Genomic DNA, 288,358 nt, shown 5'->3' on the forward strand with positions numbered 1-288,358 from the left:
CTCCTCATCGCTTCTTCAAAACCCCCCTGCCCACTCTTCAAACCCCGACCAAGCAGCCATTAACCTCACCCAATGGCTATCCAACAGCACCGACACCCTAGCACCGCTGAAAAAACGTCAAATCAAACTAGTCAGCAAAAACGCCTCCTGGTTCAACGATGATCTTAAGAAATCAAAGAAACTCTGTCGCTCCCTCGAGAAGGCCTGGAAAAAAGACCCAAACACCAGCACTAGGGACGCCTTCAAAAACGCCACCCGCATACACCACCAACTTATCCGATCTGCCAAGAAAGCCGCATTCAAAGACCGACTAGACAACAACGCCCACAACAGCAAGGAATTATTCAACATCGTCAAGGAATTTACCAACCCCTCATCCAACTCCAACGACATCACCCCCTCTCAAGCCCTCTGCGACTCCCTAGCCTCATTCCTCCACAACAAAATCGCAGACATCCACAACAGCTTCGACAACCGACCCGGAGACCAACCCACCCAACCTTCTGCAGGACCTTCACCCCCCTTGAACATCCTTAATGACTGGAACCCAATCTCCACTGAGGACACCATTCGCCTGATGAACTCCATCCATTCAGGATCCCCCTCAGTCCCTTGCCCTCACCACATCTTCAACAAAGCAGACTCCATCATAGCACCACACCTCCGAGACGTCATCAACTGCTCCCTCAAATCCGGCACCTTCCCAGAAAGCTGGAAACACGCCGAACTCAGCGCCCTTCTGAAAAAACCCACAGCTGACCCCACCGAACTCAAAAACTATCGCCCCATCTCGCTCCTCCCATTCCCGGCCAAAGTCATCGAGAAAGCTGTCAACAACCAGCTCGCCGCCTTCCTCGAAACCAACAAATCCCTCGACTCCTCACAGTCCGGCTTCCGAGCCAAACACAGCACAGAGACCGCCCTCATCGCAGCAACTGACGACATTCGAACTCTACTGGACAATGGAGACACAGTCGCCCTCATCCTCCTCGACCTCTCCGCAGCCTTCGACAGCACCCTTCTACAGCGCCTCAGAAACATCGGAATCCAAGGAAAAGCACTGGAATGGATCACCTCGTTCCTCACCGGAAGAACCCAGAGAGTCCGCCTCCCACCATTCCACTCAGAGGCCACTGAAGTCATCTGCGGCGTACCACAAGGGTCCTCACTCAGTCCCACCCTCTTCAACGTATACATGAGCCCCCTCGCGACCATCGCACGCCAACACATCCTCAACATCATCTCCTACGCGGATGACACTCAACTGATCCTTTCACTCACCAAAGACCCTAACACCGCCAAAACCAACCTACATGAAGGAATGAAAGATGTAGCCGAGTGGATGAAGCACAGCCGTCTGAAACTTAACTCAGACAAAACAGAAGTCCTTATCTTAGGTACCTCCCCCTCCGCCTGGGATAACTCTTGGTGGCCAGAAGCCCTTGGAAAAGCACCCATCCCGACGGACCACGCACGAAACCTGGGCGTCATCCTGGACTCCTCACTCTCTATGAACAGACAAGTCAACGCAGTTTCATCATCTTGCTTCAACATTCTTCGCATGCTCAAAAAAACATTTCGCTGGATCCCCACCGAAACCAGAAAAACGGTACCCCATGCACTGGTCACCAGCCACCTGGACTACAGAAACACCCTATACGCCGGTATCACTGCAAAACTCCAGAAAAAACTCCAACGCATCTCGAACGCATCAGCCAGACTCATACTAGACATCCCACGCAAAGAACACATCTCTAGTCACCTGAAAAACCTCCACTGGCTCCCCGTCAATAAGAGGATTACTTTCCGCCTCCTAACCCACGCACACAAAGCACTTTACGAACTTGGACCCGAAAGCCTCAACACACGACTTTCCTTCTACACCCCCTCCCGCCAACTACGATCCTCCAACCAAGCGCTTTCTACCGTACCTCGCATCAATAAAACCACCATGGGAGGTAGATCCTTCTCCTACCTTGCAGCTAAAACCTGGAACTCACTCCCCACTCACCTTCGTCTCACTCAGAACCACCTGGCATTCAGAAAGCAACTTAAAACTTGGATATTCGACAAGTAATTCCCCACCCTTCTTCAAGCGCCTTGAGACCCTCCGGGTATGTAGCGCGCTATATAAATCTTCTGACTTGACTAGACTCCCTCCATCCCCCGCACCACACTCCCTCCATCCCCCGCACCACACTCCCTCCATCCCCCGAGCCCACACTCCCTCCATCCCCCGAGCCCACACTCCCTCCATCCCCCGAGCCCACACTCCCTCCATCCCCCGAGCCCACACTCCCTCCATCCCCCGAGCCCACACTCCATCCCCGAGCCCACACTCCATCCCCGAGCCCTGCTCTATCTCTCACCCTGCCTCTATCTCTCGCCCTCCCTCTATCCATCTATCTTTCGCCCTCCCTCTATATATCTATCGCCCTCACTATCCATCGCATCACCACAGCATCACTCAGGGGCACCAGAACATCACTATGCGCTACTACAGCATCACTTAATGCCACAGCATCACTCGTCGCCGCCACAACATCATTCAGAGCCACCACAGCATCAATCTGTGCAACCATTCAACAACAACTGATTCAAATATGTTCTCTCAATGTTTCAAACTTTATTACAAACGTTACAAACAAATTTTAATATTTCACCTCTGTTCTTGTATTTTCATCACAATAAGATACACTAAACATAATCTTCCAAAAAGTTATTTGCAAAAGTTTAAGCTATTGCCAATATAAATTACAATAACTTTTATTTAAGTATTAATTATTGAAAAAAATACACCCATTTTTATTTTTAATATTAATACATCTAAGTCATGTAAATACAACACATATTGCATTACAAATGCTATAGGTGTCACGTTTGCAAAAGTTAACACTATTGGCATTGTAAATGACAAAGTTATTAATTTCACTATTTTCAAAACAAAAACAAATAAAATATTTGTCATTTACAATACTAATACCTCTAACTTTACCAATGCGAGACCTATTGCATTGCAAATGCTGGTTTACTTTTTGAAAGGAGTCCTTTCCATGACCCAAAGGGCCTGATGGAGCAGATAGGCCCGAAGGCCTGCGTCGACGACCGGAACCGAAATATCGACGTTTGTAGAGATGGGCGTCGAATGGGAAACGCAATCGAACACAATACCGAAGACAGGGTAAAGGATTGCGTGGTGAACAATAAAACGTTAACAAAACCGAACTGAAGCGCGCCCAACACATCCAAGCTCAATGGCGGAAAAAAACAATCTGAAGATTGAGTCGATGCCTATGTGCACTATTGTCCAATGGAGAAGTCACCTATCTCGTGACTTCCAAAGACTTGTTCCAAGACGATAGGAAACTGCAAACATACGGGCCCAACACCAGATGGCGATCTATGCATGGTGTGTGACCTGCAGCTCATATGCCTCGAACAGTCCTTTTTGGTTTGCTAATAACGTAGGTGGTTATAATGTAGACAAATTTGCACAACATTTGGTCTTGCCTGGGCCACAAGGCTACATTTGAAACTTCAAGTTGCGTGCAGATCCATCCAGGGGGATGTAGCTAGGAACTTACAGAGGAGGTGTGGGAGGTAGGAGGGGGATTTCCATTTCATCCCGCATCGAAATATTGGCTTTCCACTGCAACACAAACCACTTAAATAGAATTATACCAAACTCAGCATGACACTACAACTTTACTCAGAACATACACGTATTTGTGGTGGAAACTAAGCCATTCAATGAAGTTTAAAACGCAGAGACTTACAGTGGACATGCAGTACCATGAAAGCAAGCTGTAATGGTGCAGGAGCTGAAGGGGCAGCAGGAGTGCAGAAAGTGTGTGTGAATATTTGTTTGCAGATGCATATATGAGCAAAGGGGATACATGAGCAATGTATGCACTTGTCTATCAGCGATTCATTTCAATAACCATACTTGGTAAGGCTACTTACTTAAAAAGATTTTCCATGAGGTATCGATAGTTAGGCTGCCCACTGTCGGGCATAAAACAAACCGCAAACACAATAATGGCATTCAATCCATCACCATAATATCCTAAAATCAAAATAAATACCATCAGTCAAAGCAAGCTAGAGATATTACAGTCGAAGGCAATTTACACAAAACTGCCACAAATAAAATTGTACAAACAATCTGTATTCAAAGTAAAACATTGCTTTTAGTCATAGTTCTACAACAAATTTAAAAATCTACATATGCCAAAGATATTTATTCACTTACTGAACCTTATGCAGACAGTGGCGACCTCAATAGTGTAATTAATAAGCAAATATAATAGAAAACAGAAACTAATCTAGTCTTAGTAAAATGATCACTGTAGGAGAGTAGGGTCTGCTATCCTATGGTCACCCCAATTTTTGCTTTTTGCTTCACTGGTTTTCGACTTACTGAGGCTGTGGGCCTGCTAATCAGACCCCCAGCCTGCTGTTCTCTCTCTAAATTTATAATACATGTGCTATAGGTACATACCACAATTGGAAATGGACTCCTTGTCAGCCCCTGTACCATGCACTATAGGTGCCCAGGGCATAGGTGCCACCAAGGCCTACCAGGGGCTGAAGCATAGCTTTTGCCACCCCTGGCTGGTTCTTAAATTGACACAACTGGCTGATCACTCAGCTGGGGCAAGTGGGTGTAATCACCCCTTGCTTAGATATAGTATACCTATATCTAAACCTATATCTGGACACATATATAGCCTGTAAGCCACTCCTATGGAAGGCCTCATCAATCCTGGAGGCAGAGTGCGTGGTTTTATGTGAGATGGTGCTCTGGCATGAGCTGAGCCTGTCTGCAGCTGTCGGGAACAACTCCCTAAGCTGATCCGGGATAATGCCATACCATATACTCTTAAGCGCATTATAATCCTCGCGGTTATATAGCAACTTTGGTTTGGCTTTATCAAAACATGTCGTGTAAGGTGTCATACGAATTGGAATACTACCCCCTCGCCAGTTCTGGCGACGGGGGTAGCATTCCACCCTTCTAGAGGGAGAAGACATGTTACTTTACTGAAACGCGGTTGATTTAAAATGAGCCTCAGATCCACAAAATGGATGCCCCTGCCACAGACACGGGTCTGACCTCCTGCTGCTGACCGAAACCCGGCAGAGGAGGCCTGGACAAAGAGTTTCCTGTCACAGGGCGGTGTCAAACCACCCCAGACAGGAGATAGTGGATTGGAGTAGGGAGGTTTCAATGAAACCAGACACTGCCTGGGGAGCACAAGGCTGCCCCTTGCAGGATCCGGCCAAACCGGTTCTGGGGCCTCCCAGCCCCTGTCCCAGCGCGGCCAGGATCAAAGGAGAGGGGTGTAACCACCCCCTTCCTGGGTCCCACCCATAGGAGGGGACCTAGCAGGATGTCCAACCCCCGAGATTCGAATAAGAGGGGGAGCAGTCCCAACGGACCTCAGATCATCCTGAAGAAACATAAGAAACGAAATCTGGACCCTTCGACTTTCTACACGACGTGAGAAGACTGAAGAATCTCCCTTGTGGTCAAGGAGTGACCACCCTGTGCAAACAGGCACCATCCAGCCCTCGACCCTTGCTTTGTTGCAGTTCCCGCCGGAACTCGAGCGACAGAGATCGACGAGATCAAGCTTGCCTGCCTTCTACCTGCCCGATCCACAGTCCCTGCAGAGCTGAGACCCGTGGAGGCGACCGGAAGCGTGGGGCACGCCATCTTGAAAAGGCCACGAGACGCTGACCGTGCGGCCCACGAGTGACCCTCGAAGCTGTACACCGGGGTTTGAGAAGCCCCAGCCCCGAGCTCCACTTGCACCAAAGCTCACCCCTCCACACTCGCTGAGTGCTGCGTGGGGCCCTTCTGCTTGTGTGCGCTCGACGCGTTGGCCCGGTCACTTGCCAGCTGGCTTGTGGCCCCTGTGCCGACGAACTTTGAAATCCGACTTGCTTTTCTGGTTGCTCCAGATCTGCACCAGCTCCTGTGAAAAGGAGCACCCACTCTGACCCTCCTGGTTCGAGTGATAAGCAATCTCCCGGTTCCGCGTGGATTGCTTTTGCCAAGTGCTGTTTGCTACAATCTTCAAGCCGACGGTGCTGACGGCGAGAGCCTACGTGGGACAGATCGTGACCCGCTCCTGGACGTCGCAGATGCCCCAGAGCCCACGTGACAGCGGAGAGAAGCCTATCGACAACTGCCTGATTGCGCCCGACATTGCCTGGTTCCGTCCTGGTTCCACCCTGGTCACTGCTGAGTGACCCAGACTCTGTCCCCTCTGCTTTCAGGTACTTTTCTACATCGATCCACCCTTGGATCGCACCGGACACTTCTGCTTCACAGCGCCTGCAGCTGCAACAGCTCCAAGCACCCAGAACCTGCGTGACAGAACCCGACGCCACTTCGACCCTGTGCACCCACGGCCTGTGGGTGAGGTAACTTTGCAACGCCGGTGTCTTTACACTGGTACACACCTCTAGGGTCTGTGTCTAAAGTTTTGTGTTCCTAGGTTCAGCGGAAGTATCTTTTTATTCACTTTAACTGACTTTTACGCACCATTGACAGTGCATTGGTGCGCGCCGCACTTTCCGTGCTGCACCCGTCTCCTGTGGGCTACTCCCGACTTCTTCATTGCTTGTCCTGACTGCTCCCAGCGAATCTCTAGGCCCTAGGCCTAACCATTGTTCGTAAAGTGTTACTTATACCACTTTTTTGATATATGGTCTGAGTGGCCACCCGCCCTCATCCATAAACGTGCAACTTTATATGTGTAACAGTGCTTTTGATTTAACGCTTGTGCCCCTTTCCTCATAAAGAGTACTGGGGAGTAATTTAGAAATAAATACATATATTTTTATAATATATACTTGTGTGGTGTCCTTTCATTTGATTACAGGATTGTATGTGGTAAAACAGCTCGCTTAACACGACCTCTTAAGTTAAGCCTTTAAGGCTGCTTAGTCCATGCTACCACTAGGATAGCTTGTCTACAAGGTTGACTTACAACCTGACATCTTTGGGGTTTGTTTGGACTGATACCCAGTGGTTCCAGAATTGGAAACACTACATATCAGGCCAACTTCTCACATTGGTGTGCAGCGGTGCGGATTTGAGCTTGCTGTTTGTTTTACCATTGCAATCTTTATCAAATTGAAAGATCACATCAAGTACCTCTAGGTACATATAAATCAAAAGCTTAGCATATTAAGTTCTACTGAACTTAGTAGTTGTAGATAAAAGGGATTAGCACACCCTGACTACAACTCACTAGCAAGGTACAGTAGGAAACCACTTAGTGTAGGTAAGTGCACCACTTACACCTCACTAGCAGTCATGTCTGATACAGGTAGAGCTTCAGGCTCTGCTCCTGTAGAAGTTGATCCTATAGGGACAACATCCAGATATGACAACCTTAGCCACAAAGACCTGAGTGCCTTGTGCACAGCCAGGGGGCTAAAAAAGGGCAGAGGCCCTACCATTCCTTCCCTAATAGCTCTCCTAGAAAAGGATGATCTAGATAAGGTGAGTCAGGCTCCCTTAGATTCAGGTGAAGGGATAAACTCCCCTGAGAATGAGAATCTTCCAGAAGAAGAGGAGGAGGAAGAGGAAGAGGAAGGCTCTGATGTAGACGAGCCTGAAGATCAGGATCAGCAGGGAAACCAGGTACAGGTTGCCAGGCTTAACCAGGCCAACTTGGACCTACATGGGAATGGAGAGGGCCAGCACCACTCCAGATCTCATAACCAAATTCTCCCAGGTAATAGAAGGGAGAGATCTCTGTCAAGGGACTCTCACCTTTCTAGTGCCTCAAGAGAATCTCAAAGAGGAATGACTTCCTCCCAGAGAAAAGAGCATAGGGCCAGGATGAGGGCTGTCCAACTCCAGATAGAGAGGGAGGAGGTAGCTCTGGCTCAAGCTAAACTGACCTTAGCTCAAGCTAAACTTACCTTGGCTAGGGAACAGAAAATAAGTGGCTTAGATGCCACTGGTGGCAGCAAAGTTCCTAAAGAAAAAGACAGGGCCTATGACAATAGAAACCTGACAAAAATTGTGCCCCCCTACAAGGAAGGGGATGATATCCACAAATGGATGACTGCTCTTGAGAGGGCCTGCATGGTACAGCAGGTCCCTGAGGATCAGTGGGCGGCAATTTTATGGTACTCCTTTTCTGAGAAAGGGAGGGACAGGCTCCTCACTGTTAGACCTGAGGATGCCAAAAACTACTCTGTTCTGAAGAGTGCTCTTATTGAAGGGTTTGGCCTAACCACTGAGCAATACAGGTTGTTGTTCAGAGACACCCAAAAAGCACAGACTCAGGACTGGACTGATTTTGTAGATTGTGCCACTAAGGCTCTGGAGGGTTGGCTGCAGGGAAGTAAAGTTTCAGACTATACAGGATTGTACAATCTTATGATGAGAGAACAGATCCTTAATAACTGTCAGAACCAGCTGTTGCATCAATACCTTGTTGACTCTGATTTGACCTCTCCCCAAGAATTGGGAAAGAAGGCAGACAAATGGGTCAGAACAAGGATTAAGCAGAAAAACCAGAACCAAGGTGACCAGAAGAAAACAGACCAGAAGGGTGGGAATCAGAAAGATAAAGAAAAGGACCAGAAGTCTTCAGGCCCCCAAACTAGCAATAAGGAGGGGGGTTCCCAAAATGGAAACAAGAAAAAGAAGAATGATGGCCCAAAGAAACCTTGGTGTAATACCTGCAAATCAGTTTCACACTGGGGCAGTGAATGCACTAAGAAAAATCCAGTCCCCACCACTGCAGCTCCTAAAGCAACTGCACCCCCTAGTACAGTCAGCAGTGGTGGTACACAGCCAAAGGGTTTAGTAGGGTTGACCCTGGGTACTGAGGTGGAATCTGGCCTAGTCAGAATCCCCACACAGGCAGTTCTCCTATATGATGTGGACATATCATTGCCCACTGCAGTAAGCCCCAGTAACCTGGGCAAATATAGGCAGACTCCCTTAATTAATGAGAAACTGGCTCAGGCCTACAGGGACACTTGTGCCAGTGTCACAATGGTGGCACCTGGCTTTGTGGACCCTGGACAAATTGTACTAGGTGAAAGTTACCTAGTGACCAATGCAAGCAACTCCACTACTTCCCATAGTGTGGCTGTTGTGAACTTCTCCTGGGGAGGGGTAGATGGCCTAAAGAAAGTTGTTGTGAGTGCAGACCTCCCAGTAGACTGTCTGTTAGGCAATGATCTTGAAAGCTCAGTTTGGTCAGAAGTGGAGTACAGGACTCATGCAGAAATGCTAGGGATTTCAGCTCATGTCCTTGCAGTGACAAGGTCTCAGGCTAAGAAGTGCCTTCCTGAACCAGTGGTGGATCTTGAAACAATAGACCAACCACAACCCAAGAGAAGGAGCAAGAGGGTTAAGGCTGTGCCTTCCCACTTGCCCCAGGTTGAGGATCAGGTTTCACAGGAAACTGATTCTGCAGTCCAAGAGGAGACTGTCTCAGAGGAGCTTGAACCTGATCAGGTTGAGTTTCTGGGGACAGGGGGACCCTCAAGGGCAGACCTGGGGCAGGCCCAATTAGATTGCCCTTCACTTGAACCCCTCAGACAGCAAGCTGCTGCTGAGGCTGCAGGGAATGCTCAAGGTACCCATAGAGTGTATTGGGATGAAGGACTCCTTTATTCAGAGGCTAGAGACCCCAAGCCTGGCACAACCAGGAGGTTGGTTATACCTTTGAAGTTTAGGGGCTTCCTTCTTACCTTGGCCCATGATATTCCCCTTGCAGGACACTTAGGCCAGAACAAGACTTGGGACAGGCTTGTTCCACACTTTCACTGGCCTCACATGTCAGAAAATGTCAAGGAGTTTTGTCGCTCCTGTGTCACTTGCCAAGCCAGTGGTAAGTCAGGTGGCACAACAAAGGCCCCCCTGATACCACTACCTGTGGTGGGGGTACCCTTTGAAAGAGTTGGAATAGACATTGTGGGTCCCATGGATCCTCAAACAGCATCTGGGCACAGATTTATACTGGTGGTAGTGGATCATGCCACCAGGTACCCAGAAGCAATTCCCCTGAGGACCACCACAGCTCCTGTGGTGGCAAAAGCCCTCATTGCAGTTTTCTCAAGAGTGGGCTTTCCAAAGGAGGTTCTTTCAGACAGAGGTACTAACTTCATGTCTGGATACTTAAAAGCAATGTGGAAAGAGTGTGGAGTAAACTATAAGTTTACCACACCCTACCATCCACAGTGCAATGGGCTTGTGGAAAGGTTCAACAAGACCCTAAAGGGAATGATAAAAGGTTTACCAGAGAAGCTTAGGCGGAAATGGGACATCCTTTTACCCTGCTTGCTCTTTGCTTACAGAGAGGTCCCACAGAAGGGGGTTGGCTACAGCCCTTTTGAACTTTTGTTTGGCCACCCTGTAAGAGGTCCATTGAGTTTGGTGAAGGAAGGATGGGAGTTACCTCTCAAAAAGCCTAAACTAGACATTGTGGACTATGTACTTGGTCTCCGCTCCAGGATGGCTGAATACATGGAGAGAGCATCCAAAAACCTTGAGGCAAGTCAGGAATTACAGAAAGCCTGGCATGACCAAAAGGCTGTTCTGGTTGAGTACCAGCCAGGGCAGAAGGTGTGGGTGTTGGACCCAGTGGGGCCAGCAGCTCTCCAGGACAAATGGACTGGACCCTACCCTATCATTGAGAAAAAGGGAGAAGTCACCTATGTGGTTGACTTTGGCACCCCTAGGAGCCCCCACAGGGTGCTCCATGTCAATCGTTTGAAAGCATTTGTTGAAAGGGAGGACATGAGTCTCCTCATGGCCAAAGATGGGGAACAGGAGGAAGAGAGTGACCCTCTCCCAGACCTGCTTTCCCAGAACCCTGATGATGGTTCAGTTGATGGAGTAGCCTTGGCAGGCAGCCTCACTGAGCAGCAACAGGTGGACTGCAGACAGGTGTTGCAGGCCCACAGACACTTGTTTTCACTCACACCCAGTCAGACTAACTGGTGCACCCATGAGGTGGATACTGGTGACAATCTGCCTGTGAAGAATAAGATCTACAGGCAACCTGACCATGTCAGGGATTGTATAAAGGCTGAGGTGCAAAAGATGTTGGAGCTTGGAGTGATTGAGCCATCAGAGAGCCCATGGGCTAGCCCAGTGGTCCTTGTGCCAAAACCTCATACCAAAGATGGGAAGAGAGAAATGAGGTTTTGTGTGGACTACAGAGGTCTCAATGCTGTCACTAGGACAGATGCTCATCCCATTCCAAGAGCAGATGAGCTCATTGATAAATTGGCTTCTGCCAAGTTTCTGAGCACATTTGATTTGACAGCTGGCTACTGGCAAATCAGACTAGCTGAAGAGTCAAAAGCCAAAACAGCATTCTCTACCCCTAGTGGGCATTATCAGTTTGTGGTAATGCCCTTTGGTTTGAAGAATGCACCTGCCACTTTCCAAAGGTTGGTGAACCAAGTCCTTGCTGGGTTGGATGACTTTTGTGCAGCATATCTAGATGATATTGCTGTCTTTAGCTCCACCTGGGAGGATCACCTGATCCACCTGAAGAAGGTTCTGGAGGCCCTGCAAAAGGCAGGCCTGACTATCAAGGCTACTAAGTGCCAGATAGGGCAGAGCAAGGTTGTGTACTTGGGCCACCTAGTAGGTGGGGGTCAAGTTCAACCACTGGAGAGCAAGATCCAGACCATACAGGACTGGACTCCTCCAACTACCCAGACACAAGTCAGAGCCTTCTTGGGCCTGACTGGGTATTACAGAAAATTTGTAAAGAACTATGGGTCCATTGTGACACCATTGAATGACTTGACATCCAAGAAGATGCCCAAAAAGGTTCAGTGGACAGTTAGCTGTCAAAAGGCATTTGATGACCTGAAGAAGGCCATGTGCTCTGCACCTATCCTGAAGAGTCCTGACTACTCCAAACAGTTCATTGTACAGACAGATGCTTCTGAGTTGGGGGTGGGAGCTGTGCTTTCACAACTTAATCAAGATGGTCAAGACCAGCCCATTGCTTTTATTAGCAGAAGGCTGACCCCCAGGGAGAAACGTTGGTCAGCCATTGAGAGGGAGGCCTTTGCTGTGGTTTGGGCCCTGAAGAAGTTGAGGCCATACTTGTTTGGTACTCACTTCCTAATTCAGACAGACCATAAGCCCCTCTTGTGGCTAAATCAGATGAAGGGTGAAAATCCCAAACTGCTCAGGTGGTCCATTTCCCTACAGGGGATGGACTTTACAGTGGAGCACCGCCCAGGGACTGACCATGGTAATGCAGATGGTCTCTCCAGGAACTTCCACTTAGAACATGAAGACTTATCTGGTCAAGGTTAAGTTTAATGTCCCTGCGTTTGGGGGGGGGGTTATGTAGGAGAGTAGGGTCTGCTATCCTATGGTCACCCCAATTTTTGCTTTTTGCTTCACTGGTTTTCGACTTACTGAGGCTGTGGGCCTGCTAATCAGACCCCCAGCCTGCTGTTCTCTCTCTAAATTTATAATACATGTGCTATAGGTACATACCACAATTGGAAATGGACTCCTTGTCAGCCCCTGTACCATGCACTATAGGTGCCCAGGGCATAGGTGCCACCAAGGCCTACCAGGGGCTGAAGCATAGCTTTTGCCACCCCTGGCTGGTTCTTAAATTGACACAACTGGCTGATCACTCAGCTGGGGCAAGTGGGTGTAATCACCCCTTGCTTAGATATAGTATACCTATATCTAAACCTATATCTGGACACATATATAGCCTGTAAGCCACTCCTATGGAAGGCCTCATCAATCCTGGAGGCAGAGTGCGTGGTTTTATGTGAGATGGTGCTCTGGCATGAGCTGAGCCTGTCTGCAGCTGTCGGGAACAACTCCCTAAGCTGATCCGGGATAATGCCATACCATATACTCTTAAGCGCATTATAATCCTCGCGGTTATATAGCAACTTTGGTTTGGCTTTATCAAAACATGTCGTGTAAGGTGTCATACGAATTGGAATACTACCCCCTCGCCAGTTCTGGCGACGGGGGTAGCATTCCACCCTTCTAGAGGGAGAAGACATGTTACTTTACTGAAACGCGGTTGATTTAAAATGAGCCTCAGATCCACAAAATGGATGCCCCTGCCACAGACACGGGTCTGACCTCCTGCTGCTGACCGAAACCCGGCAGAGGAGGCCTGGACAAAGAGTTTCCTGTCACAGGGCGGTGTCAAACCACCCCAGACAGGAGATAGTGGATTGGAGTAGGGAGGTTTCAATGAAACCAGACACTGCCTGGGGAGCACAAGGCTGCCCCTTGCAGGATCCGGCCAAACCGGTTCTGGGGCCTCCCAGCCCCTGTCCCAGCGCGGCCAGGATCAAAGGAGAGGGGTGTAACCACCCCCTTCCTGGGTCCCACCCATAGGAGGGGACCTAGCAGGATGTCCAACCCCCGAGATTCGAATAAGAGGGGGAGCAGTCCCAACGGACCTCAGATCATCCTGAAGAAACATAAGAAACGAAATCTGGACCCTTCGACTTTCTACACGACGTGAGAAGACTGAAGAATCTCCCTTGTGGTCAAGGAGTGACCACCCTGTGCAAACAGGCACCATCCAGCCCTCGACCCTTGCTTTGTTGCAGTTCCCGCCGGAACTCGAGCGACAGAGATCGACGAGATCAAGCTTGCCTGCCTTCTACCTGCCCGATCCACAGTCCCTGCAGAGCTGAGACCCGTGGAGGCGACCGGAAGCGTGGGGCACGCCATCTTGAAAAGGCCACGAGACGCTGACCGTGCGGCCCACGAGTGACCCTCGAAGCTGTACACCGGGGTTTGAGAAGCCCCAGCCCCGAGCTCCACTTGCACCAAAGCTCACCCCTCCACACTCGCTGAGTGCTGCGTGGGGCCCTTCTGCTTGTGTGCGCTCGACGCGTTGGCCCGGTCACTTGCCAGCTGGCTTGTGGCCCCTGTGCCGACGAACTTTGAAATCCGACTTGCTTTTCTGGTTGCTCCAGATCTGCACCAGCTCCTGTGAAAAGGAGCACCCACTCTGACCCTCCTGGTTCGAGTGATAAGCAATCTCCCGGTTCCGCGTGGATTGCTTTTGCCAAGTGCTGTTTGCTACAATCTTCAAGCCGACGGTGCTGACGGCGAGAGCCTACGTGGGACAGATCGTGACCCGCTCCTGGACGTCGCAGATGCCCCAGAGCCCACGTGACAGCGGAGAGAAGCCTATCGACAACTGCCTGATTGCGCCCGACATTGCCTGGTTCCGTCCTGGTTCCACCCTGGTCACTGCTGAGTGACCCAGACTCTGTCCCCTCTGCTTTCAGGTACTTTTCTACATCGATCCACCCTTGGATCGCACCGGACACTTCTGCTTCACAGCGCCTGCAGCTGCAACAGCTCCAAGCACCCAGAACCTGCGTGACAGAACCCGACGCCACTTCGACCCTGTGCACCCACGGCCTGTGGGTGAGGTAACTTTGCAACGCCGGTGTCTTTACACTGGTACACACCTCTAGGGTCTGTGTCTAAAGTTTTGTGTTCCTAGGTTCAGCGGAAGTATCTTTTTATTCACTTTAACTGACTTTTACGCACCATTGACAGTGCATTGGTGCGCGCCGCACTTTCCGTGCTGCACCCGTCTCCTGTGGGCTACTCCCGACTTCTTCATTGCTTGTCCTGACTGCTCCCAGCGAATCTCTAGGCCCTAGGCCTAACCATTGTTCGTAAAGTGTTACTTATACCACTTTTTTGATATATGGTCTGAGTGGCCACCCGCCCTCATCCATAAACGTGCAACTTTATATGTGTAACAGTGCTTTTGATTTAACGCTTGTGCCCCTTTCCTCATAAAGAGTACTGGGGAGTAATTTAGAAATAAATACATATATTTTTATAATATATACTTGTGTGGTGTCCTTTCATTTGATTACAGGATTGTATGTGGTAAAACAGCTCGCTTAACACGACCTCTTAAGTTAAGCCTTTAAGGCTGCTTAGTCCATGCTACCACTAGGATAGCTTGTCTACAAGGTTGACTTACAACCTGACATCTTTGGGGTTTGTTTGGACTGATACCCAGTGGTTCCAGAATTGGAAACACTACATATCAGGCCAACTTCTCACAATCACAGAAGGGCCGCAGCTGCCTTGGTGATCATGTCACCCCAGTCAAGGCAGTAACTACTGTAGTGATTGTGTCACAGGATTACAACTACCTAGGGGACTGTGTCAGTAACTGCTTTTGTGAAGATACAGGCCCAGTCAGGATTGCGACTGCTACCACTGCTGTGGGGATTGTGTCTGCCAAGGGGGGCTGCAACTGATTTGCTGATTGTGTTGGCAACTTCCTTTGTAAATGTCAAAGCCCAGTCAGTGCTGCGGCTACCCTAGTGGTCATATCGGTCTTGCAGGCTCTCATACCTGCTTTGACATAAGCCAACAGCTCAAGCCAGGCTTCATCTATCTCACTGACCAGTCGGGGCTACAGCAGCTGGATCCAGACCTGTGTGCAAGCCTGGGCCTCCATACCATGCAGGACTGAACCGAGGCAACAAAGTGAGAAGAGATGCAGACTGTGCCCCTCCTCCTCAGCAGCTTTCAAGACCACTCACCCAGCAGCAGAGTGGAAACGGGAGGTGGGGGTGAGTTGCTAGATCCAGGTTAACTTCCTAGCCACTACACCACCAGGGTTCAGAACATGTAAAAAGCATAAACTGACTGCACATTTAACCCCTTCACTGCGGCGGCTATTCCGCCGCAGTGCTAAGGGAGGGGGGGGGGCCACGCGGCGGTCCCGTGCTCGTGACGGAACCGCTCCGTCACGGCACGCGGGTGAGCTGTGCTTGTGACGGAACGGTTCCGTCGCGGCCCCGCCCGCGCTAGAGAACGTTAGCGCAGGTGCGGAATTCGCACCGCGCAGGCTCAGCGCTGGGGCCGTCACTGAACCGTTCCGTCACCAGCACTGCCCACCCGAGGCTTGTGACGGAACGGTTCCGTCACGAGCATGGGAGGGGTTAATTTATGAGGCACCAGAATCTGCACCCGAGCCTGATTCATGCTTCTTCTATCAACTGTTGGGAGTGGAAGCTCATCAAGAAGATAACAAAGGGGATAGGCGAGTGTAAAACATGGATCACTGCCCAATGCGCTGCATTGAATTGTGTAGTAATGAATGCTGCTGTGAGAGGAAGAAATGTGTTACTTACCTGTAACTGCAGTTATCCAGTATTGGTATCTTTCATAGATTCACTTGCCTGAATCATTCCCCGTCATCGGGATGGGAGTCCCCGGTACATAAATTAAGTAATGTCCCAAAGGCCTCACATTAGTAACATATCCATGTCCTTTTGTAAAAAGGACCAAACTCTAGAGAAGAGCCAATCAGCTTTCATCTCCCTCTAAAACCCTCCTGGAAGGAACTCCCGTCCCTCAAATTTTCGTAAGCACCGTGCTAAGTAGAAGTACTACTGAGAGAATTAGGAATTATTTGGAAATAAAGAACGTACACTACAGGGTCGTTGAGATGGAAGTCCGATGGGACTTTAGGCACAAATTTTGGATTTGTTCGTAATATCATCCTGTCTTATTTGAATTAAAGAAGGGATCTTGAATTGAAAAAGCCTGGAGCTCACTTACTCGTCTCATTGAGGTAAGGGCGAGAAGGAGCGCTGTTTTCCAAGAGAGATACTTAAGATCAGCTCTGTGTATCAGCTCAAAGGGATGTTTCATGAGCTGAGCAAGAGTTGTGTTGAGTTGCCCAGCAGGAGGTAAAGTCTTCACAGGAGGAAAAGTCCTGAACAGGCCTTTAAGAAACTGCTTGATCAATCTGTTAGAGCAGAGAGAAGGGCCAGCAGAAGATCCTCTGTAACGGGATATTGCCGCCAACTGAATCCTGATGGAAGCGTGAGCAAGACCTGAGTTCGCCAAATGGAGAAGGTAAGGAAATATTTGTACTGGAGAAGAAGAAAAAGGGTGTATTTTCTGTGACTTACACCAAATGCAGAACCTTTTCCACTTTAAAGAGTATGTCTTGTTAGTACTGTCCGCTCGAGCCCGAGCCAGAACAGCTCTACAATCCAGTGGAATGTCTAGATTCTGAATTTCCTTGAACTCAGGAGCCAAGCAGATAACCTGAGAGATGCCGGATCCGGATGCTGGACTTGCTGATGGTTCATGGTGAGGAGAGAAGGGAACGGTTTCAACCGGATTGGTGGTTCCAGGGAGAGAAGGTGAAGGTGAAGCTCTGTGAACCAATGCGGTCGTGGCCGAGTGTGCAAGGCTCAGATTTAATTTCCTGAGAACTCTGGGAATCATTGGAAACGGTGGAAAAGCGTATGCAAAGACGTTGCACAATGTGATCAAAAATGCATTCCCTAGAGATCGCTTCTGGGGATGCCAGCTTGCGAAGTGTTGGCATTTGGCGTTCTGCTTTTCAGCGAATAGATCTATGAGAGGAGTGCCCCACTGTGAGAATATTTGGTCGAGGATCCACTGGTCCAATTCCCACTTGTGACACTTTGTCTGTTGCCTGCTCAGAGAATCGGCCAGAACGTTGTCTGTTCCTGGGACATACTCTACCCAAAGGAAAATATTGTGCAGGATCAACCAGCTGCAGATTAGTCTTGTGAGAGAGTGTTAGCGAGCGAGTCCCTCCCTGTTTCTTGAGATAGTGCATTGTCGTGGTATCGTTCGTACGCACAAGCACTAGAGAATTCCTGATTCTCTGTAGGAAAGCTTGATGGGCGAGGAAGATCGCTCGCAGTTCGAGGCGATTTCTATGAAATTTATTCTCGAAGGGGGACCACTTCCCACTTATCTGCAGTTCTTGGAGAAAAGCTCCCCAACCTTCCAGTAATGCGTCTGTTGCGATGATATGTGGCGAAGCTGGAAGCAAGAAAGGCAAGCTTTGAGAAAGGTTCTGAGGACAAATCCACCACCGCAGAGCCTTGACCATTTGAGGGGTCATTCGTATGACGTTGTCGAATGAACCTGTGCATTGGACCCATTGAGCTGAGAGCGCCTCTTGAAGAGGGTGCATGCGAAGATGACAGTGTGGAACCAGTAAAATGCATGATGACATTCCGAGCAAGGTCTTGAAAAGGCGAACTGTTAAGGACCTCTTGGAACTCCTGAGACTAGCCAATGAAATAAGCCTGTCCTTTCTTTCTTGTGATGGAAACGCCTTCCTCTGGCTTATGTCGAGGGTAGCGCCTAGGAAATGTATACGCTAAGAAGGCAGGAGGACCGACTTGTCCCGATTGAGTGTGAGACCCAAACGGTCGAAAAGCTGTAGACAAGCGTTGGAAGACCTGGACGAGTCTTCTAGGGATGGTGCCTTGATTAGCCAGTCGTCCATATATGGAAAAACCTGATGGTGTTGTTGCCTGAAATATGCAGCCACTGGAGATAGGCATTTTGTAAAAATGGGTGGTGCAGATTTGAGCCCGTACGACTGGACACTGAACTGAAAGTGTCTGCCCGCTACTGCAAACCTCAAGAACTTCTTGTGATTCCGGTAAATAGGGATGTGAAAATAAGAATCCTGAAGATCCAGAGACACCATGTAGTCTTCCGCATCTAGAAGTTGTAGAACTTCCTGAATTGTCACCATACGAAACAACTGCTTTCTCAAGAATCTGTTGAGGGATCTTAGGTCTAAAATTGGTCTCCATTTTTTCTCCTTTTTCTGTATCAGCAAAAAAAAAAATAAAAAACGGGAGTAAAATCCTCTCCCCCTTTGAGAAAGAGGAACTCTTTCTATAGCTCCCTCCTGGAGCATAAGTGAAATCTCCCGGAGTAGAATACGTAGATTTTTGTTAATCATAGGTCGGGGAGGGATTCAGGGAGGAATTTGAATAAACTCCAGTGAATGACCGAATTGAACCAATTGCAGAACCAAACGGTCTGTTGTAATTTGTTTCCAATTTTTCTGAAAATGGGAAATTCTTCCTCCAACTTTTGAGGGCGGAGATTAAATGGAAACTGGCTGAAGAGAAGGGTCATTGTCGTCGGGCAGCGCCTTTCTGTTGACCCTTGCCACGAAAGGAGGATTTAGTAAAGGACGATTGCTGCTGCTGACGCGGTTGGTACTGTGGTCGATATTGTTGACCAGAAAAGTAGGACGGCCGATTCTGGAAATCATCTCTAGAAGAGGACTGCCCTCTCCCTATTGATCCACAAAAGGAAGTATTTTTGAATTAGAGGGTACCCAAAGTTCTGGCCGTGTCGGTATCCTTTTTTTATACCTTGGAGAGCTTCATCAAGTTGCTTTCAACCAACCTTGGCGTCTTAACACTGCTGCGCCAGCCAGCTGTCGAAACCCAGTAGATGCGATGTCCATCACGCAATCTATTCTCTCCGATGCCGAGCGTTCACCTTCAAGCAAGATCTTTTTTGCTTCTTCTTTTGATTCTTCTGGCAAGGCTGCCAGACACGGAGCTATGCCTGCCCATAACTGTCTATTATAACGTCCTTACAGCGCCAAGGCATTGGACGCTCGTACTGTCAACGCGGACATTGAAGAAAAACGCTTTCCGATGTTATCAAGCTTTCGGCATTCCTTATCCGGAGGAGCTGTTAGCGGGGCAGAAGGATTCTTTGATTTTCTTTGAGCGGCCTGCGTTTTGACAGAGTCTGGTTTGGGATGTCCTATCAAGCAAGCTGGAGCAGTGTCAGGCGCTCTGTATTTTTTATCCAGGCGAGGCAATACTGGGGGCACTGAGGAAGGGTTATGCATAATCTTCACACCCTGACCCCATAAGTATTCTAGCATGGGTATAGATCTGACAGACTTCTCAAAAGGCTCCTTAAAATCATACAAGAAGCAATCTTGTTGGTGTGAAGTCGTGGGTATTTGAAAAAAGCTGCTCTCTCAACTATGTTACGGAATCCCCCGATGTCCTCCGGTGGGGAGTCAGCCTGCGCAGGCACCGGAGAAGCAGGACAGGGAATGACAGTCGTCCCATTCATCATGGGTAGACTGGGAATTATGGAGTTCCCCCTCTTCATGCGGATCCTCCTCCTCATCATCAGTAGATGGAGGATGCGGCAAAATGACAGGCTCTGGCTGTAAGTTCAAAGGTGGAGGCCATGGTCTTGGTGGTGGAGACACCGTTGGGAGTTCAGGTTTAGGAGACGTAGGAAACCTCTGTTTATGGTCTGTAATGAGGTACTGTAAGTCTGAAACCAAGGATGCTGGTAGGAAAACCATAGGCGGAGGAGGCTGCTGATATTTTTCCCTATAAGCTGTCTGATCCTCCTGATCTTGGTCCTCCTCATAACCATCTTGGCACTTTACATTAAGTTCAGAGGGGCTTGTCCCTGTTTGAAACATACTGCCCTCATCAGAATCCTCCTCTTCCAGAAGACATGCTGGAGGCAGTGGTGGGACCCTACTTGGAGAAGTCAGGGCCGGAGTCAACATATGCTTTGTGATTTTTAGATTTACGTATGTACTTTTTAAATTTGAATCCGTCGTGGTCTACATCGTGCCGTCGACGATGGAGATTTCGTCAACGGTGTTGTCTTCGTCGACTGAGTCTTCGTCGACGGTGGAGTCGACGAAGACAGGACAGTCTTCGTCATCGAGCTCTATGACCCAGTCGTCGCGATTGTAGCATCGAAGGTTGCTTGGACGTCGACGATGTTTTCGTTATCTTTATTAATCGACAACACAGTCTTACCGGCCTTCGACGTGGATAATTAAGACGCCGCCACAATCGTGGAGACAGTCGTCGTCGCACAAGTTACTACTTGTGTAACGATATATCTGTAAGAGACATTAGTTAGTGATAGATTCCTTACCTTAGAATATCCCCAGGCGTCAGACTGGATCCGGAAATTTTTGCGTAGCAATACCCCTGCGCGCTGGTAGGCGTCGTCTGCGGCTCCGCGTCCGTCGTCGGCGTCGTGAGCGCCGGGATGACGTCATCGGAGTATATAGACGGCGCCCATGCGCGCTGACGTCAGTTCTGATAACACAGCTTTTCCGCGCCAGATACGCAGAGCCATGATAGAACTAACACTGGTGCCATTGAAACTAGGGCCCTGAAAGGGGATGACCTTAACCCTAAATATCGGTTCGCAGAACGGGGAGGATGGGAGGGCGGTAAGGAATCTATCACTAACTAATGTCTCTTACAGATATATCGTTACACAAGTAGTAACTTGTGCATCTGAACGAGACACGTTAGTGATAGATTCCTTACCTTAGAATAGATACCCCAGCAATACCAACCCCGGTGGTGGGTCTGCGAACCAATATCACACCAGAAAATCCTGGAGGACGGAACGGCCAAAGAAGCCATCCCTCCGGACTTGACTGTCCAGGCAGTAGTGTCTTGCGAACGTGTGCAGCGAGGCCCACGTGGCTGCCTGACAGATGTCCTGCAGGGGGACACCGCGGCCCAGGGCAGTAGTCGTTGCCGTGGCCCGAGTGGAGTGAGCCCGCAATCCAGCCGGGGGCTCCTTCCTCGCCATGGAGTAGCATGCTTGGATGCACAAGATGATCCACCTGGAGATGGTCCTCTTGTGTACAGCCTTTCCCTTCTTCGCGCCCACGTAACCAACGAAGAGTTGGTCATCCACCCGGAATTGGCGAGTGCGGTCCAGGTAGTAGGAGAGCGCACGTTTTGGATCCAGACGGTGGAGCCTCTCTTCCTCTTTCGAGGGATGCGGAGGCGGAAAGAAGGTGGGCAAGGTGATGGACTGCCCGATGTGGAAGGCCGTGACAACCTTGGGCAGAAAGGAAGGTCGTGTACGCAACACCACCTTATCAGGATGAACAGACAGGAAAGGCGGAGAAGAAGAAAGAGCCTGGAGCTCACTCACCCTCCTGGCAGAGGTGATGGCAACCAGGAAGGCCGTCTTCAGCGTAAGGAGACGAAGAGGACAGTTATGAAGTGGCTCAAAGGGAGCACACATCAGATAGGTGAGAACAAGGTTCAAGTCCCACTGGGGCATCACGAAGGGAACAGGAGGGAACATGTGTGTGATGCCCTTCAGAAATCTACTCACTATGGGGGACTTGAACAAAGAAGGCTGATCTGGTAGCCTCAAGAAGGCTGAAAGAGCAGAGAGGTACCCTTTAAGAGTGCCCAGAGCAGAGCCCTGCTGGGCAAGGGAAAGAAGAAAGAGCAGCACTTCCGAAAGGGGTGCAGAGAGGGGATCCACAGCCTTTGCTGCGCACCATGCCACAAACCTATTCCACCGGCAGGCGTATACCGACTTAGTGGAGGGACGCCTGGCTGCCAGAATGATGTCACAGACTTCGGGAGGCAAGTCAAATGGCCTCAACTGCCGCCGCTCAATCTCCAAGCTTGTAGGTGGAGACTGGACAGGTTCGGGTGCAGGACCGTCCCCTGCTGCTGCGACAGAAGGTCCTCCCGAAGAGGCAGACGAATCGGGGGATCGACTGACATGCTGAGTAGCTCGGGATACCAGTATCTTCGAGCCCAGTCCGGAGCCACAAGGATAACTTGGGCCCGGTCGCGCTTGATCTTCTTCAGCACTCTGGGCAGAAGTGGTATAGGCGGAAAGGCGTACAACAGGCCGCAGCTCCACTCGCGACGAAAAGCGTCTCCGAGCGAGTGCCGCCTTGGAAACTCCAACGCGCAGAACTGCTGACATTGCGCGTTCTCTTCTGTGGCGAATAGATCTAACCAAGGCTCTCCCCACTGTCGAAAGAGACCTTGCGCCACGTCCGAGTTCAGACGCCATTCGTGATCCATCATGCACCGGCGGCTGAGTTCGTCCGCCCTGGCATTCAGAGAACCTGCCAGGTGTTGAACCACCAGAGTCACGCCCTGATGTTCCAGCCACTGCCAGAGGCGCAGAGCCTCCTGGCAAAGGGTCCACGACCCCACACCGCCCTGTTTGTTGCAGTACCACATGGCGGTGGTGTTGCCGGTGAACACTTGCACCACGCTCCCCCTGACAGAGGGGAGGAATGCCTTCAGTGCAAGACGAATCGCCCGCAGCTCCAGAAGGTTGATGTGGAGCCGGGACTCCGCCGGAGACCAGAGGCCTCTGATCTCCGCCTCTCCCATGTGGCCTCCCCAGCCCTGGAGGGACGCGTCCGTCACAACTACGTGCTCCGGCTGGGGTAGAGAGAGGGGTCTGCCACTGACCCAGTCGCGGTCCGTGAGCCACCACTGCAGTTGTTTCGCTGTGCCCTCCGAGATCAGGACATGATCGGACAGGTTGCCCTGATGCTGGGCCCACTGAAACTTCAGGTCCCACTGCAGAGCCCGCATCCGCCACCTGGCGTGACGCACCAGAAGGATGCAGGAGGCCATCAGTCCCAGAAGCCGCAGCGTCAACCTGACCGAGACCCGGGATAACGGCCCGAAGATAGGAATCAGAGCCTGAATATCCCGAACCCGCTGCTCGGGTGGGTAAACCCGAAACTGCGCCGAGTCGAGAACCGCTCCGATGAAAAGGAGCTTCTGAGAGGGACACAGGTGTGACTTCGGCACATTGATGGAGAACCCCAGCAAGTGCAGGAGGTCGGCCGTAGTCTGGAGGTGGCTGACGACTGTCTGGGGCGAGCCCGCCTTCAACAACCAGTCGTCGAGGTAGGGGAAGACTGACACCCCTTGCCTGCGCAGATGGGCTGCGACCACCGCCATCACCTTCGTGAACACCCGTGGGGCGCTGGTAAGGCCGAAGGGGAGCACGGTAAACTGAAAGTGCTCGTGGCCTACCGTGAACCGCAGGTAACGCCGGTGGGCCGGCAGGACGGGGATGTGGAAATAGGCGTCCTGCAAGTCCAACGCTACCATCCAGTCTCCTGGGTCCAGGGCAGCCAGGACCTGAGCCAAAGTGAGCATCTTGAACTTCTCCGTACGGAGGAAGCCGTTGACGTTCCGCAGATCCAAGATAGGGCGTAGGCCCCCTTTGCCCTTCTTGGGTACCAGAAAGTAGTGGGAGTAACAGCCACGTCCTACTTCTGGCCCAGGAACGCGCTCGATGGCCCTCTTGGCCAAGAGGGCCGAAACTTCCTCTTGCAGAAGTCGCAAGTGATCCCCCGACACACGGTGGCATTGAGGTGGCATGGATGGAGGGGAAGACTCGAAGGGGAGGGAGAAACCCCTTCGGACAATTTGCAGCACCCACCTGTCCGAAGTGACTGTATGCCAGTGGGAGAGGTGATGGCGAACCCTGCCTCCCACAGGCGTCACATGGGCCTGAAAACTCGGAAGGTTTTGAGGCGGGGGCTGCTGAGGGAGGTGTGGACTGGCCTCGCCGCTGGCCCCGACCACCGCCACGGCGGTTCCCACGGCCGCCACCGCGTTGCTGAACATTCTGCGGCGCGTGGCTGACGGTCCGTGGTGGGGCGCCCCTTCCGTGGCCACGAAAGGAGCGAAAGGCACCCGATTGCTGGCGTGGGGCCGCAAGGCCCAAGGACTTGGCCGTGGCCCTGGAGTCCTTAAAACGTTCCAGCGCATGGTCTGCCTTGTCGCCGAAGAGGCGACGGCCATCAAACGGCATGTCCAGGAGAGTGGCCTGGACATCGGCCGAGAAATTGGCGGACCTCAACCAGGCGTGGCGTCGAACCGCCACCGTCGTTGCCATCGCCCTGCCCAGTGAGTCCGTGGTATCCAGCCCACACCGGATGGAAAAGCGTGCCGCATCTCGGCCGTCCGCAAGGGTTTGGCTGAGTTTAGCCCTGACCTCCTCAGAGCACTGTGGCAGCACCTCCGCAACCGTGTCCCACAGAGTGTGGGTGTAGCGGCCCAAGAGACAGTTGGTGTTCACTGACCGGAGCCCTAGGCTCACAGACGAGAAGACCTTCTTCCCGAACTGCTCAAATCTCTTGGATTCCCTGTCGGGCGGGGCCGACGGGAATGCGGACTGGGAGTTGGAGGCCTGGATGACCAGGCTCTCGGGGGTGGGGTGGGTGGACAAAAAGCAAGGGTCGCCCGGTGCCGGGCGGTAGCGTCTGGCCACGTTCCTATCCACAGGGGGACCCGTGGCGGGCTTGGACCAAGTGCCCAGCAGAACGTCACACAAGGCCTCATTGAACGGCAGAAGGGGCTCCGCGGAGCCGGACTGCTGTTTGAGTACCTCAGTGAGGAGATTAGTCCTCACGGCCGCGACGGGGAGCTCAAGGTTTAGGGCCTTAGCTGCCTTCGTCAACACTACACTGTAAGCAGAACCCGCCTCCGAAGCCACAGTCGGGGGCGACGTAAATCCAGTGTCTGGCGATGTGTCAATACCACTGGCCTCCCCAAGCTCATATGTCCAGTCCTGATGAGACTGGCAATCACGTGCCAGAGGGTCCTCGGACCCCTCCCACTGCTCCTCGTCACCCAGCTCCTGGAGACCAGGATGAACAGCCAGGGCCTCCTCGTGGAGATAGAATTCTCCGACGGCCGACGGAATCGGCGCCCAGCGGCGCCCCTCCGACGCCTGAGGCGGACCGTAGGAAGCATTGGGGTCGGCAACCACTACGGCTGCCGGGGACGACACCTGAAGGGACGTCGCCGGTGAGGTCGCAGGGTCGACCGGCGAGGTCCCGGATCCGGAGCCGGATCCAGCGAGGTCGCGCGGCGCCGGGACCGAAGTCGCCAGCGGCGCCGGGGCCGAAGCACCCGACGTCGTCGGGGCCGAAGCGCCCGACCCGGAAGGACCTCCAGACGGAGCCGATCGGCCCGAAGGCGCCACGGGAACCGACTGAGGAGGGAGGGCCCTCATGGCCATGAGGTACCTCTCGACCTCCTCCTGCGACGCGCCGTGCCCAGGGACCCGAAGGTGTGGGGCAGGCGGCGACGCTTGCGACTCCCGCGGAGCCGCGTGGGCGGTGTCGCCCGAATCCCCGGTCGCATCGTGCGAGCGACGGGGCGGGTCGGAGGACCGATGGTGTCGCTCCGACCTCTCATGCCTCTTACCTGAGGACTTGGAACCAGACGATCGGTGACCACTCCCGGAACGGCGATGACTCCGACCTCGCGACCTGTCCCTCGACCTCCCGTGGGACCGGGACCGGGACCTGGAGCGGCGCGGGGCCGACTGCCTCAGCTCGAGACGCTTGCGGGACCGCTCCCGCCTAGCCTTCGACGTCAGGGCCCGGCAGTCGTCACAGGTTCGATCGTCGTGGTCGAGGCCTAAGCACTTCAGGCACCGGCGATGGGGGTCCGTGACCGACATGAGTCGGCCGCACTTCGAGCAAGGCTTGAACCCGGGCATCTCTGGCACCGATAGTCGAGAATCGACTAAGTAGAGGATCAAAAAGATCAAAAAAGTTTTCAGTCAAAAAGTGACTTGGGGTAGAGCTTCTTCCGGATCTGCGCTAGCTGGCGCGGAAAAAAGAAGAACTGACGTCAGCGCGCATGGGCGCCGTCTATATACTCCGATGACGTCATCCCGGCGCTCACGACGCCGACGACGGACGCGGAGCCGCAGACGACGCCTACCAGCGCGCAGGGGTATTGCTACGCAAAAATTTCCGGATCCAGTCTGACGCCTGGGGATATTCTAAGGTAAGGAATCTATCACTAACGTGTCTCTTTCAGATGACTATGTCACACATAAGGTGTAGACACAGATCTTCACGTCGCTGAAGCCACCGTCGACGATGTCGTCGTCGACGAAGAGGAAAATGGCTCAGAAGACTCCAGTTGGTCTTTATCTTTAAGCCTCTGCAGCCAAATAAAGAGGCCTCCCTCCCGAACTTTGAGGGTTTTAATGGAAAAGGTACGATATGCCTTGCAGTCTTTAGAAGAGTGGTTTGTGTAAAGGCAGTAGAGACAATCTTTATGCTGGTCATCTACATAAAGTCTCTTTTTTCCACAGGAACCACAGGGCCTAAAAAGGCCTTTCTTAGGTGTCTCTGCCATGAAGAACCAAAGAACTTCAGTCAGAAGATGAAAATATGAAGCAAGAAAACACTGGAAATCCAGAAGAGAAGTAAACTGAGCAGAGCTCAGAGGAGACTCCCTTAGCACAACGTGCGGTAGAAAATCTGAGGGACAGGAGCTCCTTCCAGGAGGGTTCTAGAGGGAGGTGATAGCTGATTGTCTCTTCTCTAGAGTTTGGTCCTTTTTACAAAAGGATATGGATATGTTACTAATGTGAGGCCTTTGGCCTATTTCTAATGGCACATTACTTTATTTGGGTACCAGGGACTCCCATCCCGACGACGGGGAATGATTCAGGCATGTGAATCCATGAAAGATACCCTAATACTGGATAAAAATAATGTATTTTTCTAAAAGAGGATTAATACGCTTGATATTAAAGTTATCATGTCGGACTATTCCAAGTTCATTCCCGCACGCCACCTTCCTTAGAGCCAAAGGAAAAAAACCTCAGCATCCACTGCCAGTACCCAGTAGATCCGGTCTGCATTATGCCCTTCCCCCTAAATCAGGGTCTGAAAGAGCCCAATTTAGTACCAATGGTGGCTTGAATAACCTTATCCTTAAGAAGTATGTGCACGCTAGCAAAAACATATGGGCTTGTACTCGGGCTTGATGACCACTCTTGGGAACAGTCTGCCTCAGAAAAAGTTGTAATCAAAATCTGTACTGGGGCTCTACCCTCATATCCACAAGAACAGAATTAGAATTGTTAGTGTTAATTAGGGTGCTGGCTCTAATTAATTTGTGCTCCAGTAAATTGCTAAAAGCTCATATAACACAGGCCAACATATTATGTACTTCGTTATGGGTTTCACCATTGTGGGGCCTTCAGAATGTATACAATGGCTAGCTGAAAACGGTTTGCTCTTCTGCTCCTGGATGGACCCCATATAATACCTCCGTGGTTGCTTCACATAGAACCCATGGGTTGGATTGGGCCAATGCTGCTGCTTCCTGTGTTGCCATCACATACAATAGGGCTATGAAGCAATATTTCAATGTTACATTACAATCTACTGCAAGCCAGTCATGAATGCCAACTTCAAAGATTTCTGTGACCAATTAATTCATTTTCTACATTAGATCATTTGCTTTGGATTCTACAGGGTAATACGTGTGCAAATGATGGTCCTCTAGGATACAAAATGTTCAATTTCATTAGAACGTTACCGAATGTAGCTATGTATTGCAGATTATGTAGGGTAATCTTTAGTCAAAAACCATCTGCAAGAATTCTATCCCTTTCATCATGAATACCACCTTGAAAAAATGCATTTTCAGCCAGTTAAAATATTATTCAATTATCAATGTACATCATCACTCAGTAAATAAAATGAACCTATAATATATAGAGCTAACTTCTCACAGGGTGTGCCTGGACATTCCACTGAGGCAATCACCCTTAATTTACAAACTACAACTTTCTCCACACACAATACCTCACAACCAATTCATTGAATGCAACTTTGGCCACTGATATGATTATGTTAGTCTTTTATTGTGGCATTCCACCAATGATGAGCCTCCGACAATCCTAGCATAAAACTCCTATCCCGCACAAATCGCGCTTTACTCCTGTTGATTAACAACCCATCATATAACTTATCTTGATCACATGAATACCTTTAACTATCATTATTTCTCTTGGTCATGTCTCCAATTTCACACTGCCATCATATCCCCAACTTTTCCCTTGAACTGGCAACGATCTATTATTCAAGGATAGACGCAACCCACAAATGTCATTACGCTTTTCCTTAAAACATATGTATTCTTCCTCATCCTTACAACATGGTACTTTCAAGTGCAACAACTGTCTTATTCTGAAATAATAATTATACTATGGAGGGTGTGCGGGTGTGGAGGGACGGGGAATAGACCAAGATAGCTACTATCCTTGGGAGCTCGTCTGGGCATTCTAACCGGTCTGTTTGCTGAATGGGCGCTGCAGCAAGTGATCAGTTGGGGGGGGGGGCGGGGGATAATCAGAGAGCACTCTGGTGTATGAAGCATGGAGTCAGGCAGCAGCAATAGACAAGAGATGGAGGCTCATTGCAATCTGTATGGTTGAAAAGTTGGAGGTTCTAGGGTTCCGAGTTCCCTACTTGGAACCTGGAGTGGTTTCTTTCTGTTGGCTGCTGGGACGTTGTGCTGACAAGGGAATGAACTTACTTGCTCTTATCACTGCCTGTTGAGCCTCCTTTTATTGGTAACAGTTTGCTGTCAGCTGCAACATTCCCTGTGTGGTGCCCTTTACTCACTGCAGATATTGGTCCAGCAGACTCATCTATTTTTCAGAACTCGGATCCTGGAGCATTTGACGTGTTCACTGGAGGCGTGTCCAGGGGTGGTTTGTTGGCCAGACAGGTGGATGGATACCCGGCGAGTGAAACGCTACGATGAGATTCTGCATTTGCCAGCCAACTGCATTAACTCACTACTGTGCGCAGCAGCCTCTAACGACTAACGACATTGCATGCATCAGCAGCCGCCATAGCAGAATTGATTGGGCCCAAACACCCACTGAAACCAGCATTGTACACTACTTGGCACATGTGGATAATATCGGGCAAGCTCCATCACCACAAACTGTAACGCACATGCTTGGCGGACATGTTGGGTGTTTGCGAACTTCCTAAAGTGTGCACTACTGCCTACAGAAATACACACATCTAGTGTGCAACGAGGCAGCCATTTTGAGGTGGGAAGAAAATAATTTTTTTTCATGGGATTTACAATGTTCGTGGACAGGCACACCGGTATTTGTGATACTGTTAAAATATTTGCAATAATTTACGGTAACAGGCACACCTGTGTATTGTGGAAAGTTTAAATAGCTAGTATCACTGAGCACACTTAATACCAAACCTGCACACCTGAAGAGCGCAATACCAATCAGTGACAGGCACAGCTAAATTTAATTAATAATTATTATAATGTGGCAGCAACTCACCCACATATTGTCACCTCATGGAAAGAATATTAGCTCCATTTCTTTTAGTACCTGGTACTCCTCAATTAAACTGGCAACAGAGGAAGAAAACTTTTGTAGCATATTTAGAGGCAACTGAAGGTGTACACATGTACATCGAAAAAGAAAAAAAAGTGCTTCTATTATACACTTTGTGTTCAGAAGGCAGGAATATTCTGAAAATGTACCCTTGGCAATAGTTAGTGTCCTGACAAATGGAGGAGAAGAGGATGATTCTTTAACTGTGATTGATGAATATGCATCCATTATTAACACATTGGATAAAAGATTTAATCCTAGGAAAAACATAGTACTAGAACGTCACAAGTTCCTTCAACGCTCCCAAATTCCTGGGGAGTCAATTGATGATTTTGTTGCCTTACTCAGAACACTTGCTGCTGCATGCAACTATGGAGAATTCAGAGATTAAATTATCTCTGATCGATTGATTGAAAGAACCAGCAACGAGAATACATGAAAAACTTTTATCCACCGAGGACTCTGATTTAGTGACCGCTCTCAAGTTGGCTAGGAGCATTGAGCATTCTCAGATTTGCATGAAGGAAATTAATGAAGGAGTTAAATCCACTGAAGTGAAAACTGAATCTGAAACACAATTCTAAACAACCCATAAAATGAGGTGATGCTAGTATTCTACCTAATCCTGAAGTTTAACCATCCAAGATGAAGAGTGACAAGAATGAGTCTTCGAGTGAGAGACGCCTTGGTAACTGCAACATGCAGAAGTTGTGACATTGCATGTTCAACAACAGTGCCGAGCAGATCGAGCGAAGGTACTCCTCTTGCGTGGATCAGACCCTGTGCAACCTCCTAGTGTACCTGCTGGATGCCGAGGGCTGAGCTAATCTGCCCTGGCATTCAACGATCATTGTATGTGGTTTATCACTAGGAAATTCCTTGGTGAGCCGGCCACTTATAGAAGTGCATGGCCTCCTAGCATAGAAATCTGTGATCCAACCCTGTCCTGTTTGTTGCAGTACCACATGGCAGTGGTGTTATCCATGAGAAACCAGTTACAGCATCCCTTTAATGGATGCAAGGAAGGTTTTCAGCACCAAGAAGATGGCCCTCAGCTCCAGAAGGTTGACATTGAGCTGAGACTCTGCCGGAGACCAGAGGTTTCTGATCTCCACCTCTCCAGGTGGCCGCCTCAACCCAGAATGGACACATTGGTCACTCTGGGTGACGCAGGAAGAGGAGTCTGCCGCTTGCCCAATCATCGTCCAGCAATCACCACAACAAACCATTTGCATTCTCCTCAAACCTTGATATGGTTAGAGAGGTCCCCTTGACGCTGGCACCACTGAGACTTCAGGGCCCACTACAGAGTCTGCATATGCCACTTGGCATGCTCGACCAGCAGTGTGCCAGATGCCATCAATTACAACAGCCACAGTCTCAACCTCACTGAAATCCAGGACTGAGGCAGTGCAGATTGACATCATAGCCTGAATGTCCTGGATTCTCTTTCCTGGGTGAAAGGCACAAAACCCAACTGTGTCCAGAATGGCTCCATTGCAGGGAGTGTCTGAGAAAGAGTCAGATGTGGCATGTTGATGGTGAACCTGACAAATGCCTGGAGCTAGTCCTTCAAGAGCTTGTCATTAAGGTGGGGGAAGACTGGCACCCCTGATTTCCAAAGATGGGCACTGGTGAGACCAAAATCTAGCACAGTGAACTGAAAATGCTCCTATTCTACCATGAACTGCGCATAACTCTGGTGGGCCTGCAGAACAGGTATATGGGAATAGGTGTCCTGCTGATCCATTTCTACCATCCAGTCTCCAGGATCTAGGGAAGGATTCTCGCTCACCCGCTCAACAGCCTTTTTGGCCAAAAGGGCTTGCACTTCCAGTCACAAAACAAAAAACTGGACCTTTGTCAGTCGTTGGGGAGATGGTGAAGATGCGGCGGCATAGAAAGGAAGGAGAGGGCACAGTACTTCAGAACAATTTGCAGGACCCACCTGTACGATTTTATGGCCTCCCAACCTGACAAGAATCATCAGATACTGCCTCCCACCGAGGGCCCATGCTCCAATAAGGGCATGCTAAAGAGGTTTTGCATTTGGGGCTGTAGGGGTAGAGGACTGGGATGCCCTTTTACATTGAACACAGGTGTGGTGGGCAACACAGCGGCAACAGTGAAACTGTTGGGAGTCATGCTGGGATTGCATTGGCAGGCGGTGTGGGATACCTCTTCTGAAACTGCGGCTGGCGTTGTGGGGCAGATCAGCTCTAGGAGCATGCCGTGGCCCTGCTCGCCTTAAACTGCTCAGGCAATCCTATTAAAGCAGCATGTTCATGAGGGATGAATGGACGTTTTAAAAAAACAGGTGGACCGCAGCCAGGTTTAGCAGCGAAACGCAACACAAGCGTAGATGGTCAGTCTGATCGAATCTGTGGTTTCCAAGCCACAACGAATAGAGAACTTGGCAGCATCTCGGTCATCCTGAATGGCCTGGGCAAGGACAGATCAGAGATCTTCAGAGACAGCCAATGAGTCCCAAACTGTGTCGGAATAGTGCCCCAGCAGGTAGCTGGCATTCACTGACCTGAGCGCCAAGCTGTTGGAGGAAAATACTCATTTGTCAAAGGTGTCAACACGTTTTGTCTCTCTGTCTAGGGGAGTAGTTGGGAATGTACTCTGACTTGTATTGCTTGTGGACTCTTGCCCCACACAAACTTCCAAGGGAGGGTGCTGAGAAAAGCAGAATCGCCCAGGGCAGGGCAATGGCGTCACTCAACTTGGTGTTTGACTGGTGACCTTGAGCAAGGAGTGGCTTATGCCCCCAAATAAGGTGTCAGCTAAGGATTCATTAAATGGCAAGAGGGACTTAGAAGATGTTTGCCCTAGCTGTAGAACGTCAGTCAATAAGAAAGCCACAACCTCCAAAGATGGGGTTGGAGCTGGAGGTCAAGGACTTCAGCCACCAAATGCATTACCATGGCGGCATAGGAAGCTGACTCCCCCATGGCTGGTCTAGTGGGTGAGAGAAGGCCCACTTTAAAGAAGCTGTCGAGGCCACGAGCCTGAGCGAACTTCTCACCTGCGTCAATCACTGACTGAGTCTGTGCAAAAGAGTCAATGTAGGGTGTGTTATCTCCTCCGTGGAGATCAAAGGTAAGGTAGGTTCTGTCCAGAGTTAGATAATTACTTTAACAGCATTTATAAATAAAAAGATAAAGTAAAACACACCTAGAATGATGTAATCAATATCAATTGTATTCATAAATGAATTCATTTTTCTGGTATACAATTAGGGTTATAGCTTAGTCAGCCTGTCACAAAAAACAATTTTGTATTTAAAAAAGGCGGCGCAAACAAACTAATCAGTGATAAGGTGATCTAAAAGTGTCAAAGTGATTTGGGTAAATCGCATATATACAGGGCTGTACAAAATGTATATAAAATGTTCATTCATAGACATCAATCTCTATTTAATTCAATCTTCAATCCAAACATGGTTTTGCTATTACATGGAGTGTAGAGAATAGGGAAAGATTGTGTAGGCACGTCAACGTTTCAATCCAAGAAAGTGTGTGATTCAATTGAAGTCACGCCGGGTCTTTAGGACGGGGTAGGATAGCCAGTAGTAGTAACCATTAAAGATCTGATGTATGCTTCGCTTAGTCGATCCACCAGTCAAGAATGAAAAACTGTGTCATTTTAGAACCATCAGGGGTAGGTTGAGTCAGTTTCTGAATGCAGGAATGTAGATGAGTCACATCCACTGTTGTGCGAATCAAGGGGCTCTAGCCAGCTGGTGAAGGTGGCAGAGCAAGCGGAAGAAGTGGCGCTCCGCTGTTGTCAGGTGCAGCGTCCGGCAACGTCAGACTGGTGTTGTCTCGAAGTCGGTTAGTACTCTTAATAGCTTCTCATCTGGCATTGACTGATTCAATGCGGATGTCCAAGTCCAAGGGAAAGACCGCTACAGGGTTCGGACTGGAGTCCCAGTCATAAAAGACTCTTGTTTAGTTGGCATAGAGGGCGAACCCATAGGTGGAGGCCAGCTCTGCTCCGTGGGCCCAAACACCCACCAGAAGGAGTCATCAAGAAGCCAAAGGCACAAGTTACTTACCTTCGGTAACAATAAATCTGTAAGAAACATTAGTAGTGATATATTCCTTACCTTAGAATGACCCCCGGCGCTAGTCTGGATCCAGAAAATTTGTCAGCAGTACCCCTGCGCGTTGGCAGGTGGCGTTGTGCGGCTCTGTGTCAGTCGTTGGCGTGGTAGTCGCCAAGATGACGTTGTCAAGTCAAGTCAGAGAATTTATATAGCGCACTACATACCCAGAGGGTCTCAAGGCGCTTAAGGAGGGGTGGGGAATTACTTGTCAAATATCCACGTTTTAAGTTGCTTTCTGAATGCTAGGTGGTTCTGGGTAAGGCGAAGGTAAGTGGGAAGAGAGTTCCAGGTTTTGGCTGCCAGGTAGGAGAAGGATCTACCTCCCATGGTGGTCTTGTTGATGCGAGGTACAGTGGCAAGGGCTTGGTTGGAAGATCGAAGCTGGCGGGAGGGGGTGTAGAAGGACAGTCGTGTGTTGAGGCATTCTGGTCCGATTTCGTAAAGTGCTTTGTGTGCGTGGGTTAGGAGCCGGAAAGTGATCCTCTTATTGACGGGAAGCCAGTGGAGGTTTTTCAGGTGACCAGAGATATGTTCTTTACGCGGGATGTCTAATATGAGCCTGACTGAGGCGTTTTGGATTCGTTGGAGTTTTTTCTGGAGTTTAGCGGTAGTCCCGGCGTAGAGGGTGTTTCCATAGTCCAGTCGGCTCGTGACCAGAGCGTGGGTGACCGTTTTCCTAGTTTCGGTGGGGATCCAACGAAATGTTTTTTTGAGCATGCGAAGAATGTTGAAGCAGGATGAGGAGACGTCGTTGACTTGTCTGTTCATTGAAAGTGAGGAATCCAGGATGACGCCCAGGTTCCGTGCGTGGTCTGTCGGGATGGGTGCTTTTCCAAGGGCTTCTGGCCACCAAGAGTCGTCCCATGCGGAGGGGGAGGTACCTAAGATGAGGACTTCTGTTTTATCTGAGTTCAGTTTCAGACGGCTGTGTTTCATCCATTCGGCTACTTCTTTCATTCCTTCGTGTAGGTTAGTTTTGGCGGTGCTAGGGTCATTGGTGAGTGATAGGATCAGTTGAGTGTCATCCGCGTAGGAGATGATGTTGAGGTTGTGTTGGCGGGCGATGGCCGCGAGGGGGCTCATGTATACGTTGAAAAGGGTGGGGCTGAGTGAAGATCCTTGTGGTACGCCACAGATGACTTCAGTGGCCTCCGACTTGAATGGTGGGAGGCGGACTTTCTGGGTTCTTCCGGTGAGGAACGAGGTGATCCATTCCAGTGCTTTTCCTTGGATTCCGATGTTTCTGAGGCGCTGTAGAAGGGTGCTGTGACAGACTGTCGAAGGCTGCGGAGAGGTCGAGGAGGATGAGGGCGACTGTGTCTCCATTGTCCAGTAGAGTTCGAATGTCGTCTGTTGCTGCGATGAGGGCGGTCTCAGTGCTGTGTTTTGCTCGGAAGCCGGACTGTGAGGAGTCGAGGGATTTGTTGGCTTCGAGGAAGGCGGCGAGCTGGTTGTTGACAGCTTTCTCGATGACTTTGGCCGGGAATGGAAGGAGCGAGATGGGGCGGTAATTTTTGAGTTCGGTGGGGTCCGCTGTGGGTTTTTTCAGAAGGGCGCTGAGTTCGGCGTGTTTCCAGCTTTCCGGGAAGGTGGCGGATTTGAAGGAGCAGTTGATGACGTCTCGGAGGTGCGGTGCTATGATGGAGTCTGCTTTGTTGAAGATGTGGTGAGGGCATGGGTCTGTGGGGGATCCTGAGTGGATGGAGTTCATCAGGCGGATGGTGTCCTCAGTGGAGATTGTGTTCCAGTTATTAAGGATGTTTGAGGGGGGTGAAGGTCCAGCAGATGGTTGGGTGGGTTGATCTCCGGGTTGGTCGTCGAAGCTGTTGTGGATGTCTGCAATTTTGTTGTGGAAGAATGAGGCTAGGGAGTCGCAGAGGGCTTGAGAGGGGGTGATGTCGTTAGAGTTGGCCGAGGGATTGGTACATTCCTTGACGATGTTGAAAAGTTCCTTGCTGTTGTGGGCGTTGTTATCTAGTCGTTCCTTGAAGGCGGTTTTCTTGGCTTTTCGGATCAGTTGGTGGTGTATGCGGGTGGCGTTTTTGAAGGCGTCCTTGGTGCTGGTGGTTGGGTCTTTTTTCCAGGCCTTCTCAAGGGAGCGGCAGAGTTTCTTGGATTTCTTAAGATCATCGTTGAACCATGAGGCCTTCTTGCTGCCAAGTTTGCTTTGTCGTTTTTTCAGTGGTGCTAGGATGTCGGCGCTGTTGGATAGCCATTGGGTGAGGTTGGTGGCGGCTTGGTCGGGGTTTGAGGAGTGGGCTGGGGGGTTTAGAAGAAGCGATGAGGAGATCTGGTCGATGGTGATTTTGTTCCAGTTTCTTTGCAGAGTTGGTTGGGGGTGGTTGTTGTGTTTGGGCTTGTTGTAGGTAAAGTGAACGCAGCTGTGGCAGCTACTTAGAAGCCGGCCTCGAGCGCTGACATCAGTTCTGTACACGACTTTCCGCGCCAGGAACGCAGAGCCTTGTAATATTCTGACCACTGGTGCCATGAAACTAGGGATGACCTTAACCCTAGAAATCAGTTCGCCGAATGGGGAGGATGGGGTGGGCGGTAAGGAATCTATCACTACTTAGGTTTCTTACAGATATATCGTTACCGAAGAGAAGTAACTTGTTCATGTGAAAGAAACATGTAGTGATAGATTCCTTACCTTAGAATAGATACCTCAGCAATACCAACCCCGGTGGTGGGTCTGCGAACCAAGATCACACCATAAAGTCCTGGAGAACAGAACAGCCATAGGATAGAGGCTGAAAGATCAGAATGATAGCCTAAATAAACCAGACTCTCTGCTCAGGAGGATAAACCCGAAACTGCCCTAAGTCCAGAATCGCTCCGATGAAGAGGCGCTTCGGAGAGGGAATCCGGTGCAACTTCGCCACATTGATGGAGAACCCAGCAAATGCAGGTCAGCCGTAGTCTGGAGGTAGGAGACGACTCCCTGGGGCGAGCCCGCCTTCAACAACCAGTCGTCGAGACAGGGGGAAGACTGGAACTCCTGATCTGCGCAGATGAGCTGCGACCACCGCCATCACTTTCGTGAACTCCCGAGGGGTGCTGGTAAGGCCGAAGGAGAGTACAGTAAACTGAAAGTGCTTGTGGCCTACCGTGAACCGCAGGTAACACCTGTGGGCCGGCAGGTCGGGGATGTGGAAATATGCGTCCTGCAAGTCCAACGCTACTATCCAGTCTCCAGGATTGAGGGGAGACCAGACCTGAGCTAGCATTAACATCTTGAACTTCTCCTTCTGGAGGAAGCTGTTGACGTTCCTGAGGTCCAAAATAGGACGCAGGCCCTTGTCCTTCTTGGGGACCAGAAAGTAGTGGGAATAACAACCAAGACCTACTTCTGACCCTGGAATGCGCTTCGATGGCCCCTTTGACCAAGAGGGCCATGTCTTCCTGCTGAAGAAGTGAAAGATGGTCCCCCGACATGCGGTGGTATTGAGGTGGCATGGCTAGAAGGGTAGTGAAGGGGAGGGAGTAGCCCATTCAGATTATTTGCAGCACCCACCTGTCTGAGGTGATGTTGCGCCAGTGGGGGAGATGATGGCGAATCCTGCCACCCACTGGCATTTGATGGGCCTGAAAGTTCAGACTAGGAAGGCTTGGAGATGGATGCTGCGGGGGTGGAGGTGGACTGACCCACCCGTTGGCCCCCAGAACCGCCTCGACGCTCCCCACGTCTGCGATGAGGTTGTTGTTGCGCAGGCCCGTGGCTCTGGAATGAACGTGTTGGGGCACCCCTTCCGTGGTCACGAAAGGAATGAAAGGCAGAAAGCGGAGGAGGGCGAGTGGCCGACAGGCCCAAGGACTTAGCTATAGCCCTCGAGTCCTTAAAGAGCTCCAACGCACTATCTGCCTTATTGCCAAAAAGGCGAATGCCATCAAAGGGCATGTCCATCAGAGTGTTCTGGACATTCCCCGGGAAGCCAGCTGTCCTCAGCCAGGCGTGGCGCCAAAGCGCCACCATCGTGGAAATCGCCCTGCCCAGCAAGTCGGCGGTATTAAGCCCACAACGAATGGGGAACTTAGCTACATCTCTCCCAGCTGCAATAGCCTGGGAAAGTACTGTCCGGGACTCCTCCGGACAGTAGGCAGCACTTGTGCAACCGTGTCCCACACAGAGTGGGAATAACGGCCCAAGAGGTATGCAGTGTTCAACGACCGCATCCCTAATCTGGCAGATGAAAACAGCTTATTGTCAAGCTGCTCCAGCTTCTTGGATTCAATATGCGGAGGGGCGGCAGGGAACGCACTCTGGGAAACAGAGGCCTGGACAACCAGTCTCTCAGGAACGGGATGTTGGGAGAGAAAGATGGGGTCGTCCAGAGCCGGGTGATGGTGTTGGCCCACGCTCCTGTCCACAGGAGCCCCTGTGTTGGGCCTGGACCAAGTGCCCAAAAGAACGTCCGAAAGGCAGCAAGGGCTCCAAAGAGGTTGCCGCAGGCTGAAGCACTTCTGTCAGGTTAGTCCTGACAGCCACTGTAGGGAGTTCGAGGTAGAGGGCCTCGGCCACCATACGCAACGCCACTGTGTAACTAGCTCCCTCCTTCGTAGCCACGGTAGGAGGAGACAGCAGGCCAAGGTCAGGTGAGGTATCAAGACCTTTGGCATCCCCCAAGTCCTCTGCCCAATCCGGATCACAGTCACATTGTTGTGTAAGAGGGTCCTCAGAACCCTCCCAGTCCTCCCTTTCCTCTGAAGTCTGCAAAACAGGCTGAAAATAAGGAGGGCTGACATAGGGGTAAAAATGCCCCATCGGTGTCGAGCGACGCTGATCAGACGCCGTGTCCGGGCGGAAACTGGGGTCGACGTCGGCGGTAGCACCGGTCGACGTCGGCGGTGGTGCCGGAGGAGGGCAGGGGTGGGGGGGCTTTCGACACCAGTGGAGGTGTTATGAGATCAACCAGTGACGCCTGGGCCCAGAGCACGGAAGCAGAGGGGGGCCTGCAGCGTCGGGGCCGAATCCTATGGCAGGAGAGCCGCCAGCGATGAACCGGCAGTAACCCCAAGTTGGGCCCGCGGGCCTGTAGGCGCACCAACGGGGCCAGACGGCTCACAGAGTCGGTCAATGGCAGTAAGAGACTCTTGCACCTGAGCAGGCATCACCAACAAACTCAGAAAGGGCGGGCAGGCCGGCGGCGACATCGCAGGCTCCGCCGGAGCAGCGTGGGTGGCACCACCTGCACCCTCAGCCGCGACGGGTGAGGGGAAGTCGAAGAGCGACAACGCTTCTTCGACTTCTTTTTGGAATGCTTAGACTTACCTGACCCAGAGGGCGTAGATTTAGATCCAGAAGAACAATGGTGATTGCTCCGCGACCTGTCCCTGGACCTCCCACGGTGCCAGGATCTTGAACGCGCGGAGCCAACTGCCGGACTTCCAGCAACTTTCAGGACGGCTCCCGCCAAGTTTTCAGCAGCATGGCCTGGCAGTCGGGGCACGACTTGGAATTCGTATGAACACAGCAGCAGACCAAGGTCAAGCACCTACACTCAAAGTTTCAAAATTTTATGGACATGTGCAACCACAACCGACAAATGCTGCTGAGAAATGTCTGTATACAATTGGAGAGAAACAAGGGAAGTGCATTAAATTAAAGTCAATACAAAAAGTACATATTTTTAAAATGTTCTCCTTTTATTAAATTCTTGTTGAAAAGAGGACTGGCACACAGCCAACGAGTTTCATTTCCCAGTGCCACGGGAACTTTGTCAGGGCTTTTCGTAATATCAGCTGATTGTGTTTAACGGCTTGGAAAATTCCAAAAGTTATCATAGAGAGAGTGGCTCAGTCAGTACTTCAATGCTAAATCAATTGTGTGATTTGTGGGTTCCGAATAAGGAATCTCCGAAAGTCAATGTCAACCAAAAGGAAAGTACTGCCACTGAGTACGTCATAAAGTAGATCAAAAACGGGGCGGAAGGCCTATATTGTATCATAAGATGATTCCTTCAGGTGTGCCAAACAGAAACAGCGTTTCGCCATGGTCAACAAGAATTTAATAAAAAAGGAGAACATTTTAAAAATATACACTTTTTGTATTGACTTCGGGGCACGACTTGGAGTCGCGGTTGCGCCCCAGCCAATAGGGACACACACACGGTGTGGGTCAGTCACCGACATCATGCAGTGACCGTCCCCACAGTTCTTGAAGCCGGGCATCCCTAGGACGCCACAAGTCGATCGACTCAAAAGTATTGAGACAAAAGGCCTGAAAAAACTCAGTCAAAAATGTGACTGGGGATATGTGCTCTTCCCGGATCTGCGCTTGCACGCAAGGGTGGCGTCTAAGTAGCTGCTGCGACCAGGACGCCAAAGACGGACGCGGAGCCACACGACGCCACCTTCCGACGCGCAGGGGTATGGCTGACGAAAAACTTTCCGGATCCAGAATTCTAAAGTAAGGAATCTATCACTATGTGTTTCTTTCAGATAGCCAGAACATAACTGCGTGGCAGTCTTTGATTTGTTGCTGAGGTGACAGGCCTAGAAACTCTGGTTGTGCCGGAACCAGTTGTGGGATCAACTCCTAAAAGTTAACTAACTTCAGGAGCAAGTTCTAGATCCATGGAGCTGCCCCTGCACCTGCTCAGGTGAATGAGAGGCGAGAGGGAACAGAGTCCCGCTTTGATTTATGTTTCTTTTTAGAGACTCACCAGATGATTTGGATTATGACGAAGACTGGTCTCGGGAGAGGATAGGGAAAATCCTTGTGCGAATAGGACTGAACCTTGGGATTGGACCGTTATTAAGAGATGTCTCAGTAAGGATTCTTTTTATGTGCGGGATGTCCCGGGTGGCTTTCGGGTCCATTGACAGTCACTTAAGGTCTTGGAGTCACTCAGAGAAGACCGAAGTCCTCATCATGGGCTCCAGCCCCTCTTGCTGGGATGACTACTGGTGGTCCACAGCACTTTATACCCCCTACATCCTCAAACCACACATGAAACCTAGGCATCATCCTAGACTCCACCTAGAGCTGCCAAATCAATGCCATCTCATCCTGCTGCCACATGCTAGGCTTGCTCTGAAAGACCTTCAGGTGCATACCCACGGAGTCCAGAAAGACAGTCACCCACGCACTCATCAGCAGCAAAATTGACTACTGCAATGCACTCTACGATGGCATCAACCAACAACTCCTCAAAAAACTGCAAGACATTCAGTTTGCCTTTGCCACTCTCTTATTCAACATTTCCCACCGCAAATATATCACTGGCCACCTGAGAGATCGCCATTGGCTCCCAGTCAACAAAAGAACCCCTTATAAGCTCCTCACACACACACCTACAAAGCACTACACGACATGGGACCTGCGTACCTTAACCACCACCTCGCATTCCGCGCACCCACCAGAGATCTCTGCTCTGCCAAAATGGCCCTTGCTACAAACCCACGTATCCGCAAGAACACGGCCAGAGTAAGATCATTTTCCTACCTTGCAGCAAAGTCCAGAACACCCTGCCTCTCCACCACAGTGCCTCCGGCGGATCAGTTGTCTCCCCCCCCTCCCCCCCCCAATTCCCTCAGCGCCTTGAGAACCTTACGGGTGAGTAGTTGAGCTTCATAAGCAATCACATTGATTAATTGCTCACACAGAGACACCACAGGTACATCTGATGGGGATCTGTCACAGATATTTGCTTGTGACAGTCCATACAAGGCATAAAACTAGTCATTTTAGGGAGGGGGGTGGGGAGGACACTCATAGGATTTATTTCCTATGTAAAAGGACACTGCTGTGGAATAATATTATGTGGGCATAAATGCAGTAATGATTGCTTGCTCGCCTTTTTCTTGCCCAGCAGTTACATGTCCAGCCATTTGCACTCAAGAACTTTCAAGTGTAAACAGGTTTGTGAATCAAGCACTCTGTTTTTGCTCTGAAGCTATAATTACTCCTCAGAGATGAGTTTGTATTGTATATGGTCTGTAATGTCCGAGAGCTTCACAATGTGATAATGATGCTGAGCTCTTGACAACATACCATAGATATTTAGTCTTTAGCTCAGATTTTGCTCTTACAGTAAAATGGTCTTCTGCATTACCTACTCTCATTCACAAATTTTATCTGGCAGCTCTTTACGTAGATGCTCCTGGGTAATCATGTTTGACCTTAGACAATCCTTTCATCCTTCAGTTCTGACTTTGCTCTCACAGTATGATTACAGCCATACACTGCGGGATAATTAACTTTCCCAGGTTGCCCCAAGTGTGGGCACCACTGATCCATCAGGGCAACCAATATATTCTTCTAGATCTCCAGCTCTGCCTTTGCTCGCAAGCTAGAACTGCTCGTCTATGATGAGTTTACATAGTAAATGCACTGTGAGAACCTCAAGTCATCTCTGCATAAACCTGGCTAAGCTTTGACAATACAACTGAGTTATACAGTTGTTCTGGCTGTATTTTTAAAAAAAGGCAAAAAGTGATAACAGACATAGAGGTCTGCTGACCCCAGCAAACCATCAACCCTGTGATGACCACCTTGTGAAGACCACCAATAGTGATGGCCACCAACAGTAGTGAGTTGCAACTTGGGACCTACCTCATGAGTATTGCTACTGTAGGTCATTTTACAACCCACTCCAATTTGGAATTTTGTGGACCAACATATTTAAAAATGTTCTGAAAATACCACACTGGGCTCAACTTGTGTTAATCTACAAAAGAACTGAACCAAGTTTCAGACTGGTAGTTGGTTGCCCTCTCTCCCAAGGGTCCAGATAAAAAGGCCTATAAGAAAAATGGTAAATTACTACTGCCAACTATCAGTCTACCAACAGCCTAGTGAGTGGCCAGCTTTACGAGGCTATGTGTGGATGGTTGGCAACATGCTTCATCTTAACCAGGAAAACGATCTGTTCAGTACCATAACTGACAAAAGAAAATGTAAGCTGCAACCACCGCTTCATGTCAACAGCCCAGCACATGGACAGTCCCATGTCAGAATAACGGCAAGCTATGTGCTCCCCTCTACGATCATAGAAAGGGATTTGGACCTCTGAATCGTCACCGACGTCTCAGCACACACACCAGATTATTAGCCTGGCCATCAAAAAGCCATGAAAAGACATGCAGTCAGGTCGCTCAGGACAGGCGTACAAACTTATTAACCATGCACGGATATTCTTATCCAAACTGAAGTACTAGGCCTTCTGTGAAAATCTGTTCTGCTATCAGCTCTCATTAAGTAGTAGCACAAGACATGGGTTGCAAGACTCTTATCATTGTTTTTGGTTCTTTTTATCTTAACGGGGACATTGGAGTAAACAAACATCTGCCAAACATTTGTTGAAAGAAATAAAAGAATTACTGTCTGGAATTACACCGGCATGAACGTCAAACTATAAAACCAAGACGCTGTTTGGGCATAACTAAAATCGGTTTAGATCTCTAACTTACCTCCATGACTTATAACCTTTTTATATGGTTCTATTGCTGTCATATCCACTCTGTGATCCTGATCTCCAATACGAAAGAGGCGCCAACGTCGACCTTCTTCCTTCTCTTCAGCTGCAGTATATTCTGGGATAGAATCTTTCTGAAGTATTTCAGTAGTTTTGGGTTTGGGAAGATCATCTGTTGAAAGATAAACACTAAAAGTTGTGTTCTTTACAGGTTTTGGTCAAATGTAGTGTTTGTCAATGTTATCTCCTGCATTTGCATGTGTTTATTGCAGTGAAGAATAAGAAATCCTTTGCATTTTAAAATGACTGTCATTTGTAACACCTGAAGGTGGCCTGTTAGGATCTACGTGTGGCCTTTGAACTGGCCTCTCCTCTGTGTTAGATGAAGAAGTTTAACATTTAAACAGTATAACCAGGGCCAATGGAATTATGCGTGAGGGGATGGCCAAATTACGTGGCAGGGTTTAATCAATTATGCGTCAGGAAATGCCAAACTATACTGCATAATGCAGCACATTTTGTGATCATATTACCTCATTTTATATATATATATTTTTTTAAGCTCTGTCTGGGCATTGGTTGCACCTTTTGAGTACCACTCTAACACCCAAATATATTAATAAGCAGTAGCATAGGCTAGGAAGGGCCTTCCACTGCACAGCTACACATGAGCATGCTTGTTTAGTAACTTTTCAACCATTTCAGCTAGTGACAACATTAGGTTTTGTTAAAATATGCAAATTATGCAGCGGAAGATGGATTGTGTGGCAAATCAATAACTATGCGAAAAACGCTGCTGCCACACAATCGCATGATTCTAGTTGCCTGAGTACAACCTATTTCCCAAAAAATATATCAGTTTATGGAAAGGATGTGTGTGAAGATATAGTCAAACTGATTGCTGCCTCACCGAGCTTAAAAGAGTGTGGTCTGACACTGCCCACAGATATCTGCATACTGACCGCAAGCCCTTGGTGGATGTGTTTGGGTGCGTTGGGGTAAGGCAAGTTCATGGACAAACAAGTGTACGTTCTAGCGAAGAAAAACTTTACAGACAATGTTTTTATATTTTTTGGGTGTATAGCACAACTTACCTAAAAGAAGATGTGGATAGGACATATCTTGGGAGTCAAGTGCAAAACCTACTTAACAGTGAGTTACTTGAAGACGATTAGAGGTGGCGCTTGCAGGAAGCTACAGTTTTGTGTTTGGTTATGGACCATGTCGTTAAGAGTTCGCCCTTACTGAGAAATCACATAGTGACATTATGCCCTTTGGACAAGTATTAGGAGTTGTCATGCTATTGTGATTTTTGAAACCCATAGGTTTGTTAGTTGTGTAACTGTCCTTAAGAAGGAGGGTGTTAGGGCTTGCCCCTGAAGATCACATAGGTTTGAGGGCGCAAAAGTGAGAGAGAAGATATTTGGTGGCTTTACGTTGACACAGCAGTGCTATTAAAAACGTATTACTATTGTGCTTCTTGTCCTGCACAATCATATGGTATTGCCCTGAAGAGGACTTCGCTCAAATCTTGTCAAGCACTTGAGATCAAAACACATCTGCACATTATTGTTTTATGAGGAGCACAAATATTTTAGATGGACTTTGAAAACCTGTATCGAACTCAAGAAGCAGTTTTCTCTAGTCAAAAGGATAGTAACCTTCACATGGAATACAAGAAGTGCAATTTTTAGGTTCTAACAAATATTCACTGCATTCGTATTAAGATTCAGGACATCTGAAGCAAGGATGTGAATCATTAGTTATCACTGATATTGGATTCTAGGTCGTACATACTGTTTCTCGTTTTTGTGAAGTTTTGTAGGTATTGTTGACTATTTGTTAGCTATGAAGGTAAGTAAGTATTGCTTCAAAGTCATTTACAGGAACACACTGAATAAACTCTGTATTTTCGTACACAAATAATTCTTTTAATTTATGGCCAGAGTCCAAACTCGGTATGGTCTTGTTAATACAAGACCTAGTTCTTTAAGAAAATAAGAATACCTGAAACAGTATAGTCATTTGCAGAGGAAGAATGTGCTAATGAGGGACTGGGGTAGAGGCTCAGGTGGGCGCATTGTGCACCATTGTCTTCAAATAGCTAGTAAGTATACCTTCCAAAGTTTTATGTTCTTTCACAGGTCTGGAGTTACTTACGTCTCAAACTTATCTAGTTATTACAGAGTAAGTAAATCACGGTGACATCTGCTATTTTAAAGGCAGCTGTGCAATGGAGGAAGACGTACTTGGCGCATTTTGTTCTGATGGTGGGCCAGATATGCCTGTGGGAAAATTATTTTGTTTCCACCTCAAACTATTTTAATTGGATTTACCATTTTTGGATGAACAGTTTATTTCTATAACATTTGAGTCTGGTATCGCTTGCAATTGGTGTTCACATGTTTTATTCACAGGTGGAAGCATTAGGCAAGGAAGCATACTGACCGCAAGCCCTTGGTGGATGTGTTTGGGTGCGTTGGGGTAAGGCAAGTTCATGGACAAACAAGTGTACGTTCTAGCGAAGAAAAACTTTACAGACAATGTTTTTATATTTTTTGGGTGTATAGCACAACTTACCTAAAAGAAGATGTGGATAGGACATATCTTGGGAGTCAAGTGCAAAACCTACTTAACAGTGAGTTACTTGAAGACGATTAGAGGTGGCGCTTGCAGGAAGCTACAGTTTTGTGTTTGGTTATGGACCATGTCGTTAAGAGTTCGCCCTTACTGAGAAATCACATAGTGACATTATGCCCTTTGGACAAGTATTAGGAGTTGTCATGCTATTGTGATTTTTGAAACCCATAGGTTTGTTAGTTGTGTAACTGTCCTTAAGAAGGAGGGTGTTAGGGCTTGCCCCTGAAGATCACATAGGTTTGAGGGCGCAAAAGTGAGAGAGAAGATATTTGGTGGCTTTACGTTGACACAGCAGTGCTATTAAAAACGTATTACTATTGTGCTTCTTGTCCTGCACAATCATATGGTATTGCCCTGAAGAGGACTTCGCTCAAATCTTGTCAAGCACTTGAGATCAAAACACATCTGCACATTATTGTTTTATGAGGAGCACAAATATTTTAGATGGACTTTGAAAACCTGTATCGAACTCAAGAAGCAGTTTTCTCTAGTCAAAAGGATAGTAACCTTCACATGGAATACAAGAAGTGCAATTTTTAGGTTCTAACAAATATTCACTGCATTCGTATTAAGATTCAGGACATCTGAAGCAAGGATGTGAATCATTAGTTATCACTGATATTGGATTCTAGGTCGTACATACTGTTTCTCGTTTTTGTGAAGTTTTGTAGGTATTGTTGACTATTTGTTAGCTATGAAGATAAGTAAGTATTGCTTCAAAGTCATTTACAGGAACACACTGAATAAACTCTGTATTTTCGTACCCAAATAATTCTTTTAATTTATGGCCAGAGTCCAAACTCGGTATGGTCTTGTTAATACAAGACCTAGTTCTTTAAGAAAATAAGAATACCTGAAACAGTATAGTCATTTGCAGAGGAAGAATGTGCTAATGAGGGACTGGGGTAGAGGCTCAGGTGGGCGCATTGTGCACCATTGTCTTCAAATAGCTAGTAAGTATACCTTCCAAAGTTTTATGTTCTTTCACAGGTCTGGAGTTACTTACGTCTCAAACTTATCTAGTTATTACAGAGTAAGTAAATCACGGTGACATCTGCTATTTTAAAGGCAGCTGTGCAATGGAGGAAGACGTACTTGGCGCATTTTGTTCTGATGGTGGGCCAGATATGCCTGTGGGAAAATTATTTTGTTTCCACCTCAAACTATTTTAATTGGATTTACCATTTTTGGATGAACAGTTTATTTCTATAACATTTGAGTCTGGTATCGCTTGCAATTGGTGTTCACATGTTTTATTCACAGGTGGAAGCATTAGGCAAGGAAGCAAGTAATTACTCTAATGATCTTATTTATTTATTTATTTATTTATAACATTTGTAAAGCGCGAACGACGGCCCTAAGGCATCTCGGCGCTAGATAACTGCAATGTTTAACCCGTGGAGGCACATAAGTACAGAGGATGGTGGAAATCAAAGATTGAAAAGCCACGTTTTAAGGCTTTTCCGGAAAGACCAGAGGGAGGAGCTGGTCTTAATTGAGTGAGGGAGTGTGTTCCACAGTTTCGGTGCAGCTACCAGGAATCGTCTGTCACCCCAGTTGACAGTTTTAGTTCGGGGGACCACCAGATCAGAGGAACTAGAGGAACGCAGTGTTCTAGACGGGCAGTAGTAGGTTAGGTTCTGGGTGAAGAACACTGGTCCGGCATTGTGTAAGGCCTTGTATATTAGACATAATGCCTTAAACTTAATCCTCTTTTTCACCGGGAGCCAATGAAGTTGTCTTATGGTTGGTGAGACCGGTTGGTATTTAGAGATGCGCCCTAGAAGCCTTGCGGCTGCATTCTGGATAACCTGCATTTTAGCTAGAACTCTCTCCTGAGCACCTTGAAACAAGGCGTTGCAGTAATCTAGGGTGGAGAGAACCAGGGCGCTCACCAAGGTTTTGGCAAGATGTTCGGGTAAAAAGGGCAGAATTTTCTTAATGAGCCGGAGTTTGTAAAAGGCTGAGGAGGAGATCTGGTTAGCATGAGGTAGGAAGTTCAGACGATTGTCAAACATGACACCCAGGTTCCTGACCTTATCAACCGGGTCTGGAGGCTGGCCCATAGACGAAGGCCACCATGAAGAGGACCACTCCGGGGAAAGATTGCCGAAAACTACAACTTCTGATTTTTCAGAGTTTAGTTTCAGGCAATTGTCAGCCATCCAGCCGCCAATTGCCTGCATGCCCTGATTAAGCATATTGGCTTTTTGTGGCCCATCGTTCTTAACAGCTAGGACCAGTTGGGTGTCATCTGCATAGGACGTCAGGCTGATCCCATGTGCCCTGATGACTTTGGCAAGGTCCGACACATAAATGTTAAAGAGTGTCGGACTAAGGGATGAGCCCTGAGGAACTCCGCAAGGCAATGACAAGGGAGAGGACTCAAAAGGTCCCACAGTGACAACCTGGGTCCTGTTAGCCAGGAAGGAGGCAATAAGATTTTTGGCGTTGCCTCGGATACCCATGCTCTCTACACGGTCGACCAGGGTGGCATGGTCGACCGTGTCGAAAGCCGCCGATAGGTCCAGTAGGATCAGGATGGCTGAGCCTCCTGCATCCCGGATAGATCTAATATCATCCGCCGCTTTGACCAGGGCGGTCTCAGTTCCATGATATCGGCGGAAGCCAAACTGCGATTCATCCAGCTTTTTGTTCTCCTCGATAAAGAAGGAAAGTTGGGTGTTCATAATTTTTTCCACTATTTTCGCTAATAGAGGCAAACTGGCAATGGGCCGGTAAATTTTGAGTTCTTGTTTATCAAGGGTGGGTTTCTTGAGGAGTGGTTTTATAAGTGTTTTCTTTAAGGTATCCGGGTAGGTACCTGTGGAAAACATGGAATTGCAGATTTCTGTTATGGATGAGAGAACTACATCCAGCATAGGCCGTATAACCTTCAACGGACAAGGGTCCAAGGCCGACCCAGATTTAATGGAGGATATGGTGTTTAGTACCTGCAAGCAGGTGACCTCTCTAAACTGATGAAGAACTGGTCCTTCAAGCTGGGTAGAGGCCTCATGGGAGCTGGTAGCAGTATTAGAAAAGATTCGATATATGTCGTCAACTTTGCTAAAGAAAAACTTGGACAAAGCGTCACAGAGAGCTTGAGACGGGGGAGGAGTTAGGTCAGCAGACGAACCTGCTAACTGTTTGGTAGTCTCATATAGACATTTATTGGAGTTATGTGCAGTTTCTATTTTATGACAATAGTGCTTTTTCTTGGCGTCTATAATGAGATTTTTGTATGTGGCTACTGACTCTTTATACAGGACTTTTGATTCCTGAGAGTAGTCTTTCCGCCAGTGTCTCTCTCTGTTTCGGCACTGTTGCTTTTGTATGCGTAGTTCGTCCGTGTACCATGGGGCCGAGGGGGTGGATCTGTTGCGTGACCGTTGCTTGACTTGAACCAGATCATTGGCTGCTGAACTAACCCAGTTGTAAAATTAGGAAGTAGCAGTATTGGGGTCGGTGGATAACAATGGGGTGGTAGCTATGAGCAGATTTTTTAACCTGGATTCATCTATGTCCTCCCATGCCAAATATGGTTGGCGGGAGATGCAGTTGGATTTATTAAACAAGGGGTCATGTATTTGTAACAATGTCAGAATAAGATGGTGGTCAGACCATGTTAGCGGGAGTATTTGTGTGACTTTGAAGCCTGTGGCATTGGAAAAGATGCCATCTAACATGTGACCTCCATCATGCGTAGGAGCATGAACCAGGGGAACAAGGCCAAATGTAGATAAATCGGCTAATAATGTAGCTGAATCAGGATTGTCAAGGACATCAAAATGGAAGTTAAAGTCACCCAGAATGGTGAAAGGATTGTCTAATGCAGATACTTCCAGAATTGACCTGAAAGAGCCGATAAAGTCGTTTCTGGGCCCTGGGGGGCAGTAGAGGAGGATCCCTTTAAAAGTGTAAGATGGAGACAGTTTAATAGCGAATTCAATGGCTTCACAGGAGGTCTGTGGAATAGTAGTGAACCTTACTGTGTAGGTATCACGGGCAATAATGGCAATGCCACCTCCCTTTTTCTTGATTTGCCTATCTAGTCTGTGGGAGGTATATCCCGCCGGGACGGCTATGACCGGATCTTCCGGACACTAATATGCAAAATGGAGTTTTTTTGATGCAACAAACAAAATTCATGGACATTTATTATCAATTCAATCGCAATTCAAAGTTTGAGATCAATTCAAACTTCAGACAGTTTTCAATTATATATTGGTACTAGTCAAGTAAAGACACGGCAAGGACCGAAAAAAGGCATTTCACTTGTGCTCAGTGCTGTCAGCCAACTTTCATTTCACCCATTAATACGCCTTGCCTTCGTTCTATGGTCTGTTGCCTATGGACCATTATAGATTAGAGAAAAAGCTATGGGTGGGCTATTAGTAATGCCCAACATGCCTATAGTGGCACACTCGTAGCATACAGGGATTGGTTTGTTCCAGGTTTCCCAAAATATGCCCTTACTCCTTCTATAAATGAATGTATTGCAGCCATAAATACATTTGAGATTGACTTCTTGATCTTCGGGCTAGCACTCCAGTGATGATCAGATCCTGTAAATATGTTTGTGTCTTAGGGGTGAGGTATAACGTATTTCAACAGCTTGGCAAAATTCTCCAGCCCCACCTCCTCTTATGCAACCCAGGGCCAATGCCACAGGCCCTGTCAGGTAATCACAGCTGACAAATACCATGACTACACACTAGTAAGCCTGAGGAGCCCCGGGCAGAGAAGAGGAAAGTGGTGTGAGTAAGTATCCTGCAGGGCTGACAAACCTAGGTAAAGTAATTCACTAGAGACAGAAGCATAGTGAGGATAGTAAAGTGAATGGAATTGCAAATGGCCCCACTATCCACCTCTAGCACCAATGCTGGGAAGGGGGAGAGAGAGGGAAATCCCAATCAGGCTGCAGTACACACACAATAAGCAATGCGGTGATGAATCTCTGAAATGTAATAATAAACATCCCTTCTACTGCTGCTATAAGCAGTGCGTCTTGGTGTTCATATGAAGGCTACTAAAGTATTGGTACAGATTGCCAACTTGCGGAAGGCCTTTGAACACTTGGCTGGTCACTCCTGCACTTCTTAGTGTCTTTATTGCCTGCACACAGACAGGAACCATACAATAAGCCTGCTAAGGAGCACAACATACTAGCAGGAAAGCGAGTATTTAACAATAACAAGCGCTAGGGCCTGTGTATTCAAAATGGCAATGTGAGAAGTATTTTCTTTAGTAATTCACATGTGTGAAATGCAGTGGCCAGATACCAACACCGATTAACAATGCCCCAAATTCATCTGAATCTCAGATGCCAATGGCTAATAGGGGTTTATCTGAAAGCGTGTGTGCGCGTACGTTAACATGAGCACACACCAAAAGCTGGGCCTGCTGCCGCCAACATTGGGAAATGTTAAAGGCACAGACATACAGACATCAGCATTGTTAGTTTAATGCTTTAATTGGCTATGCTAAAAAGCAAATATTAAAAAACAGAAAATCTGTATTGGCCAGGCAGATCCGCAAAAAAAGTCTAGTGTCCAGAAATATCACTGAAGACACCATAAAGAAACAGCAGTCACTAAAAGCAAAACAGCAATGAGCCATGTGCTATGCAAAGCTCAATGTATTAATGGAGCTTACTGTAATGTGACAAACATTAGTGAAAATATATTCAATTTGCATGCGAACTGATCCAGGCGATTGTAAAGGATACTCAAGCATTTTAGTATTTTTAAACTGCTGTAATAGGTAAACAAATCCTAAAATCATTTAAAGGGGTGCATTGAACTGCCAAGCAAATTTCTGCTCAATGACTAGTCACTATAAAAGTATGTAATGGTACAGCACTGGACATAGACTGTATTTGATTGAAGACATGCAGATAAGCCAGGCAGACGATGGAAGCAAAATCAGCATGCATCAAATTATGATTATGCAATATATGTTGAAAGATGGAGGAGCGCTCTACTCCTGAAGCCCAATTATGTTGATTTTCCCCACATGAAGCCATGATTGCTGGTATTTTAGTAGCATGGTTCTTACCACATAATGGGAACGTGAGGGGAAACCTACAGCATGTTAGTTGTCTGTTTCCAAGACAAAGCTGTTAAAGGGGTGCTATTCTTCTGGGATAACGAAGACAGCAGCATTAACAAACCAAAAAAAGAGAAAAACAAACTTTTTATAGCAACTTCACAAAAATACTTCACTTCAGAAAAGTATCATCTGAATAGCTGGGTTTCTCTCGCCAGTTAAGCTAGAAGCTTTATCAGATGCTACTTGATTATCGATACCTTGCACAAATATTTCTATACCAATGTTCAATTATTTTCTCTCAAAAGTACGAATATGACCTTTCCGCTACATTCCTAGGATGTTATTACAAAGAAAACCTGTAACTAGGTATTTTATGGACTAGAACATCCACATATTAGGAATCCAAAATATTAAATTCCATATTTGTATTAAATCTGTCTCAATTTAACAATTATCGAAATGATAACATGCAGTTAGTTCAGTATTGCTCTGATATTTGAGTACTATGATGAAGTTTATTTTTAGAGTTAAAACAAAAGTGTTACTTACCAGTGACACAGTTAGTTAATCCTTGCACACAGGCTTCCTCAAACCGTTATGAAATCTATGTGCATAGTAATGGTTCTGGAAACTAACTTGGGCAGCTCTACCCACTTCAGGAATTGGGGTTTAGTCACCTGACAGTGAGTGCACAGTTTTTACTCAAAATGAAGTGACTCGGAGCACATTAAGGTCCAGCATGCATGCTCCAGATCAATTAGCCAAGATAAGAGGGGTATGCAGTTCGCATTAGGATGTGTAATTCTACTTAGGTCAGACATGTTCCAAAGAGTTAGCAGGGAGTGCAAATCTTTAGGAACAAATGCCCTCACACACTTAGATAGGTGTCCTGCTTCCTCATTGTGCTTTTGCTCCAAGAAGGGCCAGCACTGCAATGCCCAATGGGCACCCTCAATGGATGCGCTTTACTGGAGGTCTTTTAATAAGCCGTCTGTGAAGGATAGGTGTATGAGCGTCGAAGTGTAGATTGGTGTAGTAATTGTATAGGTGTGAGTATAATGTTAAAATTAGTTCTGGGGAACACTCCCTGTCCTATTTTTAACGACTGAATCATCCTGCCTATATTAAAAATAGTGGCTCTATCTACTAGAACTAAATATTTGAGAGATCTGTTGGGTCGACATGTTTCAAGCTTCAATTAGTCGTACAAATGATCTAGCAGCTATTCTTCAGGACCAGTGTAACCTAATCTACATAGTGATTGGAGTTTCAGTAAGTGAGTTCCTCTATACACTCTCAATCATACATACCTCTCTGGTTTTTTTTAAATTCTTGATAATAACCCTATTTATGTTTCAATAATGACTCCTCGAGTGAATCGTGGCGGCACGCCAAGTTGATTCAGTGTCCTGTGAGCACGGTCATCGGCTGATCTACCCTCGCCGGCTGACTCGGAAGGGAGTACACAGTACCTGCCATACAGGTGAGGACCAGGCACGCATCATTACCTACATCCCTGAGAGACAGCAATGTCCACTTTTAACCACTGCCCAAGAAGAAAAAATAAATACCATCTAGCAACTCTCAGCACTGCAAACTGATGCCAAGCACTGCCAGCGCGGACATCTTACTGGTCACAGGACAAAACAATGAGGTCAGGCACTACCAAAGCATATTTCCCATTGGTTTATCTTAGCACAGAGATACCTATTCAAAACACCATGCTAATGAGTTGGTAGGTACATTGTGTGTTGTTAGCTCGCAATACTAGGGGTGATGACCATAGTTCAAACCCCATATTAATCTGCACACACATCTATTCACCCATCAACACATACACCCTTCCTCCGCACCATCAACACATTCACATACCCAAATATAAACAGACATTTCCACCCATCCAGCCATATACATCCACAAACTCCAACGAGCTGACCAATAATTCATATGCATGTTAAACAATCTTTCACCCATCCATTCACATAAATACCCACCCATCCATCCATCCATATGCACTCTCATCCTTGAAGTTACTTCTTTATCCCACATCCTGATCAATCTTTAAATTCGCCCGCTGGTACATTCTCAAAGCAAAAAGTAGAAATATACAATTACGCTGATGACATGCAGCTAATGTTCAATCTCAATGATTCTCTAGAATCTACAGAGTTCTTCCATAACACTACGATCTTTATCCGTGACTGGATTAATTGCCATCAACTGTAACTGAACTTCGAAAAAACGAGGTGGTGATGGTCAAAAACAAATCGCATTTCTGAAGTCCTTTCTTTTGGCCTCTGAAGTTGGGTCTCCCTCACATTCCAAAAACAGAGCTCAAGTGCCTTGGCATACTTGTTAACGAGGATCTTTCAATGAAGCCACAGACTAGAGCAGTGGCCGCTTGCTGCTTTTTTCAGCTTCGCTAACATAAAATAATCAGGAAGTTCTTTTCTGTCAAGGCCCTCATCCAGATCATAATTGCACTGGTCATGTCACACAGACTACGCCAATGCTCTTTACCTAAGTCTTCCTAAAAGATTTGGTCAAAGACAGCCGCTTGTTCAAAACCAAGCAGCCAGATTGGTTTGTCGTCAAACTAGACACTGCCATACTAGACCCCTAATAAAGAAACTGCACTGGCTCCCAGTCACCAAGAGATCCCTGTTCAAAATGGGTTGTACAATTTTTTCAATCTGCAATGGTAAAATCCTCACCTTTTTCTCCTCCAGAATTCATCACTACCTCCCTAAGTGAAATCTCAGATCAGCACATCACAATCTTCAAAGGTTCCCAAATTTAACAGGAAAGGATTGGGGGGGGAACCAGGTTTGTTCTGATCGCTCCAGGGGTTTTGAACTCTCTCCGTGACAGAACTCTCTTCCTGACAACATAAGAGCATCAACCTTCTACAAACGTTTCTAAAAGCCTGGCTCTTTAGACAAGTCCACGAATAACTGCATATTCTCTCTGCTTCTTGATTTTCAACACCATGAAACCTTTTGGTGAACGTGAGCCTTTTAAGTTCAATTGTAAAATAACAGAATTATACCCCTCCACTCATACATACTCCCCTTCAATATTTTTTTTTACCTAGTTTATCATTTCACTTAATGTAATACCTCTACAAATAGTACATCTTTCTGGCGTCACATATTTGTTTCATACCCCATTTTAAATATAAGATATATTGTTATTAGTACACAAAAACATTTAACAATACAACGCCAAAACTTTGTGATTTGGCATTGCTTGTTCATCACAGCTGCAATCCCTCTGCCACAGTCTATTTCCAAAATTGATCTCCGGCACAGCACAGAGACTCTTCCACTTCCTATAACTACAGTGATTAAACGTTTTAACATTTCCTGCGACCTGTACCAAACCTCTACTCTCCCATACCACAAAAAGAGGATTATGTATCTTCCACTGGATGCTTGAACTGATAAATAAATGACAATCCTCAATAAAAACAGACAATTCATCAATCATACAAATCTGGAAAAGCCCTCTTAGACGTCTTCCCCAGAATATTATATATCAACTTCTCCCTACACATCTGTGAAGCCGAGTTCATGTGAGCTTGATACTATGAGTAATCGTTGATTGAAAATGAAACCGCTAAGAGGTAAAACTGAACTTGAAATGAAAGGCCAGTAGTTTATGTACAGATGATAACATGGTTATACTCTGAAATCTGGGGTGGGGAATCTGATTCACCACATGTGCCCTGGATGTCAAATTAAGGTATCAACTGACCACACTGATTAAGAACTCTTTATATCCTTTAACCTAAATGTCAAGATAGCAATAAGCGAAAGGTGTTAACAATTTAGAGGCTAGAGATATCAACAGTCTCTTCCTGAGATTTGGCATTTTAACTCTTTATATGGAGACTGGTCTTTATGACAAAGAAGTTTCTCATTTTCACGGGCAGCGCGCGACCCAGTTCATAAATTTTGGAATCAACTAAGATCCTCTTTCTTGGATCAATTGCCTAATTTGCCATATTGATCCTCAAAATGTTACACATTACCTTTTCTCCTCTCCCACACGCTTTTCCACCTTTATTTGAGGGCAGCATTATTGTATATGCTCTTATTGCCTTTTACACAGGTTCAAGGTTTGGGATCACTGTTTTTTTTTTAAAGACTGATCATTATATATCCATGAATACACATATCACGTTTCAACTTTTCAATAAATAACTGAAGAAAAAAGGGGAAGATGAATACTTCAATTTCTATGCAATTTAATATTAACGCACAACAGATGGAAAATACTACTTACCAGTAAGCATCTGTTCTTGGCATGTAGAGCTGCAGATTCACACACTATGCATAGATCGCCATCTGGTGTTGGGCCCAGATGTTTGCAGTTTGTTATGGTCTTGGAACAAGTCTTTGGAAGTCAGGAGATAGGTGACTACTCCTTTGGACAATAGTGCGCATGGGCATCGACTCCATCTTCAGATTGTTTTTTCCGCCAAGAAGGGAAATGATGGAGTTTTGTGAGAACAGAAATATGTTCATGTATGTTATATCTAATTAAGATAATACTGGTACAGATAAAGGTAGCCGGGGAGATGGGTGGGCGTGTGTGAATCTGCAGCTTTACATGCCAAGAAAAGATGCATACTGGTAAGTAGCATTTTCCGTTTGAGGCATATGAGCTGCAGATCACACACTATGCATAGATTGCATAGCAGTACTGTCCCTTTTACCGGCGACCACCAGCATCTGTTGCAGTAGTCTGAAATAGTGTTTTTAGTACAGCCCGGGCCACACTAGCTTCTTGTTTTGCTTGCACATCTACACAATAGTGTTTTTGTGAATGTGTGCTGTGTAGATATCATCTAAGGGAATGTTTCCTAAAAAAGCCATGGAAGCCCCTATTTTGCGAGTGGAATGAGCTTTAAGGGGGAATAGAAAGCTCTTGTGATAGCAAATTTGTATACATTTGACGATCCACCTTGAAATTCCAGACTTTGATATGGGATTGCCTTTATGTGGTGGTGAGAAGGATACAAAAAGTTGTTCTGTTTTGCAAAAAGGTTTTGTTCTATCAATGTAGTAGAGAAGTGCTCTTTTTACGTGTACTGTATAAAGAGCTCTTTCTGCAACTGTTTGTGGTTGCGAGAAGAATGCTGGCAACTTTACAGACTGGTTGAGATGTAAGGGAATAATAACTTTTGGAAGGAATTTGCTCTGAGAACCACTTTGTTATGATGGAGTTGTAAAAATGGTTCTTGAATAGTTTGTGCCTGTGGCTCACTGACTCTCCTGAGAGAGGTGATAACAACAAGGAAAGCGACTTCTCATGTAAGAAATTGTAGCTCACATTTATGCACAGGTTCAAATGGAGGACCCATTGGCCTAGTGAAGACGATGTTTAGATTCCAGACTGGCGAGGGTGGTACTCTGGGAGGAATTATTCTTTTGAGGCCTTCCATAAATGCTTTAATGGCAGGTACCCTGAATTGAATATTGATAGATGTGGTCTATTTTGCAGATAGGCTGCTATGGCAGCGTGATGTAATCTGATTGATGTGTATGCTAGATTACATCTTTGAAGATGTAATAGGTAAAACATGATGTGTTGAACAGATGCATCTAGAGGATTGATTGTGTTATTGGTACAGTATATGACAAATCTTTTCCACTTGGCTGCATAGCAGGCTCTATGTCCGAACCTGATGGGGGAAACAAAATAATCTAACAATGGAGTCAGTGCCCATATACATTATCACCAAAAGGAGGAGTCACCTTACCTCGTGACTGGAAAGACTTCTTCGAAGAAAAACAACATGCAAACCTCTGGACCCAACACTAGATGGCAGGAGTATGCAAAGCATGTTATCAACAGCACGTCTCGAACACACACACACATCATATAATATTGTGAGCAAGGCTACACGCTAGCCGAAACGAGTCATCTTGCCCGACATCTCGCACTATTTTGTAATGAAATAAAGTCATTGCAACCAGCAGTGTAAACTGATTCGTAACTCCGTGTTTCTCTCCATTGGTGGTCGCAGGCGCCGGAGCGGTAAATATATATATATACATATATATATATATATATATATATATATACATATATATATACACATATATATATACATATATATATATATATATATATATATATATATATATATATATATATATATATATATATATACACACACACACACACAATACCTACTGGCGGTCGCCAGTAGGTAGATAAAGTTAGGACCTATTTTTCATAGGAAATCCGCAACATTCTATTTGGAATAAATTTGGCACCGGTTGACGAATCTTCGCGAAATTTTCAAAACGAATTATCAGCTCTGGTCCGCTCCTATCCTGAAAGTCTCCACCGGGGCTTTTGAAAAAAAAATTGTAACCTGTGGGGTGGGGGGGGGGGGGGGGGGGGGGGGGGAGGGCACAAGCCACCGCACATGCCCCAGGGACTAAATATTTAAATTAGGGGTGTCCGTGACAGACCTCCCAGCCCCGGGGACCAGATGATGGGAGGGGGGCACGCAGCCCCCCTCCTGGAGCCTTGTGATGGCCCTGGAGACCGCCAACCCCCAGGGCCGGCTCCTGCAGTGTCCCGGGGTGCCTTCCCCGGGACACTGTAGTTTGCTATGGCAGGGCAGGAACCTCACGGCTCCTACCCTGTCATAGCAAACTGCTTTGCCATGACCTTTTCTCTCTTCCAAATAGCAAAGCAAATTGCTTTTCCATATGGGGAGCAGCATGTTAGCTGCTCCCTTTGTGGAAAAGCAATGCCAGCTCCTGGCTGGGACTGTGGGGTGATTGGGGACCCCCCCACGGTCCCCAACAAAGAGGCCAGCTCCGGGGATGGGGTCCCCGGGGCTAGTAATGGCCCGAGAGGGGGACCACGCGCCCCCTCCCCGAAACGTAATTTGAAAAAGAAGAAGGCCGGCCCCAGGGGATGGGGTCGCCGGGACCATAAATGGCCTAAGGAGGGGGGGGGGGGGGGGGGGGCGAGGCAGCCCCCCTCCTAGAAGTAATTTTTTTTTTTTTTTTTAAAAGGGCCATACCTCAGGGGTGGGGTACCCGGGGCAGATTATGGCCTCTGGAGGGGGGCCACGCGGCCCCCTTCCAGAATTTTTAATTAAAAAATAAAATAGGGTAGGCCGTGGGGGATGGGGTCCCCAGGGCCAAAATATTAGTAAAATAAGCGGGGGGGGGGGGTGGGGGAGGGGGGCACACAAAACAAAAAAGACGCATTGTGCCGGAGGCCACGCCCCCTACCAGCATCACTCTGCAAACGCGACCCCTGGCGCGTTTGCTGAGGGGGAACAAATTCCCCTAGAAAACTGGGGGTCCCTGGGGGCCAAAAAGAGTACCAGGAACCTCAAGTATGCGCCAGGGGGCTGTGTTGCAGAGAGGTGTTATGAGGCCACGCCCCATTACACCTCTCTGCAACGCAGCTCTGTGGCGCTTACTGGAGGTAGCTGGTGGGCTAGTTGAATCCCAGGGACCCTCAGTATTCAAGGGGAGTTAATCCCCCCAACTTAAAACGCACCACGGGCGCGTTTGCACAGTGGTGAAGGGAGGGTGTGGGGCCCGAGTTTACATGTGTGCAAACACACTCCGTGGCGCGGTTTAAGTTGGGGAATGAATTCCTCTTCAATCCTGAGAGTCCCTGGGGCCAACTAGCCCACCAGGTACCTCCAGTAAGCACCACGGAGCTGCGTTGCAGTGTGTTGTAAAAAGGGGCGTGGCCTCTGAACACCTCTCTGGAACGCAGCCCCCTGACTCATACTGGAGGCATCTGGTGGGCTAGTTGGCCCCCAGGGACCCACAGGATTGTGGAGGAATTAATTCTCAACAGCCGCCTCAACTTCTACACTCCCACACGCCAGCTTCGATCGACCAGCCACACCCTCGCCGCCGTCCCCCGCATCCGAAGAGCCACCACAGGAGGAAGGACCTTCTCCTACCTGGCCGCCAAGACTTGGAACTCCCTACCGACCCACCTCCGCCTGACCTAAGACCACCTCGCCTTCAGGAAGCAGCTCAAGACCTGGCTGTTCGAGCAGTAGCGGACCCCCCTCCCCAAGCGCCTTGAGACCCTCCGGGTGAGTAGTGCGCTATATAAATGCTTTGATTGATTGAATTCTCTAACTTAAAAAGCGCCACAGGGCATGTTTGCAGACATGTCACCTTAGGCCACGCCCCCTTCATTCAGCACTGTGCAAACGCGCCCCATGGAGCGTTGTTTTCAGTTGGGGAATTAATTCTCTTTCAATACTGAGGGTCCCTGTGGGCCAAATAGCCCAACAGATATATTCAGTATGTGCCAGGGAGCTGCGTTGCAGACAAGTGTTCAGAGGCCACGCACCTTTTTTACACCTCTCTGCAACACAGCTCTGTGGCGCTTACTGGAGGTACGTAGTGGGCTACTTTGACCCTAGGGACCCTTAGGATTGAAGGGGACTTACGTGATGTGTGCAAACACGCCCTGTGGCGCGTTTTAAGTTGGGGAAAAAATTCCACTTCAAACTTGAGGGACCATGGGGGCCAAGTAGCCCACCAGGTGCTTCCAGGAAGCGCCACTGCACTGCGTTGCAGAGAGGTGGTGCAGGCCGTGTCCTTTTTTACATCTCTCTGCTACGCAGCTATATGGCGCTTACTGGATGTACTACGAATTCCGATTTACTCATCTGTTATCCAGAGAGACCTCAGTGCTGCATCTTTGAGCTAAGTACTGATCCTGAAAAGTAATTCTAACCATACTTACCAGTAACTTGAATTTCCTTCCATAGGCTAACATTGACTGGCTTCACGTGGAAATTCTTTTAAGTGTGGAGTTTTGGAACTTTTAAATATTGACCTAAAATCATCCGAACAACGAATTCCGATTTACTCACCTGTTATCAGGAGAGAACCCAGTGCTGGATCTTTTAGCCCAGCACGGACTCTGAAAAGTAGTTCTAACAGTCCTTACCAGTAACTTGTATTTCCTTCCATAGGAATCCATTGTCTGGTTTTCACCAGAAAAGTTTCAAAGTGTCTATTTTCAGAAACAAAATATATTCCTAAAAAATCGCCTGTATGACTTAAATGCATTCTTTTAACTATTTACAGGAGATGCACCAGCTCTGGATCCAGGATCCACTACTGAGTAAGAAAAAGTAACGAAAACACTACTTACCTGCTAAGTGTGGAGTTTTGGAACTTTAAAATATTCCCCTAAACTCAGCAGAAGTGTGAATTCCGATTTACCCACCTGTTATCAGGAGAGACCTCAGTGCTGCATCTTTGAGCCCAGTACTGATCTTGAAAAGTAATTCTAACCATACTTACCAGTAACTTGAATTTCCTTCCATAGGCTAAAATTGACTGGTTTCACTTCAAGTGTATAGTTTTTGAACTTTATAAAATTCCTATAAAATCAGCAGAAGTGCGAATTCCGATTTACTCACCTGTTATCAGGAGTGACCTCAGTGCTGCTTCTTTGAGCCCAGTACTGATCCTGAAAAGTAATTCTAACCGTACTTACCTGTAACTTGTATTTCCTTCCATAGGAATCTATTGTCTGGTTTTCACCAGAAAAGTTTGTGTATATTTTCACAAACTAAAAATATTCTTTAAAAATCACTTGTATGACTTAAACGCATTCTTTCAACTGTTTACAGGAGATCCATCAGTGCTGGATCCAGGATCCACCAGTGAGTAAGAAAAAGTAACGATAACACTACTTACCTGATAAGTGAATTTCCTCCCATAGGATAACATTGGTGATTCTATGTGAAAACGTTTCGAAGTGTCAACTTTTAAAATACATTAATATTCCTTAAAAATCACTACTGTAACCAAACCGCTTTTACTCAACTTTTTACAGGAGATGTTCAAGGACTGAATCTAGGATCCAGTCCTGTGGTTAGAAAAGTAATCCATAAAGTAACTCATTGCATTTAACTAGAAATTCACATTGAGCTCAATGTTGCATTGTATTTGAAACTGTGTTGCCCATTGCAACAACTAAGTACTGTACCTAAAAGTCTATGTCCTATATCCAAAGTATTTAAACTAAAGTAATTCATGCTGAGAAGGTATATTTTGTAACGTAATGTATAATGTAATTATAAAGTAATTTCAAAAATAAAAAATCTAAACAATAAAAAGTAAAAACTTTTTGTAAATCAGTATAAAAAAATAAATATATCAATTAATACATTTAAAATTAGTCATTTACAAAACCTTTGAAATTCACAGAAAAAAACATAGGTTTCAGACATGTTATAGTTAGGAATTAGCATTTAAAAAACCTTTGAAATTCACTGAAAAAACATAGGTTTTAGGGGTGTTATAGTTAGCTGGACATTTCACTCTTACAAAACCATTGAAATTCCTCCAATATAGTTAGTTGTACTAACTATAACTCGCGCGCCCGCAATCCACTGCTGATGATGTCACATATTACATCATTGATGACATGGTCAGTTACATCTCAAATGACATCACTGATGACATCATTCACGTGACAATCTGATATATCTCATCATACACTAGTATACCCTTTCAACACTCATAAAATATGGAGTACCATATTTGAAACCATTGTCACACCAATACAAGTTTCTAAAAACCCACTCAGTGATTACTACATCTACACACACACACACATCTAAACACTTACCTACAGATTCACACATACATGCGAACAAAGATCAATAGAACACTATTAAATATACTTATACACTTACATCGACATTACACACCAGCACACATCATATTAACTTATGCATTCATCATACTCACTTATGCAAATAATTGATCATACTTACATTTACTCAGCTACACACTTATACAAACACCACTTTAATTATTCATATAGTAACTCAGATAGTAACTCATACTTAGTGTTGTAAAATCACTATTGCATGTATAAAGTTTTCGAAACAATCACTGAGTCTTATGTATACTTATTTATATACAACTGTCACGTACACTGCCATTTATATTTCTAGTTTATTGGACATGTATCATTGAGAAATATATTTACTCATCACCACACCCATAAAGACTTTCACTCATCCAAACAACTGAATCCACATACAGTCTTCACCTCATATACCTACTAAATCAATTATTTACACATCTTTGGACAGTCTCACACCTCCCACCCAACTACACACACATTCACTTTCCCATACAAATACTCACTTAACTAATTAATAAGTAATATAGACTTTCAAATAGCTGGTAACCAACTTATGTAGTAGTTTATGCAACAAGAGATAGTGTGATATAGATATTCACACTGTTTAATCACTATCCCATATATTTAGAGTAACACTTTAAATTAGTCACTTAGACAGTCAATCACAGTGGTACTAAATCCTCCATCCAGCCACTTATACATCCACTCAGTCTTCAATACACATTGCTATACATATATAGAATACTTATTTAAATATAAAACCAAACTACATTCACTGGATGATGTCATCATTGATGTCATTTGAGATGTCATCAGTGATGTCACTGACCATGGCATGAATGATGTAATATGTGACATCATCAGCATTGGATTGCGGGTGCGCGAGTTATAGTTAGTACAACTAACTATATCGGAGGAATTTCAATGGTTTTGTACGAGTGAAATGTCCAGCTAACTGTAACACCCCTAAAACCTATGGTTTGTTCAGTGAATTTCAAAGGTTTTTTAAATGCTAATTCTATGTCAGGACTGGAGGCGAGGATTATGCCTTCTTTCTTCACTTTATTCCATTAGCAGCAAGAAGGTAAACAAAGACTACGTTTCCCATGAACCATAGGGAAAAAGTAGGCAAGAACAACAACCAATCAAAACAGAGTTCTTGTCCAATCAGGGGCAACCAGCCCGATATAGTCCTCTGTCAGTAACCATTCCTCCTCTTTCTTTGCTGCTCCACAGCAAAAATAAGTACTCTTCAGTTCCTTATACTGTCTAGTGCTTTCTATTCATTTGATTGCTCTTATTTTCTTGCTAGGTGGTAGCACTGTGCTGCGCTTGTTGCTCTGTGCTAGCGCTGTGTGGCGCGCAGTTCTGGGCAGCGTTTGCGCTGTGTTTATGTTACTTTAGGTCACGATCGCTGTTTTGTAGGCGTCTCGGGTGACTGTTTGTCCCCCCCCCCGCAGGGGTTAGTTCCGACATTTTTTTTGCGTGTTTGGGTGCTACCGCGGGGTTGTTTTCCTCAACCCAACCAGTGTTAGAAGTGGGCGGGGACGGAAGGGCACGGCGTGCCCCAACTTCTAAAAATGATGCTAGTCCGTTCCCCTACTTCTTGTTTTTGAAAGAGCGTACCCGGACTGTAGGAAGAGCCATACTTAAAAATGACACCATTTTTCCCCATGAGTGGTGCAATGTGAATATTGACGAAGGTCGGGCGCGTGGTGCAGCGTGAATATTGACAAAGGCCTCTGCAGTGCGCCCGATCTCCTCCCCTTCCCTGCTGTGTCTAGGGGCCTGCAAAGTGAGACTGAATGGGCCATCAGTGTAGCATATAGCGCGAAAGCGGCTACCTCTGATGGCCCTGCAGCTGACTGCCGTGAGCCCGTGATTCACACCTCATTTGTGAGGACACTCCCAGGAGAAAGGCTTCCATGAGAAAGAGACTGCTGAGCGGCAACGATTAAAAGGGTTGCTGGCAGAGCAGCTCTCAGGAGACATGCTCAGGTATTTTCTTTCTCTCGTGCTCGTTGTGCTAAATTAGTGCTGGACAAGTCCTCCGCATGTCTTCCAGCTGTAAAGTTTCATACTGAGGGTTCAGAAAGTGTTGATCCCCCAAAGGTTGTCTTTACCATGTCTCAACGTTTAAGCACTTTAGTTATCAGTTAACGTGAATAGACATAAAGAGTAATCTAAGAACTCCTAAAAAAACATTGTTTATAGATAACTTGCACACTCCGTTCTAATACATCGCATGCCGAAAGAACAATACACACCTAAAGACACCTGTGCATACCTAATCAACCAGGTTTATTCCAAGCAATGGTTGAAGTCCATAAATAAATTATGTGAAATGTGAGCCTAAGTGCAATCCGGGCTGAATCAAAAATGTGGTTACAACGAATAAAACATTCTGTAACTATTTTTTGGGTATTTCATCTTTAGGTAACTGCATATAAATTAGCGCACATACTTTAAAGAAAAAATAACAGCAAGTTAAACTAATCAATGGGAAATGTACTCTTTAGTGTTATGAAACCTCAACTGGTTAATGCGACCACTACATATGTCTTTTTGTATAACCAAAGTCACAGAATTGAATCCTGGTTGGACTTGTATATCAATCGAGCATGAGGTCATGCCTGTGAGAGAGACCACTGTGAATATGAAAGCGAACATTTTAAAATTGTATTACATACAGTAGAAGATATGCTGCCACAAAATGTGCAAACATTAACAGCCTGATTCATCATTCTCCCGTTTTGCGAGCCCCTAATAGCGATTCATAGCGAATCGCTATTAAGGACTCGCAAAACGGGATTCATGTAGAAGTTGCATAAAGAAATGAGATTCCTACATAATCCTTATTTGCGATTAGCAAATTTCTAATCGCAAATAAGGAATAACTCGCCATTCATTCCTATGGGCCAAAAGGCCCATAGGAATGAATGGGGAGTATTCCTTATTTGCGATTAGCAATTAGCTAATCGCAAATAAGATAGCGATTTGAAGGGTGCCAGGGGTGTCCAAAGGACACCCTGTATCACCCCTCAAATGAAATTTTACACAGGTGTTCCACACACACATGTCCAAAGGACATGTGTGTGTAACATGCAACTCAGAAAAATGCATTTAAAAGCATTTTTCTGAGTTTTCGCAATTTACCACGAGGTCTGACCTCGCGGTAAATTGCGGCCAGAAATTGCGAATTCGCAAAACAAAATTGGATGATGAATTGCATTTAAGGAATCTCAAATAGAGATTCCTTAAATGAAATTCCTCGCAAAATTGCGAGATCGCAATTAGCGATTTTTGCATTTGGGATGATGAATCCCAAATGCAAAAATCGCACTAGCAAAGGGCCAGATTCTCAGAATCTGGCCCTTTGCAAGCCGATTTCGGCTTCATGAATAAGGCTGTTCGTGTTAAAGATAAATGCTTTGAAAATATAGATTTCAGAAATACGCAATCAGACTATACCTAGAGCAAATATTTTTCTGTTCAAAGCAGTGCTGGACTAGCTGTACCTGGCATTGGTCGTTTCCCTGGAGGCTGGAAGGGTGAGGCCTGGTTTTGCAGCGGTGCTGCGATATCCGCCCCCAGTAACAAAAGCAGCAAGCGTTTCCAGCCTCCCGGGGCCAGACAGAGCTTCGCCAGGGGCTGGTGCGAGAAAATTGCCAGGGCTGGTTTGGTATCCCTATCCAGCCATGATTACAAAGATCCAGTCCTGAACTCCGCTGGTAACACCCTAACATTACCTCTCAAAAAGAATACAACTTCGTAACCATAAAACTTCCATTGATCTGATTAATTAAAACCCATAATGGCTCCCAAGCAGCCTTCGTATTTGATGTTTAACAAATTGCAGACATTTACATTTCTTCCAGGTCGCAGGTACCCTTCAGAGGTGACTTGTTTCTTCCACAGGTCTCTGTCCCTCTCCTTTACAGCACAGGAGAATCCACTCCTTCACTTTAAGCCAGTGACAGGCACCCGAAGGTCGGCATTACCTGTCCAGAGGCAGTTGTTTTTATACAAAAAGCGATAAATCTTTACAAAACAAAGTTCATCCACCTCAGCTCCACCTGGAATGTTTTGGGTTGATTCGTCAAGCGGGGTCTGAGAAAAAGGGTCCCAAAACCCGTTTCCCTCATGCAATTCCAAATAGGAATTTTGAACACCACTACTGCAAAAACTGATGAACAGAATTACACCAAGTTTGGTAAGAAGCTAGACCCTTACTCTGAAAGTGTGCTTTTTAGGTCTCGTGCCTAGTATTGCAGAGCGCAGCACGAGACATTTACTAGGTAAAAACGAAGCTTAACCTGAAATTACAGTACCGAGGCTCTGCTGATGCCCTTCAAGTCTTTTTTATGCCCACTCGCCCTATGTGCCCCCTGGGCAGTTTGCAGTCTATGGATGATATGCCAGGAAGTGAGGGTGGTGAGGGAGGGCTGGATCCGGGTATACTAGAAGCAGGGTAATGAGAAATATCAGGAAGTGAGGGGGAGCTAGGGGAGGACAGGATGTGGGTATGCTAGAAGCAGGGTAATGAGTGATGCCAGGAAGTGAGGGGAGCGAGGGGAGGCCAGGATGTGGGTATGCTAGAAGCAGGGTAATGAGTGATGCCAGGAAGTGAGGGGGAGCGAGGGGAGGCCAGGATAAGGGTATGCTAGAAGCAGGGTAATGAGTGATGCCAGGAAGTGAGGGGGAGCGAGGGGAGGCCAGGATGTGGGTATGCTAGAAGCAGGGTAATGAGTGATGCCAGGAAGTGAGGGGGAGCGAGGGGAGGCCAGGATGTGGGTATGCTAGAAGCAGGGTAATGAGTGATGCCAGGAAGTGAGGGGGAGCGAGGGGAGACCAGGATGTGGGTATGCTAGAAGCAGGGTAATGAGTGATGCCAGGAAGTGAGGGGGAGCGAGGGGAGGCCAGGATGTGGGTATGCTAGAAGCAGGGTAATGAGTGATGCCAGGAAGTGAGAGGGAGCGAGGGGAGGCCAGGATGTGGGTATGCTAGAAGCAGGGTAATGAGTGATGCCAGGAAGTGAGAGGGAGCGAGGGGAGGCCAGGATGTTGGTATGCTAGAAACAGGGTAATGAGCGTTGCCAGGAAGTGAGGGTGGCGAGGGAGGGCTGGGCCCGAGTATACTAGAAGCCGGATAATGATATGCCAGGAAGTGAGGGGGAGCGAGGGGAGTGCTGGATGTAGGTATGGTAGAAGAGGATAATTCCGGAGAGCATGGGTGGCGAGGGAGGGTTCAATGTGGGTATGCTAGAAGTAGGGTTATAAGCGATGCGAGGAAGTGAGGGTGAACAAGTGGGTATGCTAGAAGCAAGGTAATGGGTGATACCAGGAAGTTTGGGTGGCGAGGGAGGGCTGGATCCAGGTATATTAGAAGTAGGGTAGTGAGTGATGCCAGAAGTGAGGGGGAGCGAGGGAATGCCAGGATGTGGGTATGTTAGAACAAGTTTAATGAGTGTTGCCAGGAAGTGAAGGGGAGCGAGGGGAGGCCAGGATGTGGGTATGCTAGAAACAGGGTAATGAGCGTTGCTAGGAAGTGAGGGTGGCGAGGGAGGGCTGGGTCTGGGTATGCTAGAAGCAGGGTAATTCCAGAGAGCATGGGTGGCGAGGAAGGGTTCGATGTGGGGACGCTAGAAGCAGGGTAATGAGGGATGCCAGGATACAGCGGGGTGAAGAAAGGGCTGAATCTAGGTATGAAGAAGCATGGTGGTGCTAGGAAGTAAGGGTGGAAAGAGGAGAAATGAACCATGTAAGCTGGAAGCTGGGGGAATGAATGGTTCTAGGAAGTGGGGGTTCCGAAGGGAGGGCGAGATCCAACTATGGCTAGACCTAGGGTAATGAACGATCCCGGGCAGTAAGGGTGGCGAGAGGAGGGTGGGACCTGGGTGTTTTAAATTAGGGAAATAATAAGCGGTGCAAGGAGGTAGAGGACGAGGGAAGGGCTGAACCGGTCTATGCTAGAAGCAGGGTAATGAGGTCAAAAAAGTAAGGGTAGTGAAGGGATGGTTGGGTCTGGGTATGCTAGAAGTAAGGTAATTTGGGATACCTTGAAGTAAGGTTAGCAAATAGGGTGCAACTCTAGTAATGCTATAAGCAAGGTAACTACCAATGCCAGGAAGTAGCCATGGCACCGGAAGGGCTGCACCACTCCTAGAACTAAGGTAAAGAGCAATGCCAGGAAGTAAGGGTGGTCAGAGGAAGGCTGCACCTGGGTATCCTCCAAGTTTTGTAGTGATTGATTTCAGAAACTAAGCAGGACGAGATGAAGGCTAGATCTAAGTTTGGTAGAAGCATGGCAATCAACTATAACATGAAGTAAAGGCGGTAAGGGAAGAGCTGAAGCTGGGTATGCTACAAGCAAGGTAATGAGTGCCAGGAAGTAAGGGTGGTGATGGGAGGGCTGTATTTGGGTATGCTAGGTGCATGGTAATGAGCAGTGCTAGAAAGTGAGGATGGTGAGGGGAGAGCTGGCGCTTGACATCCTAAAAGTAAAGTAATTAGTGTTGCCTTAAGTAGGGGTGGCAACAGAATGGTTTGATCCTGGAGTGCTAGAAGTAGGGTAAAGGACAATGCCAGGAAGTAAGGTGACAGGAAGGATATACCCTGTATGCAAGGAGTTGGGTAGTTAGCGAAGCCAGAACCTAGGGGTGACGAGATGAGGGTTGGATCTAAGTATGGTAGAAGCATACTAACAACTATGCCAGGGGCTAAGGGTGCAAGGGTAGGGCTGAACCTGGCTATACCAGAAGCAGGATTTTGTTCAATGCCAGGAAGTGAGAGTGGGCGAAAGCAAAGCTGGATCTGGGTATGTTAGAAGCGGAGTAATGTGGGATGGCAGGGATTAAAATTTGGGAGGGCTAGATCTGGGTTTGCTGGAATCAGGGTTAAGAGTGAGGCCAAGATGTAGGTTGGCAAGAGGAGGGCTCAACCCTGCTATGCCAGAAGTACGGTAATGAGCGATGCCAGGAAGTAATGGTGTCAAAGAGAGGACAGAACATGGGTATGTATAAAGCAGGGTATTGATCGATGCCAGAATGACGGTGGGAAGGGGAGGCTCGATCTGGGTATGTTTTGCTATTTTTAGCCACACCTCCGACTCCGCCCACTAATCCAATCCTCTGCTTATTCCCGCCCCCTGAGTCTCCGCCCACAGTTCCCCTACTTTTTTGCTCCCACTTCGACCACTGAACCCAACGCGGCGCGAATCGGGGCTTGGCTTCGGCGGACCTCCTGCCGCTAGAGGGCGTGGAGGTCGTCTGGTGCGCGGCGCGACGTTTGTCCTTCTGTGGTTTCAAACGTCGCGCCGCGCGTCCTGGTGCTGAGGCCCTAGTCTGAGGCAAACACTGTTGGTCTGTAGCAGCGGGAATCGGGCCATTTACCGCTCTCACCGCGTTACTTGTCTGAACGCTCTGCCACCAGGGAATACAGTTAAACGGTGGCGGGGTCTGTAATACTGATACTGACGCCTCAAGGCTTACCGGAGAACAAGAGGTCCTGTACTAGGTTACAAAAAGGGGGCAGGACCAGAACGGTGAGCGCCCCTCTGGCACAAGGGTGTGTTGTATATTAAATTGCCAGCAAGAGTGTCCCCTGGGGCTCCAGCCTTTCCCCGATTGCGGTATCTTTGCCGCCCCTACCTACAGCTGCCACCCAGCTCGCTATTTCATAGGGCCTCAACAGAGGCCTGTGGGGTGCCACGCAGAGTGTCAGCACTACCTGCTGCTTGTAATTACTGTCCTCACCAGAGGCAGAGCCTGTTTCACCGTCAGTTGGCGCGGAGTCATGGAGTATTACGACGAATACCCCGAGAAAGAGGACCCCCTTGCAGGGATGCCCTGGGGGGACGCATTTTACGATGCAGTGGATTCCTCCATTTATCAAGCTGCCAGCCAGGCTATGTCCCCCCTAGAAGACAGACTTTCCCGTCAGATTGCTGATGCGTTTTCACGCTTGGAACAGCGCATTGGGCCCTCCGCTCCCGTGACTTCCCCGGCTCCAGTTCCAGGGACATCCCCTCTAGCCAAGCGCCCCCGGACTCCGGGAATAGATGCGGACGCTTTCGAGCGCCTACGCCAAGCTTTCTTGGATAGCCGAGCTGGCCAGCCGGCTGCGCTTCCTGCTCCTCCACCTCCGTTGCCTCAACCCGCTGCGGGTTTTCCCACAAGTAGCCCCCGACACTGATCCGAGCGCCTCCATTCCGGGGCATTCCTCGGCTCCACCTTCGGTCCTTTCAGACATGTTGAACCTGAACGATATTGTTCACCCCCGTTCGTCGGAGTGGGCTCCGGGAGACAAAGTGGCTGCTTACGTGGTGGAGCACATCTGTCGTCCTTTGGAAAAGGAGGCCCGGAATTGCCTGAGGGCGGAGTGCCCCCACCCTTCCTTGGAGGGCAAGGTTTCCCTCACACCTGAGATCGATCCCAGGATGCATACCTTCCTGCAGAAATTCATTCGCGACCCTGAGAAGGGGATTGACAGGTCCTGGCGAGCTTGCCAGGACAAGCTCTTGGATGTCCTTGGCCCGGCTACGAAAATCTAGGACATGGCCGAAGAAGCCAAGGAATCAGGCTCTTCGATTTCTCCGGACGTTTTGTCCAACTGGGCTCAGCGGGTTATTGTCTTCTTGGGCAATGCCAATTGCGCGCTCTCTACCGAGCGTCGTAGGTCACTCCTTATCAAAGTCGACCCAAAATGAGGCGACCTAGCAGACTCCGAGGCCGCAGCGGTGGCCCAGGGGGGCCTATTTGGCTAGCCTTTTGTTTGAGATCTCGGCAAGTTCGTGAACACCTTCACGTCCCTGGACAGGGCCCAGTCCACGATTCGCAAGGTGTTTCCCTGTGTTTTTCGTGGGGCCGGCAGAGGTAGGGGCCGCTCTGCTGGTCGGGGTCACCAGCAGGATAACCAGAGAGGCCCCGGTCAACAACAAGACCAGTCCTGGTTTGGAAATCTCGACCCTACGAGAGGACGCAGAGGAAAAGAAGAGGATACCGTGGAGGTTCCATCAGTTCCAACTCCGGTGAGTGTTCACCTTTTTTTCCAGTCAAGGCTTGGAGGGCAGTTGACAAGTTGTGTTCAGGTTTGGGAGTCCCTCACACACAATGCGTGGGTTCTCCAGACTGTGCAGGGGTTCCACATAGAGTTCTTGGGGTCCCCGAGGCAGCTTTCTCCCCCTCATCCTCTCCATTTTTCAGATTCAGATGTCGCTCTGGTAGACGAAGAGGTTGCCTCTCTCTTGTGCAAAGGCGCCATTTTCCGGTCCATCCGTCACCCTAAGGGGTTTTTAAGCAATATCTTCTTAGTGGACAAGACGGATGGCGGCAAACGGCCCATCATAAATGTAAGCGCCTTCAACGAATGGCTGGTGTATCGCCATTTCAAAATGGAGGTGATTCATCTCCTGCAGGATGTCCTTCGTCCCTGCGATTGGATGGTCCGTTTGGACCTCAAGGATGCTTATCGGGTGATCCCCGTCTTTCCTCCGCACCGGAAGTTTCTAAAGTTTCTGTGGAGAGGCCACGTTTACGAGTTCTCCTCCCTTGCGTTCGGCCTCTCGTCGGCACCATGGTGTTTTACCAAGGTCCTCAAGCCAGCGGTAGAGTTTCTGAGAGCCAGGGGGGTCAGGATGATCGTTTATCTGGATGACATCCTGTTGATGGCCTCCTGTCCGCAACGCCTGGGGGCGCAACTCCAGATGGCAGTGGCTCTCCTCCAAGATCTTGGGTTTGTGATCAACAAGGAGAAGTCTCTTACAGCCGACCCAGTCCCTTACCTTTTTGGGATTTGTCAACGTCTTCCACTCTGTCTTCTGGCAAAGAAGATCTCCAAGATCCGCCACGAGTTGCGCCGCGTGCAGGCCAAGAGCCAAGTGTCTCTCCGTCAGATAGGGCAGGTGGTGGGTCTCTTGTCGGCCTCCATCCAAGCCATCTTTCCGGGTCCTCTTCACTACAGGTCCCTGCAGCACCTAAAGGCGTATTTCCTACGGAAGGGGTTCCCCTATTCCCACAAGGTGAATCTGACACCCAAGGTAACGGACGAGATTCGGTGGTGGTTGGACCACATGGAAGCCTGGAACGGGCGAGCGATCTTTGGTTCTACCCCGGATTTAGTGATCGAGTCAGACGCCAGCAGACTTGGCTGGGGCGCCCGCTGCGGGGATTTGTCCACAGGAGGATTGTGGTCTCCAGCAGAACAGAACAGAAGTTACACAAACTATTTGGAGCTTTTAGCAGGTTCGTTCGCCGTACGGTGTTGGACGAGAGACTCTGTCCAGTCTTGCATACTCCTGAAGATGGACAACATCTCGGCGGTTTGGTATGTGAATCACCTGGGCGGGACCAGGTCCCAGGCCCTCTCGGACCTGGCGGCGAGCTTCTGGCAATATTGCCTGGACAGCCAGATCTTGGTCACTGCCGAGTACCTCCCTGGCTGGGAGAATTTGGAGGTAGACTTTCAGTCTAGTCATTTCCGGGATTCCAGCCTGTGGAAGCTGGATCGAGCCATTTTCTCCGCCCTGAACGACCACTGAGGCCCGTTCTCGGTGGATCTCTTTGCCTCCCGTCTGGACCACCAGGTTCCCCAGTTTTTCAGTTGGAGACAAGATCCCCTGGCAGCGGCCATGGATGCGTTCCTCCAGGATTAGAGCCTGGAACGGGGTAATGCATTTCCTCCCTTAGCAATGATCACACGCTCCTCGGCTCAGATCTGCAGGCAGGAGGCAGATGAAGTCCTGATCTCCCCTCTATGGAGGTTGCAAGTGTGGTTTCCAGTTCTACTGGAACTTTCCCGGGATTTTCCAATCCTACTCCCCCAGTTTCCCGCTCTTCTCACGAGTCCCAAGGGGAATCCTCATCCGCTGCTATTGGCGGGGTCTCTGTTTCTCATGGCGTGGCGGATTTCCGAGGTAGATGGGAAACCCTGGGCCTTTCGAGAGAGGCTGAGGTCCTCATCTCCAAGGCTTGGGCGGACAGTACGGTTAAGCCATACCGGTCCGCATGGGGCAGATGGTCCCGTTGGTGTATGCGACTGGGTTACAATCCCCTGGTCGCCGACGTGGTTGCCGTGATGAATTTCTTGGCGCAACTGGCCTCTGATGGCCTAGCTTACCGCTCTATAAATTCCTTTCGATCAGCGATTTCATCTGGTCACGTCCCTGTGAATGGCACTCCGGTAGGGGAATATCCCCTGGTCTGTAAGCTGCTACGTGGCATAAGATTGTCTTTGCCCCTGGAGCCTCGTTATTCCAGCCTCTGGGACGTTAATCAAGTCCTGAACCTTTTTCTTTCTTGGCAACCTAACCGGTTCCTGTCACGGAAAGAGTTGTCTGCGAAGTCAGCTATGCTGCTTTGTCTGGTGTCATGCAGACGTATCTCGGATGTCCGGGCTTTGGACATTTCGGGAAGGATTTTCTCGCCTGAGGGTGTTACCTTTACTCTTCAGCGACGCACTAACTGCCATACCAGGGTTATTTCGTACCCGGCTTTTCCTGACTCTCCTAAGTTGTGCGTGGTCCGATGCCTTAAAGCATATGAAGAGATGACGGAAGACTTCCGTCCTCCTGGAGAACGTCGGCTACTGATTTCACTACGGAAGCCCTTTAAAGCTGTTTCCTCGCCCACCATTGCAAGGTGGGTTCGGTGGGTAATGCAAGAGGCTGGTATCAGTTTGGCGCTCATTCTGCCCGGGGGCAATGGGGTCGAAAGCCTTTGGCTTTGGTGCCCGCTTGGAGGATATCCTTAATGTGGCAGATTGGTCTTCGAACTCTACCTTTAAGAGGTTCCATTTCAAACCAGTTCTTAATATGGCTCAACTGGTTGTGGGCAAGCTTTAAATAAGCATAATCCTGGCCTCCAGTCCTGGCATAGAATGAAAAATGTCCTAGCTAACATAACAGAAAGTTTCAATTCTATTAAGGACTCGGAGGCGAGGATTATCCCGCCCATTGCTCCCGGAGGAGACCCCTCCCCGTATTGAAGTAAGTAGTTCTTTTTCATGTTCTTGATGTATTGATGGCATGATGTATCTCGCTTGCTGTTCTGCATTAATGTCCGGTGCAAAGTGTAATGCATCCCTGCCATTTCAGGTTCGGATGCTCAGAAACAAGATGTTTGAAGAGTGTGGGACAGCTGTTGTCGCGCTCAGAAATAGAAGGAATGGTTACTGACAGAGTACTATATCGGGCTGGTTGCCCCTGATTGGACATGGACTCTGTCTTGATTGGTTGTTGTTCTTGCCTACTTTTTCCCTATGGTTCATAGGAAACGTAGTCTTTGTTTACCTTCTTGCTGCTAATGGAATAAAGTGAGGAAAGAAGGCATAATCCTCGCCTCCGAGTCCTTAATAGAATTGAAACTTTCTGTTACGTTAGCTAGGAATTTTTTCATTCCTAACTGTAACACCTCTAAAACCTATGGTTTTTTTCAGTGAGTTTCAAAGGTTTTTAAATGCTAATTCCTAACTATATCAGTGAAAAAAAAAAAAATATATATATATATATATATATATATATATATATATATCTCACCTCCTGTTGCTTACGTTACAGCAGCCACCACCAGAACGGAGGGCGCGTCGTTGTAGCCGGTCACCCAAGCAGGACACGGTCAAAATCTCCAACATCAGCCCCACATATCATGATGAAAAACGACGCCATGTGGTGAAGTAATTCAAAGTTTAATGTCGCTCTTCAGCGCGTTTTGCCGGTCCCAGCAGGCTGGTTTACGAACAAGACTGCTGGGACAGGCAAAACGCGTTGAAGAGCGACATTAAACTTTGAATTACTTCACCACATGGCGTCGTTTTTCCTCATGATATGTGGGGCTGATGTTGGAGATATTATATATATCTCCAACATACACACACACACATATATTTTCTCGTAACTTTTGCACTTCGCACGCTCTCAGGAACGACAGACCCAGCGTCTCAAAGTAACTGCTGTTTATTCACACAATGCATTTCACCTATCACCAAGCTTGATCACGTGTAAGGAACCCACCATGGTCGGCAAACAAATACTGCGAGAGGTAAGGAACAGTGATAAAGGACTTACACATCTGAAAGCGGCCGCATCTTGTAGTGGAATAGTAATTCGTTCTGTACATTTCTAAACAGTGCCCTTATGTTGTGAATCATGTTAATAGCACTCAAGCAAACTCGCAATATAGTTAGAAAAAATAAACAACAGTTACTTTGATGAGACGCTGGGTCTGTCGTCCCTGAGAGCGCGTGAAGTGCAAAAGTTACGAAAAGGTATTGAAACAGCCATATTACTCCGTAGGCGTGCGCGCCACTCTCGTGGGTCCCTGGGAGTCCGGAAGGAGTATCTTCGTTGTGATATATATATATATATATATATATATATATATATATATATATATATATATATACACACACACACACACACATATATATATATATATATATATATATATATACACACGCACACAAAAAAGAAAAAAGTAGTGTTATCCCTTTTAGCAAGCATATGCCTTCACCAAGCATGCTTTTATCACAAAAATGTAAGTATTTCACAGGAAAATATAAACTCTTTATCTATACATAGTAAAATACTTATAATTGCTTGTAAACCTTTACCACTCGTGCTTTTACAATGAAATGGCTGGTAAAGGCTATGCGTGGTAATGGCTATGCGTGGTAAAGGTTATGTGTGGTAATGGCATTTGCGTTGTAACAAGCGCGTGGTTATGGCATGCGTTACATTGGAATGCGTGATTCCATCATACATTCACTTTTATGTACTATATAGCAAAAAAAATGTTGAGGCATCTTTCAATGCTTTCTTCAAATTGTTATTAGAGTTAAAAATCAGTACACATAAGTACACAACTGTTTCCCAGTCAAATGTTTTACGGTTCTGCCTCCTTCTCAAGAAAAAAAATAATAATTCAAAATATATGCTAAAATACACCAATTTATTACAGCCGATAAATAATCAATATCCATTTTTTAGATCCATTTTACAATGTCATTTTTAAAAGTAAAGCATGCATGCACTTTGAGGTCAATCATACTGTATACTATGTACATCTTTAAGGTTGATTCTCTCGTGGAGTGCAAACCTTGGATTTGCAGTTTATTTTTATGCAGAGCTTGACCATCTTTTGGAGGCCGATTCTATATGGAGGCTGAACCTCCTCGTCAGGTAGATTTTCCAACAGAGTCGATCATCTTTTGTATAAGAACCTTCAAAGTGGTCTTGGACCTACATATTACTAGCTGTGTGATTTCCAGAACTGAAAATGCTTAAGAACTGTTGATTTCGTCCTTTGTTTAGAAACTGGTTTTAACTCTGGTCGCCTCACTCATGTCAATTATAATGGGCAACTCCCTATATAGTTCTTCCTAACCCCTTTAAGCGTGCTCTTCAAATTCTTCCTTGAAAGTGTCACTAAGGAGACTCGGACTGTTGGGTGAAAACACCGGAATGCACTTCACATCTCCTTTAGAAACATTGTTTTCTTACACAAAAGGCTTTATTTCCACTACGTTTTGCCTCAGTCCAAGGGCAAGCAGAGGTCGCAGGCCTCCTGGACGTCTTTCCAGGGCTAGCTAAACTCAGAGAAAGGACAGAATTTAAAAGTTAGTATATGACATAACTAACAACCTGTCTTCTCTCCATCCCTCAAGTCCTTTCTAAACGACTGGACAGCTGCAGCTTAAAGATCATGGCAAAAAACTGTAAATATATGTCTGAAAGTTGGGTCTGCGTCTCCAACTGATCTGGTGTCCTAAAGGTTTTGTCACCCTTTGATGCAAACTTTTCCCAGGGTGCGTAGTTTTGGTGGTCTTGTGCCACTAGTTGCAAGCTGCACCATACGAAAGAGGACCAAATAGGCTGACAACGGTTGGGGGTTGTTTGTGCTCCGCTCAGAGGGACCTGGCCTCCCAGTTCATACTGGACTGTTCGAAGCTGAGCAGGACAAAGACTGCTTTGCATTCCTGTCTGAGGTGGCATGGTGGGGAAAAAAGAACAGTGGACTGGAATTTAGCCCAGAGTAAGAACTAGTAACTGTTATTCAAGTAATCCACACATCACATTTTTGTTCTGCCTAGTGATGGACTACGTGTGACTGGTACACCCAGAGATGGGTCTGGTGCTCAATATGCCACAGGACTAAAGCTGCACCCTACTAAAAACAAAATAGGTTGATAATGGCCTGGGGTTAAACTTTGAGGGACGTGGCCTGGTAGTTTGGGCTGGTTCCCGTTTGTATTGGAGCAGAACTAAGATGGATTTGCATACGGCTGGTTCCTGTTTGAGGTGGAATGGTGGGTCAAAAAGGACTGGATTGCAGCCAATAGAAGTCACTAGTGGCCACGTTAATTCAAACAATCCACCTACCACTTTTTTGTTTCTTTGCAAGAACACTTGCAAGCCATTCTAAATCTGAATTAAATATATCTGAGGCACTCTCTGTGTACCTTTACTTTATGAGTTTCACAGACGACATAATATTGATAAACTAGCAGTAGATTGCAAGACTGTGAATATCATCGGAATATACAACGCATGTGCTGTAAGTCTTCGACTCCTATAAATCAAGGAGCATTTGTTTCACTTCACACACCAATTGTGTAGATGAAAAAGCTATAACGAAAGAGACAAGTAGGAAGAGCCATGTGGCTACAAGACTTCACAATAAGGAATAACCTTAACTGTAAGAGTGCAGTCCAACAACCTAATGTTCAACAAACCATTGAAAGATGGCTTTAAAAGGTGCCAAGATTAAAAACTGTTATGTGCAGCCAGCGACAAATACCAGATAGTTAAACTACAATTAAATACATCCCACAATGTATTAACACTTAACATGAGCACCCCACTCCTATCCTCATTTTTCCTTTCCAATTAATAATTGACAATGGGACTATGCTGAAAGTATACATCAGTCATACAAGCCATGTGATGTCATAATTCCTCACAAATAAGCACTTCATTCAAATGCAAATACAGAAAAATGCTGTGAAGTTTTCAGGGAGCAATAATAGCGGCAACATAGAAAACCTCTTAAATACTTTTTTACGCAAGGACTCAGTGAGAAATACAATTTTGCAATTAATAGCATATATTAAAAATATGAAATACTCACCTTCCCATTCAAACTCGTTACTGTTCTCTGAAGGAGTATCCATGTCATCTAAATCGAGTTCTCCACTCTCCTCCAAGTCCTCTGAGAGAATGGAGCCATCACTGCGATCCAGTGTTAAACTTATATTTGGTGCTGACAATTTCTTTTTCGCCTTATTTCCATGTACTTCCAAAGAGTTTGGATCTTGAAAAAAGGTGAAAAGATGCCATAATTTGTCATGTCTCTGACGCTTTTAATACAACCATCCAAATAATCACTTCAGACTCAAAATTAACTGTCAGGAAAAATATTTGTGTTGGGGGGAGTGTGAAATAATGTTGGGATTGAATGCTATGAATGACTAGTAGAGCAACTATTTCACCGAGCCCAAAATTAACAAGTGGAGGGAGAGTATAGTAAGAGTCAAAGAACAAGTTACTTCCTCAACGGATGATTAACTTACTTGTAAATTATATTATCTGAAGGACTAAATTCATAGATTGAATTAGTATTAATCATTAATAGCAAACAATTGAAATGAATTAGTTACTTACCTGTCACTCAATACCTCTTTAATGATGAGGGAAAAACACATGCGCACTAGTGAGTTAAATATAATTCTACCTGTACTTTCGCCTTCCTGCGCTCAACTTCGTGGCCCACCGTTAAGCCACTGAAAATGCAATACAGAAAGGGGTCCCAGTAAGGGAGGCGTTTTAATAGAGACAATTTGAATACAACAAATGAAAAGTAAATGCATCTATAATGTTTAATTCACATTATAGGAAAACGGTAAACAATTACACAAATTACAGTTGTATTAGTGCCCCTGGGGGTAAGGGGGACGTGCAGTCGTGAGGGTAGTGTAGGAAGGGATGGTGATAATAAAAACACGTATTATTCAAACGATCATATGAGTTCAATGTCAAAAAGACACTAGAGAGAACATAAATCAACATAGAAGTTCAAAATGCACATGCCCCAATGTCCATACTATGCAAGAATTATGGGTAGGAGGAGGCTGTGTATCAAGGTGAGGAAGTCGACGTTTCGACCCAAGTGGAGCAGGAATCAGTAAAGTCCTTGCAAGTGGGTCTTCATCAGGACGAGAGAGGGGTAGTGGGGCAGACAACCTGAATTTAAATAAATATATTAAGTCAGTGTATCATTCTTAAGACTGACCAAATCGCAAGTTGTATAAGGGTATACAAATTATTAGTTAAACTTACCTGAATATATCAGTTTTGGTGAGTAATCATTTCAGAGAATTGATATGGAATATTCAATCCTGGGAGAAAAATCAATATTATGCCTATCAGAACTAAGGTTAGATTTTATGCGTGCTCATATCAAGGATGGGGAAAAGAGAATTCTTGACTTACTTGAGAGGTAAAGTCCGATATCCCAAAGGGGATATGGCGAAACGATCCGGGTGCTGAACAGGGGGGGACCACTCTGCGTATCTGAGTAAAGGGAACATTATTCAGGTGGATTCGGCCAAGGTAAAGATACCCAAGATGGAATTGGGAGATAACAATGGTCGGAGGGTCGAAACGTCGACTTCCTCACCTTGATACACAGCCTCCTCCTACCCATAATTCTTGCATAGTATGGACATTGGGGCATGTGCATTTTGAACTTCTATGTTGATTTATGTTCTCTCTAGTGTCTTTTTGACATTGAACTCATATGAATGTTTGAATAATACGTGTTTTTATTATCACCATCCCTTCCTACACTACCCTCACGACTGCACGTCCCCCTTACCCCCAGGGGCACTAATACAACTGTAATTTGTGTAATTGTTTACCTTTTTCCTATAATGTGAATTAAACATTATAGATGCATTTACTTTATTTGTTGTATTCAAATTGTCTCTATTAAAACGCCTCCCTTACTGGGACCCCTTTCTCTTAACGCTAGATACCCAGGTCCCAGAGACTTTATTGGGTTAACCCTCTCTTTTGGTACCATACTTCGTGCAGACGCTGTCTGCGAGGTTTCTCTCATAGAATTTAATTCTATATCCTAGGGTATTCTCAAATCATGGTCGAACGTGAACTATTGTCCTATTCTGAGGATTATATTGACAAGCTCCTCGAGAATCCTGACCATAATTATTTAGCAAGTGACCTACCCACTATAGACTTTAGTCTGAAGGACAAAATTCAACGCCTTGAACGCTTGGAAAAGAAATTGATCCGCACCCGCTGGCACGGACATCTACTCACGAAATACCTTAAAGAGAACATTATTCCCATAGGCCTACAGATAAAGATTGAACCAGCGATCTTTGTGGAGGTCCCCAAATTTAGGGAAGGGTTTAGTCATATATCTAACAACTGCTCTCGCCACTGGATGGTGCTTGGGATAGAGACAGCTGCCCAACAAATCCAGTTACTGACCAGTGAAATTAAGTCACTTAGAGCTGAGATTGCTGCGGATGCCAACCTAGCAGGCGCTAAAGAAACCCTCAACAACTTGGAAGCCACCCTAAAAGACTTTGACCTTACTACTCAAAATCGGAAATTAGAAAAACTTGCCAGAGATATTAGACTCTATGATAAAAAGAAAACTTATCCATATCTCCAAGACGATTATTATAAACAAGATCATCAAGGCAGATTCACTAACAGGGGCAGAGGAAGCTTTCGGGGCAGAAGAAACTATACTACCTTCTCCGACTCCTCCTATAGCTCCGAAGGCGAACAGGAATTTGCCGGCCCAAGTCGCCCATACAACTACCCGGATTACGGTTATCAGTCACCCCAATACGTACCTTTTTTAAGACCACGACCCGCACCATGGCGCCCCCCGAGAGGGAGAGGGAACTACTCCAACAGAGGCCAAACACGGGGACAGAACCAGAACAACACCAACTGGGATACCGGACGTGGCCAAGCCCCCAAACAGGTTCACTTCCAGCAGGAACAACACGGAGAACGAACCACACGGAACAAGACCTACCGTTGGTAAGGGATATACCTACCACTAATCCTATTGTCAATATCTCGCAGTACACACTAAATGAACATGAAGTACGTGCACTGAGTAAAGGGCTATCGTATGTCCCGACTAGTAGACCAGACCCCTTTACAGTTCGCACGGAATTGTTCAAATTCTTCAGAAAAGTCAGGCTTAAATATTTCTTCAGAAATACGGGACCGTACAAAAATCCTTCATATACCGGCCTGAGGATCCCATCCACCTTTGTGCCTCCATCCTGTACAATGACTAGTAAAATCTTATCATATGAGGCAGTTGTATGGAGAGACGTCAACTCAACTCTACTTAATCATACCTACACCAAGTATAACACCAGCAAAATTGAAAAAAACGCCCTTCAATCACTGGCGAACAACACGGAGGTTGTGATTAAACCTGCCGATAAGGGCGGAGCGATTGTTATCCAAGACGTCAAGAAGTACGAGTCTGAAATCCAACGACAACTAACAGATGGGATCAGCTATCAGAAATTGCGTTCTGACCCCTCACACGCAATAGCACGCGAGATCTTGGAAATAACCCAACTAGGATTTGACCAAGGTTTTCTCTCCAAAATCGAATTTGAATTTCTCAATCAGCAACATCCTCGCCTGGCAACTATTTATACACTGCCTAAAATTCATAAGGACATGACCGATCCACCTGGACGTCCGATTGTCTCAGGATGTGGTTCTTTACTAGAACCACTCGGACGATTTATTGACTTTTTCTTAAAACCTCTGGCAGAGTCCACACAAACATATTTGAGGGATACTCTCCAAACTATTAATCTGGTTGAAAATTCACCATTTAATCCATCGACACAACTGCTGGCCACCTGTGATGTGGTATCCCTTTATACTTGCATCCCGCAAGAAGAAGCACTAGCAGTCATTACCAGGTACTTCGACTCACGACCGGCACCAATGCAAGTCCTAACGGAATTTATTGCAGCATTACTCCGAATTGCTATGACTAAGAACTTCTTCACATTTAAGAATGAATTCTTCCTACAAATCAAAGGGGTGGCAATGGGGGCTCCTTTTGCCCCGGATGTAGCCATCTTATATATGGCAGCCTTCGAAGACAACAATATACTGAATATTCGAAACCCTTTTCAAGACCATCTTAATATGTGGGTTCGCTACATAGACGACATCCTAATAATCTGGAACGGCGATCTGACCACATTCACTGAGTTTCACGGCTGGCTGAACCAACAATCGCCCCACCTACAATTCACTATCAAATCTGATCACCAAAATATTGACTTCCTTGATATTACCATCTATCACCAGCAAGGTCAACTCTTAACCACCCTCTACAGAAAACCATCCGAGAGGAACTCCCTACTCCAATACAGCAGTCACCATCCCCGTGCACTGAAGGATAATCTGCCCTTTGGGCAGTTCCTGCGAATTCGTAGGAACTGCTCCACTAAGGAGCATTATTTTCAACAATCAGAAGATCTATCGGACCGCCTGAAAGCACGTGGATATCCCAAAAGACTGGTCACTAAGGCCCGAAAAAGAGCCTGGTTCTACCCCAGAGATGAACTTCTGAAAGGAAAGGATCCTACCACCAACTCAATGGATCGCATTGTATGCGTCACCACCTTCTCCACTAAGAGTAATCAAATTAAGAAAATTGTTAATCACCACTGGCAACTGGTCGCAGATGACATTGAACAACCTGACAACCCTCTCCATGCTTTTAAAAAATCAAAGAGTGTCAAAGACTATGTTGTGCGCGCTCTCCTTCCTACCAAGGCGGAACCTACCGTGAGGACGCTCTGGAATCTCCAACCAGTGATAGGCCACTTTAAATGCGGCCAATGCAAAGCTTGCAGTAGTACGATGCAGACCAAGGAGTTCCAACACAAACAGAACAAAATCCAGCTAAAAGCTCTAACGAACTGTAACACCTCAACGGTGATATATGCCATTGTTTGCCCATGCAACCTTATTTATATCGGCCAAACCCAACAGAAGATTAAACAGCGTATCTTACAACATATGAGCAGAATAAGATGCGAAGTGGCAGGGGCCCCCCTTGTAGACCACTTCAGATCAGCTGCAAACACATCGGAGAGCCTGAAATGGGTTGTGATTGAAAAAGCCACCTTAGGCCCCAGGGGAGGCGATGTTTCAACTATATTGAACATCAGAGAACTCAAATGGATGTTCTTTTTTAACTCCATCCAATCAGGTTTAAACGAACATGACAGCTCTTTCTCTCAGCTTGCTACCCTACCTTGAATGCTGTTGATCAATCTCTGAATCTCTATTTTACTATATTCAAGGTTCACTTGTTAGCTATACAGCCCTAGCTAGACTGATACTGCCTTTACCATCATGTGATAGGTACGCAGTTCTATCCTGCAATTTTCTTGTGTGTATATGAACGGTTGGATCTTTGATGTATATGGCTGAAATTCACCTGCTTTATATACCGCAGTTAAGAATAGTTTTTGCTTATATTTTTGATTGCCAGTACTCGTGTGATTGACACTTAACAATATCTCTCGATTTGTACCCGTTGCTATATTCTGATGACTCGTGTCCAATTGATACTGCCTTAACCATCATGTGATAGGTTCGCAGTGTAATTGCTCATGTCTACGCTTAGCGTATCACTGCCTTGTGCTTATCGGTTACTGAGTCAATCCACCAAAACGTACGCCTTACTGACCATATCTTTGGATTGTTGAAACTCACCTCCATCTATTATATTAATTATCCCGGCATGCTCATACCACGAACCATGTATTGCAATATGGCCGTACTTCCTCGTTGTCTGTTCTATTCATACCCCCATTTTTGATATTTTTTAGGCTCACATTCAATAATGATGTTGGTCCCATCTAATGTTTACTACTTTAGTATTACGGACCTCGGATCAACTAATCCGGTGTATATCACCTACCATACGTGTTACCCTGACAACGAGTGACTTTCTGAGTCTTTTTTCACTTACCATTACCTCGTGACCTCCTGTTGCTATGACAACCGCAACACCAGGAAGTTCGGCGTTCTCCTCGAGGCAGCCGAGAGAGACGCTTGATCTACACTGAGCCGCAGTAGACCGGTAAGCCTATCCGCTCCGCACTTCGGCTCCCGATACCATCAGTTACTTTAAACCCTACTATTATCTAATAGTGACGCCCTCCTCCTGTCCCCCTCTTGCTAGGATACGGATCCCGACTAAAACGGACGTTTTTCCTTTCCTGCACTGGGGACAAAGGATATACTTTACATAAATCGGTAAGCCCTCCGACCATTGTTATCTCCCAATTCCATCTTAGGTATCTTTACCTTGGCCGAATCCACCTGAATAATGTTCCCTTTACTCAGATACGCAGAGTGGTCCCCCCCTGTTCAGCACCCGGATCGTTTCGCCATATCCCCTTTGGGATATCGGACTTTACCTCTCAAGTAAGTCAAGAATTCTCTTTTCCCCATGCTTGATATGAGCACGCATAAAATCTAATCTTAGTTCTGATAGGCATAATATTGATTTTTCTCCCAGGATTGAATATTCCATATCAATTCTCTGAAATGATTACTCACCAACACTGATATATTCAGGTATGTTTAACTAATAATTTGTATACCCTTATACAACTTGCGATTTGTTCAGTCTTAAGAATGATACACTGACTTAATATATTTATTTAAATTCAGGTTGTCTGCCCCACTACCCCTCTCTCGTCCTGATGAAGACCCACTTGCAAGGACTTTACTGATTCCTGCTCCACTTGGGTCGAAACGTCGACTTCCTCACCTTGATACACAGCCTCCTCCTACCCATAATTCTTGCATAGTATGGACATTGGGGCATGTGCATTTTGAACTTCTATGTTGATTTATGTTCTCTCTAGTGTCTTTTTGACATTGAACTCATATGAATGTTTGAATAATACGTGTTGCAAATGCTACTTACCAGTATGCATCTGTTCTTGGCATGTAGGGCTGCTGACATTCATATCTGTGCATAGATCGCCACCTAGTGTTGGGTCCGGATGATTGCACATTGTTGTCCTGGAAGAGTCTTCGAAGTATCACGAGATAGGTGGCTCCTCCCCTGGACTACAGTGCGCATGGGCATCGCCTCCATCCCCAGATTGTTTTTAGCCATTGGCAGAGATGGAGTGAAGAATGTGAGTGATGACCATGCTATGAGCATATGTATGTAAATGAATGAATTCTGCAGCTGCTACAGGCGCCGGGGAGGAGGGTGGGCGATATGAATGTCAGCAGCCCTACATGCCAAGAACAGATGCATACTGGTAAGTAGCATTTGCAGTTCGAGGCATGTGGGCTGCTGAATTCATATCTGTGCATAGAATACATAGCAGTCCCTCCATTAACGGCGGCCGCCCGTGCCAGCTGCAGCAGTCTGAAAAAGCGTTTTTAGAACAGCCTGACCAACAGCTGCCTGTTGTTTGGAATGCACGTCTACACAGTAGTGTTTAGTGAAAGTATGTGTGGTAGACCATGTGGCTGCTCTACAGATATCCTCTAAGGGAATGTTACCTAGGAAAGCCATAGAGGCCCCCAACTTCCTGGTGGAGTGGGCCCTCGGTGGGATAGTGAGAGTGCGCTTAGCTTTAGCGTAACAGATCTGAATGCACTTCACTATCCACCTAGCAATCCCTGCTTTAGAGATAGCGTTTCCCTTGTGGTGAGTGGCAAAAGCAACAAAAAGCTGCTTGGTTTTGCGAAAATCTTTCGTCCTGTCTACATAATACATCAAGGCCCTTTTAACATCAAGGGTGTGGAGCATGCGCTCCGCCAGCGTCTCTGGGTTTTGGAAAAACACCGGCAATTCGATAGTCTGGTTTAAGTGGAATTGGGATACCACTTTGGGTAAGAATTTAGGGTTAGTGCGGAGCACCACCCTGTTAGCATGTACCTGGAAGAAAGGTTCTTGGATGGTGAGCGCCTGCAGCTTGCTAACCCTCCGCAGCAAAGTAATTGCTACTAAGAACGCAACCTTCCAAGTCAGAAACTGAAGCTCACAAGAGTGCAGTGGCTCAAAGGGAGGACCCATCAGCCTTGTAAGAACCACATTGAGGTTCCATTCCGGAGCTGGTGGGGTCCTTGGTGGAATGACCCTTTTGAGTCCTTCCAGAAAGGCCTTGATAGCAGGGACCCTGAAGAGTGACAGGTGCTGTCTATTCTGGAGGTATGCTGCCATAGCAGACAGGTGAATGCGGATGGAAGAGTATGCCAGATTGCATTGATACAGGTGGAAAAGATAACAAATGATGTTTTGAATGGAAGCATCTAGCGGGTCAATATTGTGGTTAGTACAGTAGATGACAAACCTCTTCCATTTAGCCGCATAACAAGCTCTGGTAGTGGGCTTCCTTGCCTCCCGAATGATGTTCATACAATCGGGGGGAAGATGGAGGTAGCCAAACTCTAGGACTTCAGGAGCCAGATCGCCAGGTTGAGCTGTTGCGGATCTGGGTGCTGAATGTCGCCATGGCTCTGCGTCAGAAGGCTGGGAGTGAGATGGAGCCTTTGATGCGGTACCACGGACAGTTCTAGAAACGTGGTGTACCATGGTTGGCGAGCCCACGTCGGAGCAACCAGGATGAGAGTCATCGAGTGCTGCCTGAGCTTGCGTGCCACCAGCAGTATCAGAGGTGCTGGGGGAAAAGCGTACGCAAATCTGCCTGACCAGTTCATCCACATCGCATTGCCTTGTGATTGGGGGTGTGGGAATCTGGCGGCGAAGCTTTGGCATTTTGCGTTCTCCTTTGTGGCGAACAGGTCTATCTCTGGATGACCCCACCTTTGGAAGTACGGTTGGAGTACTGATGGATGTATCTCCCACTCGTGCATCTGATGGCTGTGCCTGCTGAGCAGATCCGCCATTTGATTGTCCTTGCCCGGGAGATGCTCTGCCATGAGGAAGATGTTCCTCTGAATGGCCCACTTCCACATGCTCTGAGCCAGATGAGACAGCTGTGGAGAGTGTGTGCCTCCCTGCTTCTGAATGTAGTACATGGCCGTCATGTTGTCCGTCCGGATCAACACGACTTTGTTGCACAGATGTACTTTGAACGCCTTCAAGGCCATGAAGATTGCCATCAGTTCCAACACATTGATGTGCATCTTCCTTTGCTGTAGTGTCCACAGTCCCTGCACAGTGTAATGGAGTACATGCGCTCCCCATCCCTGGAGAGAGGCGTCCGTCGTCAGGATAATCTGTGGGACAGGCTCTTGGAATGGTCGGCCCTTGCAAAGGTTTTGTGGATTCCACCAATGCAGAGAGTTGTATGCCCGACCGCTCACCAACACTAGGTCTGTCAGTTGCCCATGAGCCTGAGTCCACTGACGTGCAAGGCACTCCTGAAGCGGACGCATATGAAGTCTCGCGTGCGGGACAATGGAGATGCAGGAGGCCATCATGCCTATCAACTGCATGAACACCTTCGCTGGAAGCGGGTGCTGGGGTCTGAATCGTTGGATCAGTGCCTGGATACTGGCGATTCTCACTGAATTCGGCTGCGCAGTGGCTGCCAGAGTGTCTATTGTCGCGCCCAGATACTGTCGTACGTGGGCGGGCTGGAGATGGGACTTTGGGTAGTTCAGAGAGAATCCCAGATCGTGCAGGAGATGAATGGTGCGTGACACGTGGTCGACGCACTGCTGTTCTGTCCTTGCTTGAATGAGCCAGTCGTCCAAGTAGGGAAAGACGTGGACGTGCTGGCGACGGAGATGCGCTGCCACAGTCGCTAGGCACTTGGTAAACACTCTCGGTGCCGTGGTGACCCCGAACGGCAGAACCCTGAACTGGTAATGCTGGTCTAAGATCGTGAATCTGAGATACTTCCTGTGGGAAGGATGCAGGGGGATATGAAAATAGGCATCTTTCAGATCCAGCGTAGCCCGGAAGTCCCCCTGTTGAAGCAGGGGAAGCACCTGCTGCAACGTGAGCATATGGAAGTGCTCCGAGAGGATGTACCAGTTCAGGGGCCTGAGGTCCAGGATCGGCCTGAGGGATCCGTCCTTCTTGGGAATCAGAAAATACAGGGAGTAAACCCCTGTTCCCCGCTCTTGTAATGGAACGAGCTCTATCGCCCCTTTTTGCAGCATGACTAGAACTTCTTGCTGCAACAAGGTCAAGTGCTCGCCTGACATAGGACGGCTCCTTGGGGGTATGTCCGGTGGAATGGACGTAAGCTCTAGACAGTACCCGTACTGGATAATAGACCTCACCCACCTGTCCGTGGTGATGGACTTCCACGCCGGCAGGAACTGCTGGAGTCTCCCCCCGACCGGTGTTGTATGGTCGGGTGGCAGTGACAAGACGTCACGGTTTGTTGGTGGCGGCGGACCTGGAGCTATTGTTGCCACGTCCCCTGCCCTTGACATTATTGCCTCTGTAACCACCTCTATTCTTGTTGTTATACGAGGCTTGGGTGTTACTTTTGTAATATTGTGTGGACTGGGATGCCTGTCCCCTTGAGGTGCCTCTGGAGTTTGAGCGGCGAAAGGAACTACCCCGAAACTGCTGACTTTGTAAAGCCCCCATTGACTTGGCAGTTTCCGTATCCTTTTTCATTTTTTCCAGTGTGGCATCCACCTCAGGGCCAAACAGGTAGTCAGGATTCACTGTTTGATTCAGAATTGTAGTTTGGATGTCGGGTTTGAACCCCGAAATTCTAAGCCAGGCATGGCGTCTAAGCAACACGCTGGTATTGATAGCCCTGGAGGCTGTGTCTGCCACATCCAGTGCACATTTGATGGATGCATTCGTAATGAGTTTACCCTCCTGAATCAGCATCTCCCCTGCCTCCTTGTATTGGTCAGGCAAGTGTTGCAGTATGGCCTCTAAGGTGTCATAATGGGCCCTATCATAACGTGCAAGCAAGGCTTGGGTGTTAGATATTCTCCAGATATTAGCTGCCTGTGCAGCAATGCGTTTGCCTGAGGCCTCAAAGATCTTGGACTCTTTGTCTGGGGGAGGAGCGTCACCAGTAGTTTGAGAGTTCGCCCTCTTCCGAGTGTTGGAAACAACCAAGGAGTCCAATGGCAAGTGTCCCTTGATATATGTAGGATCCGTGGGCGCTGCCTTATATTTCCTGTCGATGCGAGGGTTGACCACACGCGCTCGGGTCGGCTCCTTGAAAACCTCCGTTGCATGTTTAAGCACCCCCTTAAGCATCGGTAGCGTTTTGACTGACTTTTCGGCTACCGAGAAGGTGTCGAATAAGAAGTCCACATCCACGGGGTCCGAGTGCAGCTCGACGTCGTGGTTAGCAGCAGCTCTCTCTATCAGAGCATTGAAGGCCGTCAAGTCCTCAGTCGGGGACGTTTTGGCCGCAAAAAGTTGAGTGTCCTGACCCGACTGCGGGTCCTCCGTGTCGCCTCCAGCGGACCACGGAACGTGCTCCTCCTCCGGATCCGAGTACGCAGGATAGTCGTACTCGGCATCTTCCTCGTCCGCACCGGCTGCGGCGAAATGCGTCGGCGAGTGTCCTAGGGTTTGTGGGGACACAGGTTCCACCAGAGCCGAAGAGTCCTCAGAGTCCCTTTTGTTTTTGAGAGGGATCTTAAAATGTTCCAACGCCGGCTCCATCGTGATTTTCCTTTTGAGGAGCGACAGTTTTCCGGTGTTGGCGTCGATGGTTACCTCACGACGTTCCTCTTCAGCAAGCGGTTGGAGTCGAAGCTTCGACACCACCAAGGCAGCTTTCGGTGCCAAAACCTCCTTCGAGGGTCCACTCTGCTTCGGCGCGAAGGCCTTCGGCGCCGACTTGGGAGGAAAGGTGAAACGGATAGGCGTTTGCTCCTTCGCCGGCTTAGGCGTGAGCTTTGGCGCCACAGTGCCCGACGCGGGAACCACACTGTCCTTTCGAATCCGCTGGAGGGATTCCGCCACCTTCTTCGTCAAGGCCGGAGAGGGCTTGACCGGCTCGAGCGACTTCTCAGCATCGAGAGCCCGATCACCCGAATACGCCTTCAACGGGGCCGACGCCCCATGGCTATGCGCGTCGTCGCCCTGACGCTTCTTCGGAGCCGACTTCGGGTCCACAACCCCTTTCGGAGCCGACTTCGGGTCCACAACCCCTTTCGAAGCCAACTTCGGGTCCACAACCCCTTTCGGAACCGACGCAGCCGCGTCGGACGCTTTCGCTTTCGGCACCGACCCCGATGGCTTCGGGTCGGCCATCTTGGCGTGGCTCTTCGAGTCGGCCATTTTGGTTTTCTTGGAAGTTGACGCCTCCAGAACCTTCTTCACCAGCGCAACTTTCACTTTCGGTTCCGCATCCGAGGGTGCGTGACCAGTTGGCTTCACTTTCGTTTTCTTCGACGTAAGTGATGGTTCATAAATGTCCGTGACCGGGCCCGGAGGCGGGGACGTAGGACTCATAGTTAGATCTTGGGTAAGGCCCGAAGGCGATCCCTCGACCTGGGCCGTATGAAGGGTAGTAACCCCTGAGTCTGGTTGGGGATGCTCCTCCTCCGAGCTATCACCCATCGTGGCAAAACCTGATCGTCGTCCCCTACCTCGTCGGTGACTTCGTCAAAGTTCTCCGCATCCTCGTCGTAGGGTTCCCCCTCGGATGCGGGATTAGAGTCCGAACCTTGCACGTCGTCTTCTCCCTCGACAGATTCCTGGAAAATGTCATCTGGTGGGGGCGCCGTAGCCGATAATTTAGCCTGGAGCCTATTGGCCCGACGAATCTTTAAAGTCTTCTTGCTCCGGAACTTCGAACACGCCATGCAGTTGTCTTCGCGGTGATCCGGTGACAAGCAGGTATTGCACACAGGGTGCACGTCGAGGTGTGAATATTTAGAGTTACACACCGGGCACTTCTTAAACGGAGTTCGCTCCATAGCAAGAGTGTAGTGTAGGCCCGACCGCGCCGAAAGCACGTGGAAGGGCAGCAAGAGATCGGAGCTGAGAGTCTGAAAGAAACCCGTACGTAACTATACCGACGCCCAGCCTAAAGACCTTTTGGTCTCGAGTCGAATTTGAACAACTATCGGTTCCGACAGAGGGAACCGAAACACATCCGAACCCAATGGCGGAAAAAAACAATCTGGGGATGGAGGCGATGCCCATGCGCACTGTAGTCCAGGGGAGGAGCCACCTATCTCGTGATACTTCGAAGACTCTTCCAGGACAACAATGTGCAATCATCCGGACCCAACACTAGGTGGCGATCTATGCACAGATATGAATTCAGCAGCCCACATGCCTCGAACTTTTATTATCACCATCCCTTCCTACACTACCCTCACGACTGCACGTCCCCCTTACCCCCAGGGGCACTAATACAACTGTAATTTGTGTAATTGTTTACCTTTTTCCTATAATGTGAATTAAACATTATAGATGCATTTACTTTATTTGTTGTATTCAAATTGTCTCTATTAAAACGCCTCCCTTACTGGGACCCCTTTCTCTTAACACTAGATACCCAGGTCCCAGTGACTTTATTGGGTTAACCCTCTCTTTTGGTACCAGAAAATGCAATACAAGCAACCATATAGAAGGAGCGCAATGTAATTACAACCATCAACAATCAAATATTGAAGTCCATAAATAATCCAGTTCCACTGCAAGCTTCCTTTTTTCTAGATCCAGTCTTTTATTGGTATACGTTGTTTTTACTTTTTCATCTCCTTTTAATTGACAATTAATCAATGTTTCCCTGGTGCCCAAAAAAAGGCTTATCTTGATGCTCCAACATTCATATTCATATGTCTGAATATGAATGGCGGAGCACCAAGATAAGCCTTTTTGATTAGGTGGGGCAACACTGAAGGTGGAAGCATATAACAAAAATCAATCATATTAAGGACCCAAGATGGTGGCACATTTGGATATAATACCAGGAATAGGAATCAAGACCAGGAATAGGAATCAGGTCCAGAAGGATACACTAACAGATACTGTTGGACTTGGCCCTTATGGCAGGTTCACCCCTAGACTTTTTGCTTGTAATAGGTGACCTGGTGATGGTGATTTTTGGGTTCTGCGCACTTTCACTATGTCCCAGTGGAAAGTGCGTGCGCACTCTGAGTGCATGTGATGAGATAGGCCTGCCCTCCCATAGGAATGCATGGGGAATGTATGTGTCCCTGGTAGTTCCTGATGCGTGGGGTGTACAGGTTCGAATCTGATATGTGCGAACTCGTGAGAGTGAATGCTTCACAATGGTGTGTGTTGCATGAGTGTGTCATATGTAGAAGTGCTACTTCTAGGAGTTGGCATATTAATATAAAATGTGTCTGGCGTGTGATTGGCTGGAGCTGGCTGGTGAGCCTGGCTCCAGGAAGGCTGGATGGGTCTGCCCGGTGCTGAGTGTGAGATTAGCATGAGTGATGTGTGGGAGGAGTGTACCTGTGTCCTGGATGGGCTGGGTTTTCCCCACACAATGCTGGCTCCGCCCCCCTGTGGTGTGTCTAATGTCCCTAGCCCTGCCAGTGAATGAAATGGGTGGTTGAGCAATCAAGAGTGCTCCAAAACCAGCTGCGACTGGTTTCTCCCCCACCCTGCACCCTCAGACAAAGGAATGAGGTGTATAAAAATGGGGCTGTGTCCCCACAGAAGTTGTTCACTTCCAGGATCCTGCCTGAGGGGGCTGCTGCTGCTGTTGCTGGGCCAGAGGACCGCCACTTGGACTGTCTCCCTGCCTGGAGACCCAGTGAGCTGGCTCTGGGCCCAGCTTTGCCCCCCTGCCTGCCTAGGAGGACTTTGCCTGGACTTTGCTGAACTTTTGTTTCCCCTGAAGCGCCTTTAAGCGCTTTATTCTGTCTGCCAGCGCTGGGAGCGCTTTATCTCCCTGAGGGCACCTGGGAGCGCTTTGTTCTGCTTCTAGCGCTTAAGAGCGCTTTATTTTGGCTGTAGCGCTGGGGAGCGCTTTATTTGTAAAGGCCGGTGCCCACCCGGCATTGGACCCGTTTTTGCCGATTTCGGCGTATTGCCCACGGGTTTGTTGACCCCCACAGCGAGTGCCCACCTCGCTGGATATTTCATTAACACGGGAGCCCACTCCGTGTTGAAATCACCGCCGCAGCCCAGGAGTGTTTTTGAACGTTGCCGGGCCGCTGCCAAGTGCGACCCGGAAGTGCCCGCCTCCCTGCTCGGGGCCGCGCTGTCATTGGCGGACACCCGAGGCAGGAAGCCAGGCAAACTGCAGCAGGACGTTGCCAGGTCTGGAGCAACCCGGAAGTCCCGCCCTTGAGCCGCGCTGGGATTGGCCCAGCTGGGGGAAGCTGCAGGGAAGCCCGAGACACCAGCGCCAGATCGAATGGGGATCCCCCGGGGAACGGGAGGGCCCGCCTGGCACCTGGTGAGCAGAACAGAGGATCACCGGAGGCCGCCCGCCGCTGAAGAAAGGAGCCGCCGCTGAGGAGAGACGCACAGCACCAGCAAAAGTCCCGGTGAGTGCTGCTCCAGTTCTCGAGGCTTCCCCCAACCCAAGGCATTCCTTAGAACCTAAGAGAGGCTCCAGCAACGGGCGCATTGGTCATTAGGAACCCCGAGGCTCCAGGTGACATTTCCTTCGTTTTCAAGCCTAAGAGAGGCTTGAGGCACTCCCAGTGTTCCGGGTCCCCCGTGAGGGACCCCCACAGCCCAGAGAGGCGGCACCTGTTATTGAGAGCCCTAATGAAAGGCTCAGGGGGCATTCCTTCATTGTAGCGCCGCGAAGGCTTAAGGGGGCATTTTGATTACTGAGAGCCCACGAGGGGCTCAGGCGCACCAGTATCTTTCAGAGGCCAGAAAGGCTCCCTGCCCACATTTTTGTTTCAAGGGCCCAGCAAGGCCCAAAGGGGCAAGTCATTTGTTTTGAGCCTAGAGAGGCTCTAGGGGACAGTTCCTTTGTCCAGAGCCTAGGGGGCTCCAACGCTGGCCCCATCAATTGCTACACAGTTGCCCAGCACTTCGTGGGCAGCTGCCACGTTTAGGCCCTGACCTTGGGACACAGGGACTGCCACAGGTGGTGGCTAATGTGGATTTTGCGCTATTGTGGTTGCTGTTCTTGCACCTCTGAATGTGTTGGTAATACGTCATGTGCTTTGCTTTTACACCTCTGAATGTTTTGTTAGGCATCATGTGTCTCCTCCCTTACACCTCTGAATGAATGTTATGCATTGCATCATGTGTTATGTTCTTACACCCCTACAGGTATGGTGATATGTAGGTGGTTGCTTTCTCCCTAGTACAGGTGGTGCTAGTGAGGTCCTGTTACCAGTGATTACTGGTTGTGTGCTCTATTTTTATATTGGGTGCTACAGTGATTTTACATTCAAAAGTGCTATTTCTGAAAGTGTTACTTCTGATTCCTGACAGTGGTCCAGGTGGCCCTGTCTTGTAAATATCCCCTGTAAATTCGGTCCGTGCCCCTGGCACATTGTAAAGTGTGTGTTGTATCTAATGTGTTTGGTGTAATACAAAGGCTATTTTTATATATAACCTTGTGTGGAGTTTCCTTTGTGGTGGGCCTTGGGTGTTGTTGCTGGGGTGCGTGCGCAAATACTTAACTCATATCGCCTCCAAGTTTAGCCCTGCTGCTCGCGCCACGTTACCTAGAGGGCGAGTAGGGGTTATCTTGGCGTGTAACTCCCTTGCCCTGACCTTAGAAGTGGTGATCCCTGACTGACTTTGGCATGAGCCTTGGCCAGCCAGGGTCCCATTTCTAACATTGGCGGCAAGCGGTGAGGATGAGAATTTGTGTTTGCGTTGTACACAGTGGCAACTGGCCACACTACAAAACTCTGCATTTTAGATGACCACATTTTAGGGGATTATTGTTTTTGAAGTTCCATTATTTTCTTCTCCTGAAGGTATCATTGTGCAATTGTGTCCAGTACATTTATTCCCCCTGCCCGCGCCCAGAGTTTGGTACCTGTGTCACGTGTGGTCAGGTTGAGGAATCAGGGGTGGTAGAAACTGCCTTACCAGTCCGGGGGGGGGGGGGGGGGGGGGGGGGGGGGGGTTTGTGTGGATGAATGGTGTGTGGCACTAGACAAGTGAGTGTGAGTTCTCTGGGGTAGAGAGCTTGCTAAACCTTTGTGAATTGTGTACTCCTGTTTAAGCTCAGAACCTTAGGTTCCCTGTGTGATCTTGTCCTCTAGAACGTCTGCCAGAATGGAGCTTGTTTTTGATTTCAGTGATCTAGATACCCTACAGTACATGGGAGCTGGTAAGGTTCTGTGACGAGAGACATAGGGAGGGGTGAGTCAAACCCGTACGAACTTAGGGACCGCTTGGTCAGATGGCAAGAGGGTCAATGGATCTTGAGCGCAGTGAGGAAAGGGCCTGGGCCTCACACCATGAGGGTGGTGGGTCTGTAGGGAGCCTGAAGATTCAGAAGAGGAGGAAGAAAATGATAGCACGGGACGCCAGCAGATAGTGAGGACCCCATAGATAGGGAGTCCCTTGCTGGGTCCAGCGCAGGAGCAGCGCCTCATCCTTTTCCCTGTCCCCAGAGGAGCTGGAAGATAGGAGGAGAGAAAGGGAGCACCAGCTGGCATTAGAGAAGCTCAGGTTAGAGCATGCCCAGGCTATGGCGCAGCTGGAGGTTAAGAAGCAACAGCTAGAGACTGAGAGGGTCTTAGCACAGGAAAGGATGGAGGAGGCTGAGAGGGCCTCCACCAGAGGCAAAGTAGCTCTGGAGGGTAGACTATCCCCTGCGCGCAGTGTTGATTGTCTGGATTCCCCAGGGAGGGTTGAGTCCAGTGGTGGCATCTATATAGACTTCAGTTCAGGAAGTCCCCTTCCCCGTGCCCAACGTATGGTCCCTTGTTCCCAAGAGGAGGAGTTAAGGTTGAAGTTCAGGGGCAGTAGGAGACTGCCTCACCAGAGTTGGGGCTTTTTTGTGGATGACTGTTCTGATGCAATGTGGGATTGGCTGGCGGCTAGCTCGGATGATGAGAGAGACGGAATACTGAATATGTTTCTCAAAGAGCAGTTGCTCAGTGTTGTTGGTCCAGAGTTGCGCCAGCACCTGTTGAAGTCTGAATCCCTTAGTCCTTGGGCGCTTGCTGAGGAAGCAGAGCGCTGGGAAAGTGCTAGAGGTTCTCTAGAGTCATTGGTGAGTGACTCCAAAAGTAGTGGTTCAGGTATCCTCCAGCCCAGCGTGGTGGAGGAGGCTCAGTGTAGCCCAGCTAGGTCCCAGGATAGCGAGGAGAGTGTAGGGGCTCACTGCCTGGCTCAGTGGAGCAGGAGTGAGGGGGAGACCGAGGTTCCCCAGGCGCCCGAAGCCCTGCCTCAGGACTTGGATGGTTTCTGTAGGGAACACCAGGTTGGGGACCTAGGCTGTCCTGTTAGTCCATTTGAGGAAGATCTCCTAGTGAGTAGAGGACCTGGAGCGTCTGTAACCAGAGCTCCTGTGGTTCTAGAGTCTGGCAGTACCGCTCCGGTAGGGAGGGTACAGGAGTCCAGCGTGAGGAGTGATTGGGGGAGTTCCCCAGTGGAAGAACCAGTGGGTCAGGGACTACCCAGTTGGGCTAGGATCCCGTGTAGTGACCATGGTGACACCACTTCTGTGCTGGGGGATCTTTGCGCACTGTCAGGTGGACAGGAGGCGGGAGATCTGTGCATGGCAGACAGTAACACAACATATGTGTCATTTGTTAGCCTCAGGGGGATGGTGTGTGAATCCCCAGAAGTCCTGGAGTGCCAGGCAATTGTTCCACCAAAGGTTTTAGACCAGAGGTTGGAAGGCCAGGTTCAGGATCAGCCTGACCTGAAGGGTAGGACGACTGTAACCAGTGTCCTGACCGGTTCTTCTTCCAGAGGAACTTCTCCAGTTGGGAGAGGGCTGACCTCTGGAAGGGGGTGCAGAGGGTGGGAGAGCCCACCTCTGTCCCCGGTGCAACCTGAGGGGTTAAACCCTGGGTTGGAGTGGCGTTGTAAGGGTACCCCTCGCAGGAGGAGGAGGAACCCTAGAAGAAGAGGTAGGGGGAGGAGAGCCTTCCCCGAGACTCCTGGTCCGCCTGAGGTTGTAGACCCTAGGCTGGAGAACCAGTGGCAGTCTAGTCCTGTCTGGCAGACAGGGAGAGTGGAGCATGGCTACTATGTACCAGGGGTTACTACCCCCCACTCTGGTTATAGGCAAGGACAGGTGGCACCTGGGTGGCCCAGGGCCTGGTCCTGGCCGCGGACAGCTCGGGAGTACCAGTGGGGTAGCCCAGTTGGTCCAGACAGTGTTTTGAGAAAGAACCCTAGGGGTTCACCTTGGCATAGAACAGGAGGGTGTCCCGGCAGTGGCGGGCCTGCTTCCGTGTTCTATCGCCCCAAGCAGGGAAGTCCATCACGGTGGTGATTGTTCTCCCCTGCGTTTTGGCTGGAAGGGGGTTGTGTTGGACTTGGCCCTTATGGCAGGTTCACCCCTAGACTTTTTGCTTGTAATAGGTGACCTGGTGATGGTGATTTTTGGGTTCTGCGCACTTTCACTGTGTCCCAGTGGAAAGTGCGTGCGCACTCTGAGTGAATGTGATGAGATAGGCCTGCCCTCCCATAGGAATGCATGGGGAATGTATGTGTCCCTGGTAGTTTCAGATGCGTGGGGTGTACAGGTTCGAATCTGATATGTGCGAACTCGTGAGAGTGAATGCTTCACAATGGTGTGTGTTGCATGAGTGTGTCATATGTAGAAGTGCCACTTCTAGGAGTTGGCATATTAATATAAAATGTGTCTGGCGTGTGATTGGCTGGAGCTGGCTGGTGAGCCTGGCTCCAGGAAGGCTGGATGGGTCTGCCCGGTGGTGAGTGTGAGATTAGCATGAGTGATGTGTGGGAGGAGTGTACCTGTGTCCTGGATGGGCTGGGTTTTCCCCACACAATGCTGGCTCCGCCCCCCTGTGGTGTGTCTAATGTCCCTAGCCCTGCCAGTGAATGAAATGGGTGGTTGAGCAATCAAGAGTGCTCCAAAACCAGCTGCGACTGGTTTCTCCCCCACCCTGCACCCTCAGACAAAGGAATGAGGTGTATAAAAATGGGGCTGTGTCCCCACAGAAGTTGTTCTCTTCCAGGATCCTGCCTGAGGGGGCTGCTGCTGCTGTTGCTGGGCCAGAGGACCGCCACTTGGACTGTCTCCCTGCCTGGAGACCCAGTGAGCTGGCTCTGGGCCCAGCTTTGCCCCCCTGCCTGCCTAGGAGGACTTTGCCTGGACTTTGCTGAACTTGTGTTTCCCCTGAAGCGCCTGGAAGCGCTTTATTCTGTCTGCCAGCGCTGGGAGCGCTTTATCTCCCTGAGGGCACCTGGGAGCGCTTTGTTCTGCTTCTAGCGCTTAAGAGCGCTTTATTTTGGCTGTAGCGCTGGGGAGCGCTTTATTTGTAAAGGCCGGTGCCCACCCGGCATTGGACCTGTTTTTGCCGATTTCGGCGTATTGCCCACGGGTTTGTTGACCCCCCACAGCGAGTGCCCACCTCGCTGGATATTTCATTAACACGGGAGCCCACTCAGTGTTGAAATCACCGCCGCAGCCCAGGAGTGTTTTTGAACGTTGCCGGGCCGCTGCCAAGTGCGACCCGGAAGTGCCCGCCTCCCTGCTCGGGGCCGCGCTGTCATTGGCGGACACCCAAGGCAGGAAGCCAGGCAAACAAATCGTGGAGAAGTGTGGCTCAGTGGTTAGAGGCGGCAGACCCGGAGGCTGAGAGCGGCCGAGGACCAGGGTTCGATTCCCGACGCGGCAGGGTCTCGGGCTCAAAAATTCCACGGACTCGTTAATTCTCGCGCCGGTGCCTACTCAACTCACGGGGTCACACTCTGCGACTCTGGGCAATAGCTTGCTTAATCTCCACTACGGCCCCTCGCGGCGGGATGCCTGGCTTTCACCTTGTGGATACCCTGCCGGGGGTATCTCACAAGGGAATACCAGGACGGGTTCCCTAAGCAAGCGCCCTGAGACCTTCGGGTGATTTGTGCGCTATATAAGTCAAATTACATTACATTTTTTTACATTACAAACTGCAAAAGGGCGTTGACAGGTCTGGAGCAACCCGGAAGTCCCGCCCTTGAGCCGCGCTGGGATTGGCCCAGCTGGGGGAAGCTGCAGGGAAGCCCGAGACACCAGCGCCGGATCGAGTGGGGCTCCCCCGGGGAACGGGAGGGCCCGCCTGGCACCTGGTGAGCAGAACAGAGGATCACCGGAGGCCGCCCGCCGCTGAAGAAAGGAGCCGCCGCTGAGGAGAGACGCGCAGCACCAGCAAAAGTCCCGGTGAGTGCTGCTCCAGTTCTCGAGGCTCCCCCCAACCCAAGGCATTCCTTAGAGCCTAAGAGAGGCTCCAGCAACGGGCGCATTGGTCATTAGGAACCCCGAGGCTCCAGGTGACATTTCCTTCGTTTTCAAGCCTAAGAGAGGCTTGAGGCACTCCCAGTGTTCCGGGTCCCCCGTGAGGGACCCCCACAGCCCAGAGAGGCGGCACCTGTTATTGAGAGCCCTAGTGAAAGGCTCAGGGGGCATTCCTTCATTGTAGCGCCGCGAAGGCTTAAGGGGGCATTTTGATTACTGAGAGCCCACGAGGGGCTCAGGCGCACCAGTATCTTTCAGAGGCCAGAAAGGCTCCCTGCCCACATTTTTGTTTCAAGGGCCCAGCAAGGCCCAGAGGGGCCAGTCATTTGTTTTGAGCCTAGAGAGGCTCTAGGGGACAGTTCCTTTGTCCAGAGCCTAGGGGGCTCCAACGCAGGCCCCATCAATTGCTACACAGTTGCCCAGCACTTCGTGGGCAGCTGCCACGTTTAGGCCCTGACCTTGGGACACAGGGACTGCCACAGGTGGTGGCTAATGTGGATTTTGCGCTATTGTGGTTGCTGTTCTTGCACCTCTGAATGTGTTGGTAATACGTCATGTGCTTTGCTTTTACACCTCTGAATGTTTTGTTAGGCATCATGTGTCTCCTCCCTTACACCTCTGAATGAATGTTATGCATTGCATCATGTGTTATGTTCTTACACCCCTACAGGTATGGTGATATGTAGGTGGTTGTTTTCTCCCTAGTACAGGTGGTGCTAGTGAGGTCCTGTTACCAGTAATTACTGGTTGAGTGCTCTATTTTTATATTGGGTGCTACAGTGATTTTACATTCAAAAGTGCTATTTCTGAAAGTGTTACTTCTGATTCCTGACAGTGGTCCAGGTGGCCCTGTCTTGTAAATATCCCCTGTAAATTCTGCCCGTGCCCCTGGCACATTGTAAAGTGTGTGTTGTATCTAATGTGTTTGGTTTAATACAAAGGCTATTTTTATATATAACCTTGTGTGGAGTTTCCTTTGTGGTGGGCCTTGGGTGTTGTTGCTGGGGTGCGTGCGCAAATACTTAACTCATATCGCCTCCAAGTTTAGCCCTGCTGCTTGCGCCACGTTACCTAGAGGGCGAGTAGGGGTTATCTTGGCGTGTAACTCCCTTGCCCTGACCTTAAAAGTGGTGATCCCTGACTGACTTTGGCGTGAGCCTTGGCCAGCCAGGGTCCCATTTCTAACAGATACTAAATATATATTTTCCATCCATCCAAGGACTAGTCAATTTTTGAAGCCCTGATGATGTCCCATGAGGGACGAAACGCGTAGGCTGTGGAATGCAAGTTTAATAACACATTCTGTGAATGTTTTCTTGAAGAACTAATTGTGAATTAAAAGGAGATGAAAAAGTCAAAACAACGTATACCAATAAAAGACTGGATCTAGAAAAAAGGAAGCTTGCAGTGGAACTGGATTATTTATGGACTTCAATATTTGATTGTTATTTGTAATTACATTGCGCTCCTTCTATATGGTTGATTACTTACCTGTCACTCTAGCTTTCCAGCGTTTGTATCTTTCATATATTCACATGCTTCTTTTCCAGTTGGGGGGCTGGGAATCCCTAGTAATCTTAAGTATCAATAAACAGTGTTAAAATGGCGTAGTTCAGCAGCAAGTGTTTTTATTTAGTATCAAATTGATCTAATTTAAAGCAGCCCAAATTTCAGTGAGATTGAATTTCTAGGTCTCCTAATCCCCATTGAGTCACCATAGCTCAGATTTCATAGCACAAAGTGAGAGAAGACTTAATAATAAATCACCCTCAGCCCGGGGAGGAGGGAGGGCAGATGTGAATGCATGACCGATACCAATGTTGGAAAACTGAAGTTATAAGTATGTAACTATTGTCTTCTCCAGCATTGAATCTTTCAGATATTCACATGCTTGAATCAGAATAGCAAGCATTAACATCATGAACCTATAGTCATTTTATAATTTTGTTTTTCCCCATGTACTAATATTTGCAATGGTTTTAATTAACTGAGCAATAAAGATTACTTACTAGAATAGCAAGCGGTACATCATAACTACAAGAAAGTGGGTAGCATGCTCGCCTTTACTGAAATAGATTTTGGAGGACTGGCTGTCCCCCTGCTGGGTTGGCTTCTGGGAGGCAGTAGTGCTTCTTGAGCATGTGCCTGCTCCGCCCGGTAGCTACACAGCAGAGGTCTTGAACATACACACAAGTGTAGAGTGTAGCAGTCATAGACACACTTCTTTTAGAATGTGCCCTCACTCTCCTCGGTTATGGATGGCTTGGCTTTGCTGTATCAAAAGATGATGCAAGCTGAGAGCCAATGTGCAATTTTATGTTCGGACATGTCTCGACGGGTTCCTGATTGACTGAAAGAAACAGCTGGTCTGAAGAATGGATGTTCTTCGTATGTTCTATATAGAACTTAATGCATTTGTGCACATCCAAACAGTGCAATGATCTCTATGTTAACTTTGTTGAAATCAGGAAGAATGAAGGTAGAATGAAAGGGTCATTTATATGAATTTGGGGTTGGTACGCATGATGATTTTGTCCCTACTGAATTGAGAAAGGGGTCTTTGACAGCAAATGCCTGCATCTCACCTAACCACCTTGCAGATGTAAGCACTAGAAGCACTGTTTTCCCACAAGTGAACTTTAGGTGTACCTTATGGATGAGCATTAAAGGAATCAACATCAGCTGATCCAGGACAGTGTTAAGTTCCTATGATCCTGGTGGAAATAGTCCTTTTATAAACTGTTTTATGATTATATGAGGGAAAAGAGCGAATAAGGAGTCTTCTGTTCATCGAAATCTTGATATTGCCGATAGATGGATTCGGACTGATTAGTATTTCCGATAACTCTTTGCTAGGTCCAACAAACATGGCAATATTTTGTGAGGATGTAGAATGTGTGAGTATAAACCTTTGGTTTTGCACCAGAGACAAAACACTTCTACTTGGCACTACATGCCCTCGTGGTAGCTGGTGCTCATGCCAGCGCCAAGACATTTCTACATCCTATCGGCAAATGTAAGTAACACTTGAGGATTCCTGTAAAGCAGCCATGTGTTGGTTTATATGTTTTGTTATTGATTTTATTAAGCACACTTCCACCTATACAGGAGTCAATGCACTGCAAACAAGGCAACACTAAGGCAGTGGAAGCAACTGATTAGACACATATCCAGACCTTCTGTGCTTTCTTGAAACGCAGCAGATTTTGCAAACTATGCAAAAAAAAAATAACAGGAGACAGTTACACAACTGAGATCCTAAGTTTCCGAAGGAGGAAGACATGAGATGAATGAAGGGTCCAGCCCGGAACATACCATGAGAACTTGTTTTTAATATAGGTGGGACCCATGTATTTCAAGTTTGGCCATGAAATAACAACCCACACTCTTTGATAAAATATTAAATCCCTCAAAAAAATTCTTACCAGAATGGCTTTCTATTCCAGATGCAGCTAGAAAATCTTCCTCTATCTGGTCATCCTCTGGCAATGGCCTATACATAAACAAACGTGCATAGGTAAATAAAACAGCACATTGGTAGTTTTTATTAAACTAATGTTCGGGCATGTTAAATGGCACACAAACATATCTTGGAAAGGTACCTGCCAGCCAACAACAGTCTGATTAAAGCAGGAAATGCAGGGTTACGCGGAGTAGAAACAGACAATGCACGGTACTATCAGCAGATAGCCCTCTGCCACAAAGCTAAAATGGTTGCCCACTTACAGTCCTGGTTCTGCACTGTAGGCATCTTCACTGAAGTCATAAATGTTGGAATCGTTTCCCGCTACATGTGGGGAGTCCAGAATACTTTAATCGAACATAGTCACCCACCTACCTGTCTTGATTATACATCTAACAATACTGATCTAAAAAATCTGTATACATCTATCTATACCCATCTACCTATATATACATACATATATAAATATACATGCATATATACATATAAAATATATCAATGTCTTCATATTGGTCTACGAGTCCCTTGATGGCAACGGCTATATCTCCGGCAGTCATTTGCTTCTGCTTCGGATGCTGCATTTTGTCAATAATGGTTTAGCGTTGCCACGAGATCTCCCTGATTGTGACCGTCTTTTTAAGATTCGGCCTGTCATTGATCACTTTGTAGATCGATTTTCTGAGATCCATGCTCCAGGGAAAGAAATAGCAGTGGATGAGTCTTTGGTCTTGTTCAAATGCTGCTTGGTTTTTAGGCAAACATTCCTAGTAAGAGGGCCAGCTATGGAATTTAGCTGTATATGCTGTGTGACAATAGGACTAGATATGTCTCTAATTTCAGGGTGTACACCGGTAAGGAATCCAGGATTAACCCCCCTGGTTGTCCGTCCACTTTTGGAGTGACTGTGAAAGTTGTGTGGGAACTTGGTAGAGGCCTTTTTTAACAAAGGTCACCATTTATATGTAGATAACTTCTACACTGGTGTGTGGTTGTTCAGGGAATAAGCCAAAGTGGACACTGTTGCTTGTGGCACAATCTGCTCTAACCGTAAAGGTTTCCCAAAAGAACAGAGTAAAATGGCACCCCAAGTGTGTGGGTGGCCAATGCAGAATTGGCTAAAAATGTTTGTTTTTTATTAAATGTAGCGCTTAGAATTCTTGGTGCTATACCCTTAATCCCTATGTTTTAGACTCTTCCCAGTTACAGGCCCTTGACCCACCCACACAAGTGAGGTATCATTTTACTTGGGATACTCAGGGGAACGCTGTGGGGTAAGACATTTGTGCCGGTACAGTGATTCTACACAAAAATATGTGGGAAATGTGGGTTTTTCAGCTAAATTTGACGTTTGCAGGGCATTCTAGGCAGGAAAACGTTGGGGCATCCATGCAAGCCATACCCGATTGGACTCCTCCGGGTATCTAGTTTTCAGAAATGTTTGGGTTTGGTAGTTTCCCAAGATGGCCGCCGAGCCCAAAACCACTGGTGCCCCTCCCTCTAAAACCAGGTAGTTTTGTCACAGGTAATTTTGAAGTCTCCACAGTACGATTTGGGCCATTTCCTGTTGCAGCCACTATGCCTACCCACACAAGTGAAGTACCATTTTTATCGGGAGACTTAGGGGAACACTGAGTGGGAGGAAATTTGTGGAACTACGCAGATTCCAGAACTTTCCCACACAGAAATTTGAGAAAAAAAGTGATTTTTTCAGCTAAATTTGAGGTTTGCAGGGGAGGTCTGGGTAGGAGAATGTTGGGGGACCCACTAAAGCCATACCTCGCTGGACTCCCCTGGGTGTATAGTTTTCAGAAATGTGTGGGTTTGGTAGGTTTCCTAGATTGCTGCCGAGCCTGGGGCCAAAAACTGATGGGACCCCCCTTGCAAAACCAGGTTGGTTTGTGATAGGTCATTTTGATGTTGCCTCAATATTTTGAGAGCAATCAACAATAAGAATGAATCAAATTTGTAGCCCCTCCCTTGCACAGGTTAAGCCAAATGCTTAGGCTAGATCTTAGCAACAGATTTACAGTGCTCAATGACATCTATAATAATGCCTGGCTGTTGTATCGGGTTGCTAGCTTGCCTTAATTTGTGTGGCATCCCATACATGCTTTATTACTTAGAAAGTACTTTCACATAACTATAAAACTGCAATACTAAATGGTTTGGTTGTAAACAATAAATATTACTTTATTCATACTATTTGAAGGGTAAAAACTGTCAAACCAAGGTTTAAAGCAAGGTACAACTTTAAGAGATTTAGTTAAAAATATTGCTTACCGGGGGAAATCCTCATCTTGCCACTCCTCCTTAAGCTCCACGCCTTCCATTCTTAACCTGGCCTCTGTGGTAGCCACAGATTCCTGGCGCTCCAGGGATCCGGAAGATTTCTCTTGGCTAGGGAAAATATTAAGACAAGTAAGGAGAGTGGATTACATACCTTTCATATACAAAACATTATCAAAATAACTAAAAATATAAATTCAACATCAGTCAACTGATCGGATTTTGGTACATGTGATTAACATGTAGCTATGGCAGGAACACCTTGGGCACGTTTATTTAGTGTCTTAGAATTACATCAATATCATTCAATACATAAAATATATAATGGATTACAGAAACTTTGCCTAAAATGCAGTTTTAAGAAATGAAGTGCAAGCTTTGTTCACGACCAACACCAAAACTGTGTTCTTGTGCATGAAACTAATATATGAAGTTAAATGCCAGTAGAGACACTATTTGACAACCTACCTATTGTGGGGTAGGAAGAATAGACATGTAATTAGGCCTTTAAATCCTTCAAGGGAGTGATGCATCATACACCAAGCAAATGGCAGTGACTATATTCTCAGATGTACATGTAATGAGAGACTTTAAAAGACCATAATGATCGATCAGACTGGCAGTCTAAAAGACTTGTCACGGATTAATGCAGCAGCTGGATGAGCGCATAGTTGCCGAGGTAACTGTCAGAAAGGCATTTAAAGGTGAAGCACAACATTTTAATGTGCACCATGGATTGAACATTTAACTAGTGAATCTCAGAAACTCTGCAGCACTCTACACATGTGTTTAAATTAATCTGCTAATAATGTATGACACTTTCATGGCTGTGTAGAATGGCCTGTCTGGTAGCCTGGAATGCAATGGTAAAGTACTAGGGCTTGTCTATTTTGTTTGGTCCTGCAATTGAACTATTTTGCTGATCTGCAGTACGTGCTTCTGTTACCCATCTGAGACTCTTTTGGACTTTAAAAGCAGGACAAATTGAGTGACATCGGTCAAGATTGCTGGTTGTACACAGTATTCACTCATTTCATATGACACACAGGTAAGTCGGCATGATAGTAGAAAAGGAAAAGAAGGACAGTCATAAATATAATGATGAGAAAGAGAAGGAAGCGTGGAGACTCCACTCTGTACTCACTAATGACTAAGAAAGAGAATTCACGCAATTTCAAACCAAAACCACAGACTGATGATGTTGAAAAAGGAAATCATCAGCCAAAGTGTCTATGGCGGCAGATAGATTGACAGGAATACATCAAGAGAAACCAGGTCTGCTAGAACCATAAGCAAGTAAAACACTATTTCAGTCCGTTAGAACCTTTAAAAATGGATAAAAAGGAGTACAAAAACTGAAGTCTATAATGAATAATAATAACGAAAATAATCAGATTTGTATAGTGCTGCTAATCACCCTCGAAGGACTCTACGTGCTGTTCCCACAGTTCCTCAAATAACAAGCATTTACAATGCAATAGGTTTCGCAGCATTAAAGTTTGAGTTATTGGCATTGTGTATGACAATGCTAGCATCAATTTTTTTTCAAACTTTGAATTGGTGTATAAATGAACACCTGGGCTTGGTGGTGCATAGCATGGAGAGAAGGGACAATATGGGCGAGACCTAATGAGGGTCTGAAGCATTGAATAAAGGATATTGAAGCCCACCAAGCACATTTTTCATACTTAGACCATATCCTTAAGTATGTAGGTTAGATGCCGGATTTCAGTCGAAAAACATTAATACACACCATAATGAATCTGTATTTGTAAGGGACTCCCTAAACATGCCCCTTCCAAAATCCAATTCCTTATCGTTGGCTTAACTCATTCAACAAGTGGGAATTTTTTTCCCAAAACATTGATTGCGTTTAGTACATTTCAGAAAGTGTTTTAATGAACACTAACCCTCAGATTTACCAAATATGAAGATTTGTGAAAGTTAAAACACTTTGTATATGAGGCCATTTGGACCTTATTCAGTATTTGGCAGATGGGATACTCTGTCACATACGTGGCAAAAGTCATGCCCGCCTTACTGCAAGTGCATTCTAAAAGGATAGACAGGATATTCATCACGTTTTGATGGCGTATCAGCCTCACCAAACATTAAACAAGCCCCTTAGGCAATTATTACCCATTATATACAATATACAGTGTTTTAAAGTAATACATCATTATTAAGATACTAATGTGCATCCAACATTAGGGTAAAATGAGCGTCAATGTTGTTAAATGTGAAGCATTACATCATTTTCTATTAAGCCATTTGTGAAGGAGTTTTTAGTGAAGTACACATCCTGAACTGAATTACTTCAAGGTGTACACAAATAAAATGGCCAAGGAAAATAAGATACATCGTAGTAAAGTGATTGGCCCAATATATTACAATTAGATCAAACGGGGGATGAAGGTATTTATGCCTAGGCTTCTTAGTTATATATTGTACAATTCAGGCACTACAGGGTTATATGCTTGAGTTTTGTGTTTAGCACTGATGAATAATGCTTTGTTAAATTCTTTCATGAGCTAGGTTAGTCAATTGCGTACAATAGATATAGTAGTGCACTTTAAATCAACTTCGAACTATAAAAGTTAAGACTAAAGAAAGGTAGAAGCTCTAATTATAATGTTAACCTGGGCTTTCCTGGTCTTACAAACAGACTATTTTAGAAGAGGATTTCTGCCTTAGTGAGGGCAATTAAATAATGAACAAAAAACAAACGGACAGAGTTGGCTCTAGGGTTACATTTTCAATGAGATGCTTCAAAAGTGCAGTGCGATCTGTGTAAGCTTTTCACACTTACAAATGTTATAGCCAAGATCATCTGTTCTCATCTCTACAGGCTATATATTTAACGGCAGCATTACGGAGCGCTGTAGGCAAAGTCTTCGATGCATGGTCCTCTCCGTTGTCGTCTCATGTCACTCTCACACCAAGGATTTGTTTCACTCCCCACTTTTCCTCAATGGGTCTTGCATCCCTTTATTTTTTACCAATTCTGTGCTCCTCACTAATAAAGGGAAATCACAGGAGTAGCGGTGGGGGTGAGAGGCTTCAATGAACAAAGGCTGCTCACAGGGAGTTACAGACTCACGCTTTGGAGCATATTGGGGCACTGGAGAGATGCGGGAGCCTCGTGCTTTAATCAGAAAGGGTGAGGGGTGGCTGTACCGCTACTAGACATTAGTAATGTACGCCACTCGTACTGCAAACTTAGTAATCTCCTGCCATAAAAGAATTTTGAGGCCTGAGGTGGCAATGATAACCTGTAAGGAAGCAGCTGTGATAGATCCTAAACAAAGGTGGATCTTGAGATGTGCTTAGCAAAACAAGCAGCATTCACATTATAAAGACCACCAAAAGCATACCCAGAGAAATATACCTTGGATCCCAATGGAAAACTCATACTATCTATTCCTGGGATAGGAGGGACACACCTTCCATAGGAAGGCGTACGTGAAACTTTTACTGAGCCTGCTCATGAGGACATTCTTCAGCTGATTTAGGACCAACTGCCACATTGACCTTTTCATAGCAGCGATAGAGGTTGTCGTTAAAGACAAGTATATCAGGAAATATGTACTTCTTTGAGCCCGTTTACAAGTGGCCCATTAAACTGCCATGCCTGCACAAACACCTGTTTACCAGGGACTGCAATTATTAATGGTGCTGCCTTTATCGCATCCGGTAACTACCAAGTGTGATACGGATTACATCCCTTCATTACATTTCGGCAGATCAGACCAGTTAGAATAAATGCCCCCGGAATCCCGCCGCGGCCGCACCGGAAGTCAGGCAATGTCGCCTGTGACCGGGGCGGGGCCGCGTCCAGGCCGGAAGAGGAGGCAGGCGGAGTCAATGCATCTTGCGGCCCGGTGCTCCTGTGAGCGGTGGAGCGCCAGCAGGAGGTGAGCCCCGGGAAAGGAGCTGGCAAGAGCCGCAGCGTGAACTCCGCGGAGGGGGCACGAGGCACATGCCCGGTGCCTGCCCCTGCCGCGTGCTGGGAGCAGAGTCCCCCGAGATTGGCCCGGTAAATTCAAAAGGGCTGGGGGGGGGGGCTTGGTGCACTCGTGTGTGTGTGTGTGTGTATGCTCGTGTGTGTATGTATGTATGCGACGGTGGCGGCGCCGGAGGGCGGGCCCTCGGTGCACTCGTGTGTGAGCGCGTGCGTGTGTGTATGTGTGCTGGGGGGGGTGTCTCTGTATGTATTTGCGTGCATGGGCGCTCGTGTCTGTGTCTGTGTGCATGCGCATGCATGTGTGGTGTTGCAACAAAGTCAATTGAGCGCTCGTACTTGTGCGCGTGACAGTTTCAAATCGCCTCCAAGGCGATGCGCGCGGGCCAGGATTGTCTCCTGGAAAGCAGACACGGCGACAAAATGTTCTCCACAAGAACGCATTTCCGCGCGCTTAGCCGAGACCTAAAAACGAACACACTAATATAACCTCTTAGGTGCTGCGCCTATTCCAACGGCCGACGGCACCACTACCTCAAGAGTGCTGCCGTCGGCCGTTGGACGTTCGAACCTCACCTGTGCAATGGAACGTTCAGCACTGGAGCTGGACGTTCCATAGCTGCTAAGAGGTTAAAACAGCGGATAACTTGGCCTGACCAAACACTGATAGGTAAAAAAGAAAAGGTCTATCTATAGCTAAGAGCATATGCATATTATCCAATTCCCTCCTGGCTCAAAAGTGATATGCAAACCCTCATTTCAAGGCGTTAACCCAACTGTTGTTCGATTGCATAGACTCTACCCAGGTCTATAATGGCAGATGGGAGAAACTCCCACAGCTATTATACTTTAGGGACCTTTCTATCTAATGGTGTGTTTGGAGGCCTGCCTATGATATGCTCCTAGGAAGACTCCACAAGCCACCACTGTTGGGGCTTTGGTTTCTTGCTGGAATCCCTTAACCTTAATTTTCTATTTTTTTTAGTTTTATATAGCGCGAACTAGACCCGAAGATATTGGTTATCAGAGCGCTTTACATAGCACCAGTTTCGTTACCCAAGGACACATTCTTTTTTTTTTTTGTATTTATTTTTTTACGCACGGGGAAAGCAAGTGATTTGCCCAGAATCACAGGATTTTGAGCGTAGTTGCAGTCTCTAAAAACCCGGTTGCCCAGCTTCAATATCGACCGTTCTAGCCGTAAAGCTACACCCTCTAACCCATCTGATCCTGGGTGGAAACTTCAAACCAATACTGTTGGGCCCTTTGGTTTATTGCAAGGTTCGGTGTTGCAAGGTTGCTTTAAATCCACTCCTGGCCGAGTTTACTCCGGGGTTCCTTCATATCTTAAATCTACTAAAGGAAAGCAACACTCCCAACACTTTTCCAAGCTAACCTACGGGGTTTTGTTGTAACCCCTTAAGTGCTGCCTCGGTGCATTGGCCGACGGCAGCACTACCTCCCCAGTGCTGCGCACGACCATTGGACGTCCATTCAGCACTAGTTCCAATGGACAGCGCAGCACTGGGGAGGAATGTTTAATAGCATCTATGAGGTTAACTTCTTAATTTTTGGTTACTGTTTTGCACAACAAGGCTTACCCTCTCCATGTCCTCTTCAAATAACTAGTTTTCCAATATGTGGAAACATTATTGAATCTCCCTTTGGTTTGATTCTGAGGTTACAATCATTGATATTATTTCGGTTTCATCTTATTTGTTTGAAACAAGCCTGATTAGGTCCAAGTCTGATCTCCATTACGGTGCCCATGTTTATCAATTCAACAGGGCTCTGGCTAGCAAGCACCCTCTTTTTAGGTTTCGACCTGGCCGTAGCACTGCGAAGCAGTGCTCCGCCCAGGCGAAAACTTTTGTTTATAGTATGGGGGACTTGAATCCGCCCCTTCTTCCATTGGCTAGCTCCATAAATGGAGGCTAGCCATTGGAAGACATTGTCAGTCACTTTTTCCCGGTCAGAACGCGAATCGGGGGCGTTTGACTCTTTTTTTAAGTCCCGCCCCTTGTTGCCGTGTGTCCCGGGCAGCGCTGTGATTGGCTGCCGGCCCGGGACACCCCCGTGATGTCATTCCCCGGGCCGCGCTGTGATTGGCTGCCGGCCCGGGACACCTCCGTGTCTGTCTGTGGAGGGCACACCTCCTTCGGCTCCCGTTAGTTTCTGATGTAGCTGATGCTCTTACGTGGAGCAGGTGAGGACAAAGCGGTGTTTGTTTACTCTTTGGAAATCTGCCTATTCCACGCTGCCCTGCTAACCCGAGTGACATCTTGTGATCTCAACCGTCACATCCCAGCACCACGACCACAATAGTGATGTTACAAATCCGAAAAAAGCCTCTCACTGATAACGAGGGTTGTTTCGCTCGCAGAGGGCACCTGCGCTTTTCAAAACATTAACATCGACGTGTGAAGGAAAGGGGCGGCGAGCTTCAGTGCAGCGGTGTATTGGCACCGGGAGCTAAGAGTGTCACTCCAGTTATGGCTTTTACTGCCCAGTTTGTCATCGGCAGCAGTTATGACACCCCTCCCGCTAACATGTTGTGTCATAAATAATCAATGAGGCGACATTAATATTCATGAGCTGAAACTGTGTAGTCATGTGCGCTGGTGCTGAGACGGGGGATGGGGGGGGGGTGTTGTCATGAACTGAGCCGTAACTCTGCGTGTGTGGATGCAAAGATGCGAGATACTTAAGGAAGGGTGGACGGGCATGCAGCTGCCGCCTCCGCTGCTCCCACGCGCCGCACATCGCCTCGGTACATGCCTGCTTCTCTCAGCGGCTGCCGGGGTCTCCACGCGGGAGTGACTGATGACAAACTGTAGTCGCGACCGGAGGGTGATTCCCCATCAGTGCGCCTGCCATCCTGTGCTGGGGGAGAGGGGAGCCCAGATCTCCCTCCGCGTGCTACAATGTGCTGCAACCTGTGTACTTTTCAGAAGAGGGAGGAACACTACAAGCTGCTCTACGAGGTCGCACAGGTGAGAGAGTGGTGCCCTTGGAGCAGGCGTGAGCAGGGCTGCGAAGGGGCTTGCAAAGTTCTATGCCAAGCGTTCTGAGTTGTGTCCTCTCCCTCTGTGGGGACCACGCTGTGATCTCCGTGCAAACACTAAGGCCTGCAAGTTGTCACATTAGATCTGCATCGCAGCGTGTGGTTTGAGATAAGGGTTGGGGTGTGATGAGGCTCTGGACTCTAGTCAGGGATGCTCCTGCAAAGGCGGATATTATTTGCGGTTTACATTTGGATAGTCCCAGGTCTTTCTAAAATGTGGCAACTTTGTTTCCGAATCCGGTCGATGAAGGATGCTCTAACGATTGTCGACATTGTGTCAACGCTCGTTGTTATGGTTCATTGTGTGAGTTTGTGCGTAAAGTGCATTATAGTACATCGACAGACAGGTGATGACAGCTCGTTGTGACCAAATAATTTCGTCATGTTGAACTCTGCTCGGTGCGTAGTTTGGGCACTTGGTCCATGAACGGAATGTCTGCGGGGTAGTGTTTTGGAAATACAGAATGGTATGTACAGTGTGTGGGCATCGAACCCTGGAGAACATGTGTGCTCCTGAGCCGTGTGCTTCTGTGCTCCTTGGCCGTGTGCTCCTGTGCCGTGTGCTCCTTGGCCGTGTGCTCACGGCGCCTTCCCGCCTTGCTCTGGTGGAGTGTGTGCAGCAGGATGCGCCGCCGCTCTGAATGAGGGGGACATGCCTTGGGGGCCGTCTCTTCTGCGTGCATTTGTCAGAGGGGTGACAGATACATGTTGACAGAGGCTGAGCGGGCCCGGCATCCGGTGGCACTGCCGGCGACAGGTGCGTGGCGGGGAGCCCCTCTCAGTGGTGGTGGTCCTCTGGCCCAGGGCGGATAAAGTGTTCATCCCTTGTGGTACAAGAGAAGCTGAATTGGTCAAAATCTGTTTTCCATCCAATTCGTTTCAGCTATTTACAAAGCACACTTACTATTCGAGGTTTCGTAGCTGGATGACGTCCCACCGGTTCTAAACAGTGGCTTAACACAGTTTGATCAGGGCCCCCTATAATTCGTCGGGCCCCAAGTCTTGCACATCTCACAGACAGATACTAAAACTTAGGCTGAATGCCCCTCCCACGAGCAGCCGCAGGGGCCCGCGTTACGCCCCTGATTTTGAATACTTGGTGCAAGTTTATTGCTAACTCTCGGGATAACTCGGTGGGCAGGATGAATACTGCAGAGGGCGCTGCACACCCTGCAGCTCACAGGTTGGGAAACTTAACATCACCACATTTAATTCGTCGTTTTGAGGCCTACAGAGAAAGTAGTGTTGAGCAATAACAGCTGTGTTTAATAAGCAAATGCACACAATTCAGCTGTGGCGGGTACTGCACTGCATAAACGCCCAGTATTTTTAAAAGTGCAGGCAGTCAAATACTGTGCTTGAATTGTGTTTTTATTTTGGCACAGCACGTTCAGTCAATGTGCATTCAGTGTGGGTACAGACTCTTTTGTCTGGTTTCACTGACAGAAGTCATTATGCAGGAGGTCGCCAGCACTGGCCTTTCCCCTCTTCTGAGCCACGTTTGAAATCTGTGGAGAATGCTGCGACCTGACCTTTAACCTACTTGTAACGGACCTTCGTGTTTCACACCACAAAACCTTTACGTTTCTAGGATGAGCCAGTGCAGTGCTGGAATGTTTCAACTATCAGCTGGTCCTTGTTCTGTTTTGTGCCTTCATTTGTGGAGTCAAGTTTGCCAACATAGTTAAAATCCACGAACGGAACGACAATAAAAACGGAGGCCAGCTCAACAGAGACTTCAAATGCCTGTGATTCTTATTAGATGATTATTAAGCGTCAATAAAATGCGAAAGATCATTTGCTTAGAGTATTTCCTGTTTCCTTCTGTTTATTGGAATGCCTAGATATTGCTCTTAATAGCAGAGATTCACCTGTTAAAAACGCTGCCAATGTTGGCAGGTACAGAAACAGAGTCACAGGCTGATAGAGGGCATCACCTGGGGTGACGTCATTGAGTCGGAGGAGTTCCCGGATGATAGTTCATGTCTCCTTCTCCCAGAATCACCAAACGGTTATTTCCCACCCCTACATTTAATTCTATCCCTGGAGTCTACTAATGTGCGCCTCTTCCTCAATTACTCTTCCCATTTCTCTCTCACGACCTGGCTTCACTACTCCCCTCTCCAGACCCCTGCCCCTTTCTCTCAGTGCTCCTCTCCCCCTCGCCATCTTTGTCCTTGCACTCTCCCACACGTGCCCGCCCTCTTTGTGCCTCTCGCTGAATGCATCCCTGTCAAACCCACTTCGTCTTGCACTCCGTTGTCAGCTCTTGTCTGCCATTCATCTCCAGCCAGCCCCTCGTGATGCGCCATCCACCCCGCCTCACCCTCTGTCTCAATGCTTGATCTGCCTCCTTGACATCCATTTCAAACCCACAGAGGCATGAGACAGGCGCGAAATTCATTAAGCAACTATGGGGTTCGCGTTGGTTTTCCTGCTACTGCCCAGAAGACCACGAGCGGGCTCTGCGGTGCCACCAGTGGGCAATCTAGGCCCCCCAGTCTCGTGGCTGAGTGGGTAAAGTGCTTGAGTGGGCAAAGTGCTTACCTATAGACTTGAGGATGCTTCACTTAAACGAGTGGTGCCACTATATCCCTGTCATAATGCCATCCGACATAAATATGGAAGACTCGAGACAGATGGCTCAGCTAGAGGTACTCTTGAGCCCTGGAGCCCAAAACGAGCCCAGCTTTCAAGTGGCTTCTTTCTGCCTGCAACCCACACTTTAGACCCATGCACAAACTATTGAAGACAAGCATTAACCTTTTGATTTAAAAACAGGCGAGAGAAATAGATTCCAATCTAAGCCTGAGATCAATCCTGGCTTCCACGTCTGACCAATTGTGTTATCCTAGTCGGTTGAGCTTGTCCGTAGGGGTACAATAGGTCTCACATTGCAAGAGATTACGCTAATGGCAATGTAAATGACAAAACCAACACATAAATACAAATTTTGTCATTTACAATGCCAATAGCTCTAACTTTTCCAAAGGCGAAACCATTGCATTGTAAATGCTTGTTTTGTTATGTCCTCGTTTTCAAGTGTCTTCAACAAATCAAACTTATTCGTAGCAGGAATATTTGCAGTTGACCTTTCTATAAATCCTGTTGGTTCTTCTGCTTGCTGTTTATTTCCGTTCTCAGCGAGCGGAGTATCACTTAGTGCCACAGAGCCCATTTTGTGTTTTCTTTTTTTTTTGCTCAATTATCTTAAAAAAAGAGCTCAAAGAGGATGTTTTTTGTGTGTCTCTACTCCTCTTTATGAAGATTCTCTGTTGCATCTCGAAGGGGGACTGGAGTCCTTACTCTATGCTTTACATTGAATTTTATGTCATGTTTTTGATCCCCGATGGCCATAGCGAGTTTCTATTCTTTCTTATGGTAGCTGGACTGGGGGTCAGGGTGGAGGCGGAAACCGGGCTTGCTAAGCGTATAGCTCTAATCGAACTTTTATTTTCGTAGAGAAAGCACTATGGCGGCGGGAGCAGTAACCTAGACGAGAGCTAGAGTCAGTCTAGGAACGCTGGGAGGATGGTCCATGTAAGAAGACCGAATCTTCACAACAGCAACTACTTGAACAATATGTAAGCAAGTGGGGGACATGGTATCAAGCTAGAGTCAGTCGTCTGACGCGGAGAGGATAGTGCATGTAAAAAGCCTGAATCTCCGCAACTGAAACAACTTGTGCATTATCTAAGCACATGGATCAAGCTAGAGTGAGCAGCAAAGACAGTCTTTGATTACTGTTTTCTCAGTTTGTCCACAACATTATTTAGAGCGGTCTTTGTATGCCAAACCAGTGGAGTCAGCAGCTCAGCTGGAACTACGCCCATTGATTCGTGGGAGGAGAGCTTTTACTAGGATTCTCCCCTGTGGCAGCATCAGACGCGAAAGCACTGTTTGCAGACTGCCTGAATCCTGTACTAGAGAATACAGGAAAATTCTGATTCGACAAGCCCTGCGGAGAGAAAACTCGGAATGAATGTTTTAGGAGCAGAAGCCTGGGCAGCAGGTAGGGGTTAAAATAACACCAAGCCTGGAACTTGGGGGATACAGTAAGGTACAGTTAGTCTCTCTGGTACAAACCTGCAATAATAAAGTGGAGCTTGAAACATCTGTGGCCTTTTTTAAAGATTTTTTTGCAAAAGGTTTAGGCTTTAAGCCACACCCGGCTTCAAAACATACCTCTGCACCGCACATCAGGTGTGCTCAATATGCTTAGTATGGAGTACTACTTACACCCCAAACTTTAGTGATTGGTAAACAATGTATCCTAAAACTTTCAACATGCATAATCACACTTGCCTGCAGGGACTACGCTACTGGCATGCCACAAACACAAATGTGTACACACAGTAAGTCTAAGCTGTATATGACTATTGTGTTATCAGTGATGTAAATTAGGTCATTTGAGACATCAGGACTCATGAGTGAGGTCCTCAAAAATGTTATTTAATAGGTTATGAATATTGTAATATGTTAAGTCACAAACCATGCTTGGCAGAGGCACAAGTTAAAGTTTGCTCAGTAAAATACAACTTTGAATTTGTAAGTTTTTTTTGTTTTTAAACATTAGTTTTGGTCTCATTTTAACACCTGCCAATAACAATCTTTGTTTTTCCCACTGATTTTGTAAAATAAGATAAGGTCTTACGACCATACCCATCTAGAACGTCTCTTTAACCTTTGTTATTTTCCAGAGAATACATATAGATTATAAACACAAAAAAGTACAATCTAATGTAATGTTTGTAATGACATAATGCAAATCCTGGAAATTTAGTAATAATGTCACCTCTGCTGATTCCTCTGCTTATAAGATAGATGGACCCAATCTGGATCCATGTGTGTACTAACATTCAACAATGCATTTAAGCATTGTGTACTGCACAGAGATATTACCTGGGTGGAAAAGAGTGGTGCCAGTTGCGTTTCTTTCATACCGTTTAAGTATAGCTTTGATTTGAGTAGGTCAGCAGGTCGTGCACAGGATGTAGCAGTCAACCGATTTGAAGTGGATACGTTCTGGCTCACTTACATGCCCTGTACACAATATGGTTGTTATATGCTAGATGACATCTACATGGTTTTCGAACCTATTTGAAGAGTGCGCTGGATTCTTTGCTAATAATTTGGTGTTATTGCTAAGTTCTATGCATTGCCCTTTCCCCACTTTAATTCCCGAATCATGAATTTCGAATGCAGTGGGAACAAGGATTACCGAGGAAACCAATTTCCTTCAATTGTCGTGTGTAGATTTTGTGCTTGAAAAAAAGCTCTAGAAAAGTAAAACAGTCTGGCTTATAAATGGAAGTGCATCTTTACTCACTGGCGGGGTTTAAGCACTCGATGAGTCATCATACATGTCACTGTCGCATTCTTTGATTCATCCACCCACTGCCTCACTCCTGTATTCACTCAATGTCATCCATAATAAAACCCACACACAAACTGTACAAGCATAACCAATAGATTACAAATACAAAAGCAGAAAATAGAAATAAATGCTATAATCTTTACATGGTCGCCATACTCTTGCAATAAAAATTGGTGAGCATCTTCAAATGGTACTATGCAGTGGAACATTGGCCTGAAGTTCCAATATGGCTGGCCCATTTGGAAGCGATAAGCTGGAATTCTTGGAATGGTTAAAAAAACAAACAGCAAGGACAATAACCTTCCAAGATAGCCACCAGGTTTAGAAGCAGAAGACTTGAGAGACTAAGAGAAACTTGTACAAGGAGAATAAGGAAGACTAAGGGAGCAGCCCAAAAGATATGGCACTGAAATACACTCCATTTTAGAAGGATTTTCACATGAAACCAAGAACAATGCAATTTCAAGGGCAATGGTTGAAGTGAGCTTACCCATCACATATACTATATGATATCATGGTCGGAAGCAGAATGCAGATGGCACGTAAACACACCAATGACTGAAGATGGCTGGCCCAAATCCACTGTATAGTTATGCATGTATTTTTAAGTCTCACGCCTGACGTTAGCAAGGACCTTTTGATTTTACTAACTCGTAGGGGAATTCAGACAGTTCAATTAATGACTTTTTTTTTAAACAATCTTTATTGCCATGTCAAATATTAGTCCAACATAGTGTTCCACATATATACACAAATAGCAATATTGCAGTCTTATTTGGATCCAATTCACATTATAACACACTTCTAATATCGGCTATGCCTCTCAAATCAGAGCGTAATTCCTGTCTCCCCGCACCCATCTCCCATTCATGACTGTTATTGTGCACTTCCCATTAATCTTCCAACGACTAAAGAAGAAAGCCTGGGGCACTGGGCCAGTCCACTTCAGAAATTGGCTAACTTTCACACAAAGTAGTTCCCTTAAATGCCATGGACTACTAAGTCAATGTGTGGTTTTTGGGCAGTTTTTTGGGTGGGGGTTTGGGTAGTTTTGTGTAGTAACTCAGCACACGAACGTAGATTGAGGTACTTTATTCAAATGTAGGTCTGCACATTCAAGCAGCACTACAGCCTCAGGCACAATCTCGACTGAGTCCTGTACGTTCCATACCACACTAAAAAAAGGCATTCCTGCTTACAAGATCTAATTTCATAGACTGCATTCTAATGCTGGAATAACATTACAAATTCAAACCCATTTCTACACATCCCCCTTTCCACAAATGAAACGAATAAAAACATAAAGAGAAAAAAACTTTAAAGGAAACACCATCTACTAAAAAAGTGTAAAATTCAATCACTTGTATAAATCATGAGATTTGCACACAAAATTATCCAGACCTTTGGTTATCCTGATAACTCTTCAACACCTACGTTATGTAAAATCTTTGATTCATAAAAATCATTACAATATTTGGAGCATTAACAGCTGTAATCACAGTAGTGCAAATGATCAATTATAATCAAATGAATAAATAGATCAAATAAGGAATGGTATGGTTTTGCCAGTTCCATCGACTTTATGACCCACCATTCTTTCTTCTTCAAAACCAAGCATTTCTCTTTCACTTCTCATTACTTGGATACCCAGCTCACCACCTTCATCATTCCCTTCATTTATTTTGAAAGTTTTATAGAGTGTGAACAAGATCCTCATGAATATCAGAGCGCTTTACACACATATGGGATATAAAGACAAAAGAATAATTAACAAGGCATTTTATGCAAAGAAGAGCAAATGGTTATCCATAGAGTCAAGGCAAGGTAGCAAAGGTGCATAGGTGGTCTGGCCAGTCATTGTCATAGAAGAAAAAATAATGAGTCTCGAGATTTCCTTAGCCTATATTCGTGTGAATTTAGCCAAGTGGATCGATTTTACTTCTTTTTTTAAGGATGCCGTGGATGAGATAAGTCTGGTTTCTGGAGGGAGGGCATTCCAGATCCTGAGCGCCATCCCTGAGAAGGAGTGTTTATATTTTTTTTTTTTGTGGAATCTGTTGTTTCAAAAGAAGATTTTCTGCACTTCTTGTGGCTCTTGAGCTACCCGAGATTGTCAATTTCTGAGCGAGGTAACTGGGCTAGTTGTGGTGTATAAAGCCTTGTGTGTCATGCATGCTATTTTCAGGTGTATTCTATCTTCGTATGGTAGCCAATTCAAGGATTTTAAGTCAGGAGAGATGTGTGAGCGTTTTTTTGTGCCAGTGAGGAGTTTCGCTGTAGCATTCATAGAGGCTCTTAGGGGTGCGGTTGTAGATATGGGGAGGCCACAGAGGGAGACACTTCCATAATCTACTCGAGGGATAACTAGGGCTTGGACTGCAGTCCTGAAGTCATTGGCTGGGAGGAAGGGTTTCAGCTTCCTCAATGTATTGATTTGGAAATTAGCTCCCTTCGTTGCATTGCTGATATGATGCTGCATATTGAGATTGTAGTCGAGGGTTATGCTTAAAGATTTCGCGCAGTCCACGATGGTAGGTTGAACGTGGACTGCAGTGAGATGTTTAAGCCAAGCCTGAGTGATGGGGACTTTGGCGGGAGGTGCTATTAGGAGGAATTCCGTTTTTAGAGCGTTAAGTTTGAGATGATTCTCAGCCAGCCATGTCTGTGTGTTCCTAAGCGTTGTGTTGAGTAGTTTGATGTCTTCAGGGGTTTGTATTTTGAGTTTGCCATCATCTGCATACATGTGAAATTGCACATTAGATGCTTGAAGCAGTGCTGTGAGTGGTTCCATGACTAGATTGAACAATGTTGGGGATAGGGAGGATCCTTGTGGGACACCTAGTGTTACTGGAACAGGTGTGGACATAGTATTTTAATCTTGGGTCTCTGAGTCTAGTTATGAAGAAAGGAGGTAAACCACTTGAGTACTGTCCCTGATAGACCCATTCTGAGATTCAACAGATCGAGTAAGTTCTCGTGTTTGACCGTATAAAAGGCTGATGAGAGGTTGATAAGGATGAGGAGGCAAGTACCGTTCTGATCAATGGTATCATTGTACATACTGTACTTCATACGCAAAATTCTGAAGTCACACGGATATTCTCGCGATCCTTGTTGAGGATCTTGATAATCCCTCTGGGTTTAGTAATTTTGTTAATGGCTTGTGACCCAATTGTAGAGTGAGTTTACTAACCAAATGAACTTACAGAAGTGTTCCATCGCCCAAACACGTTAGAGTCTCTTGTTTTAGCCCAAAATATGTATTCCGTAGGTGATAAAGAGCAAGAGGCAAAAGCAATCACCACTTTATTTCCTTGTTCTAACTTTTCAGATAAAATACCTCCCAGCCCTGTATCTCTAGCATCAGTGGTGCCATACATTTCAGGTGAGGGATCAAATCCCTGCAATTTGGGCACATTACTAATGGCATTTTTTATTTCCACAAAAGCCCTTTAAAGTGTTATATTACAAAGTAATTTTGCATGGTTCTTCATTAAAAGTCTCATCTCATGGGTCCTCTGTGGGATTGATTTTTTTTTTGTTTTTAGTTGTTTTTTTTTTTTTTACAAATTTAGAATACAGCTAAGCCAAGAAATGATCTGAGTTCATCCATGGACTTAGGAGATGGGGCATTTCACTTGCTCTCCTCTGCAGACAGTCCTCTACTTCTAAAGATACTAAGTACATCCCTAAGGATGACATCATGATGTTTCCTGTCTGTCCCCATAATTAGAATGTCATAACGGAAAAAACATGACTTCAGGGATATTCGCTTGAATTATTAACAACCTTATGCTGTGCAGAATGCTGCAAGATGTAATAATAATAATAATAATAAAACATTTATTGAGCGCATGGCTGCACAACTGTGTATCCCCGCGCTAAATGCTGAAAATTCTCGTCCGAAAGATATGTCGGAGGGAGCAGGGGCCGGAGTTATTGAGGGAAAAGGTGGGTTTTCAAATTCGCTCTGAAAAGAGTTTCAGAGGGTTCCATTCTTAGATGAATCGGAAGAGCGTTCCAGAGTTTCGCTCCTAGATAACAAAAGGAACGGCCACCGACTCTTGCTTTTTGAACGCGGGGCAATTTGAAGAGAGACATTCCTGAAGACCTCAAATGGCGAATGGGACGATGAATGGTCATGAGGCTTTTTAGATATGAGGGGCCTTTGTTGTGGGCTATCCTGTGGACATGGCAGAGACTCTTGAATTTTATTCTTTCCCTCACGGGAAGCCAGTGCAGCTTGGACAGTGCTGTCTTGGCCGAGGTTCTTTTCGAAAGGCCAAGTACCAGTCGGGCGGCTGCATTCTGTACACATTGCAGCTGGTGTAGGAGTTTTTGGTTAATGCCTAACAAAAGGGCATTCCCGTAGTCCAGGTGAGGTGTTACAAGAGCATGAACGATGGTTTTCCTGGCTGTAATCGGTATTAGGTCGATGATTTTTCTAAGAATTCTTAGTGTGCCGATACATTTGCCAATGATCTTGTGGACTTGGGATTTACCTGAAAGGTCCGAGTCGATCATGATCCCGAGGTTTTTGACTTTCTCGACCGGTTGGGGGCATTCCCCAAGCAGTGTGGGCCACCATGCTTGGGACCAAAGGGAGGTTTTATTTCCAATTACTAACACCTCAGTTTTGTCGCCATTCAGCCGGAGGCAGTTACTGTCCATCCATCCGGCGACAGCAGTCATGCACTCCGAAAAATTAGAAGCGTTCTTGTCAGTATCCGGGGTAAGCTTAAACATGAGCTGCGTATCATCGGCATAGCTCACTATGCCAACACCAAAATTCTCTATGATTTGAGCCAGGGGTTCCATATAGATGTTGAACAAAGTAGGGCTCAGACTAGAGCCCTGTGGAACCCCATAGCTCAGGATCCGAGAGGATGATTTGAAAGGCGGGCAATGGAGCTGGAAGGTTCTGTTGGTGAGAAATGATTTAATCCACTCCAGCGCGCCATCTTTTACTCCAATGTCAGAGAGCCGGGACAACAGCGTGGCATGTAGCACCGTATCGAAAGCGGCGCTTTTGGTTTCCAAGACTACCTTGTGGTGTGCAGCATACAAAACGACTTTGCGTGTCTTGTCAAAGATAGCATTTCATCTATTATGGGAACAGGGAATGTATCTACCACAATGTTGTTGTTCCACCATCTCAAACCCACACAAAGCTGCACCATGCCATTGGACTTTTGGGCTACGACCAATGGAGAACCCCATTCGAAGCTTCCACAAGTTCAATGGTGTTAATAAGTTTTCCAATTTTTTTTTTTTACCTAATCTCAAACAATGAAGGGTATATTACAAGTCTTGTGTACTCTGGGTGTGGCTCCTTTTTTAGCTGAATTTGGTATGTGAACCCCTTAACTCTTCCAATCTTTCCTCAGAATACTGTAGGAATCGCCTGTAAGACCCATTTCCTAGTGTCCTCACTTTCACATGCGACCAATACGTGTTCCACACTGTTGGGATCTACTATCATACTTAGACTTTTCTGGTCTCTCCATACTAAAACAAATGGCCCATCCTTGGCTATGAACAGTTTACATAAAGCATGCCTATCCTTGAATCTAAACACCAATTGTCTGAAACCTAAAATACTTATTCTCTCACCAGTGTGACTTTTCAGGTGAGATATCTGGTGGTTTCAAATGACCACTAATCTTCTTGATAAAATGCTTTTCCCACATATTCTCTGAACAATAGTAAAAGGAGAGCCAGAGTCTGTTGCAACTTGAAATGAAACTCCTCCCAGCAAAACCCAACACAGAGGTTTGCTGGAGCCCTCTTGCACAATGTTTAAAACGACTTTCCTATAGTTGTGATTCACATTTGCATCCTCTTCACTCATATGAGGAGTCTTCCTCCTTACTATCTCTTACACACGCCACCATAGAAGTGTTTTTTAGGCTTCTTTTTGAATACTCTGGCGTAATGCCCCACAATAACAGATTCTAAACACTTTGCCAGCTTAGCCGGCCATTTGTCATACCTAGCTGAATGTGACACACTGCCACAACGATAATACACAATGTTCAAGTTCTTTCTCAGTTCAGAACTCTCTCCTTTCTTTTTATCTCCTCTGTACTCGCCATACTGCCCACTTTGTTATACACTTCCTTGTTTATGTCAGACATTTTTCGCACTGAATCAATTTCCTTCTTCTCCTGTGACAATGTGGCTTTCACACAACGTTCTGATAGTTCCGCTTTCTTTGCATGGCAATGATCTCTTTAAGATTGCCTTCCCCGTCAACCCTAGTTTTTCCTGAATAGTTTTTTTCTTGGTGTACCTAGCAATTTGGTCACACATCAGCTCATCATGTAGGTATCCAAATCTGCATTTAACTACCAATTTATTTTCAATGAGGACACATGCTCTCCAATACTTTCATGTTTCTCTTGTATTCTCTGATAAAAAAACAGCGATGCACACCAAAGGAGAAAAATTATCATCAAGATCCAAAAATCGCTGCCTTGAATACATCAATATTGCCACCAGATCGATCAGGTTTTTGTAATTCATTGCATATGCATAAACTTCAGGTCCTAAACAGTACATAAGGACTCTTTTCTTCCTTTCCATGATTGATACACCTCTAATGTCTTCCAAATTAGCTATATAATCAAGAAAGTATTCCTTCCAATCATTCCATTGTACGACTAGTTCGCTAGAATTTGTTAAAAACTCCTATGGGGATTTTTTTTTTTTTTATTTCAAATCTTTTTTATTGAAGAATAAGGATGAAAATAAAGACAATACAAAAAATCTTCAGAGGTACGAGTGAATAAATTGTTGATAACATGACACTTACAATAATCAAAAAGCAAATCAAGGAGAGAAGATAAGAAAAGGGAGAGAGAGAGAGGGAGAGGAGAGAAAGAGAGAAGAGGAGAGAAAGAAGAGGTGAGAAGAGAGAGGACAGGTGTATCCATAGGCCCATAGCAATTGGCTTACCCAGACTTGGCATACTGTGTGTGTAGCAGAGGATATACAATAAGCATACAGAAACAAACACATCAATTCCATCTAGATTCTATCTAACAAGGCCGAGTGTTGAGATGTATGTCATGGTGGTTCAAAGTGAGCGGATGACGCATCCAGGGATGACCAGAGTTTTTTGTTCGAAGGCTTCCAAGTGGCTGACTGTAGTGCAGGATTATCCGCCCCTCTTAAGAATGAAAGCCATTCTAGCCACATTTTGAAGTTGACTTCAGCAAAATTTTTCCATTTGTAAAGTATGACCTTGCACGCCAATGTCAACATTATATCAAGCAACTGTCTGTCATGAATGTCCGGCAATTGTGCTTCCAGAGGACCCAAAATGACATATATGAATTCCTGGATAGGTGTGATTCCAAGCACCTGTTGAATGTATGCAAATACTTTACTCCAAAATGGTCGCAATAGGGAACAATGAAAAAACATGTGTGCCAAGTCACCAGGTGCTTCTTGGCAGTTCCAGCAGGTAGGGGTATCCCTCAGTTTACACTTAAACAATCTCTGGGGGGTCCAGAACACTCTGTTTAACAGCATATATTTCGTTTGACATAGGATCGGGGATATCTTGTTTGTCAGTGCGGTGTCGTGTATTACCTCCCATTCTAATGCAATGCCTGTGGAATTAGGTTCCGATTCCCACTTACTTTCGGTCAGCCTATGTGGTTTCTTGGGCAGGGGGAGGAGCAATTTATATATTCTTGATACAAAATGGTCAGCATGGTACAGTATTCGAAGACGGGTCACTAGCCAGGGTAAGCCTGTATTGAGGGGGCATTTGGAGATAGCGGCCTTCAGTTTTAGGAACTGGTAAAATTCTATGGGTGGTAAGCTAAACTTCTCTTGCAATGTCGAAAAGGGCAGGGGTCTGCCATTATCATAGAGGTCATTCACTATGTGTATACCTTTCCCAGCCCACAGTTCCCAGTAAAGGGTCTTTCCCTCTATCCGGATCTTAGGGTTATGCCATAGTGAAAGTAGGGTGGATCTCTTAATCACCAGAGCAGTCTTATGGTATTGGTCAAGTCGGAGAAGTGCTCTTCTGGTATTTAGAAGGATGTATTTAGAGTGAGGTATATGAGCCAAGTCCATGGTGAGGAGAGACGAGAGGGGTGCCCCTGCCATTAACGACCGTTCAATAGTTAGCCATACTGGAGTGTAGGATGTATCATCAACCAGCCAGAGGGCCCCTTGTTTACAGAGGAAAGCCGTTTGGTAGTTCCTGAACGAGGGCAGGCCCAGGCCACCCTTATCTTTTGCTAGTTGCAGCTTTTTCAATGATATCCTGGCTTTTTTCCCTCGCCACAGGAATTCTCCGAACAACTTGTCTACCTTCTTGATGAATTCGGCTGAGAAAGTCATGGGGAGCATGCAAGCCAGGTAGTTAACTAGAGGCGTGCACATCATTTTTAAAGTCTCAACCCTACCCCACCAGGACAAAAATTTTGGTGACCAGCTGTCTAGCAAAGTGGATATCTTTTTTAACGTTGAGTCTTCATTTAACTTCAGAGTCGTAATCAAGTCCATCTCAAAGTCTAGGCCCAAATATTTAAAAGCTTTCGGTTGCCAGGTGAGGCCCGATGATCCCAGAATTTCTTTACCCCCGATGTTGTTTAGTAACTTAACTTCTGTTTTATCCTTGTTTAATTTATAACCTGAGACTCTAGAGAACCCCTCAATTGTGTTCATCAAGGCCGGGATAGCTTCTTCAGCTTTTTCCGTCAAGATCAGGACGTCGTCGGCGTATGCAGTCAATTTTACAGTGCAGTCACCAAATGGGACCCCAGCGATGGCTTCATTGTGTCTAATATGCCACAAAAAGGGTTCTATTGCTAGTAAGAACAGAGAAGGCGATAATGGGCAGCCTTGTCTCGTCCCTTGTTTTAAGCAGAAAGAGGAAGAGAAGGAGCCACCCTCTCTGACCTTAGCAGTAGGGCCGGCATACAAAGCCATGACGAGTTTAGTAAACGTCTCCTAGATTGAAGTTGCGTAAAACTGCCTCAAGGTAAGACCAATCTACCTTGTCGAAGGCTTTTTCCGCATCTAGTGTGACTGCCACCGTGGGGGTTGTCAAGAGCTTAGCTTTTTCTATGGCATGGGCCAGTACTCTGGTGTTATCACTAGATAGTCTGTGTTTTAAGAAACCCGCTTGAGACGGATGTACTAGGGTAGGGAGGACTTTTTGCAGTCGGGCTGACAAAATCATGGCTAGTAATTTACAATCAAGGTTAATCAGGGAAATCGGCCTGTAATTCTTTGGTAATGACGGGTCTTTGCCGTCCTTAGGGAGGACCGCAATAGTCGCCTCTGCCAACGTGCCTTTGACCTCTCCTGACTCCGTAAATTCGTGAAAGAGGTTTAAAAGAGGATCAACCAAGTCTGTTGCAAAACTTTTATAAAATTTGTCCGTAAAGCCGTCCGGACCTGGTGCTTTCCCACATTTTAACCCCCTGATCGCTTTTTCCACCTCAGTAGCCAAGATCGGCCCATTCAGACTAAGTTGCTCCTCAGGCTTTAACTTTGGTAGTACACATTCTTGTAGATATTCTTGAATTTTGTCCTCCGCCACCAACTCGTTTTTAGCGTATAGGTCCTCATAGAAGCCTTTAAAGACCTCAGTTATTTTTTGGGGGTCCGAATGAGCAACTCCCTCCGAGTCCCTAATAACATTTATAGCATTCCTTTGCACTTTAAATTTTAAGTATGCTGCTAGGCTCTTACCGGCTTTATTAGATTCACATAGCTTAAACCTTCGCTTCCTATCCAGCCACACTCCCGCCCTTTCGCTCACCAGCTTATTATATTCGTATTTTCTATGGGTCATGATAGTGAACGTTTCCTGGTCCCTTGTCATTTGGTGTTTGTTCTCTAAAGTAGCTATCTCAGCTTCCAGCCCTTCCAGCTTCGCATTACAATCCCTATTCATTGCCGAACGGATTTTGATGCACACCCCCCTTATTGTACTTTTCAAGGCCTCCCATCTCACTAGTTCTGAAGTGTCCCCTCTCGCATTAGTGTCCAAATAAGATCTAATAGCTTCCAGAATTTCAGTCCTATTTTGTTCTTTGTGCAGAATCTCTTCATTAAGTCTCCAAGACGTTTGTTTTGGGGACGGTTTAATGTTACTGATGGATAGAGATATGCATGAATGGTCCGACAGTATCCTTGGCTCAATTGAAGTGTCCTCTATCCTTGCTACGCCATTTTGTGTAATGAAAATGTAATCAATACGGGAGAACGAGTCGTGAGGGGAAGAGTATAATGTGTAGTCCCTATCAGTAGGGTTTTGTATTCTCCACGCATCAATTAATTGAAATTGTTGGCATAATTTGATGAAGGCATTATGTTATTTGTTTGGTTTGAATGTACACTTAGAGTCCCTATCTAAGGCCGGGTCAAATGGTAGATTAAAATCTCCCCAAATTATGTGCACCGCCGTATCCGGTACCGTTGCAATCTGCTTGACTAAATCCTGCCAGAATTCTAAATCATTAGTGTTAGGTGCGTAAACATTAGTAACAAAGAATTCCGTGTTATCCCTAGCGAGTTTCACCGTAACCCAGCGACCTTTTTCATCCGATGAGGATGAAAGTAATTCTACCTTGGACTTCTTTGACATTAATACCAGAACCCCATTCTTTTTACCGAGTGCACTAGATCCTACAACCTCTGAATAAAACTTATTACGCAGAGTGTAGAATTGTTTAGCATCCAATTTGGTTTCTTGCAGCAGAACAATGTCTCCCTTTTGTCTACGCAAATAATCTAATATCTTTTGTTTTTTAACGGGCTGATTCAGACCCTTAACATTCATGGACAAAATTTTCAATCGGTCAAGTGAGGTTGTACCGAGTGGGCAGTGTTATATGTGACATTTACAACGGGGTAAGTATCATGGTTGCACCCAGAGAGCCAAGGGAAAACATAGTACATGGCGCATCATATAAAGAACATACTGTTATGCTACTTAAGATGAAATACGGTCGAAAGCCATAGCTAGACACTTGGGTACCCAAGGGTATAGCACACCTGGTCTGAGTACAGATATACAAACACAGCATATGCATGATACAACGTGTCCAATCAAGAGCAAAGAGATAGATCAGAAAAGAAAGAAGTGGTACGGAGAGGAAAATAAAAAGAAGGAAGGAGAATGAAGGAGACAGAAGAAAAAATAATACAAACCATAGAACACAGCACCCATCCCCCCAACGCCACTCAACCCCCCACCCCACCCACCCAGATTGTGATACAGAAGCATGGCGACGTGAGGAAAACCGCAGTAACCCCCCCACCCCCGCCTAAACTAGTCATGTATAGACATTGGAACAACAATACATAGCGAAAAATGCATATAAAGACTATGCAAGTAGTGGAACGTTGGAATGAAACAGCAGAACCAACATGTGATCAACAGCGCACACTCACTATACATTCTTGGTAAATCTTAATAAGTCCTGAGTGCCCACTAAACTATGACTATCGGACAGATATTTAAGAATACAACATCATGGCCCATCAGAAGATATTATAGCATCATATCCTACATTAAAGGCACGTAATAGCTAGTAGTATCTAAGTCGTCGCATCAGTGGTGAGTAACCTAACCAAAGAACAATAGAATATCAGTAATCAAAGAGTCACAGTATTGCCAGAACGAATCCGTTCTACTCCGAGTAACCTTTCAGTGAACCAAAGTCTGGAGTTAGACAACACGTTATGAATTATATATCACCGGTCGCCGACTCATTGGAATCAACCGTACGAGCCAGCTCTAGTCACAAGGATCAGAGCATTAACAGCATGACCACGCCAGCTCGACCCAGAGAAGTAAAGTAAAGAGATTTCCAGAACATCATAGAGCTTCTAGTGTTGGAAGGGACCCGTAAACTTGAGACCTATCCTGTAGGTACCTAGCAATAGTTAAGCGCATCAGACTTCTAGGAATAACAGAGCATAGAAAATTTTATGATAGAACCTAACGTGGTCACTTGTATCCTGAAGCAGAAGCCGAGGCTGACAAACCATCCGGGTTATTATTTTCCATGTCGCGCGCCATGTCTCGTAAAGTAGTGAGACGATCCTCGTATCGTCACCCGGTACTTCGCTGGGCCCACAAAACCAAATTGGTACCCCTTCACTGACAATTGCGGACGAAGGGCGAGGAAGGCTTTTCTTGTTTCGACGGTCTCCTTACTGTAATCTTGAGAGATGTAGACCTTGGTGTCCTTCCACAGAATATGATTGTGCTTCCTCACGAAGGCTAGGATTTGCTCCACGTGTTGGTAGCGTAAGGGTTTACACACGATGGGTCTAGGTCCTTTCTGCGTTTTAGTGATCCTCCCTGGGACTCTATGCGCTCTGTCAAATTCCAGAGGATTTGCAAATGTCATGTTTGTGGCTTTAGTGAACCAGGATTCCAAGAACTTAATGCATGAACCATCCGTTTCTTCTGATACTTCCGGAATCCCAAAAATGCGTAGGTTCCCCCTCCTGTTCCTGTCTTCCAACTCGGCTAGTCGTCTAGTTGTCTGGTCAGAGGAGATGTGAAGGCGTTTCAGAGCCGTTGTAGTTTTAACCTCTATGTCCTCCAGGCGACTGATCCGGGATTCTGTTTCTGTCAGGCGCGCATTAGTATCTCGGATATCTTGACGGATTGCCACCACTTCCTCCTTAGTGACCTTGGCTAGGTCCTTCACCTCATCCAGCCTGTTCAATATCATGTCAAGTGCGTCCGGGGTAACTTTCTTTGGCTTGTTTGGCGATCCCGGGTTCGAGTGATCAGATTTAAGTCTCTTAAGGGTTCCCTGGTCTTTGGTATCCATTGCGGTCACTGGCTCCTTCTCTGGGCTGCTTAGAATTGTAGATCGTGACCTGAAAGCTCCCCTCGGCACTCACGCGGGGCAAAATAACCAGCACCAGCCTACCTAGGAGATTGGTCAGCCAGAACTCAGCTCACTGTTGATAACACTTTGCAAAAGGCATTTGAGGAGCAGGGCGTCCCATTCATTTATTCACTGTGTGTACGTGGCGCTAACTGAGACCGGAACATTAGGGAGCCCACTGTGAGTTGATGTTAGGCAATCCAGGCGCTCATTTCAGCAGATTTAAGTCCTCATGAGTATATTGTCAGATACTGTGAGTCCGCCATGTATTGTGACTGTAGAGAATGCATTGTGGGCTAAAGGCAGGCACTCCAGGCACACAGCGTAGCAGCAACCAACTCCTCTGACCAGTGCAAGAATGTGTGTCTATTTTCTTCCCCCCATAACAGGGTAGTTCTCCACAGTGTTCAATTGGCATCAAAAACCGGCTGAGTGGGCAGAATTAGCGAGGAAAGACAGTTTGCCTCGGTTTTTCAGGCATTACCAAGTGGCGGCCGCCATCTTGGTAAAGGTAGAGGAAGCCTCGACATGGCCGATCAGGTTGTACTTACACGATCGGTAATTTAGCTGACTGTCCCGGTGTGCACTTTTCCTCCGTAGACGTGTCCACCTACATCCGCCCCTCTCGCGACTTCGGATTTACCGCTGCAGGAGCTCACTTCACGCTTCGTTTCCTTTCTTCCGATCGCGTTGCCGCCATGGACGCCTCACTCGGCGCAGCTCCCGATCCGCTACAGCCACGGGCACGAGGATCGGCTCATTGCAGTCAGGGAGTGATCCGACGCCAGATCCTTCGGTCACGTCCCACCTGCAAGCATAAAAGGGTGCTCCAAATTTGATTGAAGACGCTCGTGACGGGAGGAGAGACGCTTTAAGCCGCCATCTTCCTCGGCGTCCAAGCCACGCCCCTCCTATGGGGAGTTTAAGTGCACAGGTGAAATGTTACTATTTCCATTCACTCCACTGTTTTCATTTGAAGACATGGCAAAAAACGTATAAAAGTTAAGACTTACACTTGTACAGTGTAAGGTACACAATAGAACTTTCAGGCAGTAACATCCTTGCAGATAACTAAAGAAAAATAAACGTCACCATTAAATTCTTGTAGTCACATTGTGCAGAAATTTCTGATCGGCGATACCCGACATAAGGGAAACTGCACCAAGATGGCCGCAAGTATGTGACCGCTGCATCAGTTTACAATGTACGTGACCCTATCGTTCATTCCCATTGGTCTGTACCTCCAATGAGGACGTTGGTCTTCCACTGCGTTTTCATTCAGTGCAGTGAGCGAGATAGCGTCTTTCAAATGTGGCGTCTTGAAGGAATCCTACATTTTGCACACGTGAATGCCGCCACCACCACAGTAAACAGCGCCGTGCATACCACCTCGACTTGCAATTGTTAGCTGTTAGGACCATGCAGCTGTGGGTTCACTTGCCTGGTAAGTGCAGTTTTAAAGTTGAAATATGGCAAAAATAATAATTCACAGTACCTGTACACATCCACGGAGAATTCACAAAAGCGCTGGCCACAACTACAGTGAATAGCCCTGGAAATTGCCTGTAGGTCCTCCTGTGGTCGAATTTCATACCGGTGGATCTGCAGTCGTTCTTTAAAACACCAGCTCATCGCCAAACATATGTAGTAACTCAACATAGTGAAGTAGATTGTGGTGCTTTATTCAAATGTAGGTCTGCACGTACAAGGATGTCTACAGTCTCAGGCAAATCTCAACTCCGTCATGTATGCCACACTGTAAATAAGCATTCCTACTTACAACATCTAATTCCATACTCTACATTCGAATGCTGGAATAACATTACAATAACAAAAACATTACTACATTTTGCTTTAAGCCATTATTTGTCATAGTTGATGCAAGAAAATAAAGCAAAAACTGGCAAATGTACATAGTTTACATAGTTTTCATCCAACAGAAGACCTATTAGATATGCCTATAGTTGTTTACGGAGGGGTTTCATTACAAGAGCCTAGCAGAATATCTAAAGCTGCTGGGCCAGACCTAAAAAGTATTTTAATGCATACATATCTACATATGACATTACAACCAAGTACAAAACTTACAGTAGGCTAAACAATACACAACCTCTACAGGAGGATCTAAGAAGGATTATCTAGGGCAAATCGTCTACCCTCAGAAATTGTCAGAACCAACAACAAAATCCTTACATTCAACATATCTTTGCAGGTTTTATCACACTGTAATAACAATCCATCTACCCTAAAGGCCCACAGATATTAAAATATGCTTTTCACTGGAAGTTAGTTAGCTGTTCTGCCTTCATCATATCTTCTCATAACAAACAGATTAGACTTGTCATCGGGCATAATTGTTCCTGTTTGACCAATTAGACAGACAGCCTACATCACCAGCTTGTCACCATAAGTATTTCAAGCCTACTGTATGGAGCATAAGCTTTCCAACAAGGCAGCCATCAAGCTACACATATGTACAACATTATTTTTGGTATAACACTGTAGAACTGCACCTAGGGTAGCCTAAAAAGGATGGTCACAGCACAAATAATGTACTCCGAGAGCTGATCAGCAGGGCTAACCAGCACCAAAACCACTGTTGACTATGGTAGATAGTGATACAAAATAACATAACTTTTCCCAAATAGCCCTATTGCCTTGACCACTGGCTTTTCACCATAACCAACACAAACGTACTATATTGAGCATCAGCTGAGCAATATACGCAGAACCCCCCCCCCTCACTAAGTAGAGCCACTTAAAGCTATCTTTATGTTGCTCACATGCAGTTGTTAAAAAAATGCTCTGTCAAGTCAAGCCTAAAATGTCAGAGCATTAACTTTGCAGTCAATAGTTTGTTGAATTCCTTGTGGAGTCAGACAATGACGTGGTGTACAAATCATTATACAACTGTGGCTCACTCAAGACTTGCCTTCTTCTATTGTACTGCAGTACATCTGAGCCTGTGCCACTTTTATTCAATAAAAATAAATAAAAACATGCAAACGTGTACCTCTGTACTCTCCAGCTTTTGCTTTGTAAGTTTGCACATGTGAATAATTACCCATTTGTAAGCAGAGTTCTGTGATTCCACAGTTTAACAGGTAACCTTCTTGCATGTGTGCTTTTTTAAAAATTGTTTGTGAAACTTCATGTGTCTCTTAAATTATAAACTTTTACCTAGATGTCCGTAAAACTTAAATATTAATTGTGGTACTCAGTTGTTAATATGGATATTGATGCGTTTGTCAAAAAAATGAATTACTGCCCTTAATAATAGAATCCCAAATGCCGAACTCGACATCTACCTCTACACGCAAGTATGTAGTCAGGCAGACCCTGCAACCTAGGCCTGGAATCGCGGATTGATAGGTCACATGGGCCAGAAACCCTTGATCAATCCCACAGATAGGCGTAGCGACATCAAAATTGTCATGGGAGATTGCCCCCAATGAAGCACATGACCTGAGGGGGTATGCGCGAATCGAAAAACACCATAAAGTCAGATGCCACATGAATTATGGACGCATAGCCAATCAGGACCTAGCATACGTAGTGATCCCGCGCTGGACATCTGGGGATATTCCAAGGTAAGGAATCTAATACTACCCTGTTTCTTTCAGATCATTTTTTTTTTTAAAGCCATTATTAATCGTAATAACAATACATCTGAGTCACGTAAATACAACACATATTGCATTACAAATGCTATAGGTGTCATATTTGCAAAAGTTAAAACTATTGACATTGTAAATGACAAAGTTATTAATTTAGCTCTTCTCAATATGTATTGACTGAACTGCGTCTATAAAATACTTTGCAAGAGAGAACCTTTTATTGTTTTATAAACTTATGCACCTTTTTAGGTAGCCCTTTAACCATTTAAATGCAACATTTCTGAGGCACTAAGTGTGAGGAAGGTGTGGGGGATGTTTTTTTTGCTGCTTGCCCAAAGCAACAGACTCACATTTCACATAATGTCAGCCCAATTGGCTTCATCAAATGAATTTTTTTTAAAGGTGTGCTTGAAAATCCACAAAGTGCACTTTTGAAACACTTCCTGCCCGATCCTTATCTGAATCTGCAATTGAAAAAAATAGAAAGAGAACATCCTACACAGTAGTTTCACAAAACAAGAAACTTGGTGCATGCTCACAGCAGGTTTAAGTTGAAAAGTTGTGCAAATGTTTCACAGAGCCACTAACTACTTGCTGAAATGCCCACCCCCCAACACTTGAGCCACGACCCCATACCCTTATATAACTGTTGGTGTGACAATATCTGCATGAAATGTGCCAGAGTAGTATCATATTGCCTTTATTCGAGCATGCAATGTTCTCTCAATGCATGAAAAACTGTTTCACATGATCCTCTGAAAGTCTCATATTAACGTGAAACTTACACATATCTCCTTATGTACATGAATTAGCCCACATACAAGAAAATAAGTTGACTCAAAAACCAACACAAAGTTGTCTTTTATTTTATTTATTTATTTATTTTTTGCACTTATACTGCGCATCACCTACCCAAAAAGGGTTTCCCGGGGCATCTTTGCTGTTACAGATGGAAAAAGAGTCTTATTTATCGAATAGCCAAGTTTTTAGCAACTTTCGGAAACTGGAGTAGTTAGGCTCATTCCTCAATGAAATGGGGAGAGAGTTCCAGTGGGACGGGCCTAAGTAGGCAAAGGATTTTCCTCCTATGTGAGCGCGCTTAAATTTAGGGATCCTAAAACGGCCCTGGGTGGGTGATCTGAGGTTCCTGGAAGGGGTATAAGTATTTACCAGTGAGCAGAGGTACTTCGGAGCTGTATTGGCTTTTATTTTATACATACAAGTGAGTGCTTTAAATTTCACTCGATTCTCAATATTAAGCCAATGAAGTTTACGTCGGAATGCAGAAACTGATTCCCTTTTAGGTACCCTACATAATAATCTGACTGCCGCGTTTTGGGACATCTGTAGACGGTGGAGGTTAGCCTTATTTGATCCTAGGTAAAGGACATTTCCGTAATCTAAGCGGGATGTTATTAAGGCGTTCACCACCGTTTTTTTGGTTGACTCAGGGAGCATGTATGATTGTGCATACATGCTCAAGGTATCATCTAGGAGTCCCCCTAGGTTACGTACTTGCGGAACTGGGTTTGGGAGGTTGCCCATTTTCTCTGGCCAATGTTGATAACTCCATAGATGTTTCTGTTTCCCTAAAATGACAACCTCTGTTTTTTCTCCGTTAAGTTTTTAAAAAAATTCCTTCATCCAGGTTGCGATGTTGTTCATTCCAGTTTTGAGCATGGAGATGTCATTTACGTTTTGAGCCTCCAATGAAAAAATTATTTGCGAATCATCTGCATAGGAATCAGTGGCGGCTGGTGACATTTGAAAGTGGTGAGGCGTAAAATTGTCGTATTGCACTGCGGCGAGCAAGCGAGCCTGATCAACCTAATTTTGAAAAAAAGAGTGGGATAATGGTGCATTTTCAATCAAATTTTAGGAAGCAGGAAGGTTAATAAAGCAATAAGATTGAATTATTTATCATTTAAGAAATCGCCAATTTTCATGAGCTATAGAGGACAATCTAATCTTTGCGTATGCTGATGTTATCATTTACCCATATTAACCTTAGAACACACACACTCTTGGAACGGTTTTAACTATACAATAAATACACTCATCGACTGTGCAGTGCTGGGAAAGAGCAGGCTGGACCCGACTGTGTCAGTCGCAGCCACTTAGCTCCGACTTGCAAGTAGGCACACAGCCCACTGAGCTACCGTGATGGCCTCCTATGGCAATGTTATTTGCCACTCGTGACACAGCCTTGACCAGAGAATCCCCTGCTTGAAATGGGGCCTATGACAACCTTCCTATGCTGTGCTGAGTTTAGGAGAAGGTTTGTACGGCTGCCGCTGGTACTGGTTTGAAAGCTCTGACATCCGCAGCTTTCACTGGAACTACTGTGCAATTAGTTTCAGACACACTTCCTCTGAAAACTGAAACCCTGCTAAGGTCACTCATATTAAACCTTCCAACAATCACCACGTTACTCCCTTCAACTCTCTGCGCATTCTGAAACACTTTCTTCAGTGAGACCCCCAAAGAGGCATTCTGGTACTTGCAGTTTTTCACACCACATCAGACATCAAGGTTAGTATTTTGAAGTTGTTTTCTAGTGAAACTCTGAGGTACTCTGGTTCCTTCAGCTATTCACATCACAATCTTTCCTGTATTTTCTCAACTTAAAGTCAATATAAAATGCATCTAATTAATCACCTTAGATACGTCATTACAATACACACTGATGCCACAAAATAAAATGTACTTCAGGTAACAGATGTACAACTCACCCCGCCCAGGACAAATACATGCTCGTTTGATCCCAAGATGACTAAAAACTGACAGGATGCCAGGCCAGGCAGCGTGAGCAAGCACTTCCCTGCACTCTTCTTCGACCGGTGCGTGCTGGTAGCTTACCCCATACTACGAACGAACAGCATACCTGCGAGAATTCCTGATGCATCCGAGAGGCCGGCGGGGTTGGAGATGAGTCAGTTACACACCACACAGACATCCCTCCTTTGACCCACTTTTCAACAGCTGAAAACTCCGATCGGAGAGGCTTGAATGCGGCATTAACCCTAGCTCCCTCTTTCGCTGGCACACTAGTTATGGGACATTTTCCTTCAATGAGAAAGTGGAAAACTCGTACACTTTTGTAACCGCCTTGAAAAAGCCTGGCGTCGGTGTCATGTTATTTATATCTTATAGGTCTCCATGACAAACAAGTACTGGCTCTGCCTCACACACCAGTGTTTCCACATTCCGACAGCTGACCTCCCTTTGACCTTCATGCCACTTGGAGGCCCTTTCACCTGAACATCCATTCCAGCAGCCTTTGACATAGCCAACAACAAGCTGCCCTCTGAGCCGGTTCTCTGACCTGCTGCATTCCCTATCGACAAAAAACGTTATATACCTCACGGGGCCGTTTAAATCCTCACGTCTGGTTTATTTAAGCCAGCTCTGTAAGACTAGGACAGGCACATCGATGTCGCTCGGAGAGCATAACATACCTCGACGGGGTCAATGAAACAAACAACCGAAAATAAACTCAAAATCAGGTTTTGTAAATTTGACGTCACGATAAAGCTTTTGCACAGCTGCCAACCAGGTCTCAAGCAGGAAATAAAACTCAGGCATCCGCTTGATGAAGCAAGCCTTTAATGTTGAATAAATAATGATGACGGCAAACATAGGCTTATGAACCCCTCTGCACATTAACTCGCGGGACATCTGCTCGGGTTCCTGTTAAAAAACCCACCTCGCTTCAGTTCACGGAACAGCAGCAGGCAGAGTGTTGTAGAAGGAATTGAAACAGGGAGGGAGAGGCGCAGACTCAATACACACTTTACCGGGGAATAAAAAGGAAGAAAACTTACCTGACCGCCGGTCAGCTCCACATCTTCTAGGCCCTTGGCGCCTTCACTGGAGCGGAAACCGGAAACCCTGCCCTCCGTCCTCAGCCAATCCTGGCGCAGGAGCAGCACCAGGATTGACACAGGGCATGTTTGCTTTCTGCCCGCCTGCCCATTAGGAGAGCGAGGTTTCGCTCTCCTATGGGCATGCGAGCAGGCACAAGTACGCATGCGTGGACAAGGATGAAAAATGTGCCTCCGTCCCCATTCATGCGCACCTGTGCTGCTGTCTGCCCCTGACAATGCCTGTCAGTCAACATGACACAGGACCGCCCACCCCCTTCAGACTCTGAAGAGGGTGGGCGGTCCTGCATCATGCTAACTGACAGGCATTGTCCCTCGCGTATTTGAACTTAAGTAAACAGTTTACTTCAGTTCAGAGAGATGCCGAGGGAGCTGCGGGTACGGGCGGGGGGGGCAACGCCCCAACGCCCCCAATGGACGCACCGCCACTGATAGGAATAGATCGCGAGTCCCGACTCTTCAACTAACTCAGCCAAAGCCTTAACATATAGGTTGAAGAGAAGACGACTCAGGTGGATCCCTGTGGTACGCCATGACTGAAAGAATGAGTTTCGGAGCATGCATTTTGAGAGAAGACTTGAAATGTCCTGTTGGAGAGAAAATCCTAGATCCATTTCAGAGCATACCCACTAATTCCTATGTTGCTCAGAGTGTTTAAGAGCACCTTGTGTGAGATGGTATCGAAATCAGCGCTCAAATCCAATAGGATGAGTGCTACTGTTTCTTCTCTATCCAATTTTTGGCGGATTGTCTCTGTCACGCCCAAGAGTGTGGTTTCCGTTGAAAAACCCGCTCTAAATCCGGACTGTGACCGATGAAGAAGTTGGCGAGTGTTTACATATTGTGTCAACTGAAAATGGATGTTTTTCTAAAATTTTTGATAAGATTGGGAGTAAAGAAATGGGACTGTAGTTTTTCGTATCCGTTGCATCCGCGTTAGGTTTTTTCAGTAAGGGGTGAATCATGGCATGCTTCCAAAGGGAGGGAACTGTGGCCTCTTTAATTGACATGTTAAGTACCTGCGTTATAGTGGGTATCACAGATAGATTTAACTGCTTGAGAATGTTGGCTGGAATAGGGTCTCTTGGTGACCCAGATTTGATTGAATTTAATAGGTCTTCAACAGTATTCGTAGTTAATAGGGGCCAATCTTTTAGTTCATGCTTGATCTTTCCTCGATTGGAATTCTGCATACCATCTGATGCAAGGACCTTTGGCCTTGGGTCCTCCGTGTCCTGTGAGATGATATCTTGATAGATACCTTCCACTTTATCTATGAAGAAGTTCGCTAGTTGACGTTCTTATAAGACAAACCAAGAATGGTGAGTTGCTTTGGCACAGTCTCCATACATCTGCTTGTGTTTGGAAGGCTATGTTGATCTCCTTTCCTGCATGAGCAGAAGGTGTACCATTTTCTCCCACTAACTTGCACCTCGCAGCGAGCGAGGCACAAAGCCAGAAGCAGTCAATCTTTGTCTGTTCTCCCATGTACCAAACATCTCAAAGAATGTGGTAGATGGCAACAACATTGGCGTTAAAGGTGTCAGACACATTGGATAAGGAGATAACTGGATCATGCCTGGCGAGCAGGTTCTAGAGATTGCCTGCAAAAATAGGTGCCTATGCCAGCTTTATGAGCTGCTCAGTTGCAATCTTTCAATTTATAATTGCATTAAGGGTGCATTACCCTATATGGCTAATAGGGGTCCCTTTACAACTCCATAAAGACACCTAGTAACAGCCTTTGGTACTGTACGCTTTCCTTGATTTGTGGATTTTCTTTTATTTCTTATGCTACTGCTGGGATATTTTTTGTCAACAAAATAAAAATCTAACATCATTTGCAACGTCAATAGCTAAAAGTTTCCCTAATGAAAGACCTATTGCAACGCAATGCTTGTTGTTTTAGACAAATGGTGCATTTCACACTGAAGGCAAATCAGTACTTCTGCCTTAAAATAAATAATCCAAATGGATAGTTCCAAGTTTACCAAGGTCGGCACTCAGAAGAAAGTGAACTCAGAGTCACGTAAAAGCTTTGGCAAATGTAGATTTATGTCCAATACACCGCTGTTAAAGATTGTAGCTAAAGCCTCGTGAGTTGAGGCGCATCAATACCACACAGCTAATTGAAGAAAGTGCATGATGCAGTATTTACTGTGTGCTGCATAACTGAACTATTCAGTTGTTTACTCAGAATCAACTGGAACATGTGAAATCAAAGTTTGTCGGATAAATTAGTGTATGTATTGCCTTTTGTGTGCTGTTTCCCACCCAACAGCATATGTGCCAGGAAAATCTTGGACTCTAGCAGGTGACCTGTTCTTGTCACCTATCTATCTCTTGTCCACCTTTGGAAAGGAAATCATTTGTGTATCTTTCTGACTTGGACAAGATATGTGGGCGCACAAAGCTCTCCTAATATTTGTAGTATCAAACAGTACATCTTACTTGGTATCTTTCAAAATGAACATTATACAACAAAACGCAATTCAGGACCTTACAACTAAATATACAGGTAACACACAGAAGGCAATTACAATAAACTTACTTTGAATGCTGCATGTCTTGATCTTTGTTGGTTACTACTGCAGTGCCTGCTCCATGGATCATGTCATCAGGTGTCACTTCCTGGAAAAACAAAAACAATTGAGGAGTCTCCTATGGCATTTCTTGTATCGCAAGGTGAAGTGCCTTTATATACGCATCAAGAGAAGGACAGGTGGGAGCCTTACAATGATGTGACCAGGGAATTGGGCTAAAACCGCAAGGGTTTAGAAAGAGGGGATAAAGTGGAACTGTAATTATCCAGAAAACTGGGGAATATAAATTCTATGTGATTTTAAATATTGGTGAGCATTTGTTTTCCGATTACTGTTTTCACTTGGCCACACTCTAAGATGTATAAGACAAGTCCGGGAGAAGTTAGGTCACCAGTTCTAAATAGCAGACAATGTGCATGCAGGAGCAGCTTTAAGCACTGCATAATTGAGAAATTAGGATTAGCAAGACATAGAATGATTATCGACCGATTATGCTTTAAAGTCCTGCAGTTGAGGACACACTTTGTCTATACTAGTTGGACTGTAATATTGGAAAAGACACACCCCCTGCTGCACAGTGCCCTTTGGTAGCTTTCTGTCTGGACCCAGCTTTCGGTACATCTGCTATAGGAGGCTGCCACCTGGTGCGGCAAATAAATGACTTATTAACCCGCGATGTCCCTATTTACTACATTACATGGAGCTCCCTCATCTTCATCTGCATCCTATTTCTTTCTTATTCTATAGCATCACTGGGCTTTTCCCTTCTCTGTTGCTGTCTGACTTGTTACACAATGGAATGAGGATTGGGACGTTTTGTTTCTTCCAATTAGGGGAAGGTCTTGAATTCTGAGTGTGCATAATAAATAAAACCTTTTTGTAGAAAGTGGAATAATGAACGGGGTGAAAATTCCACAGAGTGACGATTACTCAATTAATTGAGACTTTCAAAAGAGGGGTATGGAGAAGAAAGTCTTACATCAATGGATAGAGAATTCATCCAAAGAAAGGGCATGGATCTAATCAACAGGGATTACACTGCACTCCTTTGTCAACCTCGAATGGGATTTCCTTTGCAGAGGTACTAAAAATTAATTAGGCATGAAGCCTGGATCTTTCCAATGCCAATTATTCACCTATTAATTAATTGTGGCTGTATGTATGTTTGCAAAGGACTCCTATCGACTGTCGGCTTATGGAAAACATTCCCACTACCTTTGGTGGCTAGGCTCATATTGTTAAACATGGTAATGCTACGGAGATAAATATACTAGTTTCACTTAAGTATGTATATAATCCCTAGAAACCTACTGAAAGAATTGAAAATAATCATTTTCATTCTAATATGGGGCAGTGAGAGAAGTACAGTAGCGCTGAACATGCTGCAACTGATAAAAGATGAATGGGTGTTGCAGGTACCAGACAACAACTAGCTTCTCAGATGTTATTTCTAGATGAATGGTTATTGGAGAGATGTAGTCTTGACCAAGACCTACTGGTAAACTCAGGGCTAATAATACAACACCTTTCATGCAGACTATTCTCCACAACTCGAGCAACGTATTCATATCTGACCGAAATGACGTGGACCAATGGAAAAACCAGACAAATAGATTACACAAAGTTGAAATGTATTCTACAAGTGCATCCCTCTGCCACGTTGTGTGTTTCACAACAGTGGCACAAGAGATGAACATGACAACGGAAAACATGGTATCATGATATCCCTGGGCCCGAGGAGGGTACAGACAGTATGACTAAGTGGTGGCATGTACCTCACGAAGAAGGCCCTCTCCTTTTTTCACAACAGGAGGAGCCGTCGGATTGGACTGGAATTCAATATTGCACTCCTTCCCTCCATACTCCTTTCTGACAACGATACGCCTTTAACTCGAGCCCTCTCCCGAAGGCCCCACCCCGGGACCCTACGTCACTCCTCTGGAGCCAACGGGCGAAGCGGACAAACCAGGCTCTAGGACTTGAAACGTCAGACCTAAGAAGACGCTGTGTGTCCGCTGAAGCATCGCGAAGAGACGAGAGACCGAATCAAAAATTTGCTAGCATTCGCGCCAAGAATTTTCAATTCTATTACAGGACCGGAGGCTTCAGATTATGCTTCTCAATCTTTACTGAAATAAACACAGCAGCCAATGAAAATGGATATTTTCATAAATAACAGTAAAACAAACTACATTTCCCATGAGTACACATGAGTATAGTCACGCCCCCATAGTCCATAAGAACCCCTTGCGTGCTCCCATCATCCTCTTTCTTTGCTGCTCACAGCAAGAGTTAAGTGTACCTATTTACTAGTCCCCTCACTCTGCTGTAGCATGGGGTAATTTATGATGGAATGTTATGATGTGATTCTGCGCTTTATTGCCTGATTAACTGATTATTTGTAATAGTAGCGCTGTTTGTAGCTTACTTTGTGAGATTGAATTGTTCAGTTGGGGTACTCTCACGGAGCCTGTGGTCACGCTCCGAAACGATCAAGAACTTCATTCATATTCGCTGGCCTTTTCGCCGGTTTTTCAACACTGTTCCCACTCGCGCTGCTTGCGCGTCTATTCACGGTCTCTGACCGGCAGGGAGCCGGTCGCATTTAATAGAAGAGCCCGTTCTCCGGTAGCGCTTCGGCGCGAGTTGGGCATCCCTAATACGCCCTTCACGTTGTGACCGGGAGGCTCACGGTCGACGCACGCGCCCAAAACACGACCAAATTGGGCTGGTTTTTGGTTGGTTTTGGTCTCGTTTGGGCTGCGTGCCTCGGCACAATCCCCAGGCAGACTAGAAACGCATTTGCTTAGCGTTTACACACCGGCAGGCTCCCTGTGTGATCGCCTTTCATCACACGAGTGTAGAGGTCGTAAAATACGAGGCCACTGAGTGTGCACACGCTCCTGAGATAATTTGGCCAAGGTCTCTGACAATATTGACTACAGCTTTGCTGAGGGGGTTTGGGTAACGTTACAGGATTGATTGTGTGCTGAGGGCTGACCCTCCCCCCCCCACACCCCCCTTACCCCTCCTGATTGTGGACAGTAGGGGACTGTCCCAGTGTATCTATACTCCAAGCTTTATCACTATGGAAGAGTGGGCCCAGGACCCTGAGGAGTATTATGGAGGAGAGGAGGAAGTTGGAGATGGACAGCAGGAGGCTGTGTTAGAGGACAACATTGTTGAGGCTTTAGCTGCTTCAGTCCAGGCTTCGGTGAACAAAGCCATGGAGACTAAGGTTCCTCAAACTGTGCAGCAGGCACTAGCTGTGGCCCTCCGCCCTATTAGAAAGCAACTTGAAGGGTTTGCTAAACGTCATGGGTATGACAAACCGAAGAAACAGAAGGGAGTAGGCCCCTTCCCCGCCACTACCTCAAACTCTCAAGATCAGTGGCCGCATTTTGTAATAGAATCCGAAAGAGGAAGCTGCGTTCCGGACGGCGAGACCAGTGAAAACTATGGACTCTAGACTATATGCTCAGCAGGCACCTCTTTGTAGAGGAGGTGCTGAACGTCAGCACTCTGGACTCTTCCAAAGGGTAAACCTTAGATAATAGTTAAATGGATATGACAATTTACACGGATATATTATTGAAATTTGTTTGAAATTTTTGGGGAGGGTCAACTTCCCTGGCAGGTTGGGAAAGCTAGTGTGGTTGGGTGGACACGTGCAACCGCACGCTAAACAAAGTATAATGCAGTTTTGGATACGGGGCTCCTTATAAGATTATCAGTAGTACGAGTCACTCATCAGCTATAAAACATGTGAAAGGCATACACACATCACACCACGTGCCTGCAGCACCCAATAGCTTAATAATGTTGAATGTCCGTTGCCTAAACAACCCCCTTTGAGCTAATACTTGCCAACCTAGACCGACACAATTGAGACATAGAAACCCCCTTTGTAGACACCTACTTCTCCCTCAACAATGGAACCAAGAGCACTGATATCATCCTATACACTACACGCAGAGCACAATGGAGAAAAGCACTCCTTACCCTATTCACCGCCTCGACCACTAGGAAAACTGCCTATGGTGTAACACTCATCACACCATCCCAGCGCTACCCTGCTAGAGCAACCATCCCCATCTACAACAACGGCACCATCTTAATTCAATCCACAGACAGAAACCTAGACCTATTTGACAACCTGTTCCCCACCTTCAAAGAATACTTCTCTAAATCTCTGATCCCACACCCTCCCGCCTTCATTCCCAACATTCTGGACTCCACACCACCTCCTAACATTAACACGCACCCCCTCCCTCCCCCCACTACTCTACTCTATCACCCTCCGTCTACAGACACATCACACCCTTCAGCATCAGACGCCGAACGCACCTCCTCTAGCATCCCCCACACCGCCACCCCCTCGACCCCTCCCCCACATAACACGCCACGCACACCTCCGACTAGCTTCTCAGAACACCCCCCCTCCCCTAAGTGCTCCCAACACAACATGACTCTCTCTTCCCATATCCCCCCCCCCACACCTTGCACTCCCGTCCCGCCCCTCATACCAAGCTTCTCAGAACACCCCTCCTCCCCCAACTGCACCCCACACAACATGACTCTCTCTCCTCCTATCTCGCCCCCCACACTTTGCATTCTCGGCACGCCTTGCCTTCACCCCTCCTTCAACCTCTCACCCCCCACTCTCAGTCCCCACTATCCCACCTCCACCCCTGCAACCCCCAGCCTCCACACCGCCCCCATTTACCCTTCCCCTCTTAGCACTGATGCCCTGCCCAATAACGCCAACACCAACCCTAACACCAATCCTCTCTCTAACACTTCCAACCCCTTCACCAGCTCCACCTCTCCACCCCGATTCCCCCCCTTCTCCAGTAACCTATACGCCTGTTCACCGCCAGTACCCTTCCCCAACTCCGCGCCCAACACCACACTGGACATGATTATGTCCACCCTCCTCCAAATGAAAGAAGAACTACACTCCATCAAAGAGCTGCTCATCACACACCCCACACACCCCAGACACCCCCCTCCCACCAACCTTACACCTAATAACACTTCCCCCTCACCTCCTACTCGCCTTAGCACACAACACTCCCCACACTGGACCTCTATCCCCTCTCGCAATACCACCAATCGCCCTAGATGCACTACCAATACGATCTCAGACCATGACATACACACCCGTCTCCACTCTTACTTCCCGGCTCCCCAAAATCGCCTAGCCACCAACCATCTGTCCATCCCAACGATTATCTCTAACCCCCTCAGGCACCACACGCATAACAGAGGCTCCGTCCCCCAACAACCTCACAAATGTACCCCTCACTATAGAACCTTCCTCCACCCTCTGCACCCTAGACTCAAATGCATACTTCTCAATTGCAGATCGGCCCAAAGACATTCCGCGGGGGTTGCCGGTCTCATCATTTCTCTGGAACTGGATCTAGCCATTCTGACTGAAACATGGTTGTCCGATTCTTCTAAACCTATCATGGATATCCTAGTTCCCCCCAACTACTGTATCATTAGACTTGACAGGACCAAAAAGACAGGCGGTGGAATTGCCTGTATTTACAGAAGCAACCTTTCAGTTATTAAAGCGTCCGCCCCCCTCTCTTACTTCCTGTGAATACCTCTGCCTTGATATCAGCGAAAGCAAACCGGTATGCTCACTACACATCATATACCACTCACCTGGGGACAAGCTCTCCTTCTCCCAACAACTCATGGACACAATCTCAACCAACTCAGGACGGCAAAACACCCAAATTTTCCTTGGCGACTACCATCTCCATTGGAATGACAGCAGTGACACAGTGGTAAATAGCCTCAAAAACTTCCTCAACGCCCTTGATCTCAACCAAATATGCAATAGCCCGACCCATGAGAAAGGTTCTATCCTCGACCTTATCATCTCCAAAGAGGACGCTATTCAACTTGAGTCAATCCAACCTTGTGACTGGTCAGATCATCATATTGTCTCCTTCGTTTATCAATGAAAAAATTAAATTTAACCCAGTTCAACCCTCTAAGCCCAAAGTTTGGAAAAGAGACATGAAGAAACTCAACCCAAACTCCTCACCGCCTAACAGCTGCAATCTCCTACTTCCCCCTTCCGGCGCTACGGACGTTCAACTCCTGACTGACCACTATCTCAATGCTATGACCACAATAATCAATGAGGCTGCACCCATGCAACTGAAACGAGTGTCGTCCAAGATCTCCAACCCATGGTATGACGGGGGCCTCAATGAAGATAGACGGGCCATGCGATTGGCAGAGCGCACCTGGAGATCAGCCCCCTCTGCACTGCACCTAAAAACCCTGAAGAAACAGAGAAACGCCTACTTCAGGAAAATAAAACGCTCAAAGAGAGATTTCTTCAGCCTCCAGCTCGCCCAAGAAAACTGTTTGAGCTAATCAGAACACAATCCAAAGAACAACCCCAGGCACTCAGCACCATGGGCGTTACACCTTCCTGTGAAGACTGCTCTGCTTTCTTTAACCAAAAAACCGACAACATAAGAAGCGATCTCCTCAATGACGCAATCCTTTACTCCAACCCCCAACACACAGCATCGTCTGAACCAAAGAACAATGATACATGGTCATCCTTTGGCACCTACTCCGAAGAAGAAATTGGCAGATTGCTCAGCACCCTGAAACCATCCAATCACCTCACTGACCCCCTTCCTGCTAACGCTGTAAAAGACTTTACCCCTTTGCTCCTCCCACTCTGGACTAAGATTATCAATAGCTCTCTTCAACAAGGATCCATCCCTAGCGCCCTCAAAGTTGGACAAGTCACACCGCTACTAAAAAAAACAACAGCGGACCCCACTGATCTAAATAATTACCGTCCTATTACAAATATTCCCACTCTCGCTAAACTGTTGGAAAAATGCGTACAGCTACAACTGACTAAACATATTGATAAGTTTGATCCCCTCAACCCTCATCAATCAGGCTTCCGAGCAGGGCACAGTACCGAAACTGCTATGACTCACATAGTTGACGACGCCCTCCAAATACTAGACCAAAACAATACCTGCCTCCTCATCCTTCTTGATCTCTCTTCAGCATTCGACACAGTTAAACATGAGAACCTACTCGAACTATTAAACACAAGAATGGGCATATCTGGGACTGTTCTCAAGTGGTTCACTTCCTTTCTACACAACCGGTCTCAGAGATTCAAAAGCAACAACCTGATGTCCTCTCCGGTACCTTTATCGCTAGGCGACCCTCAAGGATCCTCCCTCTCCCCAACACTGTTCAACTTAGTTATGGAACCTCTCACTACTTTGCTACAAGCATCCAATGTTCACTTTCACATGTATGCCGACGACACCCAACTTGATCTCAAAATACAATCTCCCAAGGACATCATGCTTCTGAACACCACAATCAGAAACACCCAATCCTGGCTTGCCGAGTATCACCTCAAACTCAATGCGCTGAAGACTGAGTTCCTCCTGATCTCACCTCCCGCGAAAATCTCTACCGCTCAAACATGGCTTAAGCACCTAACGGCTCTAAATGTACAACCTACCATCGTAGACTCAGTAAAATCTTTAGGCATAACACTTGACGCCAATCTCAACATGCAGCAGCACATCAGCAAGGCAACCAAAGGAGCGAACTTCCAAATCAATACCTTGGGAAAACTTAAACCCTTCCTTCCAGCCAAAGACTTCCAAACTGCAGTACAATCTATAGTCATCCCGCACATAGAATACAGTAGCACCGCCCTCTGCGGGCTCCCCCTAACTACAACGGCACCCCTAAGAGCGTCCCTTAACGCTGCAGCGAGACTCATCACTGGCTCAAAAAAACACTCGCATATTTCCCCTGACTTTAAATCCCTGAACTGGCTACCTTTTGAAGCCAGAATACATCTGAAAATCGCCTGCATGACACACAAGGCTGTACACATGAACTCACCCGCCTACCTCACTCAAAAGCTGACAATTTCTGGTGGCTCTAGAACTACTAGAAGCACAAACAATCTGCTGCTGAAACCTCGAAGATTTCGGAAGGAAAAAACCTATAAACGCTCCTTCTCAGGAATGGCGCCCAGGATCTGGAACTCACTCCCTCCTGAAACCAGGCTCATCTCCTCCAACAAACTTTTTAAGAAAGAAGTAAAAGCGATCCTCATGGCTAAATACACATGATCTATTATTCTGTATTTCTCAAGAATCCGCTCTGTACTACCTGCCTGACCCCTTGGACTATTTGTATTACTTGTATTATCGACTTATTTGATTGTATACGTTCCCTCTTTGTATATTTTTATATTGTTGACGCACCTGTTTGACTTTGCATACTGTACCTACACCACCTCAACTATTCCTACTCTTGTACTACTGATGCACCTGTGTGACTATGCACCCTGTACTCACCTACCTCAACTATGCCTACCTTTATGCTATCTCCAAAAGCATTTTAAGCACGCTTAAACAAGTATATGCTCCTTCTTTTTGTACCTTTATACTATTGGCGCACCTGTTTGACTATGCACCTTGTACCTACACTACCTCAACTTTGACCTACCTCTTGTATTTTGACCTACCTATGTAACTATGCACCTTGTACCTAACTACCTCAACTATTACATACTATTATTCTATCACCCCCTTGTCCTTGTAAAGCGCTCCGATATCTGCAAAGATCTTGTTCGCGCTATATAAAACTTTCAAAATAAATAAATAAATAAATAGGCAAACAAAATTTTCCCACATGTGCAGCAAGGTGGTGCGGTCATAGAGGGCTAGCCAACTGCTCTTCTTATGTAGGAGGACCGCCATCTTGGTTCATCATAGACTGTCTTTTACGCTTACACATGAGGAAAATGATCTGAAAGAACTGTACAATCTTATACAGACTCACATAGCTGGACAGCATCTTACATTCATTAATACATACTGCCCCAATACGGACGACTCCAATTTTAATCTCTAGTAGTGGAGGTGATGTGCAACCCAGGTGTCCGACACGGTGCTGTGTGTTTGACATTAATTGGGTACAAAACCTACACCTGGACAGTTCCAACGCAGAGACCCACACGCACAAAGCCACAGACTAGGCCCTTAAAAAAATCTCCTAGAAATGCAGGACCTTACTGACATATGGAGACATAGATATTCAGGCAAGTCGGAGGGCACTTATGTGTCAACTGTCCATGATTTCTGAGCCCAACTGGACTACTGTGTGGCCTCAAGAGATATCTGTGATTGGAAGACACGTATTGAGCCCCGTCCATACGCACACTCAGATCACTTCTGTTAAATTGATCATTAACATACAAGTCTCCAAATACTGCACATTTAAAATTCGGCTTTCCCCACTGGCCATCACAGACACAGAGTTTGTAGAGGAGATAAACACAGAAGTATTAACCTTTATCAAGGACAACAAAGTATCAGTTGCATCCCCTAGCTTACTGCGGGACACATTTAAGGTGTATATAGGGGACATATGTATCGTGAAGCAACAGGAGGTATGCAGAGCAATTCAGGACAGGCTCAACACACTGGAGCGTGAGCTCCAAGTTCTGGGGCAGCAGTAACAAACTGAGCCCTTCACCAATATACTGGTAAATATACAGACCAAATTAAACAAGTTTAAAGAAAAGGCAGACTGGGAAGTGAAACATATGCACAGGTTCATCACGGCTAGAGTGTATGGCAAGACTGACTGAGCTCAGCCCTAGCACTATAGGTGCTCTAGAGTCGGAGGATGGCTACAATGCACAACTGATGGTAGAGCACGCCACTACCCTATACAAATCAGAAGCTATACTAAATGAGTTTGTTGACCATTACACAAGCCTATGTGTGATAGGTACCAATACAGTATCAGACAACTGCAGCACATACTTTACCCAAATGATGCTAGTGTGGCTAGAGGGAAACAGCTGCCAGGAGTCGCCCAACATGCCTGATTAGATTACTGCAGCTATCACTAGCCTTTCACCATGCAAAAACGCCTGTCAGTGATAGGTTTCTGGCTTAATTTTATGAAGAATATCTCCTCATACTAGTACCCAGGCTTGAGAAACGATTTGATGAAGCTGGAGAAGGACACTCTTCCCCACTCCTTCCAAGAGGACTTCATACCTCTGGCATGCACCATCCGGCAACTGCATGGTCATAGGAGCATCACACCCTCCACCGCAAATGAATAGTGTCCCTTTAGGAGGACCATGTCACGCTACCCCAGCCGGACTCTCACTCTGGTCATACACAAATTTACACTGTTCAATGAACTCTCAGGCATAACGATAAATTATAAACACACCACTATTTTTCATCTCACACAGCAACAACAATCCAACAACTTGACTTTCCGCGGCCATGGTGCCATATATAGGTTAAATGCCTTGGTATCTGAATTAGCCTTGATAAGGAGTCAACCACAGAAAATGAGGACATTGCGATAGTGAAGATCGAAGGCCGGATTGCAAAATTGGTCAAACTCTATCTTTGTACAACAGAATAGTTCTACTGAAGATGGTCCTCCAGCTGAAACCATTCCATCTATTCTACACTATACCGATCTCTCTACCGCTGCATTCTTCAACACACTCAAGTCCCTAATAATCACTCTGGCATGGACATGCAAGCAATTCCGCGTCAATTGGGAGGCTCACACTTTACTGTATGAGTGAGAGTACAGACAGCACCAGACTTAAAGCTCCACTGAAACTACGCCAAGGCCCAATTTGCTTTTTACAGGTTGCCTCCTCCATCACATATGGCACACCGGGCCACAGAATAGGTCGCTCACCCACCTTCCCTTAAAGTCATGATAGGGTAGACACCAACATGTAGAAGAGTCGAGGTCAACACAGTGGCGAGTATACTGATGGCATGGGAGGAATTGAGAAAAAGCCACAGCAGCATCATTCTATATTTACGACACCAGCCCTCCCACACTAACCCCATCTCTAATCATATGTGGGTTAAAGACCCTGCCTAGTCTGAAAGCAAGGGGAGTAGAAGTAGTGGGCGACCTCCATTCAAATGATTACTTATAAGAACCTGCACAGGTGGCTAAAGGAAGGGGGGCCTGCGTCCTTGATAATTACCTATATTTATGTGTGTGAGCACTCTGCAAAGAACATTGCAAATTCTTCCCGAAGGAACCCCTTGAATGCAAAACACTGACACCTTTCTAACTGCACATTCTGGCAAACAACTGGTTACCAGATTATACAATGTGATGCAGTCTGAGGCCCCAATAGTCCAGTAGGGATAGGGAGTCAGATATAGGAGATATGGTGACGGACAAGGAATGGACATACTGTTGTACTCCAAATAAAGCCACTGCTTCCGATGGCAGTCTTCCTCTTATACATTTTAAGTTTCTACACCACATATGCTCTCATGCTCTATATTTGGAAGCTTAGGGAGGACTCTCGATGTGCCATTGCTGTGTACTCAATATGTACTTAATACATGTTGGAAGGTTGTATCTGCAAATATCTGGCTATTCGAACCAGAGATTTGAGATCATATCTGAAGTGATTGACATAACAGTACTGCCAACCCCATAAAACTGTTCCTGATGGTGCAACATCCATACCATGCGAGGTGTATAGCAGGCTTAAGAAATCCACTCACCCACTCGCTATGGCGAGCCAGATTTAATCAGAAAAAGCTATTTTTTAGCACCAACTAGCCCATTCTGGCAAGCTGACAACAGGTGTTCTGCTTGTTCACAAAGTGAATGAGCAATAAAGATGCCTTTAAATCTAGTTATCTTATTACGTTTGCTTGGGTTTCAGAAAGAGAGGTCAAAAGTCAGTTTGGTTTTCTACATTTACTTTTCTTTTGGTGACTAAAGTTAGAGGATTTTGTAAAGTGAGGTGTGCGACAATCGTGCTGTGCAAAGCATGTGAAACGAAAGGCTGTAAGATTTCAGGGTTTTTCCCCAACAAAATAATGAAAATAGCTAATAAGTGATTTTTTCAAACATTTCCAATATATTTCACTAGTTATGAGGACACATTTTTGCAATTCTGTGGTGAAAAAATTATTTTATAGTATCAAAACAAATCATAACACTTACTTGGTTATATGCAAATTTTAAATATTTTTGCCGAAACCCAATTTCCAGACATTGTTATGGGCTAGATCGTTTTATCAGTAAAACTACATTAGTGGGAAAGTTCTGTGGCCATATCAATGGACAACGTGCTATCTATTAATGACAGTGCACTCACACATCGTACTTTAGTGATATATTTATGAAAAGCTAGTATTTAAACATTAGCTGGGAAATATTCCTGTGCAGATGACAATGCTATTAGTGACCTAAGGCAAGCCTGGAATTATGTGTACCCTATATGTGGGCTTGAATCTCATTATACATTGAGCAAACGTTTAGTCTAGTAAATAAAAGGAGTTTTTGTACAGCAGAAATAGTGAACATGCATATTTGAAAGCACTCATGTGATAATGAAGAAAAAATGCGGCCCCATAAGACAAAATATTTTCCTAGGGTCACTCAATTTGAGACCAGTTCATGGGTCAAGTACGTTAAAGTTTGGTCGAGTAGATTATTTACAAATTCTCCCCGGCAAGAGTGCCACCTTCTGGGGGCCTCAATTCTGGCCGGTGGATATGGGCCCCCCTCCCACTCCTGCAGCTTCGGTGAAGAGCTTGGGGGTCACTATTGACTCCGCCTTATCCCTAGGGCCGCAGGTAGGGACCGTGGTCTCGTCCTGCATTTACCAACTGCGCAGGATCAGGAAAGTGGCATACCTCTTCACACCTGATGCCCTCCTGCATGTCATCATGGCCCTCGTCCTCTCCCGCCTAGATTTTTCCAATTCGATCTACCACGGCCTATCCAAAACATCGATGGCTAGACTGCAAGTGGTCCAAAATCAGGCGGCGAGACTGGCCTTAGGGATTCCGAAGTGGCAATCTGCCAGGCCCCTTCTTGTCAAACTCCACTGGCTCCCTGTCGTCTCCAGGGCAGCCTTTAAGATCGGCTGCCTTGTTTTTAAGTCACTACTCGGCCCCTGCCCTGCTTTTGTCAAATCCCTCATCAGTCCCTACTGCCCATCCCGTAACCTGAGATCCTCTCACCTTCATCTTCTGACTGTTCCTTCCTTCAAGCTCTGTAGATCTGGAGGCCGGAGATTTGCTCACCTGGCCCCCAAGCTTTGGAACTCTTTCCCCCTCCCCCTCAAAACCTCTAACTCCCTAACCCTTTTTCGTAAGTCTTTAAAAACCTGGCTCTTCCCCCAATCTGCCTAGTCTCTCCGTCTTCTGTACTCTTAACCAGCGCCAGGAAACCCATGGTGTCAGTGCGCTTTATAAGCTCCCCCTACGATACGATACGATACGACCCAGGGACATAGAGGACCCAATGTGATACTACCTGCTAATGCCAGACATGCCAGAGTCCACTCTCCAGGCCAGAGTCCACTCTCCAGGCCAGAGTCGTTGATACACCACAGGGGCCATTAATGCCTAACGCCACATCATACTATACCTCTAAAGGTAAGAGCAGAGGGTAGCCTAAATTGCCAAAGCACATAAACCACCTAAAAGCAAACATTGGCAACCCACATAAAAAGGGACACTTCTACCACTCGCTAAGGCAGCAGAAAGTGATTTGCGAACTTTATGTGAGGTGATGCTAAAATGCCCAAAATCCATTTATGTCTATAGTAACGAATTAGGCCTTTATCTGTATAGAAACACAAAATGTAGTGCAATGCATTGTTTGTGGGGAGGTTGGTTGGAATGTTACTTTGATCGTAAAACCAAAAACAAACTTTTTCCACATTAAAAACATTTAAAAATAGGTTTGAAAAAGGGGGGCGCTAGAGGGCGCACACGCGGAATGGCTGCTTAACGCTGCAGCTCCCGCACCTTGGCCATCGATCCTTGACCACGGATGACCGGCATCGCCCCCGACTCGGCCATTTGAAGCCCAACACTGTCCACTACAATCGTCCCGGAGCTCGTCTCTTTACTTTCATCGGAGGCGGAGATCTCGCCGAGTGAGGCTGGGCCGGCGAGGACCCTGGGTGCTGCCGGACACGGAGGCCAGCTGTGGGACTCCACGAGAGGTCGGTGCTTGACACGCGGCTCTAGGCCCAGCCAACCCCGGGGCTCTCGGTCCCGGTGCAACCCTCGTTTGGCCTTTGGATTGCTGCGTGATCTGGGGTCTGCTGCCTGACTGCTGGTCCCCCGTAGCGGGCGGTTGCGGGGTGCGCCTGCCACGGACAGTAGACCTGCAGAGAACCCCCGAGAAGCAGTGTGACCTGGCGGTGCTGAGGCCCGCTGCCGGCGGCCGCCGCGATCCCTGTGCATGGTGAGTGGCGCTCCTCCCGCAGACCCTGCCTCCCGCTACCACCCTGCGCCTACCACCGGCTGGAGCGGACCGCGGGGCCCGCATCGCCTCGGTGCTGATTTGCTCGGGCCCCGGTGCCCACTGGCCCGCCTGATCGTTTCCGTGTGCCTGCGGGGGCCCCTGAACGCCTGCAGCTTCACTGCTGCTCGGACCTCCACCGCTCCTGTTTGCCTGCCCGGTCGGGCCTGCCAGACGCCTGCACTGCGACCTCCGGTTCTCCTCTGCTGAACTGCGGGCCGCATGCTCTACCCTGCATGCTGACTTAGCATCGGGCCTGCCTCCCCTGGGAATCCTCGTGCTGTTGTGACTCTACCTACATCCGCTAGTGCTGCTGTCCCAACGCAGCCGTGAGACGGGCAGCCTTGGCCTCCGGCCTGACCTCTCCTGCTTGCCATCGCTGCGGCCACACGTGCCACGCTGCCCTCCTGCACCGCGGTTGGACATTCCTGCTTACAGGGGTTTGGGGCGGATCTCTTCACACGCTTCGTCCTGCCTACTTGACTGGTCCCCACTGGCGTTGTGCAGGTGCAGTTTGGACGGCCGGCGGCGCCGATCTAGGGGGCCAAGATGGTCCGTCCTGAGAATCGCCAAACGAAGATCAGCTTCGACGGCCCAAGGAATCCACGAAGGCCGTCCCTGCTGACCCTGGCTCCGGCGCCGCTTCCACCTCCACTCTTTCCTCTCCGGCCAAGGAACTTGATCTACATCATTTGTTTCAGGAGATGCGACAGGGGTTTGCCACTGTGGTGGAGAAGGTGGATGGTGTAACCGCTAGACTTGACGCTCTAGCTCACAAGGTGGATCGGCATGAGGAACGACTCACGGCCACGGAGCAACGCATTTCCGACGCAGACTATGTTGCCTCCACTCATACAACTCAGCTAGCCCGCATGGACAATCTTCTCAGGATTATAGCAGCAAAGAATGAAGATTTGGAAGCCCGCAGCCGACGCAACAACATCCGCAGGATGGAGCTCTACGTCGAGAAGATCCTTAAGGGGTCCATAGGCAAGGATGCTTTCTCTCCACAGTTCATTATTGAGCGAGCACATCGGTCTTTGGCGCCTGTCCCTAAGCCTGGCCTACCACCCAGGCCAATCCTCGCTAAACTGTTAAACTACCGTGACCGCGATGTGGCGCTGAGAGCTGCTTGCACTCAACGATCCCTCCAATACGATGGTGTAACCTTCTCTATCTATCCAGATTTCACCCCAATGGTGCAGAAGGAACGGCGTAAATTTCTCCCTGTGAAGAAGAAGTTACGGGAAGTGCAGCTGGACTATGCACTACTCTACCCAGCGAAACTACGGATCACGCATCAGGGGAAGCAACGTTTCTTCACAAACCCACAAAAAGCCGAAGACTACTTGAAATCACTCCGTAGGGCCAGGGGAGGCGACCGTGCTGCTGCTGCTGACTTAAGGGATGATGATCCTTCTGCTGCGGAGGACGAACAATGACCATGAGAGTCTATCTGTACTGAACCTTTGCCTACCTAGCGCGAGCACGATGCCTCTTCCTCCTGTGTGCTCCGAGGTGGCTGCCTCTTCAACGGGACTTGGCGATGCCTGGACACTTCTGTGGTAATGTATACCAGGATCTGCTTGCCTAGCCCTGGCCTCCACCGAGGGCGGTACAGTTTTGGAGGCCAGCGGCGGGTGGCGGGTACAGCGGTTGTGCGCCCTTGATGTCGTCACCCCATCGGGTGTACCCCACGATGACTGTTGATATGTTAGACTTTGATGTTGGGGGGAGGGAGGAGGGAGGGGACAGAGGGTGGGACTGGATGGCTGCAGGCAAGTTAGGGGCGCTGTAGTGGGTGGGGTGGGGGGGGGTTTGTTGGGATGGGGGAGGCCTACACACCGTAAACTGTTTTGGACTGTGTCACTTCATGTTGCTCACATGGACTCGAATCCTTTGAGAATGGCTGCTCTGCTTCGCTGGAGAAGCAATGTTACATTACACCATACTAAAGGGCGGTCTTAGGGTCTGTAGCACAACTACACTGCATGTCGTGGAATGTCCGTGGGCTCAATAATGCTAGGAAATGTCGTGATGTTATCGCATACCTCACTAGACACAATGTACATGTTGCCATGCTCCAAGAAACACACCTGTCGCCACAAGGGCGGACCACCTTTGCATGTAAATGGGCTACCACCCGCACTTTCTCATCCTATTCCACGTATGCCAGGGGGGTGGCCATCCTACTCCGGGGCGCTGTCCCGTTTCACAAATGTGGGGAACTGATAGATGGGGGAGGTCGTTACGCTTTACTCTGGGGGAGAATGGGCCATGACACTGTCACCTTTGTCAATTGCTATGCCCCTAATGTGGACACGCCTGCTTTCTTCACCACTCTGTGGGGTAAAATCCTCGACGTGGGCTCCCGTCATATCATCTGGGGTGGGGACTTCAATCTAGCATTGGTTCCCAGCATGGACAGGGCGGACGGGGCTGCCCACTACAAACCTAAGACAAGAGAAGCCCTCGAGGGCATCATGACTGAGGGGGCCCTGGTAGATATATGGCGGTCCCTGCAACCGGTCAGACAGGAGGGAACTCACTTCACCCCACAGACTGGCACCTGGGCTCGACTAGACTACTTCCTTGTCACCCCCAGACTCATACCTGGAATCTCAACAGTCACACATCTACCAAGGACGTACTCCGACCATAGCCCAGTCGTGATGCATACTAGACTCCCTGGGTGGGATTGCCCTAGACCTCCTTGGCGCTTACAACCGGCGGCTCTGTTGGATTCCCTGTTCTGTTCTGAGCTGGGGGAGGAAATTGCAGACTTCTTTCCGCGGAACAAGGGGTCGGTCGATTCAGTGGAGAATATTTGGGAGGCCTTTAAGGTAACTGTTAGGGGATTTTGTATAGCTAAAAGTTTTGGGGTCCTCCGGGACATACAAGCCACTATCCGTAAACTGCACGGGGAACTGCGAGCATTGGAGAATCGTATGGTCGAAGGGGATGACCCTGCATTACACACGGAATTCAGGGTCAAATTTACCAAATATGAAGAGGAGGCTGACAGGGAGGCGAGATTCAAGGGGAAACACTGGCAGGCTCGGAGATATTGTGAAGGAGACCGCCCGGGTAAAGCTCTGGCGGTCTTGACTCGAGTCCCCCGTGATCGCAACGCCATACTGGAGCTCACTGACAACCAGGGACACACGATTAGAGACTCGGAAGCACTGCTTGCCACTTTCACCTCACATTACCACAATCTGTACACCACCAATGCTACAGTGGAGATGCCCTACGCTGAATATCTGAGCGATGTCGCACTCTGTTGGCTTAGTGACGGCGACAGGGCTTTCCTGGCGGCTCCGTTTGAACTGGACGAAATCCGCGAAGCCATCATGTCCCTTAAAAATGGTAAGGCGCCCGGGCTGGATGGTTTACCGGCCGAATTTTATAAAACGTATATCGACGTTATGGCACCAGTCCTTCGTGAAGTATATGAGGAATCCCTCGCTGATGGCATTCTCCCAGGCTCCATGCGGGAAGTAGTCATCACCTCCCTTCTTAAACCTGGTAAAGACCCATGTTCCTGTGGATCTTACCGCCCCCTTTCCCTCCTCAATTGCGACGTGAAGATACTGGTCAAGGTCCTGGCTACTAGGCAGTCCTTGCTCATGACTAGGATTGTATTGCCAGACCAGTCGGGGTTTGTTCCCGGTCGCTCCACTTCTCATAACCTGCGCACCTTATTTTCGCTTCTTCGCACGGTTCATCCTGATATCACAGTCGCTGCTGTCTTCTTGGATGCTTCCAAAGCCTTCGATTCAGTCGAATGGCCCTACTTGTTTTCAGTACTATCGAATATGGGCTTCCCCAGGCTGTTTCTCTCCTGGATACAGATCCTCTACACACGACCGACGGCGAGAGTTCTCATCAATGGCCGTCTTTCTCACTCGATAGCCATCAAGAGGGGCACGCGTCAGGGCTGTCATCTGTCCCCCCTCCTTTTCGCGATCGCCAGATAGAGGTTTCCCTCTATGAAGATGACGTCACCCTTTATGTTAAATATCCTCATCTTCATCTCAATCCTTTATTGAGAGAGTTTGTAGCTTTTGGGGGCATGTCGGGGATCCAGATTAACTGGTCCAAATCACAGCTCTTTCCCCTCACTAACTCAGTGGTTGACTTCCCCCTTGACTACCCTCTCGAATGGTGCCATTCGGACCTCCGCTACTTAGGCATACAGATTTCGCGGGATCGGGAAGAGACCCTTCGCTCCAATTACGGAGTAGCAATCACATCCCTCGCTACCACAATCGACCGTTGGATCACGCTGCCACTTTCCATGGCTGTTAGGGCGTCCCTCATCAAGATGGTTGTGTTGCCCAGTTTCCTATACCTTTTTCTCAATATCCCATATTACCCGGGCGCTTTCTTTTTCAAGACCCTGAGATCGGAGCTTTGTCGCCTGTTCTGGGGGGGGCAAAGCCCCACGGCTGAAATGGTCTACACTGATACTACCTTACGAGGCCGGAGGATTTGATGTCCCTGACCTGGAAGCCTACTACCTCTGTGCGCAGGCTCACTATGCTTTTCACTGGATGGTTCCCACGCCCTTCATGCCGCAACTTGCGGTGGAGGACTGGATCGTGCACCCCATACCACTCAATGGCTTACTTCATTGCCCGGAGTCGATGATCCAGACTCCGAACACGTCGGTTTCCTGCTCCCTGGACGCTTGGCGCCGCCTGGCCGGGAGACTTTCCTGCTCTTTCCCTTACTCTCCCCATCTCCCCCTGACATTTCACCCCTCGCTCGCGCTATTGCAGGAGCGCGGCTTCCAGTTGCTCTGCGATCGGTTACATATTGTCACCTGGGGTGACCTCTTTGATATTAAAGTTTTCAAATCCATGGAAATCTTCTTTGCCACTCATGTCCGTTCCCCGCTCGAAGTATTCTACTACCTTCGCCTCCGACAGGGGATGAAAGATATCCTCCCTGATTATCCCCGTGAGCCAGACCTCCTGAGCCCTCTACACTTTCTGCGTGGCTCGCAGGACGGGGCACACTTGGTCTCTGGCCTATATCGCCGACTTCGGTCGGACATTGACCCTCCTGAGACAGGTGCTAGAGCGGCCTGGAATGCTGATTTACTTTCCGCTCTCACTGATGAGCAGTGGCAATTCAGCTAGCAGCAGGCTTAAGATAATCCACTACAGGTTCCTCCAACGACTATATTATACTCCAGTTAAACAACTCAGGTTCCACCTTGCCGATACCGACAACTGCGAACGCTGTCGAGCTGATCATGCCGGCTTCCTGCACCTCGCTTGGGAGTGCCCGGCCGTGCGGGCGTACTGGCAGGAGGTGACGGAGGCCCTCACCGCGATGACCAAGATTACCGTAGAAGCGGACCCACTTATCACCCTGCTGGGACACACGCCGCACATCCCGAAATCCAGCAGGAAATTTATTGACACTGCTTTGCTCCTGGCTAAACGACGTGTGGCATGTCGTTGGGGCCGTGGCAGGGCCCCAAAGTTTAAGGACTGGCTCTCGGATATGACTCACTGTCAGGTCCAACACGTCACTTATTCAGAACTTCTACCGCTTCCAAGCAGGCCCAAAGACATCTGGGAACCACTGGTTTCCTACCTGTTGAGTCAGGATGACGACGACACGACCCCGGACTGACAGCTAGGGGGTGACCAGCTGAGCTAGATACCCGGGTGACTGGGAGACCTGCGTTCCTAATGCTTGCATATCCTGCATCTTCGATCAATTATAAGTCCCCCTCTTGCTACATGGCTTATGCAGATACGACACCTAGGGTAAATAGCCGATTTTCCACATCCCAATGCACACCACGTCCCCACCCTTTCCTCACGACTACCACTCCATTAGGACATGACACACGACCCCTGCCTTGTTACTGTATATGCCCTACGGATGCCACAACCATCACTGCTGACTCGCGTCGTGACCTGTGCATGATGCTCCATGAGCAACTATATTGAATTGTTCTTTTGTTCTTCTCTTTATTCGGACATGTGTAAAGCCTCCTTTTTCTTTCTCCCTTCTTTCCTTTTTCTTTTTTTTCTCTCTGATTAACTGTTCCGGGTTGCTAAGAATTGGGGAGAAAACAATGAAAAATCTGTTCTACTGCTGTCAATCCTGAGCTATACATGCCTCTTCTCCCCCTCCCCCCCCCCCTTCCCTCTACCCTCCCCCATCTTCCTCCTCTTCTCTCTCTCACCTCCCCCCCCCTATCCACTCCTTTTCCTTTCCCCCTCTTACCAACCGTCCACTCACCCCTCTTTTTTATTTAGCATGATCTATCGCCACCGGGCCTCCGGGATGCCGGTATCAAGGCTGTGTCTACCACTAGCAATTCTTCTCCCGTGCTACTGTGGCTCTGTCGCTGCCAGCCTCCGGGTTATGGGCATACACAGCAGTGTAATTCTCTAACTATGCAATAAAGCAGTTTTGAACACCCAAAAAAAAAAAATAGGTTTGAAAAAAATAGTAGATCCGCCCAGCCATCCTTAACCGTTCAATGCGAATTCTGCGAGCCGGAGAACGGCCTCCTGAAACCGGCACCAGGTGACCCGATGAGCTAAGGGACCGCTGTGAGAACGAGGGAGCCGCTTACCGGGACTTGGGACGGCAGCCTGTACAAGATGGCCGGGAGGCCCTCGGACTGAAGTCCTGAAGACTGGCCAGCGGAAGGAAAGTGGCTGACTGCGACGGAGCTGGAGCCGCTGAATCCGTGGCAACCTCCCTGCAGTGGCACCCAGAACCTGAGGACCCATGCAGAGGTGTCCTGGACACGGGGACGGATGCTGGCCTGGCACAGCCTATGCGAAGTACTGCTGCCCACCGAGACTACCCTACTGCGCGTCGAGGCGCAGCGCTGAAGAGTGTACGAGGCAGACTGGAAGTCGTCCCGAACCCTGAGGCGCGAGTGGCACAGAGATCAAAACTGCTACTGGCGACCTGACGGGACCTGCTGCCTGCTTCATGAAGGCGCATGAGCCACATCGGCGGCCAAAGGAACTTTGATTAAAGGCGGGGCCCGACTTGCAGCAGGCGGCGTGGGACGCTCCGGGGCCCCGGGGACACCCCGCAGAAATCGCTTTATCCAAGATAAGAACAGAAAGGTACAACGGGCTGCGACGGCCGGGGGAGGGAGGGGGGAGTGATGCATCCTGTGACGCTTCAGTTGGTTCTGAAAGCTCTGTCAGAGAGTACATAAACAGGAGGCCCAGAGGAAGATTGCAGCGGGCCTATTGAAGGCTGGCAGAGACTGAAGAAATGAGGGCCAACCAAGAGAAGAGACTGTGGTGGCGTCCGGCAGTTAGTGACTTATCTCCCTTCATCCCCTCAATAACTGGTAAACTGTCGGGTGAGGGTTGGTCCCCAGGGAGAGTAGCAACCGTCCCCCTCCCGTGGTTCCCATCGGCCCGACTGCTCACCTGTGAGGCTTTGCAAAAACGCATCTTCTGAACTTTTCCAGACTGATTGTGCTGAGGACGCCGCCTGTGGGGCCCCCCTTCCCGTTGATTGCCCTCTACTGGGAGGTCTAGCAGTTGGAGGAGCAGCCGCAGTGGACAGTTACGGTTCAGGAATACTGACTAGACGCCTTACTACATGCCCACATAGGTCGCCACTGTGGACTCAGTCTCGACACTCTGCCCTCGCTGACCCTGTGCCACCAATGCGCGGTACCGAACCCAGTGGCCCGACTGAACAGAGGTGGGTCTGGGAGGCAATCGGTGGAGCAAGACCCCGTGCTGAATAGAGTTCCACCATTCCCCAGAGTCCAGTGACAACGTGGTCAGTCAAGCAGGCAACTAGAAGACTCCTGGGGACCCCGCAGCTCATACACCACCTTATCTTGCACAGCTAACAACGAAACGCAGCGAGACGGACTCCTGGCGGACTCACCTGACACTCTCCTCTCCCGCTGTCCAGAGCCACAGACAAACAATCCTACAAGCAATCAGCACTTCACAAACCTCCGTAGAAAACAAAATTGGCGAAGTCTGGGTTGATATGGCTCTCATCTGGCAAGAACTCCGCAACGCGACAGCTCGGCTTTAAGGAGACTTAATCGTGCATCTCCATATACGAGGATGACATCCTTCAGCTAAAGGAACAAGTCACACGTCTGCAGACGCACACAAAGGAACTGCACAAGATAGCAGAAGATGCTGAAAATAGATAGAGACGGAATAATCTCCGCCTAGTAGGATTTCCGGAGGTATCAGAGAAAGGCCAGATGAGCAATTTTATTGAACGTTGGATAAAAGCCTGGATGCCTAAAGACTCCTTCTCCACTTGGTTTGTGATCGAACGGGCCCAGCGGTCTCTGGCTCCGAGACCCCCACCAGGAGCATCGCACAGGCCCATCATCGCCAGGATCCTTAATGAAGCACGCAACCATACCAAGGGCAACCATTAATGATTTTCCCAGATTATACACAGGAAGTTCAGACTGAGGTGGTCGTTCGTTGAGGTAAAACAGAAACTGCATGCTCTGGACCTCCAATACCAGCGGCTTTTTCGGCTCGCCTTCTTGTTGTGTTCCAAAGCAAAACCCTTTTCTTTGGCTGACTGAGGAATGAGTTCTAAAAAGGAATGCTCTGGCTCCATCCACTGGGGTCCAGGCCGGGGGCACCCAGGTGAGATCTCTCAAACCAAGTGAAGACACCCACGTTCCCGAAGGGAACAGGGATCGTGCCAAGCCAGATCAGACTTTCCTGCAAGCTCTGAACTGCATCTCAAGGACTATGCATCATTGAACAGCTCCCGCTCTCCACCGAGATCCGGTTCAGCGAGCCGAACAGAACCTGGCAACGCCTCGCCCAAAACTCCCCACCTGGACTCCGGTGATTCAGACCTTTTTCGAAGCCTAGCGCCCCTGGTTTAAACAACTCGGCAGAGTGCGGGCCCCCTGGCGACACTATACATGGGATATCTTCAGATAAATGTTTCTGATCGCAAACTATAGTCATCACACATTGCATCGATTAATATCCTTATGTAAGGAGGGGTCCTCCATGCAACTCCTCATCCAAGTATTCTAGTTTGGTTTCTCTCTTTTGTTTATTTGGGACAACAGATGCTTCTTTTCTCGAAGTATAGGGCGGGGGAAGGGATAGGGTTGGGGAGGGGGACCATTGTCCCAAACTTCAGTTACTGCTTTATGCTCACAATACCAGCAGCTCCACTCAGCAGCAGGTCAATCTCACTCACTGGTGAAGGTACTCAAGATTCCGCCACTTGCACACAGCATAGAAGGCTCCATGCCCAGCGCATGCCTTACAGACCTCCAGCCACACCCCTACCCACCATGACAAGCATATGTAATGGCGGAGATTCACTCTGCATACGGTCATGGAATGTCAACGGGTTGCTAGACCGAATTAAACCAACAGAACTCCTACATTATGCTCAACGCCAGGCAGCAGACATATTACTTCAAGAAACTCACCTCATGGGCAATAATTGCCCCTTTATGGCACGCTATGGCTACGATAGGGCCTGGCACTCAGGGTTCACCCGGGGTTTACGGGGTGTGGCAATTTTCATGCGAAGAAAAACTCCCCTTTATACTCACAACAGCTACTAACGATCCCAGGGATGCTTCAGAGACCTTAGAGGGTCTATAGGAGGAAACGCCCTCAACCTACTCTCCATCTACCCCCCCATCACTGCTCACTTCGACGCTAAAGCACACCACATACCTTATCGCCTCATTACCCTCAGGACTGACAGTAATTGGTGGAGACTTTATCGCTGTCATGCGCCTGGACTGCAACACCACAAGCCCTCCATCCAGCACGAGATCCACCCAGGCTAGACTCCTCACTAACTGGGCAAGCACCCTTGCTATCTGCAACACGTGGAAAATCTGGCACCCCCAGAACAAACCGTACACCCACGCCTCTGCAGCACACTACACGCATGCGTGAATCAACCACATCTTTATGCATGCACTAGATTGCCAGAAAATCAGACACATTGCCATCCTTCCGATCACTCACCCATAGTCCTGAGGGTGGGAGACCCCCCCACCCCCCACCCCCCCGCCCGATATACTTCGTCCAATATGGAGGAGGAATGCATGGGTTCTCCAGAATAAAGAATTCAAGAAAGCGGTGGGAGGGGGGAGCTTCGTGCCTGTCCAAGATGGCTGCATGAGCTTAAGGCTCCCGAGATCCCCATAGCCCCCGGATATATCCTGTCGTTTATCCTGTTTACGATACCGAGATTATCGTCGTGGAATCGAAGGAGTATCGGATGCTCCAACTCGTATTCTGATCAAGCCCCGAACTTCGAAGTTAGGGAGTCGGGAAACTTGCGGCCTACACAGGCTTGATGCCAGAGGACTTGAGTTGGCACCGTACCCGGGCAGTAGTGCAACAACAACGGGGTTTGCAGACCGGAAGCTGCCGGCTTGACTTTGCGTCTGTACTTTGTTTTGTTCCTGAGTGAGCAAAGTAAACCCTCATGGCTATGCCAGGGTGTGCATCAGATCGCAACAGAAATTAGGTTCCTAGAGTGACCAACGGGTAACCTTGCGAAGATCTGGCAAAGAATTGAAGGCCTGGCTGGGGGAGTCGAATGCTACTGTCTTGCGGTCGAGCAGGTTGAGGAGCTCGGGTCTGTGTCTTGCCCGGGATCGGGCACAACGCAACTAAAGAATGTGAATGGTGTACCAGCCGAGAGACAAGTTTGAGTGGCCTCGCAACTCCCCGGTTATATATAGACTAACTATTCCGCTTGATACAGGGAACGGGTATCCTGTTCATTAGCAAATCCCAAGATGGCGACCAGGCCTGAGGGGGAGAAGCGACAATCTAAAAACGCCAGGGGGACAAGATATACACAATTTAATAACATGGATCGATATGCGCAATCCAAGGGATCACCTAGTGGCGCAGGAAAATTGTAAGAGGCGGCAACGGAGGCCTTGGAGACGGAGCCGACGTTGCAGGATGTAATGGCTGCCATTGACGGAGTGCAGACCTCCCTCAGTCAAAAGATGGAAACTTTGGCCCATAAACTGGACACTGTCTCTATCGAGGTCAACTTGATCCGAGCAGACCTCACAAAAACCAGCGAGAAGGTAAAATCCCTGGATATCAAGACGGCCAGTCTCACAGACGATGTGTCGCAGTTGCAACTAGAAGTTCGGACCATACGGGCCACGAACGAACTGGTCAGCCGTAAGCTGGACGATTTTGAAGGTAGGGCCCGAAGGAATAACGTACGCATTATCGGAGTACCGGAAAGGGCAGAAGGGCAAGTGGCGGATCTCTTCGTGGAGGACCTCATAACCAACCATCTACAACCAAAGGGCCTTGGAAATTTCTTTACTGTGGAAAGAGCGCACAGAGTTCCCGGAGGGCGCCGCGAATTGAGGCCCCTCCGCGGACATTGATAGCTTGGATATTTAATTTTAGGGACAGAGACGCTATCCTGCAGGCCTCGAGAACTGGGGGACCCCTGAAATATGAAAACTCGGCTTTGGGATTTTTTCCGGACTTCACGCAGGCAGTCCAGAAACAGAGAATGAGCTTTATGGGTGTCAAGCGAAGACTGCATGATAAGGGGATTCGATATGCTATGTTGTACCCGGCCAAGCTCAGAATTGAACACGAGGAAAGGGTACATTTCTTCGATAAGCCGGAAATCGCCTCAGACTGGTTGGACACTGTGGCCGCTCGAGAAGAACCCCAGAGACAAAGTGGAGAAGAAGCAGAGGGGTCGCAAGATCAAGAATGAGTACTGTTGCTACGGATTCTGGGGTAGACCGGGGATCGGACCACAGACCTTCGACAATGCTCAGTGTATTGTTTAAATGTCCGGGGGCAGGCGGGACATCGGTGGGTCTCCTCCTCATACTTATTTTTTGGTAGTGTAGTTTAGTTAATGGGGCGACAGGCACACTGCAAGTTGGGGAAGCGCGACAGTCGTAAGCCGGGGTGCAGGGTGGGGGTGGTGCAGAGGGATGTTTGGTGGGAGATGGGGGGGGAATTGATTGTTGTTTTGTTTGTGTGTTTAGGTTTTTTCAAGGCATTATACCTTAAGGCTTGAATTTGAATAGCTGCTTATCTATGGTGCGGGTATCGGAGGGGGGTTGGGCCTTCTTTATGTTCCGTGATGGGGGGTAGGGGGTTGAGGGTGTTGAGTTGGAATGTGAATGGGTTGGGGGATAAAATTAAGCGCAGTGTGGTTCTACAGTTCCTTAAAAGACACGCCCCGGATGTGGTTCTAATTCAAGAAACGCACTTGGTAGGAAAAGCATGTAAGGCGATGCATAGAAAAGGTTATCGGCTGGTAGCACACGCGGGATTTACTTCGGGATCTCAGGGAGTTGGGATCCGCCTTAAAAATTCGCTCCCATTCGTAATCGACTTGATTGTTGCAGATGATAGGGGCCGATATATAGTGGAGGGATACACTCTCTCCTTGGTCTCGATTTATGTCCCCCGGTCTGCAAACTACTACTTGTACTGATTTGGGGAAGATTGTTTTGGACCTTCCTAGCGGATTGTTGATTCTGGGTGGGGATTTCAATGCCGTGGTCTCTGGTACCATGGACAGGTATCCGCCCGTGATGCGGGGCGGGCGCAAAGATGGCTACCTGATTTCATGGAGGTGTTGGGTTTAGCGGATGGCTGGAGACTGTTTCACCCTAGTCAGCGATACTACACTTTCCACTCTGGTGCTCATGGCAGTCTCTCACAAATTGATTATTGTCTAGTACCGGCGGCCCAGGCGTCGTATTGTAGAAGTGAAGCATTTGGCTAGAGGCATTTCGGATCACTCGCCTCTCTGGCTCAGATTTGAGATGACCTCTGTTTCGAGTGGTAGAGTCGCCCCCATCAATCCCAGGTACTTGCGTAATCCTAAGATTCGCAAGGATTTGCCGAAAACGTTGGAGCATTATTTTCAAGAAAATGAAAGTTCGGTATCTTAGTCGATCTCATTGTGGGAGGCGTTTAAGACAGTGGTTAGAGGTCAAACGTTGTCTCTGATTACAGGAGCGAAAAACCAGAAAGAGGAAGAAGTTGTGAGAGTTGAATCGGAAATAGCTAACATCGAAATTGAAATGGAACAGGAGATTGCATGTTTTCCAACTTAAGCAGCTTGAGTACAGGACGCTAGTCACCGATAGCGCTAGAGCCCTGAGCAGGGAACAACCAGGGCGTTTATATGATGTGGGGGATAAGGCTGGGAAATTGATTGCCTGGTTGGATAAGAAGGATAGAGAAGATCGGGTGGTTCCTGAGATTGAGACGGCGGAGGGGACGCTTATAACTGACCCTCAGAAGATAGTGGATAGCTTCGCTGATTATTTTCGTAAGGTGTACACTTCCGTCTCAGATAGGCCGGAGGAAGATTAGTGTTTGTTGCTAAGGGACATCCAACTACCGTGCCTTGCTAAGGAAGAGTGCGACTTCTTGGACAGTAGGCTCACCACAGATGAGGTAGCCCTGGCAGTGCGCTCTTTGAATTCGGGGAAAGCAATGGGTCCCAATGGACTCCCGATTGAGCTGTATAAGCTCAGACCGGACAAGATCGCCCCTTATATCAGGGATATGTTTTTGGAAGCCCGAGAGCGTGGGGTATTGCCCTATGATCAGATAGTGGCCTCGATAGTGGTGATACATAAGGAGGGGAAGCCGAGATCCAAATGTGCTTCGTACAGGCCGATCTCATTGTTAAATGCGGAACCTAAGATATTGGCTAAATTGTTGTCAAATAGGTTAATCAAGGTCATTAGTGAGCTGATACATCCCGACCAATATGGATTTATTCCGCACAGGAATACGGCTTTGAACTTACGGAGGCTGCATGGAGTTTTGGCTAGAGTACATATCCCTTCGAGAGCCGGCCATAATAGCGTCATTAGACGCAATGATGGCCTTCGACACGGTGGTATTGCCATATCTATGGGCTGTCTTGGCTAAATTCGGTTTTGGTCCGGAATTCATTAGCTGGGTGAGTCTATTGTATACCGAGTCTCTTGCGCAGGTTGTTGTGAACAATCGTGTCTCGGCGCCATTTTGTCTTGGGCGGGGTACTAGGCAGGGTTGCCCACTCTCTCCCCTTTTGTTTTCGCTGGCTATCGAGCTTCTGGCTGCCTGGATTCGTTGGGAGCCCTCGATTCGGGGTATTCGTTGGTCTCCACAGTTTGAGGATCGGATCTCTTTATATGACGACGATATCTTACTTTATTTGACCTCACCCAGGAAATCCCTTATTGTAGTCTGTGATGTGTTGGCTTCTTACGGTAGAAACTCGGGACTGATAATAAACTGGGCAAAATCTTATCTTTACGTCCTATGTGACGACGCCCCCATCCCGCCTCGGAATTGTCGTATTCAGATCGCTAAGGAAGGGTTCAAATATCTCGGGATTTATATTTCAATGGATCCCACAGTTCGATATGATAAAAACCTTCTCCCTCTGCTGGCTCGGTTGAAAAGCGATGTTGCCGGCTGGAAGAAACTTCCGCTTTCACTGTTGGGACGGGCGGCCCATTTTAAAAAGATGTCCCTCCCCCGTTTTCTTTACGCCCTCCAGAATACGTTAGATGTGGTACCAGCTGGCTACTTTCGGGAAGTGGAAGAAATGCAGCGTAGTCTACTATGGGAAGGCAGGCCAGGTATAGCATTAGCTATGTTAACACTTCCAAAGTACGACGGAGGTATAGCCCTCCCTGATATCAAGAGATACTATTGGGCCTCGCAGTTGGGAGCTATAAACTATGGTACCTACGGGTCCAGCACTGATCTGGGATACGCAATGGACAGGTGGCTGCTCCCTGGTGGTAATTATAATAGAGCCTTGTATACCAGGTCTGTAGAGAAAAGTTTGACGAGACCTACCAGAGTAGCGGTGAGGAAATATAAATTTTATGGTCAAGTAATGTTCCCTAACGTGTACCCCACCGTCTCCATGTACCAGCTTAAAGTGCATGTAACTTCCCTCCTGTGCCAGCTATGAAGACGCAAATACATTTGCGTCCAACGTTAACATGTCCTCTTTCAGATCCACCCTGAATGGGTTGAATAGTCCGTTCCTAAGTATGCCATGCCAACGTCTTTTTGTGGTGTACTTTACACGTTTTTCAGCCCTGGCGAAGTAGGCCCTGAATTCTGCCATCGAGCCTTTTCCTGCTCTCTGACTCCGAAAGCCTCAGCCCAGGCTGTCTCTGTACCCGTGACCTCTGCCTTACTCCCTGTGCGGCTCACGGCGCTTAGCTCAGCCTGCTGCCTGCCAAGACTGAATTCAACCTTCGAATTATCTGTTCCGCTCCTCGAAAATGCATTCCTGCCTACTAGTTTAAGTAAACATTCCCCCAGCTGCAGAGCAAAGGGCCCGGCCTCACTGTCTCCGTGCAAGTAATTCATAGCTCCGTTACCATGGTAGGCCCATGCCCCCCTCGCTTCTCATGCAGACACTTAAACGCTTATACACGCACTCACAGTCAGTATAGAATAGCTTCTGCCCCAGAGACCTTTTCCGTCTAGATAATATGGTTCCCAAACATCAGATATCAGATATGATAGAGTACGAGTTGATCTGACATGCCAGACTTCTGTTTCTTTCCGCCAGCGTAAATGTCAAGTCCCCTGCACCCTCCGGTTTCACGTCAATCACACGTCATGCAGCTGCGCGCGCATCCAGGCCTCAGATTTCTGCTGATATTGCAACATTCTGCTTTGTTGCCACCCACTTGTGACACCTACCTGTGACGTTTCTAGCACACACCTCTATGTTCACGCCTAGTTCACGCCTTCTAATTACGTATCACTACCACGTGTGTGTTTTATCTTGTTTCTCTCAGCTGTTACGCCTACTGTATTGGTTTCTATAATGTGACTTAAGTATATAAGCTATGTATTGTCAATAAAATATTGCTCTATCCCTTCCTACACCCCAGTGGTGGTAGGAACATGATATCCGGTTCAAGAACCATTCCTTTTTAAGGAATAAAACCCCTAAGAACTCTAACACCACGGACTCTGCCTCTTTCTTTCCGATTGAGTTATTATTGATTAAGTACTTACCTGCATAGAAATTAGGACGGTAAATCAAATATTTACCACATTATTTTGGCGCCCGAATAGGGACCCCTCCCCCACCCCACGCGCCGGTTGGTGCGTTGCAAGCTCAGTCCCCTGCCATCAGTTAGACGGAACTACGCGTACTGGCAGGATTTCCTGTATCTCCCTCTGGCCCACGGAGGTGACGAAGACTGCAATCAGCACCCAGACGAGGCGGTGAGGAGTGCGGAGGATCCCGACCAGAGCCTAGCCGAAAGAAGCAAGGTCCGAGGTGTCAAGAGGCCCACCAGTTTCCGAAGTATCCACGTGTCGAGTCGAGTCCAGTCCGGTCCAGTCCAGTCGAGTTTTCCGAGGCCTTCCGATTCCGTGCTTCCCGGTGAGTACCATTGCTGGGACGTATCTAGACGGGTGCATTATTATGTATCCGGTAAAGACGGGTTTGGGTACACAAATTCGGTCTGCACTGTTTTAGACAGTGTATCTGTACTGTTTAGCAGTATATCCGTTGTTCCAGTTCTTGCACTGTTCTTAGCAGTGTATCTGTGCTGTTTAGCAGTACATCCAGTATCTAGGGTAGTCATATATGTTTCAAATGTCTTTCATGTGATTAATGTCGTGGTATGAGTGACTGTTTTTAATGTGCATTATTGTGTTTTTGTGTAACTAGCTGTGTTCAGAGCTAAGTAGTAAGGATTGAGCATTCAGCACTAAGTAAACAAGATGCTGTTTTTTCAATAAGTTAAAGCAGATAGGAACTAGGAAAGGGATACTAGAGGAAGAAATTCCTATCCCCCCTAGGGACACTCCTGGAAATTTCATGTATCATAAGCATGGCATAGATGCCATATTGTATCTAGATTTATGGGCCGATTATACTAAGCATCTAGACGAGAGACACAGATGGCCTGTTACCGGAACATGGAATGCCGAGTACATCATGAAGGTAGAAGAAGCACTATGGAAAAAGAAAGCCAGACAATCGCAGAAAGATGCCATAGAATTTTGGCGTAAAGAATCACATAAACGTGCTGAAAAAGCACTCCGTAGAGAAGACAGACATAGAGAAGAGTCAGATAAAACCCGAGAAAACGAATTAGTTACTGAAGGGATCCGAGTAAAATCAGAACAAGTAGACCGCGCTCGAAACAATCTCGTAAATGGCATGTATCTTGTGGCCGAGGGTTCGCCTGAAGCCACTTCAGAAATACCGAAAGATCTGCCGCCACCATTGGTTCCAACTAAAGTAAATCACAGGACTACTAAAGACATATATCTGAATTCCTATCTAAATGATGTAGCACCCGCTTACACCAATCCACGGGCCCACGTCCCGCCTACTGACGGTGATGGCAACCCGCCTCCAGACCATATCCCGCCATTACCGCAACCAGGTTTTCCCGTCCGACAGCCTGTCGTTCCTCCACCTCCACCACTTCCCTCACCTAAGATTAAGATACCAAATCCGTTTTTGCCTGATCCTATTAAGAGACAAGTTCAAGTACACATACAGACTCCACAGAAGGAAAATGCCCAAGCCTCCGCCCCAGGAGGTGCGACCGGGGGTTACCGGACCCCGCCAGCAACACACAGATTACATCTTAGGGACATGCAGAAGTACCCTACACTCCAGTCACCCGTCTCGACATACTCAAGGAACCCCTTCCAGTTTGCAGATACGATCCAGTACCCGGTAAAGACGATAGGATGTTGATAGCATCACTACGCTTGCGACAAGCTACAGATTACCTAATGTTATTCTCAGGGATGACTGAACACCTAGATAGAATATATCATTTTGTCCAGACTGGGGAAAATCCTGAAAGTATTAAGGAGGCCCTGGCACATCAGAAAGTTGACACTCAAGCATATATATTACGCTTTTTCATAAATTGCTTAATTAGAGACCGAGACAGGCCTGAGACAGAACAGGATGAAATGGAGGCACTAAACAAGTGGGGTCAAAATATATCCGAAGGAAAACATGATAAAGTGAATTGTATAGCCAGTATGTACAAGAAAATAAGAAAAGCAGTAATAGAAATACACGAAAAAGAGAAAGAAAATGCTTCCTCCGAGGAGGAGGAAGGACCTGAAGAACAAGAAACGACTACAGATACGATAGCGTATGTAGGTAAGGGAACTTACCTTAGGAAAGGTATTCGTCCAGAAAGCAAGAGAGTTTTTCTCTCTGGCATAACAAAACCGAATTCTCCTGAACATCAGTTTCAAGACACTGATAAAATGCTTCGAGAACGAATGGGGTACCATGTACTCAATTCTATGGATGAACACGAACTAGCCCGGTCAGCAGTACTATGGGCTGACAATCCTAATATATACAATGATGACACATTTCTGAACCTATCCCCAGACGAGCAGAAATTAGCAGGTACCTATATGATTCAGCACCTCCTCAAGTTATACAGAAATCAACATTCTGATCCAGGTCCCTTACACGATACATTAGAAGCACTACTCATGGATAGATGGAGAGGCCTAAGTACCCAGTTAATACAAATAATTCTAGAACAACGACACAGATATAACACTTTCTTAAGCTCACAATATGTTCCCGCTCCGCCCCCAGAAAGAAAAATGTATCATATGGAGCGTCTTGAAAGACAGAACCCTTTACGAGAAGTACATCCAGTTATGGGTACCGATAATACTTTGAAACGTGTGTATGTACACACACCTCTGACCAAGTTAGAACTATTGGAAATGAAGAAACTAGTACCCTGTCACGATAAAGACCCTGCAGGTTTTCACAGAGAACTTAAAGACATGTTACTGATGGGAGATTACACATATGCAGATATCATGAAAATGTTAAAGGTACTGCTGCCCACCGGCATCTACGAGAAACTCAAGGAAAGAGAATGGGAGGTGGGAGACAAAAAGATTATATGGACAGAAATAGAAGATGAGGAGAAACTTTGTACCCCAGGGCTAGGCCTTGGGGAGAAAACTAAAGCATTACCAGGTTTAATAGTACAGGTTCTGCCAAGATTACTGACAACTAGAAAGGAAGACTGGGACGCAATCTCAGCCTGTAAACAGAAACACGATGAAGATACCAGTGACTTCTATTCAAGATTCGAGAAATGTTTCATTATTAATAGTGGCCTTAAACCAAGTAGCGAGTCGTACCCGCATCTTTTTGTATCAAAATTAGTCGAGAATTCCCTGACATCAGTTAAGAACCGTGTATACAAAGTTGAAAGCACATGGCAAGCAAATACGCCATCCCAGATGTTACAAATGTTACAGTATCATCAGAATAGAATCAGAGAAGAACAGGATCATGAACAGAAACGCATGAAAGACACGAAAATGAAAATGTTAGTGGCCCAGTCGGTTCAAGCCGACGGGCAGAAAAAAGGTACGACCCAGACCCAGAATTCAGCAGCTCCCGTTAAAGGGACATGCAATTATTGCAAGCAGCCAGGTCACTACGTACATGAATGTCCAGTTCTGAAACATAATATATCAACAGGTAAAACTAAAGAAAGACCGCGTCCGCCTAGACAAGACCAGGTCCAGCAACAGACTTCACAGAATATACAGCCCATGCAGAATACACAGCCTATGCATGTTTCACCACATACAGCACAGACAGTAGCGGTACCACAGTCACAGCCACAGCCCATTGCCACGACTCAGCAAGTCTCGCAACAGATGTACCAGTATGCCCAATCTGATTACCCCGATTATCCACGATACACATGAAACAGCCTAGAGAGGGAGGGTGGCTTGCCTCTTATTGAGATTCCTGTAGATCAAGAGGGTCCTTATGTACACAGTCAAGTATTGGGAAAAGACAGAAAGTTTTTAATTGACACAGGGGCAAGTCGCACAACAATAAGCCATGATGAAGTCCCAGGGGCACCCCTCTCAGGCTCACAGAATGTTTCCCTTGGTTTTTCAGGACAACCTATTGTACATGAGGTATCGAAACCCGTCCCCCTGGCTGTGGGTCCATTATCACGTGTTACAGACCTGTTACTCACGAAATCATGTCCAGAAAACTTGTTAGGAATAAAGACACTGAAGGCTCTAGGAGCAGTGATATGTTGTTCTCCGGAAGGAGTTGACTCTTTTTGCGAGATTTCAAGGGTCACTATGTATTACGAGAGTTTGATGTCAGATTGAAAAATGTACCGGATCACTTGTGGGCACAAGGCCCAACAGATGTAGGTTGCATGCACATTACACCATACCGTGTTACACTCAAGCCAGGTGTTGTTCTACCACGAATCAGACAATATAAGTTACCACCCGATGCTGTAGTGGCTTTACTGGAAATCATTGAAGAGCTCATTGCCCAAGGAGTGGTCGTAGAGACCGACTCCAATATCTGTAATTCCCCTATCATCCCGATTCTTAAACGTACTGATCCCAATGCACCGCCAGTATATCGGCTGGTGATTGATTTACGAGAACTGAATAAATGCATCTTTCCACAGTACCCTGTGGTTCCCGACATCTCTTCCCTATTGACTGCTATTGATTCAGAAGCAACGTTCTTTACTGTAATTGACCTCAAGAACGCCTTCTTCAGTGTGCCCATTGATCCAGAGAGCCAATATCTCTTCGGATTCAGTTTAAATGGACGAAGTTTCAAATTTTCACGCGCACCTCAAGGATTCACAGAAAGCCCCAGCATCTATAGCCAAGCACTGAAAAGACAACTTGATTGTATTCAAATGCCAGTTAACACCGCTTTACTGCAATACGTCGATAATCTGCTGATCACCGCACGAAGTGAGCCCGAATGTGAACAAGCATCACTGACAGTTTTACATTTTCTGGCCGACAAGGGACACAAGTTGTCTCCTTCGAAGCTACAATTCTGTGTTCAGCAAGTTGTGTACTTGGGTCACGTGCTGTCCAAAGTGGGGAGACAGCTCACTCCTGACCGTATCCAGTTAATTGTAAATATGCCACAACCCCAGACACAAAAGGAAGTGCGGGCCTTTAGAGGCCTCACCTCGTACTGCAGACAATGGATTCCTCAGTATGCATTTCTAGCTAAACCACTCATCCAGTTAACAACACAGGAGGCAGCGACTTCGACTGTCCTTCCTTGGACTCAGGAACATACACAGGCCTTTGAAGAATTAAAGAAAGCTTTATGTCAAGCACCAGTTTTAGCGACACCATGTTACAGCAAACCTTTTACACTTTTTGTTACAGAACGTGATGGTACAGCGTTGTCTGTCCTCACTCAAGACCAAGCAGGTTCACATAAGCCTTGCGCTTATTGTTCAAGTACATTGGATTCAGTAGCCCAGGCACTCTCTGCGTGCTTGAAGTCAGTTGCAGCGACAGCTTTAGCAATCAGACAGAGCGACTCAATTGTTTTAGGACATCCATTAACAGTACAAGTTCCACATTCTGTAGAGGTTCTTTTAAACAGAACTCAGACTCAGCACTTGACTATAGCACGACTGACAGGTTATGAATTGACGCTATTCCAGCCACACATAGAAATCAGGCGCTGCAGCATTCTAAATCCCGCAACATTGTTACCTTCGATTATGACAGATTCAGCCCCGCATGATTGTATAGAGATCATTAATGCAGTAACAAAGCCTCGACGAGACTTAACAGATGTTCCATTGACAAATCCAGACCTGACACTTTACGTGGATGGTTCATGTATGAGAACAAGTACAGGAGAATTAGTGGCCGCGTATGCAGTGACCACTGAAACTGAAGTTAAAGAAACATATCGTATTGATACACTGTCTGCTCAAGCAGCGGAGCTCATCGCTCTGACCCGAGCCTGTATACTAGCCAAGAACAGAAATGTTAACATATACACTGATTCCCGTTATGCGTTCGGAGTCGTACACGACTTCGGAGTGTTATGGCAAGAACGAGGTTTTTTGACCTCTCACGGTGCCAAGATCCAACACGGTCCCCTCATTCAAGCACTGTTAGAAGCAATACATCTGCCTTCAGGCATATCCATCATGAAGTGTAAAGCACATACTAAAGTTACAGATTCTGTTTCCCAGGGTAACGACCTGGCAGACCAAACAGCAAAACATACAGCATTGACTCACACCCAGACAACTGACGTAACAAAGACAATAGTACCGACACATTGTATGACAGTTAGGGATCCCACACTAGATGTAATCGATATTCAGACACATGCTACTACAGATGAAATAAAGAAATGGACTGAACTTGGAGGGATCCAGACAGATCAAGGTTGGATGACGAAGGGAAAATCTACATGGTTTCTCCCCGACTCTATGGTTCAATTCATAATCAATACAGCACATAGTCCAGCACATCTAGGAGAGAAAGCGATGTTAGACAGTTTACAGAATCTCTGGTACAACAAACACTTACGAGCAGCAGCAAAACAGAAAGTGCGTACTTGCATGATCTGTTGTCAGTTCAATCCAGGAAAAAGCGTCCCTGTAGAGCAAGGTGGATTCCATCCTCCCGATCACCCTTTTGAAGTCCTCCAGATGGATTATATCCAGATGGACCGTTGTCGAGGATTCAAGTATGTCCTCGTAATTGTTTGTGCACTTTCCCGTTGGACCGAAGCATATCCAGTCCCAGATTACACTGCTCCGACCACTGCCAGGCAGCTGGTTCGAGAATTCTTCCCACGGTACGGCTTGCCTCGTGTCGTGTACTCAGATAACGGACAGCCATTCTCATCCGAGCTCATGAAACAGGTTTCCCTGCTGCTAGGATATCAGTGGAGATTCCATTGTGTCCGACATCCCGAAGCCGCTGGCCTTGTAGAAAGGCATAACCAGACACTAAAAACCTGCCTTGCTAAAATCTGTAAAGAGAAAGGGGTCGACTGGATAGTCGCCCTGCCAGTTGCGTTGTTCTATATGAGAATGGTCGCCCATTCGAGATCAGGACTATCCCCGTATGAAGTGGTCTTTGGCAGACCACCGAATATGTGGGGGACGCCCATACCTAAGAAAATAACCGATGTTGATTGTAATATGCTGACAGATTACCTTGCCTCCTTGATGTCTGCACTCCAATCATGTCGTTCACAGGTTGCCGCAGCCTTCTCGGACAACACTGATGTAAAGCCACATGATGTCCGTCCCGGAGATACAGTGTTAATTAGGAACTTCGACAGGAAAAGTCCGCTGGAGCCCCGCTGGAAAGAGCCGAAGACCGTCCTTCTTACAACGCGGACTGCTATCAAGGTGGAAGGCCGAAAGGGGTGGATCCACACGAGTCATATTAAAAAATGCAATGAACTGTTGCCAGAAACCGACTCGTCCACCCCCTCCAAAGACTGCCTCGATACTAAAGACTTTAAAGTTACTAAACAAGAGAAAACTCCCCAAGAAGAGTATCGAATGAAACTTCGATCTTGCAAGTCAGACAGTTTAATTGTTTAAGTCCTCCCCTAGGTGAATCGGTTAAATAGTTTCTGACATGTATCCCCTAGATCGAGATAGAGAGAGAGAGAGACAACTCAAGAAACGTACATATTGTAAATCACTCCGCAGTCACTGTATAGTGACGTTATTGATTATGTTTTTTCTAAGTCTTCTGATTATTGTAGCAAGTATATTGCTTCCCATATATTACCCTATCTTCAAGCGTGAACAATCTGCTTACAATGTCACTGCCGAACATTCTTTTAGTGAATTACCTCCCCACGAACTCTCTTACAGACTCGCGCTGCGCAACAACACATTCATTAGTATGTTACATCACTCCCATCAGACTAACAACGCTACAAACTGCTGGATATGTGGCCGACTCCCTCCCTATCAGAAATACAAGGGAGTTCTGCCCCTCTTTCCGTACCCGTTCACTCACAATGGCTCCTGTGGTGCATGGTTTAGAATAATTAATTCCTTAGATCCTGATATTGCTGTTTTCAAAGGAAACTGGGTTTGGGGAAACTTGAACTTAGTTCTGCTTAATGCCTGTTACCCTGACAAGAAGGGACTTCCCACTAGAATAGGAACTGATCTAGAAAATGAAGCATATGGATTAGGTAATTATACAATTAACCTTATGATTCTTACTGTCGAATCCGAAGCTGCACCAGTTCTCCCTGCTATGTCAGTATTACCAGTCACTGGCGATTTATGTGTCAGTAACAAGGGTTCAGTACACTTAGGTCATAGTAAATGTACTACTGTGGTCGAATTCAGTGACCAAGGCAAATCTTCCTTTAGAGCTACTCGTCACTCCTACTTTGTGTGTGGCCATACCGCATACATACGCTTACCTCCGGATTGGGATGGTACCTGTTACATTGCATTCCTTTTACCACCTGTTTTTCTAGCTCCTCCTGATTATCACAGAAATACAAATCTAGTAAAGAATAGACTCCGAAGAGATCTCCCGATTGTCGACTATACTGAAACGGCATGGGAGCAATACACAGATTTCAATAAAGGATTCTTTTTTTTCACAGGCCCCGTCCAAAATAGTAAATTAATACGCAGATTAACTAGAACACTTGAAGCAGTAGTGAATGAAACGGCCTCCGCCCTGGGTAACTTAACAGAGGAGCAATCTGCCATGCGGGTTGTTGTTCTTCAGAATCGTCTTGTTATTGACGTCATCTTGGCAGATAGAGGCGGAGCTTGTAAGGTCATCGGGTCAAGTTGCTGTGTTTTCATTCCAGAAAACGCGCCAACGGTATACCAAGCTATTACACGTCTTCATAAAATTGCAAGTCTGATACATCAGAATCCAGGCACCTGGACTTGGTCCGGTTGGTTCTGGACAACGTTGACCGCTTGGGGATGGAAGATCCTATCCTTCCTAGGCATTGCCCTTGTCATAGTATTCAGTTGCTGCCTGTGCCTACAGTGTGGGCCAGCGATTTGTGGACTGTGCGCCACATCATGTATTGAACATTCCAGTTTTCTCTCAAAACGTGAGAGGAAGAAAGAAGAGCAAATGATGTTACAAGAACAGACTGATCGATTCATGAGGATCGATATATCATGAAGGGTCCGTAGGGAACAAGGAGGGAATGAGGAAATATAAATTTTATGGTCAAGTAATGTTCCCTAACGTGTACCCCACCGTCTCCATGTACCAGCTTAAAGTGCATGTAACTTCCCTCCTGTGCCAGCTATGAAGACGCAAATACATTTGCGTCCAACGTTAACATGTCCTCTTTCAGATCCACCCTGAATGGGTTGAATAGTCCGTTCCTAAGTATGCCATGCCAACGTCTTTTTGTGGTGTACTTTACACGTTTTTCAGCCCTGGCGAAGTAGGCCCTGAATTCTGCCATCGAGCCTTTTCCTGCTCTCTGACTCCGAAAGCCTCAGCCCAGGCTGTCTCTGTACCCGTGACCTCTGCCTTACTCCCTGTGCGGCTCACGGCGCTTAGCTCAGCCTGCTGCCTGCCAAGACTGAATTCAACCTTCGAATTATCTGTTCCGCTCCTCGAAAATGCATTCCTGCCTACTAGTTTAAGTAAACATTCCCCCAGCTGCAGAGCAAAGGGCCCGGCCTCACTGTCTCCGTGCAAGTAATTCATAGCTCCGTTACCATGGTAGGCCCATGCCCCCCTCGCTTCTCATGCAGACACTTAGACGCTTATACACGCACTCACAGTCAGTATAGAATAGCTTCTGCCCCAGAGACCTTTTCCGTCTAGATAATATGGTTCCCAAACATCAGATATCAGATATGATAGAGTACGAGTTGATCTGACATGCCAGACTTCTGTCTCTTTCCGCCAGCGTAAATGTCAAGTCCCCTGCACCCTCCGGTTTCACGTCAATCACACGTCATGCAGCTGCGCGCGCATCCAGGCCTCAGATTTCTGCTGATATTGCAACATTCTGCTTTGTTGCCACCCACTTGTGACACCTACCTGTGACGTTTCTAGCACACACCTCTATGTTCACGCCTAGTTCACGCCTTCTAATTACGTATCACTACCACGTGTGTGTTTTATCTTGTTTCTCTCAGCTGTTACGCCTACTGTATTGGTTTCTATAATGTGACTTAAGTATATAAGCTATGTATTGTCAATAAAATATTGCTCTATCCCTTCCTACACCCCAGTGGTGGTAGGAACATGATATCCGGTTCAAGAACCATTCCTTTTTAAGGAATAAAACCCCTAAGAACTCTAACACCACGGACTCTGCCTCTTTCTTTCCGATTGAGTTATTATTGATTAAGTACTTACCTGCATAGAAATTAGGACGGTAAATCAAATATTTACCACAGCGGTACGGATATGGCACGATGTTACTAGTTCATTGGGGTGGAAGAACCGTCTGACCTTGGCTACCCCACTATTTGGATCGGATAGGCTGGGCAGGCTCTGGAATACGAAGGGTTTCGACAAATGGGACTGGATAGGGATAACCACCGTGGGCGATATCTGCGCAAAGGGGAGGATTAAGTTGATTGCCGAACTACAAATTGAATACGATCTAAATGGGACGGCGTACTTTCGCTATGAGCAAGCGAGTCATGCACTGAGGTCGGTATTCCTTGAAGGGAAGAGATACCATAGGCATCCCACTGGAAGACAGAATACTAGATGGGAATCTGCCTGATAGCACCATTTCTCTCATTTACAAAAAACTGATGAACCATAGAGTGGATCTTTTAGCAGATCTAAGGGACAAGTGGACAAGAGAGGGTATTGAGATCGACAACGAAGATGGACAGTCTGCGATATCTTCCCCTAAGGAAGTTGCGATTCCGGCAAGACTGAGGCTTGTCCAGGTGAAAATACTGCATAGGGTATATGTCACGGGTCGACGCCTGATTAGGATGGGTCTAACGGAGGAAGGTCTGTGTAAGCGTGGGTGTGGTCAATTGGGGACGTTTCTTCATATCCTGTGGGAGTGTCGATATGTAGTGGACTACTGGGGCGCTGTACATGATGTTACGCAGGAAGTACTGGGTGTGGCTCTCTTGCCAGAGACTAGGATATGTCTACTAATTATTTGGGAGCCTACAGATTTGAACACTGCACAAACTCAATGGGTCACTCTAGGGGCCATGATAGTCGAGCGAAATATAGCACAGCAGTGGGTGTCGGAGAGGCCGCCTATGATGGAGGAATGGAAAGAAAGTATGGATCGGTGCATGTTCTGTGAAAAAACTACGTATCTGGCAAGGGGTCGTCCTCGGAAGTGGAATAATGTCTGGGGTCCATGGAATCACTACAGAGGGAATACCTGTGTACCACCTACAACTGTTGCCTTTGATGTTCCGCTTTCCCCATCACCCGTACAGGTGGAAATGTTTGGCCTCTATGCACCCCCCCCCCCACCCCCCTCGCTAATATTTATTGTATGATATATTGAAATATGGGAACGATCCGCCTCTGTACTATGCACCTGTGTTTTTATTGATGCCTTGTGTTAATAAAAAGAAATATTTAAAAAAAAGAAAGCGGTGGGAGCGGAGCTTCAACAATACTTTCTTGCCAACCTTGACTCGGTCTCCTCCCGGGCATCTTATGGGAAGTAGGCAAAGCCACGATTCGCGGCTTCGCCAAGAGTCGAATCAAAATCAAGCGCCTGCCCCAGGACACTCAAATCACCCTCTTGGAGGCACAAGCGACTCTCCTCGAGAACCGAACAGCTGAACAACTGGAAGAAATACAAAGGAGGCAAATCGTGCATCTGTGTGATGAAATCAGGCAAATCTCCTTGAAAGCCGCTAAGCTACTGTGGAGATCCTCTGTAGCCATTGGTGGGGAGAGAAGAATGGGAAACTCCTACACCGTTTGGCCACATACCTGATGGCTAACCGTATAATCCAGGGGATTACAGACCCGGAGGATACCATCCATCGCATACCCTCTGTGATGGCCCAGACCTTCGCCGATTAATATTCTAAACTCAACTCAAAACAAAGCCCCGAAGTCTCCCTCTCAAACCTAATCAGCCAGGAACACCTCCATCTCCTCATTCTTAGTCAAACTGAAACTGCAGATCTTGATCATCCTATCATCCAGGAAGAAATCAATGACGCCATACCACGCATCGCACAAGGAAAACCCAATGCCCCAATGGTCTCCCGCAGGAATACTATGCTGCATACCGAGAGATACTTGCTCTGCACCTAATGGACGTATACTCTGAAGCGGTCGAAAACGGCTTGTTTCCACCTCAAACAGATGCTGCCACAATTGTGGTGATGCCCTAAACACAACCTCCCTCAGTAAACTCCACGGAATATCGCCCAATTTCCCTCATAAACACAGAGGTTAAAATATTTGCCTCGTTTCTAGCCTACCAACTGAGGCCTTATCTCACCAAACTGGTCCACCCTGACCAGTGTGGATTCATGCCATATCGCACCAGAATGCAGTCCCCCTGAGACACAAACTATGAAAGGCAATCTGGGAAAGGGAGGAATCCCTTGTATCTACCGCTTAATTACCAACAACACTCCAAACACATTAGACCGGTTAAGAAGTCAATGGAAGCAATAGATTGGACCTCTTGAAGAGGAAGATTGGAGAGGCGCATTGATGGCACCCAAAACAATAACCACCTCAGCCGGACTCCGTCTGGTCCAAATGTACTACCTGCATACTGCCTACCTAACACCCAAGCTAATTTATAGCGCAGGTCTGAAACCTACCGCAACATGCACACACTGCGATCACGACCAAGCAGACTTCTTTCACATGGTATGGGCCTGTTCTGTCATTGCACGATATTGGGACTCCATAGAAAAAGAGCTCATGGAGGTCCTGGGCTGGGAGGTTCCACACAGCCCATTAAACATGCTCTTGGAAATTACACATGGTTTAGATGGATTCCAGGCTGACAAAATTCCTTAATACTGCCATGATGGTGGCCAAAAGAGACACTGTTGCTAGTTGGATAAACCCTGTACCTCCTGGTATAGCGAAATGGCACAGAGGTGTGGACTGGTGCGCAGCACAAGAAAAAACAATGTTTGAGGCCAGAGGGTATCCTGCTAAACACCGCAGGGTTTGGGGGAAATGGCTGGGGCAGAGAGAATAAAGGCTTCTAGTTTTAGGAACTGTGTGCACTATGTGGGTTTCTATGGGATCGCATATTGCAAATTCATCCCCCTTGTATATGTGATGTGGAGATGTCTTATGACTGCTGTAGTACACTGCACTTGATTATAGCTGGTATTTTCTTGTTATCTCATTTAAAAATCAATAAAATTGATTATAAAAAAAAGAAAAAAATAGGAATTCCACTTTTTATTTTCTACGAAATAGCAAAATCTGTGTGTTGTGCTCTTCTGGTGTTGATTGGAAAGAGAATGTATTTATTTGTGTGGCCTTAGGTAACTACATTTATGCCAGGTGCTTGAAAGGGGGAAGACACAGCTAGTCTTGCTCGAACAAATACTTTTAGGGGCCAGGTTACAACCAGGAATTTTAGAAGGGAAGACAGACTATGAAAGTACCAGAAAGGCTTGTATCCAAAGAATAACATTAGAAGATAAAGCACTGATGAAGACATATGGATGGGGCGATTGCTTCCCTATGGAAATGTTGACTTTTTTCAAACCATTCTTTTCCTCCTGACATGTTACACTCCTCATTCATTTCCTTTGGTTCCAGTGGACACGAGTGAAGGAAATTAGTTAAAATAAAGGACTGTCAGGTAAGAGCTGCAGTCCTAATCAAAGGTATGCCGCGGCCCCGGCACCAAAGCATACATGTTTTTCAAGTTACACCTGAAGGCAGATAAGGAAACTTTAGAACTCAGTTTACTTACACACAGACAGTAAAATCAACCATGAAGTCCTTGCCCCAGTCAGAATATGAGGGTACTGAGCCATGTACAAATTAGCCAGATTATACAGCCATAATGGAATTAAGGAGAAGTTCTTACCCATGTCAGGATAGACCTGAGACTTGAGAAAAGGTAGGCTTACTCCTAAAAGTGTTCCAGCTCCAGTGCAGTTCACCATCTGCTAGCTGTATGGTCAGATCAATTTTTTGGCCACTGTCTGATACAGACATATCAGATGGCGTAATCAAGGGGACAACATGTTTAATCAATTACTAAGAAGAGTATTAGGCAGTGACACTGCATATGAGATGCTCTTCTATATATGTGCCCGATCTAGACACTTTTAGAAAGGTGACACAATAAAAACTAAAATAAAAAGTTTGATCTGGGCCAACATTCGAATATTTTACAGAGAATCAAAAAAGCCAGAGACAAGCTAACTAATTTGAAGCATTCAGACTCCGCCAACCAGTGAAGATAATGTTCATAAGCTGCAGACATGTGGCTCTCAAAATGTGACTAGTTGATTCAAGAAATGATTCAAGATAAACAAGCATTTTGACCATCTTAAAGAACACCCATTCCATCCAGTTCTTGTGATAGAAGACACACAGAGTGTAATCCTGCCTCCGTTGCCTGGTTTAGAGAAAACAGGAAGCTGCCCATCAATTATAAAGCATTATGCATCAAATTCTGTTAAGCAGACTCTCCTTAACCACGAAGCACCTTCAGAGTAGACCTTACAGCCTTTCCCTATTCTGAAGAACTACCCATAAAGGAGAACAGCCACATTGAAATCTTGAGCCCAAATCCAGGAACTAGGTCTCCGGCTTTACACCAAGTGACAGCTTTTGCGCAAGAGCCCGATGCTGCAATTTTAACAATTCCAACAGTTTGAATTACTGCTATGGTTTACTATAAACCACCACCAGAGTTAAATTAAAATGATGGCTTTGCAAGAAATAACACGTTTTGAGAATGATTCTGACTGTGTTATATGAAATAGCTAGGCACTCAATGGTTGCTCCACGTCGGCCCCATTTGCTCCTGGTTTGGTCACAGGTACCTTGTATCAATGTGGTCCTATTTCTAGAATGATAGGGTGTGTTTCCTCCAAAGCGAGGACCTCCATGTGGATTACAGAGCTGCTGTTTAACCCCTTAAGTGCTGCTGACAGCCAACGGTCGTCAGCAGCGCTACCTCCCCAGTGCTGCGCACGACCATTGGACGTCCATTCAGCACTGGTTCCAATGGACAGCGCAGCACTGGGGAGGGATGTTTACACGCAGCTAAGGTGTTAAACTGTGATGTTTGGTGTATTTCACAAGCTGCAGCCACATTCTTCTTAGCATACAGCTAGTCAGGAACATTATTTGTGGGAATCACTACTTATGAACTGAACTGAACTTTAGCTTTATTCGATTTTTAGGTATAAAATCATAAAAGCACATTGCAAAATATATACACAATTACATTTCAAATCATATCACGGTAAATAACGTTACAGCTAACCAAATGCACAGTGTATCAAGTAAGAGTCTGGGTATTAAAAACCCCTCAACCCGGAGCCGTTTTGGTCCAGCCAAAAATTGGCCTCTTCGATGTTCTTGTGTGGGGATAAAGTGAATCTCTGGGATAAAAGTCAGATAATCCCCAGGTATGTATAGGACCATCTCCTATCTGTGGTTTCCAGGACTGGAGGTAAGGCACGACATTACTGTTTATAAACTTTATCAGAACCAGGTCATCAGATCTCTCTTTTCGAACCGGACCCAACCATCCCACCCTTCTAACACATTGTATACTACCATCAATGTCAGGGGGTAGGGGTCTATTTTTTGTTAACCAAAATAGGGCCTTATTTCTCAGCTCCTGTTCACTTTCAGTTTTTCCCTTTGTGAGTTCAGGGACCCCAGAAAGGACACCCACGAACGGGGCAGCTTCTGGTGGTAGGTGGATATGATTTGTTCCTCTTTGTATGTTCCTTATCTTGGAAGGTGACCCTTTAGGTGGCGTGGTTACTTTGTTCTGTCCCGACTTATAGGAACAGCTGTTTGCTGTTTTTATTTTGGTGGAGACTTTCTCGGTAGCTTGGGTTAGTGTGCCTGGTGATGCCCGATGGAGTTGAAGAACACTACTTTGTGGAGTTGTCAAAGGCTTTACAATATCGCGTAAAGGCTGTGGTTGGTTGGGGTCGGCCTTGTTTTTTAGGAGTATCGAGTTTGTCCTAGTCATTTCCTCTATTGCCGCAATCCTGTCCCCAAGATCGTTCATTTTTTCTATTAAAGGGTGTATTGCGGCATTAAACATAGTCTGTATCTGGGCCAAGAGGGTTAATGAAGTTGGGGGTGCAGGCAATGTATTTTCCTTGGCTTGGGAGTCTGTTTGGTTTTCGGCTGATCGTTTTCTTTCACCTGGAAAGTCCTGGGGGGACATTATAGGGTTCGTACTGCCTATTTCAGGTGGGCAGGGGGAAGTAGCCAGGAGATTTCCATAGGGTGGGGATGATGTACTGGGATGGGGGCTTGTGATGGCTGAGGGGCAAAAGGAGGCATTAATATGCTCCGATGTCGACTTAACGGCCGCATACTTAGTTTTGCATAAACTGTTAAGTTCCTCCAGAAATGATAAGTTTGGTGATGTGTCAACAGGCAGTGTTGTTTTGATTAAATAATGAACCATCGACCCCTTTGCCAAGTCCCTAGTCACAGTGGGAATCTTCGGGGCCCCCTTATGAGACATGTTGTAAATAGCAGTAGGTACCTATGAGGAGTGAGAGTGGTTTGGCACAAGATGTCTTACCTATTATAGGTGGCACGGCCAGGGGGGGTGGCCCGTCCCGGCCTCTTCTGTCCGATGAGGGCCGTAGAGGGCCCGCCCTTTGCCCGGGCTTAGTCCGGCGCTCCCGCGCGCGACTCGCGTTGCGAGAGGTTCTCCTCCCTTTTGCCGGCGCCTCCGGGCGCTCCGCTGACGTCACCTGACCGCCGGGGCACCTGGGGGATGTAGTCCCTTGCCCTCGCGGCGGTCAGGGTGCTGGCGCTAATGTGGCGCAAGAGTCTCTTCGGCCGTTCCCCTCACGGCACTTGGTAGGTGTTGGTGGACCTCCCCGGGCGCTCTCCTCCCTCTTGTCAGCTCCCCTGCAGCGCTCGCCACCAGCGCTCGGCTCTCCTCCCTTTTGCCGGCGCCTCCGGGCGCTCCGCTGACGTCACCTGACCGCCGGGGCACCTGGGGGATGTAGTCCCTTGCCCTCGCGGCGGTCAGGGTGCTGGCGCTAATGTGGCGCAAGAGTCTCTTCGGCCGTTCCCCTCACGGCACTTGGTAGGTGTTGGTGGACCTCCCCGGGCGCTCTCCTCCCTCTTGTCAGCTCCCCTGCAGCGACTTAGGGAAACCAATTCCAAAAGTCAATTTGACACACTTTCCAAACTGGCAAAGAAAAGAAGATCTTACTGTTAGATCCAGCGATTTCGAGCAGGCAGGGACGAATTGTAGCCAGTCAGTATCCACTGTTCCAAAAAGGAGTAGTATGATTCACTTGTCTGATAACCTGTGCTCACCCTCTGGTAGCTGGACACCAATCAGTCAGGCTTATCCTCAGGGCTCGAGTGTTAAATATTAGTGCAACACTACCCTCGCAACACAATGCTTACACCACAAAGAATCCACAACATATGCATAAAACAGTTGTCTTTGTATTACACTGTTCTCACAGTCTGGAGGCCAAAAACAGTCTCAGTCTGCCCCAACACCCCTCGGACATCATGCGCTCTGGATTGCACAGTTCTTCTGGTTGAAAGCACGGGTCCCACAGACTATGCAAATCTTCCCCCGGACTTCTCACGTCCAGGCACTGCAGAGGGCTTCTGATCTTTACGTGTGCACTCCTTTGCACAACATGATGATAGTGTATCTCAGGACAGTCCTTATCCCAACCACGATCACTTCCACCTGTCTCCGCTGCACACAGTACAGTCATTACTATCTTGTGGAGACAGTGAGATCCTTTGTGTGTCTGTGATCTTGTATACAGGAGGCCAGCTCACCTGCCCTTGGAGAGTACTTCAGGACCCAGGCCACGACAATTGGCACTTAGCTGCTGGAGAGCAACATCCTTTTGGCTTTTGAAGATATAATAAGTTCAAAAGGCCACCTATGAAATGTACACGCCCTCTCTAAAATGTGTTCAGTCTCCCATCTTACCCCAGGATGTTTGATCACAATCTTTAGTGGGGACAAGTCCTTTCCCCTTGGAATGTCGGTGCCAATTCCACCCTGACGTGGCCATTCCAGAAAGGCCCCTCAGAGTCCACAGTTTTCCTTGAGTCGCATGTTTATGGCCTTCTGTAAGGAATGCCCACATAATACTGCTCAATAGCCTTTCCCAATATTCCCCCATGCTAATCCAATGTGAGAAGCAGGCCCGTCGTACCGAACACACCACCCGGTGACATTATATTATGCTTTTCCCCCCAATCGTGCTTATTCACAGGGTGGCAAACCACATCTCTCGACAGAAGGCTGAGATTCTGATGGTCACTCTGCTTTGGAAAGCCAGACCATGGCTCCCCATGCTTCTGGAGTTGGTGTGCGATTGCCCTCTCTTCCTTCCATGGCCTCAGACAATGCTCCAGGGTTCTCAGGGGGAACTGCATCCACTAGTGTTTTCAAAGCAGTTGTCCATGATGGCCTGGAGACTTTCTGGCAACAATGGATATTCCCAGGAATTTAAGAAACAGCTTCAGTCTTCATCCAGCAGGCCTGGGCACCTTCCACAAGGAAGTGATATTCTCTAGATTGGCATGGATGGTTAGGTTGGTGCTTGGAGAAACACATGGATCCCGTGGAGGCAGAACTTCCTCAAGTGATACATTTTCTTTCGCAAAAGGCCTCAGAAAGGTTATCTTACAGATCGGTAAACAACTTCTGATCTGCCATTTCGGCGGGGCATGCTCAAATAGACAGTAGACTGGTAGGTATGCATCCCTTGATGTGCAAACTGCTCAAAGGAATTCGGGTGGAAAACCCACCTAAGGCTAAGTACTCTGTTTTATGGGATATTTGAACAGTGTTAAACTTGTTCAAAAGTTGGCCAGAACATGTATAATTGTCTATAAAACAGTTATCTACCAAACTTCCTATACTTCTTTGTTTATCTGCTTGTTGACGAGTCTCTGACATTAGAGTTCTTGACCTAACAGGTAGAGTAGCCTCCTCTGAGGGGGTTTCCTCTGCGATTTCTGCTAGAACAAATACGTTTTCACGTTCCATTGAATATAATGCATTTCCTTCCAATGAAAAATTGTGTGTGGTAAGTGCCTAAATGTATATGAAGAATGTACCCGACCACTACGGCCGGAGAGTTGGTCAAGACTTAATAGCGTTACAAAAGCCTTTCAAACCAGTTACCCCTGCAACTATTGCAAGATGGCTTAGATATGTTATGACAGTGACTGGCATTGATAAGCAGCTGTTTGGCGCTCATTCAGTGAGGGGTGCTAGGTCATCAAAATCGTATATGTTGGGGAGGAGCCAAGATGGCGACCGGAGCAGACGCTTGACCTCCCGGCTCCGTCGGCCCTTGGCTCCGCAATAACATCCTGCCTGCTATCCTGCTCGCTCCTGGCGGCGAAACGTGTGCGAAGACGAGCTGATCACTCCTGTACTTTCCCGAGATCCCAGCTTGCCCGGATGCCGGAGATACTCGTGATGGTGTTCCCCGCCCTGGACCCTCGCTCCACTGCCGCTCGTCGCCGGCCCCTGGAGGCTCCGCAGTGACCGGACCTGCTAGCGCCATCTCAGGCTGCGCGGTCCCGACCGCACTGCATACCGAGGTCTGCTGCCAGCCGTGCCTTGATTGTGAGGCCTGAAAGACTGCTGCACCCTGCGCCTGGAATATGAGGGCTGTGAGGTAAGCCCCGGAGGAACGGGTCTCCTGCTCCGATCTGGTGGAGCGCGCTGTGGGAAGCTCAGCGATCCGGCTCGCCGTAGGCTGCCGGCTCCTTCTTCTGTCACTTAACCCGCTGCACACCAACCTTAAGGAACGGGCGCTCGACTCTCCGCGATCCTTGTGGCGGTATTGACCTGAAGGGAGCTTGTTTTTGCCGCAACCCCCCCCCCCCCGGATTGCCCGCGACTTGGGGGAGATAACCCGGTCCTGCCCGCTGACTGCTTCGCCCTCCCTGCGTCAAGCACCAGCTCCACAGTGCCGGCTCGGATCGTTGTCAATGCGGAGATGCAGTCTCCACCATCCTGTGGCTCCGTTCTGGCCGCCCTACGGGACTTTCACTTGCAAATGCGTAATGGTCTCCAGGCACTGAGTGAGCAGTTCGACTCTATGCTATCTGATGCGGGTCGTGAGCGCAACATTTGTCTCCAGCAAGGTGTGGATTTGTCTTTGCCGTCATGGGGGGGATACAGTGAATACAAGTGGACGTGCTACATTGGTGCCTGCAGCTGACTTTACCGGCGCCTATGGCCAGCTACTCTCCTATTCTGCTGCTGATACTTTGTTTGCCCCTCCTTCGAAGCTTGACTCATTGTTGCCTGCACCATCGCGCTTGCAGATGTATCCGGCTGCGCAGCTCCTGGCTCCCTCGAGGGCTCATTCACTGTGGCCTTCGCCTTATCCCCTGCGGAACTTTTGTGCTCCAGATGCCCTGTCGGGACTATGTGAAGTGGCCAAAGGGAACTCTACAGATGGTCGGCGGCCATTTTATGCTCCTGAATCACCTTCTTCTTCTGAGCGGCCATATTATCTGTGTGTGCACGGGATGCGGGGCCTTCATATGGGAGCTGGCTTTGTCTTACACCCGCGATCGGGCCAGGGTTAGGCTGTTTATTAGCGCCACTGCTTCATGGGTTGGCGGGACTGGGATTGGAACTGTTTTGTATATGCTGTGGGCACGCATCGCGAGATGACTTCTTCCATCTATGTTAATATTGTAATTTACTATAGTACTGCTGCTTTCGGGGTAGAAGGTTTTTAGTGCATGGAAGTTGTATACGGCCAAGGGTCCCGGGCGCTCTGATGTTGAGTAGGCTCCTCCCCACCTTATTCTTTTTTGGGAGTTTAGATTAGATTAGTTTATTCTTTTCTCACTCCCTATATCATAGGTGTTAAAGTTTTTCTTTCTTCCTCTTCATTCTTCTCTTGCTCTCCTTTCTTGTCTATATTTCGGGTTTTACAGGGCGACAGGCACTATGCTGGGGGGGGGGGGTAGGCCGTAGCCTCCGCATTGGTGTGGGGTGGTAATTTAGTACTTCTTATTAGTTCTATGGGCCTTAATTTCTCTTTTGTGTTTTCTGCGCTTTCTACTCTGGTTCGATTCTGGGTCCGGGTTTGGGGTTGGCTGAGTGGGGGCGGCGCTGAAGGGGTGCGTAACTGCTAGTGTGGATGTCTTGCTGTTGATTTGCACCGCCTCACTGCCTGGGACTGAAATTTCCACTGTTGTTTTCAGAAATGATGCCGCTCTCCCATGTTGTGAAGATACTGTGCGGACTCGAATCTCCTTGGTTCCTATTCTTCAGTGCTTTTTTCCTGATAAAATTACAAAAAAAAAAACTTTAAAATTAACCTTCATTTCTCCTTTCCCCCGGTGTCATGGCTCTTCCCAGTGTAACGCTCATAAACTGTTGTTATTTAGCCTGTTGATGCTAGGGGACCGTAATGCTTGCACCTGTGCTTCAAAAGTACCGTGGCCGGCCTGATGGTTGTAGGCCCGTATTTGTTCTTTTCTTCATGCACAAATAAAGGTTTTCAAAAATTTAAAAAAAAAAAAAAATTGTATATGTTAGGTTCAAGCGTGCAGGACATAACGAAATCAGCGGATTGGTCTTCTGCTTCTACATTTAAACAGTTTTACTACAAACCTGCGGGCGGTATTTCTTCGGTGGTTCTTGAGAAGCGTTAAACTAGCATAATCCGAAGCCTCCAATCCTGTAATAGACAAAAAATTGCTAGCATTCGCCGCAAGAATTTTCAATTTTATTAAGGACACGGCGGCGAGGATTATCCCGTCCAAGGTATCACTACCAATATTATTGTAATTTATTACCCACTCTGATTTGAGGTATCTTCCACAGTTATTACGGAGTAATGCTCTGTTTCAGGAGCAAAACAGAAATGGGAGTGATTCTGCACTTTATTGGGGATTCCAGTTGGCAATGCATGTCTTGGTTTCTATTGAGACTTCTGTTAAAGTCAGTTTGGAGTTTTTTATGCCCTGCTGCCGGCATTGGACGGTTGCGGATGTTAAAGACAATACTCGTTTGAGACAAAGAAAGAGGATGTGATCATAAGGAAGGTCCTACTTATGGGGACAGAGACACTGATTGGTGGATATGCACCATGGCATTCTAAGAAATGTCTTTTTTGTGTGTGTATTGAACGTTTTCAATGGCTGTTGAATTTTTACAGTAAAGAAAGAGAAAGCATAATCTTCGCCTCCATGTCTCTAATAGAATAGAAAATTCTTGGTGCGAATGCCAGCATTTTTTTTTAATCTTTTTATGCAGATATAAACACATGATCAGCAGTGATCAGGCAAAATGGCATCACCCGAAGAGCAATGATTGACAAACTGCCTCATGCTTTATGCCGTGACAGGCAGCATTAAATGACCAGGATGAAGAGAGCTGACAGAAAGCCCCACTTTGAATGTATATTTTTATCGTGAATTTTCAAAAAACATGAGGCTGGTGCTAAAAACACTGGTTCAAATGTAACAACACTCCATACAAGACAAATAGCTTTTTCTACAGAGGACAATGTTTACGCCAAACCCCTTCAATACACTCCAGAGTACCCAGTTTATAATTAATTTGTTAACTTTGCACCAATTGAAAAAAAGAGCATTTGCAGCTGTAAATGAAAAATTCAACAGGCCCATCTCAAATATCTTCAGCTTGCACGATCCAGTTGCAAGGGCACCTAGAGGTATTACATTTCATGTGAATATCAGAGGCTCACATTGTTCTGTCCACTCATATTACCACTAGTTGCAAACTTCAACAGCAGAAGAAAACTAAATGTTACCAGAAAAAAATATAAACTTCCCCAAGTCGTCGATGAAAGCCGTAAAACAATTTGAGCTTGTTTGTCAACTAAAGGGCCCTTAGTAAGAGTAAAACACTTTTCAGCTGCTGACTGCTTTGGTGAAGTCAGGAGCCGACAAGGGAGTATTCTTTCTCCTACCTTTTCATGAAACCATCACCTTGTTTTAAAGTAATGGCATGATTTTCTACCTTTTCATGAAACCATCACCTTGTTTTAAAGTAATAGCATGATTTTCTAGGTTTATCTGTTAACTGTGCATAGTGCAATATATGACTGCCCCGACTGGTGCCAGACACAGAAGCTCCCGTTTCCCCCCATGTTAGAGTTTATTTTGCACAGGTATTGATAAATTTAAACTAAAATGCAATGTTTTCTCACAGCCAGCCTTTAAAGTTTAAGAACGTCAAAATAAAAAATTGCTCATAATCTTGTTGAAAGAGTACAATCATCAATGATTTTAATATTTTGCATTGATAGCTACTTTAAAAATGTTTTTTTGCCTAATAAGAGTGTCCGTGATTACTATTGGTTTCGATTGGGTGTCTTAAAAATATATATTGCTGCATCCTGATTATCTATTTCAAAAATCAATCATTCTGTAAGTTGATATGTATACCCTTAATCAGTGTCCTGGAGCTGAAGGGTAAAATTCCACCGACCTGACCAAAAAAAAAAAAAATAGAAGATCTATTCAAACAGCGCGATCCTCGTTGTCTTTTAATGAGGATTCTTATCTAATATAAATTGGGAGAGCTTTCTACCCTCTTAGTACAAGGAAATAAAAATAACGCCACTAGCCCTTCCATCATGTATTTCAGTAACGGCAAACAGTTGGGCACTGGTGGAGTATAAATACAGGAGGAGCAGTAAAGTAGAATGGATGTCTTTAAATGTCTTGGGCTAATCCCATGCAGGGACCTAAGAGCCAGACAGAGCGACTGGGTGACCTATTAATCATTTGGTAAAGTTTATCTGCATAAGTATCGACAGATTTCACAGCGACGTATTCGAGAAACCAGAAGTAGATGGGCACTGGTGCAGTATAAAGTCCAAGAGGAAAAGCAAAGTGCAATTGATCTTTTTAGATATCCTGGACCAGTTCCATGCAGGGGCATATGAGCCAAATAGTGTGACTAGTTAACGATTTGATTCAGAAAAGGGGGTGGTGATGAACAGAGTGTCTGAATTAAGCAGACCACTCTTACCCAGTCCAAAGATCAGGGCTTGATACATCACCGTTTTTTAGCTCACTGCACCATCCCAGCTCAGAACCTGGCTACATGCAAATCAGTCTGTTCCTGTCCCAGTGCATGATGGGAACAGGGCAAACCAAACTACCAAGCCAATTCTTATACTGGGAAGGAAACAAGCTTCCGGGGACCGGTTTCTGGCATTTCAGCCGTCGTCGGCCCGGCTTGCTTGAATCCTGATGGTGCAATGAGCAAGGGACTCACATCGGCGTATACCCTTCCACGCTTATGGTGGACAAAATGATTCAGAAAAGGGGGTGGTGATGAACAGAGTGTCTTAATTAAGCAGACCACTCTTATCCAGTCCAAAGATCAGGGCTTGATCCATCACCGTTTTTTAGCTCACTGCACCATCCCAGCTCAGAACCTGGCTACATGCAAATTAGTCTGTTCCTGTCCCAGGGCATGATGGGAACAGGGCAAACCAAACTACCAAGCCAATTCTTATACTGGGAAGGAAACAAGCTTCCGGGGACCGGTTTCTGGCATTTCAGCCGTCGTCGGCCCGGCTTGCTTGAATCCGGATGGTGCAATGAGCAAGGGACTAACATCTGAGTATACCCTTCCACGCTTATGGTGGACAAAATGATTTAGAAAAGGGGGTGGTGATGAACGATTTGGCCAAGTATATTTGTATAAGTATATAGAATTTAACATCTCTTTCTGCTTTAGCTACAGTGATGATAAAATGTTACGTTCAGTAAAACATATGATAGTATACTATGATTGGGAAAAGCTTCCCTCAGCTGAAGTAAATGGGAAGAGTTCCTTATTTGACGAAGTCGAGGAGTGTCTTGCATCTAAAGCATTATGAACGTGTTGTAGGCATTCTCCATATATGAAGCAGGAAAGTTGATGTCCTATACCTTAAGCAGTCAGCGTGAATCAGTGGGGTGGGTAGTTACCTAAAGCAGTCTAGAGCCTGCAGATATTTGAAGCTGTCTGCAAGCTAATCCATATGAAGAAATATGGTGGTATTAGACATGAGTCCGTGCATGATGGCAGATGTGAATCACTGTAGGGTATTAGAGATATGAAGCAGTCTGGAAAGTGCCATACCTTGAGCAGCCAGGAGGATGCCATGTTAGTAGGAACAGGGGGTTGGTGGTGGGGGGCATTATTAGCTTTTGAGGAGCCATGGGGGTTGAGGGGTCTGACTTGGAACCACCTGGAATGTTTGGAACACCCTCGAGGGGAAGTGCAGCCAGGAGAATGCCATGTTTGGAGGAAAGGGTGGTGGGGAGGGATCACCAGGTGTGGAGAATCCACGGGTTGGGGGTCTGATGTGGAGCTGCCTGGAGGGTAGGTGCCACGTTTGGGGTAGTCTGGAGGGGAGTTGCCATGTTTGGGGCAGCTTGGAAGGGAGGTGTCAAGTAGTCAGGAGAGGCAGTGCCACGTTTGGAGCAGCTTGGAGGGGAGATCCCACAAAGTGGGCAAGCCTATTCAGATGGCAGTCTAGAGCAGCCAGTGTGAGGGGTGGTGCCAGGGGGTTTCCGAATCTGGAGCAGCGTCGAGGAAGGGTACGGTGTGCCAAGTATGAAGCAGCTTAGGGGAAACGTGTCAAGTCTAGAACAGCTAGAAGGTCAATGTTCTAGGTACTCTACACTGTACATAGAGCCTCCTACGAAAAGGATCGCCATACCCACAAGTTAAATTCTAGTAATACAAACCAAACTTATCATGGAGAAGTGTGACTCAATGGTTAGAGAGGAAGACCCTGATGCAGAAGTCTGGCCCGGGACCAGGGTTCAATTCCCGCCTCGGAAGGTCTTGGGCTCAATTTCCTCTGACCTGTTAATTCTCGCCTCGGTGCCTATTCCAATCATGGGTCCCACTCTGCACTCTGGGCAATAGCTTGCTTAATCTCCACAACGGCCCCAACAACGCTAGGATGCCTGGCTTCACCTTGGGGGTGCCCAGGAGTGGGCACTTGACAGGGAAAGGCAGGAAGGGTTCCTCTGCGGTATTCGTACAAGCGCCGAGATGCCTCCGGGTAGTCGTGCGCTATACAAGTACCTCTACATTTACATTTACATCATACCATTTTACCATGAGAAATCAGTAGGAGGCACTGCTTTCTCAGTACAAGCCACCAATCTCTGGAACTTACTACCAGCCAACATTAGAAGCACTCAGGAGCATATACACTAAAAAAGCCTGTTGAAAACAAGACTATTCACTTGATAACTGCACCACCCAGATCACAGCAACGGAGCCCAGAAAACAGTTGCATCCTCAAGCACAACTCTCAGCTTACAACCCACAAGTTGGGAATTCTCAACTAGCATACTGCTTTCAATAAGCAGGTAAGTTAAGAAGGGCTGACTAATGGTTAGCTATGGCATTATATAGTTATGTACTTGCATACATAACAGGTATGGCTTACAATAAATAAGAAGACAATCATACGCTGCGGTCAACATATCTGTAATGGGGGTTGACCATGACCAGCACGGTACAGCCCCCCAAAAAAAGTCACTAAATGAACAGACATGGAACAACTGAAAGATCTTTGACACATTGCTGGACACTTTGGAGGTCTTTAATATAGTCCACCACTGCAGGCCCCTACGTACCTATACAATCTGACCCCTTCTTTAGATCTCACAAAGGCACTCTGATAAGAGATTGTAATAAAAATGCCCATTTTAACATATTTCTCCACTTTTCTTTCCTTCTAACCATGCCATCTCAGGACCACAACAATACACACAAACTCTGACTTGACAACTCGGTGCACTAACCAGTACACTAACCAGCTAATCAGACTATATCATTAAAAAATTATATAAAGGGGGCATGAAGAGCTGTTCAAAGCTACCTGCATACTGAAAGTCTTAAATCTGTGCATCGGTCTCTCACACTTCATTTATCTCGCTGCATCCCAATACATGATAACCGCATCTTGGTTGTCCTCGCACACAACATGGAAACACTTCCCACATAAGATCAAAACAAAGACCACATCCTTCCAACCATACATCCTACAATGTGTAGGGTGCTACCCGGGGAACATCCTTTAAAGTGAACCCGGAATCATAGAGTGCCTTTACAGTGCTGGCAATAGACCAAACGTGTCATTACCATGCATTATTTTAGAACGCAAGTTGTTACAACGACTTGCTTTAGGGGAGGGCATTTGTGGTGTGGGGTTGACGTTTAAGTATAACACCTTCCCTATGTTGCGCAGATTGAAGTTGGAATAGTAAACGATACTATTGAAAGTACAGTGCTTCCCTAAGGCAAGTTGTTGTAAAGACTTGCGTGCTAACGGAATGCTGCATTACAAAACAATACAACAGCCTGTGGGTGACGGGCCAAATCTGGCGCAGCCAGGGGGTGTGTAGCGCCAAGTCTGGAGCAGAATATATTGGATACAAGCATGGAGCAACTAAGAACGAGGGGATTGGAGGTACCAAATCGAAGGTGCCTGGTGGGGGTGCCTAGTATGGAATAGCCCGGAGGGAAGGAGGCCAAGCCTGAAGCAGCCTGAAGGGAAGGTTACCAAGTCGTCTTGTGAAGTTTGGAGAAGTTGTGGTGGTGCCACTTCTGAAGCAGCATTTGGGGGTACCAGGTCCGGTGCAGCCTAGGTGCGAGGGATGCAGTCTGGAGCAGCCTACGGGGTGAAAGTACGGGGCAGCCTGGGGGTGTCCGGTATGAAGCAGCCTGCGGGTGTCAGGTACGGAGCAGCCTGGGTAGTGTGTGGTGTGGATGGAACAGCATGGGAGGTGTCCGGTATGGCGCAATCTGAAAATTGTCACGAATAGTGATGAGACTGAAGCACCCGCGGTTCGAGTTATGTAGCAGTTAGGAAGGTTAAAGTCAGAAGTATTCTGGAAGGTGAAAAGTGTAAAGCCGGCTGAACGAAGCAAAGTATAAAGAAGCATCTAGAATTTATCTGAAGTATGGGTGTACCGTCTGAGGCTGTGACTTAAGAAGCTACACAAAGGTGTCAGACATGAATGGATCTGGGCTGTCATGTGAACGTGGGAGTAAACTAGGAAGCGCTGAGTATTCGTTGGGGAGGTGCCCTGGAGAGTGATTCGGGCAGAACGGGTTGGGATCAAATAGGAAGTAGAGAGGTGTTTTATAGGTAGGAGATTCAGGGTGAAAATAAACTAAAAGCTCAGGAGTCCCTTCCAGTGTTTACAACCAAGGCAACTAGGGGCGCCATTTCCTCTTGCCACCATTATCCCACCTTCCTGCTTTCCCCTACCTGCAGCCGCCTCGGCCTCTCCCAGGCTCCGGGCTACAAACTCCGGCTCCACTGCTTCCTGCGGACGCGCACCGACATAGTACCGTGACGTGTTTCCGCCTCCCCCAACTTGCAGCCGTAAGGGCCGTGCGGAGTCCGTTATAGATAAAATACCAACTTCAGAAGCCTGTTGGAAAAAGCACAACGAGCAAAAGAAACAGGCCCTATACAAGCCTCGCCCACTAAAGAATGGAAACGGATGGAAGCATGGGCAGGAAGAAACATGATAGGGGTAATGGAAGTATGAAACGGGGAAGAGGAGAAGATGAAGGCATTCGGGAGGAAGCGACAGAGGGGTTAGATGGAAAATGAAAGAGTGGGGGTGTAACTTAAAAAGGGAATAAAGTCGTTGGTGAATAATGGGAACGTAATAGTAGTGTGGCTAACGTCACCCAATGGAGGCGGGGCTAACACTTCAATGGGCGGAGCTATAGGTAGAATAAACACAATAAATACACATATCGGGGCTTATTTACAAGCCCCTTGTGCCACTGCCACCCTTTGGTCACTGTTAAAAATGACGCAAAAGGGCGTAAGAAGCGTGTAAATAAGCCCCCTATTGTGAAATTGTGCATTTCATAGGGGTTAAACCGATACAATCACAGCCAGTGCTTTAAATGGAAAAAAATAAGTGCAGGTACTCATCAAATTGAGTTAGGGGTGTGGCTAGTGGGCGGGGCTACGGGGCGGGGCTGAAGTGCAACCTATGCCCAGACAGTGTTAACAAGTATACAAATTACAAAATGTAATGTTCTATCTTTCCCCCAGAGCGGCCCTCCTCAGCGATGGCAAGGTCTGGTCACAAGAGCGCATGGCCAGAGTGAATAAAATACTAGTCTGGCCCAAAGCCGAAGGAGTAGGAGGAGACATGGATCACACGGAGGTCACACCCTATTCTGATCACGTCATAGACAACCAAGGCGAAGACGCAGGCGAAGACAATGAAATGGTTGTACCAGGAGCCAGGCCGACCGACGGAGGAGGAATGCAAGCGAATGCAGAGCTGAGAACAGAAGTGAGAGAGGTTGGTGTGTCCCAAGAAGAGACTGAGTTGAGAGAGAACGTGCCGGTAAGACACACCCGCAGCGGAAGGGCAGTTGTAGCGCCCTCTCGCTATAATGACTTTGTGATGGATGGACACTAGCTTGGTGCCGTCTCCCCGGTGCCCCACATAGACACTGTTCACGGCTGGAGGACACTCACCTGAGGGGAGAAATGTTATAACTTTGTTTTTGTTAAAGGGGGGAGATATGTGGTGTGCGCTCTAGTCGACGGACGTAACGCGTCATCGCGTATACGTCCGTCGACTAGAGCGCACACCACATATCTCCCCCCTTTAACAAAAACAAAGTTATAACATTTCTCCCCTCAGGTGAGTGTCCTCCAGCCGTGAACAGTGTCTATGTGGGGCACCGGGGAGACGGCACCAAGCTAGTGTCCATCCATCACAAAGTCATTATAGCGAGAGGGCGCTACAACTGCCCTTCCGCTGCGGGTGTGTCTTACCGGCACGTTCTCTCTCAACTCAGTCTCTTCTTGGGACACACCAACCTCTCTCACTTCTGTTCTCAGCTCTGCATTCGCTTGCATTCCTCCTCCGTCGGTCGGCCTGGCTCCTGGTACAACCATTTCATTGTCTTCGCCTGCGTCTTCGCCTTGGTTGTCTATGACGTGATCAGAATAGGGTGTGACCTCCGTGTGATCCATGTCTCCTCCTACTCCTTCGGCTTTGGGCCAGACTAGTATTTTATTCACTCTGGCCATGCGCTCTTGTGACCAGACCTTGCCATCGCTGAGGAGGGCCGCTCTGCCCCTCACTTCCTTAACTTGTAGCGGCTGGCTGAATTTGCTCTCGCCCTTCTTTTGTAGAGTGGGCAGTTTGATCCTAACCCACTCCCCTTCTTCCAGCGCTGTTTCTTTCGTGCTGCGTCTTTTGTCATAGTGCGCGGCATAGATCTTCTGGGCTTTCTCAAGATTGTGCTGCACCACCGCAGGGGACCACTTGCTGGTGATGGTCTTCTCCCTCCATGCTACGTTGTCCCTGGTGAAGGGATGCCGTCCTCTCAGCACTTGGAACGGACTATACCCCACCACAGAGGGGGTTATCCGATAGGCCCATAGCATGTTCATTATTTCCATCTCCCAGTCCTTTCCTTGCGATATGGCTGCTTGGATGGAGCCCATGAGCACCCTGTTAAACCTTTCAACCTGGCCGTTGCAAGATGGGTGATACACAGCAGTGTGTTTCCCTACGATACCATTTCTCTTCAGGTATCTCCCCCACTTGTCCGATACAAACTGCGGTCCATTATCGCTGAGGATGGTTTTGGGTATTCCCTCTCTGAGGAACACTGAGGTTAGGAACTTCAAAATCGTATCCGTGTCCATTGACTCTTGTATGTCCACTTCTGGCCACTTGGAATACTTGTCAATGAGTACGCAGATGTACTTGTTCACCCCTTGATTGTCCAGAACGGGCCCCAAAATGTCAATGGCCACATCCTCCCATGGGCCTTGCGGGGTGTCGAATCTCCCCAGTGCTGGTCGGAGTGGGCGGAGCACCTTGTCCGCTCCTTGGCATTGTCCACACTCCCGCACTTGTCTCTCGATGTGGGCATCCATGCCTGGCCACCAATACATCTGTTTGACCAACGCCTTGGTTTTCACTATGCCCAGATGTCCTACATGAAGCAACTTCAGCAGTCTGGGTATCATTGTCACTGGTGGGACCACTTTTTCTCCTCTGTACAAGAATATCCCCGAGTCACTTAGGGACAATTCTTCTCTTATCTCAAAAAAACGTCGGACACCTTCCGTTAGCTTCTTCTTGTCCGGCCACCCCCTCATGATGTAATATAATCAGGAACTATTCTGCATTACACAGCATAAGTTGCCTTTTCTTGCTGCATAAATGAATCAAACCTGATGCTTAATTACAGTGGCTCTGATTATTATTTATTTGCATTGTGCTTAGTACTCACATTCTCGTGTGCTTACACACTCACACAGGCCCGAGCACACACTCACAAAGGCCTGAGCACACATGCATGTACAAAGCAGTCCGCACACATTCTTTAAAACACCTTGGACTAATCCAGATTCAAAATCTCCCTCTTTCCCATACACCTGAAGGCACACACATGCTGATAAACACTAACAATCCGTCACATACTCGCACAAAAGGCTCACAGGATAAAGGACCCTTTTACCTCCTCACCTCCTGTGGCTTCCTTAATTGCCGCTCTCAGTGGGTCACCTGGATTCCAGGGTGTGCACAATGCACATCAAAGTGTAAATGTGATTGACAGAGCAGTGTCTGAATGGTATGGACACTGCTCTGCCAAGCTCAGCGTGAAGGTGAAATTATCGACACCTAAAAGTCAAAGATGCAACTGAGCTGCTGTTGCGATTCCGCAGCGGCTCAGCACAGGGCTACAGGGGCACTTTGGCTGTCAGAATATCAGAGGCAGGCGCCACCCTGCCTCCACAGAATTAGCAATGAGCATTGCATCAGACTATAGTACCGGTACTCTCCTTGGCGGAAGGAAGAGTGCCGGTACTTGAAGGGATTAAAATAAGAAGTGCCGGTACTAAAGCACTGATTACAGTAAACGTTTTAATACATTTGACAGTACTCTTTAACAAGCATTGGCAGTGCCAATCGGTCTCGGCATTCGGATCTTATATGTATTTAACTATGCAGCACATTAGCGTGGGTGCTGAAACATATACTGTTCTTTTAACATGGAGGGAAAGGAAGCACCAAACTGCATGACATGCCAGGTATAGAAACAGATGGTCACACCGGACGTGGGCTACAGCTCTTAACTGAATGAACCGTAAGTATGCCAGTATCCTGCCTCACTTCCGCTAATGTTAACGCCTAAAAAAAAGTTGGCCAGGAAGTTGAAACAATGTATTTAGTAGAAGCCTATCTGTTCCTGAACTTTTTCAACTTGTGTAATTGCCTTATGCTGCATAATTTGGCTTTGCTTGCCGTATAATTTACTCAAACCTAGCGGATAATGTAGCCGTTCCCTACTGCATAATTCTCGCAGTGCCATATAAATAATCTAACCAGACTACCAAAGAAATTTCCTGTATTAGTTCTGGATTTCTCAATACCGAAGTGCCTAAGAATGAACATTACGTGCAAAAAAGAGGATTGCTAGCCCTCCCAATAATTTGATCTCTCAAAGTTTTGAGAATACAAACAAAAATGAATCGTCTGTTTGTATGGGCAATTTTATTTAAACCCTTTTAAACTTGTTTCAATAATTTTTATATCTTTTTATAGGTGAGAAGAACACTTTACAAAAAACATTTACACATATTTACAACTACTATACAATTGACATATATACAAATAAGCGAACATTTATACACAAACTTCTTTTACAAAAGAATATAGTGATTATATATCCACAAATAATTACTCTTTGCGAAATTTCAAACCACTATTGTACCCACAAGGTGAAACAAGCATTTACAATGCAACGGTTTCGCCCTTGGAAAAGTTTGAGCTATTGGCATTGTGAATGACAAACTTTTTATTTATGTGTTGGTTTTGAAAACAGATAAATAAATGGCATTGTCATTTACAATGGCAATAGCTTAATCTCTCGCAAATGCGATTTCAACGTTCCAAGCACATCAGCCGGTGTAGTGAGGCCAAGCTGTGATAGAAGACTGTCCCGGGAAATATTTATTTATTTATTTTATTTATTATTACATTTATTAAGCGCGCAGCTACCCGGAGGTTTCCCGGCGCTATACCATACCATTCCCGGCGTGTCCATACCATTCAGACACTGCTCTGTCAATCACATTTACACTTTGATGTGCATTGTGCACACCCTGGAATCCAGGTGACCCACTGAGAGCGGCAATTAAGGAAGCCACAGGAGGTGAGGAGGTAAAAGGGTCCTTTATCCTGTGAGCCTTTTGTGCGAGTATGTGACGGATTGTTAGTGTTTATCAGCATGTGTGTGCCTTCAGGTGTATGGGAAAGAGGGAGATTTTGAATCTGGATTAGTCCAAGGTGTTTTAAAGAATGTGTGCGGACTGCTTTGTACATGCATGTGTGCTCAGGCCTTTGTGAGTGTGTGCTCGGGCCTGTGTGAGTGTGTAAGCACACGAGAATGTGAGTACTAAGCACAATGCAAATAAATAATAATCAGAGCCACTGTAATTAAGCATCAGGTTTGATTCATTTATGCAGCAAGAAAAGGCAACTTATGCTGTGTAATGCAGAATAGTTCCTGATTATATTACATCATTATTTTGTAATTTGTATACTTGTTAACACTGTCTGGGCATAGGTTGCACTTCAGCCCCGCCCCGTAGCCCCGCCCACTAGCCACACCCCTAACTCAATTTGATGAGTACCTGCACTTATTTTTTTCCATTTAAAGCACTGGCTGTGATTGTATCGGTTTAACCCCTATGAAATGCACAATTTCACAATAGGGGGCTTATTTACACGCTTCTTACGCCCTTTTGCGTCATTTTTAACAGTGACCAAAGGGTGGCAGTGGCACAAGGGGCTTGTAAATAAGCCCCGATATGTGTATTTATTGTGTTTATTCTACCTATAGCTCCGCCCATTGAAGTGTTAGCCCCGCCTCCATTGGGTGACGTTAGCCACACTACTATTACGTTCCCATTATTCACCAACGACTTTATTCCCTTTTTAAGTTACACCCCCACTCTTTCATTTTCCATCTAACCCCTCTGTCGCTTCCTCCCGAATGCCTTCATCTTCTCCTCTTCCCCGTTTCATACTTCCATTACCCCTATCATGTTTCTTCCTGCCCATGCTTCCATCCGTTTCCATTCTTTAGTGGGCGAGGCTTGTATAGGGCCTGTTTCTTTTGCTCGTTGTGCTTTTTCCAACAGGCTTCTGAAGTTGGTATTTTATCTATAACGGACTCCGCACGGCCCTTACGGCTGCAAGTTGGGGGAGGCGGAAACACGTCACGGTACTATGTCGGTGCGCGTCCGCAGGAAGCAGTGGAGCCGGAGTTTGTAGCCCGGAGCCTGGGAGAGGCCGAGGCGGCTGCAGGTAGGGGAAAGCAGGAAGGTGGGAGAATGGTGGCAAGAGGAAATGGCGCCCCTAGTTGCCTTGGTTGTAAACACTGGAAGGGACTCCTGAGCTTTTAGTTTATTTTCACCCTGAATCTCCTACCTATAAAACACCTCTCTACTTCCTATTTGATCCCAACCCGTTCTGCCCGAATCACTCTCCAGGGCACCTCCCCAACGAATACTCAGCGCTTCCTAGTTTACTCCCACGTTCACATGACAGCCCAGATCCATTCATGTCTGACACCTTTGTGTAGCTTCTTAAGTCACAGCCTCAGACGGTACACCCATACTTCAGATAAATTCTAGATGCTTCTTTATACTTTGCTTCGTTCAGCCGGCTTTACACTTTTCACCTTCCAGAATACTTCTGACTTTAACCTTCCTAACTGCTAAATATGGACCCCTCAGGACTAAAGGCCTGCAATATTAACTGTACTCTTCCCAGGAGCCACTCAGAAAATAGCTGCTCTTGTTGAAAGAGATAACAACTACAGCACTAATACTCTGAAAAGTGGTCGCCATGGAGAGAAAGCAGACAGAAAAAGTGGTAAACTGAGATTAAGCACCGCACCGAGTCTTGTCCAAAGACACCGCTTGTTTTTTTCCTTTCATTTTTTTAAAAAAAGTGAATTTATTATCCATGCTTTCTTTTACAAAGTAGAAAAGAGAGCGAAGCAAGAAGGGCCTGGAGAAATTTGGATCAAATATACTGGCATCTGACCAATAATATAGTGTATACATAAAACTGTCAGCCAGCCAGAGATATTTCCTCAAGCCTTATGAAGCATACTCGACTTTCTTTGGAAATCAAGGACCTGCCTGCAATTTAACAACTGGTCTGGCAACACTGATCAACCAAACCAGACCACCTTCCAAGTAGATAACACTTTGGGTGAGGCACAGAGAACAGAAAATGGGAAACTGCTTGAGGACATAAGGCTGGTCCAGACCCTATACTCTTAAATGAGCTGTGTGACAGATGCTGCAGATTCCTTCTAAGGCGCAAAAAATCCAGGATTGTATGGAGACAATTCACCTGCACGTAAACCAGCTAAGAGCTTCTTCCTAATTCAAAAAGAAGTTCAAAATATCCAGTCCAATGACCTAACTCCAGTTGTTTGCGAACATCAATTAATTAATGAAGGCGCTCATGTAGCTACAATTATTCAGGGGTCGGGCAGGCACACGGACAGCGGGGGGGGGGTAGAAATCGGGCAGGCACACGGACAGCGGGAGGGGGTGAGGGCGTGCATACAGACAGCAGGAGGGGGGCGGGCAGGACACATAAGACGGGATACACAATACAAGCTGGAAAAGGCACGGACAGCGGGAGGGGGTTTACTGTGCTAGCTGAAGAGATGCTTGTATTAGTTGCTGGTCCAAAGTTATAATAATCCACTTTTGATAGGTCATTGAAGGGCTGCATTCAAACTGCAAAGCGTACTTTTACAGCGTGTATTTATTCTTGGACTTTCATTATTGCAAGGTTGCTTAAAGGTTCCTTTAGGTAGTGTTAAGCATGCATTCGTAAGTGGCATATGCATGGCTATTAGTACAATTATGCAACACAAAAAGATGCTGGACGGAATGTTGAACATTATCAGACATTCACCCTCAGTCACAGATCTGGGTGTAATCCATCATTACTTTTCTCACCACGACATTCCAGTTTTTGAGCTAGCTAGCCTTGCTGATGAGGGAGTTACCCCGAAACCGGCTACAGGAGGCTTGTTTCTGGTCCAGGGAGAACCTGGCCTGGCAGTTTGGGCTGGACTGTTCGATTTGCAAATAGCTGGGTCTGAACTGGGGTGGTGAAGTGAGCTAAAGAATGATGATGGATTCAACCCAAATCTGTGACTGGGGGCGAGTGTCTGAAAAGTTTCAGCGCCCCGTCCATCATCCCCTTTGGTTTTGCTTTGTTCGCCCTAAATTGGCAGGGTATGCCCAGACATGGGTCCCTTGCTCACTAGACAGATCTCACATCCGCACCAATTATAGCGCCAAACCCAGGATCCGGGCGGACGCAGTACAATGCACCGACTGAGCACCGGTGCGATCTGCAAACACATTTGTCAGAACTTTGCAACGTCGGCCTGTTCCACGCTTTACAAAGCTTAAAAAATAAACTAAAATACACTTTGTCAGCGGCCCTTGCTGCCTTACCAAAACTTCAGTTTTACCACAGCCGTGTGGGGGGAGGGGAGCCCTTTCGTCCTCCAACGGCCAGCCCGGCCTGCACCTCACCTTCCTGTGTCAGGGCTCAGCCCTACCACAAACTACCCGACACCTGTGAAGAGAGGGGCTGAGGCGAACGCAGGCCCCGCAGACACGGGATTGGAAACGGAAGAGTGAGATGCATTATATGCAGGGTACAGGCAATGGCAAACACTTCAAACGGGCGGCAGCACGGAGTGTGCAAACTGGCACAGGAGACGGCGCCATAGGACACGCCTACACATGAGACAAACATCGCGTGTCCTCGCACACACGCAACAAATATCTCCAAACAAAACTGCATGCATGCGCATGCACACACGACACAGCCCTACATCGGGAAAGCACTGCTAACATTATTAAACAAACAGTCCTACAAACACAGACTAGCCGGGGTGAGCCGAGGGCACCGGGCATGCACGCCTGCAAACACAACAAGCAAACAGCCCAGAGCACACAGGCCAGCCTGTGACAGTACACACACACACACAGAGAGCAGGCATCATGCCTGCAGCACACAATGGCATTAAAGAGGCTGACTCACAACGTGGGTGCGGGAAACAGCTGGCACACAGGTGGGCACATAAAAGAAAGACGCACCCACAGAGGGCACGAGCACACAGATAAACAAAGAAACTGCACACGCCCGAACTCAGATAATACGAGCACAAGAGGGGGGAGGGAAAATTGCCACGGTTCAAGTTCACATTTAGTAGTAGCACAGTTTAACAATTCCAAAGTTTGGTTGCACAAGAGCGAGTGACTCAGCAGTTTACATAAGAAGCGTGCAGCGGCATGCCAGAAGGGAGAGGCGGGGAGCACGCAGCCTTTCCAACAGAAGCATCTGCCCTGTTACATCACGGGTCATCCTGTTAAGACTAACATGCCAACCACCGCAGTTTGAAATTAACAGTGTGAGCCAGGAGCTTTTCACCTTTTGAAGTGACCAGTGTTTTTAAACAAATTCAAGGTTACAAGCAAAGACCACCCAGACCTCTGCAGGTTTATGGGCCCCGCTACAAGAGCTGCTCGAGGTGCTAAAAGAGAAAGCGGCCGTCAGTGTGATAATGGACATGCCGGTTAACATGCCGCCCATCTGTATGACGCGTAATGCCGTGTTGCGCCACTTTATAAAGGAACTTTGTCACCGAGAAACAAGAGTTGGTTTGTTCAGAATCAAACTGATGAGGGAGGCAATGTGGGATGTCGACTCCCTTTGATGTTATCTCCTTTTACGACTACGTTATGTTTGCTAACTGGCTCCTTCACACACTGGTTTTAGATTTACTTTGAACATAGATGTAAGCCACGCGCTACAAAGGCTACAGATCCCGCCCTGGCTACGGTTCAAATACCCGCTAGTAATATACGGAATTGTTGAGTTACGTAGAACTGAACAGGTTTAATAGTACAGCTAGGAATTAGAGGTGGGAGAGCCGACACATCAAAGGGCGAGTCGAGTGAAGGCTCAGGCTTGGCTCTTAGAGCCCGCGCACGCCTCAAGCCATAAACATGTTCCCCATATGTAAAGTATGCAAGTCTCTTCAAAATGAAAAAAAAAATAAAATGAAAAAAAAAAAAAGGTATTCAACATATGGAAGCTTTGATATTAATAGGTCACATTACAGCACTGCGGAGTACTTATTAAAAGTGAGCTTAGAACAGTTCCGGCCCCACCCTGGCGACAGTGTCATTAGTGAAATATGAGGCAAGTTAGGGGTCATGTGATTCAACCCTGTATGTGACCCGGATTCTTACAGTTCAAACATTACTACTATGTATTAAATCATACAAAAGGGTTGTGTACAGCTGGTATTCTGACGTCGCGCATTTCGAGGTGCTTTCGCATGAGAGTGTAGAAAAAAATAAAACAAGTCAGGTCCCGGGCCGGCAGCCAATCACAGCGCGGCCCAGGACAAAGGGGCGGGGCTTAAAAAAAGTCTGAGAAACGCCCCCGAATCGCGTTTTCACCAGAAAGCGTGATTGACAGCCTCTGTCTCCCAATGGCTAGTCTCCATTTATGGAGCTAGCCAATTGGAAACAGAGGCGGTCCAAACATCCCTACTGAAAACAAAAGTTTTCGATCTGGGAGGGGCACTGCGTGCCCCTCGCCAGGTCGAAACCTAAAAATGGCAACAAGAATTGAATTTTTTCCTATTGTTTGGCAATTAACTCAAAGATAATGAATAATCCATTCAAGAGCTAATATTTTATGGTGCCTGTTTGCCGTTTGCCGACGCGTTTCGAATCTGTCAAAAATCGCAGATTCTCCTCAGGGCTCTTTCATTGTAGATGATCTATACAATTAGAAATATAAAGGAAGTTCGTTTCAATAACTGGAAACTAATATCTTCAAGGCCCCCTATGGTTGCTGAGAGTCGCTAGACTAGTTACCTTCATGAATGGGCGGAACGGTCTTGTGGTCCAATTATTCACAAGGGGCTGTAAGCCACAGTATTTCAATGTAACAGATGACCTGTTGTGTAAAAAAATTAACATGCTTACTAGACCACCCGGGGCAGCACAGTGTGACTGGCTCCTGAACAGGAAGACTCAAGTTTCCTACCTCTATCAGTTACGACGGTGAGGCTATGTCTAGATCCACTCTGTGGTCAGTATACACGTGGTACAATTCCGGTGATATCTGTAAGGCACAATGATTGTGCTCAGTATTAAATTGATTTTACAACATATACGCATTGGAATTTGGCGAGGGAGTGAAGAAAAACATACCTATTGTTGTTAGAAAGTGGGACGGAGATCGTCGGTCGCAATGCCGTTTTCTCCTTGTCTTTCACAATGGGAAGTTTTAGTCAATCGCGGGGACCAGGATTAAGCTCCTCCGCGTTGTTCGCAAAAGCCTGTTTCAGTCGCGCTAGATTAGAAAAAAGGAATTCCTTAGGTTCAGGCGAAAGAAGTTACGGTTTTCATAACATTATTTGGGACCTCGCTAACACTCACCTCGCTCTTGCGTAGTCAGACCAGGAAATGCGAACACATTGGCAGCCATGTGGCCATGTGGGGCTCCTACATCACAGTGAACATTACACTCGGCATTATGGGTGTTGTAGTCCTTCGGGATTAGAACGCGTTATGACTTTAAAGACGCAAAATTTCCGAAAGTGAATTCAACCCAGTTTGAGTACTATTAAATTTGAGTATCAGATAGGCCTCCTTTCTCAATAGAATTTGTTCAGTGTTGATGCCTGATTTAGACTGGTTTATGCTGAATAACACAGTCCATTTAAAATCATTTTCTCCATGTTGTTTGTCAGAGAAATGTTGGACCAAGGGCGCAGTTAGAACTTTATTCTTGATGGGTGACCTGTGTTGTGTCATCCGCGTATTCACCTGTTGGTTGGTCTTGCCTATATAGATTTTAAAGCAAGGGCAAAATATGGCATAAACGACATTTTTCGTTCTGCAATTAGTAAAACCTGTATGTGACCAAGTTGTGTTGGCATGTTGAAAGGTTTTACCCTCAATCGTCGTATCACACGCAATGCAATTTCCACATCTGTGGTGTCCTTCAATCGGTTTGAGACCCCATTGAGACAACAAATCACTTTTTGGTTTAGCTATTCTGATGTCTGCACGGACTACATGCTGACCAATATTTTGATTTCTCTTAAAAGCAAATATTGGGCGGGGAATAGGTGTTTCTAGTTCTTCTAACAGGTGCCAATGTTTTAACACCATTTGTCGTATTTTGTGGGTTTCTGCACAAAATGTCGTCACACAAACCAGGTTCTCAAGGTCACGTTTAGTTTTAGTTTCAAGGAGGCACTCTCTGGGTGTATACCGTGCTCTTTTGAAAGAATGTTTTAATAGTTTTTTGGGGTAACCCCGTTGTATCAGTTCTTCACAAAAGTTTTGCCCATGTTGATCAAACTGTGTTATTCAGCGTAAACCAGTCTAAATCAGGCATCAACACTGAACAAATTCTATTGAGAAAGGAGGCCTATCTGATACTCAAATTTAATAGTACTCAAACTGGGTTGAATTCACTTTCGGAAATTTCGCGTCTTTAAAGTCATAACACGTTCTAATCCCGAAGGACTACAACACCCATAATGCCGAGTGTAATGTTCACTGTGATGTAGGAGCCCCACATGGCCACATGGCTGCCAATGTGTTCGCATTTCCTGGTCTGACTAGGCAAGAGCGAGGTGAGTGTTAGCGAGGTCCCAAATAATGTTATGAAAACCGTAACTTCTTTCACCTGAAATTAAGGAATTCCTTTTTTCTAATCTAGCGCGACTGAAACACGCTTTTGCGAACAACGCGGAGGAGCTTAATCCTGGTCCCCGCGATTGACTAAAACTTCCCATTGTGAAAGACAAGGAGAAAACGGCATTGCGACCGACGATCTCCGTCCCACTTTCTAACAACAATAGGTATGTTTTTCTTCACTCCCTCGCCAAATTCCAATGCGTATATGTTGTAAAATCAATTTAATACTGAGCACAAACATTGTGCCTTATAGATATCACCGGAATTGTACCACGTGTATACTGACCACAGAGTGGATCTAGACATAGCCTCACCGTCGTAACTGATAGAGGTAGGAAACTTGAGTCTTCCTGTTCTGGAGCCAGTCACACTGTGCTGCCCCGGGTGGTCTAGTAAGCATGTTAATTTTTTTACACAATAGGTCATCTGTTACATTGAAATACTGTGGCTTACAGCCCCTTGTGAATAATTGGACCACAAGACCGTTCCGCCCATTCATGAAGGTAACTAGTCTAGCGAATCTCAGCAACCATAGGGGGCCTTGAAGATATTAGTCTCCAGTTATTGAAACGAACTTCCTTTATATTTCTATTTGTATAGATCATCTACAATGAAAGAGCCCTGAGGAGAATCTGCGATTTTTGACAGATTCGAAACGCGTCGGCAAACGGCAAACAGGCACCATAAAATATTAGCTCTTGAATGGATTATTCATTATCTTTGAGTTAATTGCCAAACAATAAGAAAAAATTCAATTCTTGTTGCCATTTTTTCACCTTGTGGGTACAATAGTGGTTTGAAATTTCGCAAAGAGTAATTATTTGTGGATATATATAATCACTATATTCTTTTGTAAAAGAAGTTTGTGTATAAATGTTCGCTTATTTGTATATATGTCAATTGTATAGTAGTTGTAAATATGTGTAAATGTTTTTTGTAAAGTGTTCTTCTCACCTATAAAAAGATATAAAAATTATTGAAACAAGTTTAAAAGGATTTAAATAAAATTACCCATACAAACAGATGATTCATTTTTGTTTGTATTCTCAAAACTTTGAGAGATCAAATTATTGGGAGGGCTAGCAATCCTCTTTTTTGCACGTATAAATTCGGTCCAGCTGCCCCCTCGTCCCAGTACCAGACTCCGTTTTTTCATTAAAAAAAAAAAAAATAAGAATGAACATTAAACATTGGAAGTACTGCAGCCTTGTTCTCTCTGGAATGTTCTCGCACCTTCATGCACACTCCACATGAATGATGTTTGTCATTAGTTAGTTGCGGGGCTGCAGGCGCTAGCACGGGAGGGAAAGCAGTCTACAACTAAGGGTGAGCGGGAAATCCGTTACGCTTGCGGATTTTGCAGATTTTTGGGAAATCCGCAATTCGCGAATTTTGCGGATTTCCCGCAAAATCCGCAAAAAAAATCCTCGAACGTAACGGGTTCAAAAGTTGAACCCCCACTCATGCAACTATTTTACAATGGCGCCAGCAAGCTGCCAGCGCCGCTGTAAAATAGTTACAAAGTTAGCTTGCACAGGAACCACTAGATAAAACGAAGCAGGTGCTGCTTTATTTTATCTAAGTGCTTCCTGTGCAAGCTAACTTTGTAACAATTTTACAACGGCGCTGGCAGCTTGCTGGCGCCATTGTAAAATAGTTGCATGGCTGGGCACAGGTCTGCAGCTCACTCAAGGGACCCCTGCGCCCTTCGGCGCGATTGCATAGTAACACACACATGGTCGCTCAAACTAGTTGATGCTCAAATTCAGTGACTCATTCATTAGCCCAAAAACAATCGTGAGCATCGTCGAGGCTGGACAGGTGTGCCTTCTTCCCAAATCTACCGTGGAAAATCAGCTGTGATGCTGGATAGGCTTTGCATCCTTGACTTTCACGAGCGCAATACCCGTGCTGTTCCTGTGACCAGGAGCTTCTTTCTCTTCATCTGCTGAACTGATCTTTCTCTGACCTTTTATTCACACAAGAGGCACATACCCTACTGGGCACATTGTGTTCGCACGGGTTTCTGCAAGTTCGCACGCGTTTTGTACAATTTCGCAATTTGCGAAATTGTACAAAACCCCTGCGAACTTGCAGAAACCCGTGCAAACATAAAAAAAAAATCTGCGCGGATTCGCGGATTTTGCGGATTTTCGCAATCCGCAAATTTGCAAATCCGCAAATTCGCGGATTGCCAATCCGCAAAATCCGCTCATGCCTATCTACAACCAGCGGTTAGCCTAGGTCCTCTTACAGGGTCGGACTTTCATGCGCAGCTCCTGACACCCAACCCGCCAGCAGCTCACGCAGGCTGCACACAGCTGCCCCTTGCCCCCCAATGTTGCCTGCAAGAACAGTCAGGCAAGACACAATATCTTCCCACAAATGTGTGTTCTGCATGTGAACTACAAGACACCAACGGTTCGGAGGCTCTCTGGCAGCCGTGCCGCAACAAAGCTTGCAAATGTTTTGCTTAAACTGTTGGACAGAATATCAGTGCCCAGGATTCACTGGGCGCTTCCTGTACCGTAGTGGCCAGGCAAACTCCTGTTGCTGCACAGCCCGACATATCCACAAAACCACACTTGTGCACATAGACAGACCCCCCACAATGTCACACCGCCTTCTAGCAACCTAATGGGAAACCCCTGGCACAAAGTGGGCCACCTGGCCTTACACAAAAAAGGCTGTAGCAGGGATTCTGCTCCTACACAGAACTGTGCATAGAGACTTGTAACCTCAGTGAATTAGGGTTTGCCAAAACTCACCTTAGTAGCCAAAATCGCCTACCAGACTAGCAATCAGTGTCTTATTGGTTCTTCCATAACCCCAATGATTAGACAACCCAGAACATGTAACTTAGAACACCTCAGGCAATGTGGAACACATGAACACTCTTTCGTTTTACTCTCATACCAGTCCAAAACAGGGAGTAAATGGAGACACATTCAAGTTTGAAATATTTATTTCTAATGCAGTGTTCTCATGCGCAGTATTTTAGCTAATACAAGCAGACATATTATAATTAGGGCTCCCGGTTTTATGGTATTTATTTTTTTGCATTTCCGTCTGTATTTATCCATATTTATTTTTTAGGTATTTTTTCTGTATTTATCCACATTTATTTTTGTTACAAGCAAAAGAAGACGCTACAGCTAGTATTTTTCCACATTTATTTAAATTGTGAATGCACACATGCGCTCAGTTGTTATTGGCCAAGACTATACATTCATCTGAAAACGTTGCCATTTGCAGAATGTCCCAAATATGCTTAAAAGTGCTATCACAAGCCATCTGTCTCAGAGCCTTGCAGTTTCTGCCATCAGCATAGTGCCAATTCCTCTGAGGGCGTGGCTTGGATGCCGAGGGGACTGGCAGCGTGAGCCCGGAGCTCCACGCCCGATCCCCGATAATATCTTGAAAACGGCACAAAATCCGGCGTGCACAGAGCTATCCTGGCAGCGCAGGGTATCGTAACGGCAGCGGACCCCCAGGAACCGGACACAACGCCACTCCGGCGGTAAAACGCCCCGTTAGCAAGGACAAAGGGACATCAGGGCGATCTGGCCCAAAATGGCGGATGGCGCTCTAGAGCCGGCGCAGCTGAGAACCGATGGTGCACAGCGGCCTCCTCGGACGAATCGGGAAGGGAGGCGACGCTACTCGGGTCCACCCGAGCATCGTCAGCGACGGAGGCCGTGACTTCGGACCCTGCGGGCAGGGGCAGACTCGGCCGCAGGCTGACCATCAAGAAGGCCGGTAAGATGGTGGCCGCCCCGCGAATTGGCGGCTGAGTGAGCCGCCGTGAGTTGAGGCAGAGCAGAAGAGCCGGGAGCACAGCGGACGGCGGAAACCCTACCCTGGGCCTAACTGCGGGAAAGACGGCACATCCACCCAATGGGGGGAGGATTTTCCGACGACCGGAGGTCGGAGTAAGACGGGCCTAACAAGGCTACGAGCGGATGGGAAGCTGCCAGCAATAGTCGGATGAGAGGCAACTCCCGCTGGCGTACCAGGATTGAGGGGGCACAAGATTTGGGCCACACTGAGTCTGCCTATGCTTCCGGGGGCATTGGAGTTGAGCGCACTGACCCGCCTGGAGGCGTGGAGAGCCCCGCAAAGGGGCCTGAGCCAAGACTGATTTGGGGCCTTGTCGCCGGCGGCACTGACGGCATCCGTGCTGCCTGAGGTGGGGTTAGCAGGCAGAACGCTCCCTGCGAGGACCCACCCTGAGCAAGCGAAACCGGAGGCAGCATTGATTACTGGAGGACCTTGGGGCTGCAACAGGGTGGCCTAATGCTGATTGCCACTGAAACCCAGACCGAGATAGCGCTTGAGCGCCCAGGAGGCAGCGGGCTCTAAGAATGGGACAGCAGCGAGAGATAGGGCACTGTGATAGCCTGAAGCCACGTATGAGGTGAGCGGAGCGGAGAGTACGCGATATTTGGGGACCCTCCGGACCCTGGTGGGGTGCCTGCCTGGAAAAAGTTTGGAGAGCTGATTGTTGCACCGGGGCTGGCCGGACCCAGAAGTGGAAAGCTGCGTGTGCCTGGCACAGGAGCGACCCCTCAGAGCTGGAAGCTGATACAATAAGGCGTTGAGCAGCTGCTGGGACATTGGCACTGACCGGCACCTATGAACTAACGTTCAAAGTGTGTTAGAAACGGCTCGAGATTCCAGACTAGCAAAGCTGTTGGCCCGGAGTGTGCGCCTGCTGAGATTCCACTGCCTGGAGGGGACCGGAGAGAACCCCCCCTCTGGATTTGCGGAGAGGGTGCTGACGGCTGGCGAAAATGACAAGATGGGGAAACCCAAGGGGAGAGTGGAGGGAGCTGCGGGCTCTGAGGCGCCGGATGGCACAGTGCAGAGCCCTGCGGATTTACAGCAGCTGCAAGATCGTATCCTGGAAGCCATTACGGCCACTAAAGACGCTCTGCAGCAGGATATAGCTCAGTATAGCTCAGGTGGCGTCTGGGTTGGGGCTTCTGCGAGCGGATCACAACAAACTGAAAGACAGGGTCAAAAGCACGGAAGATACCCTGCAAGAGATAGTACCGGAGCATAAATCCGTGGAGGGGTGGTTGGTGGATGCGCTTGATCGTATACAGGCACTGGAAAGGCGGGCGGAGGACGCTGAAAACCGCAGCTGGCGCAACAATGTGCGCTTGGTGGGTCTGCCGGAGAAAAAGGAAGGTGATAACATGGTGGGATACCTTGACAATTGGTTACGGTCAGAAGTGGCGCCGGAGGGCCTTTCACCTTTCTTCACGTTAGAACAAGCGCACCGGGTCCCAGTTAGGCCTCCTAGGCCGGGCCAGCCACCCCGTCCAGTGGTGATAAAACTGTTGCACTATAAAGACAGAGACTGGCTGTTGCAAAGGGCCAGAGACGTTGGCCCATTCCAAGTGGACAACAGCAACATAACACTGTTCCCTGACTACACGTTTGAAACTCAGAAACTGCGTGCCTCCTTTTTATCAATCAAGCGGGAACTGCGAGCAGAGGGCATAAAATACTCGCTCCTATTCCCAGCCAAGCTCAGAGTAGTGGTGGATAGGAAGACGCTCTTCTTTCCTACGTCAGCGGACGCATGGGCGTGGTGGGACACTTACAAGGCCGGGACGAACGGGGCACAATTCAGAGCCGAAGAGGAGCAGCGTCAACAACTGGTGCGGAAATCGCAGAGGCTCCGGAGGCATCGGCAGAGATCTAGAAAACCCACGGAGTCTCAAACAGAAGAGGAGAGAAGAGCAGCGCTGCATGCAGTGGTGGATTTATCGGGGACTGTGAGAACCCGTTCACGCAGGGGCTCAGACTCAGAGGGCCATGCTACGGGCTCGGAAACGGACCTATCGGAACTTAATGGCGCCAAGGGCCCAGTGGTAATTCCGCAAACATCGGAGGAAATTATTGAAGCTTGAAGAAGGAGACGAACAATGCTAACTGTATATGATGCCTGGGGGGGGGGGGGTGGGGGGGGGGCTGTGCCTACCAATGCTTCAGCATATGACAAAGCAGATTGGATGTTCGTGAGTGTTTATGGGGGATTGCGGGGCGGGGGGGGATGGGACTGTGGTAACCACCTTCGGAGCCAAGTTACGCCCTATTGGCCCATAAGGCCACCACAGTGTAGACTGAGGAATAGGTGGGTAGTTGAGGGGGGTTATCTTGCCCTTTCTAAGTTTGGATGGGAGCTGCTTTTGCAAAGTTAGGTCCTGTTCTGGGGACGAGGGAGCCGAGAGTAGTTGGGGGGGCTGGAGGCGGGGGACATGGGGAGGTGGGAACTGTTGCTTTGGGGTTGGGTTGGGGGGGTGCCACCACGTGCGCCTGGATGCGGACTTATGCTACCTCATGTCGGTTAATATGGGACTATGGCTAATTCTGGAACAGTGAAATGTGTAACCTGGAACGTGAGGGGGCTACATACTATGGCAAGGAGGCATAAGGTTCACGCTTATTTAGTTCGTAGAGGGGTTCAGATTGCGCTATTGCAGGAAACACATCTGACAAAGCAAGAAGGTGTTGCGCTGCAGCAAAGGTGGAGAGGGCAACTGTTCAACACCACATATTCTGCATTTGCAAGGGGCGCGTTGATCTGGATACGGGCAGGGACTCCTTTTCAAGTGGTTAGGCATACAATAGACCCAGAGGGTAGGTTTGTGGCCGTAGAGGGGAAACTTAAGGGCCGGGATATAGTGCTTTGTAGCGTGTATGCACCCAATGTCGACCAATCGTCTTTCTTAATGAGGCTCTCTGGCGCGCTAGCGAGCTACTTAGCGGGCCCCATCATTGTGGGTGGAGACTTTAATTCAGTGGCAGACACTACACTGGATAGGTCCCATCCACCTCTAGGAACATCCCCGGTGCACCGACTGGCGAAGCATAGGCTTGAGTGGCAAGAGAGATGGGAGTTGGAGGACGCTTGGCGAGCGCAACACCCAACTGTAAGGGACTACTCGTATTATTCTAGCCTGGATGACTCCCATGTCCGCCTTGATGCTTTTTTGTGCTCCCCACTCTCTGCTGTGGCGAGTACTGAGTACTAAACCCGCACGCTGTCCGATCACAACCCCTTGCTGCTAACGCTAAATTGGATGACTGAGACCTCGCGAGTTCCGACGTGGCAGCTGCGGCCTGACACACTGGACGACCCACTGTTTCGGTAGGCGTTGGGAGAGAGGATTACACATTATTTTGAGGAAAACGACGGCACCACGGCATCCAGAGCGATGGAGTGGAACGCCTTCAAGGTTGTTGTCAGAGGCCATTGCATAGGGAAATATGCAGGAGTGCGCAAGGCTTTACTAGATGATTTAGATAAGGCAGAGAGGACACTGCGGGAGGCCGAGATGGCACGACCTAATCATCCTGAGCTGCAGGAGAGGATTACACATTATTTTGAGGAAAACGACGGCATCACGGCATCCAAAGCGATGGAGTGGAACGCCTTCAAGGTTGTTGTCAGAGGCCATTGCATAGGGAAATATGCAGGAGTGCGCAAGGCTTTACTAGATGATTTAGATAAGGCAGAGAGGACACTGCGGGAGGCCGAGATGGCACGACCTATTCATCCTGAGCTGCAGGATGCTGTCTGTGAGGCCAAGGAAGCAGTGGCGGTCGAAATGGAATGGCTTTGTAGCTTCGACCATAAGACCTATTTGATGAGGGCACACGCTGAGGGGGACAAGGCTGGGACGTTGCTCGCTTGGCTGGCTAACCCCACTAGACGTAGCCACCCGATCTTGGCCATAGAGGGGGAAGGAGGCCGTATATACAACATCCAAATGGGAATATTGGACAGCTTCCAATCGTACTATGGAACGCTTTATGAGAGTGCGATGGAAGGACAGGAATGTGAAATTGACACCTTCCTGGAGGGGCTGCAATTACCGTAGCTTGACCAAGAGCAGGCAGAGACCCTGGGTAGGGATATTGAACTAGGGGAGATCGGGAGTGCTGTGAAGCGGATGGCTCGTAATAAAACACCGGGCTTGGACGGTTTGCCCATAGAATTTTACAGTAAATACCTGGGGCAACTTGCTCCGCGGCTCTAAACGGTATATAATGAAGCCAAGGTTAGAGGCAGGTTACCTCAGTCCATGTGTGAAGCTCTGATGATCCCGTTGCTGAAGGGGGAGGGAGAGCTGCATACCATCATCCTATCGGCCGTTGTCCATGCTAACAACGGACTACAAAATCCTGAGTACCATATTGGCGACCAGACGGTTACAGCACATGTTGGGGCTGATCCATAGTGACCAATCCGGATTTATTCCCACGCGAAACACTACTATCAATATACGTCGACTGATACGTCTGCTGGGAGACCGAATGCCGTGCGCGAACGCCTTTAGTACTATCAATCGATATTGAAAAGGCGTTTGATAGCTTAGAGTGGGATTATCTGTACAGGGTCATGAAGCGCTTTGGCCTTGGAGAGGGTTACATAGGCTGGACGAGAGTGTTGTATGCATCAGCGATGGCACGAGTGCGGGTGGGCTCTCTCATATTGCATCAGTATCGGGTGTGCCGTGGCACTCGGCAGGGGTGCTCACTCTCCTCCCTGTTTGCATTAGCGATAGAGCCCTTTGCGGCGGAAGCCAGGACGGACATTATTACAAGGGCCTGGTCTACAGGGGAAGCCCACAGGTTATTTCGATGTACGCGGACAACCTCCTGTTATTTCTAGAGGACGCAAGCGATGCGCTGGAGGGCGCAGAGAGACTTCTTACACTCTTTGGTAGGCTGTCTGGTCTAAAAGTCAACTGGTCTAAATCCTGTTTATTTCCACTGCGACAGGGGGAGATGCGATCTACCACCCACCCGCTGCTCAATTGGGAGCCTAATTGCCTGAAAAATTTGGGAGCACAAGGCTGCGGATATGCTGGAGGGCAATGTGGGCCGCTGTATCCGGGCACTGAAGGGCAGCATGTCCTTTTGGACCACCCTCCCGCTTTCGGTAACGGGACGCATTTCATTAGTGAAAATTATAGCTTTGCCACGCCTTCTTTACTACTTTCGCACACTGCCTGTGTGGATACCCAGTTCTGTCTTTCAACAGCTGAGATCGATACTGATATTGTTTCTTTGGGGCACGGGCAGGCATAGGATAGCTTTAGCCACGCTGCTCCGGCCGACGGATGATGGAGGCCTGGCGGTCCCGGATTTTGAGCTCTATTATCTGGCGGCTCAGTTGCAGATTTTCACGCAGGAAGTGGCGAGGGTGTATCGAGGGCCGGAGAACGAGAGGGACAGAGGCACCCCCCACCATGTTCTGGCGTACATTACCTTGCAGCAGAGGCTCGCCCTCAGAGATTTGTCTCTAGAGGAGCAGACGTTTAGGCTCTGCTGGAATCGATCGCAACGACGAGCGGGGGTGCGGCGTATGTACGCACCTGAGATACCGCTGGGTATGGTACCGGCGCTCCCCCACGGAGGCGATTGGTCGCGATTACAGGTGTGATAGGACGCGGGGCTGCAAATGCTAGGGGACCTATATGAAGATGGGGCGTTAATCCCATACCAAACCTTGCAAGATCTATTTGACCTCCCGACGGGGGACTTTCTAATGCACGCTGCTGTGACCAGAACTATACAAGCGCACTGGGGGGAAGGGCTCCTGGAGCCCGCTACGTCCATGGCTTGCCAATATACTATGATGGCAGCTGGTACTTATAAAGCGGTAACGCGCCTTTATTACCTTTATTCTAGAATGCTGCATGAAACTTTGCAACCTTTAACAGCACTGAAAGCTAAATGGGAATTAGATCTCCAGATAGAGATCCCTGACACCACTTAGGCGCAAATAGTGAGGCGAGCAAGGAAGAGCACGAGAAACGCACGTTTCCAACTGATACATTTTTATATCCTTCATAGAGCCTAACTCACACCAGGGAAAATCGGGAAGTATTTTGGAGCGGAGAACGCGGCATGCCCCAGATGTAATACCGCAGGGGCGGACCTGGGTCATATGCTATGGGACTGCTCACACCTACGGGACTATTGGCGGGAGATTGGCGAGACATTAAACGAAGTAACGGACAGGGATTTACAGTATAACAAGGCTATTAGCGTGTTGCACTGGTTTCGGCACACACCCAAGAATAGGATCACAAGTAAATTTATAGATATGGGTCTGATCCTGGCCAAGAGGGAAATAACAAGAAATTGGAAATCGAAGAAAGGTCCCACGCACAGGCGGTGGGTTAATGAGTTTCTTAAATGGGCTACAAGTGAAAGTACACTCAGGTATCAGCTGGCTCGCCGCAAGTCCGACGACAAGGCACTGGAGGCGGCAACGGTGTGGGAGACGTTGGTGCAGGCCTTGCGAGACAGCACGTTGGAGGAGGAGGAGGGACTCTCCGACTTAGGGCTGAAGCCCCCATAAACACACCAGGTGCACTTTCTCCATAGTTAATCAGTTACTCCTGATAGTACTCATACACGCACACTAACATCGAGCTCAGGCGTAGGTGGGGGCACTTGTGGGTGGGCAGGGGAGGGAGTTAGGGAGTTAAGAAGTTGGAGGGGAGATGGGGTTCGGGGTGGCGGACAAAAAAGTAAAAGCGGACTGAAGAAATCCTTGCATGAAGAATGCTAATGTTTAAAGGTTGCTGAGAATGGTGATGCATCGCTTGACGCCGCCCGACCTCCGGGTTGTGGGCTTATATGCCATGTACGAAGATCATTTGAATAAGAAATATGCACTAGCGTTGGCAGTGCAGGGTCTTTATGAAAGTATGCTGTATATCTGGTTCTGCAATAAAAATAGTTTAAAAAAAAAAATAGTGCCAATTCCTCTCCCCCACTGAACACCTTATTCACCCACTGAGAGAAACTCACACTGCCTTCAGCTGCAACCCAATTGAAAGCAATTCAATTCAAATTATGCACTCCTTCATTCCTGTGCGCAGGAATCTGTTAATGTGGTGGTAAATTCGAGATCCTACCTCCCTTTCTTTTTTTATGCCTTGAAGTATTTAACCTTTAAATTAAATGAACCCAAATGGCGTCTGGTGACTAGGCACTTTGCATTGGTCGCTGAACATACAATCCCTAGGTTTTTTGTAGCGAACCTCTCCCTTCCCCTTTGCCCACGTACCCTCTGCGTCTCTATTCAAAAGTTCAGGGCTAGAGGTGGAGTTGTGACCTAAATTATTATTGTTGCTCTGCGGACGGACGTTGCAGCCCATTGAGAGCAGCACAGAAGAATTGGAGTAATGTTGAGAGCAATGAGTCCGTGATTGGCACTGGTAGTGCTCCCTATCGATGTGTGCATGGGAGGACCTGTTCAGTTTTGGGTGCTTTACAGAATGTCTGGCCTAAAGGTGGGTCTCCCGTACCTCTGCCGCTGCACCCCATGCCATCACCCATCACCAGTAGTCAGGTTTTTATAGCATTCAACAACCAGCACCCGTCCCTTCTATAAAGAGATATGTGCCAAACTACGAGCGTGGCAAACAGAAGTGGGAAAGACACTACACCAGTTACGACTCTAGAGCCAAAGGACCACAGCTTGATTTATCACAGAATCACCTGCCTACTTGAAAACTAAAAGTGAATCATGTACAATCCACTAGATGGCTCTGATGAAGCAATAAACGTTGCCAAACATGAGTTTGCCTTTTTCATTAATATTTTGGATAAATAAATCTCTTTATTGTGAGAAAATAGATAGGGTCCCTTGTTGGTTTGTTTATTCAATAGTTTGAAAATACAAGCAAACCTTGCAAAATTGTTAAGACAGTCCATGAAAAGAGCTTGGTATTACCCAAAGAAAGAACTGCAGATGCCCAAACGTTACCAATGCAACAAAAGAATCACTGCCACACGCAGATACAATTGCGAGAATAAGTAAGAGGCACTGGGATATACTATGGGCTGTCAACCTTAAGCAGGGCGGGCATTATTTTCTTTCAAACAAGGCAGCAAAATTGAAGAGAAACTGGTATACGCCAGTGTGAGAAGTTGGCCTGATATATGATGTTTACAATTCTGGAACCACCTTGTATCAGTCCAAATAATCCCTTATGGTGTCTGGTTGTAAGTCAACCTTATAGACAAGCTATCTTAATGGTAGCATAGACTAAGCAGCCTTAAAGGCTAAACTCAAGAGGTCGTGTTAAGCGAGCTGTTTTACCAATCGCAATCCTGTAATATCAAATGAAAGGACACCACACAAGTTATATTATAAAAATATATGTGTTTATTTCTAAAATAATCCCCAGTACTCTTTATGAGCAAAGGGGCACAAGCGTTAAATCAAAAGCACAGTATAACATATGAAAGTGGCACAATTATGGATGAGGGCGGGTGTCCACTCAAACCATATATTAAGAAAGTGGTATAAGAGATACCAATCGAACAGTGGTTAGGCCTAGGGCCTAGGGAATTGCTGGGAGCAGTCGGGGCACGCAATGCTGAAGTCATGAAAAGCCCGCGGGATTCGGGTGCAGAGCTTAAAGCACACGCATGCACCAATGTTAAGTCAATGGTGCGTAAAAGTTACACAAATAGAGTTTAAGGATACTTCCGCTGAACCTAGAAGGACAAAACTTTAGACACAGGCCCTAGAGGTGTGTACCAGTGTGGGAACACCGGCGTTGCTGAGTTACCTCACCCACAGGAAGCGGGTGCATAGGGTCGAAGTGGCGTAGGGTTTCGTCACGCAGGTTCTTGGTGCTTGAAGCTGAAGATGCTGCAGGCGATGTGAAGGAGAAGTGTCCAGTGTGATCCAAGGGTGGATCAGAGTAGAAAAGTACCTGAAAGCAGAGGGGACAGAGTCTGGGTCACTAAGCAGTGACCAGGGTGGAACCAGGACGGAACCAGGCAATGTCGGGCGCAATCAGGTGGTTGTCGAGGAGCTTCTCTCCGCTGCCACGTGGGCTCTGTGGCATCTGCGACGTCCAGGAGCGGGTCACGAGCTGTCCCACGCAGGCTTTCACCGTCGGTGCTGTCGGCTTCAAGATCGGAGCAAACAACACTTGGCAAGGGCAATCCACGCAGGACTGGGAGATTGCTTCTCACTTGGACCAGGAGGGTCAGAGCGGGTGCTCCTTTTCAGAGGAGCTGGTGCAAGTCTGGAGCAACCAGAATCGCAAGTCGTATCGTATTTAGGTTTTCGCCGGCACAAGGGCCACAATCCAGCTGGCAAGTGACCGGGCCAACGCGTCGAACCAAAGAAAGCAGAAGGGCCCCACGCAGCTCTCGTCGAGTGTAGAGAAGTGAGCTTCGGTGCAAGAGTGGCTCAGGGTTGGGGCTTCTCAAACCCCGGTGTACAGCTTTGAGGGTCACTCGTGGGCTGCACAGTCAGCGTCTCGTGATCTTTTCAAGATGGCGTGCTCCACGCTTCCGGTCGCCTCCACGGGTCTCAGCTCTGCAGGGACTGTGGATCGGGCTGTAAGAAGGCAGGCAAGCTTGATCTCGTCGATCTCTGTCGCTCGAGTTCCGGCGGGAACTGCAACAAAGCAGACGTCGAGGTGCTGGATGGTGCCTGTTTGCACAGGGTGGTCACTTCTTGACCACAAGGGAGATTTTTCAGTCTTCTACGTTGAGTAGGATGTCGAAGGGTCCAGAGTTTCATTTCAAATGTTTCATCAGGATAATCTGAGTGCGTTGGCACTGCTCCCATTCTTATACCAATCTAGGGGGCTGGATTACCTGCTAGGTCCCCTCCTATGGGTGGGACCAAGGAAGGGGGTGGATACACCCCTTTCCCTTTGATCCAGGCCGCACTGGGACAGGGGCTGGTGTGCCCCAGAACCGGTTTGGCTGGATTATGCAAGGTGCAGCCTTGTGCGCCCCAGGCAGTGTCTGGTTTCTTTCAAATCTCCCTGCTACAATCCACTATCTCCTGTCTCGGGTGGTGTAACACCTCCCTGCGACAGGAAAGCCTTTGTCCAGGCCTCCTCTGCTGAGTTTCGGTCAGCAGCAGGAGGTCAGACTCGTGTCTGTGGCAGAAGCATCCATTTTGTGGATCTGAGACTCTTTTAAAAATCAACCCCGTTTCAGTAAAGTAACATGTCTTCTCCCTCTAGAGGGGTGGAATGCTATCCCAGTCGACAGAACTGTCGAGGGGATAGTATTCCAAATCGTATGACACCTTCCACGACATGTTTTGATAAAGCCAAACCAAAGTTGCTATATAACTGCGAGGATTATAATGCACTTAATAGTATATGGTATGGCATTATCCCGGAACAGCTTAGGGAGTTGTTCCCGACAGCTGCAGACAGGCTCAGCTCATGCTAGAGCTCCATCTCACATAAAACCACGCACTCTGCCTCCAGGATTGATAAGGCCTTCCATAGGAGTGGCTCACAGGTTTATATGTGTTCAGATATAGGTTTAGATATAGGTATACTATATCTAAGCAAGGGGTGAGTACACCCACTTGCCCCAGCTGAGTGATCAGCCAGTTGTGTCAATTTAAGAATCAGCCTGGGGTGGCAAAAGCTATGCTTCAGCCCCTGGTAGGCCTTGGTGGCACCTATGCCCTGAGCACCTATAGTGCATGGTACAGGGGCTGACAAGGAGTCCATTTCCAATTGGGTTATGTACCTATAGTACATGTATGTGAATTAAGAGAGAGAACAGCAGGCTGGGGGTCTGATTAGCAGGCCCACAGCCTCAGTAAGTCGAAAACCAGTAAAGCAAAAAGCAAAAATTGGGGTGACCATAGGATAGCAGACCCTACTATCCTACAGCCAGTTAATTTCTCAACAAACCCTGCTCGATTAGGACCAAATAGGGATTTTCTACCAACAGGGGTGAATTCAAATGTAGTATATGTGTTGCCTGTGACTTTACTGCCAATCCAAATGCCTATTCTAAATGTAAGATAAGAATTCTTTACCCATCAGAAACTAGTTTAATCTGCAATGGCCAGACATTATATGACACTATACAAGAATGGTGATGGATTAAACCCATATCAGTTGACTGGGGGTGAGTGTTTGATTGGCTCAAATGCTCCGTCCATCATCCCCTTTTGTATTGCTTTGTTCGCCCTAAGTTGGCAGGGTATGCTCAGACGTGAGTTCCTTGCTCACTTGGCCACTGGATTCAAGATAGCCTGGTTGATGAGGATTATGAATCTGAAACCGCTCCCAGGATGCTTGTTTCCGGTCCAGGGAAGACATGGCTTGGCAGTTCGGGCTGGACTGTTCCCTTGAGGCACAGGGTCAGACTGATTTACATATGGCCATGTCTGAACTGGGGTGGCTGAGTGAGCTAAAGAATGGTGATGGATTAAACCCAGATCAGTTGACTGGGGGTGAGTGTTTGATTGGCTCAAACGCTCCGTCCATCATCCCCTTTTGTATCACTATACAGAATAAGACAACACAGGAGCAGGCTCAGTTGCAAGGTCACCAATGACTCTTTATTCCAACATTATGTAGAGTAACCATACTGAAAATGACATACTGAAAATTACATTTACTGACAAAACATAAATGTTAGCATTAAACCACCTGCCGTGCTATCTGGCAGCACACTATTCGAAAGTATGAGCATTTATGACTGTTAACGCTACCTGTTGCAAAAAAGTACCCTCATTCTTAATGAAAACTCTCTGAACAGTGTTCATATAATTATTTTCACTCAGTCCCCAATCACGTATGCATTATGGAAGAATGTTCTTCATCACAGAGTTTTGCTTTAATTGCAACTATGCCAAAGTGCAATTAACAAGCTGAAAGGAAAATAAAAAACATGCACAAAACGATAATTGTCACAATTTTCCATCAACCATACATTCAGAGTTCAATAACTTCACAACATGTTCTATATGATCCCAAATATAGTACTAAATGCACAATTCACTATTTAGACTTACTCATTAACTTCATCTTCACTGTATCTACCGATATAGTCAATTGTCCATGTGCCATGGTAGTGTTGTAGAGAATGCTCGTCACAACATGTCTTCACTCACTTGGGCACCTCTTGCACCAGAGACTAAAGCATTACTAACGTTTATTTTCTGTCTTGATTTCAGTAGCCAGTGACTCACCGATGCCAGCATTTGGACTACTTTCTTAAAGACATGCTCACAATATATTTAGCTCTTATGATGACCTTGTAATTCCTTGAAGATAAAGATTAGCCTAGGAAAATTTAGTTTTAAGTCCAGGACAGTGCATTCTTATCTTTATTGGTATCTCTATGCTGTTGCTCTCGAACTCTAAATTAGATTCCTTCTACATACACACTAAGTCAAGTTTATAAATCTTATCTGTGATTTACTAGCACATTTAGATCAAGGATAGATGAAATTTAATATGTCATTTGGGTCCTTGCCGGCCCAGGTCCTGTACTACAGTCCTCCAAGAGGGTGTTCCCTCCCTCATCACGTTGTCTCGGGCACTCCGAGTACAGTACCCCCATGTGTCCAGCAAAAAAACACTCCATGGCCGTCAATGTGGGTTTGGAAAGCAGTAGGTCCCTCTAAATGCATTCACTCCTACAACTATGCACTGCCTGACTGCTGTGAGTTTATAATCAAGGGCACAGGCAAGGGCCTGGTCACTGCATTCCGTAGGGCTGCTCTTACCCCTCGCCACCCAACTCGGCAGCGAGCCCCGCCTCGGACTCAAGAAGCACTGTTGCATTGTCCAGTCTGCGAGGAAAAAGACGGGTGCTGGAGCAATCGGCAGAGTGAAGAGACAGGGGTTAACAACAAAGCCTCATTAACATGTAAATGGTCTTTCAAAGACCTGTGAAGTACTCGGGTGCGGCCGTGTGCGCACTCGGAAGCTGTCTCAGCTGTGCTGATACCACTTAACCCTCTAAGGAGGGGGAGACACCAGATGGTTGGGGGTGTGATTCAATTGAAGTCAATGACTAAATATACTAGTATTTTCCCGTTTTTATATATAAATACAGATAAAGGAAAACTTGTTTTCCGTCTGTATTTATATGTAAAAATCAGTTTAAACGAAAAACGGGGAGTCCTAATTATAATCAAGAAGATTATCAGCATAGTTACTATTCCATAAAATACAAAGGGAGAAAGCATGTTACAATGCTAAATGGAAAACAGGTTAGAATACACCTCTATCTCAACATCCCTTGCTAGTAGAGTATTTTATATCTACAGAAGGTCTCTTGGGATTATAAGAGTGGCCCCATACCTCTGGTCCTAGCAGAAATGGATCACATCAGTTTCTGCACCAGCTCTCTGCATGCAAATGTTCTCCAAGTGTGTGTGATCATGCCTACACAGTGCATTATTAAACGCGCCAAAAACTGAGGTGGCCACAGCTGCATATATATTATGTCTAGAATGTGCGCTGATCAGTCCGAACTACAACCACTGTGTTGAAATAACCTTGAAGGCCTCGGCACTCACTGTTCAGACAAAGCTTACCAAGCAAGGCTGCTAATATATCCTGGTGGGTTTCAGTGAAGCTGGGGCACAGGCCTGGTGATCATTACAGAAGCTTTAAGGAATACAAACCACAGCAGTGGACGGGACGGTGAGTGGGTGCGGGGCTCACCAAGCTTGCAAATGATAATACGGCAAGCTGCACCAGAGTGGAGGCCTACAGGGAGACACCAGTCTAAAGCGATGCCGGCTGGGGCCGGTGAGACAGGGCTCCGGCGGGGTGCTGTGAACGTGACAGAGGCTGACCCACTGAAGGGAAGAGAACTGTGGTCCTGCTGGACAGACCGGGGCTGGGCCAGGAGACCACACTGAACACGGTGGGATATCCAGACTGTTTGGGGACCAGGCAGTGGAGCCCCCCACACCGGGTTTTAGTCCTGCACCCAGAGGGTGATGCCTGTGTTGGGAGGTGAAAAATTCCTCCTGAGAGGGACAACTGTAACCCTGAGGCCCTGGGGAGGGAAGGCTGGGACTCTTTGTGTCCGAACGTAGACTGCTGACTCCCCAGCCTTGTGAGAAGGCATTGGCTGTGCAATACAGATGGGGGCTGCTGACCCTGATCATGAGCCCATAAGCTACTGCCAATTGCGCAGAACATCTGAGGCAGGAAGCGGCTATCGGAGACAGGGTTTGGGGGTCCTGCACTGGGGTTGGGTTCCCCTGCTGGTAACAACCTGGAGGAGTGACACCTGGGCAGCACTGTTGAGGTGGTGTCAGCACCAGAAGAGAGCAATAGAACACCAGACAGAGAATGCAGAGGTCCTAACTGGTGCTGCCTTGAGGGGATATGTCCTGACTGAGACGCTCAGCCGCCTTTGGCGTGAGTAGCGGGTACCCTGCTGGCGCCAGTACCCTATTGGCCAAAAGGTGCGGGCTTTCCGAGACTCTGCTGTAGCTATGGACAAAAGGACGCAGTATGGCCAAGGACAGGGAGCCCAAGCCCCAGTGGCCAGGGAAGCTGGATAAATTTGCGAAGGTGGTGCCACCCCTACCCTGAAATGATGGTGGACACCGGCTCAGCGCCAAACACTGCCAGGATCCTGCGAGCAATACAAATCTCAAGAGAAGCGTTGGAGGGCAGGATAGCTGAAGTGCATACCGATGTGATCCTGTTGAGTCAAAATCTCCGCAAAGTAGCCAAAAGAGTAACGCATGACGAGCAGCGTATCTCTGGAACAGAAGATGTAACAGCTAACCTGAGGGGGAGATCACCAAATTGACAGCGGCCCTGAAAGAGACGATGTGGAAGGTGGACGATGCCGAAAACTGGGCCAGGTGGAACAACTTGAGATTTGCTGATTTTCCGGAGGGAATCGAGGCAATGGACATGGGAACGTACCTCCTCAAAGGTATACAACCGTTTCAACGCAACTTTTACAACGCATACTGTTTCAACGCACACCATTACAATGCAGGATCCTTTACAACGAATGCCTTTACAACGCATGACATTACATAGCAGATGCTATTACAACGCATGCCATTACAACGTAAGTGTAGGTAAGTATATCATTTTATTTAAACATTTTTTTATTACAATTTTTTTTATTAATTTCAAACATTTTAAAAATAAATTAAATTAATTAATTTAAGTAATTTTATATATGTAGTTTGGGTTATGGGGAACAGGGGTATTTTTAGGGTTCAGGGCTGGGTTTGGGTTATGGGGTACAGGGGTATTTTTAGGGTTCAGGGCTGGGTTTGGATTTTGGGGTACAGGGGTATTTTTAGGGTTCAGGGCTTGGTTTGGGTTTTGGGGTACAGGGGTATTTTTAGGGTTCAGGGCTGGGTTTGGGTTTTGGGGTACAGGGGTATTTTTAGGGTTCAGGTCTAGGTTTGGGTTTTGGGGTACAGGGGTATTTTTAGGGTTCAGGGCTAGGTTTGGGTTTTGGGGTATAGGGGTATTATTAGGGTTCAGGGCTGGGTTTGGGTTTTGGGGTACAGGGGTATTTTTAGGGTTCAGGGCTTGGTTTGGGTTTTGGGGTACAGGGGTATTTTTAGGGTTTTGGGGAACTGGGGTATTTTTAGGGTTCAGTTTTTAAATAAATAATTTAAATGAATTAAAAAAATAATTTTAATAATTTTATTATTTATTAATAATAGTTCTTTATTAATAATAGTTCTTTAAAAAATAAAATTAAAGTAATTTTTTCCCTACACTATCCAGCACTTTCCCTACTATTACACTCCCCTGGAGTTAGAATATTATTTACAAACACCTAAAATATTTAAAAAAAATATAACTATATATTCAAATAAATTAATTAAAATATAAATTTACGGCTCCTTATTTCTTTCCTCTTCCTGACTTCCGAGGACCTTCCCCTTTATCCGGACAACCCGACTTCCCGAGGACCCAAGACCCAACCCCACCTCGAGAGGATCCAGACGCCTTACCTTGGAGCCACGCTTTTGTTTCCCTGCTTCCCTGAAAACCTACTTTGTGTTGCAATAAAAGAACCGATATTGCCCACTATATCCATCCTCCTTGCCTGCTTTTCCAGCCCGCCGTCACCCCATGTTCACAGCTGGTGTCAGAAGTGGGATCAGCTGGAGGTATGGAGGCCGTGGTAATGAGGATGGCTGAATCCCAGGAGCAGCTGGGCAAGATAATGGAAAGGTTTCTTAAAACCGCTGAGGACGATAGAGGACAGTTCCATGACGTCCTCAAGGGTCAGGGCGATGCACACGAGCAAGCCATGGGGAAACTGACCGATGCCCTGGGACACCAGAGACCGATGGCCTCCCTCCCTTCAGTGGTATTACAGAAGTACGTGCCGGGGGACGACCCGGACTACTTCTTAACAAACTTTGAAAGACTAGCCCAGGCCTAGCCCAGGCTGCCTCATGGGGCCAATATCTCGGTCCTCTGCTGACTGGCCACCTGCAGGCCGCGTACCAACAGGCCAACATCCAAGGTAACACTCCCTACGATGATATAAAAAAGTGTATCTTGGAACGCCTGGGTATTGATGACGAAACTGCGACAAGCCAAAGAGGGACCCCAAGAAACCCCCAGAGCCCTCTTCTTTCAGATCAAAGACCTGACCAACCGGTGGCTTAGACCCGACACCTCCTCAAAAGAGGATATCCTGGGGAAGATATACTTAGAACAGTTTCTGGCATCCCTGCACCCGGGCACCCAGAGATGGGTAAGACAACACGCCGGCCTTACGCTAGAGACTGCTGTCGAGATCGCCAGCGCCTATAGTCGGGCTCAAGAGCTCCAGCCAGGCAAAGAGGAACACCCCCACAGAAACCACAACACGACAGGCATCCCCCCTCACCGACCACCGCTACAGAGGAGAACAGAACCTCCACCTCTCTTGCCCACACCTGTCCTGTACCGTCCTCCCAACCCAGGACCTCAGTGCTATAGTTGTGGGGGTTTTGGCCACATCGCCCGCATGTGCCCACAAAAGGAAGAGCCCATGGAGGTCGGACTCATCCAGAACTTTGTCTGCGCTACCCGGGGGCTATCCCACCCCCGTTCCGTTGTCCGGTGAACATTGATGGACAAACCGTCCTTGCCCTAGCCGACACAGGATGCAGACAAAGCGTTCTAAGGCCAAAAGACATGTCCCCCCCCCTGTTGGTCCTCCTACTGGTAAGGTGGCCATACAATGTGTCCATGGGGACACCAAGAAGTACCCGACTACCCGAGTAAGAGTACAGCATCCCACAGATCCAGGAACCACCCTCACAGTGGGTCTTGTGCCGGCCCTTCCTGAATAGGTCATTCTGGGGAGTGATTACTCCGGTCTACCGAACTTCCTATGAGACACAACGGACTCGCTTACCCAGTGGTGGAACGAAGCCCCTTTTCCTCAGGGACTGTCTCCCCCGACTTCAACTCCCAAACACCGCAAATCCAGTGTCGCGATCGCTCTCGCCGCCACGGCGAGAAGAAAGAGATGTAGAATAGCGCGATCTCTCCAAACGGACTACATGTCCCAGAAGGCAAAGCGGCTATGGAAGGCAGGAAAAAAGGCTGAGCCTATATAAGCTCCTCCCCTGCAGCAGGTAGTTGCTTGACAATTGTTTTTGTGGTTTTGGTATTGGCGGAAGGTGTTGTCCCCGTTGGATGTATACCCTAGAAACCCAGCGCAGACGAAGAGCCTGCGAGGTCAGAGGATTCAAGCCAACGCCGATGAAGAGCCTGCGAGGTCAGCGGATTCAAGCCAGTGCAGACGAAGAGCCTGCGAGGTCAGAGGATTTAAGCCAACGCCGATGAAAAGCCTGCGAGGTCAGAGGATTCGAGAAGTTTTCCTCAGTCGCAAGTATACAAAAGAAGAACGGGCTCGTTCTTCTTTCCAATTCTTTTTTAATTTCTTGATATTATACCGCGTGTTACGCGTTCTTTGTTCCTTTATCACACCAGAGGTTCCCGACTTAGTAAGAAAGGGTTCTTACTTAATATACTTTTCTTTAATATAATATTTATTTCTTGTTTGTTCCCAAGAATCATTGAGAGCAAAGCGCCCGCAAATAAAAAGCACTTTTCAGTATCGGAGGGTAGAAGAGTCTCACTGGAATATACTCTATTGAAGAAAGTGACGATAACTTCTCATCACAAATATCCGGTTATCTCGGATTTAGGAACTGCACAATTACGCTTTACGACGATATAGCGTTACATCTGGTAAGTGTAGTAACCCGGGGCCAGGGGGGGATTGACATTAATCAGACAAGGTACTCACTCCTGCCCTTTGTCTCTCCACGCTGCAGTACGTCCCTCAACCGAGATCTCATGGATAACTCAGTCCAGACCCAGAAGGCAGTACCGCTAACCCCGACTCTTCTCCACCTTATCACCGCACGGCTTCTCGCAATACACGCTCAGAAGGTGATTAATACATCACCACTGGGTGTTGTGTTTAGACAAGTCGAGGGGACTTTCATCCCATCGTTTCTGCTGGCCAGATACATAAGGTTAGTGGCGCGCGGCTGTTCTTGCGCTGCTTACAATCCCAACAGATTGTCAAGCCCAAGAATACTAACCAGCCCGGACGATGGATGCCGATGCTACCCTCGCTACCTTGTTGGAAAGTTTCTCGGAACTGGGACAGGAGGTCCTTACCTCTCGTGCAGAGAACCAAACTTTATACCACAGGTTTCCCAGATGCGCAAGGAGTTGTCTGACTTGGCACTTAAGGAACCAGGGGTGAGACCTATACTCAAACCGGCCACGTTGCCCCCACCTGCTTCATCCCGGTCAGGGGGTTATTTTTTGCCTTTGTCTACTCCCTCTACAACCACGGATGCCTTACCCACTGTTCAGATAATTCAGAACACTGGGATACCTCTTGCTCCACCTGAGAGGTTTTACGGGGATCCTCGAAAATTTGAGACCTTCCTAAATCAGTGCCGTCTTCATTTCTTGTGTAAGCCAGTGGTCTTTCAGGATGAAGCGGCTAAAACGGCATTTATGATGTCCTACATGGGAGGGATGCGTCAAGTTGGACCATACCCTTATTGGAATGTAACGACCCTGTGTTACATAACTTTCCCGATTTTTGTCTCGAGTTGAGAAAATTATTCGACAGAAAGTCTCACATGTTAACCCTTGACCGTGAAATAATGACATTGAGACAGGGTTCGCAAGATCTTTTGTCTTATATTACCACTTTCAATCGCCTATTAGTGGAAACAGACTGGCCAGTGGAAAAGCGGATTTCCCTCTTTTATCAGGGTTTAAGAGGAGAATTGAAGGACGTGTTAGCCCAAGTGGTACAATTACCGACAACGGTATCAGAACTTATTGATCTGACCGTCCAGTTAGATCACCGTTTGCTAGAAAGAAAAGGAGAAAGACCCAGAGGAGAAAATCGAGTCTACTATCCTCTGACCCGACCAAGAACAGGAGGAGATGAAAAAACTAAGGTACCAGAAGAGTCGGAACCTATGCAGATAGGAGGGATTCCAGGGCCCCTTACCCCAGAAGAAAAGGATAAACGGAGACGTCTTAAGCTTTGTCTTTATTGTGGGAAAGGAGGACATTTCATCAAGGAATGCCGAGCCCGTAACTATGTTCCAGGACGCGTTACTCTTCCTCGAGTCCAAGCTACGATGAAGAACGCAGAACAGTCGGAAAACTGAAGATCTCAAATCAGACGGAGGTCTCTGACTTGAGATGCCAGCATTCCATGATCTCCCCCATTCTTGCTAACACCCTTCATCCCGCAGTGGCCCACATGAACGTGAGTGTGTCTCTCTGGATTTCTTCTCGAGGCACACTACAGATCGATGCCCTCCTTGACTCTGGGGCCACTGGTAATTACATCAACCAAGACTTTGCATTACGGATGGGCATCCCTTGCGAAAAGAAGCTTCGACCCGAAACAGTAAAGGCAGTGGACGGCACAGTCCTTTCATCAGGCCCGGTGGTATATAACACCCTTTCACTGTTGATGGAGTTCGGGGTGGACCATCAAGAACATATACAATTCGACCTGATTGACGCCCCGCAATTTCGTCTCATCCTGGGTATGCCATGGCTTACCCTACACGATCCTTTTGTGAGTTGGTCATCCCGTACAGTCAATATGACCTCTCTCTATTGTAAGGAACATTGTACGAATCATGAACTCCTTCCTTCACTTACTGAACCCTCACCTGCCACCTATTTGGCGAATGCCTGCACCCTTGAGAAGTTCTGTTGTGCCACAGCGCTTCCCGTTGAATACCAGGAGTATAAGGCCTTGTTTGACAAACAAAAGGCAGCCCATTTACCACCCCATAGGGTCTATGACTGCCGTGTTGACCTGGTACCGGGGGCGGATATCCCCTGCAGCAGGGTGTATGCACTAAAGGAAAAGGAAACCCAATATTTGAAAACATATATTGAGGACAACTTGGCAACTGGGTTTATCAGACACTCAACCTCCCCAGCTTCCTCGCCGATGTTTTTCATTGCCAAGAAGGACTGTGATGAGCTAAGACCCTGCATAGATTACCGCGCCATTAACAAGGTGACGATAAAAAACCGTTATCCCCTGCCCCTGATTCCGGTCCTGATGGATCAATTGAAGGGAGCAGGCTATTTCACGAAGCTTGATCTTCGGGGAGCATACCAACTTGTTCGAGTGCAAAGAGGAGACGAGTGGAAGACGGCGTTCAGGACCAAATTCGGTCTATTCGAATATCGGGTAATGCCCTTTGGTCTCTGCAACGCCCCCGCCGCTTTTCAATTCTTCATGGACGAGGTGCTCAGAGGGTGTTTGGAGTCCTACTGCGTGGTCTACATCGACGATATTTTGATTTATTCGTCAACTATGTCGGAGCATATCGTCCATGTTAAGACTGTGTTGAGGAAGCTACAACAAAATTCGTTGTACGCTAAGCTGGAAAAGTGTCTTTTCCATGTTCAGGAAGTTGCCTTCTAGGGGTACATTATAGACGCCCAAGGGTTCAGGATGGACATGAGCAAGGTTGAGGCGATCCTTAACTGGAAGACTCCGCAGAATGTTAAGGCTGTGCAAAGTTTTCTTGGCTTCGCCAACTATTATCAGCGCTTTATTCGGGACTTTTCTAAAACCATACACCCCATCACAGCCCTCTTACGAAAGAACGTACCGTTTGTATGGAGAACAGAAGCAGAAGAATCCTTTCGACTTCTTAAGGACAGGTTTACCCAGGCCCCGATTCTCAGACATCCAGATCCTCAACTGCCATTTATCCTAGAGACTGACGCCTCCCAATTCGCCCTTGGAGGGATCTTATCCCAAAGGCATCCCACCACGGGGCAGCTGCACCCGGTGGCCTACTATTCGAGGAAACTTACACCCTGTGAGACAAACTACACCATCACAGATAAAGAACTCCTTGCCATTAAAAGAGCGTCTGAAGAGTGGCGGCATTATCTCCCAGGTGCTTTGCACACTGTTGAAATTATCATGGATCATCGGAACCTGTTGTTCCTCAAAACGGCTAAAGCATTGACACCACTACAGCTTAGATGGACCTTGTTTTTCTCCGACTTTGATTTCGTAATCAAATACAGGCCTGGGTCACGAAATGGAAAAGCGGACGCCTTATCCCGTCTAGGAGAAGAAGAGACGGTGGAACCTGAGGAACCCCCCTATATCCTTCAAGAAGCTGAATGTTCCACAACATCGATTGCCCTGGTCACGTCTGAGGACTTTTTGGAAGATGTAAAAGTGGCACTAACTGATATTGATATCGCCTCTTGGATACAAGAGGCGCCAGAACACCGACATACGGAAAACGACCTAGCATACCATTTTCATGCGTTGTATACACCCCAGGTTGCGTTGCAACAACAGGTGTTGATGTGGGCACATGATTCTGTATTAAGCGGACACATGGGCATATACAAAACCACAGCAATCGTGGAACATTCCTTTTGGTGGAAGGATGTACGAGCTGATGTAAAGGAATATGTAAAGAACTGTGCGATTTGTGCCCAGGGCAAATCTGTCCATACTAAACCAGCAGGCTTACTCCATCCATTGCCCATTCCTCCTAAACCTTGGCATACATTATCCATGGATTTTATTGTAGAGATGCCTCACTGCGTCAATCAGACGGTCATCTTGGTGATAGTAGACCATCTCACGAAGATGGGTCATTTTATTTCTTTGCCGGGTCTACCTACGTCTGTGGAGTTAGCTAAGGTATTCCTCCAACACATTGTGCGGGCGCATGGATTGCCGAGTGTGCTGATAACTGATCGCGGCACGCAATTCACATCCCATTTTTGGAAGGCTCTCTGTGCCATCTTACAAATTGAAGCAAGATTATCATCTAGCTACCATCCCCAGACTGATGGTAAAACCGAACGTCTGAATCAGACACTGGAACAATACCTCCGCTGTTTTACCATGCAGAATGCCACGGATTGGACCACCCTTTTGTGGATGGCGGAGTTTGCCTATAACAATGCAGTACATACCACTTTGGGGTGTTCTCCCTTCTTCTGCCTCTACGGTTTCCATCCGAACATGCTTCCGTTCGACTGGCCTGCGGAATCCTTGGTTCCTGCCATACATGAACATCATGCTCATTTGAGGGCCATCCTAATCGATGTTCGGAACTGTTTAGAGACTGCACAAGCTGCTCATAAACTTTTTGCTGACAGGAAGAGGTCTGAGGAGCCGGCTTATAAGGTGGGGAACAAGGTGTGGCTTTCCACACGTAACATACATCTGAAAGGGGTAAATAAACTTAAGCCTAAGTTTATCGGTCCTTATGGGATCTGTGAAGTAGTGAATCCTGTGGCCATGAAACTGTTCCTGCCTGTTTCTTGGTCTATCCATCCGGTGTTCCATGTCTCCCTCCTCCGGCCCTGTCCGCTGAGTATGCGGTTGCCGGAGCGTCCCCAAGCTCTGGAGGTGGAAGGCCAGGAGGAATATGAGGTGCAGCGAGTTCTGGATTCTCGTATGGTGCGTGGCAGGGTCCAGTATCTGGTCGATTGGAAAGGGTACGGGCCCGAGGATAGGACATGGGAACCTGTGGACCATTTGCATTGCCCGCATCTGGTCACTGAATTCCAAGAGCGTTTTCCTGGTAAGCCGGGTCAACCGCCGGGACGGCTGTCCTCGAGAGGGGGTTCTGTCGCGATCGCTCTGGCCGCCATGGCGAGAAGAAAGAGATGTAGAATAGCGCGATCTCTCCAAACGGACTACATGTCCCAGAAGGCAAAGCGGCTATGAAAGGCAGGAAAAAGGCTGAGCCTATATAAGCTCCTCTCCTGCAGCAGGTAGTTGCTTGACAATTGTTTTTGTGGTTTTGGTATTGGCGGAAGGTGTTGTCCCCGCCGGATGTATACCCTAGAAACCCAGCGCAGACGAAGAGCCTGCGAGGTCAGAGGATTCAAGCCAACGCCGATGAAGAGCCTGCGAGGTCAGCGGATTCAAGCCAGCGCAGACGAAGAGCCTGCGAGGTCAGAGGATTCAAGCCAACACCGATGAAAAGCCTGCGAGGTCAGAGGATTCGAGAAGTTTTCCTCAGTCGCAAGTATACAAAAGAAGAACGGGCTCGTTCTTCTTTCCAATTCTTTTTTACTTTCTTGATATTATCCCGCGTGTTACGCGTTCTTTGTTCCTTTATCACACCAGAGGTTCCCGACTTAGTAAGAAAGGGTTCTTACTTAATATACTTTTCTTTGAACCATTAGCCATCTTGTTTGTTCCCAAGAATCATTGAGAGCAAAGCGCCCACAAATAAAAAGCACTTTTCAGTATCGGAGGGTAGAAGAGTCTCACTGGAATATACTCTATTGAAGAAAGTGACGATAACTTCTCATCACAAATATCCGGTTATCTCGGATTTAGGAACTGCACGATTACGCTTTACGACGATATAGCGTTACATCTGGTAAGTGTAGTAACCCGGGGCCAGGGGGGGATTGACATTAATCAGACAAGGTACTCACTCCTGCCCTTTGTCTCTCCACGCTGCAGTACGTCCCTCAACCGAGATCTTGTGGATAACTCAGACCAGACCCAGAAGGCAGTACCTCTAACCCCGACTCTTCTACACCTTATCACCTCACGGCTTCTCGCAATACACGCTCAGAAGGTGATTAATACATCACCACTGGGTGTTGTGTTTAGACAAGTCGAGGGGTCTTTCATCCCATCGTTCCTGCTGGCCAGATACATAAGGTTAGTGGCGCGCGGCTGTTCTTGCGCTGCTTACAATCCCGACATCCAGAATCCAAAAGAGAAAGGAGAAGAAGGAACACATCTGTGCATACCCTGCGATACCCGACGAGCATCCCTGGCAGACGGACAGGGAATTCAGGGCATCACAACTAGAAGATCCCTTTCTACAAGAAGCATGGGGAAGGGCCCTGGACCACGAGGACCCCTTACAAGTAGGTCCCTATTTCTTCAAGAGAAATGGGCTTTTATACAGGAAAGGCGGGGCCCAACAAAACCCCCAACTATTGATCCCTGGACCCTTCCGAGATAAAGTCCTATTCCTTGCCCACAGCCACCTCTTGGGAGGCCATTTCGGCGACGAAAAAACAAGCCAAACTGTCTTGGAGAAGTTTTACTGGCCAGGCGTACACCAACAGATCAAAACATATTGTCGAACATGCCCGGTCTGTCAGAAACATAGTAGATACCGACCCCCTAGAGTTTCTTTGCAACCCCTTCCCGTCATTGATATCCCTTTTAGCCGGATCGGGATGGACATCATAAGACCCCTCCTGCCTTCCCGAAGTGGGTGTCGTTATGCCTTGGTTCTAGTGGACTATGCCACCCGCTTCCCTGAAGCCATACCCCTACGCCAACCGACTACTCAAAACATTGCCAAAGCCCTCATTGCTGTTTTCTCCAGGGTTGGGTTTCCCCAGGAGATCCTGACCGATCAGGGCACCCCTTTCGTTTCGGCCCTGATGAAACAGGTCTGTTCCCAACTAGGGATAAAACAACTTAGAACCTCCGCGTACCATCCACAAACCGACGGTTTAGTGGAGCGGTACAATGCCACGTTAAAACAGACACTAAAGAAGCTATTTAGCCTAGAAGCCAGAAGGTGGGAGGAGATGCTGCCATTGGCCCTATTCGCCATCCGATGCAAACCCCAGAGTAGTCCGGGCTATTCCCCCTATGAGCTGTTGTATGGTCGGCCTCCCCGTACCCTTCTGGATATGGCTCAAGAAGCATGGGAGGCAGAGCCAGACCGTACTCGTCCCCTTCCCGAATACGTTGAAAACCTGAAAACCCACCTGTCAGTAATTAGGGACATAGTCCGCCAAAACATGGAGAGTGCACAAAATACCCAAAAGAGGCAGTACGACAAGGGCACCAAAATCCGTGCCTTTAGCGTCGGAGACCAGGTCCTCTTGATGATGCCATCATCTGACCAGAAGTTACTAGGCCAATGGCAGGGCCCTTATACCATCCTCCGACAAGTGACCCCTGTTACCTACGAGTTGGAACTGGATCCCAACAGGGGCACTACCCAGATATATCACGTAAACCACCTCAAGAAATGGGAAGGACCCCGCCCAGTCCTGTCAGGGTGCAGCGTTCGCTCCCCTCTCCCCTTCACCCCCTGTTTAGACACCGAGCTGACCAAAAGACAAACGCTGGAACTGCGGGAAATTCTATATCTAGTGCGTCAGGTGTTTTCCTCCTCTCCTGGACGTACCTCTATTATGGATCATTCCATACAAACTGAACCAGGTAAGGTGGTTCGGTTAAGACCCTATCGAGTCCCTGAAGCCCGCAGAGCGGTCATACAGCAAGAGGCCGAACAGATGTTAAAAATGGGGATCATTGAGCCCTCTATCAGTAACTGGAATTCCTCTATAGTCCTTGTACCCAAACCCGACGGGTCGGTCAGATTCTGTATCGACTTTCGCGAGGTCAATAAAGTTTCCAATTTCGACACATATCCCTTGCCTCGCGTCGACGAAATGGTCGAACGAATAGGGAAGGCCAAGTATATATCCACGTTTGATCTCTGTAAGGGATATTGGCAAATAATCCTCAGAGAACAGGATAAAATAAAAACAGCTTTCTCCACCCCTGAGGGGTTGTATCAATTCACTGTTTTACCCTTTGGTCTTCATGGCGCACCCGCTACATTCCAGAGAGCCATGAACCACATCCTGAGGCCCCACGCCCTGTATGCCGGGGCCTACCTAGACGACATCATCATCTACAGCGATAGTTGAGCGCAACACCTAGAACACCTGTATCGTGTTGTTACCTCCCTGGGGTCCTTTGGGTTCACCATCAACCCCGCCAAAACCACCCTATCAGCCCAGACAGTGAAATATCTTGGATACCTCCTGGGCGAGGGCGGAATACGACCACAGAAAAACAAAATAGAAGCCATCCAGTCCCTTCCGTTTCCCCAGACCAGAAAAGACCTCCGAGCATTTTTAGGCCTTTTAGGTTACTACCGAAGGTTCGTTCCCAACTTTTCCCAGAGAGCTGCCCCCCTTACGGACTTTCTAAAAAAAGCAGCCAGAACAGATGTTGCCCTAAAACACCCTACGCCAGTACTATGGTGTGCCTTTTCCGACCTTAAACATGCCCTGACCTCCAGTCCTGTCTTAGTAAGTCCAGACTACTCTCAAACATTCGTCCTGCAGACCGATGCTTCTGGCCAGGGTCTAGGAGCAATCCTGTCACAAAGAGACGGTCTGGGGAATGAAAGATCCATCCTCTATCTTAGTAGGAAATTGTTTCCCCGTGAAATAAATTACGCCGTGGTGGAAAAAGAGGCACTCGCAATCAAGTGGGCTGTTGAAAGTCTACGCTACTACCTGGAGCCTGGAGGGAAGAGACTTTATCATTTACACAGATCACGCTCCTCTGGAGTGGATGGCTCGGAACAAGGGACACAATGACCAGGTCCTCCGTTGGTTTTTGTCCTTACAACCCTATCGCTTCAAGACTGTCCATCGAAAGGGGTCAGACCAGGGTAATGCCGATTTCCTTTCCCGTTAGCCTATTTCCCCAGCCCGTACAAGAAGGACATCTAGGGAAAGGAGATGTGATGCGACCCCGCTACTTACCCCACCGGGACTTCCTCCCCTCGGACGACTGCCCTTCTCAGAAACGTATCCCGAGGCATCCTTGGAAGCAACCCTGACAACAAGAACCCCGCCCCTCTCTTTTTTGCAGGAACCAATCGGAGGAGGCCACGTACCGGAAGCACATCACGCTGATCCCGGAAATCCCGCCTCGCCTACAGCGCCGGAGCAGGGAAAAGACGGAAGCGGAGAGAGAGACGTCGTAGGGGCAGCAATCTCGTGGCAGGAGACTCGGACCACGGCGGAGGAGGAACAGGCGAACGAAGAAGCGGACGTGTGGACGGAAGACTGGTGGAGTCCCCAGGAGGTAGCTGAAGAGCGGCCGCAACTTATCGGAGAGTTGCGGCGGAGCGTGTGAGTACCAACAAACCACCCCCTTCTTGAAGCACATTAGGTGCTCTGTACATAGTAAGCACATTAGGTGCCCTGTATATGTATTTAGTCCCCCTCTTGTAAGCATGGATCTGAGAACACTGTAATTTCCTGTAAAGCACCCGGCACCCTGTACAGCATTATTCTCTTTCCTTCACGACCTTCCACCGGACACTAATCTTCCTGTCTCCCTAAAAGCCTCCTCCCCAACTCCCTACCCTCACGGTCTTCTACCGCGCCCCTTACTAGAACCCTGGTGTTGGTAACGGTTGTGATTATAACAACCAAGCAGGACTAACGGCTCCTTATTTCTTTTCTCTTCCTGACCTCCGAGGACCTTCCCCTTTATCCGGACAACCCGACTTCCTGAGGACACAAGACCCAACCCCACCTCGAGAGGATCCAGACGCCTTAACTTGGTGCCACGCTTTTGTTTCCCTGCTTCCCTGAAAACCTACTTTGTGTTGCAATAAAAGAACCGTTATTGCCCACTATATCCGTCCTCCTGGCCTGCTTTTCCAGCCCGCCGTCACCCCACGTTCACATCCAGACTCCGGAAGAGGCATGATTAGGGGTAGAAGAGAGGCCCATCATATCTCCAAATGCAGAGCAAGGTGGCTCAGCGAGTCAGACACAGTGGTGAAACCCAAAGCCATGAGAGCCAAAATTAAATGACAACTAGGACTTGGGTCAGACTCCCACAGTGGCACCCCAAGGCGGTGCAAACTGACGACGGAAAGAACAAGGCGAGAATGCGACTTGGAGGACGACTCAAACCGAATGCCAACGTATCTACAACACTCTGGAGGTAGACCTCGGAGGCAGGAGATACCGGATCCCCAGGAATAGGTACACTCAAGGGACTCCAATAGTGACCACCCGTTACTAAAGAACATCAACCTACTAGAAGAATCGAGGCCACTGAAGTAAATGAAAGAGACACCATGTCCAACTACGCCAGAGGAAAGTGAGAAAAGAATGAAGATCCTGGGCATGTCAGATGCCTCAGGGACATTAAGAAAGCACTAGTTGTGTACTGAGACCTAATTTACCCTAGGTGGGGTTGAAGTAATTCTTAGATTTGGTGTGCTACGGGCCTTAGGCTCTCATTTGCTAACCTAATCTTATTGTTGGGATAGGGCGGGGGTAGACAGACTTCTCAAACTGTGCCTGCCACACAGTTGTCATGTTGACACATTGGGGCAAGTGTGGGGGAAGTGGGAGAGAGTGGGGTGGGGGGAGTTGGAGGGGGAAGTTCAGAGGGGGGCATAAAGGGAGGTTTCTGAATTACCATGAACGACTTTGAGGCACACAACCCTACACATCGGGACACAGGCAGAATCCTAGAAGGGATATAGAAAGCAAAGCGCTTTTGCAGATAGAGTGGGCCCAATCCATACAAGGCCCGTTGGACAATAGCCAGCATTTTGAATTTCAAACGGGCCTCAACTGGGAGCCAATGAAAGTGGCGGAGATGGACCCGCACACTCTGCCTGGAAGAGAGACCCAGAAGTAGCCACGCAGCCGCGTTTTGGACTACCTGTAGCTTTTTTATCAGATAGCCTGGACATCCAACTAAAAGCGCGTTGGAATAATCCAACCGAGAAAGGATCAATGCCCGGACTACTGTTTCTTTGGCCTCCGCAGGCAAAAGGGGGAGGAAATTTCGCAGGGTTTTAAGTATGCTAAAACAAGTCCCTGTAATTTTTTTGACATGCGTCGCAAAAGTCAAATTTTCCTCGAACCAAACCCCCAAATTTTTTGAAAGGCCCTTATCTGATTGAGGGGGCGGAAAGTCTGGAGGCCACAGTCTGGCTCTAAAACCCGCAGAAAACGCTCCAAACAGGAGCTCCTCCGATTTCTCCTCGTTGCACTTAAGTTGTGCATTGGCCAGCCAGCGAAACACCGCAGAAAGACAGCGCTGAGCCGTGTTGACCGAGTCCTCGCCCCTTCTCCAGGTGAACAATAACTGCGTGTCGTCCGCATAGGCCATCACCTTAGCCCCCAATGACTCCGCCAGGTAAACCAGGGGAGTAAAAAAGATGTTAAACAAAAGGGGGCTAAGGGAAGAGCCCTGCGGGACACCAGTGGAGAGAGGGGAGGGTGACGAGGCAAACGGGGGCAGCCAGACTTGCTGTGACCTATCCTCCAAAAAGGATTGCAACCAGCTCCACGCCGTGCCCGCAATGCCGATGTCGGCAAGTCACTCGAGGAGGAGAGAGTGGGGAACCGTATCGAATGCCACAGAGAGATCCAGCATCACCAAAGCTGCTCTCCCGCTGGCATCCAAACAGTCCCTAATAGCCTCAGCCACCTCCAGCAGTGCCGACTCTGTGCTATGGGTGGCCCGGAACCCCGATTGCGCAGGATGTAGCGCGCCCGACTTCGCCACATAGTTGGTTAACTGCGAAGTGACCACCTTTTCGCAAACCTTGGTCAAACTAGGCAGGCGAGAAATGGGTCTATAGTTCCCGGGAAGTAAGAGGTCGAGGGTGGGCTTCCTACTTAAGTAAGGGGAGTTTATGGCCTGCTTCCAAGCGAGCGGAACATGCACCTCGCGAAGCGACTGGTTAATCAGATTATTAACTTCCGGATTGACCGTGTCGGCTAGATCAGCCAGCAACCGAGCTGCGCAAGGATCGTTGGTGGAGCCAGATTTCAACGCCCCAAGGATTTTGCGGGAGGCCAAAAGGTCGATGGGGCTAAAAGCCGAGAAGGAATGATCCGGGTCCTCCGCCGCACTAAAACCCCACAGAGGCCGGGAAGGCATCAGGTTTTTTGGGAAGGAATCTTGAATATCCCTGATTTTCTCCCTGAAGTGGTTGGACAAGGTGTTCGCCCAGATGACTGAGGGGGTAGCAACTACCTCCTGTGCACAAGGTGCCACAAAACTCTGCACAATGGCAAAGATTTCCTTCGCATTATTGTTCGCCCTGTCAATGCGCGCGGCAAAATGGGTGCTTTTTTGCCGAGGAGATTGTAGTAATTAGTCCAAGGAAGCACAGAGAAGTTGGAAGTAGTTTATTCTGAGAAGACAGCTTAACAACCACCTCCAGCATAACACCAGTAGGAACTGACCAGCTAGTACAGATAGAATGTTAAGACAGGAATGTACAATAACAATTATAAGAAGGAATGGTGCACTAACATGGGATACTACACACCTTCCCCCCTAAAAATAATAAAAAAAAATTAAAAAAAACAAATTGCTTGACACGAGAACTTTTCCTTTGTACTGTGTAAGGAACAACACTGTGTTTAGGAGCAGAACTTAGGGAATCAGGAACAGTTTCTAGAACATTGGAATTATTAACGACGCAATCATCAGCACACGGGGAAGATTGAGGAAGAGGAACATATGCAGGAACATTGGGAACCGGACTCTCCGGTACAAAGGTGTCAACCATAGCAGAATAAGAAGTGTCATCTTCAACAATGGGATGTCCAGGTACAGAGATAGAAGGACACAGACTGTTATCTTCCAAGCTGGGATTCTTGCATAGAGACACTCTCCTGAAATTCCATACCTTCCCCCCTTCAACACGGATAGCTTTAGAGAAAATTTCAATCACCCTACAAGGATCGGACCATTTGTTCCATTTGTTCCCAACAGACCTTCCAAACTTGACTCGTACAAAATCGCCAACTTTGATTTTGTTACTTTGGCTATTTAAAGACAAAAAACTGTTTTTCATCTTCTCTTGATATTTCAAAACCCTGTCTTTGACTTCATCACAATCAAAAGAAGATTCAAATGGGAGTTTGGATTTTAACCACCAAGGGAGAAGCTTGGAACCAGGTTTCCTACCCCTGAGCATTTCAAAAGGGGATAGACCTGTAACGGAATTAGGAGAGGTTCGGTAAGACAAAAGCATAGCACGTAAGGATTTCTTCCAATCAAGGTTACTCTTAATGGCCAGTTGGATAGATTCCTTGATGACCTTATTAAAGCGTTCCGTTTGACCATTGGCCTGAGGGTTATAATTGGACACCCTCTTATGCACAATTCCACACCTACCAAGAAAAGATTCAAATTCCCTACTCACGAATTGTGGCCCATTGTCAGATACAATTTCGGCTGGTATTCCTTCCTTGCAAAAAACTTCATCCAGAAACTGAATAACCTGTGTAGAACCAACCTTATCCACAACTTTAAGTTCAGGCCACTTAGAAAAATAGTCGATAAGCACTAAAGCAAATATCTCCTTATTGGGAGACAAAGATAAGGGACCAATAATGTCAATGCCTAATTTTTTCCAAGGACAAGCTACAAATTCGATAGGAGACACACTCGTAGACAAAGGTTTGACGGTCTTGTCGCTTTTGGCACACGGGGAGCAGGAACTAACCCACTTATCCACCATCCTATCAATCCCAGGCCACCAGTAGAATTCACGGATACGCCTCTTGGTGCTGGACATGCCCATGTGGCCCTCATGTGCCATAGAAACAATTCTTTCTCTCAAAGTAAGGGGAGGAATGATCTTGTCACCTCTGATTACAAAACCTTGGTCAAACATCAGTTCGTCCTGAATTTTAAAAAATGAGAGAATGTCACCAGAAAGATACCTCTCTTGAGGCCAACCATGTTGCAAATAATCCACCACACTTGACAAACATGTGTCCTTGGTCATGGCTTCTCTCCAAACAGTCTCAGATATGCCATCAGCAGAACCAGAAGTGGCACATTCATTAACATCATCAATGTTGAACACAACATCAGAATCACACTGTTCACACCAAATAGCGTTGATTAACGGTAACCTGGACATACAATCAGCGTGTACTTTAAGACGACCAGGAATATACTCTACAACACACTGAAATTCTTGTAGTTTTGCTGCGAGACGGGCTAAACGTGCAGTTAACGTTCTACCACCACCAGCTGCCAGCATGTTTATCAAGGGCTTATGATCAGTTCTTAAACGGAATCTGGTTCCCCAAATAAATTGCCTAAAGTGTTCACAGGCCCAGGTGCATGCTAAGAGTTCCTTTTCTATTGTAGAGTAGTTATATTCAGCACCACGTAGTGTCCTAGAAGCATATGAGACTACACATTCATCCCCTTTGTCTTTCTGGATTAAGACAGCACCCAAACCTACATTGCTTGCGTCCACACAAACTATGCATTCATTACCCAAAGTAAATGGTTTAAGAAAAGGAGCATTTGCTACTTCTTGTTTCATCAAATCGAAAGCCAGTTGTTGTTCGTGGCTCCAAACAAACTTTATATCCTTCTTTAACAGAGATCTTAACGGATGTACCTTTGAAGCATAGCCCTGAACAAATTTGCTATAGAATTCAGTTAAGCCCAGAAAAGACACAAGTTGTTCTTTGTTCAACGGTGCTGGTGCCTTTAAAATACTCTGTATATGATTGAATTTGGGCTTGATACCTTCTGAGGATATTTCGTGACCCAGGTATTCGACCTTGTTTTGCCTAAATTTGCATTTTGATAATTTTAAAGTTAGACCTTTCTCTTGGACACATTTTAAAACATTTTCTAAATTAACATCATGTTCTTCATAACTTTTCCCGTAAATAAGGATATCGTCTTGAAAGGCGATGGCACCAAGACAACCCTCTAGAACGGTCTTCATTAGTCTTTGGAAGACCGAAGCCGCACTGGCTAGGCCGAAAGGCATCCTGCAATACTGGAACATGCCTTCAGGCGTAATAAATGTCGTCAAAAACTTTGACTCTTCATGGAGCAACACTTGGTGGTATGCACTAGTTAGATCTAGAGTTGAGAAAACAGTAGCTCCTGATAAGGTGGAAATGAGTTCATGGATATGGGGCAAGGGGTGTCTATCAATCCAAATTTCCTTGTTTAAACTCCGAAGGTCAACACATAAACGGAGTTCGCCGTTACTTTTGAGGGACAAAACTACTGGCGAAACCCATGGAGAAGATTCTACTGGCTCAATGATTTTCTTGTCAACTAAGTCTGCTAAAATTCCCTTTAATTTTTCACGGTAGGCTAAAGGAACGTTCCTTACTCTGTGTCGGATGGGAATAGCTGAATCTTTAAGTATTATGCGGTGTTTGAAATTTGTGAAGGTTCCCAAACTGTCAGAAAAAATGGATGAAAATTTTTGCTTCAACTGAAGAATGAAATCATTTTCAGGGGGAACAACATAGACAGGGGGTGTGCATTTGGGTCAAGCTTAATGCCAAGGTCATGTTGGTGAGGCCAACATAATAGTGACGCACCCTTAGATGAAACATAAACTTTCCCTTTGATGGTCCTGTCTTTGAATTTGATGTCTGCCCACATGTAACCTTCCATATCAATCTTCTTACCAGTGTACCCACCTGGATGTACGTCAGGTGGTAGTAACTTAGTAGAAGGCCAGTAGCGATCAAAAACATTTTTGCCAATTAAAGTGTACCAAGCACAGGAATCTATTAGCATAGAAATATCCTTACCATTAATACTGATGATATCAGAGGGAAACCCTTCACATTTTGTGTCACTTACACATAACAATGTATTAATTTCGGAAGGTTGTTCAACGTCTTCACAATCTTCATAGGACAAAAAGTTAACTTTTTGAGGAGACTTACACATTTTACTAAAATGCCCGGATTTTTTACACTTGACGCAAATTTTGTTCCACGCAGGACAACCTCTATAATTGCCTACGTGGTCATTTGCCCCACATCTATAACAAATAATTTGGCTTTTCCTAATAGGAAATCTATTCTCCCTTCCTGCAAAATCTTTTCTAAAAGGAACGGGAGTGTTCTTAAAATTATTGACGTTTTTGACCAAAGAAACTTCAGGAATGACCACTTTACTTTTAACATCCTGGTTTCTAATTTCGTTTACAAATAGTTCAGACTGTTCGATGCCCTTTGCAATGTTCAAAACAGCACTGACAGAAGAATCAGTCCCCATCCAGAGACGTTCTTGAATTTTTTTACTTTTAGTGCGCATCATAATTTGATCTCTAAGGACCTGGTCGAAATTTATAGTTTCAAAAGCACAGGATCCAGCTAAAGTGCGTAAAGCAGCTACGTAATTTTCTATGGATTCATCATCCTTTTGTATTCGAGAGTAAAATTTAAATCTTTCCATAACAATGTTGATCTTTCTTCCAAATCTAGTGCTAAGTTGTTTTATAACTATATCAAAGACATTTACATCACCAGAACCAACATTTTCAATGGGAGGTAAATTTTCCAATTCTTTAAGTCCTGCACCGCCTAAACAGTTTTTTAATAATGCTAACTTCCTTTTGGGAGAACAGCCATCCTCTTCAATAACATCAACATAAGCAAGGAATGTGGGATACCAAAGATCCCATTCTACCTTTGGATCTCCGGCAGTGGGTAAAAAGTGTGCAGGAGAGATAATGTTATTAGACATTATAAGCTAAAAGGTACTTAAGTTAAGGTAAATGACAAAATAGGATTAGTAGAAATATACCAAAACAAAAAAAGTAGTCACCGTTGTCTTGTAGTGAAGAATGAAAAAAAAAAAACAGGAACATCCACAGTAAAGTTTTCAAAGTTTGCTCTTCTTTTTTTTTTAATAAAAAAATGAGAAAAGTTAATTAAATGTCAATAGCGTGGTCCTTGTGAAGAGTGGAGGGTAGAAACAGTGAAAACGAGCAAAAACGGTGAAGTAATTATGGAGAAATACTTTAAAAACGAGATCGAGGTTTTGTAGTCATGGAAACGGAGAAATAATCACAAATAAAATGGCCGCTGAAACGCACACGTTGTAGCGTGATGCGTGGTGGCGTCGGAATGACGCGTGAAGTGTTCCTTCCTTCGTTCGGAGAAGACACGGGAACAGTGCAAGGCAGGCGCGCGTTGATAAGTTTATCTTTGTTTTTTTTTTAAAGATGCTGTGTAGAGATGACAGCATGAGTAGCGCGCGCTGGCGAAAGATTAGTGAGGCAACTCAGCAAAACAAAGTCAAATGTTATAAGATCACATAGGTCGAAATGAAACGGAAGGGTAGCAAATGAAGCGCACTCCACCAAACGCGCTCGGCAGTTAAAATAAACAATGAAGATCCTTAAATAAAACGCATTTAAGGATTGCGGTGCGGAAAAAAAAAATTTGAATAAAACTCCCGCTGGTGCAATCAAGGCACTTAACATAGTAGACAGCCGCTGGTGCAATCTTACACACATGAGAATAAGAAAGAGAAAAAAAAAATACCTGGTAACTTTTTAGCTGTAAAGGCGAACGCTGTCAGGTTTTCAGAATTTTTCCAAGAAATGTCTTTAAAGGTGGAAATTCTTCTCTTGAAGCTGGGTAGTGAATCCCGTTCGTCGCCAAATTTATGTAGTAATTAGTCCAAGGAAGCACACAGAAGTTGGAAGTAGTTTATTCTGAGAAGACAGCTTAACAACCACCTCCAGCATAACACCAGTAGGAACTGACCAGCTAGTACAGATAGAATGTTAAGACAGGAATGTACAATAACAATTCTAAGAAGGAATGGTGCACTAACATGGGATACTACAGAGATGGCTGTATAATACAATTTCTCTTTGTCCCTAAGAGCCTGTTTGGCCATAGGGCAGTAGCCGCTGGCCCTCCATATTCTCACCAGAACCTTACAAGAGTGTTTGAGATCCCTCAACTCTGCGGTAAACCAAGGCTTGGAGGGGGTTTCTCTCCCCAACTTACAGGGGCCTGAGGCTGAAAGGCTCATGATGGCATCACTAATCCAGCTCGAAAATGTGGTAACATTATCCAGTAAAGTACTACCAAAGGTCGGGCGCGAGGCCACCAGCTTAGCACTCAGAAGCTCAGCATCAATCTTCCTGGCCTTAGGGGCGCGGTGGTAGGGAGGTGGCTGGGCCGTCCACGAAAAGAATACTGGGAAGTGGTCTGATCAGGTGACCGGGAGGGCTTTTCGGACCAGGCCCCCCTTATGGGTTGGATCACTTACCCATTGGGAGATCATAGCTAACTGGAGATTATCCCGGAAATTGGCAGCGTCCGGCGACTCTGCCGAGTCTAGATGTAAATTAAGGTCGCCCAGCAGAAGGAAGTTGGAAAACCTTGGGGCTCTCTCCGCTATAATGTCACCGCAAGTATCCAAAAAGACCCCCGCAGGGCGGTATAATAATGAGCCACCCAAGGTGAAATGGGGCGACAGTTGCAGGCTGAAGTCCAAAGCCTCACAACCTACCCAGTTATTGGATGCTTCCCCCTGAAGGACCCAACATTCTCTATACAATATGGCGACACCCCCCCCTCTCGGCGGTCAAGCCGATGTATTTTGTACCCAGAGGGGGTGGCCAGGGTAACTATAGGATTAGTGAATGCGTCTAACCAGGTCTCCGTAACAAATAGGAGATTAAGGTAAGTATCCAGGACCAAATCGAAAATATCAGCATGATGCCGTTTGAGGGATCTGGAATTAATGAGGCAGGCTTTGAAACTGGCCGGAAGGCGAGGGTCGATGCACCGTGCTTCCGACCGGAGCTGGGTGGAAGGAAGGAAGCCACAGTCAGGACAAGCCAGAACACTCACCGGGTCCGCGGTGAACGTGGGGTAGGTAGCGCAGCATGGGCCTCGCAGGGACCGTAGTACCGATATGGAATACCGGATACGCAAACCAATGTGGTGAGTGGGATCCGAGCCGGCAGCATGGCTCGCCCTGAGCCCTGCCTTAGCGCTGATGGGCGCACACGGGCTTGCCTTAGGCGCGCCCGATGCGTGGCGGCCAAGGCACATTAAAATAGGGGGTGGCCAGTGCCGGGAGAATCGAGCAACAACTGGACCACTGACTGTGGAAGGCGCGAGTCAGGTCCACGATGGCCGCTACCCGGACGGAATTGGTGTCCGGAGTGGTGCGAGGCAAAAGGGAGACAAGCCCCGAGCAGAATCAAGCGGCGAAAGATAAATGCAGTACAGTCTATACAATAATAGCCCTCACAAAGCCGCAAAGGAAAATAAGAGCAAAATTCAGGCACTCCCCCCCAAATTCCCATTCAAGCGCACCCCCCCAAACTCCCTCAAGCACACAAAAAATAAAACAAACAGCGAAGGGGAGGTTTAAAATCGAATCAAGGCACTAGCACTAGAGGGAAGGCATTCACAGTAGCAGCGATCTCACACAATGGGCCCCTCTAAATAGGTTTGCCCAGTGCCGGGGGAATCGAGCAACAACTGGACCGCTGACCATGGAAAGCGCGAGTCAGGTCCAAGATGGCCGCTACCCGGCCGGAATTGGTGTCCGGTGTGGTGCGAGGCAAAAGGGAGACGAGCCCCGAGCAGAATCAAGCGGCGAAAGATAAATGCAGTACACTCTATACAATAATAGCCCTCACAAAGCCGCAAAGGAAAATAAAAGCAAAATTCAGGCACTCCCACCCAAATTCCCTTTCAAGCGCTCCCCCCTAAATTCCCTCAAGCACACAAAAAATAAAACAAACAGCGAAGGGCAGGTTTAAAATCGAATCAAGGCACTAGCACTAGAGGGAAGGAGCTCACAGTAGCGGCTAATTCAACTTAAAATACTGCACAGAACCTATATAACTAGGTCCCGACTACACAGAATGGGAATGGCTCAATCCCCATTGAGTCTCCATTGTCTGACTGCGAGAGGCACATTAATACACACGTTATGGAAATGCACATGAATACAAGGTTACTGGACTGTAATTGTGAAGGAACTAAGTGAAGTCCTAGGGGCTCAGTTACCAATGGATGCTACATATGTACTGCTGGGGATACCGTCCGGAGTCTTAGCCTGTGTAATCTAGGCATGATTGTGGCCAAAAGGGACATAGCCAAGCAAGTGGGAGCACCAGAAATTCCGACTCTTAGTGAGTGGAAAACAGGGATCGACACGTATATGGGTGCGGAGCAGGTGACTTACAAAATGAGAGGGTGTCCGCTGTAAGATTTGCACCCCTGGCTTCGGTACGATGGGCTTGAACTTCAAGATACACAGGAGGGGGCAATAGTGTAGCGACACTCTTGGAGAGGAGAGGTCCCGATGTACAGTTGCCCCGAGATGGGAGGGGAGTAGATTCTAGTGGTAGTCCAAGGCTGTGTCCATAGTAATACTGTATTGAGTCGACGAGAAAGATGCATTTACTGTACCTGCTTGAGAAACATGTGGTGCCTGTTGATCATATTTGTACAATTTGAGAAATTGATGTGTCTTGCTAATCATGGAAAAGTTTCAATAAAAAGAGTTATAAAAAAAAGGAGAATTAGTTATTTGACTACTTAAAAACAGCTTCTTAAGCAGAGGCCTTCAAACTTTTTTGCGCTGAGACCCCTAAAGCAAAATGGGAGAGGAGCAGGCTTGAGAGCAGGGAACAGATTTTATGAGATCCTTTCAGGGATATGTTTCTGTAACTCATAGCCACACTAAATGTGAGAATAATAAAAGTACAAGTATTTAAAACAAAAACAGAAATTGACCAAAAAACACAATGCCTCATAATTTGGGTTTTTGAGTCTGGGTCCTAATGGAACTGCAGCAATAATGGTAGCTGCAACCCTGAGACGCAGGGTGTCTCCTCAGTTGTTGAGAGTTGGAAAACCTATCAGGCGGTGGAATATATGTAGCCTGAAACATGTTAAAACAAATCTATGTTGAGCATTAAGAACATTAAAAAGGTACAGTTGCATTAAAAGGTGGTCAAGACCATTTGATTGTATTGCACAGTTGGTTTGGCCAGTGGCACACATAATCTCGAGCCCTCCAGATGGTTTATATGAACACAACAATGGTCCCTGGCAAGGAGACGAATAAATGAAAATGAATATAGACTCAGTCAGTTCTATATTAGGGAAGACATGCCCAGCCGGGCAGAGGTCCTCAAAGTTTATATTTAAATAAAGGTTTGCAAAACACAATAACACCTTCAACAATTCACGTGCGTGGGGCACAAGCCTGTACCCAACCACGACAATACACAGACAAGAACATACACAAAAGGGCTTGTAAGGCAAAATCAGCAGTCTCTGTAAGATTCCAAATTTTTGACAGAGAATTACTCATAGGTTCCATTACATAGTTTTGTATAGAAAATTCCACAAGTATATGGTACACAGTAGGTCGACGACGTTTCGGACCCCCTTACTAAATGATGGGGTCCATCATCAGGACAAAGCAATGGTTGCCTTTCTAGTTATTAGCCTCTTTAGCCTAAGGGGAGGGAAGGAGGACAAAAGGTACATTACATTTTTCACACGCATAATGGTGGTGACATTGTGCAGTGGTTATTGAGCTAATTCGCTTGTATCCTGGTGGAAACAGCGAGTGGCCTTATTTATTGTGTCAACAGGCATGTGACTAGGTGCAGAAGCACATGCTGGTGGTCACTGAGTACGTGCATAAATGTGACTGAGTGGTTCTCAGAGTAAAAAACAAGGGTGACAGCAAGGTCAATTAAAAACGGCGCATTGGTACGGTTGAATTTCAAGGAGAGGGTGGCACAGTGATTGTTGGTGCAGCGGTACATTTATATTACAAAAAACATCATAGTAGGGTGAAAAAACGGCGCAGTGGTGCGGAGTGAATTTAAAAAGAGGGGAATTAACAATGTGGTCAGAAGTACAACGATAATTAGATAGAATAGTAACCCGAGGATATGGAGCTCACCAAGGGGCATATGGTAAGAGAGCTCACATAAGAGCGCACAGGCAATTGGTTAAATCAGGAACGATTGGGAATTCGGTCCGAACTTTCGGTTTATCTAAGAGAAGGGAGGTAATGGCCACAATTTAGGACGGGAGACAGCCATTTAGTAAAGTGGCGGTAGGTGAAAAAAGTGAGGCGGCTTACCAGGAGATCAAAATGAATTATTTCGAGGGTCCAGGGGCGGGGGAGGATAATTATCCCGTTTCCACATGTACCTACCGCCACTTTACTAAATGTGCCACCACAGACACAAGTCTGACCTCCTGCTGCTGGGAGTCCTTCTAGCGAGGGAGGCTTGGACAAAGGGTTTCCTGCCTTGGGAGGTGCTAGCACCACCCCAGATAGGATTTTGTGTATCTGGTTAGGGAGGGCTGAACAGAATCAGACATGCCCGGGGCACACAAGGTGTCCCCGTGCATAGGCCAGTTGAAACCGGTGCTGGGGCACTCCAGCCCCAGCTCTGGCGCGAACCTGGACAAAGGAAAGGGAGTGCAACCACCCCCCTTCCTGGTCCCACCCATAGGAGGGACCTAGTAGGTAGTCCACCCCCTAGAATTAGTTTAAATGTAGGAGCTGAGCCCCAAGACTGCAGATTACCCTGAAATTCGACTACATAAGAAGAAACTCTAGACCTTCGACGTTCTGCTGCTCAGAAGACTGAAGAATGTCCCTTGTGGCCAAGGAGTGGCCACCCTGTAAATACAGGCACCATCCAACAATCAACAACTGCTTTGCCGCCGCCTCCCGCCGGAGCCCGAGCCCAGAGCCTGACAAGAACCAGACTCCCAGACATCTAACAGCCCGATCCACGGTCCCTACAAAGCTGAGATGAGGGGAGGCGACCTGGGACGTGGGGCCAGAGCTCTTGAAAAGTCCACGAGAAGCTGACTGCGCAGCACCTGAGGCACCCTCATCGCTGTGGTTGGGGTCTTGAGAAGCCCCACCACCGAGTTACATTTGCACCAAGGACCAGCCCTCCAGCTCTCACGAGATCTGCGTGGGGCCCTTTTGCTTTGTCCCACTCGACTCGACTTCCCGGTTACTAGTCCGTTGGCTAGTGGCCATTTTGGCGACCAAACGACAACTTTCCACTGCTGGTCTGGTTGCTCCAGACTGGCCCTTGCTGCTCCTAAAAGCAGCAACCCTCTGGCCTTGCTGGTTAGAGTTAAAAGCCTTCTCTGTTTCCTGCGTGGCTTGCATTAGCCAAGGCCTGTTTGCTCCAATCAAGAAACCGACTCTGCCATGCACTAGAGCCTACGTGGGACAGCTCGTGAGTGACTCCTGGTCGTCATCATCGTCGCCTAGTCCACGCTGTTGAAGAGACAAGCTTCATGACATCTCCTGTTGGCACCCGACAACGCCTGGTTCCTTCCTGGTTCCACGCCGGTCACTGGCTAGTGACTGTGAACATTGTCGCCTCTGCTTTCAGGTCTTCACCACTTCAGATCCACCCTTGGATCCACCGTAACTGTTCACATCAGGTCGCCTGCAGCATCAACACTCCAAGGCTCCATCTGAACTCCTGCAGAATCCCGACACACTTTGACTCCACTGCACCCGCTTCCTGTGGGTGAGGTAACGCTGGCACTACGGTACCCCCAAGTAGTTTAACTCTCCTAGTGTCCAGATTCCAAAGGGTTAAGTTCTAGACTCACCGGAAGACTTCCTACCTTTACCTTTTTAACTTTTACGCATCCATTGATTCCAATGTGAACTGCTCCTAACTTTGCGCACTGCAAATCAGATCCCGTGGGCCTCCTAGTTCCTAACTTGCATTAGTACAGCATAGCCCCAGCGATTGCCAAGGCCCTAGGCCTTCCTTCCTTTCGATTCGTGGACTTATACCACTTCTTTAGTAAATGGTTTTAGGGGCCACCCGGGCCTATCCATATTTGTGCAACTTTTGTATACTTTTTCAATTGTATTGTCTTAACGTGTTTGCTTCTGGGCTCATAAAGAGTTCAGGGAACTATTTGTAGTAATAAAATACATATATATTTTGAATATATATCCTGTGTGGTGTCCTTTCACTTGGTGTTCAAGGGGTTACATATGGTAATATAGCTGGCTTCACATGCCAAAAGAGTTTAGCCTAAGACTGCTTTGTCCACGCTACCACTAGGATAGCTGGTCTATAAGGTTGACTTACAACCAATCACCATAAGGATTGTTTGGACTGATACAAGGTGTTTACTAGAACTAGTGAACATCATATATCAGGCCAACTTCTCACATTGGTGGGCAGCGGTTGGGATTTAAGCTTGCTGTTGTTTTACCATTGTAATCTTTGCAATACCTTGTGAAAGATCATACAGGTACTATAGGTACATATAAAAACAAGATAGTATATTTAAGTTCTACTGAACTTAGTGTTGTAGAGGATAGGGCTTAGCACAACCTGACTACGACTACTAGAGAGGGTTTAGTAGGAGAACACATAGAGTAGGTAGATTGCAAAATATCCACCTCACTAGAGAAAATGGCTGGCACAGAAGGAACCAGTGGGATTCCAACTGTGGAGGGTGACCAACCCCAGGCACCATCCAGATTTGCTTTTCTCACCTTTCAGGAGTTGAGAAATTTGTGTTCAACAAGGAAGCTGAAACAAGGGTCCAACCCTACCACTCAGCAACTCCTAGAGCTCTTGGAACAGTCTGAGGCTCTAAAACCCTCTGAGCCAGCCCCTACAGGGGATGATTAAGAGGTCCTGACTCCAACAGAAGATGCTAGGGATCCCCTTGTCCTCATTGAGGATGATGAGAGTAGTAACCATGATGATGATAATAATGATTCAGATCACATAGGGGACGAGTCTGATGGAGGAAGGTATAGCCAGGTCACAGTCAAGAGGCTTAGCCAGGCTAACTTAAGTCACCTTGGAGCTGAGAATGGGCCAGTCCCATTCAGGCCTCCAAGTAGACTTAACACTCCAATGCCTCTAATGGCCCTAGAGTCCCTACTTAGAGAGGGATGACTCCCCCTCAGAGGAGAGAACATGAGGCCAAAATGAAAGAAGCTGCTCTTAGGATTCAAAGACAGGAACTTGAGGTTACTTTGGCCAAAGAGAAGCTTGCTCGCGCTAGAGAGCATAGAGAGGGTGGGTTAGAACCCACTGGTGGCAGCAATATCCCTAAGGATAAAGATAGGTCCTATGATAATAGAAACCTAAGCAAGATTGTGCCCCCCTACAAAGAAGGGGATGACAACCACAAGTGGATAACTGCTTTGGAGAGGGTCTGCAAATTACAGCAGGTACCCCAAAGTCAGTGGGCAGGAATCTTATGGCTCTCCTTTTCAGAAAAAGGTAGAGATAAGCTCCTCACAGTTAGTGATGGGGATGCTAACAACTACTCTGTCCTGAAGAGTGCTCTGATTGATGGGTTTGGCTTAACCACTGAACAATATAGGTTGTTGTTTAGAGATACCCAGAAGACACAGACTCAGGACTGGACTGATTTTGTTGATTGTGCCACTAAGGCTCTGGAGGGCTGGTTACTGGGAAGTAAAGTCACTGACTATACAGGATTGTACAATCTTTTAATGAGAGAACAGATTCTAAATAATTGTCAGAACCAACAATTGCATGAACACCTGATTGACTCAGATCTGACCTCTCCCCAAGAATTGGGAAAGAAGGCAGACAAATGGGTTAGAACCAGGGTTAAGCAGAAAAACCAGGACCAAGGGGGTGATCAAAAGAAAGCAGACCAGAAGGGTGGGGAGCAGAAACCAAAAGACCAGAAGTCTTCTACAGGGCCCCAACAAACCACGGAGGGGGGGTCCCAAACTTCCAAAAAGAAGAAGAAGAATGATGGACAAAGGAAACCATGGTGTTCTACATGTAATAACACTAGTCACTGGACCAGTGACTGTAGAAAGACTGGAGCCCCTACCACTGCAGCCCCTAAGGCACCTGCACCCCCTAGTACAGTATGCAGTGGTATTTCCCAAGCCAAGGGTGTAGTAGGGTTAACCCTGGGTACTGAGGTGGGTTCTGACCTAGTCAGGATCCCCACACAGGCTGTCTTGATCTGTGATGTGCACATAGCCATGACCACTACTGTGAGTCCCAGTTACCTGGGCAAGTACAGGCAGACACCTTTAATAAATGATAAAGTGGCTCAGGCCTATAGGGACTCCTGTGCCAGTGTCACCATGGTGACACCAGCATTTGTGGACCCTGGACAGATTGTACTAGGTGATAATTACCTAGTGACCAATGCTAGCAATGTCACTACTACACATAGTGTGGCTGTTGTTAATATCTCCTGGGGAGGGGTAACTGGCCTAAAAAGGGTTGTGGTAAGTGCAGACCTCCCAGTTGAATGTTTGTTGGGCAATGACCTAGAATCCTCACTATGGTCAGAAGTGGAGTACAGGACTCATGCTGAGATGTTAGGGATTTCATCACATGTCCTTGCTGTGACCAGGTCACAGGCCAAAAAGTGTCTCACTGAACCGCAGGTCTTGGATCCTGGAACAATGGACCAAGCACCTACCAAGAGAAAGAGCAGTAGGGTTAAGGCAGTGCCTTCCCTCCTACCTACAAGTGATGATCAGCCTTCACAGGAAGCTGATTGTGAGACCCCTAAAGGATCTGTCCCAGAAGAGCTTGAACCTGACCAGGTTGAGTTTCTTGGGGCAGGGGGACCTTCAAGGGCAGACTTGAGGCAGGCACAGTTAGACTGCCCCTCTCTTGAACCCCTCAGACAGCAAGCTGCTGCTGAGGCTGCTGGGAATGCTCAAGGTACCCATAAAATATATTGGGATGATGGGCTCCTTTATTCAGAGGGTAGACACCCCAAGCCTGGTACAGCCAGGAGGTTGGTCATACCGCTGAAATTTAGGGGCTTCCTTCTAACCTTGGCCCATGATATTCCTTTAGTAGGACACCTAGGCCAGAACAAGACTTGGGGCAGGCGTGTCCCTCACTTTCACTGGCCTCACATGTCTGAAGATACCAAGGAGTTTTGTCTCTCCTGTGTGACCTGCCAAGCCAGTGGCAAAGCAGGTGGCACAACAAAGGCCCCCCTGATACCACTACCTGTGGTGGGGGTACCCTTTGAAAGAGAGGGAATTGATATTGTTGGACCAATGGATCCTCCCACAGCATCTGGGCACAGATTTATACTGGTGGTAGTGGATCATGCCACCAGGTATCCATAGGCTATTCCCCTAAGGACCACAACAGCACCTGTTGTGGCAAGAGCCCTCCTGGGAGTATTCTCAAGAGTGGGCTTTCCAAAGGAGGTAGTATCTGACAGGGGTGCAAACTTCATGTCAGGATACTTAACAGCAATGTGGAAGGAGTGTGGTGTTAACTACAAGTTCACCACTCCCTATCATCCACAATTAATGGCTTTGTTGAAAGGTTTAACAAGACCATGAAGGGTATGATTAAAGGGGTACCTGAGAAGCTTAGGCGAAGATGGGACATCCTTATTCTTATTCTTATTATTGCAGTCTTATATAGCGCGTAGTTACCCTGGAGCATCCCATCGCTTTTCAGAACGGAGGTAACAATCACGAGTGTTCAGGGTCAGCAGTTAACAGAAAAGATATGTTTTCAAATGCTTCAAATGCTTGCGAAAACGAAGGAGACAAGTCTCGGAGCGCAAGCTTAAGGGTAGTGAATTCCAGAGTACCGCAATATTCACAGAGAATCTTCTTCCCCCTGTGCGGGCCTTTTTAACCCTAGGGGTCTTAAGCAGGTGTTTTGATTTGATCGTATGGATCTGCTGGCCTTATATTTATTTATTTATTTATTTATTTTACTTATAAGCTGTAACCAGACTCTGCAGGACAGGAGGGTCTTTGCCCTGCAAAATTTTGTGCGTGAGGCAGAGGGATTTAAATTTCACCCTTTCCCGCACCGGTAACCAATGCAGTGCCCTCAGTGTGGGTTTGGCCGACCGTGACATGGGGATGTTTTTAAGCAATCGTGCTGCAGCATTTTGAATTTGTTGTAATTTATTCAAAGTTGCCTCAGGGGCACCCAGATAAATAGCATTGCTATAATCCAGTCTTGATATAATCAGCCCCTGAATCAAAAGCTTCCGAGATAGTGAAGGAAGAAGAGGCAGAACTTTACGCACGGACCGGAGAAGGCCAAAACAGACACCTGCCATTTTAGTAACCTTGGTCCTGAAGGAGCGATCTTGCTCCAGCCAAATCCCAAGACTCTTGATCTCCTCCTTGGGATTCGGAGGCGAGCCCAGGCAACTAGGCCAGACAAGTTGAGGGAAGTGAGGATCCTTTATGCCCCAACAGCATGATTTCGGTCTTTGAACCGTTCAGCTTTAGTGCTGACTCCCCCATCCAAGTGTGGACTTTGGACAGGCAGGAGTACAGCAAGTGGGGACTTTCGGTGGCCTGGGAAAGGGCAAACACCAGCTGGGTATCGTCGGCGTAGCTCTCGAGTTTGATGTTAAATGGAGCCACCACATCCTCCAAGGGGGCCATGTACACATTAAACAATGTGGGACTCAGGGAGGAGCCCTGCGGTACTCCACAGTGGAGGTGAATGGATGCCGAACGTGCGCTACCTTCCCATACCTGATAGGTCCGATCGCTAAGAAATGACCGAAGCCATTTCAGTGCATTCCCCGACACCCCGACATCTGACAGCCGCTGAAGTAACACTTGGTGGTTCACAGTGTCAAAAGCTGCACTGAGGTCCAGGAGGATCACTGCCACTGATCCTCCTGAATCCAAAATGCTTCTTGCTTCTTCAACGACTGCCAGCAGGGCGGTGTCAGTGCCTTGGCCTGGGCGAAATCCCGTTTGTGAACTTCTCAATAGGCCGTTGGACTAAAGGAAGTTTGATGAAGATTCACCAGCTTTTCCGCGATTTTGCTAAGTCCCGGAAGTAGAGAAATGGGCCTATAATTCGCCATGTCAAGGGGATCAAGGTTGGGCTTTTTTAGGAGGGCTTTTACTACTGGTCCCTTCCAGTTTGGCGGAACCACACCAGACCCAAGAGAAGTATTGATCAATTCGGTTACAGGTTTAGCGATGAAAGAGGCGACCTGTTTTATAATCCTCATGGGAACTAAATCACGAAGGGAACCACTCTTAACCGTCGCCAAAGCCTTAAGGACCTCATCCACCGATACTTGTCCAAAAGATTCTAGACTCTCAAGGGGTCTCCCTACTTCATTGCTGGACTCTACTCTCGTGTTAATTTGGGGCAGGGTACTCAAGATCTTTACTATTTTTGTTTTGTATGGAAATAGTCTGCTAAGGCTTTACATTTTCCTTCTAAGTTGTCTGTGGCTGCGGGCTGCTCAGGAACCCTCAAGAGTTCCTTGACCACTAAAAAGGTTTCTCTGGAGAAGTTGGAAGCGTTCTTAATTCTCTCCTCGAGGAACTGAGTTTTGGCGCGCCAAAGGGTAAGTTTATATGTCCTTATCGCGGCGCGATATTCAGCCTTACTAACCTCTTCCCAGTTCTTCCTCCAGGCATGTTCCAATTTTTTGCAACCCCTTCTCGGAGATCTCAGCTCCGGCGTATACCAGGGGGCAGAGCTCGTTCTCTTCTCTCTCCTGCCTGCCGATCTTATAGGAAGAACAGAGTCGAGTGCACTGGTCAGCCATCTGCTGAAGTCTGCCTCAGCCAGTACCGGGTCCGAAACCAGGGGGGGGGGGGGGGGACCATCCAGTCTCAGAGTCAGATTCTCCACAGACAGCCTTGACCAAGGTCTTTCGGGCATACAGACACTAGGGGGAGAAGTGTTAACCATCTCTGTTTGCCAGGTAAAGGGGATCATAAAATGGTCCGTCCACGGAAGAGGAATCGAGGTGGAAGCTTTCATAGCGGTAACATTAGTAAAAATCGGATCAAGCAGGTGGCCCTTATTATGGGTGGCCTCTGAGTTGATGAGATCGACCTTGTATTCTTTTAGATCGCATTGAAGATCGGCCGCCGACCGATCTGCCGGGTCATCAAAATGGAGATTAAAGTCTCCCAGCATAATAAAATTGGTCGCCGAGGCGGCAAGAACCGTCACGGTTTCCATAAGGGAACTCACAAAATTCCCAGTGCCTCCTGGGGGACGGTAAATCAATATCCCGGACACCGCCACCGTAGGTGAGATTTGCAGGGAGAACTTACAACTCTCACAATCCGACACCCCACCATTCTGAGCCCTGCATACCAAGGAGTCCCTATAGAGAATGGCGATACCCCCTCACCGCCCTGCTGTCCTGTCCTGAAAATGAGTTAGAAATCCAGGGGGAAGGGCTTTAACGATAACTCCCTCAGAGCCAGGTGTAAGCCATGTTTCTGTTACAAACAGGATGTTGAGCTCATGATCTTGTAAGAGGAGGTTAATTTCCAGTGAATGCCTCGGGAGGGATCGACAGTTCAGAGAGGCCATTCGTAGGGAACTCCTTACCGCGGCTTGTTCGGAAGAGTCACATAGTTCACAAAGTGAAAAGGGTTCAGTTCCTCTGTGCACATATGTACAAGATGATCTTTCCGTGAGGCGGATCCGTAGTAACTCTCTGCAAGAGTAGGTGATGACAGAACCTACCTGATTGGGCAGGGGGGCTGGCCCTAAGCCCGTCCGGGCCCGGACAGGCACAGACGGGCTGGACTCTGGCGTGACTCCGGCGGGAGTCCGGCGAGCCATCTGCGCGTGACCGCTGCGCGTTGACATAGCCGTATTAAGTACAGGTCTAGCGTCCTTCTGACTACTAGACCGATATCCCAATGGCGCCGCACGGCGTCCTTCAGTCCCTCCAAGATGTCTGCCAGAGGAGAAGAATGACAGAGGGGCCAGCAAAATGCGGTGAACATCCGATTATAATGCAGGCAAGTGGGGCAGAATTAAAATCAGGGCAGAAGGCAAAAGTAAACAATAAATAAAATTCCAAAACGGGAGTGTTAGACTTGTCTGCCTCTGGGAGTGCCTTTACGATTAATTATTTATTTTGTCCCCTTTGACCTTCCAGAGGATCCAGTTATTTATTCTCTCTTATGTCCACCAGAATTTTTCCAGTATTGTCGCAGGGGCTGGATGTTCCTGGAGCCCGCCATTTTTCTGTGGGGCCTAGTTTTTCCTCAGAACCAGATACTGCTAGAAACTGAGACCTAAGATGGTGGCTACCAACTGTCAAAACGGTCACCTCAGGTTTCCTGACCCATTGGACAACATGGGGAAAGTTCTGGAACCCTCTAGCAGGTTCTAGGGGTCTGTGGCCAGCCTATATAAGGTCAAGTTCAGGGTGGCCATTTTAGGTGAGAAGTGACCAGGACAGGAGAGAAGCGAACTGCTGCGGAGGTCAACGCTTTCACAGGATATATCGACCTGTGGGCCGGCTAAATTCTTGTATCGACGCTACCCCTCTGGGTCTGACCGAACCTTGACCTAGGAGCTGGACCATTAACCCTAAAGCAAGACCCCACACCTAACATCTGAAGTCTTGTATCCAGGGAAATAACTTGAGGACTGCCTACCATCACAGAATTACAAAATCTTCGCATAATTCTGTTGTGGAGGTTGTCCGGTAAATAATTAAGCCGCAACGTGTGCGCGGATCTCGCACTTACTGTGAGGAGAAGACGAGGTTTCACTGGCATACCAGCAGCGTGTGGAATCTCCTTCTCTGTGGGTCCGTGGCCGACGGCTGCTGAGGAGGAGGCGCCGCTCGTCGGAGGTTCCTGGAGAGAGAGAGGGAAGCCCCGGGTGACGTCGGAAGGCGGAGTGGAGGTGGTGTCCCAAGGCAGGAAGTTGACGACGGAATCGGAGGAGGCGTACCAGCGTGAGGAGAGGCCGGACGAGGAAGGCGGAGCTTGCCACGGAAGGAATCGGCGTCGGAGGGAGGCTGGTAGAACACGCCACTGAAGTCAGACCTGCGTGATAGAGAACAGGAACTCTGCGACCACCGGGAAGAGAGAAGCAGCCGCGGAGTCCGCTGTGGAGGACTGCCCCATCCTCCTGTCAAGTTCAGGACCAAAGCCGGAGCACGTCCGGGACTCGGGGAACATCCTCCAAACCCTCAAGTAAGCGGGGAACTGTACGCTGGGAGCGGGAGGAGAGAAAGTGGACTAGCCGTGTCCGTAAAGGGAAGGGGTGAACAGAAACCCGTTCTGGGTTGAGCTGAGCTGTGGTGTCAACGGCTGTCCTATTTGACAATCCGAGGATTACCAGCAGGAAATAGACTAGCTAGAATAAGTACTGCTAAAGGTGAAACAGGAGGAAGGAACAAGGTTCTATGTGAACTGTCAACCAAGTCAATCTGTTAAACAACCAGGCTACTGAGCTGAACTGGTGGTGATAGAGCAGCTTAACGACAATATCCTCAAGGGTATAATAAAAGAGATAGGTCACCTTCTGTGGGAAGGGAGCTGTGGTGAGGGCATTGTAGATGTATAAGTAATTTGCCTGTCTTCTTCCTATCATACAGCCTACGGAAGCGGGTCACAAGAAGTTGTGGGGGTCAGGCTGCTGCCCTTTTGTGAACTCACGTTAAGATTGCCTTCATGTGTCTAAGGGTAATGTACATGACAGGATTCTAATTGAATATTAACCTAGTACTGTGTCCTATTCAGGAGAAGTCATCCATGCTGTGAGGGGATAGAGTACCATTGTTGTGGCTGAGAAGTTACAGTTAAAGTATAATTGAAAGCAAATGTATTGAACAGTGTCCATTGAATGTAAAGACGCTTATTGTACTAAATTTATACCCTACCATGATTTGAAAGAAAAACAAAAAGGAACAAAGAGATATATTTTATAAAAGGTACTGGTATTTTTCTAAACTGGTGTGGCGTCCTTTATTTTTAGTGATAAGACATTGGGTTACTGTGAGTGAGTTTGTAAGCACTACACTAAAGCCTTGGAAGTTAGCTGTTTCCACTCTGTGCCAGGCTACCCTATGTAGTCTAGGTTTCCTAGGTCTAACAGGGAGTATTAAAAATAAAGCTCTGTGAGCCTCGCAAAAGTTAAGCTGTTAAGCGCAGAACGCTCTGAAGCACGCTCACATCACCAGTCAGTTCTAAACGACTGCTCGCCTCACACACTCGCCTTAAGTACAGGTCTAGCGTCCTTCTGACGACTAGACCGATATCCCAATGGCGCCGCCAGGCATCCTTCAGTCCCTCCAAGATGTCTGCCAGAGGAGAAGAATGACAGAGGGGCCCGCAAAATGCGGTGAACTTCCGATTATAATGCAGGCAAGTGGGGCAGAATTAAAATCCTTCTACCCTGCCTTCTGTTTGCTTACAGAGAGGTTCCACAGAAGGGGGTTGGGTACAGCCCTTTTGAGCTTCTGTTTGGGCATCCTGTAAGGGGACCCCTATGACTGGTGAAGGAAGGATGGGAGTTACCTCTCAAACAACCTAAAGAAGATATAGTGGAGAAGTGGACTATGTACTTGGTCTCCGCTCAAGGATGGCTGAGTACATGAAGAAGGCCACTAAAAACCTTGAGGCTAGCCAGGAACTCCAAAAAGCCTGGCATGACCAAAAGGCTGTCTCGATTGAGTATCAGCCAGGACAGATGGTGTGGGTGCTGGAGCCAGTGGCCCCAGCAGCACTCCAAGACAAATGGTCTGGACCCCACACAATTGTTGAAAAGAAGGGAGAGGTTACCTACTTGGTAGGCACTCCCAGGAGCCCCCACAGGGTGCTCCATGTCAACAGACTAAAGGCATATGTCGACAGGGCAGACGTGGGCTTGCTCATGGCTACAGATGAGGGGCAGGAGGAAGATAGTGACCCTCTCCCAGACCTGTTGTCTCAGAACCCTGAAGATGGGTCAGTTGATGGTGTGGCCCTAGGTGACAGCCTCACTGACCATCAGCAAAATGACTGCAGACAAGTCTTACAGTCATTCAGACATATGTTCTCATTGAAACCCAGTTAGACTAACTGGTGTACCCATGTGGTGGACACTGGTGACAGTCTTCCTGTGAAAAGCAAGATTTACAGGAAACCTGACCACGTCAGGGACTGTATAAAGACTGAGGTGTAGAAAATGCTGGAGTTAGGTGTCATTGAGCCTTCAGAGAGCCCCTGGGCTAGCCCAGTGGTTCTGGTCCCCAAACCTCACACACAAGATGGCAAGAGAGAGATGAGGTTCTGTGTGGATTACAGGGGACTCAATGCTGTCACCAGGACAGATGCACACCCAATTCCAAGGGCAGATGAGCTCATTGATAGACTGACTTCTGTTAAGTTTTTGAGCACATTTGATTTGACAGCTGGCTATTGGCAAATCAGGTTAGCTGAGGATTCTAAGGCCAAAACAGCATTTTCAACCCCAGGAGGTCATTACCAATTTGTGGTGATGCCCTTTGGTCTGAAGAATGCACCTGTCACTTTTCAAAGGTTGGTGAACCAAGTCCTTACTGGGTTGGATGACTTTTGTGCAGCATATCTAGATGATATAGCTGTCTTTAGCTCCACCTGGGAGGATCACCTGATCCACCGGAGGAAAGTACTCGAGGTTCTGCAAAAGGCAGGCCTCACTATCAAGGCTACTAAGTGCCAGATAGGGCAGAGTAAAGTTGTAAACCTGGGCCACCTTGTAGGTGGAGGACAAGTTCAACCACTGGAGAGTAAGATCCAGACCATCAAGGACTGGGCTCCTTCAACTACCCAGTCTCAGGCCAGAGCTTTCTTGGGCCTGACTGGGTACTACAGAAAGTTTGTTAAGAACTATGGGTCCATTGTGACTCCTCTTAATGACTTGACATCCAAGAAGATGCCCAAAAAGGTTCAGTGGACAGGAAACTGTCAAAAGGCATTTGATGACCTGAAGAAGGCCATGTGCTCTGCACCTATCTTGAAGAGTCCTGACTACTCCAGAGAGTTAATTGTCCAAACAGATGCTTCTTAGTTGGGGGTGAGAGCTGTGCTTTCACAACTTAATGTAGATGGTCAAGACCAGCCCATTGCTTTCATTAGCAGAAGGCTGACCCCTAGAGAGAAACGTTGGTCAGCCATTGAGAGGGAGGCCTTTGCTGTGGTGTGGGCCCTGAAGAAGTTGAGACCATACTTATTTGGAACTCACTTCAAGATTCAGACCGACCATAAGCCCCTCTTGTGGCTAAATCAGATGAAGGGTGAAAACCCCAAACTGCTCAGGTGGTCCATTTCCCTATAGGGGATGGACTTTACAGTGGAGCACCGCCCAGGGACTGACCATGGAAATGCAGATGGTCTCACCAGGTACTTCCACTTAGAACAAGAAGACACAACAGGTCAAGGTTAGTCTATTGTCCCTGCGGTTGGGGGTGAGGGGGTTGTGTAGGAGAGTAGGGCTGCTATCATATGGTCACCCCAGATTTTTGCTTTTTGCTTCACTGTTCAAAGTTCAAAAAGTACTTTATTCGGTTAAAAGACAATAACCATAAAAGTTAAACAGAGCCTCAGCATCACAAAATGGATGCTGCCACCACAGACACAAGTCTGACCTCCTGCTGCTGGGAGTCCTTCCAGCAAGGGAGGCTTGGACAAAGGGTTTCCTGCCTTGGGAGTTGCTAGCACCACCCCAGACAGGATTTTGTGTATCTGGTTAGGTAGGGCTGAATAGAATCAGACATGCCCGGGGCACACAAGGTTTCACCGTGCATAGGCCAGTTCAAACCGGTGCTGGGGCACTCCAGCCCCAGCTCTGGTGCGAAACTGGACAAAGGAAAGGGGGTGTAACCACCCCCCTTCCTGGTACCACCCATAGGAGGGACCTAGTCGGTAGTCCCGCCCCTAGAATTAGTTTAAAAGTAGGAGCTGAGTCCCAAGACTGCAGATTACCCTGAAATTCGACTACATAAGAAGAAACTCTGGACCTTCGACGTTCTGCTGCTCAGAAGACTGAAGAATCACCCTTGTGGCCAAGGAGTGCCACCCTGTGAATACAGGTACATATAAAGGGGATCCCCGTAAGGAAAATTTGTTGTGTTACAAAACCAACATTGATAATTCAGACACTTTCCAAAAGGAAGAAAAAAACATCAGAAATTACTTTCAAAAGTGAGTATTGTAATTTATTAACAATACCTTGCAATGATACTTTAAAGGAACTTTATGCAATTGTTGCAATTGGTGCCCCGGAAAAGAGGGGAGAGGTGAAGAGGAGTGCTCGGGGGGGTGTGTGAAAAGAATGAACACAGTTGAAAAGACAAGTGATAAGTACAAAAATCACCAACACATTCAAAACGAATTACAGATACATAAGCCAAAAAATATATAAGGGCATATGATGATTAGTTATTTTACATATAAACTTTCAACGGACACACAGTCAGTACTAAACTGTAGAGGGCAAGTGCCGGAAGTTTGCTGAGAGACACCGTTGACGTTTCGACCCCTGTATGTAGGCTGAGTTCAGTTCTTAAATGGGGTCTTCATCAGTACAAAAGCGACAAGGGGAGTGAGGGGCAATCCTGTTAGGTAAATTGATAACAATAAATTAATGAGTAGTACAACATAGTCAGTAGATTCAGACTATGATGAAAATTGGAATAATAATATGGAAGGGTTACCATGGAGTCGTGGCCCACTTGAGCTCCCGATGTGGAACAGCAAAGGACAGTGGGTTAGTCACAAGTCGATCGCCGGGGAAATAAATCTCAGAAAAACTACAGAGGAGAAAGAAAGACCAGTGAAGTAGGACAAAGTCCTATACTTACAACAAGCAATTTTAAAGTGACCCAACTCGTGTGGGATCCACTGATAATTAATGTGATAGGTAGTATATGTGAATAACTCCACTGCGGGAGTATAGGATAGGGGACCACATACAGAGATATTGATCTATGAGTGATTCCAAAGTGTATCTAGACACGGGGGTAGAGGTCAGCAAAAACCCTTTAATTAAGCTAGTGTGATGAGAGCACTAGGAGGGGAAATTGGTAATAAATCACACAATTCAGTAGGGAATGACAAACCATAACATTAAGCCTGGAGGACTATCAAAAACTGTATTGGGGATTTACAACATACCTTGGCTCAAAGAAATGGAGCGAATGAGTAATAACCCACAATTTCAAAAGTTGATTGTCAAACGTTCAGAGCGCTGTGTTGGAAATCGAGGCTTAATTATTAACCTGGATCGTGAATCTTAAAAGAAAATGAAAATGGGGGTGAGCGAGTCAAGCGCATGGAAGTTAGGCTTACATGGTGAAATAATTGCCGCTTTTCAGCCACATAGCAAATTGGCTGCACCACATACCTATGTTGTAAGAAGCGAGGCAAATCAGTTTCAACCGCACGGCTTAGCCGTTCTATGTCAGACGCCTACTTCGCTCGATGGTTCAATTGTCGAACTAGGTCATGGTTCTGAAAAAGATCGAAGGTGACTTGGTCAAGGGCAGAAAAGTTAAAAATAAATGACCAAAATGGGAAAGAAGGTCGCCGCGTTGTGGTCACGTACCATTTCGCTGCTGTTAGGTCCAGAAATCCGCAAGCACTGCTACGCGGAGTTTTGGTGGGCGGGGCCTCACTTAAAAAACGTAAGCCCGGTCATGGAAAAGGGAGAGTTACTTCAGTGCGAGATCTTGTTGAAAAAGGAAGAGGCAACTTGAACGAGAAGCGGATCAAGGTTGAGAAATAAAAATTTAATTAGGGGTACGATGTGAACAGTTAATGGATGAATAAAAGCCATAAGCTTTCAGGTAATGAAGTGTAGACAAAGAGTAAATTAATAAATTTGTACAGTCCGCACAACTCTCACAAACGAGGTTGAAGGCGGGTCACTGGGCATGTTGGATGTCTGCACAGATCCTAAATATTGAGGCTTACCGCGCAACTCTCATACAAGAGGTTGAAGGCGGGTCTATAAATATATTCGATTAATATGCACCATTTGGTTCTAGGTGGAAGGTGGAAATACAATTACGCTTCCATTCAAAAATTACAAAAGAGAGCAAAGTACAGTAAGCAATACCCTGCAACTCTCAAACATGAGGTTGAAGAGGGGGTGACATTTAAAAGCTCTGCAATTGCACAGTTCAGAAAACCCAAACCCGTTCCAAGAAGGGGGAGGTGAGTAATGTGTTCTCAATTGAGTCATTCTCTATCAGTTAAGTTAACCCAAGGCTGCCAACTGTGCTAGACTACTATCTTGCTCGTTTAGGCCATGTTTAATTGAATCTAAGAGGGACATCCATTTAGATTCACGGGTGTTAAGTACTGACAGTAGATTACCTCCTCTTCTTCCCAAAGAGACCTTTTCGATCACAAACCATCTCAGATCTGAAACAGCATGTCCTGCCTTTTGCCAGTGGTCAACTAAGGGTGCACCGACAACATTGCAGTGGAGCCTGCTACAATGGGAGGAGATGCGTGACTTAATCTTTTGTTGTGTTTGGCCTACGTATACTTGTCTGCAAGGGCAAAGGACGATGTAGATCACACAACTCGAGTTGCAGTTGGTGTGATGTTTTAGTTTGTAAGACCGTTCGCCATAATCAAAAGTCTTCATCTGGATGGTGGTTTCACATGCGGTACAATTACCACACCTGTGGTGTCCCAATAATGGGGGTAGATTCCAAAGGCTTGTGAGAGTCGGCTGGGTCACTGGTTCCAGATATGAGTGGACCACCATGTCCCTTAAGTTTTTTGCTCTCTTAAAAGAATGAAGAGGGGGCTGGGTCTGCATGATCTCATCTGATACAATTGACCAATTCTTATTGATAATGCGTTTGACTTCATTGCTCCGTGTGGAGAAGGTGGGAACACAGATGATCCGATCTGCTTTGGGTTGATCCATGTTGTCCGGTTGCAACAATGATTCACGTGGATTATACCAGGCCCTTTTCCTGGCCCGTCTAACCATTCGGGATGGATATCCGCGTGAGATAAGACGTTCACTTAGAATTTCAGATTCTTGTAGGTAATTCTCACGAGTGGAACAGTTTCTCCTAATCCTGAGGAATTGGCCAACAGGAAGGTTGTCTTTGAGGCCTCAAGGATGATGACTGCCATATTGTAATAGGGAGTTTCGCTCCGTCGGTTTCCTAAACAGGGTGGTCAAAAGTAGGAGCTGAGTCCCAAGACTGCAGATTACCCTGAAATTCGACTTCATAAGAAGAAACTCTGGACCTTCGACGTTCTGCTGCTCAGAAGACTGAAGAATCTCCCTTGTGGCCAAGGAGTGGCCACCCTGTGAATACAGGCACCATCCAGCAACCAACGACTGCTTTGCCGCCGCCTCCCGCCGGAGTCCGAGCCCAGACCCTGACAAGAACCAGACTCCCAGACATCTAACAGCCCGATCCACAGTCCCTACAAAGCTGAGACGAGTGGAGGCGACCTGAGATGTGGGACCGGGCCTCTTGAAAAGTCCACGCGAAGCTGACTGCGCAGCACCTGAGGTACCCTCATCGCTGTGCTTGGGGTCTTGAGAAGCCCCACCACCGAGTTACATTTGCAACAAGGACCAGCCCTCCAGCTCTCACGAGATCTGCGTGGGGTCCTTTTGCTTTGTTCCACTTGCCGTGCCTTCCCGGTTACTAGTCTGTTGGCTAGTGGCCATTTTGGCAACCAAACGACAACTTTCCACCCCTGGTCTGGTTGCTCCAGACTGGCCCTTGCTGCTCCTAAAAGCAGCAACCACTCTGACCTTGCTGGTTAGATTGAGAAGCCTTCTCTGTTTCCTGCGTGGCTTGCATTAGCCAAGGCCTGTTTGCTCCGATCAAGAAGCCGACTCCGCCATCAACTAGAGCCTACGTGGGACAGCTCGTGAGTGTCTCCTGGTTGTCGTCATCGTCGCCTAGTCCACGCTGCTGAAGAGACAAGCTTCACAACATCTCCTGTTGGCACTCGTCAACGCCTGGTTCCTTCCTGGTTCCACGCCGGTCACTGGCTAGTGACTGTGAACATTGTCGCCTCTGCTTTCAGGTCTTCACCACTTCAGATCCACCCTTGGATCCACCGGAACTGTTCACATCAGGTCGCCTGCAGCATCAACACTCCAAGGCTCCATCTGAACTCCTGCAGAATCCCGACACACTTTGACTCCACTGCACCCGCTTCCTGTGGGTGAGGTAACGCTGGCACTCCGGTGCCCCGAGTAGTTTAACTCTCCTAGTGTCCAGATTCCAAAGGATTAAGTTCTAGACTGACCGGAAGACTTCCTACCTTTACCTTTTTACCTTTTACGCATCCATTGATTCTAATGTGAACTGCTCCTAACTTTTCGCACTGCAAACCAGATCCCGTGGGCCTCCTAGTTCCTAACTTGCGTTAGTACAGCATAGTCCCAGCGATTCCCAAGGCCCTGGGCCTTCCTTCCTTTCGATTCGTGGTACTTATACCACTTCTTTAGTATATGGTTTTAGGGGCCACCCGGGCCTATCCATATTTGTGCAACTTTTATATACTTATCAATTGTATTATTTTAACGTGTTTGCTTCTGTGCTCATAAAGAGTTCAGGGGACTATTTGTAGTAATAAAATACATATATATTTTGAATATATATCCTGTGTGGTGTCCTTTCACTTGGTGTTCAAGGGGTTACATATGGTAATACAGCTGGCTTCACATGGCGAAAGAGTTTAGCCTAAGACCGCTTTGTCCACGCTACCACTAGGACAGCTGGTCTATATGGTTGACTTACAACCAATCACCATAAGGGTTGTTTGGACTGATACAAGGTGGTCACTAGAACTAGTAAACATCATATATCAGGCCAACTTCTCACAAGCATTATTATAAAAAATGAACTAAAATCAGTTTGAGTGATACAGAAAAGTCAATACTGACAATTTGAAAGTAAATACTAGGAGTCCTAAGATTTATAAAAGAGGAAGGTTTTTTATTTGACACATAAGTGCAAAGATCACCTCTGTTTTTTCCATGGCTGGATGGACTAGCCAGCAAATTATACGTTTTAAAACCATTAAGATGACATGGTTCAACCACCCAAGTTTCTTGTAAACAAACAATGCTAAAGTTGGCTATAAAGTTTAGCCACGCTGGAGAGTTAAGCTTACTATGCAGCCCTGCTATATTCCAGGATACGACTGTGATGTTGTTAGAGTCTAGGGGCATAAAGTCCACAATTAACTCATTGCCTGGCGAGGGTGGTGCCGGGATCGTTAGAACTTCAAGACTCGTATGTGGCTGCATATTATTAACAGGGGTCGGAGTAGCAAGACTAAGATTTTGCGTTGTGGTGGCCACCAATGGGTTATCCTTTAGTCAATATACCCCAGCAAGATTAGAGAGAGTATCAAATCTATTAGAGATTGCAATCTAGTATGAAGGGGTATTTGCTTAGTTTACAATCTTGTTCAGTGTTGGAGGCTATCAAAATATCATCAATATATTATATAAGAGTGAAATTGTTTGGCAAACATATTTGATCAAGTTGTTTCTTTAAAGCCTGACTGTAACTACTAGGGCTTTCTGTGTACCCCTGAGGGGCATGACAAAATGTAAATGAACGAGTGGCTAAACAGAACCCAAAAAGATACGTAATCTCTTCGGCAATATTAATACTGAAGAAGGCATTCTTAAGATCAATAACTGTGAAATACTGGTGAATATAGTGTTCATGTCTGGAACAACGGGGAACTGGGGAACAACTATTTTATTAATGGCCTGCAAATCAACTACAAGGCGATATGTATTCTTATTTCCCAGTCAGGGGTGTTACACAGGCCCGCGCAACTCCCGCGGTGTAGGTGCGCCCCGAGGTGCAGGGGGCCCCCTCTGCACAGTACACAGGCCCAATGGCCCCGGATTAAATACAGAGCAGGGGCCCCTCTGTGGCAGGGGGCCCCCTCAACTTTCGTTACACCACTGTTCCCAGTTGTCCTTTTTTAAGCACAGGCAGTATAGGACTATTACAGGGGCTACTTGTTTTTTCTTTAACTATGCCTGCATTGACTAAATCCGACATCACCTGTTTTAGGCCCTCCTCTCCTTCTTTGGAAATTTTATATTGAGGTGTACATGGTAATTTAAAATGTTCCTTTATTTTTATATGAACAGGGTCTATATCCATTTGCCACCTTTTACCTAGAGGTCTGTATTCATGGCACGTAATTCAGGAGGCAAGGAGTCCGTTTTTGAAAACATACATTTGGTATAATCAGTAACACCCATGGTGATATAAAGTTCATCTGGAGTGCAATAGATAGTAGCATGTAACCTTTTTAACATGTCTAATCCAAGTAAATTGTCACCGCAATCTGTGGTTAACACAAAAGGAGTATTTACAGTAAAGGGACCAATGGCTGCAGAAATTTGGCTTTTTACAGGAACCCCATAGAATCCCAGAGAAACATTTGTATGCCCAGAAGGAGGAGCCCCCGGGACCAAGTGGTGAGCTACTGACGTTCTAGCGGCCCAGTATCCAATAGGAACTTCTACGGCTGTCCGTATATTGCTAAATCTACTTGTGGCCAAGCAGCATGGCCAACAGGACGTGAGCTCCTTCGGCTCCCGGCCAGCCAGCCGCATAACTCCTGCAAAAATCCTTTTTAAAGTGCTCGGACCTGACCTGTGAGTGTGTCTTGGTCCCTGCAAACGGGGGGAACACCCTGTCGGGGAGCGAGCTTGATCGGCGGCCTGGGACCGGACATCGCAACTCCATGCCCATTAGACTGGTGGGCCGGAGCTGTGCAAGACCAGGGATACGGTCTGTATCAGATCGAGGCCACCGCACACCCGGCAGACTGAGCTGGGCACCTAGCTGTTGCGGGGGAGGTACCCACTGTCATCGGGAGCCTCCCGCAGAGGGCTGAATGTCTACAATGCCTCTGGCCCCCACGGGGGAACGGTGGACTGCGTGGAGTGCCGCAAGGCACCCAGTGGCCAGCAATAACATATCTGCAAGCCGGAGTAGGCGTTCCTCCCCTCAATCGCACCTGGGATCCTTCCGGAGGTGTGGCGGAGAGTGAGTCGTGCTGACTGATGGACGGTAACCAGGGCCATAATTACGCAAGGCTGGGGAAGCGACCTGCATCAAAGGGGGTGAGATGCGCAGACTGGCGCTGGAGCTCTGCGGTTGCTGCTCCTGAGCACTTGGCAGTTGCAGGGGTGGGGGTTGCCCACTGTCATCGGGGGTCTCCCTGAGGTGTGCTGACTCCTGCTGACTTCTGCTTTGCCATGAGGCTCCGGGGACTGTTGCGTGGCACTCGGCAGGGGCGGATTGGCAAGGCGGGCATTCGGGAATGGGCCGAAGGGCCGGTGCCTCAGTGCCCTCTGTGGGCCGTTTTTTTTCTCCCCTGTCCCAGTCCACAGAGAGTGGACTAGGAAAGGGGAGGAAAAAAAACGGCCCACAGAGTGCACGGAGACAGAGACACAGAAAATGAAAGCAGCCTCGGTGTGCGGCCAGACAGCGATTGTCAGCTGTGGCCTCTCCTTCACCCCTGCCCTGCCAAGCAATCAAGCTGAGGCTGCGCAGGGGTGATTGTTTGCAATAATCGGCCTCCCTGGGGGCCAGGTGTATTTCAGGCCTTTGAGCCATTTGCACCTCGGCCCCCTGGCGCCCATGCAGCCTTAACACCTCGCCCACAGCCCTTCACATTCAGGGCATAGTGGGCGAGGAAGAATGGGTCTTGCTGTGGGGGCCTGGTGATGTTTGGATTTTTTTTGTTTGATTTATTTATTTATGCGATTTTATATAGCGCGGACTTTACCCGAAGGTGTCAGAGCGCTTCACACTAGGAACAGCAATAATACATGAGGAGAAAATTATAAGTGGACAAATTACAAAAGCAAACGTTAAGTTACATGAATCAAAAGTGACAATAGTGAGCAACCAAAATACAAGAGGAGCAAACGATACATTACGGGAGGAAAAAGTGATATGTGTGCAGGTCACAAAAGCGTACAAAATACAAGTAGAGGTATAATACTGCAATTAATGGCAGACACTCCAGCACAAGAACAAACGCTACGTAGGCAATGGTGGCACTTGTGCAAGTATCTAAAGCAAACAAAAACGAGAGGTAGCAAACAGTGTGTTACAAGAGAAAAGTGACGTGTGCAAGTTACAAAAGGGTACCATACACAGGTACAAGGGTAATACTACAGTAAATGGTAAATACTCAAACTGCCAGAACACACTGGGAAGGCACTTCCCATGTACCAGCTTCACCTCAGCCCCCCCCCCCCACCCCTGGCTACCTGGCTACCTTGGATGACCCAGAAAGCTGTGTTTTGTGCTCCCCTGCCAGGACATTTTCCCAAGGCCTGGAGGGTTGATTAATTTACTAATTGCAGGGGCCTTACCTCTGTTCATGTGCTCCTGAGCTGAAGGTCTGGGGAGGGCTAAGTAGGTTAGTAATAGCAGGGGCTTTGCTGCTTTTCAGGTGCTCCTGTGCTGAAGGTATGGGGTGAGCAAAGTAGGTTAGTAATAGCAGGGGCTTTGCTGCTTTTCAGGTGCTCCTGTGCTGAAGGTCTGGGGTGGGCTAAGTAGGTTAGTAATAGCTGGGGCTTTGCTGCTTTTCAGGTGCTCCTTTGCTGGAGGGCTGGAATAATTTTGTGACAAAAAGGGGCCTTGCTATTTTTTTTAGCTGCTCAGCATGTAGGCCATTGTCACCTTGGCCCTGTGTCGTGTGCAAGAACAGTATCCTCCCACTTTCATTCCTTGTCTGTGCAAATGGTGTTTCATGAAAGGGCACGCCCCTTGAATGTGGGCCACGTCCCTTAAATATGGGCCACGCCTCTTGAATGTGGGCCACTTTTTTCGTAGTGCCTGGGCCGAATTGTGATCCCAATCCGACCCTGGCACTCGGTGCACGGTGGAGGTGCACCTGAGGGTCTGCGATGCTTTCCCCAAGAGAAGGCTGCGTCTGTGATCAGGGGTTTCCTGGTGGGAGCGACACCACGTGTACCAGGGAGACGGTGACCTGCAGCGGAGGCCCCACAGCGAATGTGTTCTCCCCAATACTGTAGGGAATGAGGACGGAGGGGAGCGAAGGCGACAAACTGTGGTCGGGCTCGGGCGTGGGACTCCTGCAGTGGTTCTCCAGCGGGGCGGACGTATTGTGGGGAGTGATCCTGGGATGCTTCTGAACTGGGCAGCTCTTGCGGACCCCGGAGTGATCCTCACAAGCCAACACGATGGTTAAGGACAGGCTGCTCTGTGCCTCTCAACCCAACACCATAACGCAATATACCACAATATACCACACAATGCCTCCACTCGCAGCGAATCACGCTTCAGACGGGCCTGGATGGGGAGGGCGATGCACCCGACAAGCCCTCTTGGGCAGAGCTCCTGCAGGCAAATCAGGGGTCCCACACCGCCATGGAGCAGCAAATAAAGACAGTCTCCATTGATGTAAACCTGTTGAGGGCAGTTCTGAGGAAAGTGGCGGATAAGGTCTCTACTGCGGAGGCGGATATCGTCCAGTTGCAGGGAGAAGTAGCTTCCCTGAAGAAACAAGTCTCTCAGCTCACCACCACAACAGGAGCGCTGAAGTGCAGAGCTGAAGAGGCGGAAGGGAGGGCACCCCGCAGCAAAATTAGGGTCCTGGGTATTCCAGAGTACTCGGAAATGGGTAATGCGGAACAATTCTTGGAGAACTGGATACGCACAAAACTCTGCCCCACAGGTCTGTCCGAGGTCTTCATGATAGAAAGAGCCCACAGGGCGCTGGTCCCGCTGGTGTTGCCGGGTGCTCCTCTGAGGGCCTTTATCGCTAAAATCCTGAATTATCGGGATAGAGACTGTGGGCTAGATGTAGGTAAATCAGATTTACTGATTCATAAATACCGAATTTTACCGATTCGGTATTCATGAATCGGTAAATCTGATGTAGGTAATTATTCGGTGACAAATACGAATCGGTAGGACTCGGTTTTTACCGATTCGGTAATTACAGAATCGGTAAAATTACCGAATTGCCAAGGGGGACAGGGTGTCACTTTGACACCCTGTTGCACCCCTGTGTCTGGCTTATGTGCCATGTGACACACATACATGCCCTTAGGGCATGTCTGTGTGCCACATGGCACAGGTGTACATGCACAGATGTGCATGTACACACGAATTCGATATTTACCATGCAATAGTATTACATGGTAAATAACGAATTCTTAGGGGCCTGTGGCACTGTTTGCAGTGCCACCTACATATAGATTTACCGAATCAGTAAATTTACAGATTCTGTATTTTACAGAATCGGTATATTTACAGAATCAGTAAATTTAATGATTCTGTATAATTTACGCACCCACATCTCAATCACCAAATACCGGTCGCTAATGGCCGAAATCGGCCGTTACCGACCGGTATTTAGTGACCTACATCTGGCCCTGTATCCTGAAAGCGGCGAGAGAAGCGGCAAACCTCACCTTTGACAATGCCAAAGTATCTATCTACCCGGACTATACCCGCCAGGTGCAGGAGCCGAGGAAATCCTTTCTTGCCGTCAAGCAGAAACTCCGGGAACTCAGCATGCAGTACATGTTACTGTATCCCACCAAACTTAAGGTCATATCCCAAGGTAAGGCGCATTTCTTTGATACACTGGAGGAAGTATGGGAGTGGCTTGAAATTAGGGGAGATGCCCTCCCGCAGAGTGAACGTGGGGGGGCCCAGAGTACATGGGGGTCCAGACCGCTGAGGAGACGAGGTAACAGGTGCAGGAATCGATCAGCGGAGCCGCCCAGGGGAGAGACAGCAAATCACGGTGGGGGACGAAGGCGCCCTCCACATGGAGTCTTCAGAGGCTGTTGACACCCCACACTCTATGTGACAGCTACTCTGGACGAGGAACTGGTACCGGAAACTCTCTAGCCGACCACTGATACGGTTCCTGAAACCGTCATGGACTCACTTACAACCTCCTCGGTCCTGCCTTGAGGCTGATATCCTTCTTTTTTCCTTATTCATACTGCTGTGGTATGGTGGGTCTGCCATTTAAGGGCTGGGGTTTGTTATCCTGCAGCGGGGCTCGGAGTAGTCAAATCAACACAAATAACAAACGGAAAAAAACAAAAGGGGGAGTTGTGCTGAAGTCCCAAGTCGGGGTGAACAATCCTCAATGCAATGCCCTGAGGGCTTCATGTGTATACTCCTGGGTAATTTGAGACAGTGATATACGCTTTGAGGCGGCTGGACTGAGTTGGGAGCTAGTCCTAGGGGGGTTTTCCCTATTGTTCTAGGGTAGTTCTGGTCCCCGTTGGGTCCATGGGACAGCTGTGCACGTCCTGGAACCAGCATGGGAAGGGCATTCCTGCATATATGGTTGTATGACGTTTCAACGCATGCTTTTACAACGCATGCCATTACGACGCAACTTTTACAACGCAAGTTGTTACAACGACTTCCGTTGGGGGGCGCTGGATAGTGAATAGTTTAATTTACTATTCCAACTCCAGTCCCCGTGGATAGTAGGGAAGGTGTTGGTTAGTAATTAAACTATTCCCTATCCTAGAGCGCCCTCCAGCACAATTCGTTGTAATGACTTGCGTTGTAAAAGTTGCGTCGTAATGGTAGTGCGTTTTAAAAGTTGTGTTGTAAAGGATTTTTTCCTGCATCGTGGGAGGGGGGTGGGGATTGTTTAAGGTTGTTGTTATTTTTGACATGTGCAGGATTTGACTCACGGTATCAGTGTAGCAGCGTGGGGCGTGGAACACAGGGAGAGCGGTTCCTCAACAATCTATGGGGTTTAAAGTGTTAAGCAGGAATGTGGGGGGGTTGGGAACATGCTCCAAGAGATACAGGGTCCTGTCCTATCTCCGCAGACATCGGGTCTCCATAGCATGCCTGCAAGAAACTCATCTTACTGACGAGGGGGCTCAGAAATTAACAGAGAAATGGCGTGGACAGGTTTTTCACTCGTCCTTCTCCACCTATGCAAGGGGAGTCCTGGTATGGGTGGCCCTGGGGACACCGTTCGCCATTCAGTATGTAGAAGCTGACATACAGGGGAGATATTTGCTCCTAAGAGCAAAGATAGACGGAAGGGATATAGCAATCATGAACATGTATGCCTCAAACATCGACAACCCCGACTTTTACCAATCCCTCCAAGAGATGTTGGTATCGGAATTAGAAGTACCACTGCTCTGGATGGGGGTTTATAACTGTGTCCTAGATCTCCACCATGACATATTCCCGCCCGTACTGGTACTAAACCGAGGATGACAATGAAACTCCAAGAGGTTATGGGGAATATAGGAGCCCAGGACATATGGCTCCAGAGACACCCAACTCAGAAAGTTTATGCCTGTTTCTCACCCACTCATAACACGACTCTTAATCGCTAACCCAGACTCGGATATGTCCTTTGAGGTGACTCATCAAACTAGATTCCTATCTGATCACTCCCCAGTGGCATGTGCGGTTGAATGGGGGGACCTGTGATGTCGTCCACGGACCTGGAGGTTCTCGGCTGCGGCACTTGAAGACCCGGTAGGGAGACAGCAATTAGAAGTAGCCATGACTGACTACATTGACTTAAACTGGGACGTGCCGGGATTGACACTGGCCACGCAGTGGGAGGCCATGAAGGCAGTGGTTAGAGGGGCCTGTGTGGGACTGACATGTGGGGTCCGGAAACAGCCCCAGCGAGAGCTACAGGAGGAGAAACGACACCTCTTGGAAACACAATCTTGCGAAACCCCAGACATAGAGAGCAGCAATAGGGAACATGGCATTAGAGAACGCATACATGACATTTGGGACAGGCTTGGCAAATATACCCTCACACATTATAGGCAATGCCTCCATCGGGAAGGGGATAAATCGAGCCATCTCTTGGCCTGAATTCTCCGGAGGGAATATGCAACTCCCACGATTGTTTCTTTTAGGGAGCCAGCAGGTGGCTTGGATCACTCCGAAGTGGGGATACTGCGGGTCCTAAAGTCTCATCTTCAGACTGTCTATAGTGCAGACCCCATGATTAGTAAGGCAACATATCTCCTCTATCTACTGGACCTGACACTACCTTCCATCCCTGAAACAGTGCAGAGGGAGATCGATGAACCCCTCACAATCGGGGAGGCGCAATCCGCTCTACAGCATTTACCACGAGCCAAGACCCCGGGTAGCGATGGGTTCCCGCCAGAATTTTATCAAGCGTTTGCGGGTATTCTCTCCCGACTCCTGATGCAGATTAATCTCGAGGCATTTGATCGCGGAACTCTCCCACCAAGCATGACGCAGGGGGAAATATGCATGCTTCTGAAACCCGGAGGGGATGCTCATGACCCCTCGGCATATCGGTCGATCACAATGCTTAATACAGATGTAAAGATTCTGTGCAAGCTTTTGACCACACGTTTGGCGCGATACATGCCACATTTGGTCCATGAGGACCAATGTGGGTTTATACCAGGACGAAACACAGCTATGAACCTGTGCCGACTTAATCACGTCATTCATGAGGTACGTGACCGGGATCAGCAGATGGTCTTGGTATCCATTGACTTCGCCAAGGCGTTTGACACGGTAGACTGGGGCTATCTCCTCGAGGTCTTGCGCTCTGTGGGGCTGGGACCTAAGTTCTGTCATTGGATTCGCATTCTATACACAGCACTCCGAGATCGGGTAAAACTGGGGGGTGCGCGGTCGGAAGATTGGCAACTGGGAAGGGGCACTCGCCAAGGTTGTCCTCTTACGCCTTTATTGTTCACCCTGGCCATTGAGCCCTTTGCGGTCCGAATTTGTACCAAAATGGAGCGGTGGGGGATTAGACTTGGGAATACGAATCCACTTATTTCTCTCTTTGTTCTATTTAGCTTCTCCCCGGCATGCACTGCCGTTATTGCTCCACCAGCTAGAGAGGTTTGGTGAGGTCTCTGGGTTACGTCTTAACCAAACTAAATCCCTGATCTTCCCCCTGGCGGGACTGGTGGCAGTGCCACTGGGGGATTTTCCAGACCTGGGGCTGCGATGGGAGAAGGGGGGTTTTCGTTATCTCGGAATGCGGGTGGATCTAACGACACACAGGTACTAGACCAAAATGTGGGCCACATAGTTACGTCCTTGCGGCAGTCGGTAATGTTTTGGAATACTTTTCCGCTCTCGCTGATGGGTCGGCTGGCCATCTCAAAGATGGTGATGCTACCTAGGACGTTATACATCCTCCAGAACTCAATATGCCTGATCCCTTCACGAGTCTTTATAACAGTGAACATGCTACTCACTTCCCTGCTCTGGGCGGGACGACACAGTAGGTTAGCTCTGCATACTGTTGTACGTAGCTATGACGAGGAAGGTATCGAAGCTCCACGATTCGGTTTGTATTACTATGCGGCCCAATTACAACCGGCGGCACGTTGGCAGACGGACGCGGACAGCTGGGAGAAACATTTTCTTGCTGAAAGGATAGATACTCAGGAACTCCAGGAAGCACTGATGCAGGGCAGAGGGGTGGACACATTGTACACTTACATAGTGAGGAACACGGCCAGTATATGGCAGCGGTTTGTTGAGAAGGTTTTGCAGAAGGCCCCCTTTCATAGGAAGCTGCCGATCTGGATACTTGCCCCCTTTAGGGATATGGGTAGATATATGCCTTTAAACCTGGAAGGAGGGGGGTGTGAAATTCTTGCCGACCTATTTCCTAACGAGACCTTCATCACGTATGAACAAGCGGAAGAGACATTCAACCTCGGACAAGGCCAATTCCTACACTATCGGGGGATTCAGGATGTGGTAAAGGTCATGTGGCCACAGTACCCAGACATTCCACCCCCTAAGCACACTTTAGATATCCTGTTAACATGCGGCACAGGCCGCAAACTGATTTCTCTACTCTACAAAGCAATGAAACAGGATTCCACTCCTCCGGTACCGCCAGCACGACCGGCTTGGGAGAAAGATCTCGCTATGCAGTTAGAGGAGAAACAATGGGCATGCATAGGCTCCCTCACACGTATGGTCAACTTCAATGTCAGGTTTAAATTAACACATTTCAACTTCCTATACTGCACCTAAGCATGGGCGAATTTTGCGAATCTGGCGTTCGCGAATTTTGCGAATTTGCGAACTCGCAATCCGCAAAATCCGCGAATTCTCGCGAATTTGCGGATTTTTTTTTTGTGTTCGCAAGGATTTCTGCCAGTTCGCAAGGATTTCGGACAGTTCGCGAGGGTTTTGTAACAGTTCGCAATCGCGAACTTACATGTCGGCTCGCAACGGTCACGATTATGTTGTTTCTACGTCTGGTTCATCATCATAGGTTCCCAGCACCCTCTGTTTCACCCCTGCCACCCTCTGTTTTACCCATGCCACCCTCTGGTACATCAATGCCTTATGTCACCCTCTGGTTCATCATCACTGTAGATTATGGGGGGAAAAAGCAAGCACACCTGCCTGCTTCAACTGACATGAATTAATTTGGGGTTGATTTATTAATGTGTCACTGTTTTAAAATTCCAGTCTGGCACCTGCATCCTTATCTGTAATTTGCTTTCTGTTGCAGTGCAATTTTTTTTTCCAGGACCTTTGTGGCCTACTTGTAGCTATTCTATGAGCCTGCTGTGAGGGTCAGAGCAGGGTCATACAATTGTTGCAACTAGCAACTGAACTCTGGAGGGGCCCTTGTCAGGAAGCACTACAGGGAATGGTTACTAATGATGAGTTTGAACTTTTGAACCTGCTGAATGCTTTTTTTGTGTTCGCAAGGAATGCTGCCAGTTCGCAAGGATTTCTGCCAGTTCGCAAGGGTTTTGTACCAGTTCGCAATTGCGAACTTACATGTCGGCTCGCAGCGGTCACGATTATGTTGTTTCTACGTCTGGTTCATCATCACAGGTTCCCAGCACCCTCTGTTTCACCCCTGCCACCCTCTGTTTTACCCATGCCACCCTCTGGTACATCAATGCCTTATGCCACACTCTGGTTCATCATCACTGTAGATTATGGGGGGTAAAAGCAAGCACACCTGCCTGCTTCAACTGACATGAATTAATTTGGGGTTGATTTATTAATGTGTCACTGTTTTAAAATTCCAGTCTGGCACCTGCATCCTTATCTGTAATTTGCTTTCTGTTGCAGTGCAATTTTTTTTTCCAGGACCTTTGTGGCCTACTTGTAGCTATTCTATGAGCCTGCTGTGAGGGTCAGAGCAGGGTCATACAATTGTTGCAACTAGCAACTGAGCTCTGGAGGGGCCCTTGTCAGGAAGCACTACAGGGAACGGTTACTAATGATGAGTTTGAACTTTTGAACCTGCTTTCACTTTTGCAAAACTCGTTTTTCTGCAGAGCAGCATTACAGCAACTTTAATGCCCCACCAAGCTTATATGAGAAAGTTGATTTCTAATCCAAAAGTTATCCAAAGAAAATCAAAAGGCCTCAAATCTAAAAAAGTGCAGGCAAATGTCAACCTGAGGAGTTATTCTGATAAAAATAATCATTTTCAGAAGGTCTATGCTGCTTGCTAGTAGATTTCTTGTGCGGAATTGCAATTTTTGTAATTTTGCGAGTGCGAGATTGTTGCTGCCCGCCGCACCTACATGTTCGCAATTGCGAACTTACACCGCAAAGAAAAAAAATCCGCTGCGTGCGAATTTGCGGATTTTGCGGGAAATTCGCGAATCTCGCGGATTGCGAATTTACCGAAAATCTGCAAAATCCGCGAGCGTAACGGATTTTCCGCCCATGCTTAACTGCACCTATCTAACACCGGTAACCCTTAAACGCATTTCGAGTGACAGGGCTGATAGATGCCCCAGATGCAGCGAGGAGAAGGCGGGCTTTTTACATCTGGCGTGGAATTGCCCAATGGTTAGACAGTTCTGGGTGGAGGTGGTGTGCAGGGTTGTCACGGCCACGGGCATTAGATTGCAGCTGGAGCCCTTGTATTGCTTATTGGCAGCTGTCTGGAAGCCCAGGGAAAAGAAGCTCCTGTATAAACTCCTACAATTAATGCTAGTGCTCGTTAGGTGCACGGTAGCTATAACTTAGATGGGCCAGCAAAGCCCGGAAGTGTGCACCTGGCTTAAAGATGTCAGAGAGTGGTCCCTAGCATAAGAAGCCCACAGAAACTCGCCCGAAGGGATGAGGGGCTGAAGGATGACCTCACAGCCTGGCGCGAACTGCGCACTACTGGGTTGGTGGAGGGGGAGACCTCTTCACAGCGTATGGGTTCCAGCGGGGGGAGCAGCTCAGATGAGGATGAGGAACCTCTCCCTCCACAGAGGAGTGAGGACGAATAACATTAGGATATCTTGTGTGTGTTGGGCACATGTCTCAGCCCCCTTATTCATTGAATTATATCTAGAAGGGCATTTGTTTCCCGTTATGCGTTTCTTCCCGGATGCTGCTGCCTGTTCTATGTACCACTGTTGATTCGATGGTATGCCTTATACACTGTACCCATGCCAATTTGTTTTTGTTTTTGTTCTTTTCATTTGCAAAATGAAAAATAAAGTTCTTAAAAAAAATCAACAAAATCTACATATGGTCCCAACTGGTCAACAGGTATTTTAATCTGAGCAGTACTCTTCCTGTGCCGATCCTAACAGTAATCGTCTTCGAATTCGTCCTCATGGTAGTATTGCTTATTGTCAAAAATGTTTGCATTTCTGTTGTCTAGACCCATATTTCCTGAATACCTCTGCTGACCACAACCTCTTCCTCTCTGCACTGACTTCCCTTTTCCTTCGACCAATTGAGGACACTCGGACCTCCAATGGCCCTTCTGTTTTCAGTAGGCACATTGTAGCTTTTAAAACTACTATACCTCGGCGCGAGAGTCGCTTCGCACCGAGGCTGCCCCAATTAGCTGGCCGATTGCACCGCGCCTGCATTCAGACGCTGGGACCTCACCCGACTCTCCTTGGCTGACATATTGCGGAGGTAGGGTTAGCGGTCGAGCTGGTCGAGCCCTCCCCCTTCTCAAGCTACTTAAGGGATCTCCGCTAGCAGAGCACATTGTTTGCATGTTTCACCCCTGAGGCGGAAGCCGGGGGCACTTTCACTTTACCTTTGCTTTGCTGTGTAAATTGCCAACTTCATACCAATGCGTGATTGATTACTATTCACGTGTTTTTAAAAGTTGTAAATATATTAACTGAAGCTTTTAAAACTACTATACCTCGGCGCGAGAGTCGCTTCGCACCGAGGCTGCCCCAATTAGCTGGCCGAT

The 288,358-nt window shown here is 47.3% G+C and overlaps 1 protein-coding gene across 1 annotated transcript; it reads right to left on the reverse strand.

Moving 5' to 3' along the window:
• Nucleotides 1-3,905: 3,905 nt before the first annotated feature.
• On the reverse strand, nt 3,906-200,024 carry LOC147665994 (BCL2/adenovirus E1B 19 kDa protein-interacting protein 2-like). Its single transcript, XM_086949341.1, has 7 exons — nt 199,859-200,024; nt 141,195-141,274; nt 105,851-105,967; nt 103,533-103,600; nt 78,873-79,055; nt 43,371-43,547; nt 3,906-4,066 (listed from the first exon to the last, which is right to left on the reverse strand). Exons 2-7 carry the CDS (start codon nt 141,254-141,256, stop codon nt 3,960-3,962), a joined length of 714 nt encoding a protein of 237 aa, XP_086805467.1. The 5' UTR covers nt 141,257-141,274; nt 199,859-200,024; the 3' UTR covers nt 3,906-3,959.
• Nucleotides 200,025-288,358: the final 88,334 nt, after the last annotated feature.

Source organism: Lissotriton vulgaris, unplaced genomic scaffold (assembly GCF_964263255.1).
Source record: "Lissotriton vulgaris unplaced genomic scaffold, aLisVul1.2 SCAFFOLD_2925, whole genome shotgun sequence".
Classification (NCBI taxonomy): Eukaryota; Metazoa; Chordata; class Amphibia; order Caudata; family Salamandridae; genus Lissotriton; species Lissotriton vulgaris.

Bases quoted from the DNA above. Each gene is read 5' to 3' on its own strand.
- LOC147665994 (XM_086949341.1), bottom strand. From the start codon at position 141,256: ATGATCCATGGAGCAGGCACTGCAGTAGTAACCAACAAAGATCAAGAC. The intron at 105,968-141,194 runs GTAAGTTTATTG...TATTTTCCCTAG, and splicing joins CAAGACATGCAGCATTCAAA to CCAAGAGAAATCTTCCGGAT. The intron at 4,067-43,370 runs GTAAGTTAGAGA...TTTTGATTTTAG, and splicing joins AAAGGTTATAAGTCATGGAG to GATATTATGGTGATGGATTG.